The sequence below is a fragment of the Nycticebus coucang genome, chromosome 17 (genome assembly GCF_027406575.1).
Source record: "Nycticebus coucang isolate mNycCou1 chromosome 17, mNycCou1.pri, whole genome shotgun sequence".
Taxonomy (NCBI): Eukaryota; Metazoa; Chordata; class Mammalia; order Primates; family Lorisidae; genus Nycticebus; species Nycticebus coucang.
The window spans coordinates 9,718,455-10,006,812 of NC_069796.1; the positions used below are offsets into that span (position 1 = coordinate 9,718,455).

At 39.2% G+C, this 288,358-nt stretch overlaps 1 protein-coding gene across 1 annotated transcript; it reads left to right on the forward strand.

The window, feature by feature from the left end:
- The first annotated feature begins 17,778 nt into the window (after positions 1-17,778).
- MAN2A1 (mannosidase alpha class 2A member 1) lies at positions 17,779-231,883 on the forward strand. The gene is made up of 22 exons (XM_053565980.1): positions 17,779-18,518; positions 48,415-48,666; positions 51,046-51,190; positions 65,561-65,732; positions 83,465-83,592; positions 94,166-94,339; positions 97,234-97,420; positions 108,254-108,431; positions 113,867-114,069; positions 116,935-117,117; positions 121,181-121,295; positions 122,628-122,695; positions 162,619-162,784; positions 164,745-164,963; positions 166,007-166,129; positions 175,781-175,895; positions 197,473-197,606; positions 200,462-200,603; positions 203,851-203,984; positions 210,056-210,247; positions 227,493-227,603; positions 229,145-231,883. Exons 1-22 carry the CDS (start codon positions 18,384-18,386, stop codon positions 229,295-229,297), a joined length of 3,429 nt encoding a protein of 1,142 aa, XP_053421955.1. The 5' UTR covers positions 17,779-18,383; the 3' UTR covers positions 229,298-231,883.
- The last annotated feature ends 56,475 nt before the right edge of the window (positions 231,884-288,358 follow it).

Here is a 288,358-nt window from a genome sequence, read left to right on the forward strand (position 1 = left end):
AGAAAAACAGGGCATTTGTCCCACTCACTGGTTTCTTTGGGGGGTTACAATAAACTGGTGCAAACTAACTTCTCTGCACCCCAAGTTTTCTTCATTCCTCTCTGGAATTCATTCCTGTCCGTGTCTTCATGTCGGTCGATCCATCCGTCTGGCTGGTCAGCACTAGCGCTCACGGAGGGAGGAGAGCAGCAGTAACTAGGGAGTCTGTATAGCGCGGTGTTTAAGTAAATAGACAAACAGCTCCTGAGTTCAAGTTGCTTTAGCTCATGGACTGCTCTAGCAAATTTCCAATTATGCAGATGTAAACATAGGGAAATAACTAGGCTCATGGTGAGGATTGAGTCAAATAATGCTAGTGAACGATGCAGCCTGCCGTCTGGCCTGTGCCCTTTGTACAGGTGGCTGCTGTGTTGTTATTGTCAACCCCAGGCTGCTGTCCCTGCGTCTTCTTCGTATTGGAACAGGTGGGATGGTGGGGGTTATCAGTCGCATATGACTCCTGCATACTCACTCCAAACGATCTTCTGCTTTTTCCTTCCCCACTGTCTTTCTTTTGTATACTTTCTAATCCTGAGACAGAATAAATGGAGAAAGGAATTTTATTGGCTTCTTTAAATTCCTCCAAAGCATGGCATGTCCTTACATCTTCACGCCGTCTATTCCTTCACTTGTCCTCTTGTGTTTGTTACGAGGCTTCTCACAACCAAGGCCTTGCTTTACAATTCTTCCTCTCCAGCAAGCCTTGCCTGCCCCTGCCCCAAAGTCGGGTTAGATGTCCCATGTTCTAAGTCTTCCATGTCTCCTGCTGTTGAACCTCCCTTATCCCAGGAGTGCTCTCCCTAGAGACTGGCTCAGCAGAGCTGGTGGACTCCAGGAGGGTGGAGGCCATGTTTTCCTCCTTGATTCTTACTGATCACGTGAATCATCACCCCCCCCCCCCAGCACTGTGCCTGGTCTGGAGCAAGCACTCAATAAATGCCCTTCCTTGGACATACACGTCAGATCCCTTTCTGAGGAGCTTGAGGATTACTTTCTCTGTTCCATCTACTTAGCCACGTATGTCCCAGAGCAGCAACACAGTTATGGCAGGAATGTCCCATAGCTTTGCTGGCCAGTAGAGTGGCCACTAGCCACATGCTATTATTGAGTACTCTGAATGTCACTAGTATAAGTGAGAAGTTAAATTCATTTCATTAAACTTAAATTTAAATAGCCACATGTGGCTAGTGGTTACCATGTCAGCCAGCACAGCCTAAGAGTCTGAGGTTTAACTGTTTGTTTTCTGGAGCCATGATTCCAGATGTTCACCTTTTGAGAGGGTTAGAAATAACACAAGACACATAAGTTTGTCAGCAACAGCCAAGTTAATATTTGGAACTGAGTTTCCAGAAGAGACACACGTCATGTCATTTATTGGGTAATGCAGAGCATCTCAGTTTTAAGCAGTGGAGGGCAGTGCCTGGGTTAGCACACCTGCTCTGACACCTCCTAGCAGGTGACCTCGAGCAAGTTACTTTACATTTTTGCGTCTTAGTTTTTTCCCCCATAAAATGTATAATAGCTGTACCACAAGGAATTGTGGTAAATGTGACTCTGTGTGTGTGTGTGTGTGTGTGTGTATGAAGTACTTACTCCAGTGCATGGCCCATAGCATGCTTTCAAGCTGCCGATCATCACAGTTAATTATTTCACTCTTCCATGCTTCTCAGTTAGCACAGTATTTGGATAAAGCTCCGTACAGACCAATATACCCAGTAAACGAGCTGCACACGGTTTGGTTAGGCAGAATGAGAGGCAATGTGAGTGGAAAGTCCTACGGTCAGGTCAGAAGACAGGTGTAATAGGACACTACACTGGACCATTACTGGGGAAGGTAACATATTTTATGAAGATAAAGTACCTTGAATTATTATTTTTAAAGAACAACAGCTTGAAGTAGGAAGTAGAATTACTACTCGCAGGAAGGTTTTGCTGCAAACACTTCTATCCCCCTTTTCCATTTATTTGTGTCACCTGTCCAGACTGCTTTTTGCCATCCTTTCAATAGACAAAATGTTCCGTGGGCAGGTGCCTTGTGCCGAGCACCTGGGGGTTGAAATGGATGAGGCGTGGGCTCAAAACTCCACCTTCAAGTTTTAATATTCAAATCCACATGCTGCACAATGTGTGTGTTCTTTGTTGCCCTGAAGCCCCACCAGGAAACCGTGTGAGCCAGGGAGGGAGACTCCGAGATGGTTCCTGGAATCAGTAGCTGATTTGCAAGCCTGAGGAGTTTGCATGAAAGGCAGCAATAAAAGTCAGTCATCAGCACTGATATTTATAGTAAGAGGGAGAAAAGAAAGAAAAGAGAGCCATGAAATGTTATTAGGAAGTCAGGGAAACAGAGCTACTCAGTATAACTCAGGCCTTACTACCTGTTCTTCATGTTTTTTAAAAAATGCATGGTGTTTATGTGGGGTCTGTTTTTAGAAGTAGAAACAAGAAACTGTCTCTTTCTGATCCATGGTAAATGTTAAGTCACTACATTGTTTTGATACAAGAAATTGAAATGAACTAAACAGAAATGCAGACAGATGCATGTCTACCAGTTGGAGGTATTCTCTCTCTCTCTCTCTTTTTGCCTTTTTAATGTCCAAAACTGGGGAATCATTCTGCCTGGTCCAATACCAAACTGTTGCATATTTTGTACGTTTAGATGTATTCTTTAAAAAGTATTTTTTTTAAAAGCATTTTGTAAAATACCTTTTATATAGTGAGAAGAGAGAAGAAACAAAGTAATTCTCACATGATATTAGAAGAATAGCTCATGCCTTGCAAATAAGAACAATGCATCCATTTTATTGTTAATACAAATAAATAAATAGCAATGATATTGACTAGAATGTGCTTTGAAAACTTAGAAATATTGAAAGGGCACAGAATTAGGGAGTCTTAATGCACCTTGATGAACTGTCACTATTGTAGATCCAGTATTATCTGGGCTTATTGCTTGTTTTTGTAACTGTGATTTATTATTATCCTGGGGAGATTAGAACATGGTGCTTGGAATTCTAGTTGACCCTCCAAGCTTGGTCAATAGTGCTCCCTGTACTATCCAGCAACTGGAAGTAGAACAAGCATTTTTTGGCAGGAAGAATATGCTAAAATATATGCTTAGTAGAGTGGAAAACATATAGTCCTTTAAATGTGTTCTTAGGTCTTTGAAAAGCATAAGACTTAGCCCTGCAACTGCCCTTTGGATTAGAATTAGGACTCTCTTGGAAGGCTTATGAAAGCATTTACCTTAGCACAACAGAGAGTTCACTAAACATGCAGCAATCACCTAACATTAGAGACTGAGGGAGAGCAGCCCTCCCCACCCCCTATTTTGCATGTTAGGAAACTGGCGTTCCAGGGGTTGACAGCCTTGCCAGGCCATACACTAGTCCCAGGTAGGCCGACCCTAGCGCGGCCCCTCCTGCTTCTCAGGCTGTGCTTCCTCACGCAGCACGCGCCCCGCAGTCCACGCCTGGCACATAGCAGGCACACAATAAATATCTACTGCCTGCCTGCCTGCCTGAGAGCCTTAATATTTTTTAAAAACGTGATTTTCAATTAGCTAAAAGCACCAAACAAATCTGGTTTGTGGAAAGGCTAGCCAATTGCTAACAGGGCCGTTGTGAACAAGAAGAGGTCTATTGAATAACGTAAACAGGAGGAAAGTTCCGTAGTAGTAAAAGCACTGATAGATCTCATCCTGGAGAGGGGCTGAAAAAGCTGATAACCTGTGACTGGAGCAGAGGAGCTAAAACATCACTGGCTTTGTCGGGGAAAGACCCGGCTGGACACCCCTTGGCTTTCTGCTGCTGATCAAATAGCATGTGTATGTTCAGAATGGTGCTTTCAGAGAGGACAGGATGAATTTTGACATCAAAAGATCTTGTGAGAACCACAGTAATGAGAATGACCACTGGGAGAAGAACATCCCTTTTATACTGAGTCACAATAGAGCCATTTTAAGCCTTTTTATTCAAAACATGGAAATTTTGCTTAATTTCCATTTATCCTGTTCTTAGTCTACCAACCCTGCAAAGTGGAGGTATGATTGATCTTAAAATGTCAATCTCTCATCTAAAGGGAGGAAGAAAAGATTTATTTAAAGAATAAAATGTCATAGGGGTTCTTAGGAGAAAAGCTCCCGGGTTTGGATTTTTTTCTTGACAGCCAGGCTTCTAGGTGAGTAATTCTCCCTCTCCATCCCTCTCGGAGCAGCTCCCCCGATAGCTGTGAGTGCAGACCTCCAGATTGGCAAATCTGTCCATGTCTTAGGTTCCTTTATAGCAGTTTATTTGCCTGAGCACTGCATTTCAGTAAAGAGTTCTTAATATGAAAAGAAAAGGTCCTTAGGACATTGTAGAAATGATAAAATCCTACTTCTGGAGGCACACCCCAGTGAGAATGAGTCCGTTCAGCTGGGATTGTCTTTGGCTTAGTCCTGGAGGAGCCGGAAGGCAAGTGACACCCACAGTTTGGAGAGCTCCCCTCAGGACAACGTACAGGTGGGGACAGAAAATGGGAATGGGTTCATCAGAGTGTCCCCGGGATTCTCTGCATCTAGACGCCATCCTTACACCAAAGGTTTGATAGATGTGCTGTGCTGTCTTTTCAGCATGTATAACGGGGCCTGCCTGGTACCTAACCAGGCATTTGAGAATTTTTTATTATGATAAGACAGTGTTAAAATTAGAGAAAATTTTCCACTGGCTTGGATATGGGCATAAATGTATATTATTTGTGAAAATGTGAGTCATTATTTTATGATCCTGTGAATTAAAAAGCCAAAAGAAATAAAGATGAGTTTAAAGACACCTGGAGGTGTTATCTAAATTGCTCTCCTCTTTCAGAGAGAATCTGACTCAAATCACCCTAGATAGGTGGATTCCACTTCTAAAGCCCTGTAGATGGAGAACAGCTGTCCACAGATATCCTGTGACTGGTGCCGTGGTTTTGTCAGCATGATGGGGTGGCTTGAGGTAGTTGTCAAAAAGAAAGCAAGATCAGGTAAGATTTTAACAAGGAAGGAAAAGGTTATTTATTTATTTATTTTGAGACAGTGTCTCACTATGTCACCCTCCATAGAGTGTCACGGCACCATAGCTCACACCCACCTCAAACTCTTGGGCAAACTTGGGCTAGGCAAAACTTGGGCTGAGGCAAACTCTTGCCTCAGCCTCCCAAGTAGCTGGGACTACAGGCGCCCACCACAACACTCAGGTATTTTTGGTTGCAGTTATCATTGTTGTTTAGCAGGCCCCGAGCCAGGCTCAAACTTGCTAGCCCCAGTGCATGTAGCTGGCGCCCTAACCACTGAGCTATGGACACTGAGCCAGGAAAAGGTGATTTTAATGACCCGGATAGCAGGCCGGGCCTCCTCCTAAAGACTGCAGGCACTGCGGAAAGCGCAGCCTTTGGGTTTTATACACAGTATCAGTTGCTTCTTGGACGTCTCCCAGGGTCTTAATTACCTCTGTTCTCAAAACAACCCATCAGAAAGGTCTTAATAACAACACACCTGCAGGGTCTCAATCAGCCTCATTCCCATAATAGCCCAGGTCAGCCTCACCCAGACCAGTCCAAAATAGCCTAACTGCATCTGTCACCCCTCCTGCTCACACCTAGCTAACTGCCGAACAGTTTTCTTTGTACTGGGTAAACAACTCAGGTTCAGGTTTTCTGTATTTTTGTGGTGGTGGGCAGGATGCCTGGGTCTTGTGGTTGCTTTGGATTAGTTGGTGAGACCACTTGTCCTCCTGACAGCCTGGAAAACTCAAGCCTTATCTTCGTCTCTACAGAGGCACAAAAGGCAGGGAGGTTGTTCTCTGTCATTGCAGAAAACCAGGCTAATGAAGAATCACTTTCAAAATTGGAATCTGTGGCCTGCTGTCTTACTCAGAGACCTCAGGGGACCCCGAGGAATGAGTCAGTCTCTCTCAAGACCTCCAGGCTCCAGACCTAAAAAAGAGTCTCCCTTAACTCTGAAGGATGGAAGGACAGAGGGCACAGGTGAGAACACAACTGCAGCTGGCTTCTGTGAAACTGTCTGGGGAGCATTGCCCAAGAGACAGAAACGTCGTGAGGAACAAACTAAGAATGTTCCTACTTAATTCTTCAAGGAGCGAGTCCACAGGACAACCACCATTCCTAGTTTCCAGATAATACAAGTTTCATCCATTTGTTTATTCATTCAACAAGTACAGTAGTTCAGACCAATATCGTGGATTGGCCTGGTAAATATCCCTGCTTTTTTGGCAGAGAATCAAGTAAGATTTTGGACTGTTTTAAATAACTTCTCTAGGTTTCATAGTCACAAGCTGATGGCTCAAACAAGAAGGACAAAAATCACCCCCTCAAAAATTATTAAAAAGGCCTGGAAGTTTTACATTGAAGGAACAGCTTCTCATCAAGTCAGTGTGTGAATGTATCAGAACTGCTTTGTCTTAGCAAGTTTACTCCCCAAGGAGCAAGAATAACATACGTGAAACTGAACATGCACAGGCCTCTGGTTCTCTAGTGGCCCTGGGAAATATTCTAATTTATTTGGAATCTGCCAAGAAAACAGTTTACCTTTTCAGTTATGTTGCCATTTTGTGTTTTTGAATTTTTAATACGTTTTATCGATGCTCATCACTTTCCTATGACACACTAAGAAAAGTCAATTAGTGTTTTGGAATTTTCTTTCTCAACACCCTTCATGATTACTAGTTATGGTGCCTTTGATTTGTATAGTTCTTGGATGCTACTTTCCCCCACTTGTGTCAATGACTCATCATATAAAAAGGTTCCCCACCCATTTCTTAATTTGGTATCTGTGTGGTTGTTAGTGAAGACACTGGCTTTATAAACTGCTGTAGTCACTTTGTTGGAGAATTATGAATTAATTACTGCAGAATCAGTGTAATCCTGTTCCTGGGAATCAGAGAATTGAAACTAGGACCCAAAGCAACACCCGTAGGCAGAAGTAGATGGGGTCTGAATCTGAATCATGGTGGTGCATTAAGGTTTAAGAGGGAAGATGAAATGGAAAAATCTTACCACAGCATGTGGAAGTTTCTCCTTAGGAGAGCCTTGTGGCTCATTGTGCCTGTCAAGTAGGCTAATGTGCCTGTAAATTTCCTCTGACAGAAAACACATCACAGCAGCAGCACCAGAAAACAACACAGCCACACTGTGGAAGAGTGAAAGCCCAGCACTTTCAAGGGTGATCAGAATATGCCAGAGTAAAAAAAGAATGAAGGTATTGAAAATAAACAAAAGCTATGGAAGAAATGAGATCACTTTCTAAGAAAAAAGCATTTATCATGTATAGGCCAAAGGAAATGATTCTCCTACAGCCATTTTTTATATATTATTTGGCAGTCTCAGTTCAAGGTCAAAAATATCAGAGGGCAAAAGGAATATGACTTAAGATTTAATACTGTATTTATCATTACTAGCTTTGTAATTGCATAAATATTAAATATGTAGGAATAATTGTAAGCACATTATCTCCCCATCTCCACATGTTGCTTTAATTTTTAATGTAATCTTTTATCTGCCTTTTCCTCAGCTGGCTGTGGGTTGGTGATTTGCATAGCTAGAAAGATCTGGTGTCATCAATTTAGTAATGAAGTCACTCATTGAGCAGAAGAGTTTTCTAAAGATTATACAAAGGAAAGAAAAGAACTAAAATGAAATTTTATGTTTCAAGTACATGGGAAGTTTATTTTAGAATATATTTTTTCCATTGTAAATTTAGCCACTTTATAACAAAACCAGAAAACAGAGAAGGAAAAAGCACCCACATTTTCATCACCCTAAATTATCAGTGATTTATATTAAGATCTTTTATATTTATGCACATACATTTTTTAACATAGATGTAATCATGATTATATGTGTGTATGTGTATGTAGTTTGCATCCTGTTTTTTCTATTATTAATGTGGTTTTCATAACCATAACTTTTTATAACTGTAAAAAAAGGGGGAACCATAATTTACTTGCCTGCTAAGTTTCTTGAGGGTAGCAAAGAAGAATGGTGGAATCAGACAGATATAATATCAGTCTGTCACTGACCTACGTGGATTTGGGCAAGTTAGTAAAGGCTGTAACTCTGTTTTCCCACTTTTATTACAGCATTCTTGTTAAAGGAAATAATCTAGCACTTAGCCTGGCTCTGTCATATAGTATGCACCAAAACTAAGTATTACTAAAGACAAAAAGTTACATTACATTACATTGGGTTTCAAAAATTAGGAAGAAAAACAAAAGCTTAAGCCCTGCAAAAGTCTGAGTTTCCTGGGACATTGCTATCATCCTTGAAGTCTCAAAGTGCCTTTTCCCAGTTACGACCCCTTTCCTGTAACAGTAACGGGACTTTGATGATTAGTGCTTCTTTCATGTGCCTCATACTTTACATATAAATGTTTCTCACTAACCAGTGTGATGAAAATATGTCAAATGCTATATAAAACCAGTGTATGGTGCCCTATGATTGCATTAATGTACACAGCTATGATTTAATAATAAATAAATTAAAAAAACCTTTAATTTTGAACAAAGGTAATTAACATATATACAACTTGTGTATCCCTTTCCTGAGATAGTTCAATATAGGAATAAAAAAAAAAAACAATAAAAGACATAGCTTAGCTTTGCCTGTTCCTGAACTTGATATAGATGGAATCACACACACATGGGTGCAGGCAAAATAGGATTCAGTGTTTAGGTAGCATGCAATCCAAGGCTTGGTTTTGTTGTGATGAAAAAGCTTTGGATAGGAAACTGGAGAACCAGACTTCTAGTCCAGTCTCCTTGAGACCTCAGGCAAATCTTTTTGTGTCTTTTACATGGAGTTTCCCTGTAAAATGTTTGGATGTGCTAAGTGTCTTTGAAGCTTTGGAGTACTAAAGTGTTAAGTTATTCCTTTTTGAGTATCATGTGGCATATGAGGAATCAGGGCCAAAGAGAATCCAGAAAAAGGCCTAGGGGCCTGCTGGAAACAAGCCTCCTCGTCCCCAAATTATGCCAATTATAGTGATAGCAAACAAAGGGCGGTAGAAAAAGGAAAGTGAGATCCTACATCACAAATAATTCTCACCTCTGACAGGTGCACATTTAGATATGTTATTGTCCTTAATTATCCTGTGCACAGAGGATGTTTTCCCTCAGGTAAATCACAGCCATTAGGTTGTTAATGACAGGAGTTTGGAGTTCAAATAATGAAGCATGTGTACCCTTTATAGGTTTTCCTGGACAGAGACAGTTTTCAACATTTTATCCCATTCTCTCTGTAGAAGTATTTGTATTTCTAGACATATTGCCTGCAGTAAGGACTCTAGGCTGGGGTGTTCGGTGTTCATTTGACTGTTATGGTGGCTTTCATGCTGCAGAGACTGGAAGCTTAAAACATTTCCTAGACTTCTTTGCACCTAGAGCTGTGGACATAAATTAGGTCTGTCAATTAGATGTACTCACGCAAAATTTAGAAAACAGAAGAAAAGTGGAGGTGTCTTTCTGACTTCTTTTGGCTGCATTTCTCTTATAATTAAGGTCATAGAAACATTTGTCTGCATTTTCCTATAGCAGTGTTCCCCAGTCCATTATTCAGCCTTCAGCCTCCCAGAAAATAATAGGCAGTGAAGGCCATTGTGACAGTGGTAGATTTTTGACTTTTGACTCCACCTTCTCTCCATGGGGTTGTGTCCTTTTTTTTTTTTTTTTTCTCCCCCTGATCTTGCTCTGTTGCCCTGGCTAGAGTGCAGTGGCATCATCATAGCTCACTGCAACCTCAAACTCCTGGGCTCAGGTGATCCTCCTATCTCAGTCTCCTGAGTAGCTGAGACTAATTTGCCCAGCTATTTTGTCTACTTTTAGTAGAGACAAGAGTCTCAATCATGCTCAGGCTGCTCTTAATCTCTTGGGCTCAAGCACTCCACTCGCCTCAGCCTCCCAGAGAGCTAGCATTACAGGTGAGAGCCACTGTACCTGGCTAGGTTATGTTCTTGAACCCAGTGTTCTAGTAGTCCCCAGAGGTATTAGTGTCACTGATAGATCAGCTTTGTCTTGTACTGGGGATCATTTTTGGAGGCTTAGTCTGGAGTCCACTTTTCTAATCCTGACGTGGCTTTTCCTCTACTAAATATCTTCTTGCTTAAAATGCCTAAAAATGGTTTCCATTTTTTTTACACTGAAACAGACCAATACATATCCTGTTAATTTGAAAAAATCTATTCATTGTATCACAAGGTATAAAGAATTTTTACTCTATAGAATGCTGTATCAAAAGAGAAGGAATTTTGAAAGCAGAAAAACCAAGCTATACAGCAAGTTCTTGCAGAGTTGTGATAATTAAATGAGGCAACATAAGGAAAGGACCTAGCAGGGACTCACTATGTATATAGAGTTCCTTTCTTTCTGTCTCTATATTGGACTTTATTTAGTGCTTGAGATGATTAGTAAAATAACTTTTTGTGGGGGGAATTCTCTTGAAAGGGTTTAAAAAAACTCTTACAGTAATTTGAAGTTTTACTGCTGATTCACAAAGACAAGAGAATAAATTTAAATGCAGCTCAAGAGCAAACACACTTCTGTTGTGAGCCACGGCAACTCATGATAAGCATTACCAATCCACCCCCACTTGGTGGCTCAGGGCCCAGATTATCATTAATTCATTCAACGAATATTTATTAAGGCTCCAAATTGCTAGATGGTATTTCAGTCATTAAGATCCAGTGGGGAATCACAAGATCCCTGACTTCCAGGAGCTTGGGTGCTATTGGGAGAGACAGACACAAAATAAGCCAATAAATAATTTCAAATAGGGAAAAGGATTATGAAGAAAGACATTCCTCCTCCAGCTCTCTTTCCCTCACCTCCTCACATCCCTCTCAGCAGTTGATTATGTACTTGACTCATCCCCTCTCCTGGCTTTCTTTCATGGCAGGAACAGCACAGGGAGGTGAAGATCATGTCAACAATATTAAGATTGTTTAAAGAAGGTGGATCGGGATCCAGAAAGGGTCTGGAGCCTGGTACTGTTTCGTCGGTGCCAGCAGAAAACAGACATGGATTAGTGACAAAGAAAGATGTCAAAGCAGCACCAGCATGATGTTGGTGTTAGCTTCTCATGTGCCCTAAATCCCAGAGGGTCGAAGGGGAAGCGTCCAGATGGATGCCATATACAGAGTGAATTCATGTCACAGAGAAGGGATATTGAATTGGGGGGATTTACTGCTTTACAGTGTGTGGCTAAGTCTTCTCTTTGAGAGAAGACATTATTTGGTTGTTCAGAGTTGTTTCTGCAAACACAACCCAAACACGTGACTCAAGCAAATAGTGACCAAGAATTTGCATTCTTAGCTTACCCAGAAAGAATGTGTAGGGATGCTTGGGGCTTTTGGCAGATCTGTTTTCCCAACAGCCAAACTTGAGTAAAGGATTGAACTTCCTTCATTTATAGTTTTATGCAATCACAATAACAAAATTTTCTCAAGCTCTTAGAACCCTGGAATTTTGTCCTTACTCTCTTCTAGTTTTCTACCTATATTATTTAGACATTTGAGGAGTTCAGAAAGGCTTAGAGTAGCAGCTTCTAGGGAAAGAGAAAGATTTCCTAATGTTACCAAATATAACCCGAGGCTCTTGTATAGATATAGACTTTCTCATCATCAGAAACACGGTGCTTCTGAATCCTCATCCCAGGCATGCTCTGAAGACCTTGCACTGAGTCCTCACTTTAACATGATCTCTACTGAAACATTTTATTTAGATGGGCAGGAAAAAGCACAGACATGTTTGGTGTGCTCTTTGGGTGGCCACTGCTGTTACATCCTGGTAGGAAGGGCCCTTTCTGCATCATAGTCACAGTGCACTGTTGGTCTCTCAAGTCATAGATCAATGCCAAGGAACAAAATTGTAAACTTGCTCCATGACAAATCAGTGCTTTCCAATTATCCATGTGGACTTCATTTTTCATTTTCCCTTAGCAGCCATTTCAGACATCCTTCATTCTACCAACTTCTCCATAGTACCCGTATTTCCCTTTCCAGGGAAGGTATCTGGGGAATGCTCCAATGTGTCATTTACCTCTTCTAATCCTACAGCAATGCTGAAAAATTGCTTTTACCCCCGCAGTATAGAATGTTAGAAATGGAAGATTACAGATATTATGTAACTTACCCAAAGCTGTCTGTCCTAGAGAAGGAATTAAATTTTGGAATCTTTGTGATATGGGATCTGCCCTCAGGTATCTTCTCTAGATGTAGAGATGTAAAACTTCCCTGTATTTTGCAGTGTTTGTGCAAAAAGCTCCAGCCTCCTAAGGCACAGAAACATATACATTTGATTTCACTTTTCCTATGTACATTTCCTCTTAGCATGAGGATTACACCTGCAGCTGTTTGTTTCCCTAATCGCAAAGCTAATTGTCCTGATCCAAAGGGGGAAGAAAATTTCCCTTCCTCAATAAAACTATCTTCCCCAAATCAAAAGACTGCATCTGAAAATAGGGTCTGGGGAGACTGAAGTATTATATCTATCTGTCTGTTTATCTATTTTTTTCTCCAGTTTTATTGAGGCATCACTGACACATAAAAGTTGTATATTTTTAAGGTGTACAACATGAGGTTTTGATATATGTCTACAGTATGAAATGATTACCACATTTAAGTTTATTAACATAGCTATCACTTCCCATAATTACCATACTTCGTGTGTAGTAAGAATCCTTAAGGTCTAACCTCTTACGAAGTGTCCGGTACATGATCTAGTATTATCAACTATAGTCACCAGGCTGTATCTTAGATCTCCAGAACTTACTCATTTTATAACTGCACATTTGTACCCTTTGACCAAAGTCGTCCATTTCTTCCACCCCCCCCAGCCCCCTGGAAACCACCATTCTACTCTCTGTTTCTATACGTTTGACTTTGGACTCCTCATATGAGTATAACTGAGATCATGGAGTGTTTGTATTCCAAATATGGCTTATTTCACTCAGCATAGTGCTCTCCAGGTCCTTTTATGTTGTTGCACATGACAGAATCTCTTTCATTTTTTATAGTGAAATAGTATTCCATAGTGTACGTAGACATGCACCACCTTCTCTTTATCTATTCATCTGCTGATGCACTTAGGTTGATTCCCTATCTTGGCTATTGGGAATAATGCTGCAAAACGTGGGAGAGCAGAGAGTCAAGACATCACCTCACCTGTTAGAAGGGCTATTATCAGCTCTAGGAGATGTAACAACTTATGTACTAATAATGATAGGAAAAAATGAAGCTTTTTTGTAAGTAGGCAGTAAAATCTTTTCAAAATGGAATAAGTAGCAATCAAGATAATCCAAGTTAATTTTCTAAACAGGAGAAGGTACTTTAGAGATATAGCCCAGAGTAAGGTTGCTGGGTAATATGGTAGCTTTCTTCATTTTTAATTTTTTTACTGTCTTCCACAATAGTATACCAATTTATAAACCCACCAACAGTGCACAAGCATTTCCTTTTTTCCACCTTTTAGCCAACTCTATCACTTGACTTGTTTCTAATAGGCATCCTGACACAGAGAGGTGGTATCTCATTGTAAATGCTTAGTGATGTTGAACACCTTTTAATTTACCTAATGGCCTTTCTACTCATAGGTCCTTTGCTTAATTTTTAATTAAGTTATTTATTTGCTATTGGATTATGTGGGTTCCTTACATATTATGGATATAAGTCCCTTATCAACTATGTGGTTTGCAAACACTTCCTACCAGCTGGTGGCTGCCTTCTTACTAGTTTGCTAGGGGCTGGCATAACAAATACCACAGACTGGGTGGCTTCAACATCAGAGATCTATTTTCTCACACAGAGGCTAAAAGTCCAAGATGAAAGTGTCAGCAAGTTTGGTTTCTCCTGAGGCCACTCTCCAGGCATGCAGATGGCTGCCTTCTCCCTGTGTCCTCATATGGTCTTTTTTCTGTGTGCACTTGTCCCTGGTAACTCTTCTTATAAGGACATCAGTCACATTGGGTTAGAGCCACACTAATAACTTCATTTTGACTTAGTTGCCTCTTTAAATGCTACTACATTCTGAAGTACTGGGGTCTGGGACTTCAACATAGAAATTTTAAGGAGATATGTTCAGTCTATCCCACTTTCCTTCCCTGGGCACGTGATTGGTATGATCAGTCCCTGCAGCAATCACATCATCTCCTCTCCCCCCCACAGTCCTCACCGTTTCCAACCCACATCATTTGTTGGGGTGTATCTCTCAGCGGTGCAGTGGTTTCTTCCTTGTATGGACTGCACTATCCTTCGACATATCCTATGTTGGCAGTGCCCAATTTAGAAGTTGTCATTTCATGATTATTATTGCCTTCTCTCTAGTTCAAATATATATTATTAAGGCATCTAAAATGCTCTCTACTTCCTGTTTATCAGATCTAATCAGCATAATGTTGTCAATATAGTGAACCCATGTGATGTTTTATGGGATGTTGAGATAGCCTTTCTGTGCACTATATTAAGGACAATTGATGTACCCCTAAGGCAACACTGTGAAGGTATACTGTTGGCCCTGACAGGTCCAACTGCTTCTGGCAGTTTTATAAATAGGTATAGAGAAAATGGCATTAGTAATATCCACAGCTGTACACCAAGTGCCAGGTGCTGGGTTGATAGTACATTTGAGAATCGTACAATTAGAATCACCTCCTACTAATCCTGCAATTGGAATCACCTCCTACTATTTATAATTGTCTACAGTAATTTTCTTAGATCCATTCTGCACTGGCCAAACTGGTTAAATGGGAATATAATAAATATCATCACCTGTACTCCTTTTAAGCCTTTTATGGTAGCGTAAATCCTTTCTAGCTATATGGTGTTGTTTCTGATTTACTGTCTTGGAAGAGAGTGAAAGTTCCAGGAGCTTTCCCCTAGCTCTTCCTAATAACGGCCACCATTCCATGGGGTAGGCAAACCAATGTGGGGATTCTACCAGTTGCTAAGTTGTGTCTATTCCGGTTACACATTAAAGAACTGGGAAAGTAATCACACAGTTGGTATGTGGCTAACTGTTTTTTGTTTGCTTGTTTTTTTGTCCCCAGGAATTAGCATCAGTTCAGAGCCAGAGTCTAGTAAACCTGAAAATATCTGAGGTTTACCAATGCACAGTCACTTTACTAAATGGCCACATATCTCTTTGGAGAAGGCTTAAAGGAATTTGCCTTGTGTATTGTGGCTATGGTGCATGGTCCTTCAGATTCCCCTTCAACTAAGGGACTCTGTGCATTGATTTAGGTCTAAAAGCTGAGAGGCTGTGACTGTCCACCACGGCAACTCAAGTAGAATTTTGCCTATCTGATAGACTTCATTTAGAGCTTTAACTGTTATTAATTATCAAGCTATAATCTATTTAGCCTGTCTATATACTTTGTTCCTAGGGGATTTTGGTAAGCCAAGGCAGCCAGTCAGGTAGATGTGGCCACCTTGTCTTTGATGGTTATGTGCTCCTGGCCTCTGCTATTCTGGGATCCTATTAATCCCATTAGAATCAGGGAATCTATCTAAATAGATAGCATTTTGCCATCATAAATTTTCAAGCAGAGGAAGGCTAGTCTCCTTAAACACTGGAGGGCAACATATTTCCACTGATAAGACAAAATCAGAGTGACTTGGAGGGTTTAAGATCGTCAGTTTCATCTCAAGAGTTCAACTCATTTCAAGTTTTGAGAGTCTATTTTTTATCAATTAGCAACTTAAATTTTACTCAAGAAACTTGGCATGTATGTGATTTAATAGTAGTTATAATTCTGTTATAGGAAAACTAAAATTTTGTATTTGATTTTCAGCATTATCATTCTTATTGCTACAATAAATAGGAGCTTCTTTTAGAATTGTATAGAATTTCTGTGGTTCTCATACCATAACTCTGAAAGTTAATGGACCTGTGGTTATCATTTCTTTTTACAAGCACTCGAAGACACTCAAAAGAATCCACCCCACACTACAGTCCTTCTACTTACCTTTATAACCATAGTGGTCAAGTGTAGCTGCCACTTAGGCTTCCAAAGGTTCAGTGGCATGTCATCAAGATCAACTACAGGTGATTCCTTGATTAACTCTACCTCTACCCTCATGGTTTTGTTAGCAGCATTCCATTTCCCTTTGTCAAGGAGCTCAAGCCCAAGCCTCAGTCAAACCAAATTCCAAATATTATCTTTGCAGGCCTATTTCTTGGCACTACTCCTAGGGCAGAGAAGCCTTAATAAGAAAAAATATTAATTCAACGAGGATTAGAATAATGAGGGATTCATTAGTAAGAAGAGAACTCTAGAGACTAAAGAAATAGCTATAAGGAGTTAACCTTACTCCTTAGTCTTGGGCTGAGAGGTAGATTGCCCAGTGAAAAACCTTCCCATTCTCTCTCAGTCCTAAGATTTAGACCTTTTTGGAGAGGGCATAGCCTGGCTTAGTGAATGGCAGAGAAATCACTGTGGTGCTATATCCTCAACACTTAAGAGTATCTGCCCTTTGCCACCTGCTGCAGATGTCTCTACCATGACTGAGTACTTACTCATAGGGCAGTGTTTCACATTCCTAGAGTTAAGGATATGAGAGGAAACTTCTGGCGATGGAGCTTGGCACTGGAGACAGCCAGATACGCTGCTGCAAGAACCTGCCTACCTATATACGAAAATAAGGAAGCAAAACCCCTTCCTTTCTGCAGTGTCTCTTCAGTGCCCTCTACTGACAAAGCTTTAGTCCAGAAAGGAAAGCCTGTTTAAAAGGCCCAGATCCACTTTCACAGAGCAGTCAAAAAGGGTGAATTTGTAGCTGAGAAGCAATAAATCGATAATTGGCACACTCATTGCTTCAAAGATTCCCCTAGCAGATTTTGTAGTCAGATGTCTACATCTGCCCGGAGTTGGGGAGCCAGGAGCCTTTGGCAGGTTCTTTTCCCCCGGGTTTCAACACGATGATACAAAAATCAAAGGAGGAAAGGAAGAGCCTGAAAAGAACGCGCAGCCCTCTTCTGTTCCTTTTCCTACAGTCCTTCACCAAGCATTCTTTCAAAACACGCCGGGCCGGCGCTCTAGGATAGGAAACATGGGCAACAAAAGGGAAGTGGGTGGGAAGCTCAGCCCCTGGAGAACGTGGGCTGCGGGCTCCTGAACGCCCCTGAAGGCCTCAACTCCGGCAAAGATGCCTCTCAGGTCGCAAAAGCCTTCCGAGGTCTTCCTACCGCGGGGGCACAGGGAGGCAGACGCGGGGCGGGCCCAGCGGGCGGCGCGCTCTGATTGGGCGCCGGGGGGCCCGCCTCCTCATCCCGGCGCGTCGGGAGGGGGCGGGGCCAGCCGCTCGCGGGGCTCTGGGGCTGCGGGCACCTATCGACCCAGCGGCCGTAGCGCCGCCGTCTCCTGTCGGTGGCAGCCGGTGCTGGAGAGCCAAGTGGCGCTGGAGAACCGGCGCTTCCTCTCGCAGCTGCCGCCGCCATCTCCGTGTTTGCGGGGCGGGAAGGACGGAGGGGGCTCGCTGCTGCGGCTGGAGCGGGCTTCTCTCCGGGGACGGTCCTCTCCTCCGGGCTCTCCTTTTCCTCCTCCACGCACTGCTGCCGCCCGCCCCCCTGCGCCCTCCCCGTGCTGCTGCCGCCAGACCCCTGCGCCCTTCGCACGCAGCCCGGGGCCGGGCGGGAGAGGGTAGGGGCAGAGGGGGGCAGGAGAGGCTGGTGAGCGGACGCGCGCTTTGAGGAAACTCCAGCCGGATCCGTGCGCCCCGGCCGGGCGGTTGTCAGCGGCGCGGGCGGCAGCAGGAAGGGGCTCAGTCAGGGGAGGTGGGGGCGGTGCCGCGGGGCGGGCCCGACCGTCCCGGAGCTAAGTTGTAGATTCAGGCTTCTCCCGACTCTGTTGCTTCCCCTTGGGCTTCTCCGACCTAACAGCACGGCTTTGGCCCGGGAGCTGCTGAACCCGCGCCGCCTCTGGGTGAGGACACGCCTGCCCTCGTCGAGAAAACTTTTCCTGCCGACTCAGGGCGGTGGTGGCAGGAAGTCCGGGCAAGCGACCTGCCCTCCGCCGGCCCCGCGCGCCTCGCCGGGCGTCAGCACCAAGCTAGCGATCAAGTTTGTGGGGACCCCTTCTCCACTGACGGCGAGTCTCGCCTCGAGGAAGCGCCTGGCCCCGGGGAGGGCGGCTAGCCAGGGCGAAGGCCAAGGGCGCGTGGTGGCGCCGGAGGCGAGGTGAGGAGCGCCGCCGGGACCCGCACCCGAGAGCGCCGAGGGCGCGCAGCCGGGGAGAAGGGAGCCTCCGGTGGCTGCTGCTTAGAGTCCACAGTCGGCTGCCTCCGGGTGAGGACAGTGTCCTGGTCCGGAGTCTATTTGAGGAAAATGAAGTTAAGCCGCCAGTTCACCGTGTTCGGCAGTGCGATCTTCTGTGTGGTGATTTTCTCGCTCTACCTGATGCTGGACCGGGGTCACCTGGACTACCCCAAGAACCCGCACCGCGAGGGCTCCTTTCCCCAGGTGAGTACCTGAGAGCCCGGGCGCGGGACTCCGAGGGGCGAGGCGTGGGGGCCGTGTACTTACGTGCTGCTCCGCGTCGGGGCAGGGCCAGGCCGAACCCGAGGCGGCCCGAGCGTCCTCCAGCTGGGGTTCCCTAGCTCTCGGACGGCGGTGATCGCGACCTGGGAGCCACCTCGCCTGGGCGTGCGGAGTTAACAAAGTGCTGACCAGCGTGCGGTGGCGGAATGGCGCTCAGGGGGAATAGCCGTTTCCGCACTCGTACCCGGCCCCGTCGGGGTGGCCTGGGACACCTGCTGGCCGGGAACCGGCCCGGCGTGGGACGCCCCCTCGCCGGCGCGACGCGGGGCTATTGGCCTGTGTTGTCCTACGGCTCGCATGGGGTTAAGTCGCCAGCTCAGACCCCCTTCGCTCACCGAGTCGGGGAAATAGAACCAGCATTACCCCTCCTGGGCATTTTTATTTTCTTTCTTTTCACTGCCCCCTTGCAGAGAAAAGTTTATCGTGGCCCCTTCAGATGTAGATCTGTAGGTTGGTTTAGTGTCGTCATTCTTCAGCGATCACATCTGCTTAGTTAGCTGCAGGCGTGGGGAGCGGACTGGGGAAGCGCGTGCTATACTGCGGCCGGAAGCTGTGGGGCGCTCAGTTCTGCGCCCAGTGGTTAAATCGGCAAATCAGTTGGAAGACATCCGTCTAAAGTCTTTTATTTAAAGTTTACTAAAAATAAGCAAAACGGCCACGAACTGTTTTGTTTGGAAAGGTACCGCGCCGCGTGTGCGAGTTCGGTTTCAAGTTACTTGCCAGTGACCTGTACATAATCGGAAATTTTAGTAAAATCGAGTTTTGTGTACTGTGCTCTTAACCAATGAGCCTGAGGAACTCAAACCCTGAGTAGCTAATCTAACAACTACTACTTAGGGCTGGAGAAAGACAGAACGTAAATTGTTATTTTAATTTGTTTTGGTATTAATTTATCTGAACAAAGAATATCCTTGCCATTTCTTCTGATAGGCTAGGGCCAATGGTTTGGGTTTAATTGAAATTAAAGTACAAATTTTGCTTATTATTATGAAAGTGAAAAAGGCCCCTTATCCAAGGGTAAACACAGAGCGCTCAAAATGAATTTCAGCTGAGAGATATTAAGAATCTTGCTGCAGACATACTTATCAGGTTTTTAAAAGCTTCTGCTTCCCCTTGGTAGTATGACAAAGAAAATATGAAACAAGCATTATAGGCATTTTTAAATCTTGACCCTAGAGTTTGCCCAGTGCTTGTTGATGAAGTTGGAAAAAAGGCAAATGCTCTGAAGAGCAAAAGGAGTCCCAAGTTTAGTTTGATACAATTTTGGATTGAAAATTACTGTGATTTCTTTCCCTCCAATAACCCCATTTTTCAGAATTTCTTCTCTTACATGAAAAAAAAAATTATAAAAAAACTGATGTGTATTAAAGTGTTGTCTTAAATAATGTCCTTTGGCTTGGTGATCACTTGAAAATGATTTATGCAAACATCTGGGCTGGGATTCTCTGGCAACCTTGACATTTACTCTGTAAAAGAGTGACTCATTCAGTTACTGGGAAATCTTAACAGCAGGAAAAGTTAGTTTCAATGTTTTAAGCTCCATCCGTTGTCCTCAGTGTGGGGCTGAAGTTCTGCTTAAGGTGTAGAGCATTCATGGAAGATGACAGTGGCTGCTGGAGAAAGCCCTATGCGTGTGTAGTGTTGTGAGTCGTAAGGGAGAGGGTGTGCAACGTGGAGCTTTGTGTACTCAACGTGGCATTTCTCAGATTTTCTGTACTGGATTTTCACTGTAGGAAGAGGATACTCTTAGCTGTTTCAGTACTTGGAGGGCCACCAAATCCTCAAAGCAGATAGATATTATAAGCCCTCTATAAGCTTATGTATGACATTAGCTTATTTGTCTCACATGATGAACTGGGTTCCCAGAACCACCAGCTGTTAGGTGAGAAACTAAGATGTGGAGAGATTAACTTGCCCAAGGTCACACAACTAAAAACTTGAGATTTGAAGAGGCAGCCTTTGAAGTCTAGGCTTTTAGACACTGCTGTCTTGCCTGTGGGGCATCTGTTTTTGCCTACTGTTGAGGCTGGGGCCTGCTTGTGGAAAGACCTGATGTGTAATAGAATGTAAAGCATATTGCTGTTTGGCACCTGAGCTTATATATATATTTTTTAAAGGAACTTTAATTATGAAGCCATAATGCATGCAGGTGGCTTTCTAAAACATTTAATCTTTGAGATGTATACCTTTGCAGAATGTCTTCCAGCTCACTTCAGAGCTAAATATTATAAGAAAACTGTTGTGCAGCATAGCATCTAACACTTGATTCTTTTTGTTAGAGATAGAGTCTTGCTATGTTGTCCAGGCTGGAGTGCTGTGGTGTAATCATAGCTCGCTGCAACCTCTTAACTCCTGAGCTCAGATGATCCTCTCATGTTAGCTTCTGAGTAGCTAGGATTACAGGTATGTGCCACCATGCCTGGCTAATTTTTAATTATTTTTTGTAGACACACAGTCTCTTTTTGTTGCTCTGGCTGGTCTCAAACATCTGGCCTCAAGTGATCCACCTTGGCCTCCCAAAGTGCTTGGATTACAGGTGTGACTTACTGCTTCTGCTGAGTTGAGTGTTTTATTTTTTTTACTATTTCTAACTCCATGTTAACTTTAACTTGATGACAGTACCAAACAGCAAAAGGAGGCTTTAATATGTTTCTTTGGTAAGTTTGGGTGCTGAATTTTTGAGTTTTAATAGAGACACCAGCCAGTTGGTCACTCTTCAGAGTGATCTATTAAAAAAACATGATCTTCCCCTGCCTCCAGTGCATGCTGTTTATAAACAATAGCGCTTGATGCTGGGGTTTATTCAGGTTAGGCTGAGGCAGTTTGTCTCATTTCTTGGGTTATGTAATACTTGAGATCTGTGCCTGATGGGAATTGATAGAACTTTGACAGTGGTGGCAACCAAAGTGGGGGACTCCTCCACCCTTTCTGGACTCCAGCTGTTCTGCACACTCTCCCTATGACTCAGTTTCACTTTCTATAAACCAGCTGGGCCAGGTGCTCATGACTGCATGTGGTCTGAAAGCTTTCCTTTATTTCCTAATTGAATTGAATGTGGTACTCCCAGGTGAATACTGTTATCAGGGCCTAAACAAATATTTTTGTCAGGGAGATGTCACAATTATGTTTATTGGAAGAGCATTTTCTCTGTTATATGTTAACTTGCATTAAGGGGTATCTGGGCTGTGGGCAAAATATTGACTGAAATGACCACTTTTATTTGTTGTTTTGAGTCAGCTCTTGATTTTTGTGATAGTTGTCCAAACTTGTGCCATTTTTGAAAGACTGATGTGTTGAGACTTTTGCAGAAGTAGTTCAGTAGCTGTTGCTGGTCACCTGCTTTATTCTTAGTTTTTTGCATTCAGCAGTCTTTTTAAAAATTTTTGTGGCTGAAAGGGTTAGGGTGCCAGCCCCATATGCTGGAGGTGGCGGGTTCAAGCCCTACCCCAGCCAAAAACTGAAAAAAAAAAAAAAATTTTTTTTTTAAATTATTTTTTTTCTAGAGACATAGTCTTGCTCTGCTACTGAGGCTGGAGAGCAGTGGCACAGTCTTAACTCACCGTAAACCTCCACTTCTTGGGCTTGCATTCAGCTAGTATACTTTTTCCCTTTCTCCCCAACTTCCATAGTGGCAATCTTTAAGAAACTGGAAGAATATTCAGCAGATCTATGATTGCTGCATTTTTGCATTTTTGGCCCCTCTGTCTTTTTTTTTTTTTTTTGGCCCCTCTGTGTTGGTGGTCAAGTTCAGATAGCAGCCTTTTCAAAGTTCATTGTAGATGAAGGTGAGGAGGAGGAACTCTAAAAGAGTGCCTTTGGGTTGTTTTTTAAGTTATTAGTGTGTTGATCAAGAGAGGAAGGGGAGAACATTTGAGCTAAAATGGGTTTCTGTTTCAGTTTTAAGGTTGAAACCATGTTTAAGTACGAACAAGTTCGGAGATTAACTGTGCTGAAATGGAGCTCACACTTAGTGTTTTTGAGAGTATTGCTAAATTTTCCTTGTGATAGGGAGGAGGTAAATTATTTGACTTGATGAACTGTCTCTTGAAGTTATAGCATAGCTTTTCTAAGAGAGTATACTTAAAGTTATTTTTATTAAGACAAAGGGATCATAGGTATGCGTATCTAGGTAGAGTATTAAAAATATTAAAATATTTGAAGTATTAAAGATATTTTAATGTTTCTAAACAAAATTTCTAAATCTAACCTATAGTTTTCTAAAGAAAAGATCAACCTTCAAGCACTTTGGTTAACAACTGTACATACTCTACCTTTTGCTACCTCTTTACTATCGACACCAGGGTTTCACAACCTCTTTACCATCGACACCTCTTTACCATCAGCACCTTTCTTTCTCTCCTTCCAATTGTAAAAACCAAAAATGTCTCCAGACAAACTACTTTGGCTACAGTCTAGGCAAAGACATTTGGCTGGCATTTTGCATTCTAGGAAGGGGTGATCAAAAGGCTGAGTTCTCACACTCAAAAAGACAATTAGCACTTTTTGATGGATGAACACTCTTCTTTCTCGGGATGCCTAAAATTCACTTGCTTATTTAGAATTCTAGATTGTAATATGTTATAGAAAATATAAGGATAGATTATATTCATCTGTAAGTTAAAGAAAAAATGGAAGATTTTTATAATAGAAGAATTTTTTTCAATCTTTTCCAATTGGACATATTTATTCTGAGAAAAACATTATGGTCAGGTCATTGTAAATAGATGTTCTTTTTACCTTCTGTAAGCTGAACTAGAGGTTGGCAGTTGTCCAGATTTGTTCCCCTTGCGTAGGAAGATAAGATATATTGATTAGTAATAAGGTAGTATAAAAGTTGTACACGAAATGTCTGACATTTCCCCAGGCAGGCTATTTACTTTTTTCAGCCTTTTATTACTTTTATTTCTGTTAATTCTGATGATTTGGGGTACGGCATTTTGTTTATCTTTTTAAAATGAGAAAAAGAGAAAGAAAATAAAGAAAATGGATAGACACTTCCCTCCTCCTATTCATTTTATTTTGTCCTCTAAATAGCATTTTTTGTGAAAGGGAGATGGAGATGAGAGCAGGAAAAGAATAAAGTTCTTGGCAAGTATCTTTCCTCTTTCTCTTCTGTCTCTCAGGCCTCTTGGTCTTGAACTCTGCCTAAGTCAGCTAATTATGAATCACATCCTTCTGCCTCCTGCCTTTCTAGGCCCACAAACTAGCATAGTTTTTACATTTTCTTGAGGTCTTATTGTCTTTTAATTTTCATGTTTTTATTACAGAAGTTGAACTTATTATTTATTTGTTTTTAAATTTCAGAATATTTGGGGGTATGAATGTTTTGGTTACATAAATTGCTTTTGTTTAGTTTGCGGTTTGAGTCAAAGTTATAAGTGTGCCCATGACCCAGTGAGTGTGCATTGTACCCGTTGGGTGTTAATTTCCCTCCTCACCCCTCTCACCTGCTTGATTTCTGATGAGTCTTATTTCTATATGTGCATGTACGTGTTGATTGATTAGTTCCCATTTAATAGTAAGTTTACATGGTATTTGCTTTTTCCTACTTGTGTTACTTCACTTAGAAGAATAGACTCCAGTTCCTTCTAGGTTAATATTAGAGGTGTTGGTTCTCATTTTTTTTTTTTTTTTTAATGGCTGAGTAGTACATCATGTTTTACACATACCACATTTTATTAATCCATTCATTGATAAGCACTTGGGTTGTTTCCACATCTTTGCAATTGTGAATTATGCTGCCATAAACATTTGAGGGTAGGTGTTTTTTTTTTTTACAAACTGTCTTTTTTTCCTTTGGGTAAATATTCAGCAATGGGATTACCGGATCAAATGGTAGGTCTACTTTTAGTTCTTTGAGGTATTTCCATAGTACTTTGCGTAGAGGTTATACTAGTTGGCAGTCCTACCAACAGGGTAGAAGCTATCTACACTGTTCCCATCCTCCTCCACACCAGCATTTGTTGTTTTGGGACTTTTTTGATAAAAGCCATTCTCAGTGAAGTTCGGTGATAGCTCCTTGTGATTTTAATTTTTATTTTCCTGAAGATGAGAGACATTTGAAGATTTTTTTCATAGGTTTGTTGGCCGTTAGTCTATCTGCTTTTGAAAAGTTTTTGTTTGTGTCTTTTGCCCCCTTTTAATGGGGTTGATTTTTTTTCTTGCTGATTTGCTTGAATTCTTCGCAGATTCTTGTTATCAGTCCTTTTCAGGTGGACAGCATGCAAAATTTTCTCCCATTCTGTAGGTTGTGTATTTGCTCTATTGATTGTTTCTTTGGCTGTGCAGAAGCTTTTTAATTTGAGTAAGTCCCATTTATTTTTGTTGTTGCTGTGATTGCTTTGGGATCTTCTTCATAAATTCTTTGCCTTGGCCGATGCCTATAAGAGTTTTTCCAGTATTTTCACAGCTTGGTAGTGTTTAATGACATAGACACAGACATGGTTAGTATGATAGCTACTATCTACAATTATCTCTGGCCGCTTTGAAGCAACAGTGGCAGAGTTGAGTAGTTGGGACAGAAATCCTGAAATATTCTGGCCCACAAAACCTGAAATATTTTCTTTCTGGCACTTTTCAGAAAATATTTGCCAGTCCCTAGTTTAAACTATATTTCTTTGTCATTAACATTGGAGGTAGATATTATGGTTAGATCTGTTGAAACAAAGGTGGGCTAATTGAAAACAAGCACTTTTCATGTGAACTGGTTATTAGATAAGCACTGGTCAAACTTTGTGTTTGCAGAGTGTGTGGTTGAGAACTCATGTTCTTTGTACATTTCATAGATTTCCTGGTATCTTTGGGGAATTTCCATTCCAGAGCATGGGCACGCCTGACCAGTTTAATTTGTTTCCTTTCATTACCTGAAGGTTTCTAACTATAGGACTGCTCTGAGAGTGAGATTTCTGGGCCAGGGACTGTGCAAAATTGGTCCATAATTTCAAGATTGAAAACCATGACTTTATAATATTTTGGATCTGCTGTAATTCACAGATGGGCCCGATCTGACTGTGTGTAGGTATAGCCCAGGTGTAGGTGTCTTGTACATAAACCATAAATATAGACCAGAACTCGCTGGGATCCTAAAGGTTACTCAGCTTAGAGGCCGGGAACCACTAGGTTGACAGCAGAGGTACTGGACTGTTCTACTTATCAAAGACAAATTAATTTTTGTTAATTTTCATCATTTTCTTTACTCTGAAAAATTATGTGTCATGTTCTTCCCTGTGCACAGGTTACCATTCCATTAATATCACCTTTAAATTACAGTACACTTACTGTGAATGAAATGGGGGTAATGCATCTCAGGGTAGTTTTAAGGTTAGTGTTGAGTAGAGGTTTTTAAAAGTATTTTGTTTTCCATTTTCAACTGTATGTATCTGTGTGTTTTGTATATGTGTTGTGGATTTCCTACTGGCTTCCTTTGCACATCCTTGGAAAGTCTAGAGAAATTTCATGCTTTTTCCAGAGCATGACTTGGGCAGAGCAGAGCCCAAGTCTGATCCTGTCCTGTGCTTTTGGCAGGGACCTCGTTGTCCTGAATGAGGAGACTAGAGAGCTAGTCTAATCACTGGACTTTGCCAGTGATTTTTTTTTTAAAGACGTCAGCATTTATAAAAACATGAACATTGGAATAGAGAAGTATATGTTGACAGTTGAGTCCCTCTCCCTTACTCCCCCCCTCCCTCCCCCGAGAGTCTCGCTTTTGACCATTTCTTCATTGTTTCTTGAATATGTCTTATCTAACCCTAAATATATGCTTATATCTCTTTTTGGAATTTTTTTCTAATTTTGAGCTATTGTTTGTTCCCCTTTATAAAAGATGAGGTATTAAATTTCATATCTCTTCTTCTTTCTAGTTTTTAAAACTTAACTTTTGTATTTAATTCTTCTGTTTGATAAACCTTAACAACTCTTTTTTCTTTTTTTTTAAGAGACAGAGTTTCACTTTATTGCCCTCAGTAGAGAGCTGTGGAGTCACAGCTCACAGCAACCTCCAGCTCCTGGGCTTAGGCGATTCTCCTGCCTCAGCCTCTCGAGTAGCTGGGACTACAGGCACCTGCCACAACACCTGGCTATTTTTTGTTACAGTTTGGCCGGGGCCGGGTTCGAACTTGCCACCCTTGGTATATGGGGCCGCCGCCCTGCCCTCTGAGCCACAGGCGCCGCCCATTAACAACTCTCTTGATGATGTAATTGCATTTATTTTCCTGATCCATCAACTTTAGATCTAATGTCTTTACTCCTCTATTAAGGATGTTGATGCTTCTCTGCCACCTTCCACTCACTTTCTTTTCCCTCCTCATGTCCCACCCTCCCTCAGCCTTCTCTTAGGAGACGAGCCTTATGTCATCTGCATTCATTATGTGACTGAATGTCTTACATTTTCCGACTCTTCATTGATTACAAAAATGAAAAACCAGTAAACAAGGGTACAGAATTTTAATTAGATAGGAGGAATAGCTTCTTGAGATCTATTGTACAACATGGGGACTGTAGTTAATAACAGTGCATTCATTATATTCTTGAAAATTGTAAGAGAGTAAAATGAAGTGTTCTCACCACAAAAATGAATCATGTGATATAATGTATATGTTAATTATCAAGCCATTCTACAATGTATACATTTTTCAAAACAGCATGTTATACATGATAAATTTGTACAATTTTTATGTCAGTTGAAGAATAAAAAATGTTAAAACCAGTAAATAGCATTTTTGATTTTATGATAATATAAATACTGTCTAGTATGTATCAAGTAGTTTGGCCTCATAGAGAAGGAGGGATAATCTTGTATCATTAAATGTGTGTCACTTGCAGGAAATAGTCTAAGCATCAGAGCAAGTGGATTCTCTTATCTGCTATCTGCTATTGGATTCTCTCAATGCTATCTTTCGGCTTCCTTTACATCTGGACCATGACTTTCTTGTATAGCTTTTTGTTTCCCGTTTCTAATTCCTTTCCCTTTTTCTTACAGACAGAGGATATAGACATATTGAATCCTGTCTATTGAATCTCATTATTTTAAAAATCGTTCTACACTCGGCATGCCTCAATGTTTTGGTCCCTTGTGCCTTCACAGGCTTAAAAGTATGCAGATTGCCATTTTGTTGTTGTTGTTCACAAATTAATGTTTGCTCAGATTGCCAGGCTTCTCTTCCAGGGCTGACAGTGTTAGGTTTCCTTTGTGAGGAGAAGCCCTTTCCTTTCAGGGGGAGGACCCTGGGCCTGAGGAGACACACTTTGCAGCAGTTCCCTTTTGCGGGAGAATGTGGAATTGGCGGGTCCTGGCCCCACTGGTCCTGGCCCCTGAGGAGCATTAGAGGCTGGAAGCCTGAAAATATGAATCGTTTTCAGAATCATTTTCTACATTAAAAAAAAAACGTCCTGACTTGGCATTTTTAGAATCCAGTGAAGTAGTCATTCTTTTAACAGTCACCAGCATCCTGGAAAAGTGATGCATATGAAAAAGTCTGACATAGAATTTTAAAGTAGGAAGGGTCTTCCCAGGTCAGGTAATTTTTAGTCTTTGATTTTTCAGATAAGGGCCCTGAGCCACATAAACCAGACCTCAGCAGTCTGCCCAGCCACAGCGTACCTGGGCTATGCACCCTGCCCCAATTCAATGGCCTTTCTGCTGTACCACACCCAGCATATATTTGAGAATATACTGTTTGTTGGGTGGAATTATGGAAATTATGATTGACATACGTTGTGCTTTGAAAGAGCTTCTTAGTTATTTGGAGAAACACAACTGCCATCTGTGAAACAATTAGAGACAGTTTTTAAAAATTATTCATTCAAAGAGTTAACTTATAGAAGTTCTAGAACAATACCCAGCACATAGTAAGTGCTCAGTAAAAGTTAGTTATTATCAAAGGACAGACAGAGTATTTTGTACCAGGCCCCTTTTCTAGTTTCTGGTGGTATATTTCTGGAGCAGAATATAGTAAGGGTTCGTGGTCTTATCTTATATTTTTGTTTATAAAGGCAAAGGGATTAAAAAAGCAGGGGTGTCTAACTTGTTTTTCTTTGCTGCCCATTAGAAGAATAAGAGTTTTCCTGGGCCACAAAGTAAATACAGAAATACTAGTGAAAGCTGATTTTCAAAAATTAAAAAATAAAAAGGCCCAGCCATCCTTTTTCTGATATCTAGCACCACAGACAAGCAAAAAAAAGTCCTCACGCAGTCAGCATGCACCCACGGCCACAGGTTGGATGCTCCTATTTAAAGGGAATGAAGAAACAGGACCGACTTCTGGTCATAGCCTAGCTCAGGTTGACCAAGGCGAGGGGAAGGAATCTAAGTTTTTCTGATTGAGTAGAACTTAAATGGGAAAAAACATTGCTAGTGTAAAGTACAATGGTTTGGAAGGCTTGTGGTCTGGGAGGAGATAGGCGTGGTTTAGAATCACGCTTCAGCACTTGTGAAGAGTAGTTGAGAAAACACCATAGGTAGTTCAGCATCCGATGTGAATCACCTTTGAGCCAGTGTGCTAAGTGAGGGATTTGATGGTAGGGTAGGCTCCACTCCAAGTTATTGAGTGTACAGGAAGCTTCTTGGGAAAGCTGTGTTAGATAATTTTGTAGGAAATTTTAGACCTGGAAGGGAGCTAAGAGAATATTTAATCTAGATTATTCTGGTAGCAGTGTGTAGGAAGACTCAGAAGCAAGAAGGCAGCTGAAAATCTGTTTGAGGTAATACAGACATAAGGCAGCAAATCCCTGTATCAGCGTGGAATTGGCTGGAATCAAGAGGAAGAAAAATGTGGAGACATTGTATAAAGAGAAGCATCCGGGCTTTTTAACAGATTTGATAAAGGATAATGATGGGTGGCTTGAGTCAAACATTTTCTTCCATCCTTTTCCTTTGGGGTGTCAGAGACTGGCTGTATTATTTGCAGAATGGGATAGTTTGATAGAAAAGCTGGTTTGGGAAGCCAAGTTTAGTTTCATTTATGATGAGGTGGACGTCAGTGGAAATAGCCAAGTGGGCTGGAGTGCCAGAGAGAGCGGGGAGGGAGATGCCGCTGATCTGGTAGTCATCAGCATAGCTGAGGATGAATGAGCTCACTCGGGTGTGCTATGAGAAGAGAACAGAGCCACGTACATATCTGATAGCCACAGCCCTGCTGCTTAAGATTATTGTGCAGCAGATGTTAATAAAGTAAAACAGCTTGTATCCAAATTTTCAGAAACTGGCTCATGGATCAGCTTACCTAAGAAGAGGTAAGATTGTCAGAAGGAAGGATTTCAGAGAAATGTCTCAGTAGGAGACTTAAAAAGACCCTTCTCATCTTTGGCACAAGTTATGGAACTAAATTATTTTTTCTAGGTTTTAAGAAAAGAAATCACTCGTGTGTGTGTGTGTGTGTGTGTGTGTGTGTGTGTATGTGTGTATGGGGTTAGGGAGTCAGGTGGTGGAGGGAGAAATTTTATTAAGGATCAAAAGACAATACCCTGAATGGGGGCTTGTTGCTGAAGGTTGTTCTCAAGGTCAGACAGGTTCTGAGAATACCCTCACACTGCCTCTTGTTTTACAGTAAAGAGAAGCCTCTCGGTTTGGTGCCTGTAGCTCAAGTAGCTAGGGGACCAGCCACATACACTGGAGCTGGTGGGTTCAAATCCAGCCCGGGGCCCACCAAACAACAATAACAACTACAACCAAAACAAAACAAAACATAAGTGGGTGTTATGGTGAGTGCCTGTAGTTCCAGCTACTTGGGAGGCTGAGGCAAGAGATTTGCTTAAGCCTAAGAGTTTGAAGTTGCTGTGAGCTATGACGCGACAGTACTCTACACAGGGCAACAGCTTGAGACTGTGTCTCAAAAAAAAAAAAATAAATAAAAGAGGAGCCTCTCTTGTTTGGTTGGTGGCTCACCCTATAAATTAAAGAAGTAAAACTATCTTTGGCTCAGGCTACCTCTTGAAAATTTGTAGGATCAGACAGATGATAGCAACAGTTGAGATACGAGATGTTTCTTGTGGCTTTTAGGAAGACGATCTAGCCACTAAATAAACAAAAACAAGAACAACAAACCCGATTAGAGAAGAACCCAAGAAATTTGTGCTCTGAACGCATCTTTGAGTGCTGATGGTACGATGTTAGAAGTTGTTATTATCGTGCTATGTCTTACTATTGCAATCCTCACTTCTGACGTGGTGTTGGTGTCTCACGTCATGCTGTAGGCCAGTTGATTCATATGGATTTTTATAAAGAAAGGCAGTAAGAAAATCTGTAAAATTTTAGAATCTGCATGCTTGTAAAAAGTAGTTAAGAAATCCAGAATTTATAAAAATTGCAATAGGGCTTGCCTAAATGCCCGTCTCCTGTCAAGGAATAGAAAGGACTTATTCAGGAGATGATTAATATAAATAAGACTGAAGGGGGGGGTGATTAACTGCTTACTACATTCCTGCCTTCAGTGAAGACTTTCTAAAACTATGTCTGTATGAAAATGATTTCAGACATGATTGTTGACAGTTATTCTCCTTTTTCATTAAAATTGTGTTTTTTAGAATTTCTTGTATAACATTATGTTGACAGAACTTTTGTCAGCTGATTCTAATGTACAATATATGCCTTTAATCCATGGGGAATGAGTTTAGGTAGTGTAAGTGGATAGTATGTAATAACCCTGTATACAAAAACAGGCGTATGTTAAGAAATACAAGACAGATTAACCAACACAGTCGGGCAGTCATGGTCTAGACCAGTGGTTCTGAACTTTCCTAATGCCAAGGCCCTTAATACAGTTAAAGGGCCCAAGGGCCCTATCGCGACCCACAGGTTGAGAACCGCTGGTCTAGATGGTAGCACCATCACCTGGTTACCTAGGAATTGTTGCAGCCTGAAAGTGCCTCATGTGAACTTTCATGCAAGTCCATGGATGGGAAACACTGTTGACAGAATATCTCAGAGCACCAAGCATAAGTATGTTAAAAATGAGTTTTAGAAGGAATATTAGTTTTTTTTTTTTTTAATTCTTCCAAAAATAGTGTTCCATAGCGCAGGTTGGGCAGTAATGAATTGAAGAGAGAGTCTTATTAGTCAACAGTGAATTTGCTTAGTGCCATTTAATTGCAGTTATTAAGGGGATTAGTAAGTAATAATACTGTATTTTATTAAAATTTTATAATCTAAACATTTTGCCCTTTTTACGTATGACCTTTTAAAAATCATTTTTAAAAAGAGCATCTGTTTTGCACACTCTCACTTGGTACAATCCTGTGGTGCCTAAAATGTTGCCTCAGCAGGAGGTAGTTTCTGTGCAGCTACATTGGGCTGGAGCAGGTGGGGCCATGTGGTTTTAATCTAAACATGCATCTGAAAACTCATAGGGTGGAAATGGTGCTGTTTTGTGGAACCCGTAGAAAGTGCCAGCAACTGGAGTCCTGACCATGTTTTTAAAGGAGAGTGGTGGCTGGGCACAGGGACTCATGTCTGTAATTCTAGCACTCTGGGAGGCTGAAGCGGGGCAATTGCTTGAGATCAGGAGTTCAAGATCAGTGTGAGTAAGAGCAAAAGCAAGACCTCATCTCTACTGAAAATAGAACAACTAGCTGGTGTGGTGGTGCGTAGTGTCACCTACTTGGGAGGCTGAGTCAGGAGGGTTGCTTGAGCCAGGAATTTGAGATTGCAGTGAGCTAGGCCTTGGTACTCTAGCCCAGGTGACAGACCAAGACTCTTTCTCAAAAACAAAACAAAACACCAAAATAAGTAAAAAACAGAGGGGGATGAGAGGGTGGGGTGCTGCTATTATTCTAGGTCAGGCCTGGGATTCTTGCAGGGGTGTTCCACATATGTCCTGTGGGCTATCTGAGGTTATTGGAGGACTGTTTTGCTTATCCGAGGTGTCAGATATCGAGAAAGGTATGCACAGAATTTTTTTTTTTGCTCATCAGCTTTCATTAGTGTTTGTTTATTTAATGTGTGACCCAAGACAACTCTTTTTCCAATGTGCAGCAGAAAAAACAAAAAGGTTGGACACCCCTGTGAGTGATTCTGACAGCTGTTCAGTGGTGGCCCAGGTGTGGTTACAAGTGCCTTGAGTACCCTGCGAGGGCAGGGGATGGTGTGCTCAGAGCCCCTTGGCATTCTTGTCATATAGCTGCATCCCAGCAACTCTGCTACCATCATGCCTAGCCGGGTGTGAGGTTTATGAATAATGATTCACCAGGGCAGAGAAAGTCTTGCTTCTGAGACTTGGTAAGGTATTATGTTAATTAGTGTTCTTTTTGCTCACCTGAGGGCAGTTAGTTCTTTGAATGGATAAGTTAGTGACTGCACAAGGACAATACCTTGGAAGAAATTCAGGCATGTTAAGCTTCAGGTCTGGAAAATACCATTAGAAGGTCATTTGTAACAGTGGCTCATGGCTTGCTGATAGAGAGGGGGAGGTACATGCGAAACTGGGTGTAGCCCATCTCACACTATTTTGGCTTTAGCATTATACTTATTAAGCTGTGGAGCAGGCACTTGAGGGGTTACTTGGAATTTTAACAAACCCCAAACCCTTCCGTTAAGTGCCTGGGATCTGACTAAATAGGATTTTTCTGTGTAGGTTGAATAGTGGCTGGGTGACCAGGCTCTGCTGTAACGATGACACTCCTGCTGGAAATACAGATGCTCTTTTACCAACTCACATTTCATTCCTCCATTTAGCTTAATGCTGCAGTTCTTAACTGGGGATGTGTGAGAGTCGCCTGGTGAACCATTTAAAATTATAAAAGGTAGATCCTCTAATTTTTCTTGGTAATCCCATTTGTTCCCATTGCTTGAAATTTGTTTCTATTCTGACTACTCCAGTCTATGTATTGAGGCTGACTTCTTTCCCTACTTGCAGACATGCATGTCTACGAACGCCACCCTGCAGATTCCTAATAGTTCCAGGACATTGCATTTGTCCATCCGTCTGCTCCTGCCCCAGAACCCCTATTTCTCTACGATGCCAGCCATTATGCTCCCAGTTGCCCCAGGAAAAAACTTAGAGGCCCTTTTTCTTCCCTTTAGCTTGTCCTGTTCCTAGTCCACCTGTCTTGTTAAATTCTTTCACATTCCTCCGCCACCACTGCCTCATCCAAGCCGCCATAGCCTTTACCTGGCAGACTGCAGCCTCCACTTGCCCCAGCATTGCTCCAGAATGCCTTGAAAATGCTTTCTATTCCTTGACTCTAAAACTCTTCAAGATGAAGATGTTGTTTCTTTCCCTGAAAATGATCTTCAACCATAAAGGCAGACTATCTTTTCTTAGCTCCTTTATTCAAATACAGGCAGGGAGTGTTGTTGGACTGGGCAATGCCCCTGGGAGACAGCTTGTGAAGTTGCCTGGCTCACCCTCCATTGCTTCCTGGCGTGGGCTCACAATCCTCTAGCTCTCGTGGTGGGGTTTGGCAGATGTCTTCTGTGACGAAGACTGTAAGTGTAAGGATACTTTTGAGCCTTATTTATAGAGGGCCAACTCTTTGCCATGTGTGTTAGTTTCCTATTGCCGCTGTAATAAATCACCACAAACTTAGTGGCTTAAAACAAGAAAAATATGTTATCTTATAATTCTATAGGTCAGAAGTCTGAAACAGGCCCTGCTGGACTCCAGTCAACGTGTCTGCATGGCGTCATTCTTTCTGGAGGCTCTAGGGCAGAATCTGTTTCTTGTCCTTTCCAGCTTGCAAATTCCAGCAGAAGTCTCACTGTGACCTCCTCCGTCCTCACTTCTTCTTCTCAGGCTTCTCTCTTCCATCTTTCTCTTTTCCCATATAAGGACCCTTGTGATTACATTGGGTATACCTAGATATTGTAGGGTAATCTCTCCATCCCCAAATCTCTTATCATAAATTTGCAAAACACCTTTTGCCATGCAAAGTAACATTCATAGATTTCAGGGATTAGGACATGGATGTCTTTGGGTAAATATTCTGTTTACTGTATTTGACACTATTTAAATTGATTCGTACATACTAACTAATCCTCATAACAAACCTGTGAGTTAGGTATCATTAATTATCCCCATTTTACAGATGATAAAACTGAAGCATAGAGAAATGTATCTTGAACTCATGTGGTAAGATTATATAGCCATTAGATAGTGGAGTCAGAAGGCATATTTGGGCTGGCCTTAGGGTCTGTTTTTAATCACGATGCTTACTATTTCTATAGATACATTTTATACCCTTCAAATGATTTTGGAAAGCCACCCTTATTATGTAGCCACAGCTATAATAACAGTACTGTCTTCAGTGCTTACTTATTGGCAAGTCTTGTGCCAAATTCTTTTATAGTTATTACAAACAATGGGTGCAAATATTTGCATTTTGCCCATAAGGAAACTGAGGGCCAGAAATGTTAATTCCCCAAGATCACACAGCTAGTAAGTGTCAAAGCTAGTATTAAAAGCCAGATAATCTGATATAAAGCCCCTGTGCCTAATCATTGAGCTAAATTGCCTTTACCTTTATCTGGTGAAGAAAGTCATTAAAAATAAGAATTGTTTTGCTATTAGATGGTTGGCATATTTGGTGACAGAATCAGAGTCCAGAAAGGTCCTAATGCAAGAGAATGATATGCTGAATCTTCTATTTAGATTTGAAGGGGGAAAAAAAACCATAAATGAAAGATGGTGTACATCACAAGATTCGGGTACATACATATACTGGGGTAAAATTTTGTTTCTTTTAAATACTAGAACATTAGTTAGCTATAAGGGCTAAAGTGATGGTTGTTACATTCATGATTTAGTTCTAACTTCCCCTGCCTTACTGGTGTCACTATCACCTAAGGCTGGTTGGTGAGAGTTTATGGGGAGTCAAGTACACCAGTCTGTTACCAGCTTTTGACAGTGGTGCACTGTGCTTCTCTTTGAAGTGGAATTTGTGGATAGTTGCTCAGTTTGGCAGTATGTTTTAATTCTGTCTGCTTACAGCTCATCATGTTACTAAAGACCAAGAGAACACCGAAGAAAACAGATTTTTTTAAATGAAGATTTGGAATTGCAATATTATCTTGTTTCTGTTAAAGAGAAGATGATTTGCTTGCTTTGTGATACTGCAATATCAACACTAAAGAAATTCCTTGTTCATCAGTATTATAACATTCATAAGGACCACAAATATTTTAAATTAGAAGGAGAGGCATGGAAGGTTGTATTGCAGAAATTGAAGATGAAAAGCAAAAGCAAAGACATTTCTTTCAAGTAGCACTGAACCATCTTACAAAGTATCTTATATATGTGGGAAAAAAGTGAAGCCATTAAGTGATGTGGAAATTGAGGGAAAGAAGGTATTGTTGAAGTTGTAGGATACTTAACCTCTATAATGTTTCAAAGTACAAACAATTGCCTCTTTCAAGGAGAACCATAACTGATCAGCAGCATGAATGAGCCTTCATCTTAAGGTAATACTTTAAAAGGAAAATCTATATTATTCAGTTGCTTTCGATGAATCAGCTGATGCTACTGACTCAGGGCAGGTTTTATGTTTCATTTGGGTGATAACATAAGATTTTCTTTGCTATGAAGAGTTACTTCCTTTGGGCACTCCTGTGGGGAGTAGATATCTTCAACAACTTTCAAGATAAATTTTATGAAGTTGGGCTGAATTTGTTAAGTTTAGTGAGTGTATGTACAGACTGCGCACCTTCCATGACAGGAAAACATGAAGGTTTTATTGCACAGATTAAAAAAAAGTATTAACAGATCCAGATGCTCTCATTTCTTTTCATTGTATTCTGTATCAGCAAAATCTTTGTGTTAAACCTACTGTTTTAAGTGACATTTTGCAACAAGTTATAAGTGCTGTTAACTGAATTGTACAAATGCAATAAAGCATCTTCAGTTTTGTAACATGCTAAAGTTAAATGATGAAGTATTCAGTGTGGATTTGCCATATTGAACATTGGTCATCACAGGAACAGGTGTTAGCCAAAATTTTATCTCTGTGGAACAGATTTTTAAATTTTATAAAGAACAGAATCAGCAATGCGAATTATTGAAAGAGTTCTATAGAAATGCAGTATTTTCTGTGTGATGTCATGTCAAATCAAAATAACTTGAATATTTCTTTGCCAGCTATAATTAAGTCTGTATATGATATGTGTCCAGAAAATCCAAGCATTTTGAAAAAATGCTATCTTTCTTCAGAACACATCTTCAAAAGGAAATTTCAGATGAACATTTTCTTCAGTTAGCAAAAGTCATTGATGAGCAGGATGATAGATGCAGATCATTTGAAGAATATGCACCTGGTATGGACCTTTTAATTGAAGAATATAATGTAAGCTTCACTGACTTTGAGAATTGTGACATTACACTCAAATTAGCATTTCAGCCTCACCTAGTTGATATCACCAAGGCACCTAAAGAACTACAGATGGAATTGATTGAGCTCTCAATAGATGCCATTTTAAAGTCATTGTGTGATGCTTTAAAAAAGCCTCAATTGAAATATGGAAAAATACAATAGAATTCCCATGCCTTACACCACATGCGTGAAGAATACTTTCTTTCTTTTCAACCACTATTGCTGCAAATCTGCATTCTCCTACCTAACCCAAATCAAGATGCTAGTAAGGTCACAAATGACTGATACCCATCTAGGGGATCAACTGAAACTGCAGACCTCCATGTTGCAAGCAAATATTCAAATACTTCTAACAAAAATCAGACACAACAAAGTTATTAAAAGGTCAATTATCTTTAAAATTAGTTTTCATTTTTTGAAATTATTAAGTACATAGTAGTTAGGTTTTTATAAAATCATGTGCATTTTAAAATATGCCTAATTGAGAGACTTCATGAAGGGTTCAAACATAGGAATTATAGGTATCCCAGAGGGGAAGAAGAATGCCCCAGAGGAATGGAAGCCCTACTAGGGGATATCATAAATGAAAATTTCTCAAGTATCACCAAAGATTTAGACACCTTCCTTTCAGAGGAATATTGAACCCCAGCTTGTCTTAAACAGAGCTTCTCCAAGACACATGTTATGAACCTGTTCAAAGTCAAGGCAAAAGAGAAAATTCTGCAAGCAGCCAGGAGTTAGCATCAATTGACCTACAGGGGCAAGTCCATCAGGGTGACTGTGGACTTCTCAAATGAAACTTTTACAGCCAGAAGAGAATGGTCGTGTACCTTTAACCTACTTAAAGAAAACAATTTTCAGCCCAGAATTCTACATCCTGCTAAGTTAAGCTTTAAAACTGATGGAGAAATCAAATCTTTTACTGATAGGCAAACATTAATTAGACCTATTCTACACACTGACCATCACAGTGGACCACCAGGAAACTAAACACCCAGAAACTAAAGGACAAAACCTAGCTTCCACAATGATGGAAAAGATAAAACTGTGCAATGGACTTCCACAAAATAAGATGAATAGAACACCACCACACTTCTCAATTATCTCAATAAATGTTAATGGCTTAAATTCCCCGCTGAAGAGGCACAGGTTGGCAGATTGGGTAAAAAAGCATAAGCCATCCATATGCTATGTGTAGGAAACACACCTAGCCTCAACATAAAAAGTAAGACTCATGGTTAAGGGTTAGAAAACAATTTTTCAGGCAAATGGAAATCAGAAGAAAGGAAGGGTTGCAGTCTTATTTTCAGATACAAGGAGATTTAAAGCAACTAAAGTAAAAAAAAAAAGGCAAAGATGGACTCTTTATATTGGTCAAGGTAACAATACAACAAGAAGACATTTTAATTCCAAACATTTATGCTCCCAACTTAAATGGTCCTAGATCTATGAAACAGACCGACACAATATCCTATAACACCATAGTAATAGGAGACTTAAACACTCCTTTTACAGAGCTGGACAAATCCTCTTAATAGAAACTAAACAAAGATACAAGGGACTTAAACATGACCCTAGAACAACTGTGCTCAATAGACAGATACAGAACCCTCCATCTCAAAGCTAAAGAATATGCATTCTTCTCATCAGCCTATGGAACATTCTCCAAAATAGATCATATCCTAGGACACAAACCTCAAGAAAATCAAAAGAATTGAAATTATACCTTGTATCCTCTTAGACCACAAGGCAATAAAGATGGAAGGTCAACACTAATGAATCATGTTAAAGTAAAGGAAAAGGAAGAGCAATCCAAACCTAGCAGTAGAAAAGAAATAACCAAAATTAAATCAGAAATAAATGAAATTGAAGATAAAAGAATCATTCAGAAAACTAATGAAACAAAAAGTTGGTTCTTTGAAAAGATAAATAAAACCAATAAACTGTTGGCCAGATTAACTAGAAATAGAAAAGTAAAATCTTTAATAACTTCCATCAGAAACAAAATAGGAAATTACAGCTGATACTACAGAGATTTAAGAGATTATTTCTGACTACTATCAAAACCTCTATGCCCAGAAATTTGACAATGTGGAGGAAATGGACTAATACCTGGAATCACATCACCTCCCTAGACTTAACCAGGAAGAAATAGATCTGTTGAACAGACCACTATCAAGCACTGAGATTGCAGAAACAATAATAAAAAAAAAGTCTCCTGACAAAAAACAGCCTGGGACCATATGGCTTTATACCAGAATTCTAACATTCCTTCAAAGATGAGCTTGTACCTCTACTGCAGAACCTATTCCAAAACATAAAAAGGAACCTTCCCCAACATGTTCTATGAAGCAAATATCACCTTGATAACAAAATCAGGAAAGGACCTAACTAAAAAAGAGAACTACAGACCAATTTCAGTAATAAATATCAATGCAAAAATACTCAACAAAATCTTAGCTAATAGATCGCAGCTACACGTTAAAAAAATTATACATCACGATCAAGTAGGCTTCATCAAAGGGATACAAGGCTGGTTTAACATATGCAAATCCATAAATGTAATAAATCATATCAATAGAAACAAAACCAAAGACTTCTCAATAGATGCAGAAAAAGCATTTGACAAAATACAGCATCCTTTTCTAACAACACTTAAGAATATGGCATAGATGACACACTTCTTAAGCTAATTGAAGCCATCTGTGACAAACCCACAGCTAACATCATGCTGAATGGGGTAAAACTGAGGATGTCCACTATCACCATTGTTACTCAGCACTGTGCTGGAAGTTCTAGCCAATGCATTCAGGCAAGAGAAGGACATAAAGGGCATACAAATAGGGGCAGAGGAAGTCAAACTCTCCTTCTTCGCTGATGATATCATCTTATACTTAGAAAACTCCAGAGACTCAACCACAAAACTCCTTGAAGATTGATAAATACAGTAACGTCTTGGGTTATAAAATCAATGTCCACATATCAGTAGCCTTTGTATATGCTAATAACAGCCAGGTTGAGAAGCTAATCAAGGACACAATTCGCTTCACAGTAGCTTCAAAGAAAATGAAATACTTGGGAATATACCTAACAAAAGAGGTGAAAGATTTTTATAAAGAGAATTAGGAAACCCTAAGTAAAGAAATAGCAGAAGACATTAACAAATGGAAGAACATACCATGCTCTTTGCTGGTAAGAATCAACATCAACAAAATGTCTATTCTACCAAAAGCAATTTACAGATTCAATGCAATCCCCATTAAAATACCAACATTATGTTTTGAAGAACTGGAAAAAATAATACTTCATTTTGTATGGAACCAGAAAAAAGCCATATAGCTAAGGCTATTGTTAGTAATAAAAACAAAGCCAGAGGCATCACCCTACCAGACTTCAGGCTATATTACAAGTCCACAGTAATTAAAATAGCGTGGTATTGGCACAAAAATAGAGACATAGACATATGGAACAGAATAGAAAACCAAGAGATGAAACCAGTCTGTACTTCCCATCTGATTTGATAAACCAAACAAAAGCATACAGTGGGGAAAAGAATCCTTATTCAACAAATGTTGCTGGGAGAACTGGATAATCACATGTAAAAGACTGAAACTCGACCACAGCTTTCACCACTTACAAAAATTGACTCAAGATGGATACAAGAATTAAATCTAAGGGGCGGTGCCTGTGGCTTAAAAGAGTAGGGCGCCGGCCCCATATCCCTGGCCAAAAACTGCAAAAAAAAAAAAAAAAATTAAATCTAAAACACAAAATGATAAAAATCTTAGAAGAAAATGTGCTGAAAACTCTTGACGATGTTGGACTGGGGAAAGATTTATGAGAAAGACTCCTGTGGTCATTTCAAGAATAACAAAAATTAACAAATGGGACTTAATTAAGTTGAAAAGCTTCTGCCCAGTTGAGGATACAATAAGTAAAGCAAATAGACAACCTTCAGAATAGGAAAATATACTTGCAGGGTATCAATCTGGCAAATGGTTGATAACTAGAATCTACAGAGAACTCAGTCAACAAAAAAAGAGTAAACAATGCCATCTACCACTGGGAAAGAGATATGAAAACATTCTCTGATGAAGACAGAGGAATGGCTTAACAAACATTTGAAGAAATGCTCATTGTCCCTCATTGTCAGAGACATGCAAATCAAAACCACCCTGAGATATCACCTACCCCCTGTGAGAATCGCCCACATTACGAAATCTCGCCACAAACATACACATTCAGAGACATCCATTAATGTGGCAGGTCTTAGAAAAAAAAATAACATTTCAGGATAAACTTATAATCAGAAATTTTTAAGAAGATATATTTTCTAGCAAAGAAAGTAAATGATTTCAGAGCATTTTGAGAAAATTTACATATTGTTTGATTTTCTTTGTTTCAGCTCTGTATGTGAATGTCATTATTTTTAAACAATCTCTTTTGACAAGTAAAAAGCAATAATTTGTAGAAATTTCTAACATATGAGATTTGTGTACCTTCACTTATAGAGTGTGTATATACATATATTTTTAAACTGTAAATAAATGAAAATGTATGTGTGGAAAAAAAACAAAATCTCAAAGCTGCAGATGCTAGTGTGGATGTGGAGAGAAGCGAACACTTTTACTCTGCTGGTGGGACTGCAAACTAATACAACCTTTTTGGAAAGAAGTATGGAGGCTCCTCAAAGAATTCAAATTAGACCTCCCATTTGATCTTACAATTCCATTACTGGGCATCTACCCAGGAGAAAACATTTCATTTTATCATAAGGACATTTGCATTAGACTGTTTACCACAGCTTAATTTATAATAGCCAAAATGTGGAAGCAACTTAAATGCCCATCAACCCAGGAATGGATTAACAAGCTGTGGTATACGTATACCATGGAATACTATTAGCCATTAACAAAGTGGAGACTTTACATCACTTGTGTTAACCTGGATTGAGTTGGAACACACTCTTCTTGGTAAAGTATCACAAGAATGAAGAAACAGGAATCCAGTGTACTCAATTCTAATATGAAGCCAGTAGACAATCTAATACATACCCTCATAAGAGAAAAACTCAAATCAATTCAAGGTGGGGGATAGGGGAATGGGGCAGAGGGTGGAGAGGGAGGGGGATGGGCTGTTACGGTATATGGCATACCTCTTGGGGGCAGGACAGAATTATAAGAGGAATCTTACCTAACAAATGAATCAGTGTAACTTAATTCTTTGTCCTGTCAATGAACCCTAAGCAATTAAAAAAAAGAAAAGAAAAAATAATATGCCTAATGGAAATTTCTTGAATGTGGCCTTGATTATAGCTAAATTAATGTGGTCTTTTAACGTGAAAATACTCCCCACTCGTGTCAGTAGCCTTTTGAGCCATGTGTACCTATGATAGTGAAAGTTGAAAACATTTGATTATATTGTAGAGTAGCTGTCTCCAACCTTTTTGGCATTGATGGGGAGTGGCTGTAAATATGTATGAAGCTGCTTCCCTGCATTTCCTACTGCTTACCTTTTGCTGTGCGGCCCAGTTCCTAAGTTTCATGGAAGATAGTTTTTCCAGGGATGGTGGAGTCGGGGTGGCAGGTGTACAGGTGAAGCTCTGTGACCCAGGGGTTGGGGCCTGCAGCTGTAGAGAATCCATAACCTTTGTCCCAGAAAGGTAGCCATGTGTTTTATCCTACTTGGGAGGTCATCCCATAGCCAAGCATGGGTCCTGTTCTACATCATTTCATCACAACAGTCTATGAAGACCATCCTATTAATTAGAATTTTTCTTTCTATTTTTATCTACTTTTTGGGATACAGTGAAGCTTTTCCTTTTGGATTTTATTTCTTAAAGAAGTTGTTGAGTGTTTTGTTTTTATTTGTATTATTTGTAGTGTGGTTTTATATGCCAATAACTTGAATACTTCCGTCATAGTAAGAAATGTTACACACTGCTTTCTTCTCTTTTTTTCTTACTGTGTATTTGAGGTCCTACTGTGTGCCAGGCATTGTGCTGGGTAAGTAGGTGTCAGGGTACAATGATGAGTAAAATAGCGGTGGTGCCTGCTCAGTTGAGAGAGCTGTCTGATGATGAAAAGGGACAGATAATACCTGAATAGATAGATAATTGTCATGGTACTGTGGAAGAAAAAAATAGGCTGAGCTAGAGAATAACCTGAGGAGGACTGTTGTAGATGGGATGACTGGGGAAGGCTGTGCGAGGTGACATTAGGGGTGAGAGTGATTATGTAAAGAAGAAGACGTACAAAGGACTTGAGATGAGGTGGGGAGAGGCTGGCTTGGAACCAAGGTATGATATAGGGGAGGAAGTAAGTTGAGGGAGAGGAGAGAGAGAAAGAAACAGAGCCTTACTGGCTGTGGTGTGAGGCGTTTTGATTTTAAGATTGAAGCTTCTTATCAGAGACCTGAGGACTATAGGCAGCTTTTTGGGAAGAGTGTTTTTGGACTTGCATTTGAAACCCAAGTTGAGATGTCAGGTCGGCATGTGAATATATGGGTCTGTTTTTCAGAGAAGAGGTATCAGCGGGAGATAGAAATATGGGAGACTACAGTACAAATACAAATTTAAATCATGGAGTGGATGAGATAATGTAAGACAATCTTGAGTGCTAATAGGCTCAGGAATTGACCTTGAGGCTCTCTAACATTAGGAGGTTGGAGAGAAGGAATAGCAAAGGAGACTGATGAACAGTTGGCAGGAGGAAAACCAAGGGCATGTTGCATTGGGAGTAAGGAAGATGTTTCTGGGATGAAGGAGGGTTCTGCTGTGCCAGATGTTCCTCGAGATGTTAAGTCATGTAAGGGAAGTGTTTTCCATCAGGCTTGAAATGTGGGAGGCTTTGGAGATTTTACAAGGGCAGATTTGGTGGGGTGGTGGCCTGATGATAATTGGAATGGACAGATGAATAATGGGGGTTTGTAAGGAAGGGAGGATAGTAAGTGGAGACTCTAGATAATCCCTGTACTTCCACAAAGGGATTGGAGCCCTGGGAGGGAATTTAAGGTGCTTTAGTCAGGGTTCTCCAGAGGGACAGAGCTGACAGAATATATATACCCACACACGGAGGAGAAGGGATTTATCAGGGGAATTGGCTTACTTGATTCTGGAGGCTGAGAAGTCCCACAATAAGATGTCTGGAGGACCAGAGAAGCTGGTAGTATGGCTCTGTCTAAGTCCAAAGGCTTTCAAACTAGGGCAGCTGATGGTGTCATGTTCAGTTTAAGGCAAAAAGCCAGAGAGCCAGGGATCACTGGTTTGAGTCCCACAGTCTGCAGGCCAGAGATGGAATTGATGAGTGGCCAGGCTCCAGGGGAGAGCAGGGAAGATTTTCCCCTTCCTCTTCCTTTTTGCTCCATTAGATCCCTTACTTAATTGGATGGTGCCAGCCCATCCTGAGGGCAGATATTCCCTCACTCACTTCACTGGCTCAGCCTCCACTCTCCTCTGGAACCTTCCTCACAGACACTCCTCTGGCAGTTCATTCATTCTAATTAAACACCAAACCACCTGGATTTCCCTTGCAGCAGACAAGGGGTGGGCTCAGTGCCCACTGAAGAATTGAGAATAATCATTGCTTTATCAGTTATCTGTGTATCCTTTAAATCACTCACGTTGACAACCCAAATCAGTCATTGCATAGGGCTAAAAGAAGCACAAGAGTTTGTTCAACTTTCTAAATTTTAGATCGGATGTGATCTTAGTTGAACAACATGAAATTGGTGATATTTGACTATTTTTTACTGGTAAGTATGGCAATTTCATGTAGTTTGAGTGAATAGAACACATCGTACTACTGGGAATGAGTTGCTTGGAGAAAGGGAGCTTGATGGGGCAATGTTGAGAGGCTTAACCAAAAGAACAAAGAACAAAACTTTGGGCCGTTAAGAGAGATGGGATTGTTGGTCCACAGAGGGCTGGCTCTTAAGGCGAGGAGAAGGGAAGGCATATATATTTCCCAACTGTGACAGGAAAGGAGATGTGTGGAGTCAGCCATGCTTGAGTGCTAACAGTATGTCCAGTCCCCAGGAGCTCGTGTCCTACTTGGGACAAACAATTATGTAATAGGTTTATAGATTTATCGATAGCTGACACTGATTGGTTTTGTTCATAGAGCTGAGTGGGTGTTGATCCTGTTCTATTCTGTAGTAGACTAAATTTCTTCTCCCTGAAGTCTCTGATACTTGTGATTTTTTTTTTTTTTGCTTAGTTTTTCTCTTTTACTAAATGTGGAAGAAATAAAGTATTGTGACTGCCTTTACTACCTCTCAGCGAACTGATCAGCAAATGAAAGAATAAAGTGATTTTCTCACAAGTGACTCTCTTGCCCTACAGAAGGTTCTTTTTCAATATTACTATTAGCATTCCTTGACTTGTCTGCGTACCTGAAGCGTTACCTATGATTTCTGTTTCTTCAGTGCAGACGCCAAGTGCGCTCTTCCCTGTCATGTGCACGGACTTTGCTTATGAGGTATGTGTCAAGAATCAGCTGTTTGGAGGGAGATTTTATTCCCCTGCATAGTACAGTCTTAAAAATGATTTTCGTTAGGCCATTACGTGGACATGTCCACAGGCCGTAATTTTTCCTCTGCACATAATTCAGTACAGAATTCCAGGTACTGATCGTTAAATGGATTTTTAAAGCTGTGATGAGAATGAAAGTCATCTTCAATGCCTGCGGGATCCTTTTTCGTGAACTGTCTCCTGTAATGTTTGTTTTGAATACTGTTCTCATCCATGTGTTACAGGACCAAGGCCATAGTGAGAGTGTTCCCAGGAGGAGCCTTCTCATACTCTGTGTATGCTCGTTGGGCTACACGCAACTTTGCTGTGTACCTGACTCCAAAGGGATCCTTTCCTCAAAGTACAGAAAAATGTGGGCACCCATGGATTAAGGCGATAATATTATAATACTGGAAGTATAAGCTAAAATATGTAGCATTTTTTGAAAACCCTGAGGCAATGGCCTTTTAGACTAGATTGTGGTTTTATTTTATGGAAGTATGTGGCTTTACTATGGGCAGGATGAGTCTGCACATTCTAATTGTGCTTAGAATAAGAACTTGATTGACTGTCACCTTATCTGGCAGAAGTTGCATGCATCACTGAAATAGACGTGTACATTCAGTATTGGAATTTTTCAACAGAATCTGTCTGAAGTGATTTTTAAAAAGCCGTAGTCTATGGTGTTGGGATGAGCAAAGAACAATTTCCCCCTTATTTCACATAGCCTTTAGTAGCATATCTGTTTAGGAAAATCTACGCAGTTGAATCAGTCGTGTACCTGACTTTCAAATAGTTATAGGTTCTTTAGGTTGAACTTTGGGCTGTGCAAGGATCCCTTTTGGTCTTTCCATGGAGAACCACTCACTACCAACGTCCATGTGTATAGCATGGTGCCACTCAGCAGCCTTGCTGATTTGGAATCTGCTTGATGGTTCCACCAGCTTCTCAGTTCCAGCCCTGACAGAGCATTGCCCTGATATTCCATCCGCTGTTGCTTTGGTGTTTCCAGTTGCAGGCTGATGTGTATCCCCACTCTTGGTTTTCACTAGGGTAAGTGGAGCCTGTCTGGCAGGCTGAGGTCTGTGCTAAACCTTGCACTTCCTGTTTCTGTATATGCTGATGAGCAGGCTGAAGGGTTCTTCCTTGTTTTTAGCCCTCCCCACCCCAGTGGTGGTAGTTGCCTTAAAGGACGACAGTTTTGAAGCCTAGGGGGTTATTTCTGTCCACGGGCCTGTGACTAGAGGGGCTGAGAGCACCTGGCGGTCTGTGGAGGTGAGGCCATCGGGTGTGCCTCTGCTCTCCCCCATCAGGGTCTTGGGGTGCGTGTCCCTATATTGTGACTCTCCCTTCCCCACCAACAGATAATTTGCTGTTAATTTTGGTTCCGTTTTTTCTTACTCCAATTTTTTTTTGCCTTATCTCTTCACACTTCTGTCCATCCTGGCCTTCTTTGCTTAAATGATCAGTCTTCTTTTGGTAGATTGCAGTCTCTTCTCTTTTACCCCTCCCCCTTCCCATTAAACAGAGCAAAAATTGTGAGTACGGTCATAGTATTTCCTGCTCTATCGCAAAACCAGCGAGTATTCATAACAGGGTAAAAGAGAACGTAAATATCCATCCTGGCTTTTAACCACTTCATTAGATGGCTTTCCATGTATTCCCCTCCCCCCCCCCAATGTATTGTATGTACTATCTTTAAACTGCCTTTTCTCTACTTTATCTCCTGGAATAACTTTTCTTACATTTCTATTTAAACATTTTTATATTTCTAAATTTCTGGTGGCTGAAGACCATTTCATGATAGAGCTCTATCATTTGACCAATCTTCTAGTTTTAGACATTTAGGTGCGTTCTCTCTTCCTTCCTTTGCTTTCTGCCTCAATGTTGTTATTTCTAGATAATAGGTGTCCAGAGTTGTTTGTTCACTGTCCATATAGTTATTTTTTAAGCCTTCATGTCGATTTTTTGTGGTGTGAGGGATAGGCTGTTGTAAGGTGTAACTTCACCTTGTGTGTTTAAAGACAGGGACCCGCGTCTCTGCATGTGTCTTCCCAGCATGTAGCATGGTGCGTGTTCGTTAAAGAGCTGTTGCTGAGCTTTGGAAATATGAGGCCCCGGCCAAACTGCAACCAAAAAAATAGCCGGGCGTTGTGGCAGGCGCCTGTAGTCCCAGCTGCTCGGGAGGCTGAGGCAAGAGAATCGCCTAAGCCCAGGAACTGGAGGTTGCTGTGAGCTGTGTGAGGCCACGGCACTCTACCGAGGGCCATAAAGTGAGACTCTGTCTCTACAAAAAAAAAAAAAAAAAAAAAAAAAAAAAAGAAGTATTTCCTGTGTACTTGGAACCCAGAATATAGGGGTGAACAAAAGAGCTGAGTTCGATAGAACAAGGTTAAGCCTCTTAGTGAGAAGATCAGTGGAGAACACTAAGTATAGTAAAAGCAGGCTGACGGTGTGGTTACTTGAGGGGTATTTAGTACTTTTGGCTAATTAACAATTGACTGATTGATTTTTTCCCATAGAGGGTAGGATCCTTATGTAGGATTGCCTACTAGTGCTAATGGATTGAGATGGAATGATCTTTTTCAGATTCATACTTTCTGACCCTTGTAACTCCATTCAGTTATTCTTAAATTTGACATTTCATACCTAAATATAATATGCTGTTATACTTAGTGATTCCAGAGACCCGAAGATCTTTTAGAACTGAAGTTTGGGGCAAATAGGAAATATGACTCAAAATATTTTGGTCCTTCTAGTGCAAGTTTTAAAATATGATTAAACAAAGATTGTAGCCATGGAGGAGATTTTCTGCTATAAATTGGTGTTTCAACCCTGCCAGCTGTTCACGCTTTCTGTGATCCCACTTCTGAAAGTGGAGAGTGAAGGGTGAGTGGTTACCCTCTCAGGTAGTCACATAATTTAAAAAAAAAGGAGAGAGAGAGAGAGATGTGTGTGCCTCAGCAGAGCTCTATTAGTGTTTCATATGGCTGCGTTTTTTCTTTTTTCTTGTAGGGCCAGCTCTCAATGTTGCAAGAAAAAATAGACCATTTGGAGCGTTTGCTAGCTGAGAATAATGAGATCATCTCAAATATTAGAGACTCGGTCATCAATTTGAGTGAGTCTGTGGAGGATGGTCCGAAAAGTTCGCAAGGCAATTTCAGCCAAGGTGCTGGCTCCCGTCTGCTGTCACAGTTATCCCTCTCAGTTGACCCTGCAGACTGTCAGTTTGCTTTACAAAGTGGAAGTCAGAATTCAGATGTTCAGGTAATGTATATATTCAGTAGTAATTACTGGGATTTTTTTGATTGTTTTTGGATTTGATCTGATATCTGTTCTAACTTGGTAAGTTGCTTAAACTCTTTAGATTACATTTTCTCGTTATAAAATGTTTTAATTACTCATGTTGAACATTAATATTCTTTTCATTGATAAAATTCTGTTTTCTTATACCTTTGTGAATACACCGTTTATATACCTTTGTGAATACACTGTTTATATACATTTTGGGTCTTATTTTCTGTAATATTTGAAAACCTTTAGAGCTTTAAATTTTGCTTAAGAGATTTTCTTACCTTCCTTTGGAGAAGCAAGTAATGCTCTGCTTTTATATATGTTATGCATTAAAGATTTCATACAATGTAGGGTTAGTTGTTTTTTTTTTTTTGTAAATAATCTTTTGTAAGGGGGAAGGGAAAGATTTTTAGCTATTGCCCACACGTAGCTACTGAGCACTTGAAGTGTGACTAACTTGGTTTGAGGTGTGCTTTAAGTGTAATGTACATACACAGATTCTTCAGACTTAGTATGGGAAACATCTGAATGCATTTTTACATTGATTACATTTTGAGACAGTATTTTAGATGTATTTGGTTAAATAAAACATCATTAAAATTAATTTTACCTGCTTTGCTGAGGCTAGAGAATCGCGTAAGCCCAGGAGTTGGAGGTTGCTGTGAGCCGTGTGACGTCATGGCACTCTACCTGAGGGTGGTACAGTGAGACTCTGTCTCTACCAAAAAAAAAAAAAAAAATTAAAATTGCGTACTTAGATTGTGCTATATTTCTTTTGGACAGTTTGCTGTTCTAGAGGGTAATGGAATCGAAAACCAGGGTCAGAAAAGGCTTTTGCCTTTCTTAAACTCAGAGCAAAACCCCTCAAATTGGCTCTGCAATTTAGGTGAGGTCTGTGTACAACTTTATGCCTTAGACTAGAAACTGGATCTTTGTAGGAAGATCCTAAGGGGTGAATATTTTAAAGTTGGACAAAATTAGTTGGTTTCTGATGTTGCTTTAGAGTAGGCATTTTCCACTAACTCCTGATAAGAGAGACTATGATATGATTTTGAGGCCATGGCTCACAGGCCGAGCTGGATGGGGAACAGAGGAGAGGCCAGGTCTCTTCCTCTGCAACCTCGTCAGCTCATGTGTGGCCTGATTCAGATGGGATCAGAATCCTGTACTTTGCAGGGAGAACCGTTTCTGTGAGGCTTGGCTTTATTTGGGTCTTTACTGAGTGCGTTTTAGGTACCTGGCCTTGACATCCATGCTAAGGGAACAGCTAAAAACATTTTTATTTTGTGGTCTAAATCTGGGCTGAACAGAAAGAGTTGCAGAGCAACCATGGAAGGCAGGCGGAGTGAGGCAGGGGGATCCTGGGAGTGCTGGCGGGCCAAAGAAAGAACCAGAAGGAATAGCAAGACGTCCTCCTGCCCCGCTGATTCCAGAGATTACTTGGCTCATCCTTAGGAGGATTTTGTTTTACTTATTACAGTCATAAATTCCATAATGAGATATTTATGTTACTGCCTTAAAATGCTTTGTATTGACTTTTATATAATTTGTTTGGTATTTAAAAATTTTTTGTTACCCATTTATATATTAATTAGGATGTAATTTTTACAGCCTAATAAATTTTAATGTAATTTAAATTTTACAAAGTAAAGGTTCCTTGTCACTTTTAGTGTTATAGAGACTACGAGAAGAATAAAAGTAAAGTTTTATTTATTTTTTTCCCTTTTGGGTTTGAATAGATTGTTAGCTAGAAGGCATACTGCATTGGCAAGCTAGAATACATTTAGATAGTTAAAAGCTAAATCTCAGTTTAATTCCTCCATTTTTAAATGATTATGCCACTAGTCGACCTTGTTGTAGTTTTGTTCTCAATAATATGTTGTGTGGAAGAATAGCCACAGATACGTTTTCATACAGGTGTAGATTTAAGAAAAGATGTGAGATTAATTATAAAATAAAGACAACCCTGATAAAATAAAAAGTTGTTTTCAGTACTATATTTGAAAATACTGAAATATTTGATCATCATCAAATTTTATCAGAAATTTTTTTGTTGGTTTTATTTCTATTGCGTTGGAAATAAAGTAGGAGAAGTTGAGTGAAATGATTTTTTATTAGAAGGAGATGGGAGGGAGATTTTCAGGATAGTTCTGTAGCACAAGTAGCATTTCTAGCATTTCAAGGGTGGTTAATTATTTTCTGACTTAAATGTTTTAATTAATATCTACAGAATAGTTTTATTTTATAACATATGCAAAGTGTAGCAGTGAGTAACTTTGAGCAAATAGTTAACCAAGATTAAGTTTAAATTAATGGTTAAAGTTTAATTTTTTTTTTCTTTTATATTTTTAGATGTTGGATGTTTATAGTCTACTTTCTTTTGACAATCCAGATGGTGGAGTTTGGAAGCAAGGCTTTGACATTGAGTATGAAACTAAAGAATGGGACACTGAACCCCTTCAAGTCTTTGTGGTGCCTCATTCCCATAATGACCCAGGTAAAATTTGCATTCAGATAAACTAGAGGTTATGAAGCTCCTTTAAGGCCCGGAGTCTTTTAATGAGTGTCTGGTGGAGCCCACTTCTCAAATTTTGAAGACATTGTTCTCTGATTTTTAAAAGTAACACATTCCTTTTATGTGTCATTATATTGTTCTCCTTTTATAAAATTTTATATGCTGGGCGGTGCCTATGGCTCAAAGGAGTAAGGGCGCCGGCCCCATATGCCAAAGGTGGCGGGTGCAAACCCAGACCCGGCAAAAAAAACAAAAAAATTTTTATGTGCATGAAAGACAGTCATTGTGCAGTATGAAATAGTAATAAATATGAAAAGGGTTTAGCTTGTACATGTTTAGAGTACTGATTGTTCATTTTATTCTTTTTTTTATTAAGTCATATATACATAGATCATGAATACATTTATGCCTTTGTGGGATTCAGTGCGTTGGTTATTTGCACAAATTGGAGTGCTTACATCCTACTAATCAACATAGCTTTCACCTCATTTACTTAATCACAGTGTTAAGACATTTGTGTTCAATACGTGATAGATTTGACTTGTACCCTTGCAATATGCTCCATTAACCCTCCCTCTATCGAACCATGCCTCTTCCTTCCCACCCCTCTGCCCTTCCCTCTTTCATCCTGGGCTATAGTTGTGATTCATCTCTTATATGAAAGTGTGAGTGATTTTAAAATGTTTTTATAGTAGTACTGAGTACATTGGATATTTTTTTTTCCATTCCTGAGATACTTCACTAAGAAGAATATTTTCAGTTCTATCCATGTAAAAGTAAAAGAGGTAAAGTCTCCATCTTTTTTTAATGTTGCATAGTATTCCATGTTATACACATACCATAATTTATTAATCCATTCATAGGTCGATGGGCATTTGGGCTTCTTCTAAGACTTGGCAATTATGAATTGAGCTGCAATGAACAGTTTGGTGCATATATCTTTGTTGCCAAGTGATTTTTGGTCTTTTGGATATACACCTAGTAGAGGAATTGTAGGATCAAATGGCAGGTCTACATTTAGATTCCTGAGTGTTCTCCAGACTTCTTTCCAAAAGGAACGTACTAGCTTTCATTCCCACCAGCAGTGCAGAAATATTCCCTTTTCTCCACATCTACGCCAACATCTCTGCACCTGTAGATTCTGGTTATTAGACCTTTGTTGGAAATATAACCTGCAAAAATCCTCTCCCGTTCTGAGGGCTGTCTACTTGCTTTACTTACTGTGTTCTTGGCAGTGCAGAAGCTTTTTAGTTTGATCGGATCCCAGTAATGTATTTTCGATGTTGCTTCAATTGCCTAGCGGGTCCTCCTCATAAAGTATTCTCTCAGGCCAATTTTTTCAAGTGTTTCCCCTGTACTCTCTCCAAGAATTTTTATAGTTTCATATAAGTCCTTTAACCAGTGACAGTCAATTTTTGTTAGAGGAGAAAGGTGTGGGTCCAGTTTCAGTCTTCTACGAGTCGCCAGCCAATTCACCCAGCACCATTTGTTAAATAGGTAATCTTACCCCCAATTTGTATTTTTGATGGGCTTATCAGAGATCAAATGACGATAAGAGTCTGGGTTCATCTCTTGGTTCTCTATTCTGTTCCATACATCTACCTCTCTGTTTTTGTGCCAGTACCATGCTGTTTTGATCACTATCGATTTATAGTATAGTCTGGGGTCTGGTAGCGTGATACCTTCTTATTTGTTTTTATTTCTGAGTAATGTCTTGGCTATTTGAGATTTTTTGTTTCCATGTAAAACGAAGTACTAATTTTTCCAGATCTTTAAAGTATGACAGAGGTACTTTAATAGGGATTGTATTAAATCTGTAGATTGCTTGGGGAAGTATAGACATTTTAACAATGTTGATTCTTCCCAGCGATGAGCATGGTATATTTTTTCATTTGTTAACATCTTTTTTTCAGAGTTTCATAGTTCTCTTTATAGAGATCTTTCACATCCTTTGTTAGATACACACCCAGATATTGTTTATGTATTTATTTATTTACTTTTTTGAATATAGAGATCTTTTACATCCTTTGTTAGATACACGCCCAGATATTTTTTATTTATTTACTTTTTTGAGACAGAGTCTCACTATGTCACCCTTGGTAGAGTACTGTGGTGTCACAGCTCACAGCAACCTCAAATTCTTGGGCTTGAGCGATTTTCTTGCCTCAGCCTCTGAAGTAGCTGGGACTACAGGCGCCTGCCACAACACCTGGCTGTTTTTTTTTGTTGTTGTAGTAGTTGTCATCTTTAGCAGGCTCGGGCCGGGTTCGAACCCACCAGCTCTGGTGTATATGGCCGAAGCCCTAACCTCTGAGCTATGGGTGCTGAGCCTAATTGTTCATTTTAGTTACTTCTTGCAAACTATTGCATGAGCAAATCATTTTGTATTTATGAACTCTAAAAAAAGGCAGAATGCTCATGGAAAAGTTTGAATCTTTAAAATGGAGAAGTATAAGGTGGTTTAAGAACTTTGGTGTTCATGGGTATCAGACAGACATGGATGGGAGTTCTAGCCCTCTCTGCCAGTATGAGTTAGATAACTTTAGGCAAGTTATTTAATCCTTCTGAGACTAAGCATTTTTCCCTGGTAGAATCAGGATAGTATCTGACAGGGTGAAATATAAAGGAATCATGCATGGACAAAAGGAGCTGCTGTCATAGTGCATGCTATTACTTTTTTTCATGTGATGGCTTTTATTTATTGTGGCCAGAGATTTTCCCCGCCCTCCATAGTAAGGGGAAATTGCCACAATTGTAATAGGACTTAAGATTTGATATACTTCTTTGTTAGTGTGAGTACACAGGCACAGAGTGAATGCCCAGTGAATTGAGTTACACCATTTTTTTGGTAAGGGGGGGATGTATTTCCAAAGACTTCTTTCAAAGGACTTAATTATGCTTTTGTTTGTTAACTTTTCTCAATATCTCACTTTCGTTACTATTGTCGGAGGCACTATTCACCTAATAGTGGAAGGATTTTTCTTTGCTTCCAACATTCATTTATCTTCTACGTACATTCTTTCCTACTAGTTTATGGGCAAGTAATTATCTTCTACTTACATTCTTTCCCTAGTTTATGGGCAAGTAATTCTTTCTTTGTATTTCTACGACAATGGAACATGTTACTTTAGGTTTGGACACCTGATTGAACAAAGTGTTTTTATGTGTGTTTGCTGCTTTTGGGGTGTGAGAAGTAGCTTGGGAGATAGTGCTTGGATGTTGAAATGTTTAGACTTCCAGAATAATTAAATATCTAGTGTGCACAGAAATATGAAATATATGCAATATTGTTCTGGGAATTTTGTGATGTGCGTCTGGCCACACATCAATTTTGACTTGTTTTCTCTGTCTTAATGTCTCTATCTTTTCCTACAAGTGCCTGTTAGTCTAAGTTTTCCTTATGTATATTTTGGATCATCTTTCTTCTTGATCTTATCTTGTATTTTTCAAATCCAAACTCAGGACTGGCCGGACATCATGAAAAGACTTCCAGGATTTGGAGTGAGGCAGAAGCAGGCCAGTATGTTGGCTCTGCTGTGTGCCACCCATGTGTCCTTGGGCACATTATGTGAAATAGAGATCACACAGGTGGAGTAGCATCTTAGGCAGGGGTTAGTCATAAAGCAAATATGAAAGGTATTGAAAATTACCTCTCACCCAGATTTCTTTCATTGTTTCTTCACTTAGTACCAGATTAATCAGTACATTTGCATTTAGGAATGGGTATGGAGAAGATACATCTTTGATTACTAGACTCACACTCATTGAGTTGGGGTGCGTTATATCTGGGACCCTGAAACTACCCATGGGCCTGCAGGCTTTTTTCTCTATAAATCTTATAATTCACTCTAGAATATTCAATTATTGAGTGAAATGGTAGTATTTAAATTGTTCTGTCCTTTCTCTGCTGATTATGTATCATTTAATTCTTGCTACTTAATTGGGTGTGTGCTGTGAGTCCGTTTTTTAATCTTCTTTGTGAGTTTATAAATATACTTCAAAGAGTGTCTTGCCAGTCTTTCTTATATGAACCGCATTTCTCCCCTTTTATTTTAAGACTTTTACTCTCCTTTCTTCTTTTCTGCCATTTTTAATTCCCACAAGTCTCATTTCTTGATATTCTACAACATGGGCACTTTAATTATAATAATAAAATCTATGGTTTACCAGGCAGGGTCCCTCTTTTTGTAATAAACATCTAATGCTTACAATCACCCTTGAGGTTAATGCCACGATTCATGATGATGGTGTTTCCAACTTGCTAAGGTTACATAGGTGGTAAGAGCCACCAGAACGTTTCCCCGACAGTTTACCTGGATTTCCTACCGGAATGACTTTGAGTGGCAGAGAACATATGTCTCCTGTTAAACTCTCTTCTCATTGCTTAGCCCAACTCATGGCATGTAGTAACTGCTAAGTATGTAAGGCCTTCTCTGATCTGTCTCCAGCGGCCTCTAGCACAAACTCACACTGTACACACACGCCCCGCGGCTGCACATACACACAGATATAAATATTTATAGCGCTTTTACTAGGGCTCTTTGCTCGAATGTTAGCTCAATTAGGGCTAGAACTTGGTTTCATTAACGTTACGATTGTCTAGAACTGTAACTGCCACATGGTAGTGAGTCATTAGAGTCCCTTTGAATAAGTGAGCTAATGAATCTGACTCTGCAGGCTAGGATGGAAAACTGGGGTTATTCCTTGGCCTATTCTTTTCTTTAACGTCCCTTATCCCTGATGGCTACTTATTTCTATTCCTTAAATATGCTTACAACGGACAGTAATCGGCTCTTTGAATGCAGGGATTGCCCCTGCCTTTGGCACTGTCTTGTTTGTTTGTTTGCTTTAGGGTTCCTGCTGTAGTTGGTTTGTCTTTGTGTGAGGAGACACACAAAGTTCCTGACTGCAGTCTATGAATTTTTCCGCTGGTATCCTAGCAACCGCAGTTGGATCTTTTTGTCTTAGTAAAAGATGTTGATGACCCTCACTCTCAGGCTCTTCTTTCCACTATGGGGAAAAATAATGGTCAGAAACAGACCTTTTAAAACCAAAGCAATTTTTGCTATCAAGCAAAATGCTAGAGAGAAGAATCTGCTGATTCAATAATTTTTGCTCTTCCTTAGAAAAAGAATATTGATAAACTAAAATATTCTGTGAAAAATTGAATCAGATCATGAAAAGCCACTCATTCAATAGGAGAAAAAGAGAAAAGTATGTACATGTACATTCCAAGTCAAAATGTGACTCTGTAATGGGAAATCTTTGTATAATACTCCTAAATGAATGTGCAATTAGGCAATTTACTTTCTAAATGAATTTATAGAGATTTGTTTGCATTTTCCGCAGCAACAATTTAAAACAAGCTTTAGCTCAGTAGTTTATTTCATCAGTGGATTTTTGTTTGTTGGAAATAGAAATGTTTGAATAGATTTTTAAAAGATTCTTATATTTAGTTCCCTAACTTCAAGAATTTATGTTGCTGCGTTTTTCTATATGTAGCTATTTTCTCTTTGGACTGAGTTGATAATGTCCTGTAAGAAAAGGTAAATTTTGGGCGGCACCTGTGGCTCAGTGAGTAGGGCACCGGCTCTATATGCCAAGGGTGGCGGGTACAAACCCAGCCCCGGCCAAACTGCAACAAAAAAATAGCTGGGCATTGTGGTGGGTGCCTGTAGTCCCAGCTGCTCGGGAGGCTGAGGCAAGAGAATTGCGTAAGCCCAAGAGTTAGAGGTTGCTGTGAGCCGTGTGACGCCATGGCACTCTACCCAAGGGCGGTACAGTAAGACTCTGTCTCTACAAAAAAAAAAAAAAAAAAGATAAATTTTAAAATTTTGTTTGAATCATAATAAGATATCTAATTATATCTTCCTCCAGTCTATAAAGACATATAACTATTGTCATAAAATACCTAAGTGGTTACATGAGTTAAAACAGAATTGGAAAAGAATTGTTAAGTAAATGCAGATAACTTTGTACTGTTACGGTTTCGAAAAGTTTTGAATCATAGACCATGAAATTAAATGGTGGTTGATTGATACATGTTCATGTTTTATTTAATAAGCTGATGAAAACACAATTACAGCACCTTTGTATCTACAATTTTAATTCTTTACTCCCCACTAGTTAAATGGCTGCAATATTTAGTTAATTTTCCTTCAAAGAAATCACAGTGTGTAGAGAGAAGATAAGGTATACTAAATGGAAGGTTGGACAGCATATTGTTAGTTGAGCAATTTGTGAAATGAACATAGAAAATAATCCCCCATGTGGTATGACTCTAAAATAGGAGGAAGACCTAGACCCAAGAATTACCCTGGAAAATAATTTTCTACTGTGCATTTGCAGATCTTCCGGGGAATTTTTTATTGACTAACTCAGTGATTATGATTTTTCAAATTTTCTTTTGCTAAAACTTAGAAGACATTTTTGTATTTGTAATTGTATGATAATTATGTATCCTTATTCTAAAAGTGTTTGTAAAAAGCATGTGAGGAAATCACAGTGTAGTGTTACCTTCAATTAGTGTTCAAATATTGTCAAGTGCAGTCAGAATTTGAAAAGAGTTTAGGTCAACCAGGGTTGGCTAATGTCTGTATAGATGAGAGATGGTGGAGACCTAGATTTAGATGTCTGATTGCTAAAGGAAGCAGTTGATGAGAGTGAGACGGTGAGTTTGTATGTGGACACAGTTTGGACAGTACTTTTTTTGGTGTAACAACTGTAGGATAAAGTAAATTCTTTGGTTTTGACTATTGTGATGGAAAACTTGAGTTTTGGGAGCTAAATGGTATGAGGAAGAACTGGGAGCTATCATTCCTTGCTGGATGGCCTCAGGGGAGTGCCAGGTCTGTATGACTTTATACTTTAATAGCATAATCCTTCCTTTAGTCCTGAAAGGTGATAAACTAAACCCCATTGAACAGGTGAGAGCAGTGAGACTAAGGTAGGGTGTAGGTATAGTATAAGCAATTTGTGCAAAGTCAGCCAGTTATAAATCCTCAGAGGTTGGTGCATGGAAGCCCAGGTTTTCCTGATTCTAACTAAAATCTGTGTTCTTTCCACTTACCACACTGCCTCTTCAGGTACTTTGTTCACGTGATTCTGTTTCTTTTTTTTTTCTTGCTTTATGGACATTTGACACTTTTGCACATTTTTCTTGACTTTGAATTGTTCATAGTGTTGTTAGATTTAGCAATAAAAATACAGAATACTCAGTTTAACTTGAATTTTTGATGACCAATATATAGTTCAAAAGTTTTCAAGAAACATAAAATTTGTATAAATGGAAACAGTGAAGCCTTTCCAGCAACACCTGGAAGCTGACCACATTGAAACTTGGCACTGAGAGGACGCTGTTGATTGTGTTTCTTGGAAGTGGTATAATGGACCGACCATGACACAGCCTGTCTCAGAACTTTTGTAGTGACCCATATATATGTCCCAAATGTCACGTGGGACATACTAAACATTTATTCTTTGTTGATCTGAAATGCATATTTAATTATGTGGCTCATTTGAATCTGTTTTGAAGACATCTCTAGAATGTGTGTATTGAGATCTCTTTTTAGAGGATGAAAAGAGTGTGGTTTGGGCTCTCACTGAACTTTATTCATTGAGCAACACATGTTCAGCAGCTGCTGACAAGGGTAGGTGACCATAAACATCTCCCGAGTCCCCTCATTTCAGTTACCTTCATCTATTTTTCAAGCCTGAGCACTTCAGAACTCACCAGTGCTCTGGTAATACAAATAATTACTAATACTTAGGAGCTTAACGTATTCCATGCTTTGGGGTATTTTATATGCATTGAATCCTTTCCTCTTCTCAGTAACTTTATGACAAAGTCCTATTATTACCCTTATTTTATAGATAAGGAAAAAGGCAGAAGAGAGGATAAGTAATCTGTCTGTGTTAGGGTTGAGTTTGAACCCAAGCAATCTGGTTCCAGAACCAGGACTTGGAACCATTTTTAATGTTGCCTTTTACAAGTAAATCTTCTGAAACCACAGGCAGCAGTTTTAGGAGGAAAGTCTTTCCAAGCCAAATGTCATTTCCTTTAGTATTATTAATCATAAAAAGAGATTTTAACTATCTTGCAAAACGGGACACCTCACTGCACTATTTCCTATCCCTTTTTTCCCTACTTAATTTTTCTGTTCTATCCTTATGGGAATGGATGTCTTTGTCCTTAAATACAACATTAGTACATGAGATGGTGAGTGGTTATCCTCATTGCTACGTTTTTTACTATAAGAAAGTGATTTAGAAGCAGTATTTTCCAGCTTTCGTGTCCTGTAGAAACTTTGATAATTTGTCCAATAGTCACTTTTACTTTTAACACTGTCTCTCATATTATAGACAAAATTTTCATTGTTTCAAGCAACCAAAGCTCTCTTTGGGGAGACTTATTAGGCCTGAAGCATCCTCAGTTGTTGTTAGTAGACGCTTATAGATGGGATTCTTAGCAAGGGAGGGGAAAACTTTAGCACAGATTTAGAAATTATTTTGGAGGTCGATCTAACAATTGCAGGTATGTCTCAGGTTTCAAGGTATGCAGGTCATTTAAAGGGTGCTGAGAAAGGCAGGACAGTAAGGGGTCACAGATGGACGTCAGACAGCTGCAGGACAAACAAAATCCCTGCGTCCTAATGGTGAAGCAGATAGACTCTTTCCGTGTGGGATAAAATTTCCAGTTGACAGCACCTTAAAGGGATCCAAAGTGCTCTCTTCAACAACATAAAATGAAAGTTAAGCTGATATCAGAAAGCTCTTAGATGACATTGAGTCACTCCCCCCGCCCCCCCCCCAAAAAAGGTTAGATTATTTCAGAAACCTGAGTTCAGAAGCATTTAGAGGAATCAGCAAGTTTCCAAATACTCACAGGTCTTTGAAAGCCTCAGCTTCAACTCTCTGCTTACTCTCTTGGAAGTTTTAGTCTGTTAGTAAGTTCTCTTCATTTTTTTTCCTGGGCCTTTTATTTCCCTCTGTCCATTTCCACTGTAACCTGTAACCATTGTTTAACAGAATTATTGCAGTGGTCTCTTTTCCTGTCTCTCTGCTTTGACTTTCCCTTTTTAGTCTAGCCTTTCCACTCTTGTTATTTTTGAAAGCACAGGTCAGAAACTTTAACATCCTTCTCAAGTTTTCCATAAGAAAAAAGAGTGATTTATTTAGAAGGTTGTCAGTGATTCGTCCCTGCTTCTATTTCTATTTTTTATTCTCGCCATGTTCCCATCATGTACCCTGCAGGGCAGCCATACTCAGCTGCCCGGCTTTTTCATATGTTCTTTCCTCTGTTGGGAACTACCACCCTTTCCCTCTATCCAGATGATGACTAATCTAAGACTCTTTCTTCTGGTAGGACTTTCCTGTTTCTTTGTTTCCATGGCATTTTGTTCATATTTTCACAGTAGAATCTATTTTCATTTAGCTTTGCTTTATTGCTTTGCCCTTATTACATGCTCTGTATGTATTTGCATGAATAAACCAGAACGTTAATTAAAACTCTTTCACAGTTTATTTGGGGGGTGGGGAGGGAAGCTTAATTTATAACAGAAATGTTGGAATTAAAATTAATCAGTAGCATATTAGAGTAATAGTAATACCAATTAAGATCGAGTGTCATCCCTTAAGTACAAGTCTGGATGTTGCAGTCAGATATTGAAGGGATTAACAAATGATGGAAGAAACTTGTCGATCATTTATTGATAGAAAAGAAATTATTAAAATAAAGGAAACTTTTTAATTAACTTTTTTTCAGTAAAGGCTATTTTAATGTAACTGTTTTTGAAACTCTTAAAATTTTATTTCAGGTTATTGTATGGGTACAAATGATTAGGTTATATCGTTTGCATTTAAGTAAAGTTCAAGTTATAGTTGAGCCCTTCACCCACGAGGTGTACCAGTTAACTCTTTTTAAATTTGAGAATATTATCACATTGAATGGAAAAAACTTAATTCTTAAGTTGCGTATTTTAAATGTTTACTATCCATATGTCATTTATCTGAATACAATTAGTTTTGACTCAAAATTGTTTTCAAGTTTTCCAAAAGGTTGGTGTTTATTTAACTTTAGAGTAGAATTAATTTATTCATTAAAAAATCATTATTGTAGCAGTTAAAACCGAGATGGGTGTTTTAAATTATCTTAGGGCTCACAGATTCTTTTTAAATATAAATATCATAGACACTAAAGATATTGGACAAAGATTATCAGGTTATCATCAGAATAGACAGTGAGCTTATTAAAGCTATTAGTGTAGTAGTATTTTTTACTCTTGGGTTCATTCCTAAGCTGAAGTAATAAATTTGCATTTAGACTCTAGAAGCCAGCTTTGGAGCTGTTTGGACATAGATTTGTGGGCTCTGGTGCTCAGAAGGGAAGGGCAGGCGCTGGGTGAGCAAGTTCTTTTGTCCTGTGGATTTTTCCTGTTGAAAGCTGTGTGGTCAGAAGAATGGATGGGGAGGTCCTTCTAGAGTCCAGGACTCAAGGCCAGGCCCCTCTTCCCCCTGTCCTCAGAGTGGGACTGTGCATGCCCTGAACCAGGGAAAACGCTTGTTCCTTAAGAGAATTGGAAGTCCACATAATCTCTAGATACTTGAGCTATGATTGAGAGCCCTACATTTTAAAATATAAATTGTAATTTTTTCTGTGAACAATTACTGGGTGCTTAATTGTTCATGCACATTGAAAATAGGAAGTAGAGTTTCTGACTGTTAGTTTTGTGTCCTAGAACCTAAACTTTTTTTGAAATAATAAAATAGTGGTATTAAGTTTGAATTTATGCCTGCTTGGTAGAATTTCTAATTATACACTCCTGGTTTTAAATATTTTCCCACTTTTTAAAAATAGCTATTAGGTTTTTTATGGATGGTAGTGTTGTTAGTGTGAAAAAGAATAAATTGGAAAGTATTTTAATGCTGTTCTAGCCCTGGTTCAATTTCCAAGTGTATTCAAGGGAAAGAAAAAGCTGTGAATTGACCACTTAAGTAAATCAGTTTGCAACTCAATGTCCTAAGATTATTAAATCTAGAGGTAGAAATACAATTTTATGTCAGAAAAATTCATCTCCTACAACTTTTCATCAAATACTGTACTACCTTTCTGATTGGTCTCATGTTAATATACAATTGTAGTTTTTACAGTAATTTAGAAAAGTAAAGAACCAATTCAAAGTGAAAGGGAATACTTGATTACTCCATTGTGTAAGAGCAATAAAAGCTATTTTACTGTTAACATTACTCAACATTGAAAGCTGCAAGAGGCTATCTTTCGGTTCATTCTTCATTAATTGTGCTGGGATATTAGTGTCTATTATAGATGAGTTTTATGGAAGGCTTTTAAGTTGACATCTGTGAGTTTGTATTTTGGCTCATGTAAATATCTTTGACATATTTTCTGCATGAATTTGGAAGGGCATATTAAGTGGTGAAGGCAAAAGGAATCAGTCACTAAGATTCTTCTATAAAAACTAACACGATAAACTAGTGTTTGAAATGGTCCTTAGTTCATCACAAATTATAATTGTTGGACATAAATTATTGCACTTAAAAAAAACTTCTTACTTACTTACTTATAAAGACTACCCTGTTTCCCCAAAAATAAGACAGTGTCTTATTTTAAGGTGTGCTCCCAAAGATGCTCTAAGTCTTATTTTCAGGGGACGGTCTTATCTTTCCTGTAAGTAGGTCTTATTTTCGGAAGATGTCTTATTTTCGGGGAAACAGGGTAGCTCTTCTAAATTTGCCTTTTATTCTAGATCACTGGAGTTTTATTAAATTAATTTTGGAGGCATTCCACTATTCATAGTTCTTTAGTGAATAGTCAGGTACTTAGGAATTAGTTTTGACTTTCGCTAAAATTCAGGTAAAAGGTATATGTGATATCTTAAAGATGGTAATTCTAATAGAGCCATTTGTGTAATTTAAGTGGTCCTTGTTGCACATGTATAATAAGACCATGGTACAGAAATACATTTACTTGTTTACATTTGAATTTAGCTCAATCTTATACTATGTAAGTAGATAATAGTATATTACATTAAATATTATGATGATACTTGATAAAATAAATTCTCCACACATTGTGATCTTTAGTTTTTAGATGGTAATAACACTCTTTTGTCCAGGACTCTATACTTTTCTAGGGCTGCCGTATCAAAGTACCACAGACTGGATGGCTCAAACAACAGACATTTATTTTCTCATAGTTCTGAAGGGTAGAAGTCCAAGATCAAGGTGTCTGCGGGGTTGGTTTCTTTGAGGGCCTCTCTCGTTGGCTTATATATATATGAATGGCCTTCCCTCTGTGTGTGTCTGTGTCCTAATCTCCTGTTCGTATAAGGACATCAGTCAAATAAGATTAGAGCCCACCTTCATGACCTCAGTTTACCTTAATTATCCGTTTAAAGACCCTTTGTCTCCAAATGTAGTCACATTCTGAGGTAGTAGGGGTTAGGACTTTGACGTATGACACAGTTTGACCCATAACAAGGGCATAGCGTGAATTTTATGCAAACTGAAATTTGGGGTCACCAATATGTTTAAGATGTGTACCAGTTTATTTGAATGTTTTAATTGTATACTTTTAAAAATTAGGTGTTAGAAATGTCTTTTTTATTTACTCTTTACCTGGTTTAATTGTAGAGATGGAGGGAAAGGGCAGTTAGAGGCTGATGATGATGATGATAGCAGCTAGTATTGATCAAGTGCTATATTATATCCCACGCTCAGTTCTGAACCCTTTTTAACTTGGGAGTGTTGACATGGTCAACAAGGAGTTAGGGCATCCCTGTGTAAGGGTGGTTTGGATTTTCTTGGCTCTTCTCTGGGAATCCAGATGTGGGGTTCTGGCTTAGTGGTCAGGAGCAGTTTTTCAGGTTAGTCCTTTATGAAGCTGCGTGAGATGCTTTGCAAACCCCTATTTCATGAGATATCTGAATTTTTCTAGAGATATAGGCTTTTTAGTTAAACATGGAAAAATTGAGGTATCCTGGAAACATTCTTAGGGAACAAACCACCTTAAAATTACCTTAGATTAGGAAAGTCCTCTCAAGAATATTTTCTATTGTATTTCTATTCAGCATGTAACTTTATACTTGCCATGTCGTAGGTGCTCAGTAAATAATTGTAGAACGAATGAGTAGATTTCAGTTAAAGAAAGAGCTGTAAATACAGTCACAGCTGCAGTGCACTTTGTATTGGCATTGTCAAAGTCGTTGTATTGTTTTCTCTGTCCTAGAAGTCTTCTATTTTTTTTTTTTTTGCCAGCAAATGTAATGTACAGGGAATCTTAATTATAGACAGATAAAAGCAGCAGTCACCTGGACCCCTCTTACTTTAGTATTCTCTCGTGTTTGGGGTTTGGCAACAATAGAGCAGTAAGTGGTTCAGCCGACGTGGATAGAAACTCTCCTTGCTGTAAAGTTTCATAGATAAGAACAGGTTATTTTACAGAGGTCCACTTTTCCACTTTGCCCACCAGCAGGGGGTAGAATTGGTCGCTCTGTATGTTTTTGCCTTGGCCCTTTTATGATTTGTCTCATGGGGCTGTGTTTAGACTTGTGGGCTTTTTAAAAAATGTTTCTTTTAGCCAAAATGCCAATATTTTTACATAAAATTTCCACTGTATTTTGAGAAGTGTAGGAAAAATCAAAGAACCAGACTGACAATCTATAATCCTCTTTTGAACAACTTTACATAGATGTGCATGTGTTTATTATTTGATTAGCATCACTCTGTGCTTCTAAAAAATTGAGTGATGTACAGCCTTTGGGAGCAAATACCTATCTTTGGCAGAGTTCTGTTACTTAATATTCACATTAATGTTGTAAGTATCTTATTCCCTGCTGCTCGCTTTAGGTGTAGTTTATACCTGCGCTTCCTTTATTCTTAGTGTAATTTATTTAATGGGTGGGGAATTTTAGGTGTGGCGTGAGAGGGTAAAATTTGGATCCCATATTTTGAGAACAGTACTGCCAACTTGATATGGTTTAGATTTTCAAAATTGAAAAAATTCTCACTGGAGATAAAAATTGGATTGGCTATTACAATGATTAGGTATATAGAACTGCTTTTTTAGCCTAAGGTCATCTTTATTATTTTTGTCATTTCTATCTGAATTTGTGCAGTTTTCAGAGTATTTTCATCATTTCCATGTTAGTGGGTTTTTGAGTCCTGTATAAACTGAAATGGAATTTCATGAATTGAAAATACTTGTTAAAATTTTAAATATGTCTTTATATGAATGAAACATTTAAGGGTTTCCAAAGGTGATACAATGGAATGTGACTGAGTTGAAATCATCTGTATGAATCAGATCTTTTGTGGTATATTTGTGTCTTGATTTAGGTTGGTTGAAGACTTTCAATGACTACTTTAGAGACAAGACTCAGTATATTCTTAATAATATGGTCCTAAAGCTGGCAGAAGACTCGAGGAGGAAGTTTATGTGGTCTGAAATCTCTTACCTTTCAAAGTGGTGGGATATTATAGATAATCAGAAGAAGGATGCTGTTAAAAGGTTTGTTTTAATCTTTTAAAATTTGGTAATACTGAGGATTAATTGTACAATGAAACAAATATTTAATTTTTAAAAGGTGAAAATTCTTATTTTTATACCTGAAACAAAATATTTCTTCACATTTCTTTTTTTATTGATTTTGGTTTTCATCTCTGAGAAAGCCATTTGAAACTTTCTATTTAAATCCTTATGTTCCAGACTTGTCCTAGAAATGGAATTACTAAGTTAAAGGAGCTTAGCATTTTAAAGGTATTTTTTAAGCATATAATCAGAGTGACTTCTGGGAAGTTTGTTTTAGTGTATTTTTCAGTCTTCCATGTAGAAAGTACCAATTTTTCTGCCTGTTGGCTAACAATATAATTTTTGAAAACCTTGGCCAATTTGATAGATGAAAAATTTTAATTTGCATTTTGCTTGGTAATAATATTGCGTATTTCCTCATACATACAAGCTAAGTTTTTGTAACTTGCTTGTTAGACATTTTCTTACTGATATACAGACATTTTAATGTATATTAAAAACTTCCTTATTTTTTCTCATGTTTTTATTTTCTTCTCAATTTCTTAGTATGTGGTACATACTTTTAAAAAAATTTTTATGTATTCAAATCTATTATTCTGATTTCTTTAGATATTGCTTTTACTGTCATATTTAAAAAGGCCTTCCCCAATTTAGAGGTCAGATAAATAGTCCTTTTTTCCTTAGTTTTATTTTTGACCATTCACTTTTTGAAATACTAAAATGTATCTGTTTTTTGATCTAGTGCAGTAGGAAGTCCTCTGACCACTACGTATATCCTCTCCTCGGGGGTTAAGAATTACGTCATGATTTTTTTTCCATTTATTTAACATCACTCACTCTTACCTATTGTATTACTGTTCTATACTTTCCATGTTGTAACTGATAATCCTTCAAACAATTATCTGAAGTAGGTGCAATTATTATCCTCATTTTACAGATTAGGACACTGACTCCTTCAGCATCACTGGTGAGGTCATGGCAATGCTGGTTATTCCATCCAGTCTAGGCTGTCCAGCTCCAGGGCTGTGCCCTTTGTCCCCTGTGCTGTGATGCCTCCCTGAGATTTTAATAGCCTATTCTTTTCTATTGATTTGAAGTGCCAACTTTATTATATGTAAATATGCATTGATTTCTTAGCTTTTTAACGTATTTCATTGACTTTTTTGTTTGACTGTAATTATAATTTTGTTTGACTATGGCTTTATGGTATGCTTCATTAACTGACAGTTTAAATTTTCTCTCATCTTTATTTTCTTTTTTTAAAAAATGTTTAATTTTGAGTTATGGATATGTAATAGTTATACATATTTATGGAGTACATGTGATGTTTTACTATGAGTGTATAATGCGAAATGATCAAAAAGGCTAATTGGCATATTCCTGATATCAAGCATTTATCCTTTCTTTGTGTTAGGGGCATTCTCATCCCATTATTTTATCTATTTTGAAATATACAATGTATTGTTAACGATTGAAAAAATTGTTTTAATGAGTGACCATTGAATTTTCCCCAAACCTGAGAATGAATTAGTTAAATTCCTTCTATTCCATCAAAAACAAAATCTCTTTGGTGATGAAAATTGACATAAGCATTTAAAGGTAATTTGTGAAGAATTGATTTTCCCTAATTTTCATTGGAGGTGGTTTTTTGGTTTTTTTTTTTGTTCTTTTTTTTTTGGGTTGCAGGCTCAGAGTGCTTAGAGGGCTGGTGAGGAAGGTACTTTAAGTGGAGGCTGTTGGCTCTGGGAGTATTGGATCCACCTGGTCACTGCTTCATCCAGAGGGGCTAGCCGCTTCTGTTTTGGCCATGTGTTGCCATGGAAACCAGGCTATCAGGTTATCCCTCCAATTACTTAAGCTGGAATCCCAAAATGTTACATATAAAGTTTCTTGACTTTTTAAATTGAAATGTTAGCTAATTTAGATTAACGTATGTGGGCACATACATATGGATGAGCACACGCAGAGCCAAACAGAACACATTAGCGTTTCTGAATCTTTAGTTTAGATCGAGCTACCTAGTAGTTTGCAACCTTTTAAAATTTAATAGGTGTCTTGTAAAACCACAGAGAACTGCTGTTTGTTTTATAGGTAAAATTCTTTGACGAAGTTTTAATATTAAAAAATGTTTTTGGTCTGTTTAGATCTTAACATTCCTCCTTGAGTACAAACAATACCTCATATTTTCTAAGAAAACAGCATCTTTTTTTAGAGATTTGGAAAATCTCTCAGATTGGTGAGGTTTTAAGAATTTGTCCATCTATACTTACTTTTGCTTTTTCTGTTACTTTTCTTGGGAAGCCGATTTTTCTTCTTTATCTTGATTTACTTAATTTTGTTGCTTCTTTATTTACCTAACCCCTCCTCTCGCCCCAAACCTATTTGTCCATTCTGCTTTTGTCTTTCTGAGTCCTTCTGTCCACTTTCACCAAATGCTACATGGGCCAGTCCATTTAATAAGCAGCATGTCTCCATCTGGGTTTGCCTTTTCGCACTGCTCTAGCTAGCATTTACATTTCTATGTGCTATTTTTTTCCCCAAAATATTCTGTATCTGTACTTACTGTTTTCTCTCTGACTTGAGTATGTTAGTAAAACAATTTTTTGTGTTACATTTTTCCTATATACTTTATTTAAAACAAGCTTTTATTATTTATTTATCTATATTTATTTTTTGAGAGTCTGGCTTGCGTAGAGTTCAGTGGTGTTATCATAGCTTACTGGGCTCAAAGGATCTTCTGCCTCAGCCTCTCACTACAGAGGAGGACAGGAATAGGCAACTACATGTAGCTAATTTTTTAGCTCTGGCTGGTCTCGTGGGATCCTCTCACCTTAGAGTCCCAGAGTGCTAGGATTGTAGGCATGAGCCACCACACCTGGCTTAAAAAGGGCTTTAACGTTTTTATGGTCAGGGTGTATGGATTGTATACCTTTTATTTTTTAGAATTTTTTGAGTTTTTCTTTGTGACTTAATGTGTGGTCAGTATCGATGAACTTCCTCTGGTAGCTGAACAGCTGTTTGTAGAATGCAGAGTTTGGTGGGTGTCTGCTAGATGAACTTCCACTGCTACCTGAAGAGCTGTTTCTAGAAGGCAGAGTTCGGTGGGTATCTGCTAGTTCAATATTTTAGAATTCGTCTTTGTGCGGTCAGTTCTGCTGTCATGCCACAATCACATTCCAGAATTGTGCGGTGAAAACCACAGAGCTTATGGAAAAAGTGGGCTTATTGTACAGCACTTAAACACTTCATTAATGACACACACACAAAAGTTGGAAATGTACTAAAGATGCTAGTCCAGTTTCACATGTGTTTAATTGGTTAAGAATGCATAAGTAAATGTGTCAGGTTACCTTAAAAAAGACCTGACGGTTGTGGAAATGGGTGTTGAGAGGAGTATAGATCATGAGTTTTTGTGAATTGGCAGCAAGGGGGTTATCTGAAATCCATTGGAGAGTTAAGTTGTGTGGCAGATCTGGAGGGTGTGGGTCACTGCCCGCCTGGAGCTAGGAGATATTAGAGGGGTGCCTTGTGTATTCTTGCACAGCTCAGTTCAGCTCAGTAGAGTTTTCTGCCTTCTCCAGTATTTCCTAGGACTAAGTTGTGCATAAGCAGTGCAAAATACGTTCCCTAATCAATCACTTCGGAACCAAATTCCCACTTTTAAAACAATCTTTCATAGCAGAACTGACTATTTATTTTGCTATTATTCCTCTGCCAGCTTTTTTTTTTTTTTTTAAATTTTGGGGTGTTTTATGTTTTTTTTTTTTCTTTCTTTCTTGTCTGATCTTTGCTGCCTTATTAGCTCATTTGTTCATTCATTCATTCATTTACTAGACATGGAGTTTATCTATGCTGGGGCAAGGACTGCAAGGTTCTGTGCACTCCCTGGCTTTTCTTCATCATAAATTCTTTTCCTTCATCATAAATTTTATCTTTCATCATTGACAAATTACCATCTTTTCTCCTTTAAATGACTAATATTACTATCAGTCTTCTGTTGTTTGTTTGTTTGAATTTGCCTGACCTGTGCTGCCCTCTTTACTTTAAGGGCAGTGGATTTGGAGTTATAGGTCTGGGCACTAGGGCCAGGCTTCCTGGGAAGTCCCATCTACTGTGTTACTTTGGGCAAGTTACATAACTTGTCTGTGCCTCAGTTTCTTCACGTGGGGGTAATATTGGAATGCTAATTATTTATTTAACATTGGAATGTTTATGTTATTTTATTTAGTTCTCGTGAGGATTAAATTAATACAAATAACATGCTTGGCACAATACCTGGCACATTTTAAATCCCCAATAAATGTTAATGGCTCTTATTTTAACTTTAATTTGTCAGTTGTGTATTTCTCTTGGATGCCATATGTAAATTTTAGTTCTGAAGTTATCTTGAGAATCTACATCATTTAATGGTAGATTTTAACTATAAAATATATGTTTTCTACCTTAAAAAAATTTCCTTAACATAATGCTTCATTGAAGATAACTTTTGTCTTGTGCACAGATGCTATTTGAATGTTTTTACTATATCCATGAAAGTACAAATTTTTGCAAAGTTATATATCTAAGTATTTAAGTTTTCATCTATCACTTTGAATGTTTTTTTAGCTTCTATGTTCTGCACTTACTAATTGATAACTGCTTTTGTTTTAGAATCCGTTTATGTGGTTATCGAGTCTCTAGGGTCTCTTTTTCATATGCATTTTTCTTTTAATTTCTTATATTTACAGCATTTGGGGAGGTTTTTCTCAAGAATTTCCTGCCTATGCCCTCACCCCTCTTCAGTACTCTCAGATGAGTCTTCTCTGACTCTGAAGGCTTGTTTTAACTTTGGCCCTCTGTTCTTTTTCTTATTGTGCATAGTCCAAATGTTTTCCACCTTTTTATTCTTGAGCAAGAAAAGCTGTATTCACACCTGGAATTTGTCCCACGTAACGAGTAACTTGCCTGGAATCCCTTCCCGTTCTGACCCAGTACTTCACTTTCCTTGCTATAGGGATCAGTCATTGCTGAACGCCTGGCTTCTACTTCACCTGATTTCCTTTTGGGAAATGGTCTCTTACACAGAGGAAACAGGTCCTCCCTCTTCCTGCCCTAGCCCAGACAGGTCAGCTGTGACCTCTTTCCCAGGGCTTTGAATCTTTCCAGGGATCCTCAAACTTTTTAAACAGGGGGTCAGTTCACTGTTGGAGGGCCAGCCTACAGTTTTAAAAAAAACAAAAAACTATGAACAAATTCCTATGCACACTGCACATATCTTATTTTGAAGTAAAAAAACAAAACGGGAACAAATACAATCACACCGCCTCATGTGGCCCGTGGGCTGCAGTTTGAGGACCCCTGCAAATGGGAGTGGACAGATGGGAAGGAGGGAAGCAGACCCAGAGGGAAGGACACTCCTCGCTGCACCTGCATGCCAGAGACCTTTCTCAGTCCTGCGGTCCCTGCAGCATGAACTCTCACTTTCCTCCAGCTTTTGGTCAAGCCCAGACTTTTAGCCTGTCTTCCATTCTGTGTGCCCAGGACCGTCTCCCTCCATGTTTTCTATCCAAAGTCAGGTTGTGTTTCCTTGCAAATGAGAAAGTTAGATGATCTATTCTGCCTTAGTTTCTTTGTTAAAGAACTATATCCTGGAAGGTCATATGAACACCGGGGATCCAATAGCTGGGGAGGGTGCCCAGGTCATAAAAAGAGCTGGGGCCCTGTGAGGACCTAGGGAAGGACCACCCCATTTGTCAAGTACCTTGTTTCTGTGGTGAAGCTGCTGAGCCTGGTGCTGGCTTTCTGCACCTCACTTTCTCCAGTAATGGCCTGTGAGCAGGTGGGGAGCACCGTGTGTCTGAAGGAGCTGCTTGTCACAGGTCCAGTGTGCTTGGCAGCCTCCCAGCCTGAGGGTGAAAACTGTGATTGCTGTCTGTCCGAGGACTCAGCTCTCCTTCAGCCCTTGCCCTCTGGACTAGGGGCTGTTCTGAAAAGCTGTCAGAATCTTCTCTGTTTATGACATGGACTCCATGATGATTTTTTATGCAGGACAGTCGTGGGTCAGTAATTGTGTTGTTTCAGTGTCACCTGTCTGTATCTGTCAGAAGTGCTGCCATTCTTTTTTTTTTTTTGAGGAGAATAATCAATCTATTGAAATTAACCCAGAATTATACAGACATTAGAATTACCCAAGAAAGATATTACAACAGACATTACAGCTGCATTCCATATGTTCAAAAAGGGAAGTAGAAATATGAAGGGTAAATATTTTTTTAAGATTTTTTTTCTTTTTTTTTTGAGACAGAGTCTCAAGCTGTCACCCTGGGTAGAGTGCCATGGTGTCATCACAGCTCACAGCAACCTCCAACTCTTGGGCCCAAGAGATCCTCTTGCCTCAGTTTTTCTATTTTTAGTACAGACAGGGTCTCGCTTTTGCGCAGGCTGGTCTCGAATTTGTGAGCTCAAGCAATCCACCTGTCTTGGCCTCCCAGAGTACTAGGATTACAGCCATGAGTGCTGCCATTCTTACGGCCTGAGCATAGTCCCCCTTCCTGATTCTGTCTGGATGCAAGTTCTCCCTCTCTCCTTTCTATTCTGTTGGCTATTTGACTTAGTTTAAACCATAAAAAATTGCCAATACTTGGTCACATTTGATATACAAAAATGTCAATTAAAATATTCTGGAATGTAGGGCTGATGTTTAATGATAACATTTTGCTTAAAGAAAAAATTTGTTTCATAACCATGTTCGTGCAAATGAGGGCTGTTTTGTTTCTGGTCAAGGTTTGCCAAAGTTTTTTTTCCTTTTAGCTAGAATCATTCATTTTTGTTCATATAGTACATTTATCTAACTAGGGTAATTTTTTCTCTATTTACTTGAACAAAGCATTCTTAGTATTAATTGCCTAAATGCATTTTTTTTGAAAACTTAATGTTTAGGTTTGCTCCATAATTGAAAATTCTGAGCTTGAACTAGGTGGAGTCACTAATAGATTTTTTTTTTTTGACTGCTAGAATACTGATTGTGCGATGGCTTGTTTTCCCTTTTTTGAAGATAAACTATGTATTAAATATCTGTACCTAAATTTGCAAGCTGGCTATTGTAGTGTAGAACTTGTTAATTCCAGCAGAGTTCCATGTGAACTTTCATTGTCCCTAAAGAATACTAATTGATTATGGGAACTTAACAGAAACATAATTCAGATGTTCTCTATAATCTATTCTAACAATGACTTGTTTGATTTTGCCTTCCTCACCAACCCCTTGGCAGTATTTAGCTCTATAAGATTTAAAAAATGAGAATCTAGTTAACTAAAGAGACATCTAGGCAAACAACATCCAGCTTTTCTATTACTCATGACTTGAAATAATGTAATAAATTAGAGTCATGGTGCCTATTTGTGATACATACCTGTTGGAGTTAAATAATTTACTTAACATTAAATAATCAGCACATTGTCTTTTATGCTTGTTTTATTTTAAAAATGACTCGCATGCTAACATTCTTTTTGCTTTTCAGGCTTCATATTTGGATATTTTGGACTAAAGGCAATTAAGAACTACACAGTGTTTACAACACACACAAATATGAACCCTTATTTAGAGTCAGGCAGATGAAAACATTAACTTCAGCATTTCCCCTGCCTGGCATCCAGCATATGGCACGTTCCTTGTTCCTCTCTGAGCTCTGAGACATTGGGCCAGGTTTTTCATTGTACCTGCTATGAGACCAGTGTTCAGTAGACAAACCCACTGAGGTGTTGGAATAGAAGAATAGTTTTTGTGTTCACTAAAGTCTTGACCAGCTTCTCTTTGTGGATCTTTTGGTGTAAAATAAGGCTCCTGATGTGTACTGGAGGAAAGTACTATCAGTATAAATTTTGTGTCTGTACTTCATTGCTTTGCCAAGAATGCAAACCTTTTTTTCATCTCATCTTTCTATCACCTTCTTTTGTCTTTCTTCTGTGTTTGTATTGGAAAGATCTACCCTATTTTCTTACCTATCTCTGTTTGCTTATTGAAATCAGAGAAATATTTGATGTTACTTTCTTAATAAGAATCCAAATTGAACTGATGTCCATTTAGGGTTTTCCTAGAAAAAGATATGTTACACAGACTCATTTATCATACATTTTATACAGGTTAGATTTTATGTTATTTAATCAAAACCTGGTATAAAATTTACAGAGCAATGAGAAATTACAGTGTGCCTTGTGAGGTTCAGATCACTTGCAGATTTGGATTGAGTTTCGAGCCTAAAGATACTTAGCATTTCTCCAAAGGGATCAATGCAGTGTACCAGTTTCTAAAATAACGTAAGTTCTAATCGTTGAAGCACAGTATACATTTATTTAGGAAAGCACATACTCTGTCCGCACCCTCTCCAATCCCAGTTCCTCTGGGTGGGGCTGCTCTGCTGCTTCCGCTTCTCCTTTAGCCCCGGCTTCTATGTGCACCATGGGCAGTCAGAGAAGCCCCGAGGAGCTTCCCTGGTGCTCTTTCTTGGATACTTTCTCATTTCTTAGGGAGGATTTCTTTGCAGCGTTGGCAGATTCTCCTTGAAATTCTTCCCTTTTTGGCTTCTGTGACCCTGAGCACTTTCTCTGTAGGGGCTGTTCCTGCCTTGCTGAGCGTTCCTTTTTCATCACTTCTCTGATTTCTTCCTTCTCACTTTTCATATGTTTCTGTTCTCCCCTGTTGGGTAACATCCCATGGTTCTCCTCTCTCCATTTTGAGTGGAAACCACACCGTGGTTTTAACTACCAGGCATGGTGACTACTTCCAGATCTAATACAACACCCACGCCACTTTCTTCTTCCTTGGTTAATGGTGACAGTAAGAGGTAACGCTAAGAGCTTACAGTGTGCCAGGCACATTCTAGGCACTCGTGTGTCTATTCAGCAGTCCTCTAGCAGGCTCTTGAGTTAAGGTCCTTCTTACCTTCATTCTGCTGTTGAGGGATCCGAGGCAGAAGTGTTAAGGAACATGGGTAAGGTCACCCAGCTAGTAAATGTGGAGTTAAGACCGGAGCCAGCCTGGCCCCGGAACCAGTGCTGTCAGCATTTGTGGGGCTCTGCCCATCCACCTGCCATCCCTGCCACATCCAGTCAGTCCCTGGGCCTTGTCAATTCTGCCTCTTAAGTATCTGTGACTCTGACCTTTCCTTTTTACCCCCATCGCTCTTGTTTTATGCCATTGTGAAAACCTCCCAGTGGTCTTCCTGTTCCCAGCTGTATCACTTCCTCCATCTCACCAGCACCGTTATGTTTCTGGCATGCCAGTGTGACAAGGTTTGCTTTAAAATGCTTCCGTGACATTTCCGTGTAAAAAAGGGACAGATCAACTCCTTTACCTGACACGTACTGTTCTTTTCTCTGGTTCTTCCCAATGTGTCCACCCTTACCTCCAGCACTTCCTGCCTCTTATCTGGTCTCGGGCACACTTGGTCACATGGGTGTCCTCGGACACACACTGTTCGTGCTGTTTAGGAATTTGCCCAGGTATTCAGTTTGGATTTTTATTTCTTCCTTTTGTGCATTGGGCAATTTCAATCCTATTCACTTCTAGGACTCAGCTGAAATGTTACCTCATCTCTGAAGCCTTCCCTTATTTATTTCTTCATCCACTCAACAAATATTTGTTGTGCTTTGCTCAGAGGTATAGGAGGTGAGCAAGACTGACCTGGTCCTAGCCCTCAGGGAAGAGCAGAGAAGACACATATTTAAACACAGTATTACAATAAAGGGTTCTCTTTTATGGAAGCAAGAAGGAGGTCTAGAGGGTTTCCTTAAGGGATATTCAAGCTGAAACCCGAAGAATAACTGGAACTGGTCAGTCGGGACGTGGGTGTCAGAAGGTGGAGAAGGGATCCCGGGTTATGAGAAGCGAACTGTAACCGTGGTGCAGGGATGAGCGAGAGCATGGCATTTCACACACCTGGAAGTCGATTAGACTGCCTCAGTGGGGGAGGAGGCGGGGCCTGGCTGTTCCTGCAAGGCTGGTAATGCATGACCATGTGGGACCTCCAGATCCAAATTTCTCCCAGGGAGATACTGTCTCACAACACCACAGGTTAGCAAGAGTATATATATATCCTCATATATTGCTGCTGGGAGTGTAAAAGTGTGGGTGACTTTTGAAAAGCCTCCAAGAGTTTTTCAAAATTAAACACCCGCCATGTGACCCGGGAGCTTTACTCCTAGGAATTTACCTAAGAGAGATGAAGACATGTCTGTGAAAGTTGTGTAGTCACTTCCATAACAGACCTTGTCACGGGAACTTCAAACTGGAAACAGTTCAAGTGTCCATCAGCACGATGAGGGATTGAAAAATTTAGTATATTCATATGACGGAATGATTTTTTTCTGGAAGAAAAAATAACGATTTACTGAAATACACAGTCATGTGGATGAGTTTCACAAATATGTGAAGCAAAAGAAGCCAAATACAGAGGAATAAATATTGTGCGATTCTGTTTTATGAAGTCTCCACTGATCTATGGTGATAGAAACCAGAATGTCAGACTTTGGGAATGATGCTGCCATGAACATGGGTGTATAGATATTCGTTTGAGTCCATTCTTTCAATTCTTTTTTGTATATACCCAGAAGTGGGGTAATGCTGTATTTCTGTTTAATTTTTTTGAAGAATCCTTCAAAAAGTCCCCACTGTTCTCCACATTGGCTGTACCATTTTACATTCTGACCAGCAATGGACAATTTCCAATTTCTTTGCATCCTTAACACTTACTTGTGTTGTTCCCCTCCCCCTCACCCCCATTTAAATAATAGCCATCCTAATGGGTGTTGTACCAAACTTTTCAAATAAATAAATATCTTGGAGACTTAGTATAAAATCTATTTTATGAATAGGGGTTAATTTATTTAAATACTCTCAATTTTATTTTTGGTCTCTTGCTAACGCATAGTGTATCCTTTATCTTTAGTATCTACAAGGTTTTATTTTGTTTTCTATACATACATACATACAAGCAGCATTTATTTATTTATTTATTTATTCATTCATTCATTTATAGTAAGCAGGCCTGGGTCCAGTTCAAACCCAACACCCCTGGTGCACAGGGCTGGTGCTCTAACCAGTGAGCTATGGGCGCCCAGCCTGTTTTCTATATTCTTAAATATTTTGACTTATTTTAAGTAGGCATGGATAAAAGTATATGCACATCTTATGATTTAATAGTTATCGCTGGCAATGTGTGAGAATATCTATTTGCACACATCCTTGACGTCATAGTATGTTATACAACTTTTTGATCTTTTCAATCTGATAGGTGATAAGTGAAAAGTGACATCTCACTTAAGTTTTAACTTGTATTTTCTTACGAGCAAGGTTAAATTTCTTTTCAATTTTAGAAGTCAGTTCTTTCTGAAATATCCCACTTCAAAGGATTGCCTGTTTTGCTTTATTTCTTATAGTTTGATACTAACAGGAACATTAAATGTTAAACTGTGAACAGATGTGATTCCTGTTCTTCTGGTGCTTATAGTCTATTGGAAGAGAAAGACAGCAACATAGAGATACTCAGTCTGAGTTTGTTATCAATGCAATGAAAGAAAAGCTTTGGATTAAACGGTAACTGTTTGGGTGGGATGCAGTGGCCAGTAATGATTTCTAATGGATCCATAGAGCCAGTGAAGCAAATATTACAAGGGGAAAGAAAAATTATAAGGCAAATGGAAAACATAGGCAAGTGATCTGAAAGAAGGGAGTATGACTGGAATGAAATGAGGAAGAAATGATGAGATAGAAGTAATTTGTCCTCTGCTTCTCAAATACTAAATCTTTATAGGTAGGCATCAACAACATTAAAAAATATACAATGACTTTCCCTAATTTATTATATGAGGGGGTTTAAAATAAATCTTATTATTACTATCATACTAGATAACTAACTCTCCATGAAAGGACTATGAATCAGAGAATTATTAGTAGATTCTTTAGGGTATAAATTGATTCCTTGGGAGCCTCTATCCTTTTGAATTGTCCATTTAACTTTTTTTTTTTTAATTTAGGAATGAAACCATGTATGTCATCTTGTATTATTTCATATTTCCCCAGATGTATGATTACAAATTCAACTCATTTTTTTCCACGTGAAATTAATTTGCGATTCTTTGAAGCTTGCTAAATGATGCATTGTTTGCTACTAAGTTGTCTGTAACAATTTCCCCATTAGGGAAAAAAGCTCCTTGAGTGTATCTTTTTTGTGTGACCGAATTCCAAATGTCTTATGATTCTACTTAGGGGAAAAAGTGACACTTAGAGAAAATGATTTGCAGCTTCTTGTGTTTTGCAGTAAATTCGTAAGTGTAAATTCTGTATCTTAGGCAAAATGAGCAATGACAGGCCTGCTCAGCTTAATTTTGATCGGATATTTTCATAAGCTTTTTATACCAAATTCCCCATCATTGAAATAGAAACATGGAAGTACTTTAATGTCTTTTACCATTTGTTAGAAGTTAACTCATTACTGTGAACAACAAAACATGGGTATTATTCATTTTGAGAGTCAGTGCCTGGTTTTCTAATTTCTGATTTTTCTAGATAAATGTACTCTTTTGTTCCCCTTGCTTTCCCTGCATTTTGCTACTTTTTCATCTAGCTCTGGTATTTATTAGTAAATATCACAAAGTGTATATGTAAAACACTCTGCCAGAAATCAGCAAGTCTTGATAGAAAGTAAGCAATAGATGCCCTCGAGTGGACTCATCTTTTGGACTTTGCATTCCCCTGCCTGTCAGACATAGCTCAACTGAAGCTTTGCGCTCATTCATTGGAAATGTTTGGAAGTGCTGTGTTCATTCTAAGTAGGTTTCTCTGTTGATACAGGTATTAACTATTTCTTAATTAAAAAAAAATTGTTAGTCTGGAATGTATGGTTACAATGTGTTTTAATCTATCACTAACAGTATCAATTTTAAGTGTGGTACTTTTTTGCAGGCTAACATAGCTTTTCTCTTATTTCTATAATTTTTTTAAAGTAAAGTATTTTCTGAAGTATTATTTCTGTAAGAATTTTGGTCTTGTTTGTAGTCGCCACTAAATGATGATAATCATGATAATCCTTCTTAATAAGTAAGTCAACCGTTTTCCTTATGTCTTTTGGACTTTTTTTTTTTTCTCATTCATCAGACAATTCTCATCATATATATTCTAGAATACAGAGCAAATTTGTGTGCTTCTGAAGTTTCTGGGTTTTTGTTGTGGTTGAATGGAAAGTGTTTAGGCCTCACACAGTAAATATTTTATATCAGAGCAAACCTTCCTGCCTGAAAGAATCTTCTGGTTTATGTTCTATTTTTTTCATCCTCATAGATGGTTTAAAGGTGATCCTGGAAGAAAAACAGGCAGTTCAGAAACATAGGAATATTCATTAACTTGAAAATCATGTTGTCTGTTTTTTTCCATTGCATGTTTTGTTTTATCTGATTAGAGAAACTGGGCTAACCAAAACCCAAACCTTTCTGGCCTGCTATTATGACATCATTTATTCCTGTTTTTTGACCTACTCATGCAATTTTTCTTAAAAACCTATATGAGCATATTATTTTAAAATATGAGTCTCTTGACTTTTATGACATAAAATACCTGGATTTTTTCTTATGAGCTTATTTTAAATCACTCTGATTGGAATTTTTTTTTTAGAAAAACAGTAATCCATTCTTTCTCCACTAATTTGATGTCTTTTTTATTTTATTTTTAACTGATACTAATATTTTTATGTATCTATGGGTATGTGTGATATTTTGTTACATGCGTTGACTGTAATTAATGATCAAGTCAGAATATTTGCTGTGCCCATCACCTCAACTATTTTATTTATTATTTATGTGTTGGGAACATTTTTTTCAAGTCCTCTTTGAAATATATGACACATTTTTTAAAATTATATTCACATTACCCTGCTATTGAATGTTAGAACTTATTCCTTCTAACTGTGTTGTGATGGCACCCATTAACCAGCCTCTTTTCATCTGCGCCCCATCCGCCCCTTACCTGCACACCCTCTCTGCCTCTGGTACCTATCATTCTATTCTCTGCCTCCCTGAGAGCCTCTGTTTTAGCTCCCACATGTGAGTGTCTTTCTGTGCCTGGCTTATAATAATGACCTCCAGTTCCATCCATGTTGCTTCAAACGACGAGGTTTAATTATATTTTTATGGCTGAACATTCCATTGTGTTTATAGACCACATTTCTTTATCCATTCATCCCTTGATGGATATTAAGGTTGATGTCATATCTCTGCTATCGTGAACAGTGCAGCAATAAAATGGGACTGTAGGCACCCCTTTGACATACTGATTTCTTTTCCTTTGGATAAAACATGGTATTAAATTGCTGGATCATGTAGTAGTTACATTTTTAGTTTTTTGAGACATATTCAATGCCAATGGCTATTTGAATAATATAAATATTTTAAAAATCTATTTCTCAACTTCCTATTCTGGCTCCCCGTTGTGTCTGTTTCTAAGTTACAGTTGTTGTAACTTTTTAATGGCTTTTACCCACTGGAAGGGCAGGTTGCTTCTCATGTCTCTTTCCTAGAATGTTTCAGGCTAAATTCATAAATTTATTCTTTTTGTTTTTAACTTTCCTTGTCACCTGCATTTCCTCTCCTCCTTCTGCTTGATCTTTGACCGTCCTTCTCTGTGTTTGCTTTAGATTTCACGTCCTTCCCTATTTCCTTTTTTAACGCCCCTAAAACTTAATTTTTTTATTGGCCCCTTTTCTTTCTTTTTTTTTTTTTTTGTAGAGACAGAGTCTCACTTTATCGCCCTTGGTAGAGTGCTGTGGCGTCACAGCTCACAGCAACCTCCAACTCCTGGGCTTAGGCGTTCTCTTACCTCAGCCTCCCGGATAGCTGGGACTACAGGCGCCCACCACAACGCCCGGCTATTTTTTTGTTGTTGCAGTTTGACCGGGGCCGGGTTTGAATCCACCACCCTCTGTATATGGGGCTAGCGCCCTACCCACTGAGCCACAGGTGCCGCCCATTGGCCTCTTTTCTTAAGCCTGCTCTTCTTTTTCAGTTAGCTCCTTTAGGATGTTCTGTTGTTACAAAGAGTCCAGTCCCAATTTTTACTCATTACTGCAAAGTGACTTCCCTTCTCAGGGGACCTCCACTGCCAGTGTATTGTTACTACCACTCCTTTAAACCCCTGGCATTAAAACGCTAAGTCTTACTTGCTTCAAACCTTTCTATCTCCAGTCATTTTCTAATACCACTGGTACTTTCTAATGAAATGCCTTTTCTCTCTTCTGCCTCCTCCATATTTTCTCCTGCTCCCATATTCTCTAGATCATATCACCTCATACCTAAGATCATTAAAACTTCATCCTGACCCTTCCCTTTCTAATTCTTTTTGCATGTATCTGTGAGCTTCATCTAATATAAAAATTTAGTATAAATACCCACATTAATCTGATGGACTCCTTCGTTCATTGATCTAACAAAGATTTTTGAGTGCCCGCTGTGTACCTAGCAAGCTTCTAGGCCAGAATGAAACAGCACCTCCTGGACCTGCCCTCCTGGAGCTTACATTCTAACGGTGGGTAGGAGTGAAGAGGGAGAGAGAAGAGGCAGGGAAGTTTGGTTCTCGTTCAAATGAGATGGATAGAAAATAGTGTACAGCGCAATGTTGGTTTAGCTTAGGTGCTTGTGAAGACTTTTCTGAACTGACACATGAGGGTAGTTGGGACCAGCCAGGTTGGGAAAGATAGGAGATAAGAGAATAGATAACAAAGTGCTGAAAACATTTTAATAAATGGAAAGCTTTCCATGCCTCTCCAAAATTAGTAGGTTAGTCTTGAAAGTAACCACTGTGTCTAGATATGAGCTTATTCATGTAGTATGGTAAAATAGCATCTAAGGCCTGGTAGGAAAGGGGCGAATTAGTCACAAATGAGTTGGGAAAAGTAGCGGCTGTGTATAATGTGTGTGACTCCTTGTTTGATGGACTATTCCTTGAAGACCATTCATGTCTATGGAATAGGAATTATGTAGCAAAATATAACTGATATAGATGAAGAAAGAAAAATGCCACCATTGGAGTATTTTTAAAAATTTATTATTTAGTTTTTTTTAAAATCTGGCTTTCATGTTTACTCAAAATCAAACAAAGAGATTATTTTCCAGAAATACATATATGAAATTTTCCAAAGGATCTGTTTATTTGGATATTAAGATAGTAAGGTTAAATTTCCTTATTTGATGGTCAGTTATTGAACCCCAAACCATCCTAACATCCCAGGCTAGCAGGTATAAGGTATAAAGGGCAGGACTGGTCCATGGCCTTTAGAATTTGGCTAAAAGAGGCAATCACCAGAAAGGTAAGAAAAATTAACTAACTGCAAGGGAAGGCCCATTGCCAGGAAGGGTTGGGCATAGTATCTTTGAATTTAGTTGTGTTAACTATAGAAATGCAATTTTTTAGAAACTTGCAGATTCTTTATTAGACGGTCTTTATTTAGGCCTTTGAAATTGGTGGTTTACCTGGACATTTTGAGTTTCTTTATTCTATGAGTCATCATATTTTCATGTGAAATTATATTAGTTGGTGATCCCTATGGCAACGTAAATTTCATTCAGTTCTTTCAAAATTTGCAGGAAATGTTTTATTTGATTATATCTTTTTAGAAATTGACTTCATTATCTATTCTGTGATTGGTCATACACTCGTGCACCTGTGTGAATAAGTCAGATGTGTGTTAATGTCATGGCTTCTGTTACGTGCTTTGGAGGAAAATCTTTATTCACTCTTTGTGCCTCTGATCTGCTTCACCTTCAGCTTGGCTTGGTCATTGGCTTTAAGCTGCGGCCATTCTTTTTGAAGCTGCTTTGCTTTTTTCTAAAATTTTACCTCATTGTTCAAACTGTCTTGTTGTACCTTCAGAAGTCTGTGGCTCATAAGATATATGCTTATCTTCTTAACTTGAATGCTTCCTTGGGCATTTCTCAAATTTTCAATATTTTAGGATTTTTTTTTCCTCAGGGGAAGGTGTCTTCTTAAAACAATTCAATTATTAGGGCTGGGGATCTTGTCACCTTGTCTAAAGTCACAGCAAAGGAGTACCCAGTAGACAGTGATAATTTAGTATAACGATAATATTTTATTCAGTATTGGAAAGTAAATTATACAGTCTACATTTTAACTAAGTCAAAGTGCTTTATAATGTTTTCTGTATTCACAGAGTCATGTGATATTTACTAGCTTTACCCTTATTATTTTTTGAGTAGTTTGCATGATTAACTTACCAGCATTATCAGGACTAAAGTAAATACTGATTTTCTGATAAAGGTATATTGAAACAAATACTGTACTTAAGATGACAGCCGTACAATACATACTTCTCAAGCATGTCCTGAGTAAAGCACTTTGCCAGGGGCTCCGCAAGATTCAGAAATGAGTCTGTGTAGCTCCTGACATTGAGAATCTTTGAAGCTGTGTGGCAGATTATACCCCTGTGAAAAGGAACCTCCAAAATGATCTTCGTGGCTTTGCCCAGGGTAGGAGAGGGATTACTCAAGGTACTTTACTAAGAGTGCGTTATCAGAGGCCTCAAATTGAAATTCATTCACTGGTATGAAAAATACTGTTTTAAAACTAGGATAAATACTGGTTATAGTTAAAGGCTGTAATTGTTTGTTTAGTTTTTTTATTTGAACTTTTCTTACATTTGTTAATGTAAACTCTTATTATTTTCTCTTCAGTTTAATAGAAAATGGTCAATTTGAAATTGTGACAGGCGGCTGGGTCATGCCTGATGAAGCTACTTCCCATTATTTTGCCTTAATTGATCAACTAATTGAAGGGCATCAGTGGCTGGAATATAATCTAGGTATGTATTCTCCTTCATTTGGGATATTCTGCGCAATTAATTTCAGGGAATGTGAAGTGAGGCTCTATTTTATTTTTTCAAATAACTATTATAATTTTCCTAATACTGATTATTGCTGAATAATTTATCTTTTGATAATTTATGATGTTTCTTAGAATATAAGGTTAGTTATATACATACACTACAGTCACCATTAGGGTCATCTGCCTTGTTTCATGTTTCTCTGTTAATTTGGTCTATTTTTATTAATTTAGAATTTTTTAGGATATTAATGATATATTAGTTAAGACACTTGGTCATAAGAAACAAAAACCTAGTCTGCTGCTGCTCCATGGTCTGGAATAAAGCCCTTCCTCTTTAAAAAAAAAGAAACGAAAACTTAAATTATTAGCCTTAAGCAAAAAAAGAAAAGAAATGTAATTATGTCACTGAGAATTTCATAGATTTGTAGCTCAGATAAGGTGGGTTCCAGGGGATTCTAATTAATGTTTTCTGAGTACTATCACTTTGGGCCCTGCTTGGTTTTGCTTCCGTCTTCCCCCTGGCTTTCTTAACATAGTGGGTAAGACTCTGTCTCTAAAAAAAAAAAAAAAAAAAAAAAAAATGTGAAGTCTCCATCTTTTCTTATGGCTGAATAGCACTCCACGGTATACGTACTTTACAGTTTGTTAATGCCTTCATGGGTTGATGGGCATTTGAGTTGCTTCCATGTCTTGGCGATTGTGAATGGTGCTGCAATAAACATTTTGGTGCAGATGTCTTTGTGGTAAAATGATTTTTATTCTTCTGGGTAGATACCTACTAACCGGATTGCGTTAGTAAGGAGGGTCAACTTTTAGTTCTTTAAGAATTTTCCGTACTCTTTCCGTAAAGATTATATTAGTTTGCAATCCCACCAGCAATGAGGAAGTGTTCCTGTCTCTCCATATGCATATTTGAGACTTCGTGATGTGGGCTAATCTTACTCAAGTTAAGTGATATCAGAGCGGTTTTGATTTGCCTTTCTCTGATGATTGAAGACGATGAGCATTTTTTCATGTTTGTTGGCCATTTGTCTGTTACCTTCAGATAAGTTTCTGTTCAAGTCTCTTGTCCACTTAAAAATGGGGTTGTTTGCTCTTTTCTTGTTGATTAATTTGAGTTATTTGTAGATTCTAATTATCAGGCCTTTGTTAGATTCATAACATGCAAAAATCTTCTCCCATTCTGAAGGCTGTCTGTTTACTTTGGTTGTGGTACCCCAGCTCTGCAGAAGTGTTTTGCTTGATCAAATCCTATTTATAAAATCCTGAGAAAAGAAATAGCAGAAGATGTTAACAAATGCAAGAATATACCAAGCTCATATTTGGGAAGAATAAACATCATTAAAATGTGCATACTACCCAAAGCAATCTACGGATTTAATGCAATTCCCATAAAAGCATCAATGTCATACTTAGAAGAACTTGAGAAAAGAGTACTTAATTTCATGTGGAAACAGAAAAAACCCCAAATAGTCAGTACAATTCTTAGAAATAAAAAAAAAATCTGGAGGCATCACATTAAGAGACTTCAGGCTATACTGTAAGTTTATAGTGATCAAAGCAGCATAGTACTGGCACAAAAATTGGAGACAATGATATATGGAACAGAATAGAGAATATAGAGATGAATCCAGCTGCGTATAGTCATTTGATCTTTGATAAACCTAACAAAGGCATGCACTGGATAAAAGAATGCCTACTTAGTAAAGGGTGCTGGGAGAGGTATTTGCCACATGTAGAAGGCTGAAACTGGACCTGCACCTCTCACCATTGACAAAAATTGATTATCACTGGATAAAAGATTTAAATTTAAGACACAAAACAATAAGAAATTCTAGAAAAGAGTGTGGGAAAAATGCTTGAAAATATTGGCCTTGAAATAGATTTTATGAGCAAGACCCCCCCGCCCCCTGGTAATTACAGCAACACCACGTTTGTGCTTTTGTGTGGACGAATATTTCCATCTGTCATTCTACAGGAGTAGATTTTTGCTAGGTTATTTGGTAACTATTTTTGGCATTTTGAGGAAGCATCAAATTGTCTTGCAAAATGGCTGCACCATTTTACCTTTCCACTAGCAATGTACCAGATTTTAACTTTCTCCACATCTTCACCAACTTGTCTTTCTTTTTTATTGTAGTCATGCTAGTGTGTGAGAAATGGTATGTTTTGATTATCATGTTCCTAAAGACTAATGATGTTCAGAATTTTTTTTTTTTTTTGCAGTCTCTGGCTGTGGCCGGGTTTGAACCTGCCACCCTGTGGCATATGGGGCCAGTGCCCTACTCGTTTGAGCCACAGGTGCCGCCCTGATGTTCAGAATTTTTTGTGTATATGTTGGCTACTCATGTATCTTTTTTTGAGAAATGTCTGTTCTAATAATCTTTTCCTTGTTTTTTTATTGTTGGCTTGTAAGAGTTCTTATTTATTCTGGATAAAAGTCCCTTACAGGTAATGATTTGCAATATTTTTTCCATTCTGTGTGTTATTTTTTCCCTTTCTTGAAGGTATATTTTGATGCACAAAAGTTTTCATTTTGAGTAAGTCTAGTTTGTTTTTCATGTGTGTGTGTGCGCGTGCGTGCGCTTTTGATGCCATAGTAATAAATAATTGCCTAACCTAAGGCCATGAAGATTTACTCTTTCATGTTTTATTTTTGGACCTTCAAGTTTATTCTGCTGACTTAAATGTCTGTTGTTATGGTACTATCAGACTGTCTTGACTGCTGTAGATTTGTAGTTAAGTTTTCAAATTGGAAACTGTGATTTCTCCAACTTTGCTCTTTGTTTAAGCTTTTTTTGATGGTTCAGGGTCTCTTGATTTTTTTTTTTCCCATAGGAATTTTTTAATACAAGCCGAGATTTGGGTAGTGATTGTGTTGAATGTGTAAGTCAGTCCAGGGGAATATTTCCATTGCTAAGATGGAAATATTGCAATGGAAATATTCCATTATCAGGTCTTCTGATACATTTACAAGGATAGATCTTCTTTAATTTCTTTCCGTTTTGTTTTATAACTTTTAGTGTAAAAGTCGTGTACTTTTTAATTGAATTTGTTTCTGGGCATTTTATTTGTTTTGCTGCTGTAAATGAGATTGTTTTCTTAATTTCATTTTGGAATTTTTATTTTTAGTGTATGGAAGTTCTTACTTCCTATCATCAGCATAACGTTTTCGAGATTTATCCTGACTGTACATTAGTGATCCATTACTTTTTGTTACTATGAAGTATCCCATTGTTCAGGTTTTCATTGATGAACATTTGAATTGCTTACATTTTTTGGAATCATGCTGCAATAAACATTTGTGCACAAGCCTTTTTGTGGGCAAATGTTTTTAGTCTCTTGGGTGAATACTAGGAGTAAAATTACTGGGCTGTAGGATAAATGTATGTTAAGTTGATGTGAACTTCGAGAGAATTTTCCAGAGTGGTTGTTTTATTTTGTAGTCCACTAGCATGGTTGTTCCACATGCTTACCAAAATTTGTGCTTTTGTGTGGACTGCTTTTGTCAATCTTTTTTCTTATAACCAGTCTGGTAGGCATATAGTCATATTTTATTTCATTGTTTTTATTTGCCTTTCTGTGATGATTGATGATGTCGAGTAGTTTTTCTTTCGCTTATTGGCCAGTGGTATATCCTATCTTGAAGTTTCTAATAAATCTTTGCCCATTCTTTTCAGTTGAGTTGTCTTTCATTTTTGAGTTGCAAGTCTTTCGTATGTTCTGAATACAGACTCTTTGTCACAGATGTTTTAGGAATATTTTGTCTATTTCTGGTTATTCATTTCTGTTTAGTGGTATCTTTCTCATTTCTCTTAACCATTTTGTACTAGTATATAAGAAAAATTTTGATATGTGTATGTGTATATGTGGTACAAGTGTATAGATCTCCTAAGTAGCAAATTTGATGTTTATTATATTTTTATATAATTTCTTATTAGTTATGATGAGAATGTAATAATATCTGGAAAAGTGAAAATTGTCTTATCTTTTATTTTTATTTATTTACTTCTTTGAGACAAGACTCACTCTGTTGCCCAGGCTAGAGCTAGAGTGCCATGGTGTCAGCCTAGCTCACAGCAACCTCTTAACTCCTGGGTTTAAGGGATCCTCCTGCCTCAGCCTCCTGACTGGCTGTGACTATAGGTACCTGCCAATGCCTGGCTAATTTTTTCAGTTTTTAGTAGAGATTTTAATTGCCCTTCCTCAGGCTGGTCTTGAACACCTGAGCTCAAGGGATCTTCCCGCCTCAGCGTCCCAGAGTGGTTAGGATTACAGGCATGAGCCGCAGTGCCTGGCCTGTTTTTAATACTTAGTAGTCTTCAGTGAGGGTTGTCCAGCCTTTTTTTCTCTGTTGTACATTGGAAAAATAAGAGTTATCATGGGCCACACATTAAATACACAAATACTAAGGAAAGCTGATTAGCAAAAAACCAGGAAAACCACCCCCCAAAAGCAGTCCATGCATACTTACAAAATAAGCATGCAGCCCACAGGTTGGACATCCCTATACCATATATCTGTTTGATATTTTATTGCATAGATCAAATCTGCTAGAGTAATATATATGATAATGGTTATATATGGTCTTGTTCCAGATTTTTATTAGAAATTGTTTAGCTGTTCTATACTGAGTATTTTATCATCTAGGAGCTTGTGATAGGTGTTATTTATAGTGTTTAGAAAATTCTTTTTCTATTGTTTTTCAAATAGTGATAAATATTGAATATTACTGGATCTCTTTCAGAATCTATTAATACTATATGGTTTTTCTTATTTGCTATATGGATGTGATGGCAGTCTGGTCAGTTAAAAAGTTATTGACTTCCTGGGGTAAATCCCTTTTGGTTTTCCTGCTATTTGAATTCTCTTTATTTAACATTTTTGTTGATGAATTTTATATCCATTTTCGTACATGAGATTGGTTTTCTTTTTTAGTGTACTATAGTTATATATATTTTTATTGGTCTATGATACTTAATAAAATGGATTGGGTGACATTACATCCTTCTTTGTATTCCATGACAGTTTATAGACATTTGAAAGAATTTACTGTTAAAATCCTAATTCCACAGTGTCTTTTATTGGAGATAAATTTTTTTAATAATGCTAAAAATTTTGCTACAGTCATTGATATAAATTAATTGACATCTAAAATATAAATTGTATCATTTTATTAGAAACATAACCTTCTTATCAACATTTTAATTATTTATAATATAAAATAAAAACTATATATGATTCTTTGTTTTAGATGGTATTTTATTCCACAAGTAATATACACTCAATGTAGGAAAATAGGAAAAAATTTACCTTAAAAAGATAAATAATGTGCCCTCATATTAACCTGAAATTAAAAAGAAAAAACCCAAAAAATAACAAAAAATATATATTAATAGAAAGTAAGCAAAAATCCTATATCTACCCTGTAGAGATAACTGTATTGTAATACATAACATTATAATATTCTAGACTTTTCCATAGGTATATTTAAACAGAGAATAATTTAATTCCACAATAATGGGACTGTATTTATAAAAAACCTTTTTATTAGAGGAATATAGTAAAGTGTTTTAAACTATCTTCTCTGCACGTTTTATATCTATCTTTTCTCCCGTTGTATCTATGGCATCTTTATCTATTAGTGTGCTGTATTTATTTTTTAAAGATAAACTTCTTTTTTATTTGTAAGCCCATGTAAATATTTTGTGTTTCTTCATACTGCCTTAGCTGTGTTTTCTTTCCCCTTCTCCTGTGTTTTTATCCTGAAGGCTCTGGTCCACACGCATGTGCGTACACGTGGACACTCTGGCTCAAACTGAAGGTGCCTGGGACATCTCTCCTGCTCATGCTGTGTAGCCAGGCAGGCAAAGTGCTGGACGGGAGTTGGCGCTCACTTTTGCACCGGGCAGAGGGTCAGCCTGAGAGTGCGTGTTCCTGCTGCCTCCAGCTGCCCTGGAGAAGAGCAGAGCAGTGCTGACCTTTGACAGGCTTAGGGGTGTCCTGGGGACTCTCAGCAATAGCCCTGAAAGCCACCTTGCTCCTTCACTCTCTCTTCCATCTTGTGCAGGGAACACACATAGTGACACAAAACCACAAAATTATTCAGTTTTAGGCCTCAGATGTCAATAAATGAAATTTTTAGAAAATAAGTTTCAAGATCTGAACTTAGACCTTTAATGGCTTTTATTAGTGATTCGTGAACAGGGCAGCAGCTCTTCTAAGGAACAGAAAGGCTGACGAGAGCAGGGAAGGTAGAGGTAAGCTTTGCAGGCAGAAAGGGGCCAGAAAAGAAGAAACAGGAACCAAAACCAGATTGGTTGTTTAAACTTACTTTCCTATCAGGTTAAAACAGAAGAGCCTTCCACATCATGACAGCTCAGTAGACTGGGTCCCTTTGCTTGCTGTGGCCTCCTGTCTTTGGTTACGTGGCACCTAGCGTGAGTGACTGCGTTCCGTGTGGTCTAGAGTGCAGGTCAGGCGAGACCAAGGCCTCCCGTAATTTTACTGAACACGGGCTTCTGCTAACTTAGTCACTAACCTCTTGAGCATCAGAGTAAGCCTCACGATACATTCCAGAAAGAGAAAAGCCTGGTTCAGGGGATTTTTCTCTAGCTCAGTTACTTTGCACCTTTTTAAAGATAACAAACACATGTATGAAGTTTTTTACTGAATGTAGCTTGGCTGCGTCTTGTAAACTAGAATAGTGTTCTTGGTTTTGTTTTCTAAATTGAGAACAGCTATTATTTTGGAGACTTCATTTTTACATTTAGTTACAGGATGCTTTTTAAATTATTTAATCTTTGGCTATTCGTTTCTGTTTTTGTGGACTTTATAGAAATTTAACCATGCTAACTTTGAGTTTTTAAGGTTGTCTTTTGACTAAAATATCCATATTACAGGACTGTTTCCTGATTCCTCTTAAATAATAATGGTTAATATACTTAGAATAATCAGTGTAATTAACTATTATTCATATTATTCATGTTCTAATTTTTAAACCTATGAGGTTTGACAAAAATTGGTATGTTTATTCTTTTGAATGATTGTTTTTTAATATTTTTTAAGTTTTTACTTTTATGTATTTTGAAATCTTATTCTGACATGAAAGCACACAATCTTTTTGATGATTTTTCCTGATTGTGTTGACAAATGCTTTATTGGCAAATTTTCATTTTTCTTATACTGTATTTTTCCCTAAATTTAAGTCTTCCCTTCTAAAAAAATACTATTTTCCTCATGCTAAGGAAAACCCTAGGAAGATACTGTATTTCTTTCTAAATCTCTCTGTAGTTCTTGCCTCCTTTTTATCAAACCTTAAAAAATTATAATTTACATCCTGTTTTTTATTTTATTTTTTTGAGACAGAGTCTTATTCTGTTGCCCTGGGTAAAGTATAGTGGCTCTATCATTGCTCACTGCAACTTCAAACTACTGGGATCAAGTGATCCTCCTGCCTCAGTCACCCGAGTAGCTGGGACTACAGGCTTGTGCCACAAACCCAGGCTACTTGGTGTCTTGCTCTTGCTCAGGCTGGTCTCAAACTCCTGAGCTCAAGTGATCCTCCCACTTTGGCCTCCCAGAGTGCTGGGATTACAGGTGTCAGCCACCACGCCTGGCTAGGTCCTCTCTTTTCTATGTTGTTCCTCTCAAGGATTCTTTATTCCGTTGCATCTGAATAGGCTGGTATTCCTGTGTGTGGATCAAATGATTTTGATGTGGAAAAGATTGCCAGTGGTGCTGCAATTGTTAACTTGGATGGATACTAAACTCTTTGATATCGTTGTAGCATTTGATGTTGATTTTTATCTTGTTTGTAAGCTTAGTCTGCCTTTATTTTATAACTTAATTTTGATTAATTTCAAACTCATAAAAAGTTGCGTGGTCATGCTTAGGAAGGAAGAATATGTCCTGTACGCAGCAGATTCACAGGCATGTTTTCCTGAACCATTTGAGAGCAAGTTGGAGGGAGGTACCTTGTCCCTTTATCTCTAAATGCTTCATTGCCTATTTCCTAAGAAGCAAGGACATTTTTATATATACTCAGAATACAGTTATCAAATTATGAAGATTAATACTGACACAACAGTCTGGTTCATAGGATATATTTAAATTTTGTTGGTTGTCTCAATAAGTCTTTTGTAAAAGCTGCTTTTCTCCTTCCAAGTTCAGGATCCACTCTTGGGTCATGCAGTGCACTTAGCTGTCGTGTCTCTTCTGTCTCCTATAATTTGGAACAGTTCTCCAGCTTTCTTCGGCTTTCTTTACCCTTATATGTTTAAAGAGTATAGGCCAGTTTTGTAGGAAGCCTCTCAGTGCGAACTTGTCTGTTTGCTCTTGATTAGATTCAAGTTATCTTATGTCCCTCCTGTCTGTGTGCCCATCTTGGTGCAGAGTCTCTGCAGTGGTGTCCCCTGTCCTTGGTGCATCGTATCAGGAGGCGCACAATGTCCCTTTGCCCCAGTACTGCTAATGCTAGCCTCCATGAATTGGTGGAGGTGTGTCTGCTAAGCTTCTTCACTGTCCTATTATTTTTTTAACCCTTTCTAAGTAATAATTTGAGGGAGATGTAATGAGACTAGGTAAATATTATTCCTCAGCAAACTTTTGTTGCTTTAGTTTTAGCATCATTGATGAATTCCACCATTCCTTTTATGATTGTTAGTTGGCATTATACTAAAAGGAAAAGCTGTCCTTTTTTCTGCTGTTTATTTCTTTCTATCAGTGTGAGCTCATGGATTGTTATATTCACTCGATTATAATCTGGAACTATCATTATTTATTTTGACATGCCAGTTGTCCCAGATTTGGCCGGTAGAAGTCCCTTTGCTCTATTTCCTGAGTTATTTTACTGTGTCCCCACGATTCCTTTACTTTGACTGGGGAATATGTTCCAGGCTTGTCATGTATTTTCTTGGCCTCAGCTCTGAAGCCATTTCTTTCTGGTTATTTAAAAAAAAAACAAAACAAACAAAGAAACAAAAAAAAAAATGAATGGTAGTTACGGGTCGAGATCTGGGAGCTAAGCTGAACTTATTAGTACTGAGTTGTTATTACATGTAGGTCCTCCTAGTGCGGTGGGTTGGGAGATGAGTGTATGCGTGTTTGTGGATACATGTAAAGATATCTGTATAAAGATATCTGTATCTGGGTTTTCATGTCTGTTGAAAACTCTTAAGTTAGTCTTGATAATCTTCTAACTCAGTATCTTAGGGTATAGTCTAGCCTGACGTCCCGTGTTTGTAGTTACTTGTTTACAGTGCACATCCCGACTCCCTTGATTTCATTTGCTCGTTTTTAGAATACATTAAACCTAGTTTCAGAACCTAGTTTCATGCTACCACACAAAACAGAATTGCTAAGTAGAGTGCAATCTTTCTTTACAAGTTTTGGAGGCAAATCAGCTATGTGAAATGCACAATTATGTGGTCAGCTGAGTTGTGATGCATTTTCTTTTTTCATTTTGACTCTACTCTCTCAGTCCTCTGTGGATCCTGATGTTTCCTTCTCAGTTCTCTTTGCTGGCTCCCCTTCTCTGTTACTTTTTACGGTTATTCTACAGAGTTGTCTCTTCTGTCTTTTGTGTTACTTTGTGTTGTGTACCTATTTGAGTGAAGTCTCTGCAACTAGATTCAAGATCTCAAGATTGAGACTAACGCATTTTTGTAACTCCAGGATCTTTCAGAGTCTTAGGTATGTGGATAGGTGTTAAATAGGTGTTTGAATGAAAAAAATGTGCACACAGCACTATTACTTATGTCAGTTTATAGGTGGTAAGTAGAAGCCTTACTCGAGAATACTGAATCACTACATAATTACAAGATCAGATTTGTATAATGCTAGATGAATAATCTTATTTCATTAAGTCTAAACTGTGCATTTATTATTTTTGTTATTTTATTTTACATTAAAGCCTTTGTGAAATAGATGTCTTCAGTTCATGGCTCTTATAATTGGTATGAGACAGCTGTGAAACATTGCCTGATCTCTTTCTAGGTAGAGAAAAAGCACCAGCATCGAAATGTTTTAAGATTTAATGAAATATAGTACAGTTATTTTGGCCAGTTTTGCCACTATACAATGAGTAATTTGGGACCGTTTGCAAGATATAAAAGACAAACTAAAATCCTTAATGTTGAGCTTGGGAAACATAAGTTGAAATGAGTTAGATTACTTTTGTCACTTAGGAGTGAATTTCCGGGCTAACTCCACAGACAACAGGACTGTGACAACCCTGAGGACAGGGTCATGGTCCTGTTTGTGTCTCTGTCACCAGCAAATAGCCATGACTTTAGGATGTGAAGGTGCTAATTTCAACTCCAACTGATTAATTTCAGTGAGCATTCTCCTGCCTTCGTGGACAGGACAGGGGCGGAATGCTGCCTTCATGGAGTCCTGGTGGGATTATTTGAGAAAGGCTGATGCTGGGTAGATCCTTTGACTTATTACCCTAGGAGACCATAGAACTCTGACGGGTCTGATGTGTTATGACTTCTTTTTTATTTCATTTATCAATTTAAAAAAATAACACTTACCTTATTTATCAACAGGAGTGAAACCTCGGTCTGGCTGGGCTGTCGATCCTTTTGGATATTCACCAACGATGGCTTACCTTCTGAAACTCTCTGGATTTTCTCATATGCTTATCCAGAGAGTTCATTATGCAATTAAAAAACACTTTTCATTGCAGAAATCGCTGGAGTTTTATTGGAGACAGAATTGGGGTATGTAGGGTTTGACAAAAGTTGGAGATCCCCCTTGACCTGCATGTTGCTTCAAAGGCTGTTGGGAAATGTATGAACTCAGGCTGTTGTGGGTTTTATTCAGTGTCAGTCTTAAAAAACCAGGTGGCATAAAAATATTCTTAAAATTATTTATCCTATGTATTTGTGGCAAGATTCTTTTAAGCAATAAGACTGATGCTTACTTATAGAACGTAGTAAACATTTTTTTAATATGGACTTAGTATTTTGCAAATAATGGTTTCCCTTCTATTTTAGAAAGCATATTTTATCACTGAGTTGAAATAGATTAATTCTGATATTCAGGTCATTTATGTTATATTGAGCCAGTGTTCTTTTCTTCTTTCTTATCTCTACATCTTATAGGCATTGCCTTTTAAAACCTAACCCTGTCATCCTTAAACAGTCCTCATATCACTATATCACCTGTTTAACAGTGTATTATGCAGGCACCCAGCTATTCCAAGGACATGCTTCTGGGCAGCTCTTTGTTACGGAAGAACAGGCAAGATTTAGGCATTTTTGCCTGCCCAACCTCCATTGAATTCTTAACACCTTAAGAATTTTTGTTTATTTTTATTTACTAAGTCCTTACTTCGAGCCATGCATTATGTTATATGCTTTATACATACTCTCTCGTTTACTCTTTATAAGGATTCTAGTATTATTCCTTTTTTATGATGAAGAAATGGAGGCTTAAATAGGTTAAGCCATTTGCCAAAAATCATATAGGTTATAGGTACAGAACAGAGATTGGAATATAATTCTCTTCAGTCCCTGAAGGCCAGGCTTCTAACCCTGGGCATTGAGTTCTCAGTAAGATTTCATCTGGAAAAAGAATTTCTTTGTTAAAACAATGTTGGAGGGCGGCGCCTGTGGCTCAGTGAGTAGGGCGCCGACCCCATATGCCAAGGGTGGCGGGTTCAAACCCAGCCCTGGCCAAACTTCAACAGAAAAATAGCCGGGTGTTGTGGCGGGCACCTGTAGTCCCAGCTGCTCGGGAGGCTGAGGCAGGAGAATCGCGTAAGCCCAAGAGTTAGAGGTTGCTGTGAGCCGTGCGACGCCACGGCACTCTACCCGAGGGCGGTACCGTGAGACTCTGTCTCTACAAAAAAAAAAAAAAAAAAAAAAAACAATGTTGGAAAATTACTGTATGACATCATACTTTCTTTTCTGTGTAATCTAGACCCATTAAGTATTTCAGAAAAATAATTTGTAAATCTAGATGGTAAGTTTCTTATATGTATTGCTGCTTTTTCAGTAAGAAAAGCAATTAGCTATACATATTTTTAATTCTGAAAAATTAAACCTGTAGGAAGTGTAAGAATTTGCAAGGGGTTGTATCTTGTGTAGTTTGCTGAAATGCAAAGGAACATGTTAATTTGAAAAATGAAGCATTGGTGATTTAAAGAAGCCATACTTTAAATGATTGTCTACATTTAAATTGCCCATAAATACCAGTCAGTAAGAAATTATTGAGTACTTTTATGTATTTAATACTCTACTAGCAAGAAATATAGAAAACATCCTTTCTTAAAAGAAAATTACAGTAGAATTTAATAAAATGCAGACACAACAAAATGCAGCAGATAAAATTAAATGCACAAATGAGCCGCTAAACAGTAGAGTATAAGGAGAATCAGTGGAGTGTTAAAAATGTCCTTGTCCATAGGAGAAAGAAAAGGAAAGTTGCCATCAGCTCTGGCACTTGGGACAGATGGCCTCCATGCACATAGCAAGCGTTAGTGACCAGCGTCCATGGTGTCACTCTTGTGAATACGAATCAGTGCAACAGCTGACAGCGCTGAAACTATAGAGTTTAATAGTTTTAAAATTTGGAAATTAAGTGGTAATTATTTTAACTAAATGAATAAAACTGGAGAATTTTAGGACTTATCCAGTGAATTTGAACATGTTGCTTTTAAAAAGATGTTTTCAAATTAAGATGAACTTGTTTGTATGTTCCAGTTCTTAATGAAGTAGTTATTCCTTAAAAATGTAAATCGTTCTTTTTTGTTTTCCTTTTATCTTCTTTATTGTAAAAGCAGTACATTGCTGAAGATTGGAAAGCTGTCCGTAAATAAAGGGGGTTATCACAAAGATGATCACTTTTAACTTCTGGTCAAGTCCTCCTGTCCTGCATGGTTGTAGGCTTCTGAGCTCTCCAGGGCAGTGGTATCAACATGTTGATAAAATTGTGGTTTTAATTACACATTAGGAATCATTACACATTAGGAACACTTCTACATTAGGAATCACTGCACATTTTCCTTATCTTTTTTGGTTTAGTTTTTGAAAATTAATTTTTCTTTTTCTGTGCTCCCTTCTTGGTGAAAAATGCCCCCACTGGCTCTTTTTTGGTGAAATGGTGGAGGGACTCTAGAACTCCCCTCTCTGTGTTGCCCTCTAGTCCTCACTGCAAGACCCTCCTGGGACTTTGTCCAGTGTGTTCGTAAGCCCCATCCCGCCTTCTGCCTTTGTTCTTCCAATTCCCTTTTGTACTCCCTTCTTTCCCCACCCAGCCTCTGCAGCTAACGTAATGGTCTTCCTGTGTGGCCAAGGATGGACGTGGCCATGATTTTGTATGAGCTGGTGTGTCTTTTACTTCTGCTCAGTTGTATCCTTTCGGGTCAGCAGATGCTGGTTCCTGGTGGGGCTTTTCTGTCTCTGGCCTAGCTAGATAGAAGAAGCCTGGAGAGGCTGAGATGTGTATCTTCCTTCAGCCCGTGGCATTAAGTACTGCTGGGGTATCTGTTCTAGACGTTAGAGGGACTGTTGATTGGAGCTTATATATGTATAAACCAACAGCATTTTGAATAGTTTGGGGGAAAACAAATTTAATAAAATGCAGGTTGTGTGTTGGCTCTTTATTTCAGATCTGGGATCTGTCACAGATATTTTATGCCACATGATGCCCTTCTACAGCTATGACATCCCTCACACTTGTGGACCTGATCCTAAAATATGCTGCCAGTTTGATTTTAAACGGCTTCCCGGAGGCAGAGTTGGTTGTCCCTGGGGAGTCCCCCCAGAAACAATACATGCTGGAAATGTTCAGAGCAGGTAAGAAAATATGTGTTTCGGAAGAAGACAACATCTCAAATAAGATAGCTACTCAGCTGAGAGTTGCTGCAGGGTTGAACAAATGGGCTTCAGTAGCCAACATGATCCTTCTTTGAGCTATCCATTCAAACCACATCTGAAGCATCTAAAAAAGGCCAGAGCCTTTACTATACCTCTTACGTGTTATAGTTTAATGGAAACCGAACAATGTTAGGCCAATATCCAATGGATAACTTGTAATAAATTATTACTATGTCCTTTGCCTGCATTCTAAAAGCTGTCTATTGTGTTTGATTGATTTCATCTGCTTTCTGTTCCCTATTAAACAAGTTGATAGGAAAAAGCAACCCAACTCCGAAAACACATTTGCTGAAATGGAACACATAAAGAGTGTAATTATCTGTTCCCTTAATGGCAATTTCAGTAATAGTGAGTGCCACCAAGCTCTGAACACATATCGTTCTGATGTTTTTCACATATAGAAAACTTTACTTAGGAATATTTATACTTAAATATACTTAAATAAAAACCAAAGAAATGAATCATTTCTTTAGAAAAAAATTATGTGAATGATGGCAGCATCTTACTGAACCAAGTTACCCATGGTTTCCAGTATTGATGGTTTTAAAGTGTAGTATCTTCACTTAAAAATTAGTGTTGTGTAATAAATAAAAATGAAACACTGTATTGTGATATAAAAACACTAAACTGTGCTAGGAAAATAATGTATCCCTTTAAATAAATTAAGATTTTATGCTATCAAATCAATTTATTTTTAAAAAATTTCACTGAAAAAATGTGAGTACATGAATGGAAGGGGTAATACAGCACACGCCCTGGGTGAAGGACTCAACTGCAACTTGAACTTTGCCTTAGAAATGAAAACAGTGTAACCTAAACATTTATACCCTCATATCAATCTGAAATTTTTTTTAAAAAGAAGTTATATTAAGGAGATATGTCTCTCTTTTGAGTCTTTTTTTATGTGATTTACTAATGAAGCATAATTGCATAAATCAATGTTAATTTATGACAATGAAACAATAAAATATCTATGAAATAAAAAAGATGGAAAGAAGAAGGTGAAATTGGATCTATTTTTTTCTTTTAATTTTTTTAATTTTTACTTTAGAGACAGATTCCAATTCTGTCATCCAGGCTGGAGTGCAGTGGTGCAATCAGAGCTCAATGTAACCACAGACTCCTGGGCTCCGGTGATCTTCCTGCCTCAGCCTTCAGTGTCACTGGGGCTACAGGTGTGCACTACCAGGCCCAGATAATTTTTTTTTTTTTTGTGGAGACGAGGTCTGTTCCAGTGTGATACTCTCACAGTGGAAGACTTGAAGGTGTTTCAACATGGCAGTCTTGCCATGGGGCCCTTCTATCAAAATCCGGCTTTCATAGTTTTTGAAAAACAGCCCAGGATTCCATTTTCTTGGTTCCTACCGCAGTGGGAACCAGTGAGGAACTCTGAACAGCTTGCTTTCTAGCTAGGGTTAGGCTAGGTAGGCACTGGAGAATAAGCCAGTGTATTATGTAGCAGAAGGTATAGAGAAAAGGAGAGGGGGTGAGGGTGGTAGGACCTTTGCCTGTGTCTACTTGGGGAAACAGCTTTTTGTATTTACAGGTAGTTAGTTACATGACTCCTCTCTGCCCAGGTGATCAGGAACGGGGAACATTTTTAAGGTTAGCCAGATGTTTGAGTTGTAGAGTCCCAGTGCATTCATAGGTATTGTGAGCCTCTCTTTCTGTCTTTTTGGTGCTGCTGATCCTACTTGTTTGAGGAACATTATTAGGGGGAAAAAGACATTTTTGTATTTCTTTTGGTGTCTCATCTAACCCTTCAGTGATTGCCCCTCAACATCATGCATTGTGCTCAGGGAGTTCCAGTGATGAACTCCAGGCCCCTGTGGTTTACAGGCACCTCTGCGCACACAGGAGCATGAATCTATGTAATACTTACATAGTTTTTTTGTTTGTTTGTTTGTTTTAAATCTTCTTACATATTTTGAAATCTTCACCGGTCACTTCACATCTGGGTATCACCACCTTTTTGACCTGGTGATGAATGGAGATCAAACACAGGCATTCTAGCTCATTGCTGCCTTTCAGCTTTCTACGTGAAAGACCGTAAAGAAAATGAGATTTAATATAGTATACAGAGGGCACCATCTGATATGTCCAGTTCAGCAAATTCCTCTACATTGCAAATAGAGAAATATCATTCTTCATCAAGTTCTTTTTGGTTGAGTACTATATATGTTAAGTTGGCATTTCTGTTGAATGTCAGATGATTTGATGTTGTGGGGATTTTTTTTTTTTCTTCCTGATTATAGGTAAGTTGACATTTCTTACCTGGTAAAATAAATCAAGAACAATTGTCTTTGCATGTACTCCGGTTGGTCAATTGATTTGTCATGAGTTCACTAAGTATGTGGTGAAAGATAGGTGGTATAGGCTGGTTACCTGGCCTTCCCAGGGTTGATGGTTTCTGAGCAGGAGCATCCGGGTCAGCACAGATGACAAATGTAAAAGGCCTGTCATTAAAGTTTGTGATTTCCTTTCTGTGTATGTGCTTAGGCACATATGCATAAGATCAGGTGGTAGGTCTAGAGCAGCAGTTCCCAACCTGTGGGTCATGACCCTTTTGGACTGTATTAAAGGTTCACAGCATTAGAAAGGTTGAGAACCATTGGTTTAGAGTAACCCTTTTCCCCTCAAGCTGTCTGGGGAAATCTAGTTGAATGTGCAATCATAGTATATTTTTTGCCTGTGGTTTATATATTTGCTTCTTTTTCTTATTTTGGGGGGTCTTTTTTCTGTTTCTGTGTGGTTAATCTCAATCGTTGTGTTTTTTATTGTAAATTATGATCTAAAAGCGTTTGGTAAATGTAGAATGTTAATAAATCAGTAGTAAGGATTAAGGAATGTGCAAATGCTATCTCAGAAGACTAAGCATTATATATTATGGAAGAGCACTGGTTACTTTTTACTTACCACGTTATTAAGTTATTGATAAAATTTCAGATTTGCAAAGCAATTTCAGAGACAATGTAGAAAGACCGTATGAGATTATAATTTTAGTCATTTAGTGAAATGCTTTTTTAAAAAATGCCCCTTTCCATCATTGATGTTTTTTGAGTTACTTTCATACATTTTTATACTGTGAATTGGCATCTCCTTTTGGATAATACTTGAAGTGAGAACATTAAGGAAAAATTTATAATACTTGCCATTTTTTTACTCATGTTTTTGAGTTAATTTATTTTTTATTAAAATTTTATTAAATCATAAACACATAGATCATGTACACGTTAATGCATTTATGGGGTACAATGTGCTGATTTCATACAGAATTAGGAATGCTTACGTTAGTTATTGTGTTAAGACACTTATACTCTATACTAATAGATCTGACATGTGCCCTTGCATTGTGCACATAGGTGTGATCCCTCCATTCACCCTCCCTCGATCTGACCTCTCCTCTATTCCCCCCTCCTCCATCCTCCATCTTGGGCCATAGTTGTGATCTATTCTTCATATGAAAGTGTGAGTGATTGTAAATTGGTTTCATAATAGTACTGAGTACATTGGATATTTTTTCTTCCATTTTTAAGATGTTTTACTAAGTAGGATATGTTCCAGCTCCATCCATGTAAAAGTAAAAGAGGTAAAGTCTCCATCTTTTTTTAAGTCTGCATAATATTCCATGGTATTCATATACCACAATTTGTTAATCCATTCGTGGGTTGATGGGCACTTGGGCTTCTTCCATGACTTGGCTATTATGAATTGAGCTGCAATGAACAATCTGGTACAAATATCTTTGTTGTAAAGTGATTTTTGGTCTTTTGGATATACACCCAGTAGAAGGATTGCAGGATCAAATGGCAGGTCTACTTTTAGATCCCTGAGTATTCTCCATAGTTCTTTCCAAAAGGGACATATTAGCTTGCACTCCCACCAGCAGTATAGAAGTGTTCCCTTTTCTCCACATCCACGCCAACATCTCTGGTCTTGGGATTTTGCGATATGGGCTAATCTTACAGGAGTTAGATGATATCTCAAAGTGGTTTTGATTTGCATTTCTCTGATGATTAAAGATGATGAGCATTTTTTCATGTGTATGTAGGCCATGCACCTATCTTCTTCAGAGAAGCTTCTCATAAAGTCCCTTGCCCACAATGAAATGGGATTACTTCTTCCTTTTTTTATTAATAAGTTTGAGTTCTCTGTGAATTCTGGTTATCAAACCTTTGTCAGAAGCATAACCTGCAAATACCTTCTCCTATTCTGAGGGCTGTCTACTTGCTTTACTTACGGTGTTCTTGGCTGTACAGAAGCTTTTTAGTTTGATCAGATCCCAGTAATGTATGTTGTTTCAATTACCTGGGGGGATCTTCCTCATAAAGTATTCTCTCAGGCCAATTTCTTCAAGTGTTTCTCCTCCACTATCTCTAAGAATCTTTATAGTTTCATGTCTTAATTTTAAATCTTTTATCCAGAGAGAGTCAATTTTTGTTAATAGTGAAAGGTGTGGGTCCAATTTCAGTCTTCTACAAGTCACCAGCCAATTCATCCAGCACCATTTCTTAAATAGGGAATCTTTCCCCTAATTTATGTTTTTGATGGGCTTATCAAAGATAAAATGACGATAAGTGTCTGGTTTCATCTCTTGGTTCTCAATTCTGTTCCATATATCTACCTTTCTATTTTTGTGCCAATACCATGCTGTTTTGATCACTATCAATTTATAGTATAGTTTGAAGTCTGGTAGTATGATTCTTTCTGATTTGTTTTTATTTCTGAGTAATGTCTTGGCTATTGGAGGTTTTTTCCTGGTTCCATATAAAACGAAGTACTATTTTTACCAGATCTTTAAAGTATGACTGACGGTGGTGCTTTGATAGAGATTGCTTTAAATTTGTAAATTGCTTTGGGTAATATGGACATTTTAACAATGTTGATTCTTCCCAGGCAGGAGAATGATATGTTTTTCCATTTGTTAACATCTTCAGCTATTTATTTTCTCAAAGTTTCATAATTCTCTTTATAGAGATCTTTCATGTCCTTTGTTAGGTAAATTCACGAATATATCATCTTCTTTGGCACAATTGTAAAAAGAATAGAGTCCTTGACTATTTTTTAAGCTTGACTATTATTGGTATATATAAAAGTTACTGATTTGTGAGTATTGATTTTGTATCCTGAGATGCTACTGTATTCCTTGATCACTTCTAAGAGTTTTGTGGTTGAGTCCCTGGGGTTTTTCAAGTATAAAATCATATCATCTGCGAAGAGTGAAAGTTTGATCTCCTCTGACTTTATTGGTATGCCCTTGACGGCCTTTTCTTGCCTGATTGTGATGGTTAAGACTTCCATTACAATGCTAAAAAGCAGTGGAGACAATGGGCAACCTTGCCTGGTTCCTGATCTGAGTGGAAATGTTTTCAATTTTACTCCATTCAATATGATATTGGCTGTGGGTTTGCTGTAGATGGCCTCTATCAGTTTAAGAAAAGTCCCTTCTATACCTATTTTCTTAAGTGTTATGATCATGAAAGGATGCTGGATATTGTCAAAAGCTTTTTCTACACTCTAGAGAATCATATGGTCTTTGTTTTTTCATTTGTTTATGTGATGTATTATATTTATAGATTTATGTATATTATTGAACCAACCTTGAGACCCTGGGATAAAACCCACTTGGTCATGGTGTATAATTTGATGTGCTGCTGGATTCTGTTTGCTAGTACCTTATTGAATATTTTTGCATCTGTGTTCATTAAAAATATTGGTCTATAGTTTTCTTGTTGGATCTTTTCCTGGTTTGGGGATCAGGGTGATATTTGCTTCATAGAATGTGTTGGAAAGTATTACTTCTTTTTTGATGTTTTGGAAAAGCTTAAATAATATAGATACTAGTTCCTCTTTAAAGGTTTGGTAGAATTCTGATGTGAAGCCATCTGGTCCCGGACTCTTCTTTTCTGGGAGGTTTCTTATAGTTGATTCTATTTCAGTACTTGATACAGGTCTGTTCAGCATTTCCAATTCTTTCTGATTAAGTCTAGGAAGTTGGTGTGCTTCCAAGTATTGGTCTATTTCTTTCAGATGTTCATATTTCTGAGAATAAAGTTTTTTATAGTATTCATAAAGGATTTTTTGAATTTTTGAGGTGTCTGTTGTTATTTTGCCTTCATCATTTCTGATTGATGATACTATGGACTGTAATTTTCTATTTTTGGTTAGGTTGGCCAAAGGTTTATCAATTTTGTTCAATTTTTCAAAAAACCAACTTTTTGATTCGTTGATCTTTTGAATAATTTTTTTTGTTTTCAATTTCATTTAATTCTGCTCTAACTTTAGTTCTTTTCTTTTGCTGTGTTTGGGGTTGGAATGTTCTTACTTTTCCAGTTGCTTAAGATGTCCCATTAAGTTATTGACTTCCTCTCTTTCTGTTCTCTTGAGGAAGGCTTGCAAAGCTATAAATTTCCCTGTTACGACTGCCTTTGCATTTTCCCACAGGTTCTGATAAATCGTGTCTTCATTATTGTTTTGTTCCAAGAATTTGGAAATTTCCTTTTTAATCTCATCTATGACCCTGCTATCATTTAGCCTAAGGTTATTTAGTTTCCATGTCTTTGTACGAGTATGCAGATACCTGTTATTGTTGAGTTCAACTTTTATTGCATGATGATCCGATAAAATACAAGCAATAATTTCTATACTTTTAAATTTGCTGAGGTTAGACTCGTTACCTAAGATGTGATCAATTTTGGAAAATGTTTCATGAGCTGATAAGAATGTGTATTTAGTTTTTTTAGGATGAAATGTTTTGTAGATGTCTGTTAAATTCAGTTGTTGTATGGTGAAGTTTAAGTCCAAAATTTCTTTCCTTAGTTTCTTATTGGAGGATCTATCCAACACTGCCAAATGGGTGTGAAAATCTTCAACTATTATGGTGTTAGAAGATATTAAATTGCTCATGTCTGTTAGGGTCTCCCTTATAAATTGAGGATCATTCTGGTTGGGCACATAAATGTTAATAATTGACATCTCATCATGTTGAGTGTTTCCCCTAACAAATATGATGTGACCACCCTTGTCTTTCCTTACTTTTGTTGGTTTAAAGCCTAGTGTATCTGCAAATAAAATTGCCACTGCTGTTTTTTTCTGATTTCTGTTTGCCTGGATTACAGATGCCCATTCCTTCACCCTGAGTCTATATTTATCCTTTAAGGTAAGATGAAATTCTTGTATGCAGCAGATATCTGGCCTGAGTTTTTGTATCCAGTCAGCCTACCTGTGCCTCTTAAGAGGACAGTGTAAGGTGTTCACATTAATTGAGAGTATTGATAAGCCTGCTAGTATTTTGGGTGTCAGGTTTTTTGAAAGTCCAGTGGACATTTTGAATCTTTTCACCACTGTGGAAATTGGATTTTGGTCAAGAATTTCAGAGTGAGTTTACTTTGGTGGTACAGCATTGTGCTGGTCATTATGGGGGATGGGTTTGATTATATCCTGAAGAGCTGGTTTGGTTATGGCAAATTTCCTCAATGTGTGTGTATCATTAAAGTATTTAACTTCTTCGTCATACATGAAGCTCAGTTTAGCTAGATATAGGATCCTGGGCTGAAAGTTGTTTTGTTTTAGGAGATTGAAGGTTGATGACTATCTTCTGGCTTGCAAAGTTTCAGCAGAAAAAGATCTGCAGTCATTCTAATATTCTTCCCCTTATAGGTTATGATTTTCGTACATTTGGCTGCTTGCAGGATTTTCTCTTTCATATTAACTTTGGCAAAGTTAATTACAATGTGTCTAGAAGATGTTTTATTTGGGTTGAGTCATGCTGGGGTTCTGAAACCATCTGCTATCTGAATTCAGTATCTCTTGCCATGTTTGGGAAGTTCTCCTCAATTATCTCTTGGAGCAGAGTATCTGTGCCTTTCGGACCATCTTCTTCTCCTTCAGGGATTCCTATGAGGTGAATGTTTGCTCTTTTGGAGTGGTCCCACAGTTCTCTCAGGGAATGATCTGTTTTTGCTCTCCACTTCTCTTCCTCTTTGAGCATTTGGGAGCATTCAAAAGCTTTGTCTTCAATATCAGAGATCCTTTCTTCTGCCTGCTCCATCCTGTTAGTGAGGGATTCTACTGTTTTCTCAGATCTTTGAAGGCTGCAAGTTCTTCCCTCAATATGTCAAAATCTTTGGTGATTTTGTCTTTGAATTCATCGAATTCTTGAGACAACTTTTGAGTTGCTCCTTGAATTTCTAATTCCATTTTTACCTCCATTCCGTTAATCTTACTTGCAATCCAAATTTTGAATTTGATTTCTGACATCTCAGCCATTTGTTTATGAATGAGATCTTCTTTTGTGTCTCCTTTGTCATTCCTTGGGGGAATTGATCTACACTGATTATTCATGTTGTTAGAGTTTTTCTGCTGATTCCGCCCCATGATTATTTTTCACCATTTGGCTAGAGAAGTTGGCAAGGTGAAATTGAATTGAGTGCACCTGGATTTGTAATTAACCAGCCCTTTACCAAAAAACTGGGACTGGTGATTGCGGCTTTTCCCTTAGAGCTTTACAAAGGTCCCATTCAGAACTAGTGCCTGAAACTCTGGTTACCTGCTTTGTGTGGTGGGGCTAGATGGCGCTGAGCAGTATTCACCTAGTTTCTGTCCAATCCTAGTGAATCAATGGCTTTGGGCTGAAATCTCAGCTGTGAAGATACATAAGCAACTAAATCACCCCTCCCACCTCCCCTCCCCCCAGCCCTCACAGGCGAGAACTGGAAGGGGAGAATCCCACACTCCCTCAATAACACAACCAGGGTACAACCTTGGTGGGTCCTCCCGTGATGGACCCAGGTCAAGAGTTCCATAGCAATTGTCCCGGTCAACACAAACATCGATCTGGTGGGAGAGTTCAAAAAGTCTTCAGCATCTAGGTAGCGGGGGTCCACTGGCAGTCCACATTCACCCTCCACTGGTAGCAGTCCCCAGTTGGAGGAACTGTGGAGCCGCCACACTGTCAGGGGCAGTGCCGCTTTTCTTGGGTACTGCTGTGTGGGAAGCTGGAAGGTGGAGCTGCTGATCCCTAGTCTTGTGCTGCAGGAGCTGGTAGGGAACTGGAGGGCAGAGCCACTGACTCCCAGCCTTGGGCTTTAGGAGCCAGGCAGGAAGCTGGAGGGTGGCCTTGCCAGCCTCAGAGGTTGCAGGAGCTAGCCAGGAGCCGGGTGGGGAGCCAGAGGGAAGAGTCACAGGCCGTGGGACACAGGAACCATGCTGGGAGCTGAGCTGCCCACTGCCAGCTGTGTGGGGCCTGGTCCCCAGTGGTGGGTAGCATAGGACCCAAGCTATGCTCTTTCCAACATGGGGCAAGTCTCTCTCCCCTTGTGACTTCTCACCTATGTTAAAGTTACAGTTTCAGGACAACTGTCCCACAGCTCATGAGGTGTCTGGTGTAGCAAAAGTCTGCCAAACGCTCAGGATTTTGCAGGGGGATAGTCTTCCAGACTGCCAGGAGTAGGGGGACGGGTGTGTTGGGAGTTCAGGAAGGCAGGGAGAATATTAGATCAACTTTTGGCCCAGGCAGGAGACTGCCTGGGCTTGCAGCGGTATCTCTCCATGGAGGGTGTCCTGGCCCTCAGTCATTCTCTCCCTTTGGTGAAACAAAAGGTCCTCTGTTCTCTACTGCCTCAAGCTGCTCTCCTGGGGGGGCGGAAGGGGAAAGATTCCTGTCCTCTTTGGGATGGTTTTTGTACCTAAAATTTGTTTCCTTGGAGTCCCAGCTTGTTGTAGCAGGGGTGATACGGAGCTATCTATCCTCTCTCAGCTCAGCTCCCAATCTTCCACTTCACTGGGTTATTTCTGGCCATTATTTCTCCCTCTGGATGGGAGCCTCTGCTGAAAGCTGGCTTCAGTTGGCCATCTTGCCTCCTCCCCCCTTTTCATTAATTTTGAAATCTTTGGTTTTATGAACACTGTGTTCATCTGCTCATTCACTTCCATTTTCTCAACCCCTTCCCCTTCATTGGTTTTCCTAGACTTCCTTAAATGATTTCCCAATTCAGCCTTTCCAAAGGATATTCTGGAGAATGCTAGAATGTGAATTATGAAAGCTTTCCCATCACATCAGCACGTTGTGTTTAACTGACCCTTTGAGTGATGGGTTAGGGCTTTGGGAGGTAGAAACCAAAATAGCTAATTCAACTCCTAAGCCTTGTGTAGTGTTCAGTATTTAAAAGGACACCGTGACGTGTAGATTATTGATGGCAAGTGTTAAGTGAATCATTTTTTTTCTTCTTAGGAAGGGAAAATGTAGTTGTCTAAATTAAGACAACTATAGATTGTTATAGATTAAGATTTATTCATTCCTGATTTTGTTCAAAATACACCTTTTTATGGCAAAGCAAACTTGGTAGTTTATATAGATGAGAAATCCTTATTGTCTTCTTGGACTAAATTATTCTGAAACATGGGCTTCCTGGGATTCCATCTCTGTAGTTAAGTTTCAGAAAGGCATTGGCACCCTAGTAATTATATGCCAACCTTGGAATGAGACTATATTTCTTGAAGGATAATCCATTGGAAAACAACATGTTAAGTTTTTCTTTCTGATAAGAGTTAATGAATATTTTAAATGGTTAATGAAAATTAGTATGGTAGTTTATAAAATGTGCTTTGAAATTATATTAACTAGACTATAGATTAAATATACAATAATTTTATTGAATATAATATGCTTTTGCATTTAGCTCTTTCTTTTTAATTAGTTGTCCTGTTGGCCTTTTTTTGATCTAATTCATATTTCCCCTTTTTCTTTTGTAGGGCTTCGTTGCTTTTAGATCAGTACCGAAAGAAGTCAAAGCTTTTTCGTAGTAAAGTTCTCCTGGTCCCCCTAGGAGATGATTTCCGCTACTGTGAATACACAGAATGGGATTTGCAGTTCAAGAATTACCAGCGGCTTTTTGATTATATGAATTCTCAATCTAAGTTCAATGTAAAGGTAATGAGGAAAACATTTATTTATAATACTGTATTTGAAGTTGAGCCTTTATTATTTAATGACACTGTACCATGAATTCTTAGTTTCTTTATCTTTCAATCCAGTATATCTTAAAATACATAATTCTTATATAAAAGTATAATTCATTAAGAAGAAAATTATTTCATACTGTAGTTCTATTACTAAAGTTGTCCTTTTGCTACCTACCATTCTTTGAGAATTAGAGAAGAATTACTTTTATGTGATTGAAACTATGTACCTACTAAATTGTGGTATTTATTTTTCAGCAATATCCTGTTTTTCTGCAAGCATTGAAAGTTTTATTGTTTCTCTCTGACATTGCATCCTTGTGATTTAGTAGTGTGACTGGCAGATATGATGAACATGTCATGAATTTTGAAAATAAATGTCTTATGTCCAGAGAACACACCAGCATTTTTCTTAAAGGAGGAAACTTTTAAAATTAATTATTCACCTCTGGTTCTTATTCTTTTTTGTTTTTTTCCTTCATGGAAAATTTAAAATGTAGCCTATAGTTTTGAGAATAGCAAAAACAGTCCCCTTCTCCCCATATTCAAGGCTTAACAACTGCATTTGTCAACTCGAGGCCAGTCTAGTTTCAGCTGTGCCCTGTGGTGTCTCACCCCTCCCTCTGGATTAGATTGGCACAAATCTCAGATGTTATGTGGTTTTGTCTGGAACTGTTCCCTTATCTCTAAATGATAAGGATTCTACTTAAAGATACAATCACAATACTACTATCACATGCAAAAGTTAATAATAATATGATTATTATCATGTTATCTGGATAATTCAGATTATCTGGATAGATTCAGATTTTTCTGATCTCATTTTTTTAAACAAATGCTTTGTTTGGGTCAAGATTCAAATAAAAGCCATAGGTTGCATTTGGTCAATCAGTCTTTTTCTTTAATTACATAATTATACACATTTATGGGATACATGTGCTATTTTGATTCTTGCCAACAATGTGTAATGACCAAATTAGAGAATTTGGGATATCCATTACCTCGAACATTTATCATTTCTTTGTGTGAAATCCATAAGTCTTTTTTTTCTTTTCTCCTTTTATTTCCCCATTTCCAGAATGCAGAGACAATAAATCATTTAAGGTCTTTTGAAAATACATATAGAGACCTTAAGTAAGAAAATTTATGTTGTGGCAAGCATCTGTTGTCCCAACTTCTTGGGAGGCTGAGGCAAGAGAATTGCTTAAGCCTAAGAGTTGGAGGTTGTTGTGAGCTGTGACACCACAGCACTGTACCCAGGGTAACAACTTGAGACTCTCTCAAAAAAAAAAATAAATAAAATAAAAAAGAAAATTTATTATTCAACATATTTATCATTGCACACATTAGCCCTAAATATGTTAAAAGATCTGTGAAAATACCATAGAAAGGAAGTGATGTTTCTGTGTAGGAAATGAGAAAGCTGATGATGGACCATGGTTTCTGTACTAAGAATTCAAGTTTATTGAGTAAACTTAAATAATATGAAATAGATTAAGATATCAAGCTTATTCAAGTTATTTACAATGGAAGTTTTGTCAGATTGTGAATTCTGAGTATAGGAACTGTGTTTAAATTATCTCTGTATTTTCCTCAAAGATGAAGCTCATATGTGAAATATTTAATATTTTACCTTTTTTCCCCCTTCATTTGCCCATGAGAACAGTTTTTTAATGGTAATTTTAAAAATTGAAGGATCACATATAGAGGAGAAGTACACAAACCATAAGTATACAGAGAACTTTTCAAGTTCAAAGTCCCCCAGGTACCCACCATCTAGATCAAGCTTAGCACATGTATAGCGCTCTGGTACAGGGCCTCAGATTCTCCTCCCCGTCACCACCACCTGCTGCTTTCTATTACCGTGGTCCCTGTTGCCTGTTCTTGAATTTTATGTGAAGGGAATCTCAAGTCTGTACCTTTTTGTGTCTGGCTCTTTTCTGTTCCTCATTATGTTTGGGAGATTCATCCATGTTGCTGCATGTGGTGTAAGTGTTTCGTTTCTTTCTAGTGCTCTGTAGTCTCAGTATTCATTTGATGAATGTACCACAGTTGATCCATTATTTCTTTGTTGAGGTTGTTTTTTGTCCATTATAGTGAAGCTGCTTTGACTATTTTTTGCCTGTTTGGTCACTTGTGTATGAGTTTATGCGAATATAAAATGAGATGGAATTTTTTTGTCATTGAATATGTACACATTCAACATTAGCATATCTGTTACCAAACCATATTGCAAAATAGACGCATCAGTAGTTGTGTTGTGTGACAGTTTTAGTTGTTACACCCTTACTCAACCTTGTATTCTCAGGATTTCTTTTTCATTTTTATCCTTTTGATGATAGAATGATTGTGTTGTGTATTTCTCTGTGGTTGATGAGGTTTAACCTCTTTTTTAAGTTTTATGCCATTTCGGTATCTTTTGTTGTGAAGTACATAGTTAAATCTTTTATTTTTCTAAGCTAATTTGCGTCGTCTTATCTTTTTCTTGCTGTTCATAACTCTGTTATATATTTTGGATTGAGTCTTTCTTTTTTAGATAAAGTTTATGTTATTATTGTCTGTATGTAGCCTGTCTTTTGTTATATATAATTTCTCTATGGTAAGTACTTGTTAGGTTCCATTTAAGACATTTTTGTTTACTTTGTGGTTGTGAAAATACATTTTTTTTTGAAGCGATCTTCTAGGAGTGGTATCGTCCTATCTTCAACATTTAGGTCTGTTATCTGAATGGAATGAATTGCTGTGAATCATGTGAGGGTAGGGCTCAAGATACAGTTTGGTCCCTGTGGATACCTGGCACCATTTATTAAAAAGGCCACATCCCCCCACTGCACTGCAGTGTCGTCTTTGTCATCAGTCACGAGTGAGACCACATTTGTGTGGGTCTGTGTCTATACTCCTTATTTAATTTTTTTGGTCTGTTTGACCAGTCTCACATTATCTTGATTACTACAGCTTTCTAATAGGTTTTAATATCCAGTAGTATATGTCTTCCAATTTTATTCTCCTTGTCAAGATTGCACTGGTTATTGTTGGTCTTTTGTAGTTCTAAACAGGTTTAGGACAGCTTTTTAATTTCTACCAAAAGAAATAAATTGGAGGCTGTGGGGGTTGATTGGGTTTGCATTGAATCTGTGGTTCAATTTGAGTACAATTTACTTTTTTAGAAATACTGGGCCATCTAATCCTTGAATATAGTATATTCTTTGTATAATAAAACATGTACAGTTGACTTTTGCATTTAATCTTGTATTTAGTAACCTTACTAAACTTATTTATTAATTTAATTATTTATGGATTGTTTTTGTATTTTCTATGTGTGATAAATGATATATTTATGTATTCCTTTCCAGAGATTTATACCTTTCAGTCTGTTTTCTTGCCTTGTGTAATTAATGGCAAGAAAGTAGACTGAAAGATATAAGCTTCCTTCAGGATAATGTTAAATAAAAGCTGTTAAAGTGTGTATACTTTTCTATGGGAACATTCAGTGTTTCATTACCAATCTGAGTTTTGCAGTAGGATTTGTAATTCCCTTTGTTAGGGAATTTTCCTTTTAGTCCTTATTTGCACGATGTTTTTTCATGACTAGAAGCTGAACTTTATCCATTGCTTCTTCTAGGGCATTGTTTTCTGTGAGTCATAATTGTGTGCAGGGATTGGACCAGTACTTCAAGATAAAAAATTGGCAGAGTAGAGGGCTCACCTTGATTCATTTTCTTTCCCTCCAGAATTTTTGTCCCTTGAGTACTGGCTGCTTTGGTTACTTTTTGATATTTTCAGATTGTTTTCTCTGTATAGCCTATCTAGTTAATTGAGTTACCTGGTTTTTGTAGGACACTTAATATTCCTTTGTTTTAACTAGAAGCATAAATGTATTTTATTTTAATGAAAAGGAGAACAAAAGCAAATTGAGTTTAGATAGCTGAAAAATTGACATTTGGACTGGCTAGCCAAGCGAGTTTACCATCTGTTATCTCTTATTTAACAATTTATGTAATTTTTCTATGTGATGTCCTTCTGTAGTTTCCTTACGTTTGAGATTGTATTTGTTGTTTTTTCATGTCAAAACTATTTAGATATTTTTATTTATTTTAGGTGTCCCACGTATTTACTTTATATGAGCTACCAAAAGACTTTCTAGAAAAAATTAAAAACTTACTTTTGAAAGTATTGTAGCAATGAAAGAGGATTCTTTTTCTTTTTCTTTTCTTTCTTTTTTTTTTTTTTTCAGGTAGACCTGTATTTATTTTTATTTTATTTTATTAAATCATACATTAATGCAGTCATGGGGTACAATGTGCTGGTTGTATATACCATTTGAAATATTTACATTAAACTGGTTAATGTAGTCTTCACTGCATTTTCTTAGTTATTGTGTTGAGACATTTATATTCTACACTTAGTTAGTTTAACATGTACCCTTGTAAAATGCACAGTAGGTGAGGTCCCACCAATTACCCTCCCTCCACCCATCCTCCCTATTTTTCAATCCTTAAAGATTGAGTAAGTTTGTGAGAAAGCCTATGAGATCACTTACCTAAACTTTGCTCTGGGAAATTGCCAAGAAGGAAGGAAGTATTTTCATCCAGGCTCATACCAAAAATTAATTGAGATGTTATAAAAGGGTATACTCTGTTTTCAATATTAGCTATTAGCATGCCATAGATTCTTTTTTTTTTTTTTTTGAGACGGAGTCTCACGCTGTCACCCTGGATAGAGTGCTGTGGTGTTGCAGCTCACAACAATCTCAAACTCTCGGGCTTAAGTGATTCTCTTGCCTCAGCCTCCCAAGTAGCTGGGACTACAGGCTCCCGCCACAACGCCTGGCTTTTGTTGTTGTTGTTGCCGCAGTTGTAGTTGTCATTGTTTAGCAGACCCAGGCTGGGTTCAAACCCTCCAGTCTGGGTACATGGGGCTGGCGCCATAACCACTATGCTACAGGCGCAGAGCCAGCATGCCATAGATTCTTAAATTTTGATTTCAAGGAAAGTTTTGTTATCTAAAGTCCCTTATTACATAGATGAGAAAAGCGAGACTCAGAAACATTCAGATCATTGAAAAATTTGTCACCATTATTGTATATATTTCCCATCAGATATAGATGAGCCCATCTATATCTGATGGATACAAAGTTAACCCCATATTTCCTTCTATTTGTGACCCTTATTTCTTGTATGGCGACACACACATATATGTATTCACATTCTGCTTTCTAAAAAAAAAAAAAAGAGTCATTGATACTTTCCTCTTTGCTTCTGAGTTTTGTGAAATCTGAGCCATATCTTTATCTTAACCTGGAACGAAGCACAATTTAAATATTTATTAAATTTTCCTTCTAGTGTCAGAAGTAAATAATATTGAGGTAGAAATGACTAATTGAAGTGCAATATTTGTTTTTACTAGATACAGTTTGGAACATTATCAGATTATTTTGATGCGCTGGATAAAGCAGATGCAAATCAGAGAGAGAAGAGACAATCCATGTTTCCTGTTGTAAGTGGGGATTTTTTCACTTACGCCGACCGAGATGATCATTACTGGAGTGGCTACTTTACATCCAGACCCTTTTATAAACGAATGGATAGAATCATGGAATCTCATCTAAGGTACATTTTACCTTTAGATATCTACATTACTTATTCACTTCTTTTATATTCTAGCCTTTTGTAGAATTTTGTGTAATATACATCATTTATGTAGTGTTAATGATGTGCTTAATGCAATTGTGGAATTTTAATGCAATCAGAAATATGTTGCCAAAGTATAATCAAAGTATTACATGAGTTTTTGTTCTGGAAGGAAAAGTAATTTATCTAATTAAACTTTCTAGGAGTTGTATTCTAAATTTTATATATTTCTGATTATCAATAATTTACCTATGGTATTTGCATATCGTATTGATAGTCAGTGACATCATCATGAGTATTAGCAAGGCACTAAACTGATGGGTTGAATTGTTGGATTGGTTGAGTATCCAAGAAGCAAATAGGGCTTCAGCAGCCAAAACGAGGGCTTCAAAGTACAGTATCTAAAATGAGTGTATTTTATATGTGCGAGGACTTTAGTGATTCCATCTCAATTCTTACTTGCTTGAAACACATTTCTGTAGGTATATTTTTCTGCTTAGAAGAAGAAAATTTCTAAAAATGAGAACTGATGGAACAGGCAGTGATTGGTTGAAAAAAGTAAACAGATACTAAGAAGGCAGAAAAATCAATAGAGAACATACAAGCACTAAACTGGCATTATCCAGTAGAACTTGACTGACCGAAGAACTTTCTGTAGTGGTAGGTTCCATGTCTACACTGTCCAATATAGTAGTCATTAGACACCTGTGACTGTTGAGCATTTGAAATGTGAGCAGTGTGACAGATGAACTTATTTTTCATCTAATTTTAATTAATTTAAGTGTCAATAGCCATGTGTGGCTAGTGACTACCATACTGGAGAGTGTGATTCTAAGTAACTGTGACTGATTATTTTCTGGTAAAGATAAATTACCCCAGGGGCTTCCGAAACTTTCTCTATATGTAGCCTGGTAAAGTAATTCATTTTTATGATGAATTTTGCTGTTAAAAAATGTTTGATCATTTGAACTCTCTTTTATGTATTAGTGAATATTGAGTACATTTTGGAAGAGCTTTTTAGAAAAAAATCATGAATTTTCTTAAGACTTGTGCTTTAGTATAATAATGTGGTTTTATTATCATTACTTTTGTGTTGTTGATGCTGTTTGTAAAGATTAACCTTTGGGGTATGCTAGAAGAATAGATCTTATTCAACTTATAATAAAATAGCATTTGTGTATTATATTGACTTACGCATTCTTGCCCAATAGAATGTCACCCAGTTATCTGTTATTATTCTAAACTTTCTGTGATAAAATAGATTCTATTTTAATAATGTAGAGTTTCTTTGGGAAAACTGAATTAGTGATTTTTAAGTGCCAAGTATTTTTTAGTGGTAAAGAATTTAGTGGTCAAAGAATATTGTTTTGATCTTAATTTATTGAATATGTTCAAGGCATAATGGTTACTATTAGTAACCAGTACAACCTCTGTCAATTGACCACACGAGACTGTAATTGGTCAACTTACAGAGGTGATCATCATAAAGAACTGAGCCTACTATATTGATATGTACATGTGGTGCATGTCTGGTTTATGAAAATTAAGTCAACTTAAGGAGGTGATCAATGTAGGGAGCGGGTCAACTATGGAGGTTGTGCTGTATTTTGAAAATTCTACTACTTTAAAACAAAGCAAAGCAAAATACCATACAGTAGTTGTGAATTTCCAAATACATTAATTTATTTGAAATTAAATTTATTGTCAGAAAATAGTAATGTTTCACTTTATGTTCCATTTGTAAAGTATAGATAAAGTAGAAAAGTATGAAAGAAAATATTTCCAAAATTCACTTTTTAATACTGTGGGGTATATCTGTATATGGGTATATACTTTTTCTAAAACCAAGACTATTCACTAGTCAAATATATGAACATATTTGAACAATTGACTGAATTCAAACTTAATATCATGCCATGATTTTCATAAGAGTTAGCATTTACAAGTAGAGATTGTTTACTATCCTTCGATTATTTCCCCAGTTTAGAAGAATTAATAATTTTTTTTTGCAAAAATATACTTCTAGTATCTACTTTTTCCCAAATCTTGATGCATTTTCCAGCTGCTTTGATTTTTCTCTATTGTCTTTAATATGTTTGGCATATAGAACCTTTTTACACTTTTCACTTCATCAAGTATTTTAAGCCATATCCTCTGATGAAAAAAAGTAGAGGTGGAAATCATAGCCACCACATTCTTACTCAAAGGCTATTTTCATACTAAATTTTTAAAAAACATGAGACATGATATCCTACTTATCATTCTCAGTTCATATTGTTAAATTCTCTGTATTTGTTGTATGCTGTCATTTAAAATTGAGACTGACCCCTTGCCCCCAAGCTGTCACTGGGCCATCGTTCTCTGTCTCTAAGTGTTTAATTCACATGACCATGCATTTCTCATCTCTCCTCTTAAAGTACGTTTATGAGAGTAAACGGCTATCTCATGGTGTTCATGCTAACTGTCTGTGCTACTTTAGGAGAAAAGAATGGACGGGGACATTTATTTAATTCTTACCGCTCTATTCAGATATTTTTTTACTGTGTTAGACATGAATAAACCTTGCTGCCAACAGGTGCAGGCTTCCTTCCAGGATCATCTAGAGTAAAGGCCCCTGGTATCAGTCTGGTCATGGTGTGATTTGATGATTGAGAATTTAGGTACATTAAATGGATACCTAGGTGGTTTAATATATGTTTATTATCTGTGTTTTTTTTTCTCATAAATTGTACTAAAATTGTGGATTTTAGAAAAAACATTTAAACATTGTCAATTTACATGTTTTAGATTATAATATATAATATTTATTTTTAAATAAAAACCAATGACTTTTTTTGCCATTAGGGCTGCTGAAATTCTTTACTATCTTGCCCTGAGACGAGCTGAGAAATACAAGATAAATAAATTTCTTTCATCACCATATTACAAGACACTTACAGAAGCCAGAAGGAATCTGGGACTATTCCAACATCATGATGCTATCACAGGAACTGCGAAAGATTGGGTGGTTGTCGATTATGGTACCAGGTAATGTAATTTTAGGAAAATCATCTTCATAAAAAGAATCTCTTTACATTCGGGGTCATAGATTATATATCTTTTGATGAAATTGTTAGTGTAAGGCAAACCTCATTAAGAGTGTTATCCCTCGTATGCATTGCTACTGCAAAACATCGCTAATTTATAAAACATTTTTCAAGAACTCTGTTGACAGACTCCTAACCACCCCAGCATTTTATTGCAGTGCGTTTCTGCAAATACTGTAGTGAAACGTTGTTATTGCTAAAGAAAGCTGATGCTATTATCCCCTAAATACAGTGTGGTGATTGGAGTTATCTGCTTGACCAAGGACTTAGGATCAAACTAATCATAGTTATAATTCAGGGAGATGAAGACTCTATCTTCACTGAATATCAGTTTAATCTCTTCCTACTTCATATCCGATTGTTCTTAGATATATATTTTTTTTCAATAGAGGGGCATTGAGAAAAAAAAAATAAGCTGAGCCGCATAGCTAGGAAGGAGAAGGCCCTAGAAAGCATGTCATTTATAAATGATACAGGCAGTTGGGAATGGGAAGGGCTGGTCTAGGTGTTGATACCAAAACCTATTATCAATTCATTGAAGGGCTGTTAGATGAGTGAGGGAATCCGAGTTCAGTTATTTCTGTATGAAACAATTAGAAATAATGCCTACGGCCATCTCAGAATATCAAAGGACTTTGTAAACAGAGCATTCCAACAAGGGAAAAAGCCTTACCCTTTGTAACCCTTTGAATTGTCTGTCATACCAGAGTTTGGATGAGTATCCATTGGTGTTAGTGCAGAGGGAATCCTATATTGGGGAAAGTGTTTTGACTTTTTTTTTTTTTAAATAGAGTTAAGACAATTATTTCTTCCAGATATTTTTTCTGTCAACGATGTTATACTTTGTTATTTTACAATCATTTAATTGTGTTTCTCTTAAAAGTGATATCTTTATTATAACTATTGCTGTATGAGAAAAGTATACATAATACATAAAATCAATCTTAAAATATTGACCCACAAATTATATTACTAATTGTAGTAAATGTTGACTAAAAATCTAGTTACAATATTTTGACTGGGTTTCTAGAAATTAGAAGAAACGTTCTTTAGGTTTCATTACTGGACTTAAACATTCAAGGCAGTTTCTTGACCATCTTCTCAATTTTCTTTTGGCTTCCATCTATTCAGGCTGATCTGGGTTAAAGTAGAAAACATTCATTAGGTAATAATGATGTTAGTATTTCTCCCACAGAAAGCATTATTGACAGTAAGTTCAGATCCTCCATTTTTCCTTTTCACCTGTTCCTGCCTTGGTTTGCTGAGAGTTTAAGAGAGGGACTCAGCATCAGACCACAGCAGAGCTTCTAAGAAGACATGGAAAAATCATTCTCTTATTCTTTCTACTTGCTCTTTAGCTGATGAGATTGAAAGAGATTTGAGTACAGGTCATTAAGTTTTTGCTATGGAACATTTTGTGTCTCATGACCTTTCCTAAAGGGCTGTCATTACTTCCTCCAGGTGTTTTTATGTTGCTTTTAGCTTATAAAAACTTCCTTGTATTGAATTGCACGTTAGGGAAGAAAAGACAATAATTCTAAAATTGTATTTGACATTCATAAATTTGCTACGTGAGCACTTCACACTTCAATGAAAAGTCATAACCAACTACCCAGTCATTAGCACAGATGTTTTAAGGAGGATGTTTCAAAACACAAGTTAGAGAATAATCAACAAGAGGCAGCCAGTTTTGGGTGTTCTCTCTTGGACTGATGACTACTGTTCCTTCACGTGTTGGCATAGATGCTCCTGTGAACATGTGTATGAATTAGGGATGGCACTGGGCTCCGTAATAGCAGCCTGAAACAGAATAGATCTGATCCTGCTTATTTTTATGTCATGTGAAAGAAACTTACAAGTAAGCGATTCAGGTCTCATAGCTCCACCACGTTAGCAGGGATGCAGGTTCTTTCTCCTCTGGCATACTGGAGTGACTTACCAAGCCATACTCTCAACAGTAGATTAAATATTGATGTAATTATAAGCTAGAGAGCAAGAATGTATACATATCATGGCAAAATTGGAGGTGATTCTGATTATAGCATGAAAAATGAATTAAACTGCGACAGTGTTTGTAAGGGACATTTCAGCCTAGAAGTCAGTAAAAGGACTTATGTGGAAGGGAAGGAGAAATGGTAATGAGATCAATTACAGAAATGTTTAGAATTCAGCCAATTACTCCTAACTTGTATTTATGGTTAGGCAGAAGAAAACCATACAAAGGATGAACATAAGGGTCCTAACGTGTAGATCAAGTTGTAAATGACAAACAGAGAACAGTCTCCTTAAACAACTATGGCAGCAAACTAGAAAAGTGGGATTCCTAAGTGGTTTTCCCTCCACTGTATTCCATATTAAGAGTGTAAGTGCATGCTAGGAAATTAGAAGGCCCAAGAAATCACATATTAATGATATATTGAAACATTTAAATTTTTCCTTTACACAGCGTTTCCCAAACTTTTGTTTTATTTTAAGCAAAACAGTTTTGTATGCTGTGCTGTGGTCTGCAGGCCTCCTCTCCGTGGAAGGCTGCGTGTGTGCCTTTAGGCTGTAAACGTGGATTTCTGACTCGCACTCAGTTTACTTGGACTCTTTAATACACTGTAATACGTATAAGCTTTTAGCTGGTAGAAAACATAACTTTTATTCTGCAGGTCCAGGTAGCCTAATAAAGACAGCCATATAGATAATGGAAATAAATGTAGACTGAGCGACTTATTTCCATAACTGAACTATATTCATTTGTATGATTTTTTTTAGCTTGTTGAGAACACTTAGTACTATCTAACAACTCATTTGAATACTGAGAAATTTAATTAAATGACTGAATGAGTTCAAATCCTTAAGATTTTAGTATTAAAATTATAAATTTACTATGCAAATGTATTTATTTAATATTGATCATAATCACATCTTTGAAGGAAATCTTAACACTGTGCAAAAAAGTTATTTCAAATTTCTTTTATATTTTTTTCTGTTGTATAACAGCACAAATGTCTTTAAAGCATTTAAAATAATATAATTGCCTCATAATTATAATAGATTCATTCCCATAGTTGATCGAAAACATGATTAGTGAATATTCTCTATAGATTTTTCCAGTGTGAGTTTACCTAGGGATGCCTGGTCTGCAAAACCTTAAGAAAAAAATCTTCGGGTTCTTTTCCCCTTAGTAGTTATGTAGTAACAGCTGGTAATGTACCAAGAATATATTCCAGAAATGACAATAAATTAATAGATTCTTAAATATCCTGTTGGTTCCTCAGACATAAAAATACAATTTGAAAACAGTAATTTCAGGGACTAAGAAAATTAACAAAGATGAAGACAATTTCATTATCCAGGTCTGTGGAAAACTCTCTTCCTTCTAGTTCTTTTAAACAAGAATAGAAAACTAAATTCAACACAATACCTGTATTAATTCTTAGAGAATGGCTTGGACTCTTAATTAAATTTAATTTAAATTAATCTCATGTTTTCTTTTGTTGTTTCAACCCTCGTTGAAGTTTTCTCTACATTAAAGTATCGTTTTTTTTTTTTTTTGTTGTTGTTTGTTTGTTTTTTGCAGTTTTTGGCTGGGGCTGGGTTTGAACCCACCACCTCCGGTGTATGGGGCCAGCACTCTACTCCTTTGAGTTACAGGCGCCTCTGCAAATCATTGTTTTCTGCTAGGCCTTTCAGTTATTGGGGTCACCATACCAAATATTCTTTTTATTTGGGATGATAGTCAAATGTAAATAGTTTGAATAAGTTTATATGCTTCAGATAGGTCTAGAAGCTTTCAATTTTAATGAGTTCCTATCATTGATATTTTCTAATTTACCATTTTTCTAAGTGTTTAATTCTGATGAGCAAAAAGCCAGTTTGTTACAGAGTCGTCATAGTTCCCCCTTTGTGAATGCAAGATGACAGTAATGGTGGTTTGGCCATTCTGAAAGAAGTTGATAATATTGTATGCAGATTTTAAAATTATTTCCGAGGCTAATAAAAGTTTTGGTTTGCAGACTCTTTCATTCACTAATGGCTTTGGAAAAGATAATTGGAAATTCTGCATTTCTTCTTATTTTGAAGGACAAACAGGAGTATGATTCTTACTCTTCTGATACCTTCCTAGACATGGTGAGTTGATCTCTGTATATTCATAAAAATGTGTGATTCTTCTGTTCTTATATTAGTAAAGGGGATGTGAGGCTTAATGTAAAGAAACATTGAAATACAAGCAGTGGGTCATTGATAATTATACCTGTTCCAGCTTACGTACAAATTAAACTTAAGAACAAGCCTACAGAACCTATCTTGTTTGTAACCTGAGGACTGCCTGAATAATTACTTCTTTATATATTATTTGAAAAAATTTGCACTACTTCATGTATATTACCTATACTTCTCTAAGTGTCAGTTTTGATTTCTGATATGTATTTTGTTGTGACTAAATCTAAGCCTGACAAATAAAACGAGTATTTCAAGATTTGTGAAATATATAGGCTTTTAGAACACTATTGAGATGATATTGTAAGGCAATTGGACATTTTGTTTGAGTTTGATTAGAAACCCCTCAGCATTTGAATTTTTTAAGTCCTTAACCTGTTCTTGTTGACCTCTAGAATTTGAGTAGTCTCCTAGTTTCAGGATGAGTCCACTGAGTGCCTTGACAGTGCTGACGTATGTATAATAATAGAGCAGTGATTAAGGAATTAGCCTCAGCCCTGCACCTGATTGTTGGGTCCTTGAAAAAGTTACTAAACATCCCTGAACCCTAATTCATTTATCTGGAACATGAGATGATCGTATTTGCCTTGCCTTGAGCTTTTGTTAAGATGAGAAGAGCTGATAGAACAGAAAGTGCTATGAAAAGTGATACGTGCTGTTTGCAGCAAGGAAAACAGTCAAGAAAGTGGCTGGTTGCAACCCTTTATACATTTCCACTTGACAATTCAGATATTTTCTTAATTGTAATTTATTTATTACTACTGTCTACTATGAATGATGGGCTCTGAAATTTTACATGTACTTTGAATTTATACATCTAGAATCAGAAATATAGATTCATTCAACATTTTCATATACTGATGCTTACAATCAAGTCATGATTATCTATTTTTACATTAAAGTAAAATGGATCTATATCTCTTAAGGATATAAAACATACGGTACCAGAGTAAATAGAAAAGCTTTTTGCAGAATTGTCTTTAGAACTCTGATTTGATGTTCCTAAGACTTGTTGTACTTGAATCTAAACACATGCGTGCACACACACGTCTGCACACATCTACCTGCATACATGCACACATGTGTACAGAGATTGTTTTGAATTTTGTTGTAGTTTATGTAGCTGGAAGCAGGATTTTTTTTCCATTATGTCCTTTCCAAGATTTCCACAGTACTATTACATAGCTAACTTTGAAACTTAAGTTTTAAAAGTAAAATAAAAATTATTGTTCACTTTTATAGGATTTCAAGCAAAAATCACAGGATTCTCTGCCACAAAAAAACATAATACAACTGAGTGCAGAGCCAAGGTAATTCGCAATTTCTCATAAATCCTTACCGTTTTTCTGAATTAATATTTTTATTTTTTATGGATCTGGTCTCTAGCATATATTTTGAGCAGTATTTCATTTAATCAGTTTATTAACTTAAAAACATTTTCTAAAGGATAGATTTTCTTCCATGACTGTTGACTTCATTGCTAATAGCTAACACAGTGTACATCGATTGCTGAATAAATTATAACAACATTTTTCACTGATTCTGGTATGAGATGGTAAATATATAGCTTATGATAAAAAATTTCTCTATAATATTGATTATTTTTATATTCTATCCTTTCTTGATTAACATTTCATTTAATTACCTTGTTTTTATTATCCCTGATCCTCCTATTTTTTAAATGAAAGAAGAAAATTATTATTAGAAGATGAAGATTTCTACCATAAATTGTTCACTAGATAACTCTCATTTTGCTAGTCTATTTTATGGTTAAGCAAATCAAAAGGATGTTCAGTGACTTTAAATCAGGTCATTTAATTGGTGGCTCCTCTGATTTATAAAGAAATATTCTGTGAATATGAGAATTCCGTGAATTCTTTAACCATCAAAGGATCTCATGATCAAATATCTCTCAGTCATTACCCAGTGGACCTAGGAATGCAGTGGTTTTGTATATATAAGAGGTTTGTAATGTAACCTTTCATTGTCAAAGTGAGGAAATTTAATACTACCTTCTTACAAATTACAGGATAAAAGAATACTTTCGAAGAGTAATTTGTGATTTTAACTAAGTATACTTTATTAAAATTATTTTTTAAATGGAATCAAAGTATTATAGAAAATTTACAGTTGCTAGTAATGTTGAGAAGTTGGTAAAGTGTAAACTAAAGCCTTATTTGTATAAATTTCTTCTGTAAGTATAGACTTCAGACGTGCAGTTTATTCCTTAGCACAAGAAGTTAAGAGACTCTTAGTGATGCTGGAGTTCTCAGCAACACCACGGAAGTCTTCAGAGCTTTCAGACTCTCAGGTCATACATAGTTAGGCTGAAAGGATAATACCAATGAAAGAAATATTCATTACAAAATTACAAAATGTTTCTCTGCCCTAAAAAATAAGTAGTGTATTTGTTCATTTGGGGTTATAGGACTGTCCCTTAAATATTTTGTACTTAATAAACTGTGGTATTAGTAAATTTATTTGATGTTAGGCATAATCCTCTCATCTATTAACTTAAAAAAATATGTTAGTAGAGGAAGATCTTAGTTTTTTCAGGTTATAAGAATGATTCCTGCCCCATCTCTGTCCCCATGGGTGTGTGTTCTGAGGAGGTCAGCTGGGGCTGGACCCGTAACACTAGATAATCCTTGCATTTTTCAATGGGGAAGGTAAACTCCCCAGAAGTACATCTTACTCTTTTAAAAATACAAAGTACAGGTAAAGTACATAAAAGGTTAAGCAGTGTTTATATGGAGGGTGCCAAAAAAAAGTATATACATTTTAAGAAAGGAAAAAACTGTATCAAAGTGATTATACTCAATGTTTACTGATAATGTTTGTTATCTTTGTATCTTGTGTCTCTTGTAATTAATTGGGGAAGTCAAATGTGACTTGGGTCTTATAATTTTAATATGTTTTTTTTCCTTTCTTAAAATAGGGAGTTTTGGCACCCTGCGTGTGTGTTCTAAAAATTGTGGCGCAGTGGCTCACGCCTATAATCCCAGCACTGTGGGAGGCTGAGGAGGGAGGATTGCTTGAGCTCAGGAGTTCGAGGCTTGTCTGAGCGAGAGTGAGACCCCGAGTCATGGAAAAAAATGGAAAAACCCAGCCGGGCGCTGCAGTGAGCGCCTGTAATCCCAGTGGTTTCAGAGGCTGAGGCAGCAGGATGCCCACAGCCTGAGTCTGAGGTTGCAGTGAGCTACGATGCCATTGCCCTCTGCTCAGGGCATAGGGTAGAACTCTGTCTCGACTGAAGGAGAAAAAACAATTGAATGGAGGGTGATTAACAAATAAATGTCTAAAAAGAGTTCTTAGGGAGGTGATAATGTAAGAATTTGAAATACACTTATCTAAACCTATAGTGTTTAAGTATTATATGTAAATGAATTTGATTGTGCTATTGGCAACATTAGTTAAAACTATAGCCTAACATAATTTGGTTTGTAGCAAGAGTAGAATCTCTGTAAATTGACTACCTAATGCCCTGTAACAAACTGTCGTCATAGAGATGTTCACCTAAGGAACTAGGTCTGCTGTCCTGATGTACCTGTGGTGCTTGTCTCATCTGTGCAAATTAGGTCAGCTTGAAGAGGTGGTCAATGTAGGGAGCTGGTCAACTATGGAGGTTCTACTGTATGTAAAAAGAAGACCATAGTTTGCTGAAAGTGACCTGAGTACATTTTGGTGTGCTTAATTTAGTTCACAGAGTTATTTGAACTAAGTAGTATGTAAACCAATAGTTTTGGTATAGAAAATAGGTACATTTAAGAGTTAAAATTAGGTTACCCTCAACATGTCATAAATTTTCTAACCTTAGGTAATTCATAAATGTAAAAAGATGTTTCTGTTCCTCTCTACATTTATCATTTCCTATGGAAATTGATTGTAAAGAAACAAAACAATGACTTGCAAGATTAGGGACTTGGAAGATGCTGAGACATTGATGATACAAAGTGAAGTCTGAGATGGGTGTAGAGAATTCAGTTTCTGTTCAGCATCCCATCTGTTCAGGTAGGACAGGAATAAATACTATAACCCTAGGTAGCTGTGTGATTTGACAAGTTGCAAAGGTACTCTTTGTTTAGGATCGATAATTCAAAATGCTATCAAGTGCAGGCAGAATGGGGACCAAAAAACCCATTCTTGGCAAAGGAAAACACTCCCAGAAAAAGGGAAAAACAGAAACAAGCTAAGCAGGGCAGAATAAAAACTTTTAAAGTGGCCGCTAAATTCCTTATCTGAGCAGTTCTTGCTTTTTCTGGAAGCTTGGTCTGTGGGGGATACAGCTCGCAAACACCCTTGCTGGGTTTGTGAACACTGAAGAAATCATGGCCACGGAGGAACTGCATGCAAGTCCTGGCAAGAAACATTAAGTAGGCCGTCCCCTGCCCAGTCAACAGCAAAGCAAATACCTATTGTGGGGATTTGTATTTGGCCAGAGCAGAGATCCAGGGAAGAGCTTGAGCCTTAAAATATGGGCAGGAAGGCTGGTGTTCCCCCTTATAAGAGGAAGATGTCTGTGGGTGTAGATCAGAGGAAAATTCTTCTTTCCACCAATTCTTCAGAGGAGCCTGACACTGTCTGGGCATCTGTTCCACAGTGATCCCCAAGGAATCAATCTGTGTGTGTGACCACGGATAGGAGGCTGCCCCCAACACAAGGCTCAGGTTTTGGATTTTTCACGGCTGCTCAGACCCCCTTAAAGTTAATGATTATAGATAGAATAAGAGCTGACATGCTTACTCAGTGAACCTGCTGACATTTTTGTTCTCTTCCTCAACTTATCTGTGTGCTAATTGAGCAAATAGCCTTCAATAAAAGCTGAGTGGAACAAAGACTTTGGGCCATTTGGTGGACCTCACAAATGAGTGATGGTCCCCCATGTTCCCCACCTTTGAAAACTCTAGTCTGTGTGTCCTGTCTCCTTATTTCTCGCTGTGTCTAGCTTTACTTTTCTTCAGTTGATTGCTGCCAGCTTCACAGATCTTAAAGGACCCAGCCTTAGGGGTGGGACCCTGGCAATCAAGTATCTAATCAAAATTATATTGAGGTAACGTGTCTGTAAATTCGAAACATTTTCCAATAGAATATTTTTTTTTTTAGTTTGAGAGTAATATATTCAAACTATTATTACGAAACTATTAACAGATTTACCTTTAAGTACTTCTGACGTTTAGCAATATATTTACCCATAAGCGATCTTCTCTTTCTTTCTCTCCTGCTCCCTTCCACATTCCCTCCCTCTCTCTCCAAGAAAGAAGAAACCATTAACAATGTGGAGACACAGGAAGTCAGTGTTTTCTGGGATTGGGTGACTTCAGATTATCAACGGGATATTAAGTACTTAATTCTGCAGAAAGGCTTTTCATGCCCCCATTTCCATTTGCTTGTTAAAAGGTTCTCCCTGGTTTCATCAATTGAGAGTCCTTGACATTCCTCTTCTCATTCCCATTACTTTCTGTTTTAAGCCCTTCTTTATGCTTTGCTTGAAAGACTGCCGTGGCTTCTTGCCCTTTTGTCTTTAATTTCTCTAATTTCCTAGTTTATCATGTGTCCTTAATAGAAGAATCTGCCCAAAGCAGAACTCTGAGAAAGTTACTTCTAATCTCAACATCCTCCAGGGACTTCTCATTGCCTCCTGAGGAAAGGCTCACCTGATAGTCAGATTTTTTAATCTATGACATACCAAACTCTACCCCCAAATTTTAGTGTCTTAAATACTGTGTATTATCTCTCTCATGGTTTGGTAGAACTGTTTGGGGTCCTTTACACCACTGGAATCAATTGGAGGTTGAGTTTGAAGTTCTCCAAAGGCTTGACTGGGCTGAATATCCAACAAGGCTCCCTCAAATTGCTGAAGTTCCTGTTGCCTGTTTGGCTGAAGGTTCAGCTTATGCTGTCAACTGTTAGTGTATACCTATGGCCTCTCCCTGTGACTCAGGCTGCTCAGAACATGGGGGCTAGTTCCAAGAGGGAGTATATTAAAAGTGGGAGTCCCAAGACTCTAACTCACAATGAGAGTGAGTTTTCTGGGTGTAAGTAGCAAGGCTTCTTAGGACTATCTTTGGAATTTCTAGTAGGTCATTTCTACTGCAATGATTGTATTGGTTGAATAAGTCACTAAGAGTTGTGAAGATTCAAGGGGAAGGAATTTCTATTTCATTTTTTTTTTTAAATTTCAGATTAATGTGAGGGTACTTGCTTTTCCATTCATGTGATACTTGACTAAGAAGAATGTGTTTCAACTCCATCCAGGTTAATACAAAAGATGTAAAGTCTCCCATCTTTTTAATGGCTGAATAGTATTCCATGGTGTACATATACCACAGCTTGTTAATCCATTCCTGTATTGATGGCATTTAGGTTGTTTCCATAGCTTGGTGATTGTTTGTTTCCATATCTTGGTAAATTGGGCTGAGATAAACAGTCTAGTACAAATATCCTTACAATAAAGTGATTTTTTTTCTTCCAGGTAAATGCCTAGTAATGGGATGGTGGGATCAAATAGAATGTCTAATTCAAGTTCTTTGAGGATTCTTTGTACTTTATGCTCCATTTCTTGATGTAAGGAGCATACATAGGAAGGAAGCAAAGGGATTGATGGCAGTCATCTTGGGAGATAGGCTGTTGGAGTTCACTGCAGTGGTGCTGACTACTACCATTCACCTGCCTTCCATGTGCAAAACAAAGTCACCTTCCCCACAAGGTGCCCCAAATATCATCCTTTTGTGGACACTGGACCCACATTTTCTTCTGGATCATTTCCCAGGTGGGTCACTTGAGTGTCTGGCAGTTGATACTGACTTACTTCTGCCCATAAAATTATTTGAAGTTAACCCACCTGGACTGCAAACACCTCAAGGGTAGAACTTATTTATTTCCACAGTTCCCACTATTCAGCATAGTAGGAATTCAATATAAAGATTTGTTGAAATACATTTTAAATATTGACCAAAGAGAATATTAAGCTTGAGACTCCAGATGCGCATTGAATTTGGTTCACACTGTGTGTGAAAATGTGATATCCTGATATATATTCTTCCCCCATCTTTTGTCTAATATTTGGAGATTGGGTACCAGAATGCTCCTTAATAAAATTTAAATACTACTACAAATTAAAATAAATAAAAATTCAATACAACATGGAATTTATATAACTGCTCATTTGAGGTATTGGAGTTTTAAGACATGAGATATAAAACATTTTAGATTGCGTCTCAGCATCATTTCATTCTTACAGAGTTAACTTTGAGATTGCATTTTGGGGGGCTTTTCAGAATGAGTGGGTACAAAAGATATTTATTTTCAAGTAATCGAATGAGTTGAACTTATCTGATTTGTTTTACACATAGCACTCTTTTTGTTGTTGTTGACATAGTGGAGTTGCCTGATTCTACATTTTATGTTTTTTAATACGTTCTTGTGAATAGGAGAACACTTAGGGAACTAAAAGTAGACCTGCCTTTCGATCCTGCAATTCCTCTACTAGGCATATATTCAGACGACCAAAAATCACTTTACAACAAAGACATTTGCACAAGAATATTTATTGCAGCCCAATTCATAATTGCCAAGTCATGGAAGCAGTGCAAGTGCCCATTGATCCATGAATGGATTAACAAATTGTGGTATATGTACACCATGGAATACTATGCAGCCATAAAAAGATGGAGACTGTAACCTCTTTATGTTTACATGGATGGAACTGGATCATATTCTTCTTAGTAAAGTATCTCAAGGATGGAAAAAAATACCCAATGTACTCAATACTATTATGATCAGTATATAATTACCCATACTTTCAGATGAAGGATAAAACACAATTATAGCCCAGAAAGAAGAAGAGAAGAGGAGGGTGAGGGGAGAGGGGGTACGGGGGAGGGAGGATAATTGGTGGGACCTCACCTATTGTGCATATGGCAGGGGTACACGTCAAATATAGTAATAGTAGAGTATAACTGTCTAAACACAAATAAGTGAGGTGAATGATATGTTAACCAGTTAGATATAAACATTCCAAATTGTACACAAAATCAGCACATCGTACCCCATAAATGCAGTAATGTACACAGTTATGATTTTACAAAATTAAAATAAACTATAGCTTTAACATTAAAAAAATGAATAGTTCCTCTCAGATGGTTATCTGTTAGTATAAGGATTCAAGGCTTTAGATGATTTTTTTCCATTTGTTACCATGTCTTCAATGCATTTTTATGCCAACTAAAAATGTATGTGAGAAAGTAATAATTTCTAATCAATTGTTTAAATATAACTTTCAAATGAAACTAAGCTTACGATGGTCTTTTCTTTTTTCTTTCCTTTTTTTTTCTCAAATGAAATTTCTAGGAAAACACAATTCTAACCACTCAGATTTGGGCTATATTGTTTATTATAAATATAGGTTTTATAAAAGCATTTGTAGCTCAAGTATAGACCTGAGATTTTATGACTTGTCTGAGAAATCTGTAAATGTTCAGAGGGAGCTCGCTTTGCCCTTGGTGGTGGGAGAGACCAGAGGGTGTTAGTGATAATCAGTGTAGAAACTGGATTTATTGCTTGTGGATTTTGGAGGTTTAAGCTCACATCTTGCCATGTACTAGAAAACTAGTACAGAAATGTCTTCACATTAGTTAGCAGAAAAGTGTTTGTTTATTAAGTTAGGAAGATTAAGTTTATTAAGTCAAGAAGATTCTTTCTTTAAAATAGTGGGCTGTATGTTTAAATTATCCCAATGAGTTCAAGGCTATAGTAGAATACAGGATTTGACTAAGAGTTAACATTCCTAGATCCTCCATAGGTTTTTATTATCATGAGAAAAACTGACATATCTTTACCTTTTAAAGCTGCATTGAACTTTTCTTTTATGAGGGAATGGCTAGTTGATAGTACCAGAGACTCTTAAAGCATAAAATCTGAGCTATTCTAGTCTAGCCTAGGTCTACAGCATTAATAACATAGCATATTTATGAATTTTATACTGGATTTGAGGGATGAGTTCATAAATCCTTTCCTGAAATGATTTTCTGTTTAAGTATAAAATGCTTATAAAAGGTGTTTGTGTATTTTTATCTTCATTCCATCTCCGTTATGTTTTGTTAACTTCAATTTTTTTTTTGAGCTATCAGTTGACCACAGATTATTTAAAAACCTATTTCATCCTCACAATAATATGCTGGGATGTTTTTAGAAAGGATTCTTTACCCATAACATTAAATAGTATATAGTACATTATTTAAATAACCACAAGTTTCTTAGGGAACTGGAGGTACCTTCAACATCCAAGTTAACATTTGTTAATTTTATATTAAAAGTTCTTTGCATTAAAAAAAAAATGGTCTTTGCATTGACTGGTGGTTGGAAATAGTTTTGGAGCAATCACATCTGGGCAGTAACATAAAATAATCTGGTAGTTGCCATTCTAAATCAATCATTCACAGGCTGCATTTTGCCTAATTTTTCAGGGAAATGTAAAGGTCTCTAGGGGAGGACATGAAGAGGAAAGGCTCTGTCTTTCCCAATGTTCTCCCCAGCCTAAGCATTTCTATTTATTTTATGACATCAGGAATGGTAAGTATTAATTTCTGAAATGCTATTCCAACCTCACATCAACTTAGATGAAATAACACCTATTATATTAAAAAAAAATAGTTGACATTTCCAATTTACATGATGGCTGACTAGGGACCCTGAGACTGACTCTCTCAGTTTCCCATTAAAGCTCATCTGAAAATATAGAAAAGGATGAACAGTTACAGGAAAAACAAAGCCTTGGTTTTGACAGTCAAAACCTAAGATAGCCACAACTGCAAAGCTGGTGGGACTGGACTAAAAAATGCAGTTACTTGCTAACCAATGATAAACAGAAATAAATGCATCACGCAGGTCTCGTAAAGCAAGTGTGGCGATTGATTTCTTTTCCTTTTTGTAATGTCTGTCTCTGAGGCTTTGAAATTCTGGTACTTTATCAACTAGAAAAGTGGACAAATATTTTCCTTCTAGAAGGGTACTACTTTTCCTGGATGTGAAGAAGATAGGTAACTGTTCTGTGTTTTATTATTTTTTTTTTCGCCTTTCTTTTCTGGTCTCTCTTGACCATTCTTCACTTAAACTGAACAACTAGATGAACTGATTCCCTCCATTGGTTTTCTCTGCTCGTGCTATTGTCCTAGTCTTATAGCTAACAGGCTTAGCTGGCAGGCCAGTGCACCTCCCTTCCTCCATTCTTTTGGATGTGTGGTTGTCATGAATCAGTTACTTATTTGTAAAGCACTTGTGATGTTTCTCTCATTTGATTGATTTTGTTAAACTCATAAATTATGTAAAAATACTCTTTTTATGAAGTTGAGTGCTTTGGAAATATTCAATAAAAGTCACTGATGAACATGGGTGAGATGACTGCAAAAGATTTGGAAAGAAATTGTAAAAAATATAGAAACATTCTGCACTCAGAGTGTTTAATGTTTGGGGGTTTATGCTCTTGTCCTAGTTTAGGGAAACCTAAGCTTGAAACCATGGATAATTATCACATGTTTGGTTATGGAGAAAGAAATCCCAGTTACTGATCCCATAGTCAAAATAAAGGCTCTGCTCTTAAATCAATAGATTAGAAAGGATACACATTTGTACGTTTTATGGTAAAATAAATATTAAAAATAATACGTAGATATCTTAATGACTTCCTATTTTTAACTTTTCAGGTCACTTTAACTGCTTCAGTTAATAGATTTATTACTAGCCTTGACAACATCAGTGAGAGGGCATCTGTATTTTGAAATACTGAATCTGCTGGAAATAAAATAGGCAGGAACAAGTAGGAAACTGACGGTTGGTCTAAGGATATGTCCACTCAAGGAGATTGCTGCTGGAGGTGGCACGTATTGTTTTCTGTTGGTGTTTTGTGTAAATTTATGGGTACAGTTGCAGTTTTGTTACTTACAAAGATTGCACAGTGGGGGAAGTCAGTGCTTTTAGAGTGTACAGCACCAGAATAACATAGTCCTCCCTTTGTCCAGAGCATCACAGCTGATCTAGAAGACTGAAAACCAACTAGGCACAGCCACCGTGGATGTTAGCTTGGGCAGTTTGCAATCAGGTTGGATGTGTGCATGTGAGCTCATTACTCACTGATGTTTTTCTACTTCACATCCTCTTTACATCTTCCAAGTGTTAGAAAACTGGGCGTATCATCTTTCCCTTGCTGTCTCTCGAGATGTCCCTTGCTAAAATGATAGCTCCACGAGGGCAGGGACCTTATTTGCTTTCGAATCTCCTGGCAAAATACCTGACATAATGTAGGTGCTGAACAAATATTTGTCAAGTAAAGTAACTTTAGATACGAGAGGAACTTTAACCAATACCAGAATAAAAGAGACCAAGGGCCGCGTTAGCAAACAGGATCCAGGTGGATGTCCACTTCTGTGATGATAAGTGAATGGAAAGTTATGGGAAAGCTATGAAAGAGCTGTACAGAACAAAACAAGAGGGGTAGCGTGAAGACTCCGAAGAGCAACTTGCCTGTTAAAATGACTTAGTACAGAGACCAGATAAAAATTTTTAAGAAGACAAAGGATGCGGCAATTCTCAAAACATTTAAGAGTCCTCACCTTTAAGAACTATGAAATAGAAGTTAAAAAGCGGGAATGAAAAGATGACAAGATGATTTGGAAGAGGGGGGAATGAGATAAAGGAAGATTTTGTGGGGGAGATAGCAGACCATCTGCACTCGTGATGGGAAGAGGAAGAGAGACGTTGACACTGAAAGAGAGTGTCAGTGACAAGAAAAGAAATGCCCAGGAGATCATCTTTTAAGAATGTAGAAAAAAGGCAAACTAATGGAAAGAAGGAGAAAGAAGATGATAGGTTTGGAGGACAGGATTCCAACAAAAGAATTAAAGATCTTTAGGGGGAAAGATACAGCAGAGGCAATGATCAAAGATAAAATTGATGAAAAGTTTCCTGGGCGAGCTAAGAAGGCCTCTCTTTATAGGTGAAAAGGATGAAGTGCTGGCAATACAAATGAAAAGTGCCACCCCCCTCCCCCACCACACATCTTGGTAACATTTCAATTAAAAAAGGAAGGAGGACATATTGTAAAAGTGCCCAGGCAGAAAGACGGAGAGTGGAGGGTACAATACAGAAGAAAATGCTCCATGCCCTCTCCTCTGACAAGAAGACGATGAAATTGTGAAGTCGTTTTATACTCAAAATTGTCTTTCATATGTGAAAGCATAAAAAGACATTTTCAAATACGAAGACACTTATAAAACATACCATAGGCACTCTTCCCTTCTTTTTAAAAATAAAATTTAAAATATTCTTGATGAAGTCAACTCAGCAGACTGCAAGATGAATCAAAATGACGAATTAAAAAATGAGGAAGTAAAAGGGCATTGGAAACAGCTTGCCATAATGAAATCCAAATCGTTATTTCCAACTTTATTCTCAAACTGGAGGTAGAAATGTTCTATTTAGTTGGGGTAGAACTTGTATAAATAATGTAAGAGCAGTTTTCTAACAATTTTCCTCCCTCTATATCTAAAAGAGGTGGAAAGGCACATCCAACATTCTGAGTAATTATGTCGTGACCAGAAGAAAAATAGAAGCTTCTGGGGAGAGAGATAGGTCCTACTCTGCTGTCTTCATTCAGTCCCAGCGTACTCTGCTGAGACGAGACACTGTCCTCCTGACCCACCTACCCCCACATCAGGTGCATGGCTCTTTGGGTGTGGCCCGCTAGCACCTCTATGTCGGCATGTTTAAAGTGGAACCCTTCCTCCCTGCTTGATTCTGTTCTGTGGTCCCAAGCTCTTTCGACTTTAGAATAATCATGTATTCTAAGTTTTCATTAGTAGCCTGTTTTACTCTAAAAAGTATATGAATTTGAACAATAAATAGGAGGGGAGTGGGGGGGACAGGTGAGGGAGGGTAATCGGTGGAATCTCACCTACTGTGCATATTGGAAGGGTACATGTCAAATGTATTAATAGTAGAGTATAAATGTCTAAACACAACAATTAAATAAGTGAGGTGAACACTATGTTGACCAGTTTGATACAAACTTTCCAAATGGTATATAAAATCAGAACACTGTACCCCATAAATGCAGTAATGTACACAGTTATGATCTAATAAAAAGTAAACTATTACTAAAGAATAAAAAATAAATAAAAAGGATTATCTTGTTCATGTTTGCCTTTTCTCTTTCACTGTCAACTTGTATCGAAACAGGTGCTAGACATTCTCTTTCACCTTATTAAAGGTATCTTAAATTTGTCCACCCCTCTTCATCTTCGGTGCCGCTACCCTGCTTCAGCTTGCTACTGTCCCTCACCTGAGTAACAGTGACAGCCCTATGACAGGTGTCCCTGACTCACACATTTGTTGGAGAGATTAAATAAGGTTAACTAACTTCATAGTATAGCACCTAATACTTGGCAGACATGCAGCTGATGTTTGCTGTGACTCTCTAAGCCCCAAATCCTCCCTTTTTCCCCCATTGTCCTAAGGATAAACTTCAGACTCTTTAACTGGACTTTTATGTCTGCATTTTGGGTTCTCTGGAAGCATCTTTCAGGTCACCTCAGCGTGCACTATGTGCTCCAGCCCCAGAACAATTATTTTCAGATAATGATGTGTACACAGAACTATGAATTCTCTCTTACTGCCTCTAGAGACCTTTGCTGCCTGGAATAAAATAAAAGAAAATCCTCCTTCCCCAACTCCAGGTGCACATGTATGCTCACACACCACACACACACACACACCATTTGCCTGATTAGTTTCTGATTGTCTTTTCTATCCTCTGGAAACTTCCCTGGGCATCCTTAGGTCAGGGTGAGGTGTCATCCTCATAGCCTCCATGGGGCTACGTGTTTTCCTACTGTCCTCCCTGTACCGTGTGTGTGATGTTCCTCCAGGGAGATGAGCTTTAAATCCCTTGAGATTCTGGGCTGGGTCTTGTTCATCATTTTAATATGGCAGTCACTGAGATAAGTGGCCTAGTGCCCGGAGTGCTTGATCTGGGAATTGCCCTGAATCAGGTAACCTGACCTGCAGAAATGATCAGACGCAGATAAACTGTGGACAAGGATATATATGTTTCAGCTTTGCTCATCATACGAACAAATATTTTAAAAGGCTTAAAATTTAAATCTTTATAATAAGTAATAATGAGTTGGTCAAATATTCTATATTCTTAAAGTTTTATTTAAAGTTTGAAAATAAGGTACCTAGATTACCATTTCTTTCTGTAAAAATGAAAGCATGGGGTCGGTAAATTCTGAGGTTTTAGCTGAAATGTTTATGAAACCTGCCTTTCCAGTGACGTGGAGCAAATGAAAATGACTTGTTTGAATTGAAGAAGTTAGGAATAGTTGAGGGAAGTGTGGAAGTAGTGCTTGGTACGTGGGTGTTTGCCAAATTGAGAACTAAAACTTAGAGAAGAAGAAGGTAAAAATTATGAGGAAAAAGTATGTGTAGTATTTGCTAGACAATTGAGCAGTTTGTCTATAATGATGAAACTTTATGGGAAAGTTTTTTCTTGAGACTCACATCTTGCATTTATTGTTGTTAAGTTGAAGGGTGTGGTACTAGTTGGCCTCCGTCACACAATAGTACTTGTACAGACAGTGTTTGATTTTGTATTGCATTCCATGGCATATAGCAGAAACCTTGTTACCATGGTGTCCCAAGAAAGCCTTTTGTTTTTCTTAAGAACAAGTTTCAAAGGAGGCATTCCAGGGCTTGAGATGTGTTCTGTGGCAGTGGTCTCCAATCTTTTTGGCAGCAGGGACTGGTTTTGTAAAAGATAGTTTTTCCATGGACCACAGAGGGCGGGGGAGTGGTTTGGGATGCTGCCAGCACATTACAGCTCACCTCAGATCATTAGGCATTGGATTCTCTCCTAAGGAGGGAACGACCTGGATCCCTTGTGTATGCAATTCATAGCAGGGTTGAGCTCCTCTGGCTCCTCTGAGAATCTAAAGTCTCCCTGGTGTGACGGGAGGTGGAGCTCAGAGGGTGATATGAGCAGTGGAGAGTGGCTATAGATACAGATGAAGTTTCACCTGGCACTCACCTCTTACTCTGTGGCCTAGTTCCTAACAAAACAAAACAAAAACCTCCTTCCCCAACTACACACACACATCCCCACCCCATTTGTCTGATTAATTTCTGATTGTCACAGACACCTCACCCCACTGGTCCATAGCAGGGGGTTGGGGAGCCCAGTTCTATGGTATTATCAAAGGTCCAGGCTGCCTTTACCTGCCAGTTCTGCCACCACTAGCCTGTGGCTCTTGTTCTGTAGACTCCTGATGTCTCCTTCCTCTTCATACACTGAGTCTCTTTTTCATGCAGAAAGGGGATGCGTATAGGAGGAAACTCATGCCAATTCTGATTTTGCTATCTTTTATTAAACTGGGGACGCAGTAACTTTCTTAGAATCTCCATTGACTTAGAATTGTACTTACGTGTCCTTGGTGACAACTGTGCCACATAGCCACACCTACCATTGGGATGGGGGTCTCGTTTTGATTTTCTAAGCTAGCCATCCCAAGTAAAATTGGGTTTCAAATCAGGAAAGGAGGAATAGTGGTTGTTGGGTGGGAACTGGCAGCATCTACTCATTAGGTTCATTAACTAAATCAAACAGCAGCTCCCAGAGTTTTAGATTCAGCCTCTCTCCTTGCTCCCTCAGTCCAGAGACTGCAGTGTGTTCTGTACCCTGTAGAGACAGGTCTGTACTAACTAAATCAGTCCTGGGTGCTAGAAATTTCTTGAAAACTTGTTCTCAAGATTTACCAGTTATGTAGGAGAATCATATCAAACAGTTTCAATTATTAATGACACCGAGACATTTTCAATTTATTCCAAAATGAAAATATAATTGGATCCTGCAAAATGAAGGATGGGTAAGGATGAGGAATAGACTAGTCGTATGTAGAAAAATAGGTTTAACAGGGCTAGAATGGCTATGAAGTGTTGGTAATATAATATTGTAGTTTTTGGAAGTTCTTGAATGATAATTCATTTTGGTAAAAATCCAGAAAGAGGAGGAAGTCCTCCTAGGGATGGTGGGGTGAGAAGGATTGTTGAGACAAGCACTGGTGTTGTGTTTCATTTATAGCATAGGGGTAGTGTTGATTAAAAGCTGAAGTAGGAGCTCATCAAGTAAAAGCGTGTGTACCCTAGTGGGATTTGGGGTATTCAACTATTATGAACATGAGAGTACTCTTACAAATTTTCTCCTTCTTAGTGACCTATTAATATATAGTTATTTATTCTTTGGCTCCCAACATCATCCATTTCGTGACAGATCTGTTTTGTGTTTCTGTCTTGGGCAGCACCGTCTTGGCACGTGTCCTGTTTTTACCTTTGATTCTTTCATCTCTTGATTCTTTCTCTCTCAGAATCAAGGTAGTATCTCTTTTTCTTTTTTCTTTTTTTTTTTTTATAGAGTGCCATGGCATCACACAGCTCACAGCAACCTCCAACTCCTGGGCTGAAGCGATTCTCTTGCCTCAGCCTCCAGAGTAGCTGGGACTACAGGCGCCCGCCACAACGCCCGGCTATTTTTTTTTTTTTTTTTGGTTTGCAGTTCAGCCGCGGCCGGGTTTGAACCCGCCACCCTCGGTATATGGGGCCGGGGCCTTACTGACTGAGCCACAGGTGCCGCCCGGTAGTATCTCTTTTTCAAATGGCCTGTAACTTCTGGTCTGCTGCTAAACTGCTCCTGAAACAAATGCCCATTTCCTTGTCTGAAATCGTCAGGGCTATATATATCGTGGACTCAGAATTCTTTTAATTTGAAGAAAGCAAAATGCGTATGTGGTCTGCTTTAAAATTGTGAATATTCTGATCAAATAGGATAAATAAAGATTCTATAAAGCTTCATGTCAGTTAAGTTTAGGTTTTTTACCCCCAGATAAAGTTTGAAAAAGCATTTGTTTTTTTCTAGAGCTTTATGGAATTCACAGTTTAAGAGATTTTAAAAAATCTGTAGACTAATAGTTCGGGAGAATCATGAAATTGCATAAAATAATTAGCAAGTTTCCTAAAAAAGACAATGAGGCAGAAGCCACTTTGCCTCTTTTGAATGGCGTTGCATTGTCACTAAGCATCATGCTTGGGTGAGTCAACTTTTCTGCTCTGTTCTGCTTCCCGTCATTTCAAAAGTTAAAGTCTGTACAAAAATGTCTGTCTCTCAAGAACTTTTTGCTGGCTGAGCAACGCTACCCCTTTCCCCCTTTGCACCATATTCTCTAAATACCTGGGTATTTAGGTGTTGACTTTTTTTTATTCCTTTGCAAGAATCCTTTCCTTTACTGAGTGCTTTAGTTTCCCAGATACACTTCAAGCTTCCAGATTATCATAATTCATTTTTTTTTCAATTTCTTATTCCATTCTTGGACCTTCTGAAATAGTACATTTTATAATTCTTATATCAGGCAGTTTAATGTTTATGACGTAAGTATATATTAATTATATGTACATTATTTTTACTAACATTTAAATGATTGAGAAAATGTTTCTTAGGAGGCTATTATCTATCTCATATGTTAATTTTTAAGTGATATATAGTGTGGGGTATGCCTACTTAATGCTTTCAAGGCATGGTATCTTTTTTTTTTTAATTAAGTCATAGTTGTGTACATTAATGCGATCATGGGGCACCATACACTGGTTTTATAGACTGTTTGACACATTTTCATCATACTGGTTAACATAGCCTTCCTGGCATTTTCTTAGTTATTGTGTTAACACATCTATATTCTAAGTTTCTAAGTTTCACATGTACCCTTGTAAGATGCACCGCAGGTGTAATCCTACCAATCACCCTCACTCCACCCATCCCCTCCCCTCCCTCTCCCCCTTCCCCATATTCTTAGGTTATAACTGGGTTATAGCTTTCATGTGAAAGCCATAAATTAGTTTCATAGTAGGGCTGAGTACATTGGATACTTTTTCTTCCATTCTTGAGACACTTTACTAAGAAGAATATGTTCCAGCTCCGTCCATGTAAACATGAAAGAGGTAAAGTCTCCATCTTTCTTTATGGCTGCATACTATTCCATGTTCTACGTATACCACAGTCTATTAATACATTCGAGGATTGATGGGCACTTAGGCTTTTTCCATGACTTAGCAATTATGAATTGGGCTACAATAAACATTCTGGTACAAATATCTTTGTTACAATGTGACTTGTGGTCTCCTGGGTATATACCTAGTGGAGGAATTACAGGATTGAATGGCAGATCTATTTTCAGTTCCCTAAGTGTTCTCCAAACATCTTTCCAAAAGGAATGTATTAATTTGCATTCCCACCAGCAGTGTAGAAGTATACCCTTTTCTCCACATTGACGCCAACATCTCTGGTCTTGGGATTTTGTGATATGGGCTAATCTTACTGGAGTTAGATGATATCTCAAAGTAGTTTTGATTTGCATTTCTCTGATGATTAAGGATGATGAGCATTTTTTCATATGTTTGTAGGCCATGCACCTGTCTTCTTCAGAGAAGTTTCTCTTCAAATCCCTTGCCCAGCCTGTGATGGGATCACTTGTTCTTTTCTTGCTTATACGTTTGAGTTCTCTGTGGATTCTGGTTATTAAACCTTTGTCGGAGACATAACCTGCAAATATCTTCTCCCATTCTGAGGGCTGTTTGCTTGCTTTACTTACTGTGTTCTTGGCTGTGCAGAAGCTTTTTAGTTTGATCAGGTCCCAGAAGTGTATTTTTGAAGCTGCTTCAATTGCCCAGGGGGTTCTCCTCATAAAATACTTGCCTAGACCGATGTCTTCAAGGGTTTTCCCTGCACTCTCTTCTAGTATTTTTATAGTTTCATGTCTTAAGTTTAAATCTTTAATCCAGTGACAGTCTATCTTAGTTAATGGTGAAAGGTATGGGTCCAGTTTCAGTCTTCTACAGGTTGCTAGCCAGTTCACACAGCACCATTTGTTAAATAGGGAATCTTTTCCTCACTGAATGTTTTTAATTGGCTTGTCAAAGATCAAATAACGGTAAGTAGCTGGGTTCATCTCTTGGTTCTCTATTCTGTTCCATACATCTACCTCTCTGTTTTTTGCCAGTACCATGCTGTTTTGATCAGTATCGATTGATAGTATAGTCTGAGGTCTGGTAGCATGATTCCTCCTGCTTTGTTTTTATTTCTGAGTAATGTCTTGTCTATTCAAGGTTTTTTTCTGATTCTATATAAAACGAAGTATTGTTTTTTCCAGATCTTTAAAGTATGACAGTGGAGCTTTAATAGGGATTGCATTAAAATTGTATATTGCTTTGGGTAGTATGGACATTTTAACAATGTTGATTCTTACCAGCCATGAGCATGGTATGTTTTTCCATTTGTTAACATTTTTAGCTATTTCTTTTCTTAGAGTTTCATAGTTCTCTTTATAGAGATCTTTCACGTCCTTGGATAGATAAACTCCCATATATTTCATCTTCTTTGGCACTACTGTGAATGGAATAGAGTCCTTAACTGTTTTTTCAGGTTGACTATTGTTGGTATATATAAAAGCTACCGATTTATGAATGTTGATTTTGTAACCTGAGACGCTTCTATATTTTTGATCACTTCTAAGAGTTTTGTAGTAGAATCCCCGGTGTTTTCAGGTATACAATCATATCATCTGTGAAGAGCGAAAGTTTGATCTCTTTTAACCCTATATGGATACCCTTGATCGCCTTTTCTTCTCTAATTGTGATGGCTAAAACTTGCATTACAATGGTAAAGAGCAATGTAGACAATGGGCAGCCTTGTCTGGTTCCTGATCTGAGTGGAAATGATTTCAATTTAACTCCATTCAGTATGATATTGGCTGTGGGTTTGCTGTAGATGGCCTCTATCAGTTTAAGAAATGTCCCTTCTATACCCATTTTCTTAAGTGCTCTGATCATGAAGGGATGCTGGATATTATCAAAAGCTTTTTCTGCATCAATCGAGAGAATCATATGTTCTTTGGTTTTTAATTTGTGTATGTGCTGAATTATACTTATAGATTTACGTATATTGAACCAGCCTTGAGACCCTGGGATAAAACCGACTTGGTCATGAGGTTACATTTGATTGATGTGTTGCCAAATTCTGTTTGTTAGGATCTTGTTGAATATTTTTGCATTTATATTCATTAGTGATATTGGTCTATAATTTTCTTTTCTTGTTGGGTCTTTTCCTGGTTTGGGTATCAGGGTGATGTTTGCTTCATAGAAGGTGTTTGGTCGTCTTCCTTCTTTTTCTACATTTGGAACAGGTTGAGTAATATAGGTACTAGTTCCTTTTTAAAGGTTTGGTAGAATTCTGATGTGAAGCCATCTGGTCCCGGGGTTTTCTTTTTTAGGGAGATTTTGTATGGTTGATGCTATTTCAGAACTTGATATGTCCTGTTCAACATTTCCACTTGATTCTGGCTAAGTTTTGGAAGGTGACATGCTTCCAAGTATTGGTCAATTTCCTTCAGATTTTCATATTTCTGAGAATATAGTTTCTTGTGATATTCATTGAGGATTTTTTGAATTTCTGAGGAGTCTGTTGTTATTTCATCTTTGTCATTTCTGATTGATGAAATTAGAGATTTTACTCTTTTATTCCTTGTTAGGTTAGCTAAAGGTTTATCTATTTTATTGACCTTTTCGAAAAACCAACTTTTTGATTTATTGATCTGTTGTATAATTTTTTTGTTTTCAATTTTATTTATTTCTGTTCTAATGTTGGTTATTTCTTTTCTTCTACTGAGGTTTGGGGTTGGAATGTTCTTCCTTTTCCAGTTGCTTGAGATTTCTCATTAAGTTGTTAACTTCCTCTCTTTCCATTCTCTTGAGGAAGGCTTTCAGTGCTATAAATTTCCCTGTTAGGACTGTCTTTGCAGTATCCCAGAGGTTCTGATAATCGTACCTTCATTGTCGTTTTGTTCCAAAAATTTGGCAGTTTCCTTCTTAATCTTATCTCTGACCCAGCTATCATTCAGCATAAGGTTATTTAACTTCCATGTTTTTGTATGAGTATGCAGATTCCTGTTGTTACTGAGTTCAACTTTTATTCCATAGTGTTCCGAGAAGATGCAAGGAATAATTTCTATTCCTTTACATTTACTGAGGTTAAAGTTGTGACCTAAGATGTGATCGATTTTGGAGTATGTTCTGTGGGCTGATGAGAAGTATGTGTATTCAGTTTTGTTGGGATGAAATATTCTGTACATGTCTGCTAAATCCAAATGTTGGATGATTAGGTTTAAATCTAAAATTTCTTTGCTCAGCTTCTTATTGGAGGATTGATCCAACACTGCCAAAGGAGTGTTGAAATCTCTGACTGTTATGGAGCTGGAGGAAATCAAGTTGCTCATGTCTGTTAGAGTTTCTCTTATAAATTGAGGTGCCTTTTGGTTGGGTGCTTTTAAATATAAATAATTGAAATCTCATCATATTGTGTATTACCCTTAAGAAATATGAAGTGACCATTCTTATCCTTCCTTACCTTTGTTGGTTTAAAGCCTATTGTGTCTGTAAATAGAATTGCAACACCTGCTTTTTTCTGATTACTTTAGTGAAGTTAATTATGATATGCCTGGGGGATGTCTTATTCTGGTTGAGTTGTGCTGGGGTTCTGAAACTTTCTGCTATCTGAATTTCAGAATCTCTTGGCATGTCTGGAAAATTGTCTTTCATAATTTGATGGAGAAGGGCCTCTGTGCCTTGTAAATCCACTTCATCACTTTCAGGGATTCCAATGAGGCAGATACTAGTGTTCTTCGAATTATCCCAGAGCTCCTTGAGAGAATGATGTCTTTTTGCTCTCCATTTCTCTTCCTCTTTGAGAGTTTCAGAGCGTTCAAAAGCTTTGTCTTCAATGTCAGAAATCTTTTCTTCTGCTTGCTCCACTGTGTTACTGAGGGATTTTATTGTATTTTTCAGATCTTTGAGGGCTGCAAATTCTTTCTTCAGTGTGTCAAGATCTTTGGTGGTTTTGTTTTTAAATTTGTTGAATTCTTGAGACAACTTTTATATTTCTTCTCGAATTTCTAATTCAGACTTTTGAATTGTTCCTCATATTTCTAATTCCAAATTTTCCTTCATTTTTTTAATCTTGTTTACAATCCAAATTCTGAATTCGGTTTCTGGCATCTCGGCCAGCTGTTTATGAATGGGATCTTCAGTTACATCTGCCGTATCTTTCCATGGGAGGGTTGATGTATTCTGGTTATTCAAGTTACCAGAGTTTTTCTGCAGATTTCACCACATGATTATTTTACACCTTTTGACTTTTTCCCTGGAGGTTTGTCGAGGACCCATTCAGTGCTAAGGCCTGAGAAAGTGGGGACCTGTTTGGTATGGTGGGGCTAAGTGGCTCTGTCTGGTTTTCAGCTGGTCTCTGTCTGACCCCTGTGAAACAGTTACTCTGGGTTGAAGTCTCATCTGTGGAGAAATACCATCAGGTTAGTCACCCCGTCTCCCACCGGCAACAATTGGAAAAGGAAAATTAAACCTTCCTACAACCATACACCCAGGGCACCACTTGGATAGTCCTTGGGCGATTGGCTCAGTTCAAAAGGTCCAAATCAATTGTCTCAGTCAGCAACTGTCTCATGTGGGAGAGTTTACAAGGTCTCTGGCAACTAGATCTGCTGACAACTCAAATATGACTTGCTCCAGTGCTCCGTGGAGTCAGGAGGACCCACCCAGCAAATAGATTAGTCTGGGAAGGTTGATGCCTCCTTTCCCACCTTGCATGTCTGTCACACCCAGTCACTGATAACCCCACAGGGCTGTGACCCAATTGCCTGCAATGAGCAGATACTCCAGGGGTTGGCACCTGCCTGAATCACAAGGAAATCTATTTCTGATCAGCCAGGCCACTGTTCTCTGCCTCTGTCCAGCAGGGGAAGGTGAGGCCTGACAACCTCAGGCGCTTGATGGAGTCTGGGGGTTGTTCACTCAGTTCCAGCCCCACCCCTGATTGATATCACTGACAGCACAGAACAACTTTGCGGGAATTTGTTTTTGTCCTTGCTAGATTCCCCTGCAGAAGAGAAGCTGTTTTGTTTTCCCAGAACCTGTGCTTCAGGCCCTGTCTGTGCTGATGTATGGTCTCAGCTGTTTGTATTCGCAGCACGGTTACCTGTCAGATCCAGCCTCTGCTTCCCCTCCTTTGTTTAAGCCGATGGTGCCCTGGAGGCCAGGTGCTTCTTAGGCTCAGTAAAGCGGTCTTCTGTTTTAGCCCCTCCCTGGGAATCTCCCGGCTCTGCGCCTGCGTTTTCTAGTCCCCACTGTCCACCCAGGCTGGTACCACCTCAGGCAAACCCTTTACTCACGGGGCCTGCATTTCTGTCCTAGATTTGTTCCACGGTGGTTGCCACCTGAGAAGATGCCTGGCCTCCTCTGGTTGCCCAGAGAGACAGGGGGTATGACCTCATAATATCCGGGAATGAGCCCTATTGTTGCCAAAAATGGCTGCTGCTCTGCGCCTCGTGGCACCGCTGCCCCGGAGTGGTTCCCTCTCAGCCCACCATCCTCTCCTCACTCCCATGCCGCAGAATCAACACTGACCAGCAGCAGTCCAGGCCCTGTCCACGCGTCTCGAGAAATCACCCATGAATCTGGACTCCTGGGGGACAGGCCTCCAGACCTCAGAGTGAGAGTGGAGGGGAGTGCTGGGAGCTCAGAATTGCAGGTAGAGAACATATACAGTTTTATGCCTGGCAGGCGAGTGCCCTGGCATCCTAGTAGGGGAGGTAGGTCCAGTTTTTAGAGGGTCTTTCCTGTGGAGTGCAGTGGGAGGATCTTTGAACTCTGCTAGTTTGTTTGTGGGGCACTCTGAGCCTTTCTCATGGAGGAGGGGACTCCCCTCCGCTTGGTGATGGATTTTGTACCTTTTGTTTGTATCCTTGGGGTCGCAGCTCACCTCAGCTGGGTTGATATGCGTTCTTCAACCTTCTGTCTTGTGCAGCTGTAATCCACCAGGTTACTTGCTAAATTTCTGTCATTTAACTCTCCTTCTGCATGGGAGCCTCTGTGGAAAGCTGGCTTCAGTTAGCCATCTTGTCTCCCCCTCAAGGCATGGAATCTTAAGTCTTTATTTTCTTCAATTTCATGTGAACTTTAAAGGAATATTTCTTCTCAGGACCTTATAATTAGGCTGCTGTCATTTTGTTCCTACGTACAAAATTATCTTAGATATTATTTGTGGAAGTGATTGAGATTGCGTTTCAAATCATGGTTTCAAGCTTTATTTCTTGAAAAACAAGGACAGAGTAGTTTATCGTTCAGGGAACACCTGCTAAATTGCTTGGTTAGTCTGTGTTTTAATTGCTTCTTTATTGTTTATATTTTAAATCAAACATTCCTAAATGGCTGCGCGGTTCTCGTTTATTATTGTCAGGTTATTATATAATGTCTTAACACATTGTGTTACAGTTGTGTGGTTTGTGTGATGAAATTAAAGCTATTTTACTTGTTCCTTATAATATCTTGACCCATCAAAGACTATAATTAGGAAAGTGCAGAAGATGGGGAAGAAAGCATGTGCTCTATATGGAGAATTATGATGAGATATTTACATATGTTACAATAGAAGGCAGAATTTGCAGTAGTACTGCCTGTAATCTAGGAAGGCCTATAATAATTTCTAGTGAAGGTATTTAGAAATACATAACTTTAAACTTTAAAAAAACCTTTGGGAGGAGGTGAGAGGATGTCAAAAAATAGCTGATACTCATTTTGGTGTGTCTGCTAGATGATGTAAATTTTGAGTGATTCTTTTCTGTTACTGCTGTAGTATAAAAGCTTTTGCACTCATTAGTTGAAATTATGTACAACACTAGGAAAGTATTAAAGTAAATTAAATATCTGGACTACGGAGTGATTTTTTTAAAGTGATTTAGGTTGGGGTGGGAGTAATTGACTGTTACATTAGATTCCTTAAATAGTTTCTCTTTTCCAGTTTCTTGCAAACCTAGTTTTCTAGCCAATTTCTGCCTCTTTTCCTCCCAGTGTCCATCACATCTTCTGAAATTGCTAACAGAAATCTAATTAACTCAAGGCAGTTCCAAACATAGACTGAAGTGATGTGGCATGTTTCAAAGTCTTCCATTCTTCTGAACCAGATTTTTTTTCCTTCTAAATGCAGATTAATAAAGCGTGCACTACAAGAGGAACAAGGAAAAGGATTTTAGTGAAGGTGTCCTGATCCTGAAAAAGTCAGGGAGGGCTTCAAGCCCATCTTGGACTTCAGAGCACTTCACAACTTGGTGGTAAAAGACTATTTTTAAATAGAGCCTTTAGACTCATTTATTTCATCCTTATTTGGAGAGTAGCATTATTTTATTTTAGTTTATTTTACTTCTCTATTTTATTATTTTTATTTTTAGGCAAGATAATTGTGTGTGAAGTTGGGCTACTTTTTCAAGAGAAAAATGTGCCTGGGTATCAGATTTGTTCCAGGCACTTAATAAGTACTAAAATTATTATAGGTTTGGTTGACTCCTGTGTTTTTCTTCAAAATGTGTTCTTGTGACGCAAGAACAAAATGTGACGTTGTGTTTGCGTTGACTGTGAGTGACGTTCTCTCTAGTGTTTCGTATTTTCTTTAATCAGTTCATTGGATTGAATTGTAGGGAGTCTTTCTCAGGGCCAATATTCTTTCTCAAAGTGCTTTGAAAATAGAAAGTGGTTTGTGTTTTGTTGTTTCATATTTTTACCACTTAGAGGATGGCTCACTACCATGAAGAGATAAAGCACCAATAAAGACTTGTTTTCCCTTCTGTTCACCCGGAAACCTCTCACAAGATGGGTTTCATTTGTCAACACAGATATCCAAAGTGAATACAAGCAGATTTACCATTTCTGTCCTTAACAACAAAAACCGTCTTACTTTACTGTGTTAACTTTAAAGGTCTTTTTTATTTGTAAAAATTAGCCTGTTTATGTACTCTGTGTTCCTCCAAAGTTACACCGTAATATTCGTTGGGGAAATGAAATTTTCTTCCAGCAGATGAAAATTACATTTTGATTGAACATCATTCCTTATGCAGTCACCCATAAATATAATGTGTTTCACTGTCTTTTCAGAAATAGCTACAGATGTGATTTTTGAATTGACAAGAAAATAGAACATCTTAATGTTTTAGGTAGAACAGATGGTATTTTTGTTTTAGGCAGAACTCTCTCCTAGTGAAAAGCAGCTTAATTGGTGACAAGACTCTTGGGGTCAGCCAAATTATGTACAATTTTTGTGTTTGTTTCTTTTTGTCACTTTGGTGTCAAAGATTTTAGGATACTTATAAAGGAATATTTATCCTTTTCATTGACTTACCATTTACCATTGTACACTGGAAATAGTCGTCAGAGTTTTCTGTCCTCTATTGTTTATAAAAATTAAAATACTATGTGTTGATGCTATTTTGATTAGGTTTGTGGTTTTTAGAAATGCTTTTTGCCTTGTGGAAAAAATCTGAAATTTATAGTTGTATTTTTGAGGATTAACACTTTATTTGTAGTATTGAGTTGCATTTGTAACTAAAAATTCTTTTCGTATTTATGATACCAGCTCTCTTATTTCCATACCATAGAGCTCTGGGTAGATCTTGTCCTCAGCTACCTGGAAAGGAGCACAGTGTTTGTTGGGAAGGGAACCTTGTGTGGAGAGTTCCATCTCTGATTTTAGTCCCATCTGTGTTACAAACCAGCTCATATTTTTGGAACTTCATTTTCGTTAGCTTATATATGTTGGGGTAGATAGAGTTGAAATAGGTGATCTCAAGGCCAAATCCCCTGGACACTAGTTTTCTTGTCAAAATATATGAATCATGTGTAAGACATTCAGGTGGATAAATACCAGGAAAGGACATTTTGGAGTCTAAAATTTTAGGAAATAGCTAAATGTTTCTAATAATTGGGGCATAGAATAAATAAACTGTCTTCCAATTTACGATATTGCAAAATGAAGACCTATGATTTAGCAAATTTCCTTCTTACCACCTCTTACAAATAGTAAGAACTTCTTGAAAGAACTCTTTGTATTTTCATCCCAGGAACCAGGAGGTGTAGCCTAATCTGTATCACCATCACTGCAGAGAAACCCCCTTAGAGGAATACTCTTGTTTGCCGGGGGTGGATGTACAGCAGCCTGATGAGGCTGTGTTCAGAGGGGCGTGTGGGCAGCTAGTGGTGCATCAACAGAGCCTTCCCCCAGCAGGAGGACAGCTACCCCGCTCTCCCAGCTCCATGCTGCCTCCGAGCCTGCATGACTCAGTTTGAGTCCTGGGGCTACCACATCAATGGTTGCCTCACTATGATCAGGATATAGAATCAGTCTGTGTATCTGTCCAACGGGAATAATGTCAAGATATCATAGGAGGATTATATAGCTGGAAGGAGTTAATTTGGGTCAAGCATATTCAGTATGCTTATCACTGTTTGAAAGGCTCATTAAGTGCTGTTGTTATTATTACCATAACATCTGAAAAACTGTCTACCAATAGCTAAGTCTAATTGATATAAATATACCAAAAATATTCCTTTAATGCAACTTTGTATTTGATTTGCTGCTTTGTCTATTAGTGAAGTAATATTTTCTACCATAAAACTTTCTAGAATATTTACTTAGTAATGTCACACTTTTCATCTAAACTAAGAAATTTTATTAATAATATTTTATGAAATTGGATTTGAGAAGAATAAGATAGTTATAGAAATTACTTAGTTGATACCAGCAGTTTTAGGTGCTGCTCTTATATATTTTATTTCAAAGTATTATGGCCTACAACTATCCTTGTTTATCTGGATTGCTTTTATGAAGTTTGAGACCTGGTTGTAAGGGTGACTGTCACCCAAACAGTATTCATTGTCCCCATTAGGTAGGTTTTTTCTGTCTCCTCTTCCTAATTGCCTGTTTGATTTCCATTGAGTTTTACTTTCTTCTGGGCACGTGTGTTTTCCTGGTTAGTTCTAATTTGATAGTGAGTACTTGGTGTTTATTTTTCCATTCTTCAGATACTTCCTGTAGGATAACGGTCTCCAGTTCTGTCCAAATTGCATAAAGTCATTTTCTTCAAGGCTGTGTAATACTCCATGGCATACATGTACCACATTTTGTTAATGAACTCATGACTTGATGGGCACTTGGGTTGACTCCACATTTTCACAATTGTGAATTATGTTGCAATACACATTCAAGTGCAGGTGTCTTTTCGATAAAATGATTCATTTAATTTCAGAATATTATAGTGGTACAAAGGTTTTGGTTACACGAATTACTTTTGTGCAGTAAAGTTGTAAATGTGTCCCTCACCCAGATAGTATGCATTTTACCTGGTAGGTGCTGTTTTACCCCTTCCCTCCTATTCCCTCTCACTTGCTTTCTGCTGAGTTTTACTATCATATGTGCACATGGGTATTGATTGATCAATTCCAGTTTAATAGTGAGTGCATGTGGTGTTTGTTTTTCTGTCTTATGTTATTCACTAAAAAGAATGGTCTCTAGTTCCATCTAGCTTGTTACAAAAGGTATTAGCATTTTTATGGCTGCGTAGTGCTCCATGGTATGCACATACCACATTTTATTAATCCAGTCCTGTATTGATGGGCACTTGGGTTGATTCCACATTTTTTTGAATCACGCATACATGTACTTTGATATAAGGACTTTTTTTTTTCTTCAGGTAAATACCCAATAATGGGATTGCTGGATCAAATCATAGGTGTACTTTTAGTTTTTTGTGGTGTTAACATATGGCTTTGCATAAAGATAGTTTGCAGTCTCACCAATAGTGTGTTCTTTACCATGTCAGCATCTGTAGTTTTGAGCTTTTTTAATAAAAGCCATTCTAATACCTTATTGTGGTTTTAGTTTGTGTTTCCCTGATTATTAGTGATGTTGTTGAGTATTTTTCATACATCTGAAAAGCTTTTAAAAAGCTTCTGTCATGTCTTTTGGCCATTTAATGAGGCTGTCTTTTTCTTGCTGATTGTGAGTTCTTTGAAGATTCTGGTTGTTAGCCCTTTAGCTACTCTTAGATTGATTTCTAGTCTTATTCGAATGTGGTCTGAGAAGATACATGGTGTGATTTCGTTTTTTTTTTTTTTTTAATTTGTTAAGCCATGTCTTGCGACCTAAAATACAATCAGTGTTGGAGAATGTTTTATATGCTGATGAGAAGAAAGTCTGTACAGTAGTTTTTGGGTACAGTGTACTGTAAATGTCTGGTAGGCCCATTTGTTCTAGAGTCTCATTTAAGCCCAGTGTTTCTTTATTTTCTGCTTGGATCATCTGTCCAATTCTGTCAGTGGGTTGTTCAAGTCCCCAGAAATTACAATGCTGGTGATAATCTTTTTGCTTAGATACAGTAGGGTTTGTTTTATGCATTCAGGTGCTCCTGTGTTAGGTGTATAAATATTCAGGATTTGTATATCTTCTTGTCAAATTGCTCCGTTTACCATTTATGATGTTCATCTTTGTCTTTACTGTGGTTGATTTAAAGTCATTTGTATCTGATATCTGTGCTCTTGTGGTTTCCAAGGAATATTTTTTTTCCATCCCTTAACTTTGAGTCTGTAAGTGTCCTTGTGGCTTAGCTGTATTTCCTGGAGACAGCAGATACTTAGCTTGGAATTTTTCATTCATTCTACCAGCCCGTGTCTCTTGAGAGGGTAATTCATACCATTCATGTTTGTTGGTAGAATTGCTACGTGGGATGTTATTCTGTTAATCCTGATTGGGAGTTCTATATTGCTTTGTTTTGCCTCTTGTACCATTGGTGTATATGAGCTCTCAGCTTTAGCTTTTAGGTGGGTGGCCATGTTCAGTTCCATTTATAATGCAGTTCTGAGTATTTCCTTCAGGGCAGGTATGGTCTTGAAAAATTCCCTCAGTGTTTGCTTATCTGGGAAAGCCTTTATTTCTCCTTCATTTATGAAACTTAGTTTTGCAGGATACATAATTCTAGACTGGCAGTTGTTCTGCTTAAGAAGGCTGATCATGGGCCCCATCCCTAATATCCTGTATGTTCGCAGTTGAGACATCTACAGTAAGCCGGATGGGGTTTTCTCTGTAAATTGCTTAATATTTTCACCTGATGGCAGACAGGAATTCCTCCTTCACAGGAGAAATGTAACTTTGGCCAGTCTGATGACTACATATCTTGATTATTGCCTCTTTGCTATGAATCGCCTGGGTGTTTGCTGAATTTCTTGCACCTAGATGTCTAAATCTCTAATAAGACTAGTGAAATTTTCCTCAATTATTCCCTCAAATGGCATTTCCAGCCCTTCTGTGTTTTCTTCTTCAACCCCAGGAATGGGTATGAATCTTGTATTTGGCTATTTTGCATAATTCCATATTTCTTATAGGTTTTATGCATTCCTCTTAATTCTCTGTTTGTTATTTCAGGCTGATTGAGTTGATGGGAAAGAATTGTCTTTAAGCTCTGACACTCTTCTGCCTGGTCTAGTCTATTCTTAAAGCTTTCCACTGTGTTTTGTATTTTCTTAAGTGGATTTTTCATTTCTAGAAGTTCTCTTTGTTTTTTCTTTAATATGTGACTCTTGTTAGTGAATTTTTCATTCATTTTCTGAAACGTTTCCTTGATTTCTTTGAATTAGTCTTCCATTTTCTCTTGGGTTTCATTTAGCTTTCTTAACAATCCCTATTTGGGATTCTTTATTTGTCATTTCAATATTTTCATTTTGGTTGGTATCCATTGCTAAGAGCTAGTGTCCCTTTTTGGGGACAGAGTCTTTTCACTCTGATTTTTCATACTTCCAGAATACTTTTGCTGATTCCTTCTTATCTGGAGCAGTGATTGCTTCTTATTTTGGGGTGTTTTTTTTTTTTTTCAGTTGGGGCTTCACACACATAAATACACATGCACACATACACACACAGATGTCTTTTTAGCATATGTTGGTTAAGAACCTTTGGCCTTATTTGTCAGTGCTTTGATGGCAATCTAGGTTTTGGATAGGTGCCTTGGTTAGAGGTCCTTAATGTGGTGGTTTTCTCAATTGGTAGTGGTTTGTAGACTATAGCAGAGGTGAGCCAAATGTGTGCACAGATTCCCTGTTAACTTTGGTAAGAGATTATGGAGGTTCTTGAAATCCTTTCTCTTTCTCTAGCCCTCTGGTCTTTTTAACAGTATGAATTGTATAGACCCATCCAGTTAAATCTCTGAGACAGTAGATGGTGCTTGTGGGTGAGAATCAACCTCACCCTGTATTATTGAGTCAGTAAATGCTGTAAAGGGCTGTGCAAATTGACCTCCCTGCCATTGGGTGGCACTTGCTGGAATGGACAAACTGCAGTGTTGTTTTTGTGATCTGTGATAGGCTGTAGTCCCCCCGCGGGAAGCCTCAAATGCCCCAGGTGATGAGTGGGGCCCTGGAACTTCCAGGTGAGGCTGGCAGGGCTGCCTTGGGTGAGCCTGTCCTCAGGCTCCACACCAGCTGGTCAGGCAGCTGTTTTGACAGTGTTCAGAAGTTTGCTCCCAGATTATGGGGAAGGCCTTTAGGGAGGGGCTTAAGTGTCGCCACCTAGCTAGAAAGTCTGCTCTTAGAAATGGAGTTGTCCAAGATTCACAATCTGGCTGTCCAGCTCTCAACACCCCTCCCCCACCCACCTATGTCTCTAACCTGTTAATGTGGGTCTCTGCAAAACATCAATGCACAGAGAGCTCCCTAATTAGGCACACCTAGTCTATTACAAGTCCTCTAGGGAAGAGGTGTGGGCCACACTCTCTGTAGAGGCCTCAGCTTGGGGCACACTCCTGCTAGCGGTGGCTGCTTGCCAAATTTTCTGCACACACTGCTCTTCCAGTTGGAGGGGGAGAGGAGGAGCTGTAGCTCCTGGTCAGTCCAAGCACCAGACACCCCTGCACCTGGTTGCTGTGGCTTTCAGCAGTGGAGTCTTCCTTGGTGATGGAGCCATACCTAATTCAACATGGAAGTTTTCCTGTAGGGGAGATGGGAACTCTATGAGATTGGCACGTCTTGGAACTCCACAGTATTCTCTGATTGGTTCTGTCCATGTAGGATCCCTCACTATCTTAGTACAGTTCCCAGGCCAGCCCCCACCCTATCCCCCAGTAACACACTCAAGTGGGGGCCATGGGATCTGGCCAGCTTGTCTGATCCACTGGAGTGCAACTCCGCAAAACACCAGCAGGCAGGAACCTTTCAAATCAGGTCCACTGGGTCCACTGCAAATGCCTCTGGGGAAAAGGTTGAGTCCCACTCTTGGTCGAAACCTCAGCCTGTATTATGTTCCCACTGAGGAGAGGTGGTCACTTGCCAAATTTTTGACTCAAACTACCTTCCAGATTGCAGGTAGGGGAGGGTGGAGAAGGAAGTGTCTGAATGGAAGAAAGCTGGCTTTCTGGCCTCTTGCAGCACTCTCCTTGGAGGAGAGCTCCCACAGAATGTCCAAATTATGGGACCGTGCAAGTTCTCCCTGCTACTAGATGTTTGCTGCCATGCCTGGGCTCGTGGGGATGAGAAAACCTCCAATAAACTTGGCAGTCCACAGGTCACTGAAGGCTCTGGAAGGGAGGAAGGGATCCCTCCTAACTCTTTGGTTGGCCTCTGAGTCTCATATCTTTTTTCCTTTATCTTGTTCCTTCTCTGTTCACAGTTTTCCTGTGTGGAGTCCCCAGCAGGCTCCTGCACTTCTCTGTATGATCTACACCTGATCTTCATCTCTCCTCTCCTTTATCTGAAGTCCTGTCTTTCTTCCGGGAGGGACCCCCAACCAGTATCTCTAGTTGGCCATAGTCCCCTGTCATTGTTGTTGCTGTGCACTTGTCTACCTTCCTTTTGAATCTTATCCTTGGGCAAATGATTCTCCAGGGATGATAGATTTATATTTTTGTCCATGACTTTTAAGACAGCCATGTCTCCTAAATACTGGAAAAATGGTGAAACTAACTGTTACATATTAGGAAAATAGATAACATTTATACACTATTCAGGAAAAAACCCTAATTTGTATTGCTAAGAGATGTGTTCTAAACCTTAAGTGTTGAATGTTTTTTTCCTGCTAGAGAAGGCCATATTTGTTAATCAACTGTAGCTTCTAGAAACCATCTTTCTTTTTTTTCCCCTTGCAAATGAAAATTTTAGTATTTGCCATGTAAGGTAGAGTCTGAGGGTAGATATCGTGAGGGGTCATTATGCCTCCTACTATATCTGGAAACCTGATTTTTATAGTTTTAGTGGAAAAGTAGATTCTGAGTTGTAGATAATTAACGTAGAAACTGCAAGACAAATCTGTGAATGTTCCTCAAGGATCTCTAGGCTGATAACTAGACTTTAAGAAATATAAACCTGGATTTATCACCTTCAACTCCAAACCTCCTCCCCGTGCCCATCCTTTAAGTATCTCATCATGGTCAGTGGTGCCACCATATCTAATCCACCCTAACTGGAAACCAGGAGTTGTTGGAGACTTTTCTTCTTTTTGAGCACCCACCCTTCTCAAAGGAATCCAAAAAAAAAAAATCCAACTGATAAGCTATTCTGTGAGTTTTCAGTTTCCTTCCTGTTTTTATATTCCTACCACTCCTCTGAGATTTTCACCTTACCTGCCTAGACTGTCTACTGTTTGGTCTTCTTCCTTTAGTCTTCACCCCTTAAATCTTTCTCTCACCTAGAAACTAGAAGTAATATTAAAAATGAACATTTGACAATGTTAAACCTTCCCCATCAACTACATAATAAGGTCCAAGCTCTTTGCCATGATTTAAAGACACCCCACTGCTTAATACGACTTGGGATGTGTATCTCTCTTTTTAGCTTCACATATTTGCATTTTAGAGGTTCACTCTACTTTGTGGCCTCTAGTGCTTTTGAATGGCCTCTGCGTCCTGAAAAGAGTTGTAGAATATTCACTAACAATCCCAGAATCTAGATGAAGTATCTATTAAGTTTGTTTTTCTTTTAGAATTTTATATAGCTTTATACTTCACTGATCATTCTTTGTATTTAATTTAGAATTTCCTTCATATTTAATAATATAGCAAACATTTTGTTGTAGTTTCAAAAAATCTTCATCCGTATTTAACGGCTATTAATAGTCTAACTCATAAGTGCACTTTTAGTTATGAATTGGTTCCCTCAATTTAATATTATATTCATTAGCTAATAAATACACTTTTTTAAATAGTTTTGTTTAGATAATTAGATTGTTTAGATATGAAATACAATAGCTTAAATATTCTGTATTTCTTGTTTTCTTCTTATGAATTTCTAGAAGTAGGACTATTAGATTAAAAGGCAGAGACTATTTTTAAGTTACATTTTTTGTGATTATAAAATTATGAATATTAGAAACAAGATATTTAGAAATCATAAATAATAATGAATTAAAATGCCACCATCTAACAATTATTATGAACATATTGGTAAGTTTCCTTCAAATTCATTCTTCTCTTCTTTTTTGCCTTTCTTTAGATTGAATTGCTCTATTAGTATATATTTTTTATCCTAACTGATTAGTTATAGATGGCATCAGGGACTAGTTTCATGGAAGACAATTTTTCCATGAATGGGGGTGGGGGCGTGGAGATGGGACAGAAGTTAAACTTAGCCAGGGGTGCTGTGCAGCCCAGTTCCTCACAAGCCATGGACCACAGACTGCAACCAATGATTTTAAGATTTAAGCCAAAAAAACAGGGACAAAGACCAAATATATATTTTACAGTATCACAAGAAGCACCTTTTTTAAAAACCTATTTTGTAGTATGACAGGAAACATCATTTATTTGTTAACTTTAATTTAATAAAAAAAATTCTCCCATTTTTTTTTCTCTGTTTGAATGTTTATATTTCTATTGATTTATAAGAACACTTCACAGGTTTCTCTAATTACTTTTAAAGTTTTTGTTCTTTAATCTTGTTTCTTCAGTTAGAAAAATTATTGGGCTTTTATTAACCAAATGTGTCAGCTTTTTACTTTTGTTTTTTTGACTATGGTTAGAAAGACCTTATGAATCACAAATTACATATTTTTCTACTCATTTCATATCATTTTTTGTTTTTATGTGATTTGAAATCAGTGTTGTCATAGTGTTTTAATGCCTCCGTGTGAGCTTCTGTCTACTTACTGTCAGTACATTACAGGATTGTTTTGTCCGGTTCGTGATCCTTTTCCGTCTCTTACCTTCCTCCTAACAAAAAGATTTCAGGGGGATTTAGTTGAATCATAAGATTCATGAGTTAATGTTGGGAAAAGTTTTGTTTTTTTTTCTTTTTGCTTGTTTTTGGCATTATTTTATTTTTCTTTCCTGGAAAGATCATATGTCTCTCCATTTATTCATTTTTATGTGACTCACTGAATTTTTGGTTTTCTATATATATGACCTATTTATTTGATGTAATATTAACTTCCTATTTAGATCCGTCTCCTGATGTTTAATTGTCCTCACTGCCCCCTGTTGGTGAATGTGTCACATGACGTGCTGTGCGTACCTTCGGCTCATGACCTACCTTACTTAGCGCATTGAATTTTCCACTTTGTTTCTGTTTCTCCCTGTCCCAGACTGGAGGTCCTTTCATGACGGGGACTGTTTTTCACATTCGTAAGTTTATAACCACACACACTAGGTGCTACCCTTCTTTCCATTTTCCTTGCTTTTTAATTTGGTCCTAAGCCATCTGGTTAGTCGATACGTGTGTGTATTCTCTGCCCTGCTGCATTCATCCCCCCTCTGCACTGCCACAGTATGGAAACTCGTACATCAGGGTATAGGGGTTGTCCCATGTATGATTTTTTAAATTTTATTTATTTAGATTTACATGGGCCTTACACAGAAAGGCTTCCTGACAGTGCATTCATCTGCATTCCTTACATCACGCCTTGTTCCATCTAGTGTGATGGTGCACCAGGGTCCTCGGTCAGGATGCCCTGGGGGTCTGATAAGGGAGAGGAGAGAAGTGAGCTGTCATTGAGATTCTACTTTGCACCTGATCTGAGCTAGGTAGTTCTCTAAACATTTTATCATTTAACATCTAGCAATTGTCTTGTCTCCTGATTTTTATAGATGAGGATATTAAATCTTGGGGAAATGAAGTAACTTGTTCAAACCTTCTCCGGCTGTAAGTGACATGGTGGGGATTTGAGCTTCAATGTCTGACTCCAGAGCCCAAGAGTCACGGAACTGGGATTTTTAACGTTTTAATATAGCTCTCAAAAACACTCTACTTTTTAATAACTTGGTATTTTTCCTGATAACTAGTATGGTAAGCATTATAGTTTCTGCTTAGAAAACAAGATGGGATATATCAAAAGGACTTCGGATCTCAACATTGCAATTTTTGTTAACATATGAATCTGTGTACTTTCATATTTAGAATACTGTATAAAGCTTAATACTCTTCAGATTATGTTTTACAAATGAGGCTACTTAGAGAAAATGAATATGTTCTTGTTTGAAATGAATTTTTTAATGTGATGTCACTAAGAATCAGACAAAATGAACTCGAGTCTTTGTTTTTAACTTTGTGATCTTGGATCTTATTCCTTCTGTCTTTACAGATGGCATAATTACTTATCTTACATTTTTTGAGGAATTGAAAGCTTTTTTATGGAACCAAATAATCAACATGAAAATGTTTTGATAAAAATACAAAGCTTCGCACTAGTGGGTATTCATAAGGGACAAAATTCTCCTAGTGAAATTTTCGTGCATTAGTCATTCATCACCTATTTATTGAACAATAGTCTGTGCCAGGTCCTATGGTAGGCACATGAAATTACAGTTATTTTCCAGAGAAACTTCTGGTGATTGTTTAAACTACACTTAGATAAGACTTGAAAGTATTTTTCATTTTTTAGCTTCATTACACCATCATAAAAACATGCAGAGTTTTAATTGCTTCCTTAAATATTGTTTTGCTTACTTCATGCAGTGAGGTCGTAAGATGAACTCCTTAGTATAAAGTGCTCGATTTTTTGTGTTCTAGTGTTCCAGTTTATAAATTTTCTTTCACAAAGATAATATACATGAACTATAAATAGCTCATATTCATCCCGAGCTCCCTGAGGAGAGAAGCTCTGTGGGGTCTTTGGCATCACTGAGAAGAAAGTTCCTCACATAAGAATTTGTAACTTAAGAGAATCTCCACAGGAAGCTTCAGCTGTCAAAAAGATCCTTGTATGCCTGGCTTGAGAGTAAAGCGGCTAAGAAAATGGGCCTGGAGGCAAAAGTGAGTTCTAAGAGTTGTGTCACATGTTAGCTGAATGAGTCTTGGCAACTCACCTAACCTTGCTGAGCCTCGGTTTCCTTGTCTGTCATGTGGGAAGAGGAAAGGCTGTGCCTCAGACTTTGCCCTGCAGGGTAAGGACTGGCCCAGGTATACAAGAAACATTCGGAATGATAATGCCGAGGCCCCTCTGAGCAACATGCCTGTCCCGGTCTCCTTCACCGAGTCCTAGAAGGAGGCCTGTGTGCTCCTACATATTGTTCACAGTTTAGAGGGCACTGAGTAGATTTGCCTCAAAGCGCCGACTTGGGGATTGCCACACGGAGCCTTTCTTACATGAAGCGAATTACTTCTATAAAAGAAGTGGAGTAATTCTGAATATATTCATCCTCAGTAAAATCTGCAACGACAGAACCATGTTGACCGTGGTGTTCTGGTTCTTCTACGAAGTGATTTTTCAGTTCGACATGGATGCACGTAGGGGTTTTTTCATTTTCTCTCAGCCAAAGTAGATCACCTTCTGGGCTCTCATTTGATTGGCAGTTAACATATGGGGGCTTTTCTTCATGAGATGAGCATTGTTCCTTACATACAGGATTGAGATAATTGCCTATAACTCCACCTTGTGGGGATCCAGTGTCAGTGAGAAGTAAGAGGCTTGGTGTGACTTGGTGGCAGATGATAGGTAAGAAGCTAATGCTGATATGGGGAAGTTGGAGAAGAAAAAAAGACCGAGCTTCCAGGATGAAGTAGAAAGTAACCCTTCCCATTTCAGGACATAAGTATTACTCTTTTATTAGTGTGGATCAAATATTGTTAATTTTCAGTAAGTGGATATGATATTATGATCTGACATTGAAAGCTATCGGTCGGTTTCATTCACCACCAAAGAGTGTATAAGACTCGTGCTTGGAAATATTGGCAGCAAAACAAAGTTTTGACTACCAAACATGATAATGACAATGAAAATTCAGTTAATTTGTGATGGTGTACTTATTTCCAAGGGAACGATAATTTATAAATGATCATACTTTCTCTGTATTGTACTTAAAATGTACATAGATAGGAGTTTATGTGTCTGATAACTTTGTACTGTGATGCATTTGGAGAACGTGCTGTGAATCTCTAATTATGTTAAAAATTATTTTCTTAGTGCAGCTTTATACTCATTATATACTCCACACATTTAGTTTTGAATAGATTCCTGGCATGATAATTACATAACCATTCAGTACAGTAGAAACATCATTATGGTCAAATACTAATTAGCTACTAAAATGAAACAAAACAGAACCTAGTTCACAGCTTATTATAAAAAATGATTTAATATGCTACAAAACCAAATGTATAGTTAAAATTATTATTTTGTTGAGTGTGAGTCTTTTTTTTTTTTTTTTTTTTGCATGGGAAGGAATCAGTGTTCCGGATGCATATTACCTAATTTACTGCTTGGGCACACATTACACTCTATTATCCCAGTCTCTGTGACCAGCTGTGTATTGTGGAACATCAGATGAACATGCCAGTGGGAACTGCAGGCTTAGTGTGCCAGAGGTGCCCACTGAGCCTCAGGGCTTCTGCAGAGTGAGGAGGTTAGCCTAAGTCTTCGGGCCACGGCTTCACAAGTTCTTTACTTAGTAGCTCTATAAGCCTCTGGAACATGGGTTTCAGTAGTAAATCACTGATTTCTGGTGTTCTAGTTTGAATATCTTTGATGCAGAGAATGAGTGACTTCTACTATTTTTTCACCCCAGTGCACCTTAGGAATATAGGACAGTCCTATTGGTAGCAATGAATCCTGACAATTGAAATTCTCCAGGTGCTTCTGTGATGGGAGAACAGTCAGGTGATGTGTAGGCTGTGGTAGAGGGCAGGGGGAGGATGGAAGTAGGTTGGCAAATCCCTCATGTAGGTCTGTTGAGCACACTTCTCAAGAGGGCCTCTCCCTCACTCTCCTTAGGAGTGCTTTCTCTGGCTAAAATGGGGTTTTGTCTGGTACTGGGAAGTCTCAGTGTTTTTTGTAAACATGTTTGTAATTACATGGCTTCACTTATTCTTCTCTTGTATACGAGGTATACATGGAATCTTTCTCAATGATAAGCAATGCAAGTTAGTCTTGTTCTGTTCTATGTTATAAGCCTAATAGGAATTAGAGACATCCTTATTGTCATTTGGTCACTTTTGGTATCTCGGAATATTGTTTAAAGCATAACACTTCTCCTGGTAAACAATTTATAAGACAAATGTTTTATAGACTTTTGTGTTCTACCTTCTTTCTTTTCCTTTGTTCTTTCCTGTTGTCCTTCATTTCTGTTTTATTTCTTCATGATTTGTAGTTTAATTGAAAGTAAAAATATATGGCACACATAAACAGAAGGAGAGAACACTGCTAGGCTTTCTGAAGCACTACAGTCAACAAGAAACTGTAGAGGCTTCTGCCACCTCCAGCTACTGTGTGTCCTGGACAGGTAGTTGTCATCTGAATATTCAGTTCTGTGTTCCTGCAGTTACAAAGTTGTATAGGAAAACAAAATATTTCAGGTCATGAAAATATTCACTAGTGAATCAATGAATTATAGTAGTGGTCAAATATCCTCTTTAAAATACCTTTTGATTTATTTGAAGATAATATGCATATTGATTGTAAGTAAAATCCTAAATCTTGCCAAGGATGCAGACGTCCTGTAGTCTGTGATTTGAAGATCTCAAAGTTGCTACACAGGGGCAGGTCCATGAAGCAGCAAGGGTCTGGCAGAGTTTCGCTAGTGAGAAAGTCAAGGATGCTGGTGCTTCATCTGAGAATTATTTGAATATCAGAAAATGAAGATAGGACTTTAGGAAAAATGATGAAGTCTTTCAACATTTTTCACAAGTTTAATGATTAAGATCATCCCATAAAAGTTCAGTGTTACATGAAGGATGTCATAAAGTAATAATATAAAACATTAGAAAAATCATGCTAAAAATCACAATTCACTCATTTTTTTTGGCTTACATTAAAAATCGTACATAGTTGCAAATACTGCCTAAACTTGTTTTAATAGTTTTTATTTTTTTAACTACTAATTCCTAATCAAATTTTTGATCATTATTTATTATAAAATTTGGGCCCTACGATATAAGTGGACTCACTTCAAGTGACTTTTTTTTTCAGAATCAAATTTGTGAGCAGTAAGAACCCCCTGCATATAAAATATACTAGGTCAAACAATTGAGTTCACACAGTCATCCTAGAAAAGGTGCTTGGGAAGCTATACATTGACCCCAGGGCCTAGTCCACCCGACAGTATGCTTTTTCTAGGACGAGCTCATAAACTGAATTGTCTGACCTCATAGGACCATAGCCTGACGGCCATTCCAGAAAGAGTTCCCAAATTGCTTTGGATGGTGGACTAGGCAGTGGTGTTGGTGCATAACTTCCCAAGGGGAGGATTTCAAAGATGACCATAGTGATAGTCAGCAATGAGGGATGTAGCACTTTTTCTAGGATGAGTTCATGAACTTAGTTGGCCAACCCCATATGTGTGAATTAATGTACTTGTGCATACATAGCCTGTATTGCCATAAGCTTTTGCTGTGTTTTAGTGGTCTAAAATGAATGTCAGATTTTTAATTGAAGTTAATTGTGAGTAAACTGCAAACAGGCAAAATATGGCTTTTTATTATTCAGTGAGATTAGACAGAGATCAGAGGCATTAGTTATATGGAGCTGATTCCTTTAGACAGATGAAATAAAACCATATTTATTTAAGTCTCCATCTGGGATTTGTATAAAACTTCAGTACAAGTTTATTAATGTCTTTTACTTGTAAAGCATTTTTTAAAAAGTTTTTTGAATCATTCTTTCATCACCCTTTGTACTGTGAGATATTTATTATAATGAAATTGTTCTCCAAAATTTCTTCCAGAATATTGCTTTTAATTGTTCTCCATCAGTTGACTCTATGACCATCTATGAACTCAGGTATTACAAAGAATATGAAAGAAGCATTTTGAGATTGCTATAGTGAAGCTGCTGTTTTTGCAGGTACCTTGTGATATTTAATCCTTTAGAGCAAGACCGAGTCTCCGCCGTCTCAGTCTATGTGAGTTCCCCCACGGTGCAAGTGCTCTCCGCTTCAGGACAACCCGTGCAAGTCCAAGTCAGTGCGGTTTGGGGTGCAGCAAATGCTATTTCCAGAACAGCCTATGAGGTATGCTGTGGCCATAGAACTCAAAGAGGCATTGTAAAACAAGCACAGCCAGGGTGTATTTCACATTGTACGTCTGTACGTGTCGTTAGTATGTACATCGTACTTTTCTGTAAATATGTATGGTCTTGTTAACTTTATTCTAAAGTAATTAAGTAATTATGACTCATAAAATTTTGAATTTTTTGTCTAACTCTATTTAATGATCAATATGTATAGTGAAATTTACAGAAATCCCACCCTTCTCAGTAAGTTTCAACTTTTCATTACAGAGGTGACGTCACATATCATGAAAGAGAGCCTTCCTAGAATAATTAAAGTGCCTCCTATTGAGATATCATTGTGGAAAATCTGTGCTCCAGTAATATTTTTTGTGTGTGAAAGTTTCTTAAGCAGTATTTACTAAGCCCTGTATCACCAGAACGGTTAAGTTTTCAGAGTCAGAAGTATAATTTAAACTGTACTTCTGGAGATGCCGCCATAAACTAGAAATTCTAAAAGAGAATTGCTTCTGTTTCTCAAAAGCCACTGCTAAATTGGGCACAATGCCTTGTGCCTATAATCCCAGCTTGGGAGGCTGAAGTGGGGAGGATCCCTTGAGGCTAGGAGTTCAACACTAGCCTGGACAATATAGTGAGACTCCCATCTCTAAAAGGAATTTTAAAAATAGGCTGGGGGGCAGTGGTAGGTACCTTTAGTCCCAGCTACTTGGAAGAGGGTGAGGCAAGAGGATTGATCCTAGATGTTTGAGACCAGCCAGGGCACTATAGTGAGACCCCATCTTAAAAATAAAAGCTATTGGTAGCTACTTTCATATGTGCATAAAATGTTAGGTAGAAAGGAAAAGATCATATCAGTTTTGGTTAGATTATATGGGAAGCGTCCCCTCTGGTAAGTGGAACAGTAACTCCTGTGAGGCAGAGTCCTTCCTGTTTTGCGCTGTGTGCATCCTCCATGCTTGTCCGTGTCTGCTGAGCCTCGCACGTTGTTGTCTAGTGACTCAACTGGTATGTTCCATGTTTATGTTATGTTTACTATTTTCTTATATACTGAAATAATATTACAAAAAGATTTCTAATAGAAAAAATCATTTTTTATAATAACCCCTGTGTTCACAGAGAATTTCCTTCATGGTCATATAATCTCACATTTTAGATCAAAATATTAATGCCTTTGATAATCCTACCAACTTGAGGTTATTAGGTTCTCTGGATGAAGTAACGTGTATACTCTACCCATAAATTATCAAAACATTTGTAAAATAATATTATACTGTCCTCCCCATCTGCAGAGGTCCAGTTCCTGACTACCCCATCTCATCCATGGACACCAGAATCCAGTATCCAGAATAGTACAGAGGGTCCCTCACTTATGATAGCTCAATTTAATGATTTTTTTTTAATTTTTAGATGGTGTGGAAGTGATATACATACATTAGAACCATACTTCTTGTACCCATACAACTATTCTGTTTTTCACTTTCAGTACACTATTCAATAAATTACTTGAGTTATTCAACTCTTTAGGATACAGTAAGCTTTGTGTTAGAAGATTTTGCCCAGCTATGAGCACGTTTAAGGTGGGCTGGGCTAAGCCGGTGTTCAGTAGGTTTGGGGTGTGCATGCGTTTGAGATATGATCAACTTATGCATATAGCATCTTCCCATGCACTTTAATCTCTAGACTACTTATAACATCTGAGACAATGTAAATAGTTGTTACAGTTTAAATTTATATGTTTTAAGCTGTTGTATTTTTACTTTTTATTGAGTTTTTAAAAACTACTGTATGTTTGAGCTGTGGCTGGTTGAATATGCAGATATAGAACCTGGAAATACAGAGGGCCAACTGTATTTTCTTTTTAAAAAATATGGTAATTTCTTATTTTTACCAAAAGTATAAATGGCTTGCCTTTCGGTAGATAACATATCCCTTTAATAAATTCCCTTCCCTATCTTTTGAAGGTCTCTTTTCTAGCACATGTACCACCATTGGGAATGAAAGTGTATAGGATTTTGGAATCAGCAAGTTCAAACTCACATTTAGCTGATTATGTCTTCTATAATGGTAAAATAGAAGATACAGGGATCTTCAATATAAAGAATAAGCAAAATGCTGAAGAAGCTATAACGCTAGAAAACTCCTTTATAGCTCTTTGGTTTGCTCCATCTGGTCTCTTGGAGGTATGTTCTAACAAGTTCTAAAATTCCTAAAAGGTTTGTCACTTTTACTATATGTGTAGATTAGTTGTGCAAAGGAAGAAAAAAGTCTTAAGTAGGGCTGTCCCAAGTGCTCTGGGTGAAAGGTCCACAAGCAGCTCTTTGTCCCGCATTGACCCCTGGGCGCCCACAAGTGTGCTCTGTGGGTGTTGCTGCTCCTTAGACAGACTGTTACTGGTTCAGGAGGTAACGATGGAAGTTATGACTGTTTAGAAGTGTTTATGGAAACTTTGAAAGTATTTAACAGACTAAAATGCCTGTTGATTCTGTAATAAAAATTTTGAAGATTTGGTGCTTTAGACTTAATTTTTTAGTTTAATTTTAAATTTACTTTTATTATACTTTGGAAAAATACTGGTTCATGCATATTGGAAATAACAAGCCTGCTCCTTCTACAGTAAGTTCAAGAAGCATGGGTCTAGAGCTCCTAATTTATATATTTCTTTGTTTCTTGATGGTTATATTCTTACTTTTGTTCCTGTTGGGAAGGTTTTAAATCCTGAAGCAAAGCATAAGATATGGGCATTGAACCAAGATTTGTGAATTTTAGAGGCTTAAATTAGTATTTTTCAGAGCAGATGTGGTGGCTCACACCCATGATCATAGAGCTTTGGAAAGCGAAGGCAGGAGAATCATTTGACACCAGGAGTTTGAGACCAGCCTTTCTCTACAAAAAATATTAAAAATGAGTTGGATGTGATGGTACATACCTGTAGTCCCAACTACTGTGAAGGCTGAGGCTGAAGGAGCTTGAACCCAGCAGTTCAAGGTTGAAATGTACTGTGTTCATACATTTGCCACTCTACCCACGCAACAGCAAGACCTGTTGTTTCAAAACAAACAAACAAACAGAAAACCCCAACAAATATACATATATGTGTATATATATATTTCTTTTAATCTATTCTGAGGTAATTTATTTAAAAAATTGTCACTTACATGGAACAAGATACAACACAATTAACATCTTAATAGTAAGTTGCTTTAAAAATGTTTTTCATCTTTAGAAAATGATGGCCAAAGAAGATGGCAAACACCATGAAGTAAAGGTGCAGTTTTCATGGTATGGGACAACAAGTAAAATTGACAAGAGTGGTGCCTACCTCTTCTTACCCGATGGTGATGCCAAGGTAGGTGGTGCTGAGGTGGCAGTGGAAGTCACTGAGAGAAGGTTAAGGGAAACAGTGAGCAAGCCTCCTCATTAGTCACTGATCCCTCCATGACGGACAGATGAGCTTTAGGTTTCAATGTTGTATCACCATGTTGATCCTTAGCAGTTTGTGGTTGAAAATTAGATAAACACATAATTTTCCAGAGTCAGAGTTCTGTTACGATGCTATAGTGAGCAGGTGCTATCCATAGAAGGAAGCTTGATTTCCCTGGGAGAGGGAGTGGCATTGTGGCGTGTTGGACGCACGCATCGTAGCGTTCCTACAGACACAGACATCTAGCCAGGTGGGAAAAACAGATTGTCCACTGGGTGATTTTTCTGCTTAATCTATAGCACTTTAAAAAACAATTTTTTTTTTCATTCTTCACTCTAAAGGTAGTATATGCAAATTCTGGCACATTTTGAAAATGCCAAAATGAATGAAGAAAACATTGACATTCACCAACTAGTGCACAACCCCCTGAAAACCATTGCAAACATTTTGGCGTATTTTTTCCTCCCTTTTATGCATATCCTTTTACCCCGTTCTCAAGTCTTGTCTTATTGTAGGCACATAATGTATTTTTTATTGATAACAAGGCTTACAATCTGATATGTTTTTGGAAAACAATTTTAATACACACTCTGTGTTTAAAAATTCCTTAATGTATATGTACTTTTCCCTCCTAATTATTTGCACTCTGTAACATTGTGGTAAACTTTTCTGTAGAATTCTTTTTATGTGATTCTGATTATTTCCTGAGAATAACTTTGTAGAAGACTCATTTTGTGTCAATGTCTGAAGCCTTTTAAGGCTTTATGGTCTGTACTATTTATCTTCAGCTAGAAAGACTGCATACATGTTCACTCCCATCAGCATTTTTAGGGAGTAACTCTCTCATACACCAATTCAAGTACTGAGAATTAGCAATATTAAAAGTTTTGCACATAATGATAGATTAATAGAAAAATATTTTCCTTTTAAGATTTTTTTTTTTAATTGTTGGGGATTCATTGAGGGTACAATAAGCCAGGTTACACTGATTGCAATTGTTAGGTAAAGTCCCTCTTGCAATCATGTCTTGCCCCCATAAAGTGTGACACACACCAAGGCCCCACCCACCTCCCTCCTTCCCTCTTTCTGTTTCCCCCCCATAACCATAACTGTCATTAATTGTCCTCATATCAAAATTGAGTACATAGGATTCATGCTTCTCCATTCTTGTGATGCTTTACTAAGAATAATGTCTTCCACTTCCATCCAGGTTAATACAAAGGATGTGAAGTCTCCATTTTTTTTAATGGCTGAATAGTATTCCATGGTGTACATATACCACAGCTTGTTAATCCATTCCTGGGTTGGTGGGCATTTAGGCTGTTTCCACATTTTGGCGATTGTAAATTGAGCTGCAATAAACAGTCTAGTACAAGTGTCCTTATGATAAAAGGATTTCTTTCCTTCTGGGTAGATGCCCAGTAATGGGATTGCAGGATCAAATGGGAGGTCTAGCTTGAGTGCTTTGAGGTTTCTCCATACTTCCTTCCAGAAAGGTTGTACTAGTTTGCAGTCCCACCAGCAGTGTAAAAGTATTCCCTTCTCTCCACATCCACGCCAGCATCTGCAGTTTTGAGATTCTGTGATGTGGGCCATTCTCACTGGGGTTAAATGATATCTCAGGGTTGTTTTGATTTGCATTTCTCTAATATATAGAGATGATGAACATTTTTTCATGTGTTTGTTAGCCATTCGTCTGTCATCTTTAGAGAAGATTCTATTCATGTCTCTTGCCCATTGATAATATGGGATTGTTGGCTTTTTTCATGTGGATTAATTTGAGTTCTCTATAGATCCTAGTTATCAAGCTTTTGTCTGATTGAAAATATGCAAATATCCTTTCCCATTGTGTAGGTTGTCTCTTTGCTTTGGTTGTTGTCTCCTTAGCTGTACAGAAGCTTTTCAGATTAATGAAGTCCTATTTGTTTATTTTTGTTGTTGTTGCAATTGCCATGGCAGTCTTCTTCATGAAGTCTTTCCCCAGGCCAATATCTTCCAGTGTTTTTCCTCTGCTTTCTTTGAGGATTTTTATTGTTTCGTGCCTTAAATTTAAGTCCTTTATCCATCTTGAATCAATTTTTGTACGTGGAGAAAGGTGTGGGTCCAGTTTCAGTCTTTTACACGTAGAAATCCAGTTCTCCCAACACCATTTATTGAATAGGGAGTCTTTCCCCCAAGGTATGTTCTTGTTTGGTTTATCGAAGATCGGGTGGTTGTAAGATGTTAGTTTCATTTCTTGGTTTTGAATTCTATTCCAAGTGTCTATGTCTCTGTTTTTGTGCCATTACCATGCTGTCTTGAGTACTATGGCTTTGTAGTACAGACTAAAATCTGGTATACTGATGCCCCCAGCTTTATTTTTATTACTAAGAACTGCCTTAGCTATATGGGGTTTTTCCAGTTCCATACAAAACGCAGAATTATTTTCTTCAAATCTTGAAAGTACGATGTTGGTATTTTGATAGGAATGGCATTGAATAGGTAGATTGCTTTGGGAAGTATAGACATTTTAACAATGTCGAGTCTTCCCATCCATGAGCATGGTATGTTCTTCCATTTGTTAATATCCTCTGCTATTTCCTTTCTGAGGATTTAATAGTTTTCTTCATAGAGGTCCTTCAACTCCTTCGTTAGGTATATTCCTAGGTATTTCATTTTCTTTGAGACTATGGTGAAGGGAGTTGTGTCCTTAATTAGCTTCTCATCTTGACTGTCATTGGTGTATACAAAGGCTTCTGACTTGTGGACATTGATTTTATATCCTGAAACATTACTGTATTTTTTGATGACTTCTAGGAGTCTTGTGGTTGAGTCTTTGGGGTTCTCTAAGTATAAGATCATGTCGTCAGCAAAGAGGGAGAGTTTGACTTCCTCTGCTCCCATTTGGATTCCCTTTATTTCCTTGTCTTGCCTAATTGTATTGGCTAGAACTTCCAGCACTATGTTGAATAGTAAAGGTGACAGAGGACAACCTTGTCTGGTTCCACTTCTAAGAGGAAAAGCTTTCAGTTTTACTCCATTCAGTAAAATATTGGCTGTGGGTTTGTCATAGATAGCTTCAATCAGTTTTAGAAATGTGCCACCTATGCCTATACTCTTCAGTGTTCTAATTAGAAAAAGATGCTGGATTTTATCAAATGCTTTTTCTGCATCTATTGAGAGGATCATGTCATCTTTATTTTTGCCTCTGTTAATATGGTGGATAACGTTTATGGACTTGCATATGTTAAACCAGCCTTGCATCCCTGGAATGAAGCCTACTTGATCATGATGAACGACTTTTTTGATGATACGCTGTAATCTGTTGGCTAGAATTTTGTTGAGGATTTTTGCATCTATATTCATGAGTGAGATTGGTCTGAAATTCTCCTTTTTGTTTGGGTCATTTCCTGGTTTTTGTATCAGGGTGATGTTTGCTTCATAGAATGTGTTGGGGAAGATTCCTCCTTCCTCAATTTTTTGGAATATTTTCTGCAGTACAGGAATAAGCTCTTCCTTGAAGGTTTGATAGAGTTCTGGGTTGAAGCCATCTGGACCAGGGCATTTTTTGTTTGGAAGATTTTTTATTATTTCTTTGATCTCAGTGCTTGAAATTGGTCTGTTGAGGAGCTCTATTTCTTCCTGGCTAAGTCTAGGGAGAGGGTTTGATTCCAAATATTAATGCATTTCCTTCACATTGTCAAATTTCTGGGCATAGAGTTTCTGGTAGTATTCAGAGATGATCTCTTGTATCTCTGTGGGATCAGTTGTTATTTCCCCTTTATCATTTCTGATTGAGGTTACTAGAGATTTTACTTTTCTATTCCTCGTTAGTCTGGCCAATGGTTTATCTATTTTATTTATTTTTTTCAAAAAACCAGCTCCTTGTTTCATTAATTTTCTGAATGATTCTTTTGTTTTCAATTTCATTGATCTCTGATTTGATTTTGGATATTTCTTTTCTTCTACTGAGTTTAGGCTTAGATTGTTCTTCTTTTTCCAATTCCATAAGATGGCTTGTGAGATTGCTGATGTGCTCTCTTTCGGTTTTTCGAATGTAGGCATCAAAAGGAATGAATTTTCCTTTCAAAACTGCTTTTGCAGTATCCCACAGGTTTTGGTAGCTTGTGTCTTCATTGTTGTTATGCTCAAGGAAGTTAATGATTTCCTGTTTTATTTCTTCCTGCACCCATCTGTCATTCAACAGAAGATTGTTAAATTTCCATGCCTTTGTGTGGGGTCAAGCGTTTTTGTAAGAGTTGAGTTCCACCTTTAGTGCCTTATGGTCTGAGAAGATACAAGGTAAAATTTCAATTCTTTTGATTCTGTTGATATTTGTTTTGTGTCCCAGGATATGATCAATTTTGGAGAATGTTCCATGGTGTGATGAGAAGAATGTATATTCTTTATCTTTGGGATGAAGTGTTCTATATGCGTCTATCAAGCACAGTTGTTCTAGGGTCTCATTTAAATCTCTTAAATCTTTGTTTAATTTCTTTTTAGAGGATCTGTCCAGCTCTGTAAGAGGAGTGTTAAGGTCCCCCGTTATTATGGTATTATCAGATATCATATTGCTCAGACTGAGTAAGGTCTGTTTCAAGAATCTGGGAGCATTTAAATTGGGTGCATAAATATTTAGAATTGAAACATCTTCTTGTCGTATTTTTCCCTTGACCATATAAAGTGACCATCTTTGTCTTTTTTGACTTTAGTTGCTTTAAATCCACATGTATCTGAAAATAAGATTGCAAGTCCTCTTTTCTTCTGAATTCCATTTGCCTGAAAAATTGTCTTCCAACCCTTGACTCGGAGCTTTAATTTGTCTTTTGAAGCCAGGTGTGTTTCTTGCAGACAGCAAATGGATGGCTTGTGTTTTTTAATCCAGTCAGCCAATCTGTGTCTCTTCATTGGGGAATTCAGGCCACTAACATTTATTGAGATAATTGATAAGTGTGGTAGTATTCTGTTCATCTTATTTTGTGAGAGTCCATTGCTTAGTTTTATCTTTTGCATCAGTGTGGAGGTTAGTTTCTATCCTTTAATTTCTGAGTTCTTACTTTGCTGCTGATCGTTTGTGGTGGTCAGTGTGCAGAACAGGTTGAAGTATTTCCTGTAGAACTGGTCTTGTTGTGGCGAATTTCCTCAGTGTTTGTATATCCGTAAATGTTTTGATTTCTTCGTCAATTTTTAAGCTTAGCTTAGCAGGGTACAGAATTCTGGGCTGGAAATTGTTCTGTTTCAGTAGATTAAAGGTAGATGATCATTGTCTTCTTGCTTGGAAAGTTTCATTAGAGAAGTCTGCGGTCACTCTGATGGATTTGCCCCTGTAGGTCAACTGGCGCTTACTCCTGGCAGTTTTCAGAATCTTTTCTTTTGTCTTGATTTTGGACAGGTTCATCACAATGTGTCTTGGAGAAGCTCGGTTAGAGTTGAGGCGACCTGGGGTCCGATATCCCTCTGAAAGCAGTGTGTCAGAATCTTTGGTAATATTTGGGAAATTTTCTTTTATAATATTCTCTAGTATGGCTTCCATTCCTCTGGGGCATTCTTCTTCCCTTCTGGGATTGCTATAACTCGTGTGTTGGAACACTTCATAAAGTCCCATAATTCTGACAGTGAACGTTGTGCTTTCTCTCTCTTCTTTTCTGCCTCTTTTACTGTCTGAGTTATCTCAAGAACTTTGTCTTCTACCTCTGAAATTCTTTCTTCTGCATGATCTAACCTGTTGCTGATACTTTCCATTGCATCTTTAAGTTCCCTAATTGACTGTTTCATTTCCTTCAGCTCTGCTATATCCTTTGTATATTCTTCATATCGTTCATCTCTTATTTGATTCTGTTTTTGGATTTCCTTTTGGTTATTTTCCACTTTATTGTCAGTTTCCTTCATTGTTTCTGTCATTTCTTTCATTGTTTTCAACATGTGTATTCTAAATTCCCTTTCTGTCATTCCTAACATTTCTTTATAGGTGGAATCCTCTGGAGTAGCTACCTCATGGTCCCTTGGCGGGGTTGTTCTGGACTGGTTCTTCATGTTGCCTGGAGTTTTCTGCTGATTCTTTCTCATGAGTGATTTCTTTTATCTGTTTCCTTGCCCTAATTTTCCTTTCACTTCCTCTTGCTCTTTAAGTTCTCGTGCCTGTGGACTAAGGGTTCGATGAGTCATTTTGGTACAGGACCAGAAGGATGAGAAGGTTGAAGAGCAAGAAAGGGATGAAAGAAAGGAGGACCAAGTGATAAGAAAACAAAAAATAGGGAAAGGAGAGGGGGTGGGTAAAAGGAATATTGACAATAAGAAGAGAGGCACAGAAAGAGGGAGACATAGCAATATAGGTGTACAGTAGGGTACTTTGACACTACCTTTAAAGAAACCCACCTTCTGGGGGTGCTCAGTTGGGTGGTTCCCTTGAGGTCAGCAGCTGTTTGCTAACCTGATCTGACACAGTACCGCACCTCCACCAAGTAGAGAGGAAAGAGAAGAATGCTATAAATCAAACCAAAACAAGCAAACAGAAAACTTTACTGGAAAAAATTGGGTGAAAAACCAAATAATAGTGGTAGAAACACTAGCAAAAATGAAGTTCTAGTTATTGAAAAGGGCAGCAATGGGAAATTATAATTAAACTAGAAAAATTGAGAAAGAAAAATGATCTGTACGGAAAAGGTTGAAATTAAAAAACAAAACAACATCAACAATATCAAAATAAACAAAAAAACAACCAAACCCAAAAGAAAAAAAAAAAAACACAACCAAAAACAAAGCAGTATGTATATGTTGTTGAATATTGTCTGGGCAACACGTGGTCTTCTGGGGTATGAGATGTTAATCACAGTTCTGATACGACTGGAGGCGGCTGATTTCTCAAACCCCAGCAGGTAGACACCCTAAATCTCTCTTCCGTCCACTAAAAGGCACTTTGAACTTGTAAACTTGCTGAGCAGAAGCTTTCCCAGGAAAGTGCTTGTCGCTGGAATCACTGCCGAAGTGGCTATCCACTTACCCTGTGTGCCAAAACCGGTCTCACTCTGCGCCTGAGGGTTAGGGCTGCAAGGCGTCTCAGATCCAACCCTTAGGCTACTCAGTTGCTAGGTTACCAGCACCCACCCAGATTCTAGCTCTGGGACCCCGAGGGTGGAGCTTGCCAGGGCAGATCACTCACAGTGGTTCCCTGTGGCCCACAGCCAATCACTGTTAGCTCCGTCTGGCTCAGCGGCTCAGACTGGGGCCCTAGACAACGGCCAAAGTTCTCCATACTCCCTCTCAGGCTCTCCCCAAGGCACTTCAACTGAGTGCCAAGTCCAAAGACACCAAAACAATTCACAGGTAAGGCCTTTCCGGTTTGCAGTCTCGCTGCTACCGAACTTACAGTTGCGGGTGGGTTTAGACCGATTGAACACACGCGACCACTTGCCGTTTTTCCACTGTTTTATTCCTCCTCTTGGGTTCCAGAAGTCTCTCGCTGACTCCCTCTATCCTCACAGGGGTGATGATAGGCAGATCCCACCGGCCAGAGATGCCTGGAGTCCTATCTCCCCAGACTCATGGTGCCCAGATGCAAGGAAGCTGTTACTCGGCTGCCATCTTGCTCTCAGTCCCTCCTTTTAAGATTTTTGTAATTACTCATGAGATTGGACTTCTTTTTATACATTGATTTATCTTTCAGACTTCTTTTGTGGGTTTCCTTTTTATATTCTTTGATCATTTTTCTATTGTTGTGTCTTATTGATCTCTAAATACTCTTTATATGTGGTAAAGTCCATCATTTTCCCTGGATGTTGCAAAATTTTTCCTCATTGTCTCATTTTTATTTTTCTCTTATACTGTTTTTTTTTTTAATTTTTTTAAATTTTTTTATTTTTGTAGAGACACAGTCTCACTTCATGGCACTCTACCGAGGGCCATGGCATCTCACAGCTGACAGCAACCTCCAACTCCTGGGCTTAAGCCATTCTCCTGCCTCTGCTGCCCAAGCACCTGGGACTACAGGCGCCCGCCACAACGTCCAGCCATTTTTTGGTTGCAGTTCAGCCGGGGCCGGGTTTGAACCCGCCACCCTCGGTACATGGGGCCCGCGCCCCACCGACTGAGCCACAGGCCCCGAGTTTCTTCTTTTGTTTTATACATTTATAAATACATTTTTATACATTTATTTACATTATTAATGTAAATTAATATAAATTATAATGTAAATAAATATACATTATTACATTATTAATGTAATACATTAATACATGTATTACATACATATTTATACATTTATCCCCACCTCAAGATCAGTGAACTATTCTCATTGTATTGTTGCCTAGAGACCGGTCTCCTGAAAAAAAGTTACTTTTGTTCCACAATTTAGGGAAATGTGCTACTGAGAAGTTTGATTGTAAGGGATTGTGTGGGCCACACTAAGGACTCTTATTTTTTTTTTTTTAATGGTGGTTGTTTGTTTGTGTTTTTCTTATATCAGTGAGGAATTAAAGGCAAACTGCCACTCATACTAGTTACCCCAGGATGGGCAGGGGATGTGTGTGCTCAGTGTATTCCCATCAGCTTTTGTCTTTGAGCAGACATTTCATTTTGATAGACTGTTCTTGTAGCTAAAAAAAAAAAAGTAACTGCATTATAGGATATTATGCATGGATACTGTTATAATTAATTTTCTGAAACTATTTTATCTTTAAATAGTGCTAAGTTCAGAAGTTAAAGATAATTTTCATATATTTACAAAGAGAAAACAAAAACATCTCAGGGAAAGAGGGCGTCTATCGTACGAAAGCGAGGCAGGAGCTCAGGCCTCACCCTCCCAGTTTCTCTCCCCTTCCCTTTCTAGCAGTGTTGTAATTACATACCGGACCTTTGTAGACTACTAAGCATTTTGTTAACTCCAGAATATTTTTCTCTTGCCAAAGAGGCGAATTTGGAAGAAAGTGGCATAATTCTAAAAATCTTAGATTGCTTAAGCAGTTTATGTTGCAAACCTGACTTTTTGTGGAATTGTTGAGCTAAAGAATCTAGTATTTTAAAAATATAATTTCTCATAAATGCTTTAAATTATATGCTTTATTTCCATATTATCTTGAATTCAGATTCTAAATAATGAAAACTACCAGTGGTTTCTAAGTAGTTTTTTCAAGTTTGTAAATTTACTTCCATTTTATATTCATCTAGTTCTTTCAAGTGAAAGGGCAGAATGTTTTATAGCTTAGTAAACCTCACTGTGACTAAACGACGTTTCTGAACTCTGCTTTCTGTTTACTCACATGACTCCCTGTACTCATCCTTGCCATCTGTCCCGAACTTTGAACCTTACCGAGCCATGTTTGTAATAAATACTTGACTGGAAAATGTCACTGTGGTAGAACAATTGCTCTTTCTAATAAATAACTGAGTGAACAATATAGAAGGATTTTAATTAGAAATTTTTAGTGGGGAGAAATGTCTAGCGTATGAGAGAAAGGCAGGAGATATCCTATAAGGTTTGGTTTTTATTTAAAATTGCAAATATTAGGTGATATGTATTTGCTCTTTTGGAAATTATAATGAACATTTCTTAAGTTTAGAAGCCAAAATATTTTTCTTAAAAATGTTATTTCTTCCTCACAGCCTTATGTCTACAGCGTACTGCCCTTGGTCAGAGTGACACGAGGAAGGATTTATTCCGAAGTAACTTGTACCTTTGAACATGTTATCCATAGAGTCCGACTGTACCATATACAGGGTAAGAAAAAAAAGAAACGCAGTTATGAAACGTGTGTATGCTGGTTCTTGAATTCTTTTTTTTTCTTTTTTTTTGTGGTTTTTGGCCGGGGCTTGAACCCGCCACCTCTGGCATACAGGACCGGTGCCCCACTCCTTGAGCCACAGTCTTATATTTCTTGTGTCATCTTTAGTAAGCTAGCAGTTGGTTCTTGGAGAAGATATGTTTCTAAATTCAATCATCGTATTTGTAGTACGATTTAAAATACAGTAGAAGCTCTGTAAGTTGACCATCCCAGGGGTTGTAACAAACTGGTCAACATATGGAGGTGGTTGACATAAGGAACGAGGCCTACGGTACATGTCTGGTCTGTGAAAATTAGGTCAGCTTAAGGAAGTGGTCATTGTAGGGAAGTAGGGGTGGTGGTCAGCATGGAGAAGTGGGGGTGGTGGTCAGCATGGGGAAGTGGGGGAGGTGGTCAGTGTAAGATTCTGTCAGTGTGGGGAGGTGGGCAGTGTAGGAAGGCGGTCAGTGTGGGGAAGTGGTCAGCTATGGAGGCTGTGCTGTGTAATGCTTACTCTTGAAAGTTGTAGAACATGGCACCCCTCATATATACCTGCTCTTTTCTTCTGTGTATCTTCTCTTTGTTAGAGTATTTATCTTACTCGTGATCTCCTTAACTAGAAACATTACTTCTAAGACCTGAAAACAGTACAGTGTTTTGTTAGATTTTGTAAGATAGAAATTACGTCATATACAACGGCCTTCAGTGAGTGGCCCGCTGGCTGTCACACTCAGCACAGGCGCACAACCTCTTTCTGGAGACGTAGAGCATAATATAGCAGCCCATGTCACTGGAGTGTAACTTTAAAAGAAAAATGTCTGAACCGGTTCTGTTTGTTGACAGCCCTCTCCCTGGTAGAGTTGAAATCAGGCTGTTGTTAATGAGCAACACTTCGTGTACTGACTCCCCCATGGGGTCTGGGTGGGGCTCTGGTTCCCAGACACTCTCACACACTCACAGTTAGGTTGGTTGATTTTGAATTCAGTGTTTTCAGAATGGGGTACTTTTCTAACCACAAATTAATCCTAGTAACCAGGTCATTTACCATGTTATTAACTTACTTACAAATGGACTTTATAAAAATGCTACTTAAATTTATCTTTTCATTAGCCAAGTTGAAAAAATTAGGAAAAGGGAGAATATTATTTCCATTTGTGTAATAAGTAAAGCATTTCACAAGCGGATGTCTAAATGTGTAGACAGGCACTGTTTCATCCTCAGGTCTTGTGGGGAAGCAAAGGGAACTATGTTCAGGGAATTTCTTAGCTGAAGTTTAATTTCGTAGTCTAATTTTGCTTTTATTTAACTTTTTAAAAACTTCAAGTTTCAGTAGTTTTCCAACTTCCTAGGTAATGATGTGATATGTTTTCAGAATGATTCATGATTCATAAGCAGAATAGAGAAGTAAAAGGTCTTTGAAAGGTGGCAAAAATAATACTAGACACTAACATGTCCTAAGTATGACTTTTGCAGTTATCTACAGTCACTTTGCTCCCTCCAGGAAATCATGTAGTTTCTGAAATAATCTTTTACTGAGTTTCCCAGTATCTCTGGTAAGTCAGTAACTTTTTTTTTTTTTGACCATCTGTTTATATTCTTGCATAAGCTATTATTTAACACCCCTGAGAACTCTAAAGTTGTATTTACAGCTGTCACCAAAGGTTTCATTTTATGGGTAGAAAATAGCATTATTATGCAGAAGATAGGCTTATCTATTCCTAATTTTGCTTAAACCTATTGTGTTTTAATGCAAAGGTTCTTCCTTGAGTACAGTGTGGCACATACTTGGGTGCAGACCTATGTCATCAAGTTTGATTTGCAGTTGATTTTAATCAGTTTCATGTAAGAGTAAACGTGGAAACAATTCGTCCTAAAATTCTAACCCCTGCATCAAGCACATTTGCTTGCTTGCTTTTGCTTTTGTTTAATCATGTCTATTGATGTCGCTGCATCTTCGGAGTTCACGCTGGCTCTCCCATCACAGGATGGCTCTATACAGTAGACGGCCCCTCCTGCTCTGGAGGCTGCAGCTTAGCCTGCCGTCATATCTCAGTGGTGGATTTGGAAATTAATACAATCTGACTTGCCTGTTCACTTATTCCAACCAACTGCACTCATCAAAACTAAATGCTTGTCATTTTTCCTTTCGCCTCTCCTCTTGTCCCCTTCTGGGCAGTGAGCTGACTGATAGCTGACCAATAGCCCCGTAGCAGGAGCAGGGGTCACTGTGGTTTACAGGCTTCTGGCCTTCCAGTCGTGGGCCTTTTCTAGTGGCTGGCATGCTTCTCTGCCTCTTTAATGTGCTTTAGTTTTTCTTTTCCTTTCTCATATGTTTCCATTTTAGATAGCCTTTTCTTCTCCTTGGTGTTCTGGCACATGTTGAAAAAAAAAGTGACATAAATAAGTATAATATGAAGTTAGGATGCTTCTTGGGATGAGTTTCATTGTGGTTGCCTGGATTAACCCTGAAACCAGCATGTAAACTTGAAGTGACATATATATCATTTTTTCTCTCTCCATTAAATTTATTTTTAAATTTTATTTTATTTTTTTCAAGATGAAATTAATGAGTAGGAGATGGAGAAACCAGAATACTCTGAAATGTTTTCTTCCAAACTGCATACATTCCTATGTTTCCATCTGAGCCCCATTCAACACATTTCCCCCCCCCCCCCCCGGAAAAGATAAGCTCAGGAAAAGATAAGCTCAGTTCGCTGGGTTTGAATGAAATTGCTAATCAAGGCCTGTAAGAGAGACTGGGAGTCTTCAGATTGTTTGACTCCATAAGTATTCACACTATCTGAAAGAGTAATCAGTATTTTGGGGTTTGGTTATGCTGTGCCAACTTTTGAAAGTTCTTTACCTTCTAAACTTTGGCCTCCTAGAAACCAGGCATCTAGACGAGTGACTAAAACACATAGGCAAAATGTTACTTTTCTTAAATGGAAAGAAAAATTCAGCCAACTTCCAACCAAGCTTCTGTGGATTGGCTTTTAGTTAGTATTTTATTTTTATTTTTTTTACTTAATTTTTGTTAAATCATAACTGTATACATTTATGGAGTACAATGTGATGATTTGATATACAATGTAGAATGTTTAAATCAAACTAATTAACATCACCTGACTTATTTTAATGGTACGACATTTATAATATACTCTTAGTTATTTTGAAATGTACCCTTGCATTGTGTACAATAGGTGAGATCCCACCAAATACCCTCCCTCCACTCACCCTCCACCTCCCCTCTCTTTTTCCTCTTCTCCCTTCTTTCTTTCTGGACTATCTTCCTATTTTCTCATTCATATAAACGCGTAAGTGTTTATATATTGGTTTTATAATAGTATTGAATACACTGGATACATTTTTTTCCATTCTTGAGATACTTTACTAAGAATACCAGCTCCATCCAGGTAAACATAAAAGATATAAAGTCTCCCTCTTTTTGTGGCTGCACAGTATTCCACGGTATACTTATACCATAATTTGTTTATTCATTCATGGGTAGATGGTCATTTAGGCTGCTTCTAATACTTGGCAATTGTGAATTGGGCTCAATAAACATTCTGGTGCAAATATCTTTGTTGTAAAATGATTTTTGTTCATCTGGATAGATAACTGGATATGGACATAATGAGAAAAAAGATAGCAGAGCTCAATAACAATAAAAAGTTATTCAAGGAGCTTCAAAATACAGTAGAATAATAATAGTATTTTTTTAAATAACAAAAATATTTATTCTTGAATTTAACTTATTAACTATTTTTTGAGTGTATGCTAATTTTCTCCCTTTAAGTTGACCAGATGTGGTTATTCAGAGTAATAGTAATGAATAGAGCCTGTTTGTTGTTAGTACCAGATTTCCAATCCAGGATGAGATGGGGGTTGAGGGAGAGAAACTATTAATGTTTTATGATTATATGCTGTCATTGTATTAGGTTGCTAAACCAGTTAATTATACAAAAGATTTTATTATGTCTTAGCAACAAGAGATAAGGAAACAAAAATGAATTAATATGACAAATTGTCTTTATTGGACATCTCTTTTAAACCTTTTAACTTCAGATTATTGAAACAATCTTAAAAAAACAAGAAACTAAAGTCATGAAAACATTTAGAAAATTCTTATATTCCTCAGTTTCTATTTTAGCTACTCTTAACCCTTTTCTTCTTAAAGTAAGTACCTTTTTGCCTAAATTAAGCTTCAGGAGAAAACAAAATTGAGACTAAAAATCAAGCAATACCTCCCAAATTATCTAAACTGATCATTATTGGTTTTGAAACAAACTGAGTAGAGAGGCCTTGGTTCAACCCTACCTTTTTTTTTTTTAATTTCAGGTTAATTTGAGGGTACAATGAAATAGGTTGCAATGTTTGCATTTGTTAGGTAGAATCTTTCTTATAATTGTGTGCCACCCCCAAGAGGTATGGCACACACCTTACCATTGTGCCGATTAAGTGCAACCCTACTTTTGTTTTTGGTTTGGTATTTAACTTTAGTTTTTCTATGTACATTGTGTCCAGATTCTAAAAATGATTAGAAGTGCTGTTGAAAGATTCCCTCTTCCCTCTTTCCTAACATCAGGGGTCCTCAAACTGCGGCCCATGGGCCACATGAGGCAATGAGATTGCATTTGTTCCCGTTTTGTTTTTTTACTTCAAAATAAAGATATGTGCAGTGTGCATAGGAATTTGTTCATAGTTTTTTTTTTTAAACCATAGTCCGGCCCTCCAGCGGTCTGAGGGACAGTGAACTGGCCCCCTGTTTAAAAAGTTTGAGGACGCCTGAAAGCTATTGAAAGAACACCGTGTTTTTCTTTTCATTATCATTCAGACATCGCATTTAAAAGGTTTCTAGAAATATTAAATTAGAAGATGAAATCTTGTGCTCACTATTTTTAAAAGCTCTACAAGATTAGAGCAATTCAGAGATTTCTAATGAAGTATAATTCTTTGCCTTATGTCAAGTTAAATAAGAAATGCATTTTATAGCACCCATAATTTAATAATGCTTTTGGGAACTATTCTATGATTTCTATTAAGTTTGTAGAAAATAACCTTTTTCTTGGGGGGGGGGATTAAGAGAGGAGGGAATTAATTTTTCTTGCAATGTAATCATCTTTCATTGAGTTGAAGCTTTAAACATTACCAAACAGGCTATTTGAGGAGTTTTTTTTGTTGATCTTGAACTAGAGGGTAGAAGGTGGTAGGAGCAGAAGCTCTCCTGTTCCCCTGTGCTGTATTTGAGATTGTACCTGCACAGAAAGTACATACCTCACAGTAACATAATGACCAGCAAGTGACATTGCTGACTGTGCCTTTATTTGTCTTCAGAGCTGTAATTATTGGACTTCAGGGCCATCGTTTTTTGACACCAACAGTTACTTTGAAGAATTAGGTTGCTGTGGGTTACCAACGCACTGTGTACATTTTCACTGGCACCAGGTTCAGGCCCCAGATCTGTTATAGAGTACACTTTCAAGTTTCGTTTCCCCTTAGTACTATGATCTCCTAGGCAGGAGATTGTGAGCAGGTGAGTATGTGTGTATAAAGCACGTTTAACCCTTAGGAGAAATACCTTAAATGCAATCCTTTTGCCCTATATTCTGTCAACATATTTTAAAACTATAGGTAATGGATCTTGCTAAAAGAAAGCAAGTAGCCTGGAGGTAAAATGTAATGAACTGCCATCAAAAAGTATGGAAGGAATGACTTTTCCCTTGACTGAAATGACTGAATGATTTCCTTATAAGGGCATATTTAGCAATTGGATAGAGTTGCTTAGTTTTTCTGCAAGCAATTTTGAGTATATGAACCTAAATAGATTGGAAACGTGACTCTTGACTTCTAGAGAGTCCAAATGAGCTTCATCTAAATTAAACATATAATGGGACCTCCAAAAGCTTGTGTTAAAATGGATTTTAAAAGTAAAAATAAAAAATATAAAGTACTTATATATTTCTTTTTTTTTTTGTAGAGACAGAGTCTCACTTTATGGCCCTCATTAGAGTGCCGTGGCCTCACCCAGCTCACAGCAACCTCCAACTCCTGGGCTTAAGCGATTCTCTTGCCTCAGCCTCCCGAGTAGCTGGGACTACAGGCGCCCGCCACAGCACCCGGCTATTTTTTGGTTGCAGTTTGGCCGGGGCCGGGCCTGAACCCGCCACCCTCGGTATATGGGGCCAGCGCCCTACCAACTGAGCCACAGGCGCCGTCCATTTCCAAAGAACTGAGGGTCAATGTGGTCTTATTCACATTATTAATGGAAGAAAAATTAGTGTTCTGTAAAGATTTTTTTAGGATTAGGAAACAAAACTAAGAAAGAACTAAATCAGGACTGTAAGATGTATGCCTAACGTTTCCCATTGAAACTCTCACAAAATCATCTTTGGTGAGTAGGAGCATTGTTGTGATGGAGACCGACTCCCTGGTTTAAGCTTTCCCAGGCACTTTCTGCTGAAGCTTTGGCCATTTTTCTAGAAACACGCATCCAGAGTATCAACAAGCAAAATGCCATGAGCACACCAAAAAACTATTGCCATGACCTTTGCTCTTAACTGGTCCACTTGTGCTTTGAATGCACCACATCCACATCTTGGTAGCCATTGCTTTGATTGTGGTTTGTCTTTTGGATTATGCTGGTAAAGGCATGCTTTATCTCCCGTTACAGTTCTTTGAAGAAATCCTTCAGGATCATGATCCCACTTGTTTAAAATTTACATTGAAAGCTCTGCTCTACTCTGCAGCTGGTCTGTGCACAACAGTTTTGGCACCTGAATGGGAAGTTTGCTCAACTTTAATTTTTCAAACAGAATTGGGTAAACTGAACCAGTTGAGATGTCTATGAAATTGGCTGTTTTTTCCTGCTGTTATTCATTAGTCTTCTACAGGTAGGGCACGAACAAGGATGGATTTGTGCCTTGCAAACTGTGAGCCTCACCTTCACCATCTCATGGCTTCTTAAAACATCTGTGTACAAAACTCCTGCTGTCCTTGGAATATTGTCCTCATGAACTTTTTGTAAAGCGCCAGTGATTTCACCATTTTTCTACCCAAGCTTCATTATAAATTTGATGTTTATTTGTGCTTCAATTTTAGCAGAATTTGTGTTGCTCTGATAAGAGACTGTTTCAAGTTGATGCCTATTTTTCTTAGTGCGTCAAGCCAGATCCTATTCAGACATGTTATAACAAGGTAGTATGAGTTAATTTTGATATAACAAATATTTTTCAAATCCATGCATAGTTTTTACATAATATACGTTTTCTGTGAATTTTTTGAATTCTCTACTTTTGGACTACGTTGAGAATTAGAGACTTACATTGGGATTTAGAGATACAAATCCTTAGTTTTCCCTCTACACAAACTAGAGTAACTTTGAGTTTCCCCTTAATTTCTTAGGTACTCAGTTTCTTAATCAATAAATAAAACTAGATAATCAATTGGGCATAACCATCAAAGAGTCTTCATAAAACTTAGTATCACATAAAGTCTCTTTTGCTTAACTCCCTTCTTATTAATATATTTTCTACACTTGATCTTAGCCGGATGACCAAGATCATCTACTGCCTTCATATTAGAATTGAGTACTTTCGATTCTTGCTTCTTCATTCTTGTGATAATTTACTAAAAAAAGTGTATTCCAATTCAATCCAGGTTAATACAAAAGATGTAAAGTCTCCATCTTTTTAATGGCTGAATAGTATTCCATGGTGTGTGTGTGTATATATATATATATAGATATAGATATAGATATAGATACACTATATCTTGTTAATCCATTCCTGGGTTGGTGGGCATTTAGGTTCTTTCCATGTTTTGGCAATTGTAAATTGAGCTACAATACACAGTCTAGTGCAAATGTCCTTATGATAAAAGGATTTTTCTTCTGGGTAGATGCCTGCTAATGGAATTTCAGGATCAGATGGGATGTCTAATTTGAGGTTTTTGAGGATTCCCTGTACTTCCTTCCAAAAAGGTTTTATTATTTTGTAGTCCCAACAGCAGTATAAAAGTGTTCCCTTCTCTCCACATTCACACCAGCATCTGCAGCTTTGAGACTTTGTGATATGGGTTATTGGGGTTAGGTGCTATCTTAGGGTGGTTTTGATTTGCATTTCTCTGGGACAATGAGCATTTTTTCAAATGTTTGTTAGCCATTCATCTGTCTTTGTCATATCTCTTGCCAGAGGTAGATGGGATTGTTTACTCTTTTTCTGTTGATTAATTTGAGTTCTCTGTAGATTCTAGTTTTCAACCCTTTGTCAGATTGATACCCTGCAAGTATCTTTTCCCATTCTGAAGACTGTCATTTGCTTTACTTGTTGTGTCCTTAGCTGTGTAGAAGCTTTTCAGCTTAATTAAGTCCCATTTGTTAATTTTTGTTGTTCTTGAGAGGGCCGCTGAAGTCTGTCATAAAATCTTTCCCCAGCCCAACATCATCAAAAGTTTTCCCCACACTTTCTTCTAAGACTTGTATTGTTTCATGTCTTTGATTTAAGTCTCTTATCCATCTTGAGTCAATTTTTGTAAGGGGTGAAAGGTGTGGTCGAGTTTCAGTCTTTTACATGTGATTATCCAGTTCTCCCAGCAACATTTGTTGAATAGGGATTCTTTTCCTCACTGTATGTTTTTGTTTGGTTTATCAAAGAGCATAGGGCAAGTAGAGACTGGTTTCATCTCTTGGTTTTCTATTCTGTTCCATATGTCTGTGTCTCTATTTTTGTGCCAATACCATGCTGTTTTGATTACTGCGGACTTGTAATATAGCCTGAAGTCTGGTAGGGTGAAGCCTCAGGCTTTGTTTTTATTACTAAGAATTGCCTTGGCTATATGGGTTTTTTTCTGGTTCCATACAAAACGACATACTATTTTTTCCAATTCTTCAAAATATGATGCTGGTATTTTAATGGGGATTGCATTGAATCTGTAGATTGCTTTTGGTAGAATAGACATTTTAACAACATTGATTCTTCCCAGCCAAGAGCATTTGTTAGTGCCTTCTGCAATTTCTTTTCTTAGGGTTTCATAATTCTCTTTGAAAAGACCTTGTCCCTCTTTTGTTAGGTATATTCCTAAGTATTTCATTTTCTTTGAAGCTACTGTGAAGGGAATTGTGTCCTTGATTTGCTTCTCAATTTGGTTGTTATTGGCATATACAAAGGCTACTGATTTGTGGACATTGATTTTATGCCCTGAGACATTGCTGTATTTCCTGTTGACTTCCAGGAGTTTTGTGGTTGAGTCTCTGGCTTTTTCTAAGTATAAGATCATATCATTAGCAAAGAGGGAGAGTTTGACCTCCTCTACCCCCATTTGGATGCCCTTTATATCCTTCTCTTGCCTAATTAATTGCATTGACTAGAACTTCCAGAACTATGTTGAATAATAGTGATGATAGTGGACATCCTTGTCTGGTTCCAGTCTTAAGTGAAAAAGCTTTCAGAATCCAATGTACTCAATTCCAATATGAAGGCAGTAGATGATACTGCCTTACATACAAAGGGTGGGGTAGGGGAATGAGGGATAGGGAGGGGGAGTAGGGAAGTGAGTGGAGGGTCATGGTGTGTGGCACACCTCTTGGGGGCAGGACACAATTACAAGAGGGGCTTTATCTAACAATCGCAATCAATGTAACTTCATTTTTTGTACCCTCAATGAATCCCAAACAATAAAAAATTAATTAATTTTTTAAAAAACTTCTGCACAGCTAAGGAAATAATCAACAGAAGCAATAGTTTAGATTTTTTTCTTTTTACAGGCTATGATAGTCAAAATAATTACCTTCTTCCAAAATGTCTACTTCTTGATTCCTCGAATCTGGAAGTATTTTACCTTACATGGAAAAAGAGACATTCTTTATAGAATGTAAATAAGTTACGGATCTTAAGATAAAGGAGAGCATCCTGATAATCCACATTGGCCCAAGTAATCACATGAATCTTTAAAGATTAAAGAGGGAGGTAGAGAAAAAGATGTGGGACAAAAGTAGCATTTTAAATATTAAATTACTAGGAGTGGATGTGTGCCAAAAAAATCCAGGCAGCCTCTAATAGTTGGAGAAGGCAAAAGAAAAAAAGGATTCTCTTCTATAGCTTTCAGGAAAGAGCAGCCATGCCATCACCTGGTTTCAACCCAGTGAGTTCTATTTTATATTTCTGACCTCTATAACTATACAGTAATAAATTTGTGTAATTTTGAAAAAAAAAAAAAACCCACAAAAGACCAAGAAGTAGTTAAATTCATCTTCTAAGGATAGTTGAATCTGGGGCTTCCATCCCTGGAGTCCACCCCACCTGTAAACAAGGTCTCAGAGCTTTAGTGAAGTAGTTCTTATTTCCACAAAAAGATTTATGAAGATATTAAAATGGTTTTCAATCAACCTCTCATTTTTTTCCCAAGGCTACATTTCATATTAAGTTTCATTTAAGAGTAAAAAGCATTAAGTAAGTTATGGCTAGGCAGTCTTAGGTAATTAAAACATTTTTGGAATGTCATAATATGCAATTGACGGCTTAAGGATTTTTTTACTGTTAATTGGAACTTTTAAAAACTGAAATAAGTTGCTATGTGTCGAACCTGATTATTCCCTGCAGGCATGAAAGAGAAAGTTATTTTAAGGGACGATAAACACATTCTGGTTGCACAAATTCAGAACTCAGAGGTTATCTCGGGGGCTGTTTGCGAGCAGCTGCTGTGTTGAAGGCATAGCTCCTTAGTAGGGAAGCATCATCCCTACAAATGAAGCCAGATAATAGGCACAGGGATGGCTCACACAGTCAGATGACAGGCACAGGGATGGCACACACAGTCACATGACGGGCACAGGGATGGCTCACACAAGGGACCGTGGGGTGGTTTGGAGCTGAAGCTCCAGAATCAGCCTTCCTCGTTTCTTTTCCAGCCCCCAGGAACTCTGTTTCTTACTAAGGGTTTGACCCTGTGCATGTCGCTACACGTCTGGCCTTGGTTGCATTTTTCTGTAACGGTAATAGTAACAGAGCCAGCCTCACAGGGATGTTGAAAGGAATGAATATCCACAGAGCCTGGCACATAGCAAATGTCATATCTTCCAAAGAGTCTGAGTGGGCCAGATGAGCAGTACAACACGTTATGGCCATTGAGGGGTTGGGGAGACTGGAGGAGATTAACGAAAGCAAGGGAGTGCTAGGTCTTGGAGAAATGTCACTTGAATGGGTAGAAAGGGAAAAAGTATATTGCAAATCATGAAGTGGCTTTGCTTTGGTTAGGTCAAATTCCCGATTTCTGTAAGAATTTGAAGAACTCTATGTCATATATTTTTAAGTTGACATCTAGCTTTTCTTTATACATTTAAATAGTTGCAAAGTATGTTATTTTCAGGGTATTGTAAGTAGTGACATTTAAAATTAAGCATAACTAGTGGGTAGCGATTTGATACCAAATCATACATTTTTAAAAGGCCTGGACTAGCTCCTCTTTCGTGGTCAGAAATTTCACATTATTATTTTCTCCTTAAACTCATAATTCCATTCTGCTTCTCACAGAGAATTTTATCTTAATGTAATATTTTTATAGTTGAAAGTATTGTAATTGGTTAATCTTTCATTACTTCTCTAAAATATCATTTGTGTATGTACACATAAATTAAAACTTAAGAAATATATCACCTTAAGGCACTCTAAGTATTATTAAATTTCTTCTGGATTAGGTGCCATGGCTTATGCCTGCAATCCTAGCACTTTTTTTATTTTCATTTTTCACAGTTCATTGGAAAGGTACACCAAAGTCTTCTATTATCTCATTAATAATAATTCATGAAAATATTATTTAAAATAAAAGAATCCTGGCACTTTTGGATGGCAAGGTGGGAGAGTTGTTTTAGACCAGTTCAAGAGCGGCCTGAGCAACAATGAGATCTTGTCTATACAAAGAAAAAAGAAGAAAATTAGTTAAGTTTGGCATTATCTATCTATAGTCCCAGCTACTCTGGAGGCTGAATTAGGAGGATCGCTTGAGACTAGGAATTTGAGGGTACAGTGGGCAACAGAGCAAGACCCTGTCTCAAAAAAAAAAAAAAAAAGAAAAGAAAAGCAATTGGTAAAAAATATATATATAATCGATTTTGATAATTTTATAATTTTAATGCAAGTATTCCTCTCAATTAATTATACCATTTTTATTCTTGTAACTATTATTCATTGCTAGAATGAGATATGTTTTAGCATTGATTATATTCTTATTTTTGTTTTCATAAATATTAATGCAAAGGAACCCTCACATTAGTAGCTGGTAAGGGAAGGAGTTTTGTTCTAGGAATATCACTCTATACTTCGCATTCCTTCTAAGTTTGATGTTATAAGTCACAGAATGATATATTTTCAAACATTATTTTAATCAATTATTTTTAATGATCCACCGCCTACCAAGTCAATTAGCTATGCCTTCAGTTTTGAGGACTTTAGTCAGGGCTGGGGGGAAGACTGCTTTCTTTCAGTTATTAGGACTTCACATATCTCATACTTCATTGTTGTCATCTTTACCCCAAATTAGCAATCAGTGTGATCAAAATACTATACCTTTCCTATTATACATTTGTTTTTTGATATTATTGTGAGAATTATTATTATTATTATTTTATTTATTTATTTTGGGTTTTTTTTGCAGTTTTTGGCCAGGGCTGGGTTTGAACCTGCCACCTCCAGCATATGGGGCCGGTGCCCTAGTCCTTTGAGCCACAGATACCGCCCTATTGTGAGACTTATTAAACGTACACTAGTGCTTAACTCAGAAGTGATAAGTAATAATAGCTGTTTGTCTAGTAGGGTTTTACAAATAGACCAAAGTGGTGTATCATCATATTCTTAAATTTCAGTCTTGTAATGAAATTTACTAAAATTTGTATTCATGAAAGCAGATGTTGAAATTTTCGCTTGTGGAGAAATAATCAATATGAACATTTACAGAACCAGAAATCAGCAGTGCCTCAGAGGATAAATTAGATCTTATAATGGATGATATGTTGGGTCAGTCAACATGGAGGAAAGGTCATCCAGTTGTGGGATTTATTACCATTTTTATTCTGGTATTTGCAGATACAAGCAGTTTTTGAAAAAATATAGTCATGATAATATTTGCTTTTTAGAAACAGCATTTTCATGTTGACTTACTCAATTTATCACTGTTGTGAGAACTTCCATTTAAATGTGTGTGTTAAACTAAGCAGAGTGTTAATAACTATAAGTGTGAACTCCAAATTAAATTGGATAAAGTTCACAAATAAAACAAAGTCACAAAAATAAATACATAATAGAAAAGGTATTTTGATGTGTTTGATGATCTAAATACAGAACAGAATATTCCCAAAATTGGAGAGGCAAATACTCAAAATCAGAAGTGGGGGACAAGAATTATTGTCCTACTTCTACAAAGCTATGGCTTTGTCACCCGTGTCTGCTCTGGCACAGATGGGAGGGAAAGGATTGAGAGCCACAATTAGATAGACAGAAAAGTTCCCTTTGCTCCAAAGCTGGCCTTTTTAGGACACTCGCTAAAGACCTTGCTTTGAATCTTAGATAGGTTTTTTGAGGATTTGTATTATGTGATAGGAGACCACATGTTGGATTCAGCTGAACTTTTGTTTGTGGACTAACATACCTCTCTCAGGGTTCACACCATCACTTTTCAATTTCCTGGTGGGTGTGGGCTGGTTGGTACTATCGCATCTTTATCTAGCCTCCTTGCTGTTCTAATCATACATTAAGTGCCACTGATAAGATACTGGACTTGTGCTGGGGTATGACTAAGATGTTTTTGTTCTTTCTCGTAAGCAATTGCCTCTCACTCCTGTAACTAGCTGAGTGTGGCAAGAGTGCTGCCTGATTATTCCAGGTATCTCCCTTGGAAAAGGTGTACTTTGCATTTCAGAATAGCTGGAATAATGACAGTCTGGAAAGGCGGAAAAGGTTGGGCTAAGTCAGATTCTGCAGATCAGGTTCGGTGTGGGTGGTTCCAGGTGGACTTTGCAGAGATCTGCCTATAGATAGTGCAAAGGAAATGACGCCTGGGATTCTCCAAAGACTATGACCAGTTGCTGTTCAGTGATAGGGCCCTGGGCTTTCCATGTGTATGCCTGAGTCCCTGAGACCTGGCATAAGTTGAAGGTGCCCTCCAGTCTTTCTCTCCCCACTCCAAGGAACACCCTCCTTAGTTTCCTTAGACTGCTGCTGACCCACAGAATCAGAACCGTGATGCCCTTTCTTCTTTGTTCCCTCTCCTGACTCACCCAGTGGGGGAAGGATCTAAGGAGACCAGTATCACTTTGATAGTGGCCATAAAACCCTGTGAGCCTGAGGCTGCTGTCCTCCCACAGTTGAGATGTAGCCCCCTGCCTGACAGTGACCCACTTGGTGTTATTTCTTCTTGCTTCTATCTTAGAAAATATTCTTCCTTCAAAGATGCTTAAAGTTATTTTTATAAATACGCATATAGGTAATATATCCATATACTCTTTGGACAGAAATTTCACACCATACAGACAAAAGAAAGAGCCCTTGTGACATCTGTGTTTGTCCCTGTCGACTCCTGAGGAGAAAGAAATCAGAAACAGGCACACACCTCCACCTGTTCGTACCGTACACCTGTAGAAAGGTGTAAACTGACTTTGTTATGTAAGGTGGGCAAAAAGTCATCGTGCTCTGCAAATGCTGCCTTTAGTGTCATCATCAGATCTTTATCTGCCTCCTCGTTCTTCTCATTCGCTCAGCACGTGCGCACCCGACTTCATGTGTTCATTTTCCTGTTAATGGATGGGTAGCATGTTTTCCCACTTTTGCCCTCAGCAGAACTGCTGCTGCATTCTCCCTGTGCTCAGACCTGAGCCCTCCTCAGCAGGTAGAGTGAGAGGGAACTGCTGTACGATAGTGTGTGTCCTTCATATTTATAAGGGGAGTGTGCCATCCTCAAAGAGAGTTTTGAGTTGTTTCCAAGAAGTTCTGGGGTCTGGCAAGCCTCTTTTTTCACTCAATTTAATAGTTCTTGTAATACTTGAAATACCAGTTCAATGCCCTTTCTTCTTTAAAAAAAAAAAGAAAGAAAAGAAAAACAAAAATTCTGGAGGTCTTCTCTCTACTTAGAGTTACTACAAGGCTTCACCAATCCTTGGTTCCAAAGTAACTTCCACTTTCTCCAAAAGTCAGTCTGCTGCTTGAGAGGTTGTTCCAGTTTTGTGACCTTGGGCAAGTGATTTCCTCCCAGGCTTAAGGTCAGCTGAAATGAGTTATTATATATGTAAAGCATGTGACAAACTATGTCACCTAGTGAGCATTGGTAACTGTCGGGTACTGTCACTGCCAGATAGCTGCCACCCTTCCCTCAGCAGACATTTGTAATATCTGCTGGGAGCGTGAAGCTAAGTGAGACGTGGTCCCTACCCCTGAGGAATCTGCATCCTAACATGCACGTGTTTGCCCACAGTCGCAGTCCTTATTCTGTCATCTTCCTGGCTACTTAAACTGGGTCCATAGTCCAGTTTGCTTCCCTCTCTGGACAGCTAACCTCTGCTTGATGAAGGCTTTCTCATCTTAACTATTTCTTCTAACAGGCATCCAGCTCTTACTAGGTGTTCAAAATGTTAAGAAATGTCATGCAGCCAGGTGGTGGCTCACACCTATAATCCCAGCACTCTAGGAGGCTCACGTGGGATGATCCCTTCAGCTCAGGTGTTCAAGACCAGCCTGAGCAAGAGCAAGACCCTGTCTCTACTAAAAATAGAAAAATTACCTGGGCATTATAGAGGGTGCCTGTATTCCCAGCTACTCTGCAGGTGAGGCAGGAGGATCACTTGAACCCAGAAGTTCAAGATTGCTGTGAGCCAGGCTGACACCTGGGCAGCAGCGTGGGACTCTTGTCTCAAAAAAAAAAGTATATTGCAAAGGTGGCATGTGAGACAGTCTATGTGTTTATGAGAAGCAGTGTAGTGCGACCTTCAAGAAGACTCTGTTTTTGGCCTCTTTACTACCACTTCTCTCCTGTCGACTAGCTCTACCCTACCTTGTGCCTCCTGTGTTAAAAGGAGAAACAAGCTCCATTCTTACCTCTCAGGGGGCCCAGTGTTAGCAGCAAGAGGGCACGTATTTCTCTTTATTGAAACCCGGGAATGGCATCTGCCCTCTCCCTGCCCTCTCCCTGTGGACTACGCTTGTAAAGTATTGAATTAAAAATCGGAGAAGCTTAGAAAGCCCTGGCCGTGCATGCTCAAGCAGGACACCTTTGGTAAAAAGTAATACTTTTGCTGCCACATATTGCAGGCTAAGGTCTGACAATTAAGTTCATGAACTCATCCTAGGAAAAATGCTGCATACCTTGTTGCTGAATATCATCGCAGTCACCTTCAAAGTGCTCTGCCTGGGAAGCTATACACTGACGCAAGTACTTAGTCCACCTGTCATCCTACGAGCTCTGACAATTAAGTTTGCAAACTCGCCACTTCATGCTTATTTTGGCAGCACTGTACAAACATCTCGCTAGAGTTTCACATCCTTGGTTTATGAGGGTCTCACAGCTGTGTTCATGTCGACATTTGGTGGTGTCCTGCTGAGTGGCGTTCATTATCGTTGTTGTGTGTTTTTGTGTGCTGTACAACAGCTCTGATGATCATTCCAGAAAAAGATTTCAAAAGTGCTTTGAAGGGTGGACTAGGCACAGGTATTTGTGCGTAGCTTCCCAAGTGGAGTCCTTTGAAGGTGACATGATATTCAGTATTGAGGTCTGTGGAGCTTTTTCTAGGATGAGTTTGTGAACTTAATTGTCAGACCTCGTAGATCCAGCACACTGCTTGGTACCACTGGTTCATTTCCCTGCTTCCCACGAGGTTCTCTCTTCCATCTCATGAGCTTCTTTGGAAGGGTACAGATCTGGGAATTCTTGACACACGACAGGAACAGTTTGTAGTCCTCAATTGCTGTTTCACAGGTATGTTGTTCTAAAAAGAAATTATCTTTGAGAACTCAGAGATACCTCCCTGCTTTTATGACCATTACGGGGTTTGGGGGGTTTGTTCATAATAAGCATATTAATTTTCATCTTATTTTAAAAGCTGTCCTGGTGCAGAATTTAAATTAATATCTTGATGAATTATGAATGGACATAGAGGCTTTTAAAGAGCTTAAAGTATTTGTTGCTACAATAGGATCTGAGTATAATACTGAGCTTGAGAAAGATCATTTATAATTTACTATTGCTAGAGGTAATGTAAAATTATTATATTTTCCTCGAAGCATGTTCTTTGTAAATGTTTTCTGGAGATACATGAATTGAAATTAATGATGTATTCTTTTGGTAAGAGTTTATTTCATTTCATGTATTCTGTTGACCCCTGAGAGAATATCTAATCCAGACAGAAGAAAACATAAAACAGTACTCATACTCAAAACCCTACAAGTGCTTTTGGTAATTAGAATTTACTTCTTGTCATCCATGATGCTCCCTAGTGCTACATGAGTTCGTCATCCTTGTCACCACATTTTGCATTCCAGATGTCTTTGGTTCATTTGCAGATGCTTGTCTATTATCATTAAAATTCTGTATATGTTTCATTTTGGTTTGATAAAAATATTGTTAGTGTAAGCATACCGAAAGGGACATCTACATTTAGACTAGTATATTTTCTGGCTCAACAAAGATACCATTGTTTATCATCAGTTGATGTGATTTTGTTTTTAACTTCCCAATAGTGGGAGAAATATTTGGATCATCTATCTTTGCAGATCCTTCTGGTAACTCTTAGAAGGAAATAACTGTGTGTATTTAACTGGGCGATGTTATTGGTTCAGACTATGTCTATTAAAAAAAAAAGACATTTTTTTATAATCTCCCACCCAAGGAGATTATACTTAGAATAGTTTTAAGAACATAGCAACTAACGTTAGCTCCAATTAAGTTTGTTGAGTTGAAAGAGCAGTGTGTGCCCGAAAGTAGTTCTGGGACCATTCTGAAAATTGTGTTACTAGAGGTTTCTGCTCATTTAGTGTTAATTTATTACTGTATCATTATCTCCATTTTCCAATTTCCAGCGTTCTTTTCATGTAAACCCATACTGCCTACACTAACTGCTAATTCCCGTTCTTTTCCCCAAGCCCCCCAGATTCAAACTTCTTTTCTTATCTGTTTGCTGTCACCTATAAGCTCTGGGGATTCTTCTGGGCTCCTGGGAGAAAGGTCTTCCTTATTCACTTCTTGTCCTTATTTTTCTGTACACATTCCTTTTTGTGTAAAGAGTATGTTTATTATCAGCACAGAGTGACAGATCATATGTGAGCAGTGGGTAGAGGATAGTAAGGAAAATAAAACTAGAGGTAAGTTACCAGGGCTCAGGAAACTCAGAAAGTGTCATCTTTATGAAGTAGGATAGGGCCAGTCTTTCTTCTTATGGCCACTTTGAAGATCCTGTAATATCTTTCACATGTACTCCATCTGTATTGATTGCTGGATTTCTTAACTACTCTCTCCATCTCTGAAATTGATTCAATGCCTCACTGAGGACCTGCAGGTACATTTATGGTTAGAGTGGAAGTTTTAGCCATCGCAATTAGGGAAGAAAAGGCGATCAAGGGTATCCATATAGGGTCAGAAGAGATCAAAATTTCACTCTTCACAGATGGTATGATTGTATCTCTGGAAAACACCAGGGATTCTACTACAAAACTCTTAGAAGTGATCAAGGAATACAGCAGCATCGCAGGTTACAAAATCAACATTCATAAATCAGTAGCCTTTATATATACCAAAAATAGTCAACCTGAAAAAACAGTTAAAAACTCTATTCCATTCACAGTAGTGCCAAAGAAGATGAAATATTTGGGAGTTTATCTAACAAAGGATGTGAAAGATCTCTATAAAGAGAACTATGAAACTCTAAGAAAAGAAATAGCTGAAAATGTTAACAAATGGAAAAACATACCATGCTCATGGCTGGGAAGAATCAACATTGTTAAAATGTCCATATTACCCAAAGCAATATACAATTTTGATGCAATCCCTATTAAAGCTCCACTGTCATACTTTAAAGATCTTGAAAAAATAATACTTGGTTTTATATGGAATCAGAAAAAACCTTGAATAGCCAAGACATTACTGAGAAATAAAAACAAAGCAGGAGGAATCACGCTACTGGACCTCAGACTATACTATAAATTGATCATGATCATAACAGCATAGTACTGGCACAAAAAAAGAGAGGTAGATGTATGGAACAGAATAGAGAACCAAGAGATGAACCCAGCTACTTACCGTTATTTGATCTTTGACAAGCCAGTTAAAAACATTCAGTGGGGAAAAGATCCCCCATTTAACAAATAGTGCTGGGTGAACTGGCTGGCAACCTGTAGAAGACTGAAACTGGACCCACACCTTTCACCATTAACTAAGATAGACTCTCACTGGATTAAAGATTTAAACTTAAGACATGAAACTATAAAAATGCTAGAAGAGAGTGCAGGGAAAACCCTTGAAGAAATCGGTCTGGGCAAGTATTTTATGAGGAGGACCCCCCCAGGCAATTGAAGCAGCTTCAAAAATACACTTCTAGGACCTGATCAAACTAAAAAGCTTCTGCACAGCCAAGAACACAGTAAGTAAAGCGAGCAGACAGCCCTCAGAATGGGAGAAGATATTTGCAGGTTATTTCTCCGACAAAGGTTTAATAACCAGAATCCACAGAGAACTCAAACGTATAAGCAAGAAAAGAACAAGTGATCCTATCGCAGGCTGGGCAAGGGACTTGAAGAGAAACTTCTCTGAAGAAGACAGGTGCACAACCTACATAAATATGAAAAAATGCTCATCGTTAATCATCAGAGAAATGCAAATCAAAACTACTTTGAGGTATCATCTAACTCCTGTAAGATTAGCCCATATCACAAAATCCCAAGACCAGAGATGTTGGCGTGGATGTGGAGAAAAGGGGACACTTCTACACTGCTGGTGGGAATGCAAATTAATGCATTCCTTTTGGAAAGATGTTTGGAGAACTCTTAGAGATCTAAAAATAGATCTGCCATTCAATCCTATAATTCCTCTATTAGGTATATACCCAGAAGACCAAAAATCACATCATAACAAAGATATTTGTACCAGAATGTTTATTGTAGCCCAATTCATAATTGGTAAGTCATGGAAAAAGCCCAAGTGCCCATCAATGCACGAATGGATTAATAAATTGTGGTATGTGTACACCATGGAATAGTATGCAGCCTTAAAGAAAGATGGAGACTTTACCTCTTTCATGTTTCCATGGATGGAGCTGGAACATATTCTTAGTAAAGTATCTCAAGAATGGAAGAAAAAGTATCCAATATACTCAGCCCTACTATGAAACTAATTTATGGCTTTCATATGAAAGCTATAACCCAGTTATAACCTAACAATAGGGGGAAGGGGGAGAGGGAGGGGTGGGAGGGGAGGGGGATTGGTGGGATTACACCTGCGGTGCATCTTACAAGGGTACATGTGAAACTTACTAAATGTAGAATGTAAATGTCTTAACACAATAACTAAGAAAATGCCACACTGGCTATGTTAACCAGTGTGACGAATATATGTCAAATGGTCTATAAAACCAGTGTATGGTGCCCCATGATCACATTAATGTACACAGCTATGATTTAATCATAATAACAAAGAAAATACAGCAGAGCATCCATAACTGACCACCTCCTACTTTCATAGCCCAGACATGCACTGTATTTCGTATCAGTACAATAGACCTAGTTCCTTATGTTGACCACCTCCATGTGCTGACTAGTTTGTTAACAAACCATTCTTGAGTGATCAATTTACAGAGGTTCTATTGTAATAAACATTTTAGGCTTATCAAAAAAAAAATATTTTGGTACATTAGGGATTTCCCATAACTGTCCTCTACTTTAAACAGGAGAGGGCAAAATGAATCGCTTTATTATGAAGAGTCCTAGGAGATACCAAATTTAACTAAAATTGATTTAACTTCTGGGGCGCTCTCCAGATTATTGTCCACAAAAACTAGTATGTTAATAGTACTTTCAGCCATAAATTATCTCATTAGATCTCCTGTCTCTTTTCTTAGAAATAGATGTGGGTATTAATATACTGTCTCTTGAACCAACAGAATGTAAATTTATTGGCTAATGGTTTCTAATGTGTAAGGGGAGAATGGTGAAGTAGGCTGGAACGGCCCTGTGATACAGGGACTGAGGGACTGATCTTTTCTCATTTCATAATTCTCTTTTCCCTCTAGACCTCATTGGAGAATCATTTACTTGTTCTATGTCATCTGCATGTGTCTCATAGCAAACTTTTCATCCTTCTGTTGAATCGTTTGTGCCCCTGAATATATACTATCTACCATCTGATAGACAGTATAAAGAAAATTAAATTGTTATACCAGTCAGTGTATGAGAGATGATAAGACAGGAAGTAGAAAACAGGAAAATGTGTGTAATCTTGGAGTTCTATACAGTGTAGTTATGAAATTTGGGGCAATTAATTTTTGTCTGTTGTGTATTTTTTTTTTTAATTTAGGAATAGAAGGACAATCTGTGGAAATCTCCAATATCGTGGACATCCGAAAAGTATATAATCGTGAGATTGCAATGAGAATTTCTTCTTCTATAAAAAGCCAAAATAGATTTTATACTGATCTAAATGGATACCAGGTAATTTCCCTTTAAAATGTCTAAGTAATAGTTGCATTAGTGTGTAATTTTTATATATGATGATGGGACAGTTAGTATCAAAAAATACTATCTAAAAAAATACTATCTAAAGTTGCAAATTATTTTTAAAATAAAACAATTTTCACACACAGTTGCAGGCTCTATATTCAAACAGATATCTAAAGTTAGAACAAATATTTGCGAGACCATTTTTTAGAACATCTATTTGTAAGGATTTACTTGTTTAAAGAGAGATTTGGTGACCAGTAGGCATGTTAAATACCTTGATGCTAAAATATATGTGTGTGTGTGTGTCCACCAGAAAGGGAATGTAATTAAGGATTGATGGATTATATCTTTTGTTTTCCTCATCAAGAATTAGTCTATACATATTTAGGTTTTCCCTTATATATTTTTGAATGTGTGATCTAAAAATAGGCTTTTTTAAATTTCAGGAAAACTCTTCCCCTGTCTTTATTGACATGTGTGTATTTGTGTACATTTATACACACACGTATATTTACAACATAAACAAACATACCTATTTAGAAATGTGGGTGGATGTGTATTTAATCAACATTTTCATGAAATAGTCTTAAATAGTAGTAAAAAAACTGATTTACATAATTTTTTCAGAGTATCATTTCTTCAATATAACAGAGCTCATTTGTTAACTAGACTGTATTCTGTGTATATGTGTGTGACAGCATGTCTTTGAAATAATACTATTAAAAACATGAACATATCTTTGAAACATGAGTGGTTTTAAAAATTTCTGGCTATGGCTATGAATAGAAATAATTTCACAATAAATGCTTTTACTTTGATTTTCAACTGGGATGAATGAAAAAGATTGCAATAATTTTCTATAATATCCTGCAAACGTTAAATTTAAGCCTTTCCAAAGCATGAGAACTACAGCATACATTCTGAATTGACATGTTAATTCTACTATGGCTATTTGGTTTTCAAATGAAATCTTGACTTTATGGTGATTCATTTTCCTTGTATACAAAAGAAAATCTTTTCTTAAAATCTCAGTATTTGTGTGTGTGGGTGTACAAATGAATGAGAATACTTAATAAAAATGAGTAACCAAAAATGTGAATTTTATTTTTGAGCTTCAAACATTTGAATAGGAAAATATTATTTTCAAGTCTGTAATCTAAATACTTCTTTTAAAACAAATCATTTTTAAGCTTTGAAAACAGTAATACTTGAGCAAAGCTGAAATGTAGCTCCACAGGTAGGGAGTGGGGGATAGTAACAACACAGTTTGTGGCAATTTTAAATGTCTTTTTTATAAGTTTAAGTATACCAATTAGTTGGAATGGGAAAATCAGGATTGGAAAGGAGAAATGAAGAATTCTTTCAAGATTTTTTTTTTTTTAACATTTTACAATTGTTTTTTCCACCAGTTTACTAATCTGGGGCTACCATAGAATCTACCACCTTCTGAATGGCTTCAAACAACAAAAACATTCTTTTATAGTTCTGGAGGCTAGATCTAAAATCAATTTGTTGGTGGGGTCTTACTGCCTCTGAAGACCCTAGAGAAGTACCCGTCCTTGCCGCGCCCCAGCTTCTGGTGGCTGTGGACACACCTAGACATTGCCTGGTTTCTGATGCATCACTCCAGTTCTATCACTGTTGTCACAGAGTGTTGTCCCTGTGTCTCTGTCCAAATTTCCCTCTTCTTACAAAGATACCAGTTACTTGGTTAAGGCCAACTCGAAGTCAGTATGACCTCGTCTATGTCTGCAGAGACTCTATCTCAAAATATGATCACATTCACCAGTTGGGGGTGGACATGAATTGGGGGAGGGGGGGAGGTGCTTTATTCAGCCTAGTACAACCAGTAAAATTGAGAGACATACTGCAATGTTGTTGGAAAGATGAAAAAGCAGATTTGTAAAATTACTTAGAACAATGCCTCTTGTGAACAGGCGCTCAGTACACATCAACTACTATGTGATCTTTTGTAGCTCTCCTTTTCTTGAGTTTCATGTCACCATTTTGTGAGTTTAAATGAGGAGATGGCATTTTTATGTGCTGTAATAAAGATTCACCAGTAGCAGGGCCCTGAAGTGGGAGTCAGTCACCGTGACCCAAATTTGTTTTGGAGTTACCAACAGTCTCTCAAAAAGTAAAGTTAGAGTTAATTCAGGTACTAAGCTACAAGAAATTGGAATTTAGAACTATCTGCATTGAAACTAATCAAGAAGAATAAGCATTGAATGGTTTTAAATATAAATACGTAGTATGCATTTGATTATAAAGTAATATGTTAGAGAACTTGCTGGGGAGATCTGTGGTATTTATTAAAACTGATTCAAGAATAATAGATATTTTTTGAAAGAGGGTAGAAGGCTATTATGCTTAGTATTCATTTCAAAAGCTGTGTGTTAGATTTAGATGAGAAATGAATGCTTAATACCTTTATAATTTGTTTTATGCAAATATTGGAGAGCTAGAAGACTTTTGTTAAGCATTTTTATTCTGAATTCAAGTAAAAGTGCCTATTTTTAAAATCTGGACAAGTTCTGCCTTTCTCCACTTAAAAACTATCTTCTAAGATCCTTGTGGTTTTTCTTCAGATTATCTTAAAGAGTGTTTTAATTTTGGGTGGTACCTGTGGCTCAAAGGAGTAGGGCCCCGGCCCTATATGCTGGAGGTGGCAGGTTCAAACCCAGCCCTGGGCAAAAACTGCAAAGAAAAAAAAAAGAGTGTTTTAATTTTTAAATGATTTCCTCCCTTGAACAAAACGGAAGCCGTGTCTTTTTCTCTTTGGAAGAAAAGTCATGTGTGCTAACACTACATTTTTAAAGTACATATGTAAATTTCACTTTTTATAGATTCAACCTAGAATGACAATGAGAAAATTGCCTCTGCAAGCAAATGTCTATCCGATGACCACAATGGCTTATATCCAGGATGCCGAGCACCGTCTGACCCTGCTCTCGGCTCAGTCTCTGGGGGTTTCCAGTCTCAATAGCGGTATGTGTTGTTCAAGGGCTGCGTGGCTCTAAAAGGTTTCAGTTCTAAGTGTGTACTTTTTCTGTTTTTTGAGTATATTAATTGTCATCACCAGTTAAAACTTCTCTGTGTCTTTTTAGCTTTTTTTCTTTTAAGGACCAGACTATTTGTTAATTTGGGGTTTTGCAAGAACAACATAAAATGATGACTTCCCTTAATCTTCTGGTGAAGAACTGGAGACCTGAAATCAAGTCACGATTGTTTTTTTTTTAAAGATAATTTGTTTCTCTTGATAAGCTGTTGAGGTCTCTGTCCTCATTGTGATCTAATGGATGTGGGAACTCAGACATCAGACACGGAAAGTTTAGATAAGTTGCCTGAAGTTTGCAGAAGTGGGGAGCAGGCCCTTCTCTGAACCATGGTCTTTCCGCCCCACTACCATCTGCAGGAAGAAAGGCAGTGGGAATGGCAGAGGGACGGCCCGAAGGATTCCAAACAAGAGGGCATGCAGACAAAGTGGGAGGGAGCAGATGAGAGACACTGATTAATTTTTATAAAACTTTCTATTGAGAGACTTTGATCTTTTATTATACATTTTTAATTGGTTATCACACCATGTTATCAGTTGTTCTTCTGATAAGAGTTGCTAATGACAAAGGTCTGAAGGAGCCAGGCAGATACTCAGTGAGCACAGTGCCTCGTACGACCTTTAGCACAAACTGACTTTGTGTATTAGGCAGAAATGAGCCTTCTGTACTTCCACACACAGAAATGGTGACTTCCCGTTTTTCCTTGTAGCCTTCGTCAGATAAAATATGTGAACTTGTGCCATAAAGACATGAATTCTTATTAAAATAATGTGGGTTCACATCAGGGATCCTTAGGAAGTGGAAGAGGCTTGAGCAAGCTGGAGAACGGGTCCCCTGTGTACACTGGGGTGGGACACAGCTTAGTGTACTGAGCAAGCTGGAGAACACGTCCCCCTGTGTACACTGGGTGGGAGGGGGGACACAGCTTAGTGTACTGAGCAAGCTGGAGAACGCGTCCCCTGTGTACACTGAGTGGGGACACAGCTTAGTGTGCTGAGCAAGCTGGAGAACGTGTCCCCTGTGTACACTGGGGTGGGACACAGCTTAGTGTACTGAGCAAGCTGGAGAACATGTCCCCTGTGTACACTGGGGTGGGACACAGCTTAGTGTACTGAGCAAGCTGGAGAACACGTCCCCTGTGTACACTGGGTGGGAGGGGGGACACAGCTTAGTGTACTGAGCAAGCTGGAGAACGCGTCCCCTGTGTACACTGAGTGGGGACACAGCTTAGTGTGCTGAGCAAGCTGGAGAACGTGTCCCCTGTGTACACTGGGGTGGGACACAGCTTAGTGTACTGAGCAAGCTGGAGAACACGTCCCCTGTGTACACTGGGGTCTGACACAGCTTAGTGTACTGAGCAAGCTGGAGAACACGTCCCCTGTGTACACTGGGGTGGGACACAGCTTAGTGTACTGAGCAAGCTGGAGAACACGTCCCCTGTGTACACTGGGGTGGGACACAGCTTAGTGTACTGAGCAAGCTGGAGAACACGTCCCCTGTGTACACTGAGGGGGAACACAGCTTAGTGTACTGAGCAAGCTGGAGAACACGTCCCCTGTGTACCCTGGGGTGGGGGGCACAGCTTAGTGTACTAAGCAAGCTAAAGCACGCGTCTCCTGTGTACACTGGGGACACAGCTTAGTGCACTGGAATTGTTACCATGGGGTTAGGGGCCCAGGGTTGTTACATTTTTTAAATTTTGAAGAAGAGTCTCAAAGTCTAGATTTTATATGAAGCTGTCCAATGTGTAAATCCTGACATAATTTTTTTAAAGATACTGTGTAGACATGACATAAAACATCTTTGTGTCCTATATGACTCTTGAGCCACCCATTTTTAAACTCTGCCTCAAATTCTCAAAATTGTGCTCTATATAGGGGAACCAACATCAGGACTCAAGAAATATTATCTCACTTCCCGAAAAGGACAAGCTGAGAAATAGAGCTCCTCCACTTGTGTTGTAGACACCCAAATACCCTAATATTTGAGTAAAGACACTTTTGGTACAATCCAGACTACTATTGTACAATTTGGGTACAATCCACATGTTATGTAGACTAACATTTGGAGGTAGGAGAAGAGTTTTAAAAATTGCCCAGAGGTTGATGTTCTATTTGGGTGCACAGTGACAAGCTGTGGTTATAAAGCGTGGGATCTGTTAGCCCTGTCTTTGAGGAGCAGCCCTAGACACCTGACTTCTAAATTATGAAGGCAGTGACGGTGAGAATCCTACTCATCACTGGTAGTTTTATGTACACTGGATATCTAAACTGAGAAGAAAGGAACAGAACAGAATTGGTTTGACTATGTAAGAGCTGTAGTTGTTAACACCTTTTATGTAAGCTTTCTTTTTTGTGCTGAATGACCGTTTAGTATAGTAATGGATGTGAATGAATATGCATGCGTTTTTTAAGTATATGTAACTTCAGCTTTTAAAGTCTTATTTTAGTATAATCTTAAATGATATATATGACTCTCCCCCCCCCTTAGTTTCTTCACTTTTTAATCTCATAACCTAATCATTAGCTTGTAACTTAAACTGGAGGAAATGTGGAGTTATTGCATAGTGATGAAGGAACCAACTGTGACCCCTTTGAAACCAGAGGAGGCAAGACAGTGGTGGTGCCACTAACACGGTATCAGAGAAGGAAGCGAGCACATGGAAGGTGTCTCCATATTCTAGGGTGTCTTCAGAGAATTGCCACGTATCAAGTGACCTAAGTTTTGTTTGCAGATCTTTTATAGCTCCTACTCATCTGTGTGTGTCTGATTACTCCATGTATGATAAGCACTTTCTGTTAAATCTCACCATTATTTTTAAATTCCAAATACTGCCACTGAAAATTGTGAAGAATTTAATTTGTCAGGGTTTTTGGAAAAAGGTTTCATTTAAGTTTTGATCTGTCATGTCCTATTTTAAAATTTTTTTTATTATCAGATGTTGCTAAACATTAATGAAGAAAAGCAGAAATGCTATCCTATTTGATGTGCTTAGACTGGCTGCTTTGAGCTAATATCAAGAGAAAGCCCATGGTTAGTGGGGTATATACATCCATCTCCATGATTAGAAGGGAAATTTAAAGCTAGACCTTGGGTACCCTCTACTTAAGTGATCCTTGATGAATATCTGTATTAAATAAGCCTGGTCAGTTTTGCTTGTTTGTTTGTTTGTTTGTTAGGTCAGATTGAAGTTATCATGGATCGAAGACTCATGCAAGATGATAATCGTGGCCTCGGGCAAGGTGTCCATGACAACAAGATCACAGCTAATCTGTTCCGAATACTACTAGAAAAAAGAAGTGCCGTTAATATGGTAGGAAAAAAATTAATAGTGTGTTCTGCTGTTATTTGTTCTTTGTCACCCAAAATTTGAAATTATGACTTTCCATTTCTTAATTTTTCTAAGTAATTTCCAATATTGAGATTTCTTTAGAGTGGTGTTAGCCCGCACTCACAGAAAGAGAATGTCAATTATAAGTACCATGTAAGATTTGCATTTAGGTTATTTATTTATTGCTTATTATATAGATTTAAAAATTAATGTCGTGGAATCAGTTTGGGTGAAGTTTCCTGAACTTATTTTGAAAGAAGTAAGAATTTTAAAAATGAGCTAAAACTTAAAAGAATAAAATTTAGTCACATAAGAAATGAATTTAGTGGTAGAATTTACTTGAAATCATAGCATACTTCTTACGGTCTCAGATTTATCAACTGAAAATGGATTTACTTGTCTATCCTTCATGCTTGATTTTCGTTTCTCAAAGTAAAAATCCAACACTGTGTGTTCACCTGTCTGCCAAAAGCCCAGCTGGACCTGAGTGATCTGAGGATGCACTTATTTAAGGGATAGCGGAGTTTTCCATAAAGTAGTGAGCCCCCACCTCAGAAGCCCCTGGAAATGACCCTTTTTCTTTTTACTCCATTTTTCTTCTTTCTGCACTGACCATTCCATTTGTTCCTACTCTTTGCGCCAGTGACCTCACCTTCCTCCTTACCATGAGAACAACCATTGGACAGAACTCTCTGTTCCCAAACATCTGCCCCCACCTCCTGGCACATTGGAGACACCAACCTTCCTTCATCCAGGCCAGTCCTGCCACTTGTCCTTGAAACTTAGTCCTTCTTTTTGATTCTTTCTTCCCTGTCCCTCATAGCCAGCCCTTCCCCAAAAGATCCTTTCTGTTGACTTCTGAACACTCTGGTTTTTTTTCTGTTAAAAGTAAAAACAGAGGCACAATGGCTCATGCCGATAATCCAAGCACCCTGAGAGGCTGAGGTGGAACAATCAGTTGAGTGCAGGAGTTTGAGACCAGCCTGAGCAACGCAACACCCCATCTCTGCTAAAAATAGACAAATTAGCCGGGCGTTGTGGTGGGCACCTGTAGTCCCAGCTACTCAGGAGACTGAAGCAGGAAGATTGCTTGAGCCTAGGAATTTGAGGTTGCAGTGAGCTAGGCTGACGCCACGGCACTGTAGCCCAGGCAGCAGAATGAGACTCTATCTTAAAGTAAAATAAAATACTAGTTGATTGAATAAAATGGCAACAGCTAATTAAGACAAAGGATTCTTCCAGTAGTTAGAATCTTTGAGAAAAAAAGAATCAGTAACCATTTTAGATGTTAAGATTTATACCAGTTCTTGAGACTCACAGTTTAAATCAATTACTGGCAAGATAGTTACAAGGACTAAAACTACATAGGAAAAATCATTGTCTGAGTGTTGGCAGCTGCTGTCTTTTGCTCCTACTGAACATGTCTCTGCTTTATATGATTTTTCCTCTATCTTGACGCTAATCTACTAAACTTCTTTTAACCATGGCCATAAAAATTTTTGTGTCAGATCTATAAAGCTCCTCCTTAGAAGTGAAATGATCTGTTTCTTTGCATTCAAAATTCCTTGGATAGTAATTGATTTAAATTTCATCTAATGTTTTTATAATCCTATGTTGGTTAAATTTTTCTTTTGCTCAACTATAGATTCTGTGGCTTAAATCAATAGCTTCTTTTAAATAAAAACTGAAATAGAGAAGAGCGAATACATTTTAATTTCTGGTAAAATTGATTAAAAATACATTTGATTAAGAAATCCTAATACAATCTAACCTAAATTCTTCTAGCAAGTTTTTTGTTTGTTTGTTTGTTTTTTTAACCTCAGACTCTAATGTCTAAAATAATGAACGTAGAAAGTGAAGTAGTAGCCGGGCGTTGTGGTGGGCGCCTGTAGTCCCAGCTGCTCAGGAGGCTGAGGCAGGAGAATCGCTTAAGCCCAGGAGTTGGAGGTTGCTGTGAGCTGTGTGAGGCCACGGCACTCTACCGAGGGCTAGAAAGTGAAACTCTGTCTCTACAAAAAAAAAAGAAAGTGAAGTAGGAAGATGATTCATGGATAGGAAATAGTTTTCATGGGAAGCCCAGAGCCTATCAGAAGTAAGGCCTCCTGGATATAATCCTGGGCTGATAATGGAAGGGAGTCCTGTCCTCAGAACGTTTGTTCTGCACGGTGTCAGAGAGAACAAGGACTTGGCTGATGAGCAATGCAGGCTGTGCAGATGCCCAGTGGAGGACCGTAGCTGTGTAAGGCTGACCATCATCCAGGCTAATGAGCCTCTGGAGTCAATGGAAACAGCAAACAGGAATCATCTCTTTGGTATTGCTACGGTTTGAATGTGGCACCCAAAAGTTCTTGCTTTGGGAACTTGGTTGTCACTGTGGCAGTATTGAGAGGTGGGGCCTTTGGGAGGTAATTGGGTGATGAGAGCAAAGCCCTTATGGTGCAAGTGGATTAGTTGCCATGAGAGTGACTTTGTTGTAAAAGCTCACTTGCACATTCTCTTGTTTTAATGCTGTGGGATAACACACCAGATGCCAGTGCTGTGTCCTTGGACTTCCCAGCCCACAGGACTGTAGGCTGAATTACTCGTTTCTTTATAAATTGTGCCACCTGTGATATTGCTATAGCAATAGAAAAAAAGACCAAGGCAGTTATTAGCCACCTAAGATTTGTTTCTCTGACCCTTTCTTTCTCCCCTTGTCCTGCTGATGGTTAAGTAAGAGAATCGCTGAGCTAGGAATCAGAAGCCCTGGAAGTGTTCAAGGGCACAGTTTTGTCACTTGACCTCTGGATACCAGTTCTTTACACATAAGGAGAGGAAGTTGGGAGAGGTCAGATTAAAAACTTGACATGCTTATAGATCTTAGGAAAGTGATGGCATGAGGGAGGTCGACCACATTTAAGGGCAAATGTTTAAGTTAGAGCATATGTGGTGGGCTTGAGGGCACATGTCCCACTAGGAGCCACAACTCAGCTCCAGCTTCTTGTTCTGCATGGGAATCCTACCCAATGTGACCTCAATTTCCAATGTCTTGGGTAGAAAACCAAGAAATCTGTTTTGGAGGACTTTGGTGGGGTTTTTGTGTGTGTGTTTTGTTTTGTTTTTCTAAAGATTGGTTGATTAAAAAAAAAAAAAAAAAACTTTATAGACCAACCAAAACATGTCCTTACACTAATTTGGTCCCCAGAGTACTAGTCTTTAACTCTGGGCTAGAAGATACTTATCTCTAAATGTTATGATTTGATATATTTTTCTTAATTGTGTTCTGTTTTGTCTTTTTACCTCACTCTTCCCGTCTGTCCTATTTTTCTCTGATTTATTCATGTTGCATTTGCTTGTTAAATGAATAGATTACAGCAATAAACATTTATGAAGTTCCCTCCATGTGTCAGGTCAAGCTGAATAAACAAAGGTAACTTCAAAAACAATGTCTCACTATCTTACATAATTTAGTAAGTGGAAGCCTTTGATATTTAGGGATCACATAACTCAAGTGAAGTTAATTAAAGGAACCTGGCAAGAAATTCCAACTCATAGAATAAGGACGGGGAACAAATAAGGAAGATCTCACCTTTGCACAGCTGGCTAGGATCTATAATGTCAGGCTGCAGAAAGAAGGCTAGACTTACACAGTTTGAAGCCTTCCAACTAACAAGAACTGAATAATATTTATAGTTGTATATTAATTAGTATGAGGCTAGGGAATTCATTTATAGCTTAAACAAACACACAAAATTTCCTGTAGAAAACTTTTGGGTTTATCATAAGACTTACAGTTAAAAGGTCACCTTTTAATTAAAATTTTGATAGTTCAACAGTTAAATATCTTATAGAGCTCTTGTTGCTGCAAATATGGTAAGAAAGTGCATGTGTGGTGGAACCCTGACTGCAACTTTGCCTTACCCAGGCTAGCCAGGCTCCAGCAGTGTTATTTTTTCATGATGCTCCTTGGGGCACTGAACCACAACTCTTCTATAAACTTCTCTTTCTTATCTTACTAAGGACAGTAAACCACAGTTTTTTAATTCTCCAAGTACTTACACTCATGACATTGTTTCCTTTTATTAGACTTTCATCAAAATGCCTTTGAGTCTGAGTCTTTTTTTTTTTTTTCTAATCCAAAAGTAATTAAAAGGTGAGGCTTATCTTTTGGTTCCAAGGAGTGCCCTATTTCCTCCAGAAGGTTGGGAGGATGTCTGGCAGGGCAGTTCCCAGCACAGGTTCACAGAATGGGATGTGGCTGACTCTATGAGATTCACCTCTGGAGGCTTCTAAGCTTCGCAGTCCCAGAGCCTACACCTCTGGAGATTTTAATTTGGTAGATTTGGGATAGGACCCAAGAATCAATGGTTTTTAAATGTTCCCCAAGTCATCGGATTGTGTGTTTAATTTAGGGAAGTGTTCAGGGTCAGGAGGACTGATCGGGTTTGGGGGATTGGTATCTGGACACATTATTGCTTCTAAGGTGTAGATGAGAAGTGTCCTGCCTCTTCACCAAGTGTCCAGGAATTCCTTCCAGAGGGCAGAACAAAGCCAGGGCCTTTCTGAATGTTTCTTGAACTGGAGTGGACTTAATGCCTCCTGAATCTGATAAGGCAGGTGTTTTCTGTTGGAATCTTTTATCTTCTATTACTCGAAAGTGATTTTGTCAGCAATCCTGACCTAGATTATAAAATCCTTTGATCTTGGAGTACATTTAAAGTTCCTTGCTGAAAATGTTCCTTCTTTATTCATGTTATTGTACAAGCTGCTTTAAATTTCAGTATTGTTGGAGAATTATTAATTTATACACTTTATTTAATCTTTCTTTAAAAAAAAAGAATTTAGAATGGTTACTTTTTTTTACAACTCTTTCAAACCTAATATTTTTTGTCAGTATCTTAATATTGCAATGTCCCTCTGCAGCCTTTAAAAAAAAATTTTTTTTTCTTTCTCCATGGTCTGAATCATAATGACATCTAATGTTAGCTGCTGGCACGATGCTAGTCACTTTTTGCTAGCACCCTTCTGTGCAATGCTAATCTGACATTCTGAATTTTAAGCTCTATATCTCTACAAATCCTGGCTTTTCACACAGATAAGTGTGAAAGCCTTTTACTTGAGCCCTGTACTACAGAAAGGATGCAAAATCGGAAGATATCAATGAAATGGGTATTTAAAAAAAGATACAAAATTAAATTCACTTCAAATGTAGCTAGTGATCAAAGGACCTTTCTGCATAAATTATTTGCTCTTCTCAGGTCCTTCTTGTGTCTGTTTTTACTCCCTCGGCATTACTGGTTAAAGTTCTGCTTAGTTATAGATTTAATTAATTTTTGGCATCATCTTGCATGTGTATATTCCCAATCGTGGTAGATTACTTAATGTTATTATTAAAGTATTATTAATGTGTGTATATCCCCAACCTTTGTTGATTTTTTTATGATGCAATCGGTAATGATTTACCATTTTTAGAGAAAATAATCAAATGATGTAGTTAGACCACCTGAGTTATTGATATTTAAAAATTGGATTTATTTTGAGAGTTTTGTTTCCTTTAAATCCTATCATTGGGTAACATTAAGCTCACTTCATTTGTCAACATTTATGGATTATAGCTTTGAATCAATACATGCCTTTGTAGTCCTGTTAAGTATATAAATGAAATCATGAGAATATGATAGATGAATCTGAGGGAGAAAGGAGATAACATCTAATAATGTGCAAGATACGTGAACATCTCATTCCCTCTACTAAGACAGTTTCATAGTAGGAAGTTCCCATAAAAAGTTATGCCTTGTCCTGAAATGTTTGTAAGGAGATGTTTCAGTATTTTTAAAATGAATGGAAGAGATACTTTAAGCATATGAGTTAAATGGGCCAATTCATTGTCTCGGGTTGTTTACAACTTACTCTGATAGTCTCCTGTGTATCTTCTAAGACTGCTTATAAAATATAATAAAATCAAAGTATTCATATATATTTTGTTTACAACCCTCTCTTAGATAATTCATTCAGTTACTGTGACGAAAGCTGCAAATGGAGAGCTTTTAATTATTTTTATTTTCTGTTTGTAGGAAGAAGAAAAGCGTCCTGTCAGTTATCCTTCTCTCCTTAGCCACGTAACTTCTTCTTTCATGAACCACCCAGTCTTTCCGATGACAAAGAAATTCTTGCCCACCCTTGAGCTGCTGAGTGAATTCTCTCCGTTACTGTCTTCTTTGCCTTGTGACATTCATCTGGTTAATCTGAGAACATTACAGTCAAAGGTATATCCCCAAATATATCAATAAAAAACTACTGTTCATAGTTATGCTTGGTTTAAGGGGACGAGAAGAGGAGGTAAAGAAAAAAGCTTCATGTTTTACTACGCTTCAAGGAGTGACTAAGAGGGCTTCCACTTTAGCCAACACCTTTATGCCTTTTATTTGACTATTGCTATAGTTTAGGGCTTATCCAGATACTAATTTATTGGATTCCAGAAAAGTTCCAGAAAAAGTTGCCAGGTCAGGCAACATCAACATAATTAGTAGGTGGGAGAACCAGGCCTTAAGATCAGCTCTACTTTTGTGTCAGAGGCTTTGTACTTTCATATCTTCTTGAAAATCACTTCAAATCAAACTTTCTTATTAATTAGGAAACCAACTTTTTAGAAGAAATATTGGAGGAAACCACAGGAAGATTTTATTAGGGTAAAATTTTATTCAGTTGGACTTTAGTTTACGTATGTACTCATTTTTAAAATCAAAGAGTTTGACAAGTGTATGGATTAGCCATCTGACATCATTCGTATGTATTATAGAACTGATTTGACATTTGGTTGGAAATAGTAAGTGGTTATGAAGTCTGTGGGAAATATCTCACGGTAAACGGCCTAAATATGAAAAGAAAGAGATGCTCATGTTTAATGACATTAAAAGAGAAGAGAAATAGTTTAAGAACAAAGAACTAAAATAAACAAAGTAAAGTAAAAACAAATGCCTACCATTTGCACATTTAGGGATTTGCAAACTTGATATCCAAGATGTAGAGAAGAAAAATAAAATTTTATTTCTTTCCCTTATAAGTTCTTAGTTGAGATAACCCTGAAAACAAAAGTAAGATTAACAAGAGAAAAGCCAACAGTAGTTGACTAGCCTATGGTACCCATCAGATGGGAGAGGCCTCAGTTCAAAAATATTTCTCTCAGAGGCCGGGGACAAGGAGGCTGACTGAAGCCAGCTTTCCACAGAGGCTCCCGTCCAGAAGGAGAGTTAAAGGACAGAAATTTAGCAAGTAACCTGGTGGATTAGAGCCACCAAGAGAGAAGGTTGAAGAACACACATCAACCCTGCTGAGGCGAGCTGCAACCCCAAGGATACAAACAAAAGGTACAAAATCCATCACCAAGCGGATGGGAGTCCCCTCCCCCACGAGAACGGCTCGGAGTGCCCCACAAACAAAGGAGCAGAGTTCAAAGGTCCTCCCACTACTCTCCACAGGAGAGAACCTCTAAAAACTGGACCTATCTCCCCTACTAGGGTGCCACGGCGTTCTCCTGCCAGGCATAAAACTGTATATATTCTCTACCTGCAATTCTGAGCTCCCAGCACTCCCCTCCACTCTCACTCTGAGGTCTGGAGGCCTGTCCCCCAGGAGTCCAGATACTTGGGTGATTTCACGAGGGGTGTGGACAGGGCTTAGACTGCAGCTGGTCAGTGCTGATTCTGCAGCACGAGAGTGAAGTGAGGACTGTCGGGTGAGAGGGAACCACACCAGAGTGGCAGTGCCCCTAGGCACAGAGCAGCAAGCATTTTTGGCAACAATAGGGCCCACTCCCAGATATTTCAAAGCCACACCCCCTGTCTCCCTGGGCAACCAGAGGATGCCAGGCATCTTCTCAGGTGGCAACCACCGTGGAACAAATCTGGGATGGAAACGCAGGCCCCGTGAGTAAAGGGTTTGCCTGAGGCGGTACCTGCCTGGGTGGAGCGCGGGGACTAGAAATACACGGGCACAGAGCCAGGAAGTTCACAGGGTGGGGCTGACCCAGAGGACCGCTTTACTGAGCCTAAGACTCACCCAGCCCTCAGGAGATCATCAGCCTATAGACAAAGGAAGACTGGAGGCTACAACTGACAGCTAACCGAATACAAACCTGCAGGAGCAAAGACAGGGCCTGAGGTGCAGGGTCTGGAAACTCAAAACAGCTTCTCTTATGCAGGGGAATTTAGCAGGGACAGAAACAAATTCCCGCAAAGTTGTTCTGTTCTGTTCTGTTCTGTCAGTAACATCAATCAGGGGTGGGGCTGAAACTGAGTGAACACCCCCTATCCTCCATCAAGCACCCGAGGTTATCAGGCCTCACCTCCCCCTGCTGGATAGAGGCAGAGTGCAGTGGCCTGGCTGAGCAGAAAAAATTTCCTTGTGATTCAGGCAGGTGCAAACCCCTGGAGTATCTGTTCACTAGAGGCAACTAGGTCACAGCCCTGTGGGGCTGTCAGTGACTGGGTGTGACAGAGGTGCAAGGTGGGGAAGGAGGCATCCACCTTCGCAGACTAATCTATTTGCTGGGTGGGTCCTCCTGACTCCATGGAGCACTGGAGCAAGCCATATCTGAGTTGTCACCAGACCCCTGCCATCCAGTTGCCAGAGACCTTTTAAACTCTCCCACCTGAGACAGGTGCTGACTGAGACAATTGATTTGGACGTTTTGAACTGAGCCAATCGGCTGAGGACTATTCAAGTGGTGCACTGGGTGTGTGGTTGTAGGAAGGTTTGATTTTCCTTTTCCAATTTTTGCCTGTGGGGGTCGGGGTGACTTAATTGCTGGTATTTCTCCACAGCTGAGACTTCAACCCAGACTAACTGTTTCACTAGGGTCGAACAGAGACCAGCTGAAAACAAGACAGAACCACTTAACCCCATCACACCAAACAGGTCCCCAGTTTCTCAGGCCATAGCACTGTATGGGTCCTCGACAAAGCTCCAGGGGAAAAATCAAATGGTGTAAAACAATCATGGGGTGGAATCAGCGGAAAAACTCTGTTAACATGAATAACCAGAATAGATCAACCTCCCCACCCCCAGGAAAGATATGGCAGATGCAACTAAAGATCCCATTCATAAACAGCTGGCCGAGATGTCAGAAATTGAATTCAGAATTTGGATTGCAAACAAGATTAATAAAATGGAGCAAAATTTGTAATTAGAAATTCGAGGAGCAATTCAAAAGTTGGAATTAGAAATTTGAGGAGAAATTCAAAAGTTGTCTCAAGAATTTAACGAATTTAAAGACAAAACCACCAAAGATTTGATGCACTGAAGCATGAATTTGCTGCCCTCAAAGATCGGAAAAATACAGTAGAATCCCTCAGTAACAGAGTGGAGCAAGCAGCAGAAAGGATTTCTGACACTGAAGATAAAGCCTTTGAATGCTCCCAAACTCTCAAAGAGGAAGAGAAATGGAGAGCAAAAATGGATCATTCTCTCAGAGAGCTCTGGGGTAATTCTAAGAAGGCAAATATCTGCCTCATTGGAATCCCTGAAAATGATGAAGTGGCCTCACAAGGCACAGTGGCCCTTCTCCATGAAATTATCAAAGAGAATTTTCCAGACATGCCAAGAGATTGTGAAATTTAGGTAGCAGACAGTTTCAGTACTGCAGCACGACTCAATCCAAATAAGACATCCCCCAGGCATATCATAATTAACTTCACTAAAGTTAATATAAAGGAGAAAATTCTGAAAGCAGCCAGACGTAAGAAATTCATTACCTACAAAGGTAAGAATATTAGAATGACTGCAGATCTCTCTTCTAAAACTTTTCAAGCCAGAAGAGGGTGGTCATCGACTTTTAATCTTCTAAAGCAAAATAACTTTCAACCCTGGATCCTGTATCCAGCTAAACTGAGTTTCATTTATGATGGAGAAATTAAATACTCTAAAGACATTCATATGTTGAAGAAATTTGCCATAACCAAACCAGCTCTTGAGGATATTCTCAGACCTATCCTCAATAATGACCAGACCAATCCTCTACCACAAAAGTAAACTCACTCAGAAACTTTTGATCAAACTCCAACTTCCACAGTGTCAAAAGGATTAAAAATGTCCACTGGACTTTCGAAAAATTCGATACCCAAAATTTCTGACTTATCAATATTCTCCATTAATGTGAACGGCTTAAATTGTCCTCTAAAGAGGCACAGGTTAGCTGACTGGATACAAAAGACTCAGGCCAGATATTTGCTGCATACAAGAGTCACATCTTACCTTAAAAGATAAATACAGACCCAGGGTGAAAGGATGGTTGTCCATATTTCAGGCAAATGGTAATCAGAAAAAAGCAGGTGTTGCAATTCTATTTATAGACACAATAGGCTTTAAACCAACAAAAGTAAGGAAGGATAAGAATGGTCACTTCATATTTGTTAAGAGTTATACTCAATATGATGAGATTTCAATATCTATGCACCCAGCCAGAATGCACCTCAATTTATAAGAGAAACTCTAACAGACATGAGCTAGTTGATTTCCTCCAGCTCCATAATAGTTTGAGATTTAAACACTCCTTTGGCAGTGTTGGATCGATCCTCCAATAAGAAGCTGAGCAAAGAAATTTTATATTTAAACCTAACCATCCAACATTTGGATTTAGCAGACATCTACAGAATATTTCATCCCAACAAAACTGAATACACGTACTTCTCATCAGCCCACGGAATATACTCCAAAGTCGATCACATCTTAGGTCACAAGTCTAACCTCCGTAAATTTAAAGGAATAGAAATTATTCCTTGCATCTTCTCAGACCACCATGGAATCAAAGTTGAACTCCGTAACATCAGGAATCTGCATACTCATACAAAAACATGGAAGTTAAATAACCTTAATGCTGAATGATATCTGGGTCAGAGATGAGATCAAGAAGGAAATTGCCAAAGTTTCGGAACAAAACGACAATGAAGATACGAATTATCAGAACCTCTGGGATACCGCAAAGGCAGTCCTAAGAGGGAAATTTATAGCACTGCCTTCCTCAAGAGAACGGAAAGAGAGGAAGTTAACAACTTAATGGGACATCTCAAGCAACTGGAAAAGGAAGAACATTCCAACCCCAAACCTCAGTTGAAGAAAAGAAATAACCAAAATTAGAGCAGAATTAAGTGAAATTGAAAACAAAAGAATTATACAACAGATTAATAATAAGTTGGTTTTTTGAAAAGGTCAATAAAATAGATGAACCTTTGGCTAACCTAACCAGGAAAAAAAAAGAGTGAAATCTCTAATTTCATCAATCAGAAACGAAAAAGACGAAATAACAACAGACTCCTCAGAAATTCAAAAAATCCTTAATGAATATTAAAGAAACTTTATTCTCAGAAATATGAAATCTGAAAGAAATTGACCAGTACTTGGAAGCACGTCACCTTCCAAGACTTAGCCAGAATCAAGTGGAAATGTTGAACAGGCCAATATCAAGTTCTGAAATAGCACCAACCATACGAAATCTCCCTAAAAAGAAAAGCCCGGGACCAGGTAGCTTCATGTCAGAATTTTACCAAACCTTTAAAGAGGAACTAGTACCTATATTACTCAACCTGTTCCAAAATGTAGAAAAAGAAGGAAGACTACCCAACACGTTTTATGAAGCAAACATCACCCTGATCCCCAAACCAGGGAAAGACCCAACAAGAAAAGAAAATTATAGACCAATATCACTAATGAATATAGATGCAAAAATATTGAACAGATCCTAGCAAACAGAATCCAGTAGCACATTAAACAAATTATACATCATGACCAAGTCAGTTTTATCCCAGGGTCTCAAGGCTGGTTCAGTATCCATATATCTATAATTCAGCACATAAACAAATTAAAAAATAAAGACCATATGATTCTCTCAATTGATGCAGAAAAAGATTTAGATAATATCCAGCATCCCTTAAGTGGGATCATGATCAGAACACTTAAGAAAATGGATATAGAAGGGACATTTCTTAAACTGATAGAGGCCATCTATAGCAAAGCCACAGACAATATCATATTGTATGGAGTTAAATTGAAATCATTTCCACTCAGATCAGGAACCAGACAAGGCTGCCCATTGTCTCCACTGCTCTTCAACATTGTAATGGAAGTTTTAGCCATCACAATTAGGGTAGAAAAAGCGATCAAAGGTATCCATATAGGGTCAGAAGAGATCAAACTTTTGCTCTTCGCAGATGATACGATTTTGTATACCTGGAAAACACCAGGGATTCTACTACAAAACTCTTAGAAGTGATCCAGGAACACAGCAGCATCCCAGGTTACAAAATCAACATTCATAAATCAGTAGACTTTATATGTACCAACAATAGTCAAGCTGAAAAAACAGTTAAGGACTCTATTCCATTCATAGTAGTGCCAAAGAAGATGAAATATTTGGGAGATTATCTAACAAAGGACGTGAAAGATCTCTATAAAGAGAACTATGAAACTCTAAGAAAAGAAATAGCTGAAAATGTTAACAAATGGAAAAACATACCATGCTCATGGCTGGGAAGATTCAACATTGTTAAAATGTCCATATTACCCAAAGAAATATACAATTTTGTTGCAATCCCTATTTAAGCTCCACTGTCATACTTTAAAGATCTTGAAAAAATAATACTTGGTTTTATATGGAATCAGAAAAAACCTCAAATAGCCAAGACATTACTCAGAAATAAAAACAAAGCAGGAGGAATGATGCTACCGGACCTCAGACTATACTATAAATCAATAGTGATCAAAACAGCATGATACTGGCACAAAAAACAGAGAAGCAGATGTCTGGAACAGAATAGAGAACCAAGAGATGAACCCAGTTATTTACCGTTATTTGATCTTTGACAAGCCAATTAAAAACATTCAGTGGGGAAAAGATTCCCTATTTAACAAATGGTGCTGGGTGAACTGGCTGGCAACCTGTAGAAGACTGAAACTGGACCCACACCTTTCACCATTAACTAAGATAGACTCTCACTGGATTAAAGATTTAAACTTAAGACACGAAACTATAAAAATACTAGAAGAGAGTGTAGGGAAAACCCTTGAAGAAATCGGTCTGGACGAGTATTTTATGCATAGGACCCCCCCCGGGCAATTGAAGCAGCTTCAAAAATACACTACTGGGACCTGATCAAACTAAAAAGCTTCTGCACAGCCAAGAACACAGTAAGTAAAGCAAGCAGACAGCCCTCAGAATGGGAGATGATATTTGCAGGTTATATCTCCGACAAAGGTTTAATAACCAGAATCCACAGAGAACTCAAACGTATAAGCAAGAAAAGAACAAGTGATCCCATCGCAGGCTGGGCAAGTGACTTGAAGAGATACTTCTCTGAAGAAGACAGGCACACGGCCTACAGACATATGAAAAAATGCTCATCATCTTTAATCATCAGAGAAATGCAAATCAAAACTACTTTGAGATACCATCTAACTCCAGTAAGATTAGCCCATATCACAAAATCCCAAGACCAGAGATGTTGGCGTGGATGTGGAGAAAAGGGAACACTTCTACACTGGTGGTGGGAATGCACATTAATACATTCCTTTTGGAAAGATGTTTGGAGAACACTTAGAGATCTAAAAATAGATCTGCCATTCAATCATATAATTCCTCTACTAGGTATTTACCCAGAAGACCAAAAATCACATTATAACAAAGATATTTGCACCAGAATGTTTATTGCAGCCCACTTCATAATTGCTAAGTCATGGAAAAAGCCCAGGTGCCTATTGATCCTCGAATGGATTAATAAATTGTGGTATATGTACACCATGGAATATTATGCAGCCTTAAAGAAAGATGGATACTTTACCTCTTTCATGTTTACATGGATGGAGCTGGAACATATTCTTCGTAGTAAAGTATCTCAAGAATGGAAGACAAAGTATCCAATGTACTCAGCCCTACTATGAAACTAATTTATGGCTTTCACATGAAAGCTATAACCCAGTTATAACCTAAGAATAGGGGGAAGGGGGAGAGGGAGGTGATGGAGGTGGGGGGATGAGCGGAGGGAGGGTGATTGGTGGGATTACACCTGCGGTGCATCTTACAAGGGTACATGTGAAACTTAGTAAATGTAGAATATGAATGTCTTAACACAATAACTAAGAAAATGCCAGGAAGGCCATGTTAACCAGTGTGATGAAAATGTGTTACATGGTCTATAAAACCAGTGTATGGTACCCCCATGATCGCATTAATGTACAAAGCTATGATTTAATGATAAAAAAAAAAGGAGTTCTCTCTGAAGAGAGTAATGTAGGGGCCTTCCTTAAATAATATTTTAACAAAAAGCCATAAATCCTATAGTAAAAGACAAGAGAGGTTCTTCAGGCTTCCAAAAGGTGGGAGAACTTGGGAAGGTAAATTGATGGGAAGAGTGAGGTCTGCAGCTGCCCCACTTTCCAGTGCACTGTCCTGAGCTGATCAGCAGCAGCCTAGGGAAGGTGCCTGTCTTCAGGCAGGAAAAGGCAGAGGGGAGGGAGACTTTTTGTCTTTGTGAATCGCTGTCCTGCCATTTATCAAGCAGAGGGAGGCCCAGAGTGTCCCCCTGTATAACCTTCTTCAGCTGAGTAATCCTCAGTATTTTAGAGAGAAATATTTTGGTTTTCTTCAAAGGTAAGAATGTATACAAGAACAGCTCTGCTTCTGATAAGAATACTAGAGGCCTGCATCTACATCTCTATGTATTGAAAAGGGTTTGGGGGAGGCTGTAGGGGCGTTCTTTTCTTTTTATCAAGTGAATGAACTTGCAGGATTTATCCCATACCCACTGTGTGCCTGTTACTGCCATAGGCATGAGGGGTACCATTCATGAGCAAAATAGATAAAGGCCCCTGCCCTGTGGAGCTTGGATTCTAGCGGGAGGAGAAAAATAACTAAGGAGGAAAGAGTAAGAGCAGTATGTGTTAGATGATGGTAAGTGTTACGAAGAGAAGAACAGGTGGGAAGGGTGACTCCGAGGAGATGGTGCAAGTTTGATTAGGGTGGTTGGGGAGTTCTCCAGGCAGAGAACAAGTACAAGTCAGGAGATGTGGTCAGAATGCTTGCTCCTCCACGTCACAGCTGGGCTTTCCCTTCATTCACTGCTGCATCCCCTGCCAAGAACAGTGCCTCCACACGGTAGGATCTCAGAAACTCTTTGTCGATTGAGTGAATTGTGTAGATGTTTTCTCTAGGATTCTGTCCGGCCTTGTGTGGGTTTATGTTCTGGCTCATAGGATGAGCACATTTGGGAAAGGTATCCTCCCCGAGGTATCATATGGCTAATTCATGAGTTAAAAGGGAATGAAAGGATAGAGCAGAGGGCTCCAAAGACTAGCATAGGAGATAGAGAACATTAGTAACCTGAAAAACTCAGGCACCTTTGCCTCACTTCTAGACGGCCCCTGCCCCATAGGTTGACATGTGATTGTTTCCTGGAAGCTAGAGCTGAGTAGTGACAGAAAGTGTAGGGTTTTACCTTCCGTAACCTAAGGCTGGCATTTGTTTTTCATGTCACCTCTTTTTAGTGGTAATTTATTTCCTTATATCCTTCCTGTTATTGGCAATCTTCCTATAATACAAATATAATCTCTTCCCTGATTAAAAATCCCATTGCCCACCAAAGTGGCTCCGACCCTGAGCATTCAGGCCTCTACAGTGTGGCCTCCACTCAGTGGAGCCACCTGGCTTCCCGGTGCTCTTTTGACCTTTGGAAGGTGGGCCACTGTCACACCCTGCGAGCCAAGTGACAGCTGGTCCAGCTGCCCTTTATAAAATGGGGCTGATATCATGCATGGGTGTATCAGCTCTTTCGCAAGAAATAGGTAACGTAATGTTTGAAAGTCTTTTGTAAGGGGAAACTCTTGGTACGCATGCCATCGTGATCCTGCAGTGTAATGTAGAGATTTGACTGGGAAGAAGGGGACTGAAATGTTAGCACCCATCAGTACCTGCCATGGCAGCATTACCGCCCAAGGCGACGCTTGGGGCAGATTTGCATGATCGTTATCAGTTGGTGCCAGTTCCCCATTTGCCTGTGACTCTCAGCACGTATTTATATGAAAGCCCTCTGGTGAGCCAGGGGGACCCGTTGGTTCATTCAACACCACTTCTTTACAGAATTCCACTCTATCTGCAGACCTCTGATAATAGAAGGTAATGATTAAGTGAGCTCATGTGGGTACTGATTCAAAGAAAGCTGTTACTTAAAAGGTATCCAGTGTAATTTTATGGCTATATTAAAAGAAAGACAAAAATGACTCAATTAATAAATCCAGAAACCAGACGTAAGCATTTTAGATAATGTTCCTGTTTTTATGTTTTGGCAGCTTCCACTGTATAACAATGGGTTGTTCATTGGGAGTAGCAATTCATTTTTCCCTTTGAAAAATGTCAACATTGAGACTGGGTTCTAAGCAAGGGCAGAGTCTGCAGTGCCCATTTTAGAAAAATGGTTAGGCACTTTCCTAACCACCACAGTATTGTTGTGGGACATGTGTCTGAGGTCCACTTTGGCATGACAGAGGCACATGTGTCTTCCTGCCTGACCTGCCTGGCCATCCACAGGCTACTGTCTGAAGGTTCCTTGACTCTGAACCACAGCAGTGTCCCTGCCTCCTCATGGAAGAAGGAGCTGTGGGCTCAGGAGCAGTGAGGGGGTGAGTGGTGGGCTGCTGGTGTAGTAGCCCACTGCGGTGGTTCAGGAGCAGTGAGGGGGTGAGTGGTGGGCTGCTGGTGTAGCTGCCCGCTGCGGTGGTTCAGGAGCAGCGAGGGGGTGAGTGGTGGGCTGCTGGTGTAGTAGCCCACTGCAGTGGTTCAGGAGCAGTGAGGGGGTGAGTGGTGGGCTGCTGGTGTAGTAGCCCACTGCGGTGGTTCAGGAGCAGTGAGGGGGTGAGCGGTGGGCTGCTGGTGTAGTAGCCCGCTGCGGTGGTTCAGGAGCAGTGAGGGGGTAAGCGGTGGGCTGCTGGTGTAGCCGCCCACTGTGGTGGTTCAGGAGCAGTGAAGGGTGGGCTGCTGGTGTAGCTGCCCACTGTGGTGGTTCAGGAGCAGTGAGGGGCTGAGGGGTGCGCTGCTGGTGTAGCTGCCCACTGTGGTGGTTCAGGAGCAGTTGAGGGGCTGAGGGGCGGGCTGCTGGTGTAGCTGCCCACTGTGGTGGTTCAGGAGCAGTGAGGGGTGAGCTGCTGGTGCAGCCCACTGTGGTGGTTCAGTGGTGATCCCAACTACTAGTGGTGGGATTTACTGTGTCCCCATCATGCAGGGGAGATTTTATAAATTTCTCCATCTCTGAGATCCTGATTCTCAGGGCCCAGGGCGTAAAACCAAGGAAATGGTAATTTTTAAAAACTCTTCTCATGAAATTGATGAATTATCTCCATTTCCTAAATTGGGAAAGTAAGGTTAGAGAATAAATCATGAAAATAAAATTAGCCGGAGGTAGATGGCAGAATCAGACCCAGGGCTAGGTCTTCTGATTCTGAGTGCCGTGTGTCCCCTCAGAGGATAGCAGTTGACTTTTTAAGGTTACTAAGTCGGTCCTGGGTATCTAATTTTTCTTTTTTTTTTTTTTTAAGACAGAGTCTCACTTTATCACCCTTGGCAGAGTGCTATGACTTCACAGCTCATAGCAACCTTTAGCTCTTGGGCTTAAGCGATTCTCTAGCCTCAACCTCCTGAGTAGCTGGGACTACAGGCGCCTGCCACAACACCCAGCTGTTTTTGTTGTTGTTGCAGTTTGACTGGGGCTGGGTTCAAACCCGCCACCCTCGGTATATGGAGCCAGCGCCCTACTCACTGAGCCACAAGTGCCACCCTAACTTTTCGGTATCTATATAAGTAGATGAGTTTATGGTTTTTGGGTAGATATATCTTGCTTTTCTACATGATGTCAGTGCTTGGAAAATAACTGTATGCCCTGTATCGGTGGTCAGATTCAGAGGGAAACGAACGTCCCTGGAACCCTGCTTCACAGCAGCCGTGCTGCTTCACCTGCTCCCGCCACTGTCTGGGAACATGACTGTTAAATTCCTGTCCTCCAACTCTTTTCTCTTGAACCCCCCCACCTCCACCCCCGGTGCTGTCAAGGTCTTGACACAGCACAAAGAAGCTTCTATAGAAGCTTGAAAACACCGTTCAAGCAGATGGAAAGCCAGGTGATTGCAGAGGGTAACTGTTCAAGGAAAGGAGACTCTGGGGATAGAGGATTCTGGGAGAATCGCACAGGAGTTGCTGCTGTGAGTTGGGGTGCTGAAGCCGGGGCTGCAGGGTCAGCCTGGAATGAAGGGACAAAGAGGAACCCTGAGTAAGCCCTGCAGCTAGGCTGTGTGGAGACCCTCTGCTTTGATACTTGGAAAAGTCAGATGTATCGATAATTCAGCTTTCTCTTTTTTTCAGATTACTTCCACTGCTTGTATGTTCAGACATTTTGATTTAATTTACATTATGTGCAACACATTTAACTCTTTATTCTCTAGGAGGTTTATTTTGATTGATGTGTAACTTGCAAACTGCCAATTATTTCAACATCAGCACCACTCAAGGAGTAAGATTTTCTCTCCTCCCTTGTTTATGCCACCCTTCTTCCCTTACAAAAGGCAGTTTGAGGTTTTTACTTTATTTTGCCTTATAAGAATTGATTGTTACTTCATTGATCTCCCAAGCTTCTGGAAAGGTGAAAATTGTAGGGGGGAAATGTCCTTTGTTGTGCGTGTCCAAGAACAACATTCACCTTGCCTTTCTTTCTGTCATGTTGTTGATCAAAATAAGACAGGTATTATTGGACATTTTAATGAATGCGCTGGGAAATGAATTTCTACCAGTTATTTCCTGTCTCAGTACTTATAATGAAGTGTGCAATTTTCTAACCATTCTAGCTGCCAGAATGCACTAAAGATAAATGCCAGGCATTTCAGAGAACCTGACTGGACTAGCGTTTTCCCACCAGGCGTTTAAAAGGGGTGTCCAACCTTTTGGCTTCTCCAGGGCACTTTGGAAGAAGTTGTCTTGGGCCACACATTCAATACACAAACGATGACAAAAGCTGATGACCAAAAACATAGGTCCAGGCATAATTTCAGTGGTACCCAACATCACAGATAAGCAAAAAAATTGTCACGCAGCCCACTGGCCACGGGCTGGACATGCCTGGTATCCCGTTTTGTTATGTTACACGAAAAATAATCCTATCATCCCTCTCCTAGCTGGTTGTCTGTGAACACCAATTCATAGCTAGACAAAGCAGGAGAGGGGAGTTATTCAGAGCTCAGACTTGGGAGTCAGATTGCCTCTGTTCTATTGTGAGCAAATCACTTAATTTCCAGTCCTAATTTCCTGGTTAGTACCATGGATGGTAATGGTACCCCCCTTAAGAGACGTTGTGAGGACTGTAGAGAGTGTTTGTGATGTACGTAGGATGGTGTCTGGCGCACAGTGAGCCCTGTGAGTACTTGACCAGTAAAGGTTCCCAATTGTGATGGTCAGGTCATGAGCAGTCGCGATTGTTACTAATAATGAAGTAAAAATGGCAGCCTTTTTTTAATAAATTAGAAAGGTTGCCAGAGTGAATCTTGATGTCACTTTGACTTAAATTCCTGATATACCTTATTAATAACCCATTAAATTTTTTTAAAAAATAAGATACCTAAAATTGTCCATATGCCAGGCACTATGCCAAGTGCTTTACGTGAACCTTATTTAAAGCTCTCACGCTTAGAAGGTGGACTGGGTCTTCATTCCATCCCACAGAGGAGCAAACTAACTGACCTGGGGATAGCTGGCAACTTCCCAGGACCACAGCTGGGATGAGGAGGCACACATAAACACATCCAACTCCACAGTGCTCCACAGAGCCTTGTACTGCCCCTTGCATGGGGACAGGAAAGGTAGGGTGGCCGACAGTGTTGGGGAATACTCTGTTTTTTTCTTATTTACTGAGTAATAATGGAAAGCTACACCAACCATTGGAGGGAAAAGATCATTAAGGGCGAATGCGGGGTCACTACTAATAATTGATATTTGCATATAGGAGAGGGAGAGCTTTGTGGTAGGGATTCGCCTGTATATTTACATATATTAATGGAAACTTGTTAACCTCGCAACTCTCTCAAAGGTTGTTGTGAGATAAAACAAGTTAATGAGTGAAAAGCAGTCTGCATAGGATGGGGCACACAGCAAGTGGTCAGTAAGTGCTTAGCAATTACAGCTGTCACTGTGGTTGGGCCGCGATCCTCCGAGGACTCGAGTTCTCAAGTATAACCTAGTTCGCTGAAGTTAACAGAGATAAAGTAAGTGATTTACTCAGTCACATAAATGGTTTACGGGGCAACCAAACTTCCCTCTGGCCCAGCTGTCTCTATGCCCAGCTTCATTTTCATGGTTTCTCTTGCAAACCAAAATCATCCTCTCCCAGCTCCGCTGAGATGCTAGGAAAGCCTCGCAGGCCCAGCTGCGTCCATGAGCTGGACGCTGGTTTTAATTCGTGACGTAAGTTTTGCAGTGGGTCTTTCCCGAGTGGCTTTTGAACACCCTGCCGCCCCCCCAGTCTTACTTCAGTGATCCAGACTCAAAGGGGATCTCACGTGTTTGGAAGAGACAGTTACCTAACACAGAGCTGGGTGCAGTTCCAAACATTTTCCATCTTCTCCCGCACACCCGCCTCTTCTTCCCATGGGGTCCAGATATTACCACAGCATTAATGAAAGCGCTACCCTCCGGGAGCCCGCAGCGTGACTGCCTGAAGCTGTCTGTTTTCCTGCATGCATATTCAAGTTGAATTCACAGTTTCTCTACTTCGAAAAACAGTTTTCTTGGAAATAAAATGTCTAGACAGACTTTGAAACTGAAAAACTTCTTTGCCTCAGGTATTCTTGCTGGGAAACTGATATTTTCATGAATATTGGATTTTTTAGAACTTGGACAAGACGATTGCTATTTCATTTGGTCCTTTCAAAAGTAATGTAGTTTGAATTTGGGGAGAAAGTATAACTTTTTTTAACGGTGAAAGTTACTTTTGTGATTTTTTCCTCCTCTCTACCTTTGTATTGTTGGTGTAAATGTCTCGTAGAATTCAAAGGTAGAATTCTCAAGGTGTTTTCCTTCCCAGCATTTTGATCTTCTTCAGTTGCTAAAAGCTTCACGAACTCATTATTCCAAGAGCAAATGTGTTGGGAGAATGTTAGCAATGCCTGCTATCAAGTGCTTTTTAAGGATGGTTCGATGAGTTAAAATGGCCAAAAAGTATAGGTTAATATTGACATATGTTTTTTTAAAAATCTAATTAAAAGCCATCTAATCTAATCTGAGTCTTCTTGGGGACTGTGTTATGATTTTGACATTGAACTATGTCATATTGAACTATAGACATATAATTTTGGGGTTCCCTGATTGTTTAACTACAAAGTTTTAATGTCAGCGAAGGATACTTATAAATAAGAAATTAGAAGGTTGTTTAACATGTACTATTATGAAAATAATTTCCGATATTTATTTGAGGGATTACATTGATAGAAATAATACAGCTGACATACTGAGGGCTTCCTGTACGTGCCGCGTCCTTGTCCTGCTACTTCATTTCATCGTCATTTTACGGTAAAGGAAAATTTGGTTTTGCTGAAATTTGGAGCTAGACAATTGCAGAGCAGGAATCCAGAGCTTGAGCTGAGTCCTCACCCAGGCTCTGAGCCCTCCACTCTGCATTTCCTGCGTGAGCTCCCTCTGCCCTGGCAGCCGGGCGAGGCGGGCTCCCTCTGCCCTGCACGGCCGTGCAAGGCGGGCTCCCTCTGCCCTGCTCGGCTGTGCGAGGTGGGCTCACATAGTGTTTTCAACAGATTTGTCCACACAGTGATTCCATGAAGAAAGTAGACAAGCTCCATTTTACAGACATGGAAACTTAGGAAGAATGAATGACTATCCCACGGTTTCACAGTTAGCATATGATAGAAATTCTCTTTGCTGGACTTTCATATATAATATGTGAAGGATTTTTTTATGTGCTATTCTTCATGCTATGGGGGTGTGTGAAATTTATTAAAATTTCGTTTTACATTTTTATATGACTTAAACTTCTGTGTGTATCATACGGTCCTGTAACTTCCTTAAAAGACTTTTTTCTATGCCTTCAAACAAAATCTTAGCAGTACCGCCGCAAAATACCAGTGTGAAACATCATAACATAGGTTACTCCAGCCAAGACTCTGAGGTGAGGACAGCTTTAAAGCGTTCAGGCACATTAAAATCAAATTAGTGGTGGGAATGCTGGCAGCTATTCAGAAAAGGTGTCTCCATAGCACATTAACAATTCTCATCCCCTGGTGAGGGTGATCAAGAGCATGAGCATGTTCATCTCTGTGGCCAGGGAAGGGAGGACAGGACCATTGTATAAATTTCATAATTTTTCTAAGGATCTTTAATTCATCTTATTATAGATGCCTTCCCACTTTAGGAAACACAAAATGTATTACGATAATTGTAATTTAAAATACCCAAACACTCGAATGGTTCAACATTCTTGACATTGTTACTTAAATGGATGTGAGAAATTTTATCACAAGAAAATATATACTTATTCCCCCTAGCTGGTTTATGATGTTTAGTCTTTTTGCCTGCCCATAAACAATGGTGTCTGTAATGTGCATTTATTTTTTATTTATTTATTTATGTATTTACTTTGAGACAGAGTCTCATTTTGTCTCCCTTGATAGAATGCTGTGGTGTCACAGCTCACAGCAACCTCCTACTCTTGGGCTTAAGCAATTTTCTTATCTCAGCCTCCTAAGTAGCTGGGACTACAGGCACCCGTCACGATGTCTCGTTATTATTATTATTTTTTGGTTGCAGTTGTCATTGTTGTTTAGCAGGCCTCGGCCGGGCTTGAACCCACCAGCCTCAGTGTATGTGGCTGACACCCTACTCACTGAACCACAGGCACTGAGCCAGTAATGTGCATTCAAATAAGCTAATACATGGGGCTTCGTAGGTGAAAAGTATAGCATATTCGGTTTAAATTCTCTTGATTAAAAATGCTCACACAATATATTAAAGATTGAGAATATTATGCAATTAGCAAAAAGTATTTAACAAGGAAGCATGTTTTAGTTTTGAGGTAGATGGTATATCATTCAGTGACCAGATCAGGACTAAAATTCAGATGTACTTTATCTAACTGATGTGTATGTTAAAAAAAAATAAAATCCTTTTTGAAAGAAACTTGGATGACACAGTACATAACATATAGACAGAAGGAAACCTAAGTCCTCAGAGACTGCAGGGGGAAACTGAGGCAGGAAGTTGCCTAACAACCTTGGGGTGTCACTTCCCCTGGCTCGGTGCAGGTGGGTGAGGGTGCATAGCAGGTGGCTGGCCCTGGGAGCATGGACCAGACGGGAAATGAATTTGCCTGGCTTCATTGCTAAATAAATGTGCTTTTGGATGCTGACATCAAGAGAGTGGTGTGTGAAATACTGTATATATTTGCTTTAACGTCTGTGGTGTGTCGGTGTTCTGCTCATTTGCAGGTGGGCAGTGGATATTCCGATGAGGCAGCTTTGATCTTCCATAGGAAAGGGTTTGACTGCAGATTCTCTAGCAAAAATATGGGACTACTTTGTCCGACTACTCAGGGAAAGGTAAGTGTAAAGGTTATTTTGTGTATTTAGTTAGTGTGCTTTGAAATCCTCACTTTTCATAAACCCTGGTGTCAGTGCCTCTATGGCACCCCGTTACCTTTGTTGGTGCCCGCTATGGCACCCCGTCACCGTGCAAAAGAAACAGCCGGGACATGGATTAGAAGTACAATGCTTGCAAGAGGTGGACTGCCCATAGGTGCAGGGAAGCTCTGGGTACTCTGCCGTAGCCTTTTATTGAAGGATTATATAACAGGTGTGGGGGGCCCATGTACTAGGATCATGTGCTTAATGGTCACTATGTGCTCTTTCCCCACGGGCTCGACTCCCACAGTTGTTCAAGGTCCAACACCTGCTTGCTAACGAGGGTCCGATCTTAGCTCATTAAAGTACTCAGTTGCTTGAGGGCTTGTCTCCAGGTTGCAAACCATCTCCGTGCCAGCTAGGAGATTGTCCCACTCCCAGAGCCTCCCTCAGGAACCGGTGACTGCTCCTGTAAGCCTGGTGTCCAGTCTCCTACACCCTGTCAATAAGATCATATTTTATCGCCTGTTTACTGATTCATTCTTGGCAGTCTGCAAGTTAGCGTGAACATCCCATTTTAGGAAAGCATTTTCTCAACCTCGGTGTCCTTTCCTGGTCGCATCAGAAGCTGTGCCCACCAGAAGGCCGTGCATGTCATTGCCGAGCTACAGGGCCTCTTCTCTCCACTGCCCCATTCCTCCTCCCCAGACTATACATGTTCACGTAGCATCTTAGCTCAGCAATGGTAAACCCAGGCCCAGCAGGGGCGAGGCGAGTTCTCCGGGACTGAAGCTCCTGGGGATGGCACCAAGAACACAAAGAGACCGGTCAGTGGGATAATCAAGTGCAGCCCAAATGGGGCTGGACCTAGCTCCAAGCAGTTGTTTTCCTTTGGGAAATAAATGTAAGTCCAGTCTTCTAATTAATCCAGATTTGCTTATGAGTCAACACAGGGCAGTCCAGACAGACCCTCAATCTGAACACTTCTGCTGGCTGCCTATTTTTGATCTCTTTTGAGGCATTAGTCTTAAGGTTGTATGATTATAAGGACATATTACACAACATGGCAGGGATGAGGGAGTTATTTTCCAAGTGACATTTCCACCCTGTAGATGCAACATGATGAGCCTTCCTTGTAACGAGCCTGTGTCCTGAACCTCAACTCCGTCAGAACACAAAGAAATGGTTGCAAACCGTCATTGTTATGGACTGCTATTGATGGAGAGAGCGTGAGGATGTTTTCAAAGCTTAGATATCATATCTTTTATTGAGAAAGTGGCCCCTGTGCATGAATACAATTCTCAAACAACACAGAAAGGAGTGCAGAACAGGTTGCTTGGGACTGTCACAGCTTCTTCTTTCCCTCCAAGGATCCTCCATGTGTTCAAGCATGTACATGCGTGTATTTGATCCCTTCCTTATTTTCCATAAAAGGAAACTTCAGCATACTGTTGAATGTGCCACTAACCTTTCTTCAAAGTCGATCTAAATATGTGTATTTTTTATCATTTCATTTTTAGATGTTGGTACAGAAACTTTTTAACAAGTTTACTGTTGAAAGTCTCACACCTTCATCATTATCCTTGATGCACTCACCTCCAGAAGCCCAGAATATAAGTGAGATCAACTTGAGTCCAATGGAAATCAGTACATTCCGCGTCCGATTGAGGTGAACCTGACTGTCACACTGGGATTGGGATCATTGGCTTTTATACGTTTCTTGGTTTGACGTGCAATAAAGAAGCACATTATTTTAGCTTCTGGCTACTGTGAGAACACAAATTCTGTGATTTTTTTTTTTTTTAAACCAGTACAGTAAGGGGGAAGAAAAAACAAGCCATGCTATCAACCAGGTTTTGTTTTGTTTTCTTTTTTTTTTTTTTTTAATGTACCTACCATGAACCACCATCATCAGTATGGATTGGTGAGACAAATGAAGAAATATTTAAAGACAACCTCTCAACAGATCGTATCTCAGGTTAAATGCTAACTAATTATCCGTGTTGGGGGTTGTAAGGAGATTCTTATAAGTATTTGTGTGGCTAATCCTTTGTGAGTTTGACAGAAATACCCATTTGACCGAGATGAAATAAAATACTGGTGGGTAATAATAGCTAATGGCCAAAATAGTTGCAGTCATTCATACAAGTTAGACAAATATTGTGTTGAAATAAGTGGAAAAGTGCAATCCATCCACCCTTATAGTAAACGTACTTGGTTTTCCCATCTTTTTCTAAGAACCTCTTCATCTCTTCCTCCATTTCCCAGCCTTTGTATTTCCAGAAATACCTGATTTTGAATCATTCAACAGTAGATAAAGATGCATATTTTCATTACTTGACAATGTGGGATGGGTGCAATTTATTCCATTGTCACTAAAATAGAATAATTCCATAGGTACCATAAACCTATTTTAGGCACCACAAGTATCTTTTTACACAGCTCATTTGAATACAGGTGTTCTAAGATGGGGTTTTCTATTTAAAAATGACCATATCAAAATAAATGTGCCTTATTTTTTTATAAGTCTTGTTAAATCTTTTGGTGTCCATCTTACTGTCTGGGGAAGGGGGGCGTTGGGAGACGGGGTCAGGGTGGGTCTTTTCTATGATACGTAAATGGTGTAATTTTTGCCTGACAATGCTGGCCACATTCTGATCTGTTTCATTAAATTTGTGGTGATGTTAACTCTAAACATTTTGACTATTTGAATGTACTGAGATGTCAGAAAACAAAACAAGGAAGAAAAATATTGTTAATTAAAATATGCTGCTGCCAAGGAAACTGCAACTTGAAGCAAAGATTTTGTAACAAGCAAAATCCAGATACTGTCTCCATTTCACAGTACTTACCTGTGTTAAAGAGAAAATGCTTTAAAAGGAGAACCTATTTTGAAACCCACTTTTATGTAGCTCATTGTGATTTATCATATTAAAGAATGTTTGTTAATTCCAAGCTTTTGTGTGTGCTGACCTCAGAATGAAGTTCTAAGCTCATGGGTGCCATCTGTAATACTTTCCATCAAGCTTATTTGGAATCATTGTTTCTCAACATTACAATAATAGCAGCATTTAGACTGTCCACTTTCAGTACGGAAAGGAGTCAGAGTAGCTACAGTTTTGCAAGTGCTCTTTGCATTAATGGGTTTAGTATTATATGACTTTAAACTTCCATTTTGCCTCTTGTCATTCCAACATCTTCATAGAGAAATTAAAACCAAATTTCTACTTCATAGATTATCATCTGGATTCTCAATCAAGGTGCAGCTTCTAAAATTACTATGTGTAAATCCATAAACTCCTTTGCCTTTAATAACTAAGGAAACAATACCATTGTTGAAAGAGATATTACAAGGGGGTGATTTCATGCAATAAACATGTACTGTAAGCTTCCTTCCTCATTTTTTGGGAATAACTAGAAAAGGAGAAAATACTTCCTTTTAGTGGACATCTCCAGATGTTAAGTGTTGCCAGAAGCAAATCCCAGGAGTAGGGTCAGGGTTTTCATTGCATCTTATCTTCGGGGAGTTCACTGTGTTCTGTGGTGAAGTGGGTGTGCTTACTCGTTCTGGACATTCTGATCAGATGAAATAAAAAATCTTGATGCAATAACAGTGGTTTTGCCACTTCTGGTTGTTTGAGGTAGATCTGTCCCATGTCAGTCAGGGTTCGAGTCAGTGTGTGTTGCCACCAGCTGTTCACAGGTAAAGCAGAAATTCTCTTTAACCAGCAAGTTTCTCCTCTTTAAAGTTATTTTTAGAATAACCATCAGGGAAATGAAGAGAAGATGCTTTAGGTTGTGGTCAAGGACTGAAAAATAATTTAGTGTCTCTGGCATCCACTAAAGCTGTACACTTCAGCTGAGACCTTGGCGGCGTCTTCATTTGGTTAGGCTTGTGACGTTTCTCATCACAGACGCTCAGTTGACCCAGCAGTGCACGGATGCGTCTCTCTCTCTCATCTTCATTTGGGGTTATAACTGCAGTGTTGAAGAACTGCGCATTCTTGTTTTCTACAAATACTGATTAAAATGAAATGCTGTAACATGTTACAAAACATTGTAATTGTTTCCCCATTTCTTTGTTGTATTTGTGCTGAAATGTTTTCACATTCCTTTATCCGAAATAAAACATTTGTTTTCATTTTGATCATTTTGCTCACCTGGGAATCAACAGGTTTTGATATTTTCTCTTGGAAGATTTTATATCTTTTTGGGATTATGTAATATAAGATCTCTAATAAAAGATAATGTTATCATGTGCGTGGTGTTCCAGAATGGTTCTTAATCCCATTTTGTGAACAGATACTTGAAAACATTTATGAAGACAACAGAAGGGTCGGGTGGAGTAGTGAGGGCCTGTTGTTTGTTGCTTCATGAATGAATCGTTTCTTCAGCCCAGTGCTAGTTAGAAAAGGGAATGTTATGGAGCAGTTGGCACACCAGTGGCAGTGAGCTTCACATCTGGGATTGGGGGCACCTTTGTGGTTAGGGTCTAGGAAATGTCCCAGCCCTGTTCCCTTGGGGCCTCCTGAGCCAATTAGCAGGTAGGCAGATGCCATATGGGAACAGGATACAGTTAGGGGAGCATGCCAAGACATGACGCTCAGAAGCTGATCCAGAAGGCAAGGTGGGTTGGGAGGGAGAGCTGGAGGCTCCCCATGCTCACAGGCCCGCACTAGCACACAGCTCTAGTGGCTTTAAAGGAATCCTTCAAAGCTGGGAGGCCTGTGCAGGTGAACCGCAAATACCGTGCAGGTGCATGTGGGTTAGGGAGACTGACGTAACTGGGAAATTTGGACTTGTTTGTGGAGACTTACACAGTCAAGAGATTAATCAGTTTATAATACTTGTACACTGATGTGTCAAAATTTAAAAAATAGATTTCACTGCCAGAAAAAGAAAAGTCTTTGGTGCCATAAAATTTGATTATCAACATGTTAAATCATTTGAGTGTTTAACTTGGTAAAGGAAAACTGACTTCATTTGCTTATGTGTTCACAAGGCCGCCTATAGTCCTGCAGTCTGAAACCACCTGAGGGCGGTGAAGATTTCAAACAGTAGAAGGGGTGGATCAAAGGGAAGTAGGGAGAGAATTAGCAAATAGCATATTGGCTACCACATATCAAAGCAGAGCATAAATTAGTTAAGAGAGGCTGTGAGGAACAAGACTCCTTCAGTACAAACTAGCTTCAGCAAAAATAAGAAATCATCCCCATTAACTAACATTCAAAGGTATATGGAGAGGACTCCAAATACAGCCGCAAGCTGTGGCTGAGGTGTGTGAAGTGTTGCCTAGGCTCCCTCTTTATCTCTTGGTTTTGCCTTCCTCCAGGCTGTCCTCATTCTCAGGCGAGGTCCCCACTGGCCAGCAAGGTGACTGCCAGCAGAATCAGACTTGCATGCAGGCAGCTTACAGACACCAGTGGGAAGAGCACCTTTATCTTAACTTTTTCAGTAAATGTTCTGAAATGGACATCACTGGCTGTCACCAGGCTGGCGTTCTACTGCTTGTGGGTAGGACTGTAGAATTAGGTTCAACTGAATCACATGGAGAAGTGGGTGAGAAGTTAATATCCCTTTCCCAGCTGTAAGAAAATGGACTTGTACAACCAGAGACCTGGGAGTTGGAGTAGAAATACATTGCAGAGGAAAATGTGTACTGCAGATTGAATGTTGGCTGAGAGCACACCCACTCTGAGTTCAGGAAAGGTCCCATAGAAGAGGTAGATAATTCTTAGGAGATGAATTCAATTGTAGCAAGTAGAGACAACATGTGTCCCCCACTAAAGACCAGATGAGGAAAGGCCCAGGTTAACAGCAAAGCCTACAGAACAGTCAGCACGTCCAATAAAACTTGCTTTGCTCATGGAATTTTCCTTGTATGTACACCGTTTAATGTGGTAGCCACTAATCTCATGTGGCTCTTGAACACTGGACTCTGGTTAGTGAAACTAAGAATCTGAACGTCTTAAATTTAGACAGTAAGTTGCGGCCACTGCCTCAGAGCACTCTTCTACAGCACACAGCATATTAGTAAAAAGTACAACTAAAAATGTAAGTTTAGGTTATATTTTACTAGAATCCTGCTACTCAAAAGTGTGGTCCTCAGGTCCAAAGCTTTGGCATTACCTGGAATTCAGAAAAAGTGGGGTGGGGGTGAAGGATAAAAATCTGCCTATTGGATACACTAAAAGCCCTGAATTCAGCATTAGACAGTTTATCCATGTAACAAAAAACACTTATACCCCCCAAATCTATTGAAATAAAAAAAAAAAATCTATGCAATCACCCCTCCAAAAAGTGCAGATTCACAGGAGCTGGACCCACTGAGTCAGAATCTGCCATTTTAACAAGATCCCCAAAGACTTTGTGTCCTCACTAAAACACTGGCCTAGCCCATTTTTCAAGGAGTAGGACCTCTCTGTCAAACCTTTCCAAATAACTCAACAGTTTAGTCCTATACCATACAGTCTCTACTGTCAGAAGGCAACCATAAAATCTGTGTTCTGTGCATGGTTGCCCAATTCCAACTGCCTACTTCCAGACCCACCCCTTTAAGTTTCTTTTTTCACACACAAGCCAATGTCAGCATCTAAAAAGTGAAAGTTGAAAATCATCTTCCCTGTTAAAAACTGTCTGTTTCTTGTTACACTTGGACTACTGTAGAAATGGTTGCCATGACCGACAAGTCCTGCCTGGGCTTCCTCCCCACCTTTACCTACCTGAACTTTATTATGGGTGTTCATGATATCCTGCCCTGATCCCAGGCAGCATTGGCCTTCTACCACTCTCTCTTACTGTTGGGTAGGATTTTCTGGGTCTCTAAACTTGCCAAGATTACTCCTCCCAAGGACTTTGGAAGGCTCTGCTCAGATGGCTCCACGGAGGCTCCCTCCTGTTCTGGTTTTGGCTCAAGTGACATCTTTTGGAGACTCTTCCTTCAGCTGATTTATCAAAGCCCCACCTCCACTCCATCACTCAGTTATCTTCTTACCCCGTTGCTTTTCCCTGTAGCAGAGCCAAGCCTGAAATTCTACAGTTTAGACTTCCCTACTCGAATGGCAGCTCCTCTGAGGACAAGGACCCAGCCATCGTGTTCAGCATCGTGTTCCCACACCTGGAACAACAGAGGTTCAGTAAATACTTATTCAATAAATGAATGACAATGTCAACCGTCAACATTGAGAAAAATTAAAATTTTGGAATAAAAGGCTGCAAAATCCCTTATGTTAATCATATTTAGTTGTTCATGTTAATTTCCCTGCTCAAAACTCACAGGAAGTTCCCATGGCCAGAAATGAATATATCAACGTTGCAAGCTGCGTTCCTGATCCCCTGGAAGGACTAGGAGTAGAGTTTATGAACTATACTGTAGGCTGAGTACCAGTCAGCCACTGCACCCCTACCTTCTTTTCCTAATGAAAACCCTGATTTTATGCAAGTTACCCAAGAGCCTAAATTGGTCTAAATTGATCATGATAATTTCTTCAGACTGGGTGCATGATTTAGGAATTGACATGCATCACAATTCTGGCCAATGAGCTGTCATGGGAAGTTAGTTGGGGGCTTCTGGGACAGGGCTGGTCCTCTTTTGTAAGATGAGAGCAGCTTACCCTCATACCGCCATGTTCAATGGCAGCATGGTGTTACGTGTTGATGTTGGAGCTATGGCAGCCACTTTGAAGGGAAGGCCTGAGGACCAAAGTCAACTGGATGACGGGGTAAAAACTGAGCAGCACTTGGGTCCCTGATGATGTCAAGCTGCTGAATGAACCAGCTCCAGCCTTCTTCCCGTATGAAATAATAAATTACTATTCCAGCCCCTTCAAATTGTATTATGTGACAAAGAGGTAAACATTTAAGCAAACATTTTGCGGGGAGTCCCCACTTCCCAGCATCATGCTCTTCTGTGGACACTTTGCCAGGTGGGCATGTGTGTATGTGAGTGGTTAATACCTGGTGGCAAAGTCGATCCCTTAGAACACAGCCTTTGACTTTTCTCTTCCGTCCCCACCGCCTGGCATATTTTGCTCAAAAGTTTAAATACAATCTCTTAATTTATTACATTGCATAGAGATTCTTTTCTCCTAAAATGTAAGGTGGGAAGAGGCGTTTTTAAAAAAATGCAAAGTGAATCAAGGTACTAGCAAAATGCCAGAAGATTGCAGAATTACTTTGGCATATACATTCAGAGTGTTTTAATTCAAATGTGGTATCGTGACTGGCACCCAGAGGCAGAGGGGAAGAGAGAGAAGGGGCTGGAGAGGGCGTTGGTGGCAGCTATCTTCGTTGAAGTATGTCAGCTAACTCTTTAAATATTTTGAGACTTTTTCAAAAAGATTATCATTGAAGGACTGTACGTGGATTTCTGAATTAGAAAGTAGACATTGGATTAGTTCTACTTAAAAGGGCATTGTTTTTTCAAATTCATTCATTTTAAATTGTAAAACTGACATTGTAAAAGAACAGATTTCAAGTTATTTACGTGCAGCCTAGAGTTCTTGGCTCCCATTCTTTGAAATTCTTTGTATTGCTTTCCAAGGGTTTTGTGTGTGTGTGTGTGTTTGTTTTTTAATCACACCTTAGCCTGGGGACTCGTTTTCCAGTCTCAGATCTAAATGGTAATGCTAGAAAACAAGATATGTCTCTAGGGTCCAGAGTGTGAAACTCTTCACTAAACCAAATAGACCTTCATTGACCGGCTTCCAAAACATGGCCTGAATTTGAGGGTAGGGGATTGGGGGAGAGGTATTTGTTACGTTCCAAAACTCCTTCCTGAAGCAAGACTCAGGCCTTGCCTTTCTTGGGATGAATTTCGTAGCTTTACGAAGGATTGAAATAATTTCGGATTGCTTGTTTGGAAGTGATTTTTCAAGACAAACAGTTTGACCCATTTGTTTGTGTTTTGTCTTCCTAAATAAATTTTCTAAGTGCAGGTAAGAAGATTATTTTGAAGTTAAAATCAATTTTCTTTTTTTTTTTTTTTTTAATTTTTTTATTAAATCATAAGTGTATACAATGATATGATTATGGGGCATCATACACTCACTTCATAAACCATTTGACACATTTTTATCCCAGTGGTTAACTTAGCCTTTCCGGCGTTATCTCAGTTACTGTGCCAAAACATTTATATTCTACATTTACCAAGTTTCGCAAATACCCCTGTAATATGCACCACAGGTGTGATCCCACCGATTCCCCTCCCTCTACCCACCCCCCCCTTTCCCACTTCCCCCTATTGTTAAGTTGTAGCTGGGTTATAGCTTTCATGTGAGAGTCCCAAAATCTACAAATGCATCCTCATTGAATTGCGAGGTCCCTTTAGTAAAGCCTGGAGGCAATCAGTTTCAGATTTGCATTGCACTTGTAATCAGTAAACGTTGACTGAGTTTGTCACTTGGGCAGGGCACCTGTGCTGATAATCCTGCGCTCCTATCTAGTGCTGGAGAAAAGTCCTGATGAAGTTAAGGTGCTCTTAAGATGAGAAGGCAAGAGGGTCACGTAAGTGGTGCAAATGGCAGATGTTCTGGGAGTACAGAGGCACGAGACTTTCCTTCCATGAGAAGGAGGGAAGGCCAGCAGGTGGGAGGATCTGAGCCGAGCTGGAAGGATAAGTGTGTCTCCAAGTAGGTGTGGGAGAGAATGGTGGCTTGACACCAACTGCACCCAAACAGCAATCTCACATCTGGTGGCAGTTTTGTGAAGGGAAATTGTTGGAAATTAGACTAGAAATGTTTTTGTCCCCCAAAATCTTCCATAATCCATATCTAATCTTCAGACTCTACAGAAAATGATGGGATGACATAGTGTGCACATTAATGTTGATTTAGAAACATTTAAGAATGAGAAAGGCAAGACAATGTGTCTACTAAACATAATTGCTAATAATTATGAAGGAAAGGACAGGTATATCTCTAAATTTGAGATTTTTTTTCATTGTTGCCACATGATACTTGATGAAAGCAATCATGAAATGTAAATTTCTTATTTAAGAGCCTGTTGACCCCAGAGTGCTGCAGTGATTCAATGAAACATTATAAGTGAAAATGGAATCTAATCTAAGCTTGGGCAGAACAATTTTACAGGGTATTAAACCAGCTCCTTTCTTTAGTCCACAGTCTACTTCGGGGCCATCTCAAGGGTTTAATTTGTCACCCATAAACTAGAGAATATTTGTCGCCCAGATAAGAGGTTATAGAATTAATGAGACACATTATTAACATACTTTTAGCTTTAAAAGGTTCTATTATTTTGAAGTTTAGTAGAATCTTGTCATGATGCAATCTCTTGGGCCTGTGTCACTGAAGTGTAATAATCATGAGGCCCTATAATTTAGTAAAAACTTCTTCAGGTGAAAGACTAGGCCGCTTCATCCTGAATCCCAAGCTGTTGGCATGATGGGAAGGGAGTGAGGCTTCAACGGAGTCACAGCACATAGACACACACTCCAGTTCTTAGAGCTTTGACAAGTCAGGAAAAGCAAAACTCTTTGGAGCACAATATTTCAAATTAGAAGGAAAGGCAAGGGGCAGGGTGGCACCTGCAGGAATGGCTTGTCTTTGAAATTATGCACCTAGCTTCATCAAAATCTCTAGAAATAAACAATGGAGATGAAAGCTGTTCAATATTTTAAAAGAAAAGTACTTATTTGAGCACCTGATGTCAAGGAGCCAGGAGGCTATAGGAATTTGCAATTTGCCAGGGCTCCCAACAGAAGGCAGACTGTCTGTCTCAGGCATGCCAAGCCCTGGGAACACAGAGTCAGATGTGACCATCTGTGTGATGTGACAGTCACCTCACTGATGAAGTTTGTGAAGCAGTGGGGAAGCGGCAGTGGGACCTGTCTGGGGCAGGAGTCAAAGAAAGGATCACTAAATGTTGATTCCTTGGTCTCTCCTCTTTTAGAAGGCATGGTCAGAAGTAAAGTAATCGTCATCATAATAATAATACAACAGCCCACTTTATTTCATGTGTATAGCATACCTTCTGTCACTTAATCCTCACAGCCATCCTATAAAGGAAATACGATTATACCCATAAACCATCATCATACAATTAATAAACCCATATAGCAGGAAAGTGAGCCCCAGGGAAATTGAATTCCGACCTTGGTCCATCTGTAGGTCTGTACACTCTAGTCCATAGGACAAAGCTAGCCCACTGCCTATTTTTATAAATAAAGCTTTATTGGAACACATTGACACCATTTGTTTACATATTGTCTACAAATATTCTGCAAAGGCAGAATTGAATGGTTTCAACAAAGATGTTGTGGCCTCTAGATTTGAAAATTCTTACTGATGGCCCTTGACAGAAAAGACTTGCTGACCTTGTCTGTCTGACTATAGAGTCTGGGCTTTTAACACTGAACTTGCACTCAGGTAGAATCCTTGGAGCTGTCATATCGGGGTATATTTTATTTACAAAAAAGAATGGAGGGTGGTGCCTGTGGCTCAGTGAGTAGGGCGCCGGCCCCATATACCAAGGATGGCGGGTTCAAACCCAGCCCCGGCTGAACTGCAACCAAAAAATAGCCGGGCGTTGTGGCGGGCGCCTGTAGTCCCAGCTGCTCGGGAGGCTGAGGCAGGAGAATCGCTGAAGCCCAAGAGCTAGAGGTTGCTGTGAGTCCTGTGACATCATGGCACTCTACTGAAGGCAGTAAAGTGAGACTCTGTCTCTATAAAAAAAAAGAATGGAAATGCAGTGGTAATGGAAAGAACACGACATTGGGACCTTGCGATCTGGATCCAGTCTTCATTCTGCCCAAAGTGGCTGTAGGACCTTGGAGAAGTCATTCCATCTCCTAGGAAATCTTTCCCCTGGTCTACTAATTAAAGGCACACTGCCAAGTTTTCGAATTAGAAGGTTTCCTAAACACTTTTTCTGGTTTACAGAAAGCTGTTTCAGCAGATGAAATAAAAGGCATCTTAACTGGCTCTCCATAGCAACGCTCACAACTCTTCCCAATAACCTTTTGAAGTCCTACTTCCCCATGTCGTGCTTGTGGCAATTTTAGGTGGAGAGATGTTTGGGGCTGGAAATAGAATGATCTGTTTAATGCAAGAATTTATTTTTGCTTTGTTTAGTTTTTTATATGCCGGTGTTTCCTTTCCCTGAAACAACCTAAGCCTTAAGAAAAGTACCCAAGGATTTCTCTGAGGAGGCTGAATCCCAAATTTGAAGAGCAATCTAAAAAATGCTGAAAGGCTTACCTGAAAGCATCTGAGTGTCACCCTATGAATTCATACCCTCAGCTCAGAACACGGCAAGCTTCAGACCAGCACAGAGGCCTGCAGAACAGGAGATTCTCTTCGACTGCAGGACTAAGACAAGAAATCTCTTTAGATCTTAAGAAATCTTAGTCCTTGATCCTCTGTGGTTAAAAATTGGTCCTACTGTAGCTCTGCTCTGAGAGATCAAGGGGAAAGGCTGCATTTTATTAGTGCATGAGCAACGCCCTTCACAGACAGAGTGGATTTGATGAGAAGCCCAGTGGCGGGGCTTTTATCTTGTCCCACGATGCATCACTGGGGTTTGAAGCAGGAACTGTGTGCTGGTTTGGGATCCTGTTGGGAAGCCGTGGAGTGGGAGCAGGAAAGAGGTGAGTAAATGTGCATCTCTTTAAAAGTCAACCTCACTCAAATTTGAATCTGAGAGAAGCTTTGTATTATTTTAAGAACAACAAAATGTCAGAACTTGAAACCCTTCATTTGAAAATGAGCTTCCTTTTGGCCGTTTTAGCTGTGGCCTGTTGAGCTTCATGTCCATAAACTACTGCATGCACAGAGCCTGTTTTATACTCACTGCCTCTTACGACATGAACTGTAGTAGACGGAACTGTGGCTCCCAAGATATGTCCATGTCCTGATCCCTGGAACCTGTCAATTTGACCTTACTTGGAAGAAGGGCTTTTGAATTAACGTACAATCAGTTGTAGACCTTGGGATGGTAGATACCATCCTGAATTATCTGGGAGGCCTTGAATCCAATGACCAGTATCCTTATCAAAGAGGGATCAGGAGAAGACGCAGAGAAGAGAAGAAACATGACCACAGAGGCCGTGATGGGAGTCCCCGGGGTGCTAGTCCAGGAATGCTGTCAGCCACCAGAAGGAGGAAGAGGCAGGGGCTCTCCCAGGAAGCGTGGCCTTGCTGATATCTCAGCATCAGACTTCAGTCATCCAGGACTGTGAGAGTAAGTTTCTGTTGTTCTAAGTCACCTCATTTGTGGTAACTTATAACAGCCTCAGGAAGCTCATCGGGTGCCCAAGTATATTCATCCAACTCCTCTGCTGCCCCCATGCAGAAGCACACCAGGGCTTCCCCACTCCCAGCATCCCTGTTAGACAATGAAGGACTGAGGGGGATTTCTGACCGACACGACAATGTCCCAAAGAAGCACAAAAGCAGACAAGAACCCCTTCAGCACGTCATTCATTTTGTGGGGTTACTTACCCACCAGCCATTTGGAACACAACTGGCATAAAACCAAGTGATTCTCCATTTATCACAGTCCGTTACTCATCTAGTTCCAGTTGATTTGAGTAAAGTCTTTTCCAGATGAAATCACTGGATACTTGTCAATAATAGGAAATGGGAATAATATTCATTTGTCAGAAACTTTTAATTTTTACAGTGCTGGATACGCAGATTGGTCTGTGCTCTAGTCTCACGGTAACTCTGGGAAGCATGGCAGACAGGTACGATTATGGATCTTTCAAAGCTGCACAGCATAAAGCCAGGAAGCTAATGAATAAAGCCAGATTGAAGGGCTTTTCCTGATGCAATGCCCTGCTGAACTGGGCACTCTGCAGGGAGTGACTGCCTGGACTCAACAGCTGACAAATTGAAACCATACTTACCTGGAATTGTCCTTGCATGAGAATAGCAAAAAAAAAGGAAAAATAGAGATATGCTCTATTATATACGGAAACACACATGTGTTACAGACGTATGTCTCCTACATAGAATATGAAAAATATTTGCATTTCACATTGGTGGGAAAGAGGTAGACATTCAATGAACAGCATGGTCTTTATTTGTAGAAAAATAAAATAGTATATCTACCTGAAAGAGACACAAAAATAATTTGTAAATAATCAATTGCAAAAAGTAAGACCATAAATATAATAGAAAAAATACAAAAGAATATTTTGGGAGTGAAGAAGCCCTTTTTATGCATACTGTGAACTTGAAAACTGTTAAACATATAGATAGATTTTATTAATAAAATTAAAAATGTTGTGGCCAAAGATGCTACAATAAAAGAAAAACAAAACAATATATAGTGGTAAATATTTAGAATACATGTTGTTATTAATTTATTTAAGAAACAATTTTGAAGCACCAGCTATATGCCAGATACAATAGTCGGTACTGGGAACAAAATACTGAGTAAGACTTAGCTGTGACCAAGTGGAACTTGTGCCCCAGTGAATGAGAACATGCCTTGAGTATAACAAGTATTATAAAGGTCATGTCTGGACACCAGGGAAGGTGCAATGTGGGTGAATATTGACAGACAAGAGTTAACATTGCCAAGGTGTAAAGAACTCATGGAAATCAATGAGAAAAATATTAACATAAAAAAGTTAATAAAATATATGTACTGACAATTGTTGAAGAAATAATAGTTCACCAATATGAAAAAATGTTTATTCTCATGAATAATCAGAGATATGCAAATCAAAATTACATATGTTACCTATCATTGAAGAAAATGAGGTACAATGAAAACCGCCGGTGATGACATGAGATGTCGAGAATTGGGCATCTCACATACTTTGGTAGGAGTGTGAATTGTAGACAGTCTGACAATGCACATCAGCATTTACAATTCAGGCCGGGTGCAGTGGGCTGGCACCTGTAATTCTAGCACTCTGGGAGGCCAAGACAGATTAATTACTTGAACTCAGGAGTTTAAGACCAGCCTGAACAAGAGTGAGACCCCATTTCTACTAAAAATAGAAAAACTACCTAGGCATGATATTGGGCACAGCTACTCAGAATGTTGAGGCAATAGGATCGTCTGAACTCAAGAAATTGAGGTTGCTGTGAGCTATGATGATGCCAAGGCACTCTACCCAGGGCAACAGAGGGAGACTCTGTCTCAAAAAAAAAATTACAATTAAAAATCTGTTCCTCTATTCAATGTGTTTCGGACTGAATGTTTGTGTCTCCTCTCCAAATTAATATGCCGAAGCCCACCCCCAAGTGTGATGGTATTTGGAAAGGGGTCTTTGGAAGTCAATTAAGTCTTTGGAAGTCAAGCTCATGAGGATTGGGGCCCTCAGGATGGTATCAATTCCCTGATAAGACAAGACACCAGAGAGCTTATTCTTTCTCCTCACCCGCCCCCCCAACCCCATTATGCAAGGACACAGCAAGAGGGCCTGTCTGCCAGCTGGGAAGAAAGCTGTCACCAGTAACCACACCAGCAGGCACCTCGATCTTAGACTTCCAGCCTCCAGAACCATGAGAAATAAACTGCTGCTGTTTAAGCCACCCTGTCTATGGGGATTTGTTATGGCAGCCCAGGCAGACTAAGACGTGTGTGTGTGTGTGTGTGTGTGTGTGTGTGTGTGTGTGTGTGTGTGTGTGTGTGTGTATTTAAAAGCCAGTAGTAGGAGAAGTGAGAAAAGATGTAAGTACCACAATATCAGAACACTATCTAAAAGATTGGCAAACTATAGTCCATTACCAAATCAAGCCCAGTGCTTGTTTTTGAAAATAAAGTATTGTTGGAACACAGCCCTACTCATTTGTTTATAGATTGCTTCTGACTGTTTTAGTGCTACAATAATAGAGTTGAATAACTACAACAGAGACTGGACAGCCTGCAAGGTCTAAATTATGTATTATATCTTCCTTCACAGATTGACTCTTCTTCTATTGAGTAGCTTAGAATTGTAAACAACTTAAATATCTTTTAGTTATATTTAATTCAAATTATTATATATCCATAGTGTGGAATATTCTGCAGCAACTGGTAGGGTAAATTCTTACATACAGACAGAAAAATTGTGTCTTAAAATATTTTGTTAAATTTCAATTATAACTCAATATGTGTACCACAATTCATTTATATAAAAATATGTATAAAGAGAGACACATACACATGTATGCTACCATTTATAAAGTGCTAAAGTAGTGTGCCAAGCATTTAATATAATTTATCTTGGCAGATAATATTCCTGTGTTAGGAGCTGTAGGATCATTACCCCTATTTTACAGGTAAGAAATTGAAGGTGAGGAGGCTCCTTTGTGCTAGTAAATGACAAAACTAAAATGTGAATCCATGTTTTTAACCACTATACTTACATAAATGTTTGAAAAGGAAAAACATGAATAGTTATTATATTAAGAGCAGGGAAGGGGATAAGAATAGAATTATAAGGGCTTTAATTTCTTGATATTGTTTACTGTGTTTACTGGTAATACATGATTATTATTATAACTTCAAAGGTACTTCTACTTCGGAAAAGAAAAGAATGTATGAGGTGATTTTGTGACCTTTGCCTGCTTGTAAGCCAGTGTTTACAGTCAATAAATTTTGACACTGTCACGTTAATGCAAAATGCATTGAAACCTGTCATTCAGGATCATTTGCTAATCATTTAATGAAGCTGTTATCAGAAAACACATTCAGTTTATAAATGAAGTAAAGAAGGCTTTGACATCAATTATTTTTTAGGGAAAATTGCAACACAGGGAAAAATAAAATGTCAAAGTCCGGGGAAACGACCATCGGCTTTCTAAGTTTGCATTATTCAGAGGGATATGATTTTCCTGCCATGTCATTTCCCAGGCATAGTCGTGACCTGGGGGATTAGATTTACCTTGAAAATAAATTAAATTAGATTAATGACCTGGGTATAGATTTTGGCTCCATCCTTTTACTAGCAAGGCCATTAAATAACTAATTGTTTAGCCTTTTGAAACCTTAAAATGAAGATGTTAGTAAGTCCTTACATTTTGGGGTCTACATACATTAAATCCTCTAATACATCTGGCACATTGGCAATTATTTGCTCTTTATTAAGAAACATCAGCTCTATCTACAGAGATACAATTTGGGCTGTTCAGTAGTGAGTTAAATTGGTCATCTCCGATTTTTCTGTCCTCCGTTCTACTAGTCCAGAAGGAGAATGGTTTTTCTCCCACTCACCAGCACAAGCCAGCAGCAGCACCATCCGGACAGGGTGCTCGTCACTATGGCAACAGCTGCGGTCTCCCCACTTCCTGCTCAGTGTTGATGCTCCCATTTTCTCCTCTCTCCGGAGCCAGACTCAGCCTTGTGGCTCCTACTCAGAAGTCTTTTTTGAAAAGAATTGACAAATTAAAGCCAATGGTAATTGGACGTAATCTCTTTTTCCCACAAAGATCCACTTTTTGCTGTGTGTATAGAAGGAACCTAACTAAATATGGGACTTCCATTCTTGTAAGGACACATGATTCCCCGTTTGATGGAAGTGCAAGCTGGAGGCAAGATTTTCCCATACTCAGTCCTCCTGGATTTGCTCATTACTTGCAGAGCTCTCAGGCCCAGGGCCATTCCCGGAGAGGGGACTGTGAGCACAGACTCAGGCACAGATGCAGCTGGTGGATGCAAAGGCCGTGGGGCCTGCCGGCTTTGTTGGAGCAGGAGGCTGACACCGGGAAATAAGGCTGAGTGCTAGACTGATGCTGCTGGTCTTATCTCTTTCCTCGGAAAAGTTATCTCTCTACTTGGTACGGAATGTCTCTCTCATAGTCTCTAAGGTTCTGTATTCCCTGTGTTTCTATGATTCCAGGATCTGTGGAGAGCACAAGAAGCAGGAAAACTCAATGAGCCTTGGTCTTAAGTGATTTACCATCTGTGGCCCTTGCTGAAATGGTTACACTGCGTAATTTTCTTAGTTTCCAGTTTCCTAAAGGAAGCCTATCCAAAGAATTATTTTTATAGGAATAATATTTTTGCTAACATTGACATTTTCATTCTCAGAAGTCACATTGCTATGTGGCTCTGCACATACTAAATCAATGGGCTTCATTGTTTCAAGGGAGGATGGAGCAGAGAGTCATTTCTTGGCTATGGCTGGAAAACCATAGTGTTAAAAATTCACAGTGAGACCATCGTGTTGAAATCCAGGCTTTATTGAGAGGTGAAAATGTTGCTTAAATTTGCCAAAATTCCTTCTACAAGTCAAATCCTAAGCCTGTAGAACCTGATCACCAATTTCTATTATTACATACCTCTATACAGAAAAGACTGGAATGCGCTGCAAGAGACATTCCCACCTCAGAGGAACGGGGAGAGCCCCTCCTGCTTCTGAGAGGAGGTGGCTGGGAGAGTAAGGAGAGAAACGAGCCAGGATGCATGAATACCCCGCTCTTTTGCCCCTGCGGTGTTGTGTTCTGTCGGAAGATTCGGCAGGAAAACGGTCCAGCACAGCAGGCTTATCCTAGCATCTATCTCAGAGCATCCTCGCACTTGGCACATGACCACATGGAACATGGTGCCAGGCTGGATTTCAGAAATGGCTGAGGGAAATGTCTAAAAGGCTGAGACTGAGATATCAGCCTGTTTCTTCATATGCTGCCTCCCCACCGGAGTGGGAAACGGCACAAATGGTGGAACAGAAGAGGCCTGAGGATGAGAAAGAAGAGGTCACGGTTAGCCTTACAAGAGGAAGTCTGACTTCCCTGGGGGCACCAGCACTGCGTTTGCAGGAACCAGGTGGGGCAAACCACACCTCAGTGGATGCTAACACTGTTTCCGGAGCATCACACCAAACAAACAACAACATATCGGAAAACAGCAAGGACCCAGAGGGCAGCATATGACCCAAAGGACACGCCATTTACTATCTGCATCATAGGTACATACACGTAAGTACACCTTGACGTTCAGATGCCCATTTGGGAAACACGAGGTGAGGGAAAGAGGGCAGAACAGTATTTCAAAAGAGACTAAATGTTGACCTATCCAAGATTGAGGCATCTTTAGATGGTAAATGGAGAGTAAAGTCGTATTTTACTTGGAGTACATAACGTTTGAACCCTCCGTACCAGCGACCTTGACTACATGCAGAATCTCTGGAAGGGCTTCTGAACAAATAAATGTATGTTTAGCCAAATGATAGAGAAAACTTAGCACTCCTAGTGGCAGACTTAATGATATGATGGAATCAGAATCAGAATCATAGCATCTCATAGTTCATGGCAATCTTTTGGTCCAACTATGCGTAAGCCTACTATGTATATCCAGAATGCTGGGATGTGGCATTTTTGTTACCAAATCTCACCATTCAGTGAGTATGGGTTTCAGATAAAAATATATTAGTTGAGCACACTAGATTTCATAAAGCATCATAAATTCTGTAAAGGCTTAATAAACAGTTGTGATAGACTACAACAGAAAAGATTAAAATCACAAGAGAGCCTAGCAGGTGACAATTTTAATGTTTCATTTTAATGTTTGTCTTGATCATCTGTATTAGAATCATCTTCAATATCTTAAAATCTTTACTGAATCACAAATCTCGAGTGATGGGCTCTGTATATGCTTTTAAATAACAGATTTGTTTTATGCCTCCCACACCACTGATCTAGTCCTACCCCTCGTTTAACACATGGGAAAACGAAGTCTAGAAAAGCAGATGGCTTGGTCTTGGTCATACCACTAGTTAGCGAAACGGCCAAAATCGTATCTAATAATGGGTGTTGGTAGTTAATGGCAGGAGGCAATCTCTGCCGCAGCCTGGAGAAAGCAGGTGGAGTGATGATGGACCCCAGGCTGGGTGATCTTGTCTCTAGTCACACGATGCCCATTTTCCCCTACACTCCACTCCCCATGACTCCCTCAAGCTATTGTTCAAATGAATGTGGCAAGGTTGGTAAACTCCCTTAGCTGGGGGTTCGCAATTTAAGCCCAATGACATAAGAATTTGATGATCAGCATATCCCTTTGATCAGATTTTGGAAGAGCTGACTCATCACCCAGACTCACACACAGGACTACTTTCTATTGGGACATCAACTTCCTGCATGAATTTGGGAGGTACACGTGGCCCCAGAACTAAGACCAATCTCCCACCCAGAAATGTCACCCTATTTTTTTGGAAATTGACTGAGGAATGCTTATTCCACCCCAGTAGACTGAACCATCTATTGTTTTCCCCCAAGAAAAGGAAGTTAGGCTTATCATTTCAGAAATAATTATTTTTATAAGACACAGTTGCCAGCAGATGCTGTTATCTATCCCAGGCCCACTTAGTTCCACCCCTCTGGGTGCTGATCCTGCCTTCGTATCTCCAGCGGATTTCAAGGCTTTCCTCATTCCACGTCTCCATGTTTTGCTCTCTCACTTCTACAATTATTCTACCACTAGCTTAGGCTTTTGGTTTATATTCCTGGATTTATCTTCATGTTACCATGACATTGAACAAACAGAACTTTCAAGGGACAATCATAAAGCTACTTTTTTCTTTTTCTGCTATAAGCACACCCACTCTGAGGGCTGGTTTTTCTCTATCCCAGATGAGATTAGAAGCAGTTGCCATTGACTTTCCTAGTCACTCTTAGAAAATCAACTATCTTCCAGTTCCTTTAATCTCCAGAGTAGACTGAATGTCTAGTCAAAACTCCAAATCTCATTCCAAGTTTCTTTCCTCCCCCAGCATTGATCGGCCTGTCCAGGCCCAAGGTGGGCAAGTGGGCAGGAAGAGGTAGGCCTCCTTGAAAAGTTAAGAGGAAAGAGAGACAGCTGTAGTTGACCATCAGGAATCTGTAACACAGTCAGTATCTCTATTCTGCAGCGCGTTCCAATTCCGGCAATTCCCCTCAATGTGGGCACTTGCTTTGCTAACCACTTTGGCTCCCTCCCTCAGCCCCTGGGTAGCTCATGGTATACCTCTGCCATTGAGTACAGTATCTTCCCAGAACAAAACCTACTTTTCCCTTTACCCACTGATAGGCTTCCAGCCCCGGCCATGTAATTAACCGTTAGATTTCTCAGGCACAAGTCACACACCAGTCTGGAATCGGAGATCACATCAAGTCACATGCTAGTCTGGTTTAAAGATCACTTCTGAGATTCCCTTTTGTGGTTACTTGAGTCCCCTCTCTAGACTGGAAGCCAGGAGAAAGCAGCAGCCTTTCCTCTCCCAAGCCGGGTGGAGGGTGCGGGAAGAGTTGAGACTCAGCGCTATAACAAATCTCTCTCAAGAAATGTTTTTGTCTAGTTGCTATTTTCCAGGTATTTAATTTCAACTATTTTATGGTTTTCTTTTCAGAGAACTAAGGGTTGCAAAACTGAATTTAAACCACAACCGTTACATGTCCTGCATAGATAGTCTTATACATTATTTTGTAACTGGGAGCAGCTTCAACTTACTATCCTGGGGCCTCGGCCTCACCTGAGACCATGTCTCCTTTGCCTTCCTATTGCATTTGGGGGGAGACAGATCTGTACCAGCGGATGCAGGACGTATCTTTACCCTCTGTGCTCTCCTCTAACTCTGCACTTTCCTTATGTTCAGGATAGCTCCTTCCACCTGTAAGTGCCTCCTCTTTCTATAAAGTCCCCACAACACCCATTCATAGCATTCCTCATTCTTTGGCGTGGGGGCATTTTCTAATTTGGCATTTCTTTGCTTTATATCTCCCTACCTGCAAACCTAGGGAACTTTGGCTTTTGTCCCTGCTGTCTGTTCAATTACCTATGAAAAGGTAAGGACAGTGGTTCTCCAAAAGGAACGTTAGAATAAGTTTTTCCATATCCTGGGCCCTGAGTCCCCTCGGTACCTTGTCACCCAGTGTTGCTCCCTTTAGGGAACTCTGCCTGCTTTTGGAGACAGGAGACCCTGTTGGTTTTGGTCAGCGTGCATGTGGTATCGATCATGGAAAGAAAGCACATTGTGAATTCCACCGGCCACTCATGTTTCAGCGTGCGTGCTTATTTTCTTCCACATCTTTACTTGCCTCAGGAGAACAAACAAAGGCAACTTTTAAAAAATATCTTTGATGAAACAACACAGAACAAGTGCAGCCACGTTTTTCAGGCTAACATTTTTTGAGGTATTTTACTTACTGTTGAAAAGAAAATAATGGAAATAAATTAAAATGATGTTGATGCAAGCTAGGGAGATTTTCAAGTAGGCACAGTGAATTATCTTGCTGTTGACAACACTGTCCCACGTGATCAATGTTATAAAGGCTTTTGACTTACCTTTAAATCCCAAAAAGTATGTTTCATTAAACTAATATACTTCGGAAAATAATTTCAATTTACAAAGCTAAATATTTAGAACAATTTTGATTCGGCTGCATATTAAAGAGGGTTTATATATTCACCATTAGTAATTCCCAATCTAATATTGCCAGTGAGGAAACTCTGAACAGCTGCCATCTAGAATTCTAAAATATTGCTCGTTGATGAATGTGCAACATAAGCACCATAGCTCAACAAAATGAAGTGCAATTTTCTCTTCAGTCAGAGAAAAGAGCAAGTTCAAGATTAGTTATGCATTAAACAGTCCATTTGGGGAGGCTAATTAGAGAGAGAGAGAGACCTTGAAATAGAAGTCATCAAAAAAGCTAGCAGATGAGTCTTTTTGGAGACTTAATTTGTCCTTTGTCACAGACAGAACACCTGTGAGAAGTGCATGTTGCCCTCATCCAAAGTCTGGTTATGAGGCTCAGAAGGTTTTCTGATGCCTGGAGGAAAAAAGGAAAAAAATAATCCACAACTATAATAGTCTATGAAATTGTCTCCAAGGGCACTAACGCCTTTTAGGTATCAGGTCTCCAAATTGATATAACAGGTGTGCAAAGTAAGGACCACAGAAAGACATGGGCACATTAGTTTGTGTCGTACTTTTTCCCTTGGAACTTTAGGAGGACTGAGAATGAATAGAACATACGGTGTTGAGGCAGTCACATTTTTAACAAGAAATCTAGCACATGAAGAAGGAAGTATCTGAATTCTTTCCAATTTAAATGCACTCAGATTGTCTAACTCTCACTCCAACCAAACAGCAATGCCCATGGAAGCCGCCCAGCTTAATGTCACATGCTGTTCTTTGCCGCGCATCAATCAAGGACAAGAAAGAAGTTGTTCTTGTGTAAATTGCATTTACTTTGGTGTCACCAGTGTGTGTTTTTCAGACAATCTAGATGATGTTTTTCTTAAAAAACGTGTGTTCAGGTCTTGGTATTCAGAAAGTTTCACAATATTATCTCACACAAAGGCCACAAAGAAAGGAAAAAAGTTTGAAGAATATGGGTGAAAAGTGTTGATTATCTGGTAGGGAGGACGTCTACCAGAATCAGAGATAATTCTTAGAAAATGTCCCTGAGCAGATTGTCCCAGGCCTGTCTTTTCTAAAGAATGGAGAAAATGCCCTTAAGAAAAGACCAGAATCATAAATTAATGTGTTTTTTTCTTAGAGCCTCTGTTTTCTGAGGAGTTGGCTGTGTAGCCCCTAGCGAGAAAGGCCAGAAGTTCTGCTCTTAAACTTTATCAGTGTCAAAAAATCTCAGATGATCTATTAAAATGTAAGGCCATGTATTTTTTTTTTTTTTTATTGCAGAAAATTCCAGTTCTGTTCATTTCCAAGTTGCAAGGCTTGGTGGCTTCTGGTGATTTCACAACAAGGCTTGATGGAGGGTTGGAGCTGCACACTGCTGAGCACAGGCCAGGCAGTGTGTCAAGGCTAAGAGCACGGCCGTGAGGCTCTTTAACCTTCTCCTCCAGTCTTCCTTACCTTTTTTGGGAGGCATCTTGGTCCTGTGGGAGAGAAATAGCCTAAAGACTTGAGTGGGTTAGGATAAGTACACACTGCTTTAGAAGAAGCTTCAAACTTCTGCAGTCTACAACCTTGGCCATGAGAGTCACCACATTCATATTTTATTCCCACAACCAGGAATGATATCCAAAACATTCAGCAACTAATAGGGATCCAAAGGGCACCCTGCAGTGGCGCTGGAGTGGGGACCCATGTGTGTTTGCTTAGAGGATTATGGAGAGGTGTGGTGATGTGGCTATGGAAAGCCCTGTGTGGGCTTGAAAGTGGTTCGCATTGCATTTTAATTTGCTAATGATCAATACAGCTGTGGTACTGCACATTACCTGGGTACAAGCTCTGTTCCCAGCACTATGAGATGCAGGTTATAATTTCTATTTTATAGCTGAGGAAACTGAGGCTCGAGGAAGGGAAGTGATATTGGCATGGTTCCTCAGCTTGAAGGAAACAGGAGGAAAGGGGAAGTGAATGATAAGATGGGCTTGTAAGATCCGTAGCACAGGCCTGTTTCCCTGTTCTAGGCAGCATCACTGGGAACCAGGCCCACATTTCTGCCCCCAGAATCTCTTGTGTTAAACCAAGTTTAGAAATAACCTCTGAACTTCCCTTATTCTGAGGTTGGCCTGGTGGGAAAAGTCCACAAGAAGACCTGCGAAGCGGGCGTCTACAGAGAGGAGGCTGTTACCGCAGAAGAGCCCAGCTATTTTCTGGTTGCTGATCTGTGCAATGGCTGCTTTCCTGGATTACGGGAGGGGGCCAGGGGGGAGTCTGCTGGGCCACCTCTTCTGAGGTCATCTTGGGAACGGGAAGCTGAAATACATTCCTTTTCAAAGAATTTTTATCTGCTTTCCCTTTTTCTTCAAAGATTGATAAAGCATATAAAGGAAATGAATTTTCTTTTTTCCATTTTAAATTCCTCTACATTTAAAAAATTTTGCTGTTGCCTATAAAATTAATATGTACTTGTAGACAACTGAGTAAAATAGGAAAATTGGTTTTAAAATTACTTATGTGCCTACTACATGTTATTTTATTATATTTATTTACATATATACTCTTGAGATTCTATTTCTTACCATTTTGAAGTTATTTTTTAAATTATTATTATAGAATCCCCCCTAACATAACTATTAATAGCCTACCCTTGAGAGGAAATCATACTGATAACAAGTCAATTAACACATATTTTGTATGTCTTCATATACGTATCATATACTGCATTCTTACAATAATGTAAGCTACAGAAATGAAAATGTTATTAAGAAAGTCCTAAAGCACAGAATTAAATTTGTTACTCACCAAGTGGAGTGGATTTTCCTAAAGCTCTTCATAGTCTTTGTTTCTGTGTTGGATAGGAGGAAGAAGGAAGGAAGCGGAGGGCTGGGTCCTGGCCCAGTGCATTGCTAGATGCAGGTCACTTGAAGGCAGGGGTTATATTCCTTTGCTATTTCCAGTTCTTAGCGAATGACTGGGACCCAGTAAATGTTCAATAAATATTTGTTCACTGAATGACCAAGCGAATGAATTCCTAAAGGCCTATGTCAGATGCTTGTTCCTTATCCACGATGTCGCTCGGATTGTTCTCCACGAGAGAGGATGTCTTCTGTGCCTGCTTTCTCGTAGCTCTTTACTGGACCTCCTCTCTAGCTCTTACCTTCTTCCTCTTAGCCCTGTGTGTAGGCCTCCTGCCTCCTTCTCATTCCTCAGGTTCCCGGAGTAGTAGTATCTTTGTATCCTCCAGCTGCCTCTGGCACAGACTAGGTGCTCAAGATTTCTGATTGACTCGATTTGAATAATTGAAAGAGCTTTCAATAGAACAGGCACCTAAAAAAGTTGTTAAAGAGGAGTATTTAAAAATAAAACTACAACAAGCTCTGAACTTCTTGTCAAAAATGGGCACATTTCCTGGCCATTTTAACAATCTTGGAGAATGTTCTAAACACTGATCTCCTCTGATCCAAGTCGGCTTCATTAAACAGTCCCCAGGCCAGAGAGACGGATGGCCTGTGAGCGGGACCCTGACAGGTAGGGAGAAAAGATTTCTGCCTCCGGCTCCTCCACTGTTCCTGGCCCCAACCCATGGCCTGGCCACAGAAACTCTCAAGGAAGGGGCCGCCACAGGACTGACTAGTGCTTCTTCTTCTGGACTTCTTAGCAGTTTTCCCCAAGTTGAGGATTAAGCCTGGGTAGATGTGCGTAGGTAGAATTGCAGTACATATTTGGGCAAGAGGAAGAGACTTTTTGTCTTGGCCGGCCCACTCAAATGTGAGTGACCCTTCACACTCGGAATCTATTTTCTCTCCTCTGTAAGAAAAATGATACATACTCGACAGGGCTGTTGTGAAAATTAAACAGGAAAGGGAACAAGTGAGGTTGACCTCTACGTGTGTCACGTGTATGCGTGCAGTTTGTGCCCATGTGCTGTGGGAGGGAAGCCCGTGCTTGCTCTGCAGTTTGACCAGGTCACTGAACAACACTCAAAGCCATGTGCACATAGAAGGGAACAGAGTGGGACCCTCGACCTCAGTGTGGACACTGTGACTTGCTATGCTAACGTGAGCTTTCAGAAAGGAAAGTTCTACAGCCTTTAAAGGGCAAACAAAGGCGAAACTTTCCTACTCAAGTCAAGAATAAGATCAAGTTTAATCTGAGGCAAGGGGGTGGATAATGTAAAAAATGTTACAATTTCTTGTTTTGGGTGTTTTTGTGACACAGAGTCTCACTTCGTCCCACGAGTGTTGTGGTATCACAGCTCACAGCAAACTCAAACTCTTGGGCTTAAGCTATTCTCTTGCATCAGCCTCCCAAGTATCTGGGACTATAGGCACCCACCACAATGTCTAGCTTTTTTTTTTTTTTTTTTTCAGAGATGAGGTCTCCCTCTGGATCAGGCTGGTCTCAAACTCCTGAGTTCAGGCAATTCACCCACCTTGGGCTCCCAGAGTGTTTGGATTATAGGAAGAAGCCACCATGCCAGGCCTACAATTTCTTTTTCTTTTTCTTTTTTTTTGAGACAGAATCTCACTGTATCACCCCCGGTAGAGTGCTGTGGCATCACAGCTCACAGCAACCTCAAACTCATGGGCTTAAGCAATTCTCTTGCCTCAGCTTCCCCAGTAGCTGGGACTACAGGCACTGGCCACATCACCCGGCTATTTTTTGGTTGCAGTTGTCATTGTTGTTTAGCTGGTCCAGGCGAGTTCAAACCCGCCAGCCTCAGTGTACGTGGCTGGCGCCATAACACTGTGCTGCTACGGGCACCAAATCTACAATTTCTTGTTTTTAAACATTGTCCCATAGTCAAAGTGAGGGATTTCCATTCATAGAGCTAGAAGCCTTTTCAGATCAGTTTCTATTATTTATTAAATGAACTTTGGAAATGGATGAATAAATTAGTATCTGAAACTTGAATGTCTCTGCCAGAAGCAGTGTTCCGAGAGAGAGGGGCCAACTCACATTAAGAGGATCGTGTTTATGTCTTTCTTTCTGATAATCAGTTTCTGGACTCAGGCATGGAAAACAGGTTACATGGAGACCAAACTATGTCAAATAGAAACTCAGATAGGAAGTACTTGAAACATAAAGGATTTTGTCCTTGTAAATGTGACGTGACAAGTTCACCTGTGGACCAAAGGAAGTAAATATGTGGAAGGCCATGAAGGCAATCCATTCGCAGGAGAATTATCCCCATAATAATCGGCCTCCATTGTCAGGTGCTTCTGGAACCTTATCTGTGGGCCTTGTGTTTCTTACCGGTAGTTACAAAGGTTTTGAGATTCATAAAAATCAAGAAACAGGGTGGCGCCTGTGGCTCAAAGGAGTAGGGCGCCGGCCCTGGACAGAAACAAATGAAACCCTCCCTACAATACCAATAAGCTGGAAAAGTTGCAGCTTGCACGGATGAATGAGGAAGGACGCTGTCAACTGTGTGTCTTGGGGGTGAGATAAAGGACCATGGCACAGTCTGTCTCAAAATGCTCATAGTGACCCACGTAGCCCATATCCATAGTATTTTCTTCATTCCTCCATTACAAAGGTGCAGGAGATCTAAGAAGAAAATAAAAACTAAAGAAAACACATACAAACCCTCAGAAACTCACATATGGGCAAGGCAGGATAACGTAAGGAATCTGAGATAAAACCGTCACAGTGATAGCTGTCATTTAAAATAGCTGTCTTTAGTTTTGTTTAACATGGCGCGTGGATTAGCTAAACACTGTGATTTTTTTTAGTTTCTTTTATGATCGAAAGTTGTGAAAAATAACATATATGTATATAGATGTTTGCTTTGTTGTTAATTAAAGCCTATTTTGAAAAGATACAATGAAAAGAAATAGATTGGGGAAAATGGCTGTCTTCCTGCACATTAAATACTATGAAAACAAACACAGCAAAATGATAGGAAGCTGATGTAACTGTAGCACTTTCCAGAGTGCTACTATTTCAGAGAATACCCCCTAACTATTTACTTGTGTATTTTCTCCCCTGGACCCTAACAGTTGCTTTAGTGGCACGGTGGCCCAGGACCATTTATCAGATGAGTCGCTTTACTACATGAAACAACGGAATTGCACTTGAGTAGAGACCCAGATTTTCCTTGAGTGAAGACACATGTTGGTCATGGGAAGAGATCATTTCACCACAAAGCATATTAAAGACAGCTGGGCATTGACACAGCACGGAATATCTCTGGTGGAAGGTCTTAACCTCCTTTAGCAATGAGCAGATCACCTATCGAGACAGGACAGCATTTTCTGAAGTCTCCCCCAAGCTTAATGAATGGATTTGAGTATGCTTATAAAAATGGCTGCATAAATTTTTTTCTTAGCTTTCTTTAGAGCATTCTAATCAGAAAGGTTCTTTAAAAACAATAATTTTATCTGCACCTCAAATTCATCCACACCCATTAGCTGCTCAATTACGTGAAACAAACTTTAAGTTGCATGCCAGGGGCTTAATTTAATTTGCCTGGGATATGTGGTTGGCTATAAGTGTGAAGCCCAGTTTTTAGATATTAAACGAGCGTATTGAGGCAAAAGCTCCTTAAATACAGTGTGGAAATTGAAACAGACCATAGTTCATATTGTGTGGGGAATTAAGAGATTGGATAGCCATTATACAGACATGTTAGTCACAGCCCCCATGGTGTTCATATTCCACCTGCTGTTTGTTTTTTCACTTGAGTGCTATGGATTCTAAAGCAGAACAACTCAAGTTACGTTAGTTCATGAAGACAAAAGAAGCTTTTTATTTGATTGTGGCTGGGTGGGTGTTTTGTTCAAGCAAGAACTGAGCAAAAGAAAAATTGTCTTTATAAATCCTTAGCCTAATGGATTTTTTTATTCACAATGTAAATTCTATTAAACTACTTTTCAGTTATCATATAATTTACTTTAGCATTTCTGTATAGCAAAACATGTTTGGCTTAAATGCAAAAGGGAAAAAAAATGATGTAACATTGCAAAGAAACTGTTCCTTTGTTTTTAATCATTGAAAATAACATCCAAGACATAATCCTTATAAAAAGAAAAGTTAGGAAGTTGATTCTTTATAGCATAGAAAGGAAGTATATTTAGATATTCTGAAGCCTCTTAGAAAAGTCTGAGACTCAAGGGCAAAGCCTGTTTCCACTGTGGATCACGGATCCATATGTTGTGTGGAAAATCAGGAATAACTGTGGCTAGGCATCAGGAGCTCAGGGTTTGAACCTGGCTTTGACAATGATACATTCAGGTAGGAAAACGTGCAGCAAGGGTCCAGATGAGAGCTGTGAGGTAGAAGAAAGAGAAGGGGATAGGAAATTTGGAAATGGGGGGAAAAGGAGCCCAAAGCAGAGTCCTGAGAAAGATGGGCTGAGTTTGGTGAGTGGAGACGTGTTGGCACATCTTGTGTCAGTGGAAAATGTGAAGCCTCTTGTAGAAGGATGGGGTCTTCCTCTTTGACTTTCACTGCAGTGACTGTTCCCACTTTGCAGTCTGTGAGAGGATGGAATTTGTTAGATCCTCATGGGGTCTGGAGTAGGGAGGGAGTCAGGGAGAATGACTGTATTGGGTGATGGCGGTTCCCTGCCAAGGCTGGGAGGTGGGAACAGCCCATGCGGTGGTTGAGAGTGATGAGGTGATAATTGAAGAGACAGAGTAAAAAGAACAGAAAACCACTGGGTGCTCAGTGCCCAGAGTGTCTTGGCATGCTGGATCAATCTTGCAGGAAAAAGACATAGTGGGACGGGATCAGCTGATGATCGTTCATTTGTAGACGAACTTGCTTACTTGCCAGTAAGGGACAGAGGCTGCCTGCAGGTGAGCTGCCAAAATGCATAAACATGAGTTATGTTAGGAAATTAACAAAAGATGAATCTCAAGCAACTTTCTGGAAAGCACAGACTGGTGATAAGATCCACTGGACGATGAAAAAGCCTTTCTGTGGAAGAGGAAGGCCTGCCATCATGTAAGATATTTAAAACAAGACGAGCTAAAGCATCTGCTAGAATCTTATCCAGAAGGGAAAAATCCAGACCTGGCACGAGCTGAACTAGCTGATGTCTGGGAGCTCTCGCACCTCTCTTTCTTGATGTTGTGGTCAGATCCCTGAACATTTTCACAAACGCATTGAAGACTGGGAGCTGTGTGACTCATTATCACTCCAGTAATCCCGGGGAGGCAGTGCCAGCTGTGGAGTTTTGAGCAGATGTGGCAAAACAGCAGAAACCACCTTTTGGATTCATGTCCTCTTGTCTCTCGCTCTGGTTTTATCCTTGGAAGAATCTGAGCATATTTTTAAAGGGCAAGTTAGGTGGTGGTAGAGTTAAAAAAAAAAAAAAAGGAAAGAAAAATATGTTTAAGAGAGAAAGCTTCCAACTTCCTAATTTATATTAAGAGCAGAATTATAAATGCCCAGATTTAATTACTGTAGACTATGTCTTGATCTGACCACTACAGGATTGTGCCCAGCACAGACTAATTGTCAACTGCTGATTATGCATTTGAGCATTAGGGCCAACAAATTGATGATTCTAGACCATCTTCCCCCTGCTGTCTATATGTTTTTAGCCTGTCCCTTGGCAATTCGCTAAGCAGAAAAAGCTGTATCCTTGATAAGACTGCCATTTGAGAAGAAATGCATCTGGAAGGACTGGCAGACTAGACGGGGTAGGAGTGCTCCCTTGGTAAGTCATAAAGACCATCTGTCAGCTCTGAATCTCTGGTCTAGGCTGATTGGGGAAAAGACAGGTGCAGATTGAAGTTGAAAACACTTTTTTTGAATGAATTTGTCAAAAGTTTGCCTTACTTAATTTCCACAAGATACTAAACCAGTGGCTTTGAATCAGCCCCCTGAGAGTGGCATTTCCATTGCCTAGAGCTGACGCATGTGTGCGGAAAAGCAGAGCGTGGAGAGCACATCAGAAACTCGGAACCAGTCCCAGCTTTGTGGGACTGTGGTCCAGTCACTTGGTCGTGTCATTTTAGCTTCCTGGCACCTGAAAAGGTGAAAAAAATAATACCTGTCTTTCCTATACAGACCACAGGGTTGTCTTTATTAAGTGAGACAAAAATGAAAGCAACTAGTATATTTTCTTTAAAAAGGAAACACTTGGATTAGAAAAATCTGTCCTGTTGAAAGCCAATTTCTCCGTTCTAGGGATATTCTAATTCCACTCTTTTAGTTAAAGTATACCCTACCTTACTGCTTATTTAATGAATGCATGTTGTATGCCTGTATCAAAACATCACATGTACCTTGTAAATACATACAAATATTATGCACCTATAATAATTTTGTAAAAGCCTATTTCTCTATCCACTTAGGAACTGAAAGCCATCCATTGTATTTTCTTTAGCAGTTCTTCATTTTCTGTCCTGTATCATTAATTTTCTCCATTAATCAAATTATTTTCATACACATCCAAAAACTCTTAATATTTCCCATATTAAAACAACAAAGGCAAAACAAACAAACAAACAAAAAAACAACTTGCCGATTCCAAGTCTTGCATCTTCCTCCACTGACTGTTTGCAGGGCTCACTTTCATGACCCTTATGCCAACAGAGTTTCCATGCTGTTTCCAATTGCTCATCTTCGAATCTACTTTTAACTCATCCCACCAGGCTTTGTCCTCAGAACTCCTTTGAAACCATCTGGTAAAGTCACCAATGTCTTCCATGTTGCCAAACCCAGTGATCATCTCACAATACCCACCTTTCGTGAACTCTCAGCATCCTTTGACACAACTTTCCTCTTTTTCTTGAAACTCTCTTCATATGGCTTCCAACCCTTCTCTTTCTGACATACCTTCTGTCTCCTCAACATCTTCTCAGGCTTCTCTGCAGATTCTTTCTCTCCTATTTGGAAGTTCTCTGGGGCTGGGTTCTCAAATTTCTGTGTTGTTACCTGAGTCCATCCAGGCCCGTGTCTTCAATGCTAACTCCAGCCTTAATCCCCCTCTGAATTCCAAACTCACAGCAAGGTGGCTCTGTGGCATCTCCAAAGTCTAAACATCTTTCAGACTTAGCATGCCCAATACATTTGCTCAGTGACTTGGGCCAAAGTTCCAGTTGTCATTTTTTAATCTTCCACTTCCTTCAAATCCTAGATTGGTGTTTTTCAACCTTTCTTATCTCATGGCACACTTGGACCGATAGTTAAACTTTCATGGCACACTTAAATTATGTTGATAAAAAAATAAAAATATTCTGTGGCGCCTGTGGCTCAGTGAGTAGGGCGCTGGCCCCATGTACCGAGGGTGGCAGGTTCAAACGCAGCCCCGGCTGAACTGCAACCAAAAAATAGCTGGGCGTGTGGCGGGCGCCTGTAATCCCAGCTGCTCGGGAGGCTGAGGCAGGAGAATCGCGGAAGCCCAAGAGCTAGAGGTTGCTGTGAGTCCTGTGACATCATGGCACTCTACTGAAGGCGGTAAAGTGAGACTCTGTCTCTACAAAAAAACCAAATAAATAAAAAATAAATAAAAATATATACTTACTGTGCTTTGAACATCTTTCAAAAATAATTTAATCAATGATCTTTAAAACTTCTCACAGCACACCTAAGATCTTCTCACGGCACACCAGTGTGCAGCAGCACACCACTTGAAAATCACTGTCCTAAATCATATCCATCAGCAAGTCTTGTCCATTCTTCAAACCACACCCCACCTCTAGCCAACCTGTCATCATTTTCGAGATTACTGGCCTGTCATCCTACTAAGTCACCATCACGTCTCATCTGAACTAGTGCAAAAGCTCCTAACAGATCTTCTTGCTTTCAGTCTAGACTGCCCCAAATCCAGTCTCCACACAACCCTCTCAATGGTCTTTTTAAAACCTAGGTTGGATCCTTTCACTTTTTATTCAAAATCTTCAATATATTCCATTACGTCTATGATAAAATCCAAGTTCTTTATCATGGTGAACAAGCACGGTATCAGATGTGATCTTGTTTCCTAATTTTGTCCCCATTCCACATTCCACATGGTCACTGGAGCTGTTTGGGCCTCTGTGAGCACGACAGCCTCCTTTCTTCCCCAGGCTGCTTGGATCACTGCGTCCTCTGCCCCACGTGTCTCTTCTAGACCCTAGGAGGGGTTTGCCTGAAGAGTTTCCCTGACTGCATGAAGTTAGATAGTCCTTATCCCCTGATGTCTCACCAAGACCTCTCAACCTGTTAATTTTTTCTTCAGATCATTTATTAATATCTGAAATTATATCTTTTATTATTTTTTCTGTTCTCTATCTTACCAAATAAAAGTAAGCTTCCTGATCACAGGAAAGTTTTGAGTTTCCTATTATTTCCGCAGGACTTAAAATAAACTTAGCATGTGGTAGCTGCTTCAGGTTGATTTTTTTGTATCTTACCAATTCATTAAAAATAATTAATAATTTGCTAATTAAAACATGCCATCTGAATGTCTTCAGAACTTGCTTTGTCGTGTTTAACTTCTGATCATAAGGAGGCCAGATCTTTTTATGGAGTTGGAAGCTGCCTGCGGGTTTATCCCACAGTGATGATGAGGAGCAGAGTTTGACGAGTGACTAATTCTTCCTAATTCCCGTTGTGTTCTTTTATCTCTCTAAGGAGTCCCAGCTAGGTCAGGGCATCACCAGGGAAACTGACCACTCAGATGAGTTTGGAATTGGCTTTCCTGCGAAACCATGAACACACCAGGTGCTTTCGTCACTCACCTTCCTGAAACATAGACATGTGTAGTGGATTGAAGCAATTTGGCTAAGAATGGAGGAGAGTGAGTTGGCAAAGAGTAAGCCAGGTTGGGAGTTGGCTCCTGTCATTGGAGAAAGCAGAAGAGCCTGGGGCACCTGGGAGCAGAGGGGCTGTTTGGGTGGGAGACTGGAGGCTACCGATGCCTCTGGTGAGGTGAGGAAGGTGGTCACAAAGCTGGGACACGGAGAGATGGCTGCCTACAGGGAAGAGGGGCAGTGGTAAACAAGAGTGACCTCTACTAATTAGTGTCCTCAGCTAATTCTTTCTGCTATACTAACCACATTCTTCATTCAACTTAATAATAATAATAATTATTATTATTATTGCAGGTTTTGGCTGGGGCCAGGTTTAAACCCACCACCTCCAGTATAAGGGGCCGGCACCCTACTCCTTGAGCCACAGGTGCCACCCCATCCAACTTAAGTATTTAAGAATATATCGAATGCCCACACCTGCTAGGCATCTGGGATTGGAAGCTAAAAGACTTACCATTTATGCCCTCAGAACACTTATAGTCTGGAGTATTCTTGGTCCTCAACAAATCCATGGGCACAAGGAATCTTTATTAAACAAATAAACTGGTTTAATTTCAGGGAAGATAATGCTAATGGAAACTTATTGAGGTTAGAGGAAAAAAGAAAGATGGAATAGAAAAGGGAAGATTTGAAGAGGCAAGCCACTTCCTCATACATAAAGAATTGGCACTTCTTGTAAAAAGAAAATGATTTAGGTTTTCACGAAAGGCTCCTTCCACATACAGAGTGTTCACTGCCAGGAGGACTATTTCCTTTTTCTCCTTGCCTCGTATCAGCACAGGAGATTGGATCACGGAATAGGAAATGTGAAGTCGGTTATAGAGGCATCTTATTTCCCAGAGTGTCTGAAAAATTTTATACCAGAAATTTCTAATGTAGGCAAACATTTCTAAATGCTGTTCTTATCTTCTATGCTTTTCTGTTTTTCCTTAGGACTCCTTGGAGAAGTTCGCATGACATTCTGTTTGACGTAAATCAGCATGTGTCCCGAGTAAACCAACAACAGCTGTTTTAAATAGCAGATTGTCTCCCAAAATATCATTGTGAACCAGGGGAAGAATCGCACAAATGCCTGCGTTTTCAGATTATACGGATGGAGCCTAGCATCTGGACAACGTGGCGACGGGTAAACAGAGTTCATAGTTGGCTGGGACATGGTGGCCTGTTTAATAGAGCACTGACCCTTAGGGGGAATTTCCGAGTGATCTGCAGGGCGTGTTTGCCAGCCAAAACAAGGTGCAGCTACATTCAGGAATCGTGCTTCTCTTGGCTGAAGCTTCTACTCAGAATCCTGGGGATTTCTCTAAATGGAGAAGGGAAGCAAAGCTGTTTAGTACCACTTTGTTAACTTTGAAAGTAGTCATATCCATTAACCATCCCATTTTTCAAAACAGCACATGTACCTTATACAGATAAACAAGTATTGTGTACCCATAAGCATTTTTTCTAAAAGCAGTCATATCAATGTTCTAAATAATATTCAGTACCTTCCCAAGAGTTCTTAGCATAATGGACTATGCGACCTTGTGTCACTAAGAAAGTGCAGATTCCCTGAGAGGCAGGTTGTTCCAGGCTCAGGATGGGGCCAGCTGCACCTGCCAGTCTCTCACTTTGCCTCCTACTGGTTAAAATTTTTGGCAACGCCAGCAGCCCCATACGCTCTGCTTTGATTTTAGGCCTTGGAGGAGGATTAGGCATTTCCCTTTCCCCTTCTGATAAATACTTCTGTAGGCTGGTGTGTTGGCAGATCCGGTCTTTACCCTGCAGGCTGCCTTTCCTCCCCATCCTTCCAGCCTGCAGAGCAGTCCCTCCCTAGGCCCCCAACACCCAGCCAATAGACAGAGCTCTGGGCCCCCCACTGCTCTGGAACAGGAGTTTGAACATGTCTCCATTGGTCATGTAGCTCCCAAAGGAGATACTGAGAAGCCCTTATTTCTACCTCTTATGACTGAGAAGGTCAAAGTTCTGCCTGATGCAATTAAAAATGGGAATCCAGAAAGTTCCCTGGTCCAGTGTGTGCTTTCCCCTGCTTTTAGCACCCTCTTCTTTGAAGTATTTGGTATGGTACATGCACTTGCTGGTGCCAGGCCACTCTTGTCACAGTGACATTTTTTGGAAAAACAAATCACTTTTTTATTTTTTTGGAGACAGAGTCTCCCTCTGTCACCCTGGGTAGCATGCCCTGGTGTCAGCCTAGCTCACAGCAACCTCAGACTCCTGGCTCAAGTGATCCTCCTGCTTCAGCCTCCCAAGTAGCTGGAACTACAGGCACCCACCACAAAGCCTGGCTAGTTTTTCTAGTGATGGTTCTTGCTCTTACACAGGCTGCTCTCAGATTCCTGAGCTCAAGGGATCCTCCTGCCACAGCCCCCTAGAGTGCTAGGATTATAGGGATGAGCCACTGTGCTCAGCCACAAATCATTTATTTTAGAATATTTACTGTTAAAAATAGAAAGTTTACAAATTTAATTGCTTCTGGAAGGCTTTTTAGATAGGTCCAAATTATATCCACCCTTGACAACACAGCTCACATGCCGAATAGTCCTCTGTGTCAGAAGTAATCAATAACTTCCCCTTTTGAATTCCTGCAGCATTTTACCTGAAACATTCTTAAGATACTTATATCTTTTTATCTCAGCTATGGTCACTGATACACGTCAATCACCCATAACAGCTTTGTTTAACGCACAGGCTATTATATCCTTGAATCTCCCACAGTGCTTCTGTGTGGATGACTATTAATATATGTTCAGTGAATGCAAGACTCAGAACTCTGCAAAATACCAACCACCACCACCAAGTTGAAAAATGGCCAAATTTCTGGCTATGTGGCTCCTGGGTGGTGCAAGTAGGTGTCTCTGGATGAGGGTAGTGGGGCCTTTTATGACTCTTCCCAGATCATCCTCCCCAGGCAGCTGGAAGCCTGACTCTGCCTGTGAAGCTGTTAATGAGACAAATTCAGAGTGATTTTGACCACTCACCCAAAACACCCTGGAATCTAATTAACAAACATGGTTTTGACCAATAGGTGAGAATGAAAGCTTGCACATGTGCCAGCCTTGCTAGGCAGGTCTTTTGGAAGTAAAAGGAGTCTCACTGAATGCAAAAACAGTCATTTCTCAGAAAGCATCCTGGTTGTTTTAGCCTAGCACAAGCAGAAAGCTCCCCTCAGCCCAGAAGATCCAAAGTTAACTCTTTCAAGACAACAAGAAAATACTCCCAAGCTTTCAAAACACCTTTCCTTTCTGCTGCTCTCCCCTTCTAAATAATGCTGAAGGTTGGAGAAAGGGCCACATATAAATGATGCTAAAAAAAAAATTAGATGGGCTGGGTACAGTAGCTCACTCCTGTAATCCCATCTGTCTGGGAGGATGAGGTGGACAGATTGCCTGAGCTCAGGAGTTTGAGACCAGACTGAGGAAGAGTGAGACCTCATCTCTAAAAATAGCCAGGCGTTGTGGCCAGCGCCTGTAGTCTCAGCTACTCTGGAGGCTGAGGCAAGAGGATCGCCTGAGCCCAAGAGTTTGAGGTTGCTGTGAGCGATGATGCCACAGCATTGTACCCAGGGAGACAGAGTCAGACTCTGTCTCAAAAAAAAAAAAAAATTAGTACTAATGTTCCTGCAATTTTCTCCAGGACTAATTCCTGTTCAGAACCTCTTCCAGCAAATCTTAGAGAAAATGTAAAGTGGAAACAGCATCCGAACTGCTGTCTGGGAAAGAGGTCTTGACAAACCCTCAGGGAACACCCCCCACCCCCACCCCAGGGAAGCATTCCTGCTCTTGGTCCCTTGTCATTAGCCGGGTTCTGCTCCTCGGCACTCAGAATCAGCTGCCTTACCCTTACCCTGCCCTTTTCACCTAAACCCGAAATGTCCTTTTCATTGCCTGACAAAAACAACACGGAACACATGGTGTTCACAACTTACTGTTTTACCGTGTGATCTTGAGCAGCCAGGAAGTAGGTGGAGCTAAATCCGTGAGGTCCCCCATCTGTGGCACGTTGGTTCCCCTCTCTCAGCCCCCTGGATCATGCTTCTACATGCCCAATGTTCATCATTGTTTAATCCTTACTTGAGTGCCCAAATAAGCAAAGTACAGAACATGAAGTTAGGCAGCATTTCTGCCCCCAGGGACATGCTGGTGAATGGAGAGCAAGCGGGGTGTACAGAGACGCAGAGCTCACAGAGGGGAAACTCATGTCTTCGTTCTGTTTCTAGAGGAACCCAGGAATGGCGGCTGGACCTCCTCTGTGTGTAAAAACTGAGGGGATCCGTGACTCTTTTCGGGGAGCTCACCATGAACTTCTGTGACCCAGCTCTCACTAATCCTTCCCCTTTGCTTTTCCTGCTGCTCCCCATGCCTGGCAGGCGGGCGGGGCCGTGAACCCACTCTCAAGCCTCTGAGAGGCCGCACACAGGTGCTGTGTCCCCTGATTAGAATGGCTTCCTGGTGTTTGTGTCCTAGTAAAGGTGTACACTTCCAGTCTGAACTAGAGTTAGCGTCTCTGTAACTTCTTCCTTGATATCTTTTCTTTTTGTTTTTTTAAAGACAGGGTTTCACTCTGTTGCCCCAGGCTAGAGCACAGTGGTGTCATAGGTCACAGTAACCTCAAACTCCTGGACTCAAGACATCCCCCTACCTCAGCCTCCCAAGTAGCTGGGACTACAGGTACCCACCATCACATCTGGCTGATTTTTCTATCTTTTGTAGAGATAGGGTCTAGCTCTTGCTCAGGCTGGTCTTGAACCTCTGGCTGCAAGTGATATATCTGCCTCAGCCTCCCAGACTGCTGGGATTACAGGCATGAGCTGCCACACTCGCCAGCTTTCCTTGATTTATTTCAGCGGGTTTGCATGCTCTTTCTCCCATACAGTCTCATAAGCTAGCTAGAAATATGTCTTTCCCCCAAACTGTAAGCTCTCTGAGAGCAGAGGGCACATGTTTTCTTTTGATTTTTCCATCACCCTTATCTTCCACATGCCTTGGCACGTGCTCAGTAAATACTGTGAGTGGTAAAAGCATGTACACACACATCAAACAGTCTTGTTGGAAGCAAAATCAATCAGGTAAAATGGGTGTGCACAGCAGGTCTACAAGACTTGACCTGTAACGGTGCCTTATATACAACTTTGAAAATTAATACACAAATAATATCTCTTAAAATCTGCATGCATTTTTTGGCATCTTCTGTATTTGCTGGTTGAATAAGTAAACAAATCCCTAAGTATAGAAAGTATAAAATCCCTAAGTATAGTGGTTAGTGGCAGCCACCATCTCTCTAGTACGGATCCCACAGCAGGCCCCAGGCTATGCTTGTTATATTTGTGATCTCCTTGTTATTTTCCATGTTGTAGATGAGGAAACCGAGGTTGGAGGAATTAATTAAATTGCTTGATTCAACATGGTGAAACACGATGGAGTAATACTTGAACCCTGGACTGCAGGATTGTAGAACTTTGCCACACCGTGCTGTCCTCACTGAGGCAGAGCCAACTGGGGAAAGTGAGCAGGCAATTTAGAATGGTACAGCTCTTTTTTAAAGCAGCAATCCAAACCCGTATGTAGTATGGTAAATGTATTGCCCGTTATTTCTAAGTCTGACCTGTAACCTCTGATGATGGCTGGAGAAAGAAAGGAAACCTTTGGTGCTGAACAGGCCCAGAGCAGGCAGCGACTTTTCTTCACAAGTCAGGTCACTGTGTAATGCACAGCATTTAATTGATGCCTGATCAAATCCAAATCTCATTTGAATGTGGAAATTAAAGTTCTCTACAGTGAACTCTGAGGGATTTTGTCAACATGAGATAATTCTCTTCCAAGATAATGACTAAATTTAATCTCACATAAGCCTGATAACAGGCAATTCTCCTGACAGCTGCGGGGCTGCTGGGCTGGGGTATGAGTGGAGGGAGCTGAGAAGCCCCGGAACTTGTGGTGTGAAAAAAATAGCAAGCAGTGGACAGGGTATTTCCTGGAAAGGGGAGGCCGTGGTCCCACACCACTGTGACTGAACCAGGCCTCTCAGAGCAAACGTACCCCTGTCAAGGGCCCACTCAGAGGTGCCTTTTGTCTTTGAGGCATTTCTGGATATATTCCTGTCTATTTTTTTCCTAATACGTGTGTTTCTCTTACCAAGGCCGCCCCTGAGAATTCATTTCTCCTCCTCAAGATAAAATAAAAGACATAGTTTTTCCTTCACTCCATTCTTCAATCTAGAAACACTTGAGCCCAAACATTTATTGTTTTTGATGGATTGGGTGCAAAGAAATTAGCCAAAGACCAAGTCCCTAGATCAGTGGTCCACAAACCTTTAATATAGTTAAAAGGGGTCGCGACCCACAGGTTGAGAACTGCTGCTCTAGATCCTTCTAAGTTGCCTTTTTTCTCCCTAAGTCCTTTTATTTGGACTCTGCTAGAGTTTGGCTTTGAATGCAGTTTTTCTTCTTCCTCTTCTCCCACTGAGAGTGAGCAGGGCCCCCAAAGCTCCTGGTTCCTGGGGCTTATGGAAGGAGGAGCTATTGCAGGCCACAGCCTGGATATACCTTGTGGATTGTGGAGAACAGTGGTGTTTGGTGGGGATGGAGATTTTTTTTTTAATTGTTTAGGGCTTTTCCTGTGGGGGCCCATAGAGCTGGCTCTATTTGAGTCTCCCTGCAAAGCCTCATTTCACTTTCCCCAGCTCCCCTCTTAACCAGGCCCCTCTCTCACATCACGGGTGAAGCACGTGGGCAGAATCCTCCTGGTCAGAATCCTGGTGCCATTGCCTCTTGCTGTAGAGGGGGCTAGATCAGGCCTTGGGCTGCCAAGGCAGGGACTTGGAGCTGCTCCACACTTGGGGCTGATGGAAAGATGCTGCAATTACGAATTGGAAGGCACTACTCTTGGCATCACTGACTCCCCCGCCAAGGAGAGGATTACATAGAAATAGACAGCAGGGACATCCAGATGGACGGGGCTCACTGGACGTTTATTGGCCAACCACAGTCACCTTTCTCTGACCTTTGGAAATTGTAGCGTGCTGTGTTCTCCTGACACAGACTGTGAATGCTAAGGGGAGGTGGCTGAGAAGTCACGCCCTGAGATGTGCCTGGTCACTGTTTTATCATTTATCATTTATTTCTTTCCAGTCTGAGCACACAACCCAAGCGTGGGCTGTAATGGTTTGGGGCTGTCTGAGGAACTCCAGCAGTGGAAGGACACAGCGCAGAAACAGGCCTGTCACTGGGAAACATGTAAGGCTGCAGGATTGGGTGCAGCTGTCTGAAGGGCTATGGGAGGAGTCCTGACTGGCGTGGTAGCCAAGAAAGGCTTCAAGAAAAGGTAGCTTATGCTATGTGTTAGAGAACGTGGTCGATTTTGAGTAGGGAGATGAAAGGGCATTGTAGGAGCCAAGAGCCGTGGAGAAGTGACAGGACCTTGTTATTCCACGTTAAGGAAAGTGGCCCAAAGCGGAGAGGCAGAAGAGCAGCCGTGAGGGGCTGTGACTTCCTGAGGCGGTGGAAGATCTTTGCTCAGGGGCAAAGCTGATCCTCTGTGAGTCTCTACTGCGCTGAGGGTCCACTCAGTGACCCCTCAAGTTTGCTGAGTAGCCTTGGCGCCAGACGCCGGGGTGTATCTGTGCAGTGGGAGGAGCGGAGCCCTTCTCTGTCAACCACACCGCATTTGAAGTTTGCCAAAACACAGGTGCGCTTTTGTTTTGATTACAAACTCGGAGAGCTGCTGGTGGGACTTTCTGAGGCCACCACGGCTTCTGCAGCTGCTTGTACCCTTCAAAGAGCTAGGGCCCGAGCTGCAGGGGGAGGGGAGCCTTCCTGCCGAGGTCTGGGTGGCGGGTGCTGCTTCCACAGTCACTCCCACCAGCTTTGGAGGCAGAGGGTGCTGGCCTCTTTCAGAGTCACCTGTGAGCTTCCTCCTTGTCACCGATGGCCCTGCAGCGCCAAGTGCTGACAGGAGGTCATGGTTGCTTTCAGCTGAGCATTAGCCATAATGGGTTTGGCAGGATTTTAAAATAATCAAAACAAAGCAGGTTAAAAGGTTCGGTGGGGGAGGGATGTGGTGACTTGAACCGGGATCATAGGATATGCCCAGCAGCCTGGCCCAGAACAGCTCCAAGGCCTGGTGCCAAGGGTTTGAGCTGAATGGAAATCTGGAGTGGCTTTTTCAGAGAAATTAGGCTGTGATTAGAGCTGAAAAAGAGTCACGAGTCTTAACTTCTATTTAGCACTCCAAGGGTAAGGTGTCCTGTGTGGTGCTAAATTACTCCCTCTGGCTCAGGCAGTTCGCAGAGTGAAAGGGGATGCCGTCTCAGGAAGCAGGGGGGCAGGTGAGGTGAGGCCCCTGGCGTGAGCTGCAGGCAGATGTCACTTGGCTTGGTTTTGGGGGGTGGTATGAAATTCTGCACTGATTGTGTCCTGTGATCTGATACCAAGGACATTGAGTTAGAGCCAAGAAAAGATGGAATCTGACAAGGTCAGGGATTCATTCTTAACACAGTTGGAATAGTGTACAGAATATATTTGAGAGAAAGAACAAAATATTTTTGAAAGAAAGAGTAGACTTTCCACGTAGTGGAAATGAAGGGGTTGTCCCCACCTAGCTTTCCTTGCAGCAGGACACAGTGTTCCAGGCACTTCGGCTCGCAGGCCCTCTGAGAGACGTGGCTTGCTTCCCTGTGGGAGCTGAAGGTAACCACATGAACACTAGAAAGTCCCTCCTTCCCGTCCACAGCAATCCCTGGATTTCCTCCCGCTTTCCTCCTTGTAGCTTCTGCCTTTATCTTCCAACTCTCAGTTTCTCTGTCAAGGACAGAACTGGGGAAAAAAATTCTTCCAGAGCCAGCAGGAGGGTCTGGCTCTGCAAAAGGCCAGGTAGGAGGTGCTCGGGTATTGCAACCTGCCCCTAGGCTCCCTGGGTTTCTGGGTAGTGAGAAAGACCTGCTTTGTGGCTCTGCTGAGGCCTGGAGCCTGGAGGGCCCTCCCTCCACGGGGATCTACCTCAAAGCTCTCTTTGATTGCACATGAACTCAAGCAGAAAGAGCAGCGACACTAAGAAAATGGACCATTTCCCGAAAACCCAGGTGAAAACCTTTGCTCGTCTCGGGCCCAGCACCTGCCAGCGTTCACAAAGCTCCAGGATTACATTCTGTCTCTGTTCTTCCCTTGTTCCTGTCTGTCTCTGGGTGTGTGTCTCTCTCTGCTGCCAGGCTCTGGCTCTTCACTTGTTACTGAATATCTACTTCATTTTTCTCGTACCTTACTAACTTTTTCTATTTCTTCAAACACATTGCAGAAGATGGCCATCTCTTATCTCCCAATTTTGCAAAGCTCTCAATTCAGGCAACCAGTACATCTGGTCCTAGCACTGCCAATTTCAAATTCACAGAAAGAAATCTGATTACCTTAGATTAAGCCATTGAAGGTTAAAAGGGTTCAGGGGAGTGGTGAGGGGTGGTGATGGCCTGAGTCCTGATCACAGTTCATGCCTAGCAGCCTGGGTTCAGAGCAGCCCCAAGGGTTGCACAGAACATTAACATGGCTTCCTGGACCCACAGGGATAGCACCCAGCTTAGAGATGTGTGTGTGCCCACCTGCGCCTGTGTAATCTTATGACTGGTTAAAGCTCCCCTGAAAGTACCTACCGCCTCAGATAGACATTTAGATAGAAGAAATTTGAACCCATCTTTTATCTAGAGATTTCTTTTTTTGAAGGCACCTTCCTGCTGTGTACGTCAGCAAAGTCCCTCATTAACACGGTCCTCCTGAATCAGGAGATGTGGTCCCAGATTCTCTAATCATCCTCTGTCTTCCCGGGATGGAGAAGCTGATATATGCTGGGGAGTCTTTTGTGAATTTACATTTCCTTTAATATGCATCGGGCACAGATGGTTACCAGGTTGTCTCTGATCTATAAGTCTTCCTTCATCAAGGGCTGATCAAAATTTAGTGCGAGCAGGTTTAAAGGGAAAAGCTTTTAGGCTTGGAATGCGCATATAAATAAAAATGTTGCTGTAGCCGCTCCATTGTTAATGAAAGAAAAATGATCCATGTCCTCTTCTGGGATAACGGAGTCTCTGAATATATTTATTTTAAGATTTAGGTGCTGGGGGAACTGGCCACAAATCACAGAGCAATCATTAATGAGCCTCTGTCCCTACCTGTTAGGCTTATTAACTGCCTGTTACCTGCAGTTCTATGTCCACCTGAGGACACGGAATGGATGCTTGGGCAATGCAGAGGCTGAAAAACACAGAAGTTAAGCAAAGGCGGGGGGCGGAAAGCGGGGAGAGACAGCCAGGAGATGTGTGCTGGCTGGGATTATCGGGGGGCTGGGAGGTGCCTGGGAGGGAGGCTCTGCTGCTGTCTGATTGAGATTTAGCTAATTAAATCCCTGTCCTTTACTCAGTGTCCTCTTGTTCTGTGTGTGCTAAGGACATGAAAAGCACAGTCCCTGCCCTCAGGGAACCTACATGCTAACTGGGGGGCAGGCTCCACCTGCCAGAATCCGACTGACTCTGATGGAGAGCACGTTCAGGGCAGCACTGCAGAGGATGCATGAGTGTGAGAGGGATGAAAGATGGGAGAGGGTGATATGGTGGAGGGAGAGCTTAGCTGCGAGGGGAGCAGGGCTGGGGCTTTGCTTCTATTCTACCACGTGACAGTGGTTGTTCTGGTCTTGTCTACCACTCTTGAGTTTCTTAATTAGTAAAGTAAGAGTTTGAACGTGGTCATTGCTAGAGAGTAGAATGGCTAAAGATAATGCTCCAGCACTCCGTGAAACCGGAGTAGGGACAGGATATTGCTAAGGAAAAGGGACGTTCGGGATGATTTGGACATTTAGCAAAGCACAGAACTGAATTCACGTGGAGAGGATGGAGGAAGCCATTCTTGGCAGGGCACGTCACGTGTGTCAGATGCCTCCAGTGGGATGTGTGCGTGCAGAGGGGCTGGCCTGTCTTGTGGGGATGAGAGCCCAGGAACAAGGGGCCTGGGAAAGGATCTCAGGCAAAGAGACAGGCGGGGCCGGCGAGGAAGGCCAGGGAAGCAGAGTGAACGCCTGAACCAGCACTGACATTCCTTAACCCAAATCTTCAGGAATCTTTCCCGTTGCTTCCCTAGTTTAAGGCAAGATCCCATTATTAATAGAAGTAGCAGCACTCTTTTTTAAATAATTTGAAGGCAGAGATAAAAAATGAAAACTAAAAAGCCTTGGCTCTATGATTAATTAAAGAGGTCATCTGAAATATAGAGAATTGCTTAAATAAAAGAAGACACAAAATTGCACACATGTGCCTCCATGTGTTAATTATGGCTATTTTTCCTCGTTTTTCTGCTGCTGCTGCAGCCGTGTCCCATCTATCACTTGGTTTCAGGCATCATAATCAATTGACTGTACCATAAACAGCAGGTTGTACATGTGGCAAATGATAACAGCGTTTAACTCGGCACAGGGTAAAACCTCACCTTTTCTCATTCTTCTGGTCTCTCAGAAGAGAAAAAGAATAGCTTTGAATTAATTTCTGACTTAACTGAGCCAAGCATATCTTTTTTAAATAAACTTTACTGGGGCAGAGAAGCACGGCCCAGCTGTCAATGCCACTGCAGAATGTCCCCTACTGTGATGGAGCCCCGCAGCACTCTGTTACCCCAGCGTGCAGGAGACTGAGGCAGGAGGCACCCCACTGCCGCCCGCCAGCCAAGCACCACGGCTACTGTGCTATTTTTGCTCTTCTGAAAGGTGGTAAATTGTGCGTGTGTGCGCGCTCTCTCTCTCTCTCTCTCTCTCTCTCTCTCTCTCTCTCTCTCTCGACAGAGTCTCACTCTGTTGCCCCGGGTAGAGTGCCATGGCATCACAGCTCACAGCCACCTCAAACACTTGGGCTCAAGTGATCCTCCTGCCTCAGCCTCCTGAGTAGCTGGGGCTAAGAAGAGTGGTATATTCTATGGCAAACTGATGTTCATCAGCAGAAGGAAAATTCTTGCCCACAGAAGTGATAATTTTTTTTTTTTCTTGCTGAAAATAAGTAAATAGGCTGGGTGTGGTGGTTCATTCCTGTAATCCTAGCACTCTGGGGGGCTGAGGTGGGTGAAGGGCTTGAGATTAGGAGTTCAAGACCAGCCTGAGCAAGAGCAAGACCCTATCTGTACTTAAAATAGAAAAATTATCAGGGCGTTGTGGTGGGAGCCTGTAGTCCCAGGTACCCAGGAGGCTGAGGTAGGAGGATCACTTGAACCTAGGAGTTTGAGGTTGCTGTGAGCTATGATGATGCCACGGCATTTTACCCAGAGCACAGGGTCACTCTGCAGAAAGAAGAGAGAGAGAGAAAAAAAAAGGAAAGAAAGAAAGGAAAAGTATAAATATAGCAACTACCACAGAACTAGCAACATCCAACTCTGCACAGAATTAACTGATTCTCTCCCATTTCTTCCCTAAATGTGATGGCCGAAGCTCATGGCATGCTGAGCACTTGCAGCGAGCTCACTATGCAGCGTTAGGCCCTTGTTCTTCTGTCCCCGTGGTCAGCTGTATGCTTGTGTACTCACCTGGAGCCAATTTCGTTTATTTCCAAATTTCTTCCTGCCAGTTATCCTTAATATGGAAATGATAGAATTATTATGTCAATTGATGATATATGTAAGAAAAACAAGTTGTTTCTATGAAAAATAAGTTGGTAAGTTGAATGCTGAGGAGGAATTCAGTAAAATCAAATGTCTAAAAAGTTAAATTAGTGGGAACGACACCTGTAAATGGTGGAAAAGAGTGTAAACTTCTTTCGTTATCAACTTTAACAAAATTCAATCTGGAGATACCTGGTGATACGCGGGTTGTGTGACTGTGTTTCATGTAAGGAGATGATGTGCAGCTCCCACTGCCCTTGAAGTACACTTGAAGGTTCAAGGGAGAAGAAATATCTCACCCCTGTATGCATAATTTTTGAAAATAGTTTTCTGCTTTCATAAGCTTTTTTCAATTAATCAGTCAAGTAGTTTTTTTCTGATTAGTATGTAGCATTGGAGTAGTTCTATTAAAAAAAATTAGTGTATTCAAAAAGAATTAAGACCACCCCAAAACAAGCAGTGTAAGTTTGCAGTGAAAGTGCCATGGTTGGAGTTTATACCTCTGGAAACGGCAACTGTTTGGGAACTTAGCTGAGTGTCCCTCCTGAAATGTGACCCAGGTCAGTGTGCCTCTTGCAGAAGAGATGGTTCCTTAATAACAAACCTATGGATTAATAAACTGTGGTACATGTATACCAGGGAATACTATTCAGCTATAAAAATATGGGGACTTTACATCTTCTGTACTTATCTGGATGGAGATGAAACACATTCTTCTTTGTAATGTATCACAAGAACAGAAATGCAAGTATCCAATGTACTCAAGACAATAGAATCTAATAGAAAAGCAGCTGCATGCCATACAAGAGAATCACACGAATATATTCATGTGGGGGCGGGGAGAAGAGGGATTGGCGAGCTCTCACTGGATGGACCCAGTGTGAGGTGTGCAGCACACCCCTCAGGATAAAGGGCTCAATGCCTCAACTACAGCCTGAACTTTACCTTGGAAATGCAAACCATGTAACCTAATCATTTGTACTGTTGTATTAATCTGAATTACAAGTAAATAAATAACAAATCCATCTTACAATCAGCGAGTTGTCCTATACATGGGGCCGAAAGGAGGTAGCTGGGGGACCGTGTCCTGAGAGTAAAGAGGAGAAGGGCAAAGGAGCCCCTGAGAGGTGTGTCCTCGGAGTGGACCATCTACAAAACACAGCTGCATGCATGACAAAGGTTACTCTCCCGAGACCTGGCATGTCCCTTGGTTATCTTCTCACTCTGAGTGACTGTCTACTCCTTAGACTGGAGACGCATTTTTTTTTTTTTGCTTTATTTGGTGCCTACATGTACTGGTGCTTACTTGGTTCACTCATCTGCATTTTCTCATAACCACAGTCGTAAGGGCTGTTATTAGAGTCTCCATTTCACATATGGGGAAACTGAGGCTTAGAGAGGTTGGTCGAGGATCACAAAGCTGATGACTAGCTGTTTTATTTCCAGAGAGCATTTCTTTTGCCACTGGGTTTCTGAGAAGCAAGGAAAATAGGTGTCAGAACGTAGATGCGTGTAAGTATGGGTGTACCTTGTGGGCCTCCAGCTAGAGTTTACTGACTACATTTTGAATAAAATTATGCCTTCCGATGTAACGATCTTGGTGACATGGTTTCCCCCTGACAAACGGCAACTCTTCTCAAATCCTAACTGATTCTCATGAGAAATAACAATGGCCATGCTGACAGATGGCAGCTGGACAGCTGGGGAGGAATCAATGGGGCTCCCCAGTGGCTCCCTGCAGAGAAGCTGTAGCTGATGTCCTGACACACCCAGCCTCTGAAACAAATCTCAGAATGGCGAAGGATGCTCTCGCCCTGCTAAACTGAAAACCGAAGAACTCATGTGTTGCGTCTTTGTAACCTCTTTGGATGAAAAATGCATTTTGTGTATCTGCCCTTACTCTGATAAGCACAGAGGAGGGTGGTCTGGAGAAAATATCTTCATCTCAGCTGCAAAATAAGAACATGGGATTCGGTGATCTCTAAGAGGTCCCCTGCAGTTTCACAGGTCAAAACAGGAGTTGTTACTATAATCACTGAGTTCGAGAATATCGGTAACTTCTTTGCTTATGTGACACATTAACATGGCTTATGCTGAAGTTAATCCCGAAATTCAGACTGCAGTACAATTCTTTCTAAGACAGTGTTCTCCTAATTAGTTCTCGGAGCAGACACTTTCTCAGTGAATAAATTCTTCTAAGATAAGGAAGAGCTCTGAGATCATTACCATATTCAGAAGACAAATGTATCACCTCATGGAAATGTTAATGGGCAGAGGCCAGGCTCAGAGTTCCCTGTAGATCCTGAGGGCCACAGAGCACTCTGGGGTCAACAGAGCATATCTTTAGGTGACAGTTTTATAGGGCTGGACAGGGAGTATTTTAAGCCTCTTAAACTTCCCGATGCTTTTCTCTTCCTTTTGGACTGTGTCTGCCTTTGTTCTTGGCTTCCCCTCCCCACTCTCTCCCTCTCCTTCTTAGTGGTCTTCCTGGGCTCTGCTAAACATTTCTGGCCTTAACATTAAGGATCCACCATGAGAAGAACTGACAAGAAAACCAGGGAAAATGTTGACTTCAAAGGAGGCAGTAAAGCCATCTACCTGAAAATGCCTCAACTACAGCTTAACTTTACCTTTTTTAAGACTAGACTGTGACATTTGCCATGAGGTATATAATCCACCAGGACTCACTTTCCCATCTGTTGGCCTAGCTATTGTCTTTCCTCTTGGTCCACTTTGAGAGGTCAATTCACAATTAAAAAAAAAAATACAATAGAAGAAATTTTCTAGCTTCATTTTAGATCCACTCTAGTTTTTCTCTTCTTATCTCCTATTTGAAGATTATTCCCTTATTGTACTTTATTGTTTGTTAAGTGGCTCACATTCTTTCTAGACAAGGAAGGCACATACAGAATGAACAATTTGTTCATTGTAAAAATCAGTCAATGAGTGTCTATTATCCATAACAATAATCAACACTTATATCATGCATGTACGGTCTGCCAGGCACACTTTCTCCCGTTTCACACTTACTGACTTAATTCTTCAACAACTATGTGTGTTAAGTTTCATATTATCTCTCCCTACCTTTTGAAGGGGAAGAAATTAAAGCCTAGAGCGATTAAGTAACCCATATGAAATCACACCTCTAGCAAGTAGTGGAGCTAGGGCTGGAGATCACAGACTGTGAGTCCATCTTCCAGGCCTCTGACCTCCCTCGGGGCACTGTTATGGGCGTGGGGTGTGAACACATATTGACAAAGGCATCCGTGCTCAGTGAACTGAGACTATTCAGGGGAGGGTGACTGCACAGCGCTTCTCTTGAGGAACTGGTATATTTGTAGGTTTAAATATAATCCAATTTATTTCCTAAGCCCAAGAGATACTACCAGACATTCTAGCTTTAATAGGAATTATTGGTTTTGATTTTGCAAAAAAAATTTCTAAGGTGTCTTTTGGTCTCTGTTGGTAATTTTAAACTGTGATAAAGAAAGAGTCTCTGAAACTCCCACCTTCTCTTGGGCACTTTGCATGCCTGTCTTTCTCCTCTTCATCCCCTATGCTGTCCTTTGTAATAGTTTCAGCTTTTTCTACCTGATGGGCAGTGGTTCACTTTCCTCCAAAGCAGTGCCATCTGAGATAATTTCAACCTGAAATCTTCTTTTGGCTTTTACCAGAGGGCAAAGCCCACTTGGCTTGGAGGCTGTGGCTGGGGGCAGTTGATATGTCCTTTATCACTTTGAAGATTGGGCCTTGAAGGGTTTTCTTAAAAAGACGTCCGCTCACTTCAAAGCTGACCAATGTGCCGCTTCTGTGCTAGCCCAGGCTCATACTACAGTCAGCCTTGGTGGGGACAGTCTGGAGGGACATTTTATCTTTTATATTTGCGGATACTGTTTTGGCCTAACTTAAAATACTAGCAGATTTCAGATCCTCTGAAGTGCTGATGAGAATGTCCAGGTAAAAAGAAGAGAATTGCAAATTTTCCTTTGAAATTCAACCATTGGCTTGGGCCCCTTCAGCCCTAGCCAACAGAACCAGCAGTGGTTTTGAGTTGTTTTCTGCTTCAGCCCACAGTGCTTTTAGCAAAGAGGTATTGGAGAGAATGAAGTGAATATAAATGTTGCGTGTTACATGATGTTTGTACAGAAGAAAAAATTTTTAGCATTTAAATATTTAAAAAAAATTACCATTATTATTATAAGCCAAAATTTTCCATTATGTAGAAAAAGTAACAAAGTATCATTAGTCTTCTTATGTGAATTAAGTATAAGAATTAAAAGGCAACGTTCCAAAGAGAAATTTTGAGTTTCTTTCTTCAAGAGTTTTTCAATAATCTGGGATAAAAATGCCCTAGAGAAATTGGGAAGAGGTAAATCAGGAAAAAGTAAAGGAAAAAAAAAAAAAAAGTGAAGAAAGAAATATTGGTTAAGTACCTGTACCCAACATAACAGTCCCTGTGCCCAGCCCTCACACACCATCTAATTTAATCTTTGCAGCGATCTGATGAGATGTTTGTTTCATACATAAGGAGTCTCCAAGATGGGAAACCAGGATTTTAACCCATATCTCTTTTTTCTATTCCATGCTGCTTCTAGGAGAGAAACTATAAATGTATAATACTAATAGTAGCAATAAGGACCATAGCAGAAAAACTTTTTTGAAAATCACAAATCTTACATTCAATACCAGAACAATCTATATTCTAATGTTGTCATAATTCTAATCAATATTAAAGGTCTTATTTGTGGGTATTTAAAAAAATATTTACAAATTTGTACATATGAGGTCTGGCAATTAAATTCACTAATTCATCCAAGAAAAAGTGCTAAATGCCTCATTGCTGAATATCAGTATGGTCACCTTCACTGTCCTCCCACTGGGAAGCTATGCACCAATGCCAGGACCTAGTTCTCCCTTCAAAGCAATTTTGGAACTCTTTTTCTGGAATAACCATCAGAGCTGTTGTCGTATCACACTTGATGTCCTAAATTTCATCAAAATGTCTTCCTTTCAATATTTCCTTAATCTTTGGGTAAAGAAATAAGTCATTTTGGGCCAGAGCAGGTAAGTAGGGAAGGTATTTCTATGTAGGTTTTTTGTTTGCTGTCTAAAAACGCCCTCATGGATAGTGCCTGTGAGCTGCTGCATTGTTGTGATATAAGAGCCATGAGTAGTTGGCCAAGAAGTTTAGTTAAGATTTTCTTGTTTCTCTTTGATGTTTACTTGGTCTTCTATGCTTCTCATAGTTTGTCAACAACTCCAATGCACAATTCAATGAATTTTTGCAATGTTTTTATTAGTTCTGTTTGTTACTGGCTGCCCTGACCTCTCTTCATCATTGATGCTTTCTCTCTGTCCTCAGGAAAATGTTTGATACATTTGTACACTGTTATTTTCTTCCTGGCATTGTTCCCATAAATTTGAGTAACCTGTTCCTCATTTCACTTCCATTCTTGACAAGTTAACCCAAAATTTATGAATGTTTGTTTGTTGTTCTAATTGAAGTTCTGGCTTTTACACAATAGCACAAAAAACACATAACAACAATAATGAATGCCACTCAGCAAGACACCACCACACATCAACTTGAATACAACTCTGAGGCACTAATATACCAAGGTTATGAAACCTTACTGGGTTGTTTGCATGGTGCTGTCAACATAGGTGCACGGTGGTAAGTTTGTGAACTTAATTGTCAGACCTGGTATTTTTGGAGTACAATGTGATGTTTCAGTACATATAGGAACATTACATCTTGAGAATCAATTTCCTGGAGACAGAATATGAATTGAAAAATATCAAATATTATTTATTTATTTAAAACAAATTTCAGAATATTAGGGGGCACACATTTGCATATTTTGTTTTTGTACAGATTGAGTCAAGGTTATACAAGTAAGTGTGTCATTCACCCATATAGCGTGCACTGTACCCCCTAGGTGTGAATTTACTCATAACTCCTTTATCCTTACCCCATCTTGATTTTCATTGAGATTTACTTCTGTATGTACACTTAAGTGTTCATCAGTTAGTTCCAGTTTGGTATTGAGTACATGTATTTGTTTGGTATTGAGTACATGTATTTGTTTGGTATTGAGTACATGTATTTGTTTCTCCAACTGTGATGTTTCACTTAGAAGAATGGTTCCTAGTTCCATTTGGGTTGCCCCAAAAGATACTAGATTACCACTTTTTTTATGGCTGAGCTGTACTCCATTGTGTTCATATACCACATTTTATTAATCTACTCATGTATTGGTGGGCACTTGGGTTGTTTCTGCATTTTTGTCATTGTGAATTGTGCTGCTATAAACATTCAAGTGAAAGTGTCCTTTTGATACAATGTTCCTTGTTCCACTAGAATTGATGGATCAAGTGATAGGTCTATTTTAAGTTCTTTGAGGTATTTGGAAAGATCAGTCCCTGACTGTGTCAGGGAGAAGAGTACTGGCCCTGAGTTGCCTGTGGGTTACTCTAGCAGGCTTAAAGAACATCTTGGATTACCTCTGACCTGTTGTCTTTACACCCCACACCCCCGGCAGTGTGTAGGGAGTTAGGTCCCCAGGTTACTCTTGGTGAAAACAGATGGTCCCTATGAGTGTGAATCAGCCACCCTGTTTGCTTGAGTTGGAAGACACTTTGAAGGGAGATATCATTGTTCTCCCAGTTACTGTTTGATGAGTGTATAAGTGAGCCAGCTGCTAAGATGGTCTTTTGTGACCATGGTAGACTCTGGTCCCTTATGTGGAATACTAGAGTATCCCAAGATTTAGGAGGAACTCTTTCTTGATCTCCACCACCACTAAAGTGGAGGGAGGGGCAAGGCAGTTCATGGCTGGGTTGCATGAGCCTAGCTAGGAACAAACTGCAGTTTCTGGGTCCTGGACTGGTTCCAGTATCCTCAGGAGAAGCACTGGAATGTCCTAGTTGCCCCTGGAGCTTCCAGAGGCATCCTTAATCTCTGCTATAGCAGAGGCTGTTGGGGAACACTGTTAGGCAGGTATGGGTTGGGTGAGCTTGTCCTCTAGCTCCATAGAAACTGACTAGTTAGCTGTTGTGCTGGGGATTAAATTTCTGCCCCCAGTTTCTGGCTGAAGTGGCCTCACCCACCCAAAAAGTCTCACTATGGAGCCAGGTACATCAGAGACTCCCAAACTGGTAGGCTTTAGGGCCTTGCTCTTCTTCTCACCCTATGCTCTACAGTATCTCCCCAGTGAACACTGGCAGGCTGGATCCCAGGCCAGCTGAGTCCCTGAGCTGAGAATGTAGCCTTCCTGTTAGGGAAAGTGTTCCCTGTGAGCATTTCACAGCCAGGACCCCACACCACACTCCTCCCACTAATGTGCCCATGTAGGCTCCCTCACCTTCCTAGACTGAATAGATCAATCCCAGACCAAAACGGGAAAATTGTGCCCATCCAGAATTTGCCACAGGGTGCCCAGGCAGGTTTGAGGTCTGGCTGCTTCAGGGCATGCCTGGCTCCTGGAGCCATGGCACATGTAGCCTCAGGCAAACCAGATAGCAGGAGTCACTGAGCACAACTCGGTCCACTGGAGGACCCCAAGAGGAAATGCCTGAGTCCTATACTCTGTGAAAACCTCAGTGCTGTGCCTCGATCATCTGTCCTGGTATCCATAGGTGGGGGTGGGGAGGGGCAGAAACAGTTTGCATGGGAGAGTGATGGCAGACTGGTCTAAAGGGCATCTGCCCAGAATGTCCAGGCTCTATAATCATGAAAATTACCTAAGGTCCACTGGATTCTGTGAATTCTTTAGTTTGGACCAGAGTTGGGAAATATCTGTGGAAATGAGCAGGGGGAAACCTGAGGAGTTGAAACCCCCTGGGGGGGACAAAGTCACCTGGTGAATGGAGAAACAATATGGTGCCAACTGACATGGCTTTGGTCTATGGTGGGGTGGGAAGTGCCTCAGGAGCCTGGGAGCCTTGTGCCCTGTCCACAGGCAGTTCCTAGCTCACTGGTGGTAGCAGCCTCTGGGCTTGTGTGGACAGAAAGTCTCTCCAGTGGCTAGGGAAACTTTGTGCTGTCAGGGATGCTGGAGGAGGAGAAGCCAACAAACTGTTTCACCCACCCTTCTCACTGGGCTACAAGTCTCTCTGAGGTCATCATCTGTCACTATCTTGCTCTTGTCCTGCTCTAAAACTTCTTTCCATGGAATCTTGTAGGTTTTGGTACTTTTCCCTCAGAGTTACACCCATTCTACAATTGTTTGTTTGTTAGATAATCTGGCACGGATGTCTCTGGTCAGCCATCTTGAATTGCTCCTCTGTTAGCACTTAAATCTTAAAGCAAGAAATACCTTTATGAGAAATTGGCCTCCATGCTTGGTAGAACCCTACTCTCTCTCTCTCTTTTTTTTTTTGGAACAGCATTAAAAGTCAGTTTCAAAATTTCTGTCTTTAAGGATATCCCAAAAGTGTGGCTTCCCTTCAAGCACGATTATTTTGAGTGGTTGTAACTGTTTAATTGTCCCCATTTATGATATTTTAAGGGTGACACAAAAGTGACTCAGTGACTTCCATTTAGCTGACAGTTTTGTCTTTGCCAGGTTGAGTCAACTCTGTGCACACAGTTGTGTGTGTGGTGGACTATAGAGGCCTTTGACTATATTTTGTACCTTTTTCACTTTATTCTAAATAACTATTCTCATTTTTTTCCTGGACAGTCCATATTTATGCCTGTTTTCCCAGCTTAATTATAAATAGTGCCTCTTTTTTTCTAAAAATTCGCCCAGTTTGCATGGCAAATTATAAGGTTATCCTATTTCTGGAGAGCCCAGAACAGATCTCATCAGTGGGCATCTACTGCAGTATGATAGAAAATTTGGATTTAGAGCTAAAAATCTACATCTCGGATCTACCATTGGTGATAGGAAAGGTAATTTAAAAATCTCTCTCAGTTTATTAATTTGTAAAAAATAATAACACATAGAGTTTTTTGAGATCTAACTAGGTAAATTTATGTGTGACAATACCCAAAAGTATGCATGGAACTTAGCAGGGAGTCACTGCATTTGTTTATATACCAAGTCTTTTTACCTGAGGTGAGGGCAGGGATGGATTGTACCTAGTTTTATTTTAAATAACTTTTTTTTGTGTGTGTGATAGAAATGGGACAAAGAATTAAGTGAAAGTAGAGAGCTTGAGGGCAAAAAAGGAAATGAATTAAAAGTAATTCTGGGGCAAGACACAGGATTGCTGGTTTTAAACATGGCACAGAAATTATTTCCACTCAGGGCTATGTAATAATTGTACACAGATCCTCCAGGATGTAGTTGAGGTTTCTCAATGCGTTTCATGTCTTGAGGCTTTTGACACCTTTCTATGCCTTAGCCCCTCATGTTCTTTTGAAGCAAGCTTAGTTTCCTCTGAAAGCATGGCATTTCGTGCAAAATCTCTGGGTGCTCTTGAACATTAGTTTACAAAAACAAAAACAAATTAGGAAAAAAAAATGCCAGATTGACATGCTAAAGAGACAAAGTGAAAAGTTGATCCAGACAAAACTATCCTCAGGCAGTTGGTTGGCAACTGATTAATCATCATGAGTTACAGCAAACTTACATGTGTGATGTATCTGCAGGATGCAAATGTCCAAACATAACCAGATTCTCTATTTTCCTCTTTCTCTGACCCATTTACTATATTACCTAGAATAGGGGTATGTTAATACATGGAAAGTTATACTTAAGTTTTATTTATCAGTCTTCCTTATCTGTGTAGCACATGTTTATTATCCATATTTCTTCTATTTAAGTCCAATCACTGTTAAGGTTCAGACATGTTTTATCTAATATTTGGTCATATTTTTATAATTTTGCATTCTTCTTTTCTCTCAAATTATGTTGAAATTTTACTATGTTGATATTTCTTTGTACAAATTTTTCAAAAGTGGCACAATTATTGCCAAAATGTTAGATTTTGTTTAAAAATTTTGAAATATCAACCTTTATATATAAATCCTTATGTACATTTGGGATTATTTCTTTAATGAGAAAATAAAGGAAGGGGAATTATAGGGTCAAGTATATGAACCTTTTGGAGTCCTTTATATTGAAAAACTGAAAAGCTATTTTAAAATACTGTTATCAGGTCACTCATGCTGCTTCTTCCAGGGGCATCATGTAGTCAGCATTGGTGTTTTCCTTTGGCATTGGGGCCAAAAACAAGGGGACCAGGCACTAAGCACATCGGCATGACATCTGCCTTCATCATTTCCTGCTGGCATGTGGGTTTCTGGATGAAATGAGGATCCAGTGTTCATTTAAATCCCATAACCTAGTGTTAAAGAAGAAGAAATGAAAGGGAGGGGGGAATAAAGAAGAAAGTAGGAGAAGGATAAAATAAAGAAGAAACCACACATGAGGAGAAACCAACAAAAAACTCTAAGAATATGAAGAATCAGAACAAATCACCTCCCCCAGGGGATCACAATGGACCTACTACAGAAGATTCCAACTATAAAGAAATTGGGTAAATGACAGAAATGAAGTTCAGATTATGGATGGCAAATATGATGTAGGGAATTGAATGGAAAGTGGAAAACCAGCAAAAAGAAGGCTAAAAAATGTCCTAAGAAATGAACAAAATTAAAGATAAAGTCACCGAGGATCTGGACAAGATTAGAAAAACTACAACAGAAATTAAAGAATTGAAGAGGGCATTTTGGGAGTTTCAAAACATAGTAGAAACTTTCAACAACAGACTAAACCATTAAGAAGAAAGAATCTCAGAGCTTGAAGACAAAGCTCTCAAGATAATCTAGTCATTTAAAGAGGCAGAATAGAAGAGACTAAAAGCAGAGCAATCTCTTAGAGAATTATGGGACTATATGACACTCACAAACATAAAAATTACATGTATACCTGAAAGAGAAGAAGAGAGTCCCCAAAGCTGATGATATTACAGCTGAAAACCTCCCAAGCATCATGAAAGATTCAGACATACACCTACCAGACCTCCTCTAGATGGAGATTTTAACCACAGGATGACTCAATTCAAATAGAGCATCTCCTAGACACATTGTAATTAAACTGGCCAAAGTCAAAATGAAAGAGGAAATTCTGCAAACAGCCAGGCTTAAGCAGCATCTGACCTACAAGGCTAAACCCATCAGGGTATCAGCTTATTTCTCAGTGGATACTGTGGGTACCCTTCAATCTTCTCCAACAAAACAATTGCCAGCCTAGAATTCTGTATCCTGAAAAACTAAGTTTCAAATTCAATGGAAAAACTGAATCTTTTATTTACAAGCAAACATTTAGGAAATTTGCCACTATAATACCTGCTCTGAAGGAAGTACTCAGACCCATACTATATACAAAACAACATAATGGACTCCAGCACACTAAGGACATCCTAAAACTAATGGACAAAGTCTAGCTACCACAATGGCCCAAATGATAAAACAAGGCAACAGAGCCCCACACAACAAGAAGATAATCAAAAATCAATCTTACTTATCAATTCTCTTAGTAAATGTGAATGGCTTTAGTGCCACACTGAAGAGACAGGCTCACTTCCTAGATTAAAAAAAATAAAATTACAAGCCAAGTATATGCTGTCTTCAGGAAATGCATCTAACCCCAAGGATAAATCAAGACTCAGGGTGAAGGGCTGGAAAACAATATTTCATGCAAATGAAAACCAAAAGAAAGGAAGAATTGCAATTCTAATTTGAAATACAATTGACTTTAAAGCAATAAAAGTAAAGAAAGATGAAGATGGACACTATATTCTGGTCAAAGAAATAATTCAACAAGAAGATCTATCAACCCTAAATATTTATGCACCCAACTTAAATGTTCCCAGATTTATAAAATAAACTCTGCTTGATCTGCACAATATGATAAATAACAGTATTGTAATAGCTGGGGACTTCAATGTCCCACTGACAGAATTAGACAGATCCTTTAAGCAGAAACTAAACAAAGAATGTTAAATATGACTCTAGAACAAATGGGCTTAACAGATAATTAAAGAATATCACACGCCAATACTACTGAATATACATTCTTCTCATCAGATCATGGATTGTTCTCCAAGATCAGTCATATACTAGGTCACAAGTCTCAATAAATATATATAAAAAAAATAGAAATTATACCTTGTATCTTTTTAGACCATGTTGAACAAAAGTAGAACTCAATTCCAACAGAAAAACTCATCCCCACACAAAGTCATGGAAACTAACCAACCTATTGCTGAGCAATAGCTGGGCCGAGGAGCTAAAGAAGGAAATCAATAGATTCCTTGAACAAAATGACAATGAGGTTACAAGCTACCAAAACCTATAGGATACTACAAAGGCAGTCCTGAGAGGAAAATTCAATTCCTTAAGTGCTAGCATCCAGAAATTAGAGAGAGTGCAAATCAAGAATCCAATAAATCATCCTAAGGAATTGGAAAAAGAAGAGCAATTCCATCCTAAACCCAGCAGAAGAAAAGAAATAACTCAAATGATCAGAACTAAACAAAATTGAAAACAAAATAGCCATACAGAAGACTCATAAAATAAAAAGTTGGTTCTTTGATAACATAAACAAAATTGATAAGCCTTTGGCCAGATTAACCAGAAGCAAAAAGCAAGATCTATAATAATCTCAATCAGAAAGGAAAAAGGGGAAATAACAACAGATACCATTAAAATCCAAAATATCATCATTGAATACTGCAATAACTCTGCTTCTAGAAATCAACAAATTGCTGGAATAATACTACCTCCCTAGACTAAACCAGGAAGAAATAGAACACTAGAACAGACAAATATCAAGCTCTGAAACAGAAATAATAAAAAATCTTCCAACAAAAAAGTCCTGGACCAGATTTCACACCAGAATTCTATCAACCTTCAAAGAAGAGATGGTTCCTATATGGAAGAATCTATTCCAAAACATTGTGAAGGAAGAAACTCTACCCAAATCCTTCTTTGAAGCAAATATCACCCTGACACCAAGTGCAGGAAAGGATACAACAACAAAAGAAAATTATAGACCAAAATGTTTAATGAATACAGATGAAAAAATACTCAATAAGACCTTAGCAAACAGAATTAAGCTACCCATTGAAAAATAATAATTCATCATGACCAAGTTGACTTCATCAGACATGCAAGTCTGGTTGAACATACACAACTCTATAAATGTAATTCACAACATAAACAGCAGTAAAAACAAAAACCATATGATCCTTTTAATAGATGCAGAAAATGCTTTTGACAAAATTCAATACTGTTTTTGATGAGAACACTTAGGAATGTTGGCATAGATGGAACATTCCTAAAAGTGATAGAAGCCATCTATGATAAACCCACAGCCAACATCATATTAAATGGAGAAAAACTGAAAGCATTTCCACTTAGAACAGGAACCAGACAGGACTGTCCACTATCTCCACTACTATTCAGTTTAGTTCTGGAAGTTCTAGCCAAAGCAATCAGACAAGAGAAGGATATGGAGGGGATCCAAATGGGGAGAGAGGAAGTCAAACTACTGTTCTCTGCAGATGAGACTCAATCAGGAGACTCTTGGGTCTGATGAGTATGTACAACAATGTCTCAATATATAAAATTAATGTACACAGGGCGGCGCCTGTGGCTCAAGGAGTAGGGCGCCGGTCCCATATGCCGGAGGTGGTGGGTTCAAACCCAGCCCTGGCCAAAAAAAAAAAAAAAAATTAATGTACACAAATTATGAGCTTTCATATATGCCAAGAATAGCCAAGCAAAGGATAAATGCAAAGACACAGTACCCTTCACCATAGCATCAAAGAAAATCAAATATCTTAGAATAAATATAACAAACGATTTGAAGGCTTTCCATAGTGAAAACTAAAAAACTGAGAAAAGAAATTGCAGGGCATGGCAATTGATGGAAGAACATAACATGGTCATTGCTCAGAAGAATCAACATTGTTAAAATATGTATACTACCCACAGTGTTCTACAGATTCAATGCAATTCTCATTAATTTATCAATAGCATACTTTGCAGATCTGGAAAAAATAGTTCTGTGATTTGTATGAAATCAGAAGAAAAAAAAAACAACAGACAGACACTGCAATTTTATGA

What these genes read in the sequence shown, in the direction of transcription:
- MAN2A1 (XM_053565980.1), top strand. Translation starts at nt 18,384, where the DNA reads ATGAAGTTAAGCCGCCAGTTCACCGTGTTCGGCAGTGCGATCTTCTGT. An exon ending in CTGATACCTTCCTAGACATG is followed by an intron (nt 121,296 to 122,627) that starts GTGAGTTGATCT and finishes TCACTTTTATAG; the next exon opens with GATTTCAAGCAAAAATCACA. An exon ending in GTCCGACTACTCAGGGAAAG is followed by an intron (nt 227,604 to 229,144) that starts GTAAGTGTAAAG and finishes TTTCATTTTTAG; the next exon opens with ATGTTGGTACAGAAACTTTT.